The 288,358-nt window shown below is 40.1% G+C and overlaps 1 protein-coding gene across 5 annotated transcripts; it reads right to left on the bottom strand.

Annotated features, from left to right (window-relative positions):
- Positions 1-51,167: 51,167 nt before the first annotated feature.
- KLF12 (KLF transcription factor 12) lies at positions 51,168-286,333 on the bottom strand. 5 transcript variants are annotated; one of them, XM_058835439.1, is made up of 10 exons: positions 286,204-286,333; positions 260,425-260,582; positions 221,686-221,749; positions 207,946-208,002; positions 197,737-197,826; positions 141,755-142,298; positions 126,904-127,039; positions 114,541-114,600; positions 76,048-76,205; positions 51,168-60,466 (listed from the first exon to the last, which is right to left on the bottom strand). In XM_058835439.1, exons 3-10 carry the CDS (start codon positions 221,704-221,706, stop codon positions 60,285-60,287), a joined length of 1,248 nt encoding a protein of 415 aa, XP_058691422.1. In that variant the 5' UTR covers positions 221,707-221,749; positions 260,425-260,582; positions 286,204-286,333; the 3' UTR covers positions 51,168-60,284. The 5 variants fall into 5 exon arrangements, with proteins under 5 accessions (XP_058691422.1, XP_058691430.1, XP_058691456.1 ...); XM_058835447.1 differs by lacking the exon at positions 207,946-208,002; XM_058835473.1 differs by lacking the exons at positions 207,946-208,002; positions 221,686-221,749 and adding an exon at positions 197,484-197,623.
- Between the last annotated feature and the right edge of the window lie 2,025 nt (positions 286,334-288,358).

Genomic DNA, 288,358 nt, shown 5'->3' with positions numbered 1-288,358 from the left:
GAAAATCTAAAAATAAAACTATTTTTGTCAAAGTTCTTGAGGGACATCAGCAATGTTTTGCTTTCAGACTGCATATTTGGACTTAAAATAAAAAGTCATACTTGTCAACAGAGTTTAGAATCAATTTCTATATTTCTAAATAGTTTCACAACAGATGACCCAACAGATTTTTCTGGCATCTGTGACCTAATTAGTGTCATCCATTCAATTAAATAACAATATTGAAAGAAGGGAATAAGGAGGTATAGTGTTATCAAGATTTACTTAACCTAGAGAATGATTTTCTTTATTAGGAGAACCAGAACTCTAATGTTAGACAGCCTAAAAACAAGAGATCTGTCTCCAGAATTGATTAGTCTTCATCTAATCTCCAATGGAAAAAAAACAGAAGTTCTATACTCAAAAGGAAAGCTTAACATTTTAAAACAGCACATATGCCAACTTTAAAATCACATATTTGGGCACAAACAAAAAATATATTTTCTGTATTTTTCTTCGCAAATTTCACCATGAGACACATTCAATATGCTTAACTTGTTAAAGTGCATCAAGTGTGCCATTTAAAAAGTAGCACTCATATGTTACTGTGCTTACTTTCACCATAAAAATAGAACTCCCAGCACTCAGAGAAGATGAAAAAAGCTTCAAAAATAAGTATTTTAACTCATGCCCTAGACACCTCTGAATCTGCTCTACACTTAGAGAAGAGCGATCTGCGCATGGGAAGAAGAGCACTTGCCACTGTGCAGAAGCTGCTGTTAGGGAACTTGACTCCTTTCAGAGCAATTAGAGCTTAATGGACTTTAAAAAGAATTCCTAGTCTCACATATTCATTAACTCTATCCTGTGAGACACAGCTCCTCTCGTCTCCATTTCTTTTCACACTCAAGGTCAGAAAGAGGGCATTTTGGACATCATTCAGTTATCTTTTCTTATTGATCTTTTAAATTATTTTTTTTTAACACAGGAATGACCAGCAGATCTTTTCGGGTGCAGCTAAAAGCAGTAACTGGCTACTTACAGCTCATCCTGCAAGGGCATGATTTACCCAGGCAGGTGCAGGCAGACCTGAGCTCATTTTGCCTTTCCTCAGAGCTAGCTGACTGAGCAGGAGTGTGGATGGGATGAACTCAGGGCTGTCTGTACCCACCTGTGCAGGCAAGCTCCATAAATCATTAGTCACATCTCTGGGATTACCATCCACGTAAAAAAGCTGGCTGCAGAAAGTCTGCCAGGTGCAGAGGCTCTCTCTGTCAGCAGCCAAGAGTTGGGCAGCTCAACTGGAAATTCCTCACACTGGATGATGGGATGATGAGTGTCCCTTTGAAAATGTCCTCCTTTTTTATTATCTAAGGGAACTGCAGGGATTTCCTTAGACTTCTGTCTAACTTGGAGATGCTGGCATTAGGTAAGAGAAATCTGATTCCCCAAGGGTAAAAATGTGAGCACCTTCCACAGTGTGGGCAGAGCTCACAGGTGTCAGCAGCAGGACATTGGCCAATGTGACTGCAGTGGTCTCAGTCTGACATTACAGATAGGATAAACCAAAGCCTTAACGCCAGTTTTTTTCCAGAGTTTTCAAACAAAGCTAGACCATAGAAAATGGGATGTCCTGGTTCAGTTTTAAATTGTTAGCAGGTCTAAACAGATTTATGCAGCAGTCATAGGTATTTGCATTTAGGAACCATAGACTATTTAAATCCTAATAAATATCTTCTGCTGAACTGTGTCAAAACAGAGTGCAAGAAACTTTGAGTGGGTTCCTTAAACAAATAATGTTTTAACTTACTTAAATGATGCCCTCCAGGTATTATACTGAAACACCTGTTTTCTTGAGCAACAGCTACTCCCATGGGAAATAAGTTCAAAGACAATATAGTAGCATACAAAATGTTTTTGCCAGATACAAATGCTGCCTACATTCAGTATTGCAAATGCATTTTTTTTTCATTTGCAGTCAGTCATCTTTCTTGAATAACCCAAGGTCATTTATTCAACATGACTTTTTATTTGTATGAAAGAGATTATCAATGGAAATACTAAATTTCACTCTATTTTTAAAATACCTTGTTGAATTTAAAGGGAAGAAAAAAAGTAAACCTTTTCACAAACTGAATTTTAATGTTAATCCAGAAAGGGGGAAAAAAGTTTTCACACCTCAGCCACAGTTTACCTTTGATCCTCCACAAGAATCTGAAATGAAAAATGTCCAAATGAAGAAAATGATCCCAGTTTCCTTCAATGGACTTTGGATAAGGACCAACTCCTGCACCCAATGATTTCAGCAGTATGCTGTCTTAGCAGGGCAAAATGATCTAATGCTTATCTCTCTGTATATCAAGATTACACAAAATCAATAGTAAATATAAAGTGAGATTATAATTAGGCCTTGATAATGCTGAGTTATTATTCAGAGTTAAAATCTAATTTGCAATGCATATTAGTTTTGGGAAGGATGACAGAAGTAGAGGAGAATAAAGGGGAAGCAAATACAGGCTGCGATGTCTTCTCTGCCTTTTAGCCGACAGGCCAGTTTTGTTCAGATAGGATAGGATTTTATCTGTTGCACTCTTTCTCTGTGGTTCATTTATGAAACATGGTGGCTAAGTCTTCTGAGCAAGCAGACAAGGATACACTTGATTATATTTAGAGATTTTTCCACTACTCATATTTTTCCATTAATTTCAGTAGAAATTTGATTGAGCCCTTTACAAACACTAAAACCCACTGAGGGCTGGGCGTGAACATTTCCAGCATAAGTGGGAAATGAACAGTTTCAAAAATAATGTTCTAGCTAAAACAATTTCCTAGTAAAGTATTCACAAGCAGCAGTCTTCCTGCAGTTCTTGGCTATGCAAAACAATTTAATCATATCTTAAAGCAAACTGGAAAAAAGTTGTCTAAGCCCTATAAACACAACCACTAACATTTCCAATGATCTTTCCTAATTCCTGTTGGAAAGAACTCTTACAGTGCTACCTAGCAGCTCAGTTTGCATTCTCTGGAAATCATCTCTAATGAGGTGATTACCTCAGAGCAATTAGAAGTTTAGAAATAAACACAACTACATAAACAGAAAGATGTGGAACATTTTTCCGGGCTGACTTTGCCAAAGTCAAAGCAAATCAAATTCTTGGAAAAGGACTGACATCTTTCTAGGCATTGATCAACATTCTCATTTTAAACACATCAGAGAAAAAACTATTTCAGATAGAGCTGGACTTTCCCTACATGCCAACTGGTGTCCCAGTAGCACCTTCACTTTTGAAAAACTGGTTGAAGTATATGGGCTCTATTTACCTGCCCACCCTTCTCACCTTTTACATGAGCTTCATTGTCTGTGACTTAAGCTTAGCAAAACTCAGCAATTTCTGCCAGGTTAGAGAAGTGGACTGAAGTACTTGAATTAAGGGGCACCCTGAAATCAGGAAAAGTCAATCGGGTTTGCAGGCAAAACCCCCACCAACCAACCAGCCAACCAACCAACCAACCAACCAACCAACCAGCCAGTCATTACGCAGTCAGCTTCCTTCAGACGATTTCAGAGACTTCATTGTCATATCCAGTCTCCAGCTGTGGCTTGGAGTGAGGCTGGCCTGACTCTTCCACTCTAGAGTTCTCTTCTGGTGTGGCTACTGTGTGGGGAGAAGCACAAGGGCAAAACAAATAAGGTATCTTGCCACAAGTAGTGGGGTAGAGGAAGGTAAGGTGGGAAGCTCAGAACATCTACAGATAAGCCCCTCCTTATGTTCTGGGAACATACATACTGAGACTAAACCTCACTTCTCAAGGCACTGAGATAACTTTTCTTCTCCTGGAGGAGGGAGAAATGAGGAATTCTCAGGTCAGACATTATTACAGGAGCTACGGGTGGGATAGCAGGACAAGCTGCTTTACCTGATTCATAAGATAGTGTACACATGGCTGTTGGATTTATTTTTGCAAGGGAAAGCTTCCAAAATTATTTTTTGTGAGCTCAACCAAATTCAACTGTTCAAGCATAACTATGTTATTGCTCAACTATATCCTTACATCAGTTCATAGATTAATATGATGAGTGTGTTTTCCCTGAGTCCAACGAAAGGTTGAAAGCTTGATATTATCCAGATTCAAAGGAAAAAGGATGGAAAGAGTAAATCTCATTGGTGAAAAGGAGGGCTCAGCCAGCCCTACAGCAGTTTGACCTGAAGATAGCCTCTCACAGCCACCAATGCAGCTGTCTGTGGAGTTTTCAATAGCCAGATGTTGTTACTGGAAAATAAATTCCAGAGTTCATTGGAGCTACTTATAGTCCTAACCTTGTGTGACCAAGGCAGCTGATTCTGTAGCTAAAAAAAGGTCTTGCAGATTAAGCTGAATGTGAAGCATCAGCTATAGAATTATGTGGTATTTTGCTGGCAAAACTGTAATGACTAGAACATGAATGTGCCTCTTCACTGTGCCAGCACAACTACTTCCCTGTTTTTAACCTGTTCTGTATACCTCAGGAGGTGAGCATATCATTCAAACAGTGGGTGGAGCTGATATATTTTCTTTCCTTCTTTGCATTTGGCTGATTTATTCTCTTGTCCATTTAAGATCATTTTGTCCTTCAGTGTGAATACTATATGATAGCTGTAAAATTTTTTTTGTAAAAAATAATACAAAAAATGCCCTCCCATTCTGCAGAAAGGGAAAGACTTTCAAGGTCCTGGAATGTGCACGTTTCTCATCCACCCACAGAATGCATGAAAAAATTAAATGCATTTGACATGTACAATACATCATGTCATATCTGCTGATGTGATCCAACAGAGAACTAAGAATTACTCAATGCTGGGCTTATAGAAACAAGAAAAGGAGACGATGGTTGCTTAAAATTTACTCTAGCTTGCAAAACAGAATGGATTCACACACCTTGATTTCAGGGGAATATTTCTTATTTCCTATGTAGAAAATATATTTCAGTTAGAAAGACTTATTTTTATAAACTTCATATAATGCTTACTGCAACATGTGGTTGGGGGCTTAAAATTAAAATGGGCTTGCAGTATGAGATGTCCCTTTTCAGCAGTGAGACAGTAAAGGAAGTGGAAAACAGTATTCTGAATCAGACCCTGTAAACTAAGACCACTCTTTTACATGGTTCTGGATCTGCATCTGAAACACCAGTACAAGCTACCATTTTCTGTATGTGCTGTAAACTTTAGAAATCTCTATGAATCTCTGGAATATTCTACAATTTATCAGGTTACAGCAAATACTGATGCCTTATTACAGCTTGAAAAATACCTGCACTGTTTGATGGGAAGAAGCACAGTACTTTCAATTCCCACATCCCACCTGCTGGATAGGTGTCCTGTAATATTAAAGTTTCATTACATTCTGTGTTAGGCATACCCTGTGGGTTTGGGTAAAAGCATTGTTAAACTGTAAGTTCCTCCCTCATTTCTCACCATCTCCATTAAGCAGGAACAGATGACAACAATCATTCCCACCACAGTCACATTTTTCCAGGTCTTTTATTTTCTGTAGAAATAGTGTCACCTCAGCTCCTGTTTTTTTAGTACAGGCTATACTTTTGGCTTGCCATTGCTAATGCTGAAGCAATGCCTCTTCAGAAATCATCTGTTTGGTGTGTTTAGGGGTCTATCAGAGGTGGTCAGCTCTTCATAGTATTGCATTTTTGTCTTACTGCAGATTGTGCGTGTTACAGCTTCTCCATTACTTCTGCCTTCATTTTACTGTACGCTAAATGTTTCAGAATTGTTAACAGCCACCTTGTAAACCCTGCAGTTTTCTATAGAATTTACAGTTGTTTTTCTGTACTTTCTGTTTTATGGAAGAATATTTCAGGTACTGTCCCTGAGTACTTGACTTTTCTTCCTAAACACATGGAGGTGTCTGTACTATGCTGTTTCTCTTAATTCAGGTTCTTAAATACAATTTCCACTTTGACAATATTTAGATTGCCTATCAAATTTAAAATCACTCAGTGCCATTTTAGGGTATGCTGATATTTGTACACATCAGAGGGATATTATATTAAAAAGCACTTTTAAAAAGAACAGAAAAACAGGTTTTGCAATTATGAATAGGGTGTGTATGTCTTAGGGCATCTAAGTTAAGGCTACTTCAATTAAAAAAAAGAAAAATTATAAGGAAGGAAAAGGATTTTTTTACATACTGGAAATTTACTTTCTTCCCTTACATAAAGATCTATGGTCCAAGAAACACGCTTTTGGCTGATTATACTGAGCTATTATTAGCAGTAAACATTTCAGCAGTTCACAGATAAAGGGAAAAAGCAAACCAATTCATGAATCATCCAACCCAAGGTAAACTTTGGATCAACTCTGCATTTAACTCCATGATTAAATTCCATTTGAATATCTATGGACTTTTTTACCTCTGTACTTATTAATGATAAATCACCATATTTGAAACACATAAAAGTCTATTTAAATTACTGTGAAAGGAGGACTTTTTGATGGCAATATCCTAGCTACAAATGTAGGGAGCAATTCCTGAAAGAACAGTAGAGGCTCATGGGTTTTTTCATTTTTCTTTTTTTTTTTCTTTTAATAGACCCTGCTTACCTCACAGATTCCTGTGTGAAAATTAAAGGCTGAGTTTATAAAATTACTATCCCTACCCATGTTAGATCTTCTCCACATATTTCTAGATGAAAAATTAGAGAGGAGACATTAAGCTTTATAGAAACTGACAATTATGAAGAAACAAATATGTGCAGAACCATTAGAGGTGCATTTGAAGGGAAATCTGTGAAAAAAAAAAATGTTGATTACCAGACTTAAAATGACTGCAGAATTGCAAAGTGGTGGGGGATTTGATTCTGCAGAGTCCCCATCCCTGGGGAGATGGTTTGGGACTGTGGCATATTGGGCTGTCTGGAATACACTGTCTCTCTGATCGTCTCTGGGCTAAATGGCTCTTACAAAAATAATTATGTGCAGGACTGAGTTTTTATGGCATGTTGACACTGCTAAAAACAAAGAAGCCAGGGATTGAGCTCTAGCATGAGTTTACTGATGTTCCAACTCTTCACAGGGTGTAGCTTATTCCCTGGGTTTGGTCTGGAGCACTCCAGCTAGCTCCTCCCAAGGAAATTTGCTCATGGGATCCAGTGCTAACAGAGGAACCAAGCTTTGGCACAGGGTTTGGTCTGGAGATTTTCATGGCATAGGCACAGCCCCAGCATTATGTATCCCTGTACTCCATTCCCAAACTGAGCCTCACAGAAGGAGTAGGAAAAGGCACTATTTTGCAGGCATATATACCCACGGGTTGGGCACTGTATGCTAGGGAAAAGTGCAGTGGGATTGTAGCAGTACTGGGAAACTACACATGTACAATGGATCTTACTGTCTGCCTGCTTATAATAGCCAGTTCACGTACAGAAATCAGACTTCACCTCACAGCAAAGACATCTTTCTAGTCAGGTTGCTGGGGTTTTTGAAACATGAACTGCTAAGCCTGAAGCAGCCCTCCAAATACCCTTTCCCATTATGGTGACTGGATTTCATGGACAGATACTGGAACCCTTGCTTCTTTCCATCCCACCCTCCTTTAAGGGACCAAGAAAAACCTCTGGACACTGCCTCTTTGTTGTGGGTGCCGTCTAAGGCAGGGCTATGGGCAAAAGAAGATCATCCCTTTCTGGCTTTTGAATGGGTCTTTAAGAGGTAACAACCTCCATCTGCTTTCTTTCTCTGAAAGAAAGGGAAAGGAACAGTGAGTAGAGAACAGAGGAGATCAGCTTGAGGCCTCAGCTCCCCAGGTGTAGCCCTTCTTCCCCCTGTCCTGAGGGAGACTGGGAAGCAAGGCAGGTCGGAATAGCCAGTTCAGTGGATAAGAAGGCGGCCTCTGAAGGACTGCTGGTGTATGGTCAGTCAGGAGGTTCTTCCTAGGGCTGCTTCCCCTTATCTTTGACCAGAGCACAAAACTTGCCCAAGTGGCAGGGGCAAAGTGGAGTCCTACATTAAGATCAAAGACTACCTCCTCTTCTCTCAGCAGAGTAGCCCCATTTTCCATTCTTGGAAAAAAGTAGGAGAAGCGCTGATTCTGGAGAAGAGGAAGATTGGGAAGCTGGAGTTCAGAAAGCACAATACAGAAGTGAAATGGGGTTGTAGGCAGAGGAAGGTGAAAATAAAAAGCTGAGAGAACCTCTGAGGAAAAGGTTAGGAACACACAGACAGGACAACAGAGAAGAAAATGAATAAGTCAAAAATACTGAGGAAACAGAAAAATTAGGTGTAAAAGCCACGCGTCACTCTCTTTGGTAGCAAATTCATGCCATAATCCTTAAATCCCTTTTCTCTTTCTCTCCATTGTGTTGATAGATAGAGAAGTGAGTTCTAAGCATTTTCTAGGCTGTATGAGTGGACAGAAATAACAAAAATAGATTGGCATCTGCAGAGGACAGTTATCCAACTATCTCCAAGACTTATTTTACAACAAAAAAAAACCAAAATAGAAATGGAAATAAAAAGGCTTTACATATACATAGTGAAGAAAAATTAACAAGGGAGCATTATTCTTTCTCTGACTGCTTTTACATTTCCAGAAGAACAGTAGTCTAATGTGATGGTATGTGTCTTAAAAATGGGACCTCATGCCCAGCCATCTGTTAATCGCATCTTGGCTTTCCTTCATTTTCATAGCCTAGTGTTTGCATCCCTCCAGCATATGTTCATTTCTTCATTTTTAATCAAGTATTAAAATACATAGGGAAATGGCAGAGACCCTGAGGAATAAAAAGTTCTTAGTGTGGCCTAAATGAACTTCCAAAAGTGAACAGAAAATTCCTTCTCTTTGTCACACATTGTCATGACTTGACCTGTCTCTTTTCTCCTTTCAAATATGTAATAACAGCAATAGAATTTACACCTTTTAAAAGTTAGAGTGTTTTTAACATTTTAACTCAAAAGTAAAGCTTCATTTTATTCCAGTGTCACCTGAATCTTTTTTCTTTTGACAAGAAAAATCTGAGACATAGTGTGCCATTTTTACTAAGACACTGAATTCTCTCTGAGTAGCGTGGTGCAAAAAGCTTGCTACTGCAAATGCCATGATAAATGAAACCTTTCAATATAAGTGAAAAAAACATGTCCACAGAGAGGTCAATCTAAAAATCCGTGCACGAGTTAGACATAGTGTGAATGCACTGTCCATCTCCTGTAAAGAGATGAAATAAAGAACACATTTTGACTAAAAAGAAGCATCCAAAAATCAATTCTTGATTTAAATTTTCAAATCTATATAGGGATTTTTAACTGTTTCAGGTTGCTTAAGTAGCTAGCATAAAAGATCTTGGTGCTAAAAGAACTTCCTGAAAATCAAGGTCCTTTAAAACTGTCTTTGACTGAATGCTGAGACACCAAGGAGGGCAGAAGTCATGTTTCTCACACTTCTCTGAAGAAACACTTTATTTGGAATTCTGAAGTGTGTCAGCAGCTCCTACTAAACACTTGCACTTCTCGGGTTTTTTTTGAGACAGCTTGTGCAATGTGACATTGAAGTCAGAAAAATGAAAAGGCATTTACATATGTATTTAATACACGTTAAAGGGAGCACAGGGTATGTATTAGACCAAATTAGGAGCTCATTTGAGATGGCTGAGATGTTTTCTCTATGACAAACCCTGATTGCAGCACCACTACTCAAGCTCCAGATAGGTACAAGAGGGACTTGCCTTGTTGATGTGTAAATGTGACAGAAGTGAACAGCCGAAGTTAAAGGTTTTCTCTGCTTTTTTCAGAGAGAGGAAAGCTTAAAAATGGACCAACCATGTCCTTAGAAGAAACCTTATCTAAAGCAAGATCTCATGGCAACTGTCTCATGCTGTACCTGTGTAGCTTGTGGGAAGAGATGAGTATTGAGGAGCTTAAGGAGCAGGAGCTTAAGGTGGTGCAAAAGCTTGCAGCACTTGGCTGGGCTGTAAGATTAAAGCCTCGGCTCTGCTTGGAGCGGAGCAGAGCCTCACAACTTACCTCCATCAGGAGATGCCCTCACTCACCTGCAGGCGCTCTCTCATGGTGTTTTTCATTGTTTCCTCCCACACAAAAAAAGACACCAGAGCTCTCCCCCAGAAGCAAACCACAGACAGTCAGAGCCTCTGTGAACTGCCGGCATTGTCTTCTGGCGACCGTTCAGGTGTGGGGCTGCCCTTGGCACTTGGCTTGCTCTCCGCAGCATATCCGCTATTTCAGTTCCACGCCACCCTCCCTCCCTCGCTCCTTTCTCTTTACTACTAGTTGCATGCTTTCTACATTGAGCCTTCCTGAGAGGATGTCTGAAGCGTGGGTAAACAGAGGAATACATAAAAGTTTTCAGTGAGCTGATGCTGCTTTTCTCTCTGAATTGATCCCACTTCTTAATTGTCTTTTTTTTTTTTTTAACTTATGATTTTTTTAACTTAATTTATGATTTGTTTTTCAGAAACAAAGAGAATGACAGCAAAACCATCCCATTTAAACTGTAAAAAGAAAACCATAAAAAGAAGCAATGTAGGTACAATTGCATTAGGAAGGAAGAAAAGAACTGAGAACAAATGAAAGGCAATGATGAGAGTGCCATATAACAATTGGGAATAAAAGAGTTGACATATGAAAGAGACACAGCAATCCATCCATAATCTAAGAAAGCAATCTGGGAAACCTGGAAATCTGTGGGACTCTTAAAATAAAGCCTTATGTGGCTTTCAAAAATAAATGTATCTTATTTGTTACAGTAAGCATGAAAATTCATAACAATATGATGCTCTAACACTACTCCCTGTATTAAGCAATTGCAAGGCAGCTGAAAGCAGTGTGGGAGAAGGGGAACCTCCTCTGCACATCAGAAAGTGGCAGGATTCAGGTTGTTTAGCCTAGATTTTTTTAACCAGACAGCCCCCAGATCTTTTGCTAAGTCGTTAATGCTTTGTTATGAAAGGCAGCTATCATCTGAAAAACTCCAGGCCTATTGCTCACCTTCCTGTAACCAGATTTGCCATCTGTTAGGATCCAGTATTTAAATAACGATCTTTAACATTTAGAACTGAACTTTCCCCAGCTCCTCAGAGGACCTTTTCCCTTACCATTATGTTGTTCCACTTTAAGTTGCTTTTCCACACAATCACAAAGATATTTCTTCCTTCACACTGCATTGAGTATCTTCATAGTCTTCAAAAACACCTGCCTCTAGTAAAGGCTGTGCAGTCAGCAAGCTTTCATGGAGGGCACGTAAAAGAATCAGCACAGAATAGGTGATTAGCATCCTTCCCTGAGAGCGCCTACAGCCCACCTGTAGAGAGCAGATTCACCCAGCAGACACTGCCTGGAACTCACCACCCAGACCATCCTGGGCTACAGGCAGCTCAGGCTGAGCTGCAGCTCCAAGCATGGCTAGGCTCAGTCCATATCTGACTTCATAAAGTCTCCCTAAGAGATCCCTCAGGTACAAACAAATATGGATAAGTGTGTTTTTCTATTATGTTCATTTCTTTGAAATGTTATCCATGTCAAAACACTCTATAAATGTATGGATAGTTACTAATTTTTGGAGGTAAAAATCTTCTAGGCCAAAAATTCCCTTGGAATTTTATCACAGAAAGTTTAATAAAGCAGAACTACTCGCCAAAACCCACAGTACAATATTCAGATGTTTGTGACACCCGTAACATCACAACCCAGCTCTACAAGACAGCACACAAATTGGCCTGCCAGAAGTCTAATCTCTGATGGCAAAGAGGAGCAGCTCTTTCACCTTTCTCAGGCTGGAAAAACACCTCTCACCTCTCTCCTCTCTCCCTTCTGAGTACTCTTTGTACTTAGGAAAAAATGATGAGCAACCTCATGCACCGAAAATTCCTGCATAATGCCAAAATGTTAAACAAGAGAAACAAGAGAACCCTTTTTTTTTTTTTCCTCTGCAAATATAAACACATTCCACTTGAAGGTACTGTTAAAAAACAGCAAAGATATGATTAAAGAATTCCATGTGGATTCATTACAAGCTTTCATTTCTGGTAAACTAATAAAGCTTTCCAGCTCATTTAAAAAAATAATCTCCCAACATTACACAGGAAGAAAAAATTATTACTCTTTGGGTCTCTGATAGGATATTAGGAGCAAGGCAAAATATTATCTATGCCAGATACACAAGCCAATATCGCAGAAAAACTCATAAAGTATATCAAGTCCAGGCAAAAACATAACAAGCAAAAAGCAGAAAATTACTTGAACTGTAGCAAACTGATGGAAGACCCATAAATATAACTACTGTGCTTGCAGCCAAAGCTAAAACCTCAGAAACACATTTTCAGAGATACACAATTAAGACTGAGGGGAAAAAAATAAAAGAGAGAGAAAATTAACAATAAGCCCAAAAGCTTTTTGCAGACTGTAATGAAGAAGGAAAGAACACAATAATAAACCAGATGAGGTAATAATATACCCAGAAAGAGTTGAGAAGAAGGAAAGTGGACAAAAGTAATTTCTAGTTCAACTTGGCAGCAATTTAAAGAAGCAAGAAACGAATATATGTGTATATATATTTATATATATGTACACACACACACACACACACACACATATATATATATATACACTTTAAAAAAACATTCAAGAGCACTGCCAAGATTCCTTGTGGTGCTATTTCTGTGCACACAAATACTCTTTCACAAATGCATGTGAGTAGCCACATGATGCAGGACATTAAATACAGCAAACAAGTCTTGTTTCCATTCGCAGCCTTTGCGTTTCTCTAATACTGGGTTTTAGAATGTGATGGTCTGAAAAAGAATTTGCCCACTCATGAAGATTTTCCATAGTAACTTAGAGGAAGGAAACCATATCAGTTATATTGCATGAATATTACAGGGACATTTCCCTCCTACATCCTGTATGTGTGGGGTTTGTGTATTGGCATCCCAGTAGATAAATTAATGTTTCATACATTTCTTAGAGACCTTTAAAAACACAAAACAAAAAAATAATATGGAGCTTTTCAATATACATTGAAACTCCCAGGATGTGTTTTGCAAAGAACCAGCAAGCTGAGTTTGAAATACATGTCTGGTAGCCTGTTTTCAAATCAGATTTTTAATTTCATGTAGATCTTATTATTTTTCCACCCATAGTGGTGCCTGTGGTGCAGATCTGTCCTGAAGGAACATCTTTTGACAGTGCTTTGAAGAAAATAAAATCAAAAGGTGGAACTGTAGAGGGAGAAAGAAAGCAAATTGTTCCCACACATTTATTGCCAAATAAGAAAAACATAAAGAGCTCTCTGGAGAGTTGTAGCTACAGTTGCAGCTACGTCTTGACCTGCTGCACTGCTTTTTGTTTTTGTAGTCCTCAGAGGCAAATTGCATAGGGTTCACCCGGGTGAACAGAGAATCATCCAGCTGCAGATTCATCCCACCTTGCTCTAGGTCCCTACACAAAAGCCTGTGTGAGGAGCAGACCTCTCTTACCCTCTTTGCACAGCCAGTGGAGGGGAAGAAATTTCTAGAAGAATCTGACAGTCTGGATCTAAACTGTCCCTACAAGAGCTTCTGTCATCTTGAGGATAAGCTAGTTCTATTTTTCTCTTTGTGTTTCAAGGGCACTCTGGTAGATGTTCAAAACTCATATTGATAAAAAGGCTTTTTTTCTAAGTGTTTCTTTGTACCATTTTCTTTGCTTCCCTGCTTTTTGAGTCTATCGTTTCCCCTAGAAAGTGGAGCATAAAGAAAATAGCTTCACTTATTGAGATACTAAGTAATAAAATGTTAAACAGTAGTCTAAATTAGTGGGGAAGTCATTGGGAATAAGGCACTTAGTGGTAGTTGTTGAAAGGCTCAACCTTATTAAAAAGGAGTTTCCATACTTTGTAAACTTGAATGCCATGTTCTCAGTTCTCTGAAGATTTCCACTGTCCTGAAGCTTTGTGGTGTAATTTTGCTCTATTTCTTTTTTTCCACAGAGAAGGAGAAGCAGCACCTTCTGGTAGGCTCTGCTGCTACTACAACTAATGCTTGTGTTGTTTTAAAATCCCGTTTAATCCACTGCATCCATTCGAGCCACAGTGTATTTCATCCAGTTTCCCAAGTGCCTCCTTCCTGCTCCAGAGCATTTGCTAAAGCAAAGCTCATTCGCTGCATTATACAACCCCAAATTACTCCAGGAATTAGGGCATTTCTGATCCTGCTGCTAATACTGGTGTTATACAACTGAGGCTCCCTCCAGATCTGCTCTGTCCTGAGGGCGGATAATAGAAGTTGCTGAGGGGAACATGCATTTTGCCAGGTCTGGGCTGATGTCTGCCTGCTTCAGCTGGGGCCTGATCCTGAAGTTTGCAGCTGAGATCCACCCTCTGGAGCAATCTGCTGTGTGGGGAGACAAGGAAGGCAGGTTGGGCTCCAGCAATGCTCTGAGGACAACTGAGTGAGCACTGCCCAAGTTTTAGAGATGGAAGAACTAAGTTGAAGCACTCTGCCCTGGTAGAAAGTAAAGCTAGGTGCCCAGTTGACCTCTAGATGAGCTTGTTTCCAAGGAAAGAGGTTTTATGGGATCTCAGGGGGCTTTCTAGTTGACCAAGTCTAGAAACACAGATCAGAGAAATACACCCTGTGGCACAGACAGGATTTACCTTAAGTTGGGTTAGTGGTAGACTGAGGGCAATCAAAGACCCCTGAAGTCCAAGGCCTTTTCCAGACCTCTTATAATTTTTTGGTTTTCTTATGGGGCATCCAAGACCCAAAGGCAAAAGTCTGGAGCAACGCTGATTAACTTTGGACCTGAGAGACTCGTGGCTTTTCTGTGTATGAATAAGTAATGAAGGTGTTGGCAGCACAGTATTCAGTACTTGTCCTTGTGAGAGAAACAGAGAAAAGCAGGCTGTCACAATCTCTCAGCCATATCTTATTTATATATTGGAAAGAAAATAGGCTATAGTGTTTGTGGTATTCTTTAAACTGATTTCAGTGTTATTTCTTAATTTACCTTGGGAGTTAAGAAACAAACACTCCTTAAAACACAGATTATAAAACACATACTTGTGGCCATCTGGAAAAAAACATACTGATTGATTAAAGTTCAATCTATCTGCTTTAAGACCGGCTCACAGTAACTGCGATGATTGCAATTCCAGCTATGAGCATTTTCTTCTTAAAACATTCCTTGCTTTTATCGGACAAATTATTCAGCAGAACTTTCACTTATGTCACATATTTCAGTGCCCAGGACAAATCCAATTGTCTGGAGCACAGATCTGCAAAGAGAAGAACAGGATTTCGTGCCTGGTGACTAAGAATTGCTAAAGAATATAAAGGTCCAGGCTCTGTGAATAAAACACAGCCATTTGCATACCCCCTGTACCTTAGAGCAATTGAAAACATGATCCAAAATATTGACCGCAGTTTAATTACATACCAACATGTTCTGCCTGACTTTATATAATGTTCTCGTATTAATTTAATAATTAAGCAATTAGCCCTGAGGATATTTTGCAAAACAGCCTACCAGCATGCAAAACAAAATGTAAATTTTATAAGTGTTCCACTTGCCTCTGACAAAAGAACAGTAAGTGATTTCAGTGCAGAAAGGTCACTGAAACTGTATACTTTTAGAATGTTAATCAAAAATACATTTTGAAATGCAAAATGAAACGTAAAAATATTTTATGGCTACATTATCAGAAGCTGGAAGCCTGTTCTTCTCATATCAGTAAGGAAAATTAGGCAATAGTCTTTTACACATTTACTATGAGATGAGGTACATACATCTTGTTTGGAAAACTTTCAGGGATCTCACACACTTGGCCTGGAGTTAGCGTGGGTCAGTGTTACCCCACATTTCCCCATTATCTTCTTAACCCTGCATGAAATACTGTTGATTAAATCTTGTATCTTTAATTTTTCTAATAGCTTATGGATAGCTTGAAAACACAATGTGAGCCAAAAGCTCACTGAATATTATTCAGTGTGCATTCCCCAATTATTCTAGCAGTGTAGTCAGTTCCAAACCACTAGTAAATTGGCCAAAATAAAATTTTCTATTGACTTTCCTTTATATACAGGTCGTGCCTCTACCATACCACTTTGAGCTCCTCCCAGATGGATTCTTTTGCTGCTGGCAGGAGCCAAATATTTCTCTTCTGTCTTCCCAGTATTTGATTCATGTAGTGTTTACCCTTTCTAATCAGTCTGTTAACTAGTGGAATACCAAGTCAAAGTAACAGCAGGACTCTATTCACGTAGCGTGGACGTTGACTATAAAGCAACTGATTTATCACATGGAACAGGTGTGCAGAAGAAAACCTGATAACAGATGGTAACTACAACTGCCAGTCATTAAAATCCTGATACTGAATTGAACTGTGTCATGTCCAAAAGGAACTCCAGATCTCAGGCGGTTGAATCAGCCCCCAAAGTCTCTCTTTTTAAAATTATTTTTAAATGTTTTTTAAACTATTTCTTCTGGTCTTTGTTGCTGCAGTTTTAGAAACCCAGAATCTTTCAAAAATCATGAGGTGGAAGGAATAAGGCATAAGGAGAGAGGTTGGAGCCGGTGACCCTCTGATCTATTCCAACATTACCCATTCTGTGATTCTGTGAATTGCTGCATAGAAAAATTACTGTAGTGGCAGCTTATCAACATCTGTGTTTTACAAATTATTGGGGAAAACTCTTTTTAAGTATAAACAAGTATAAAATTAGTACTGAAAAAAATAGATGATTTTGGCCTGTCCATACCTTTTTGGTTAAATTTGGTTAATATACTCTCCTGTGATTTGCTTGTAAGTTCTCATTTAGATCACATTCTTGCCTAAGGGATTAATTTTGGTATAAAACCTTTATCAATATGGTTATAACAGAAAACCCTTATCAATATGTTTATAGGAGTTTGCAGCTGGAATAATGATCTACCCATGGAAACACTTCAGTCCCTGGTGAGTCTCATTGATTTCACTGAGATTTAATGGCCAACAGCACTCTCTGTTAGCAGACATTAATAAAAAACTGAGTTTGTACTCAAGCACCTCAGTTTGTAGTGGTAGCCCAGTGTGTTGGCACCATTGCAAGGCAGTTTTTTGGGGAGACAAACTAGATTCCTTCCAAAGGAAACTAAACCAGAGACTCTGCTCCAGATGCTCCTCGATGTTCTCTGCCCCCAGGGCAGGGTGTAAAGGCTGAACCCAATGACTGGCCCTTCACACAGCTTTGAACCATGAGACTTGCAGGGATGTTCAGTCCAGAGCACTGCCTGAAGTAAGCATAGCTGCAAGGCCTGTGCTGTTAGTGCTGATCTGTCCTGTTGTGGTGAATTATTTGTTAGTACAAACCTTGTCTCAGTTAGACATCTATGTTTTTTGGAGAGGATTAATTAATTTTAGCCATCACAAATTCATGCTCTTAATCCAATCTAGTTGGTCTTTATTCTTGCTTTATTCACCAGGTCAGGGCTTTGAGTTCTTTGGATTTTAAGACTGAATTGGAATATAGGAAATAATATATTTAAGGTATGAGATGAGGATCTTTGGGAGCTGCTTCCCTTCTTCCATGGGCTATCAAATCAGGTAAATTACATATGTTATACTACCTGTCTAAATTTTAAGCAGGTAAAATTAATGATCTGTCACAGTTTGAGATAGAACATGGAGTTTCATCAGCAAACTCTTATGAAAAAAAGATAAGTACTACATCAGTAGTCAGATGCAAATTAATATTGGGGACATCAAAACTCAAACTTATGCTTAAGGAAACATACTTCAAAAGGCAAAACCACCTATTCTGCCACCCATATAGCTCTGCTTGTGTTTAAGACTCAAAGAATGTTGTTCATTTGTTTTGTGCCTTTGATTTGTCTATGGAAATAACCACCTTTATGTATCCTTATCTACTAGCTGATTTCATGTTCTGACAGCAAACATCTTCTGAGCGTATTTGGATAGAAATTTATAGTTACATTGGAAGAAAATACACAGGGACAATAATACTTCCCAAAATATACAATAACACTTTCATGCAAAACACTTCAAAGAAATGTACATGAAAAGAAAAAAAGAAAGAAAATTGCCCTCAAGAAGTCAGCTGAGGGCTTTCCAATTGTAAGACTGTGCAAACTAAGATTTTTTTTTTTCCAGTCTGCTTTTAAATGGCTCTGAGGACCTGGTAATTTTCCTTGCTGTCAGAAATCCAAAGTTGGGGCACTCCAAACAAAGACCCTCCACAACTGGCTCCCTCTGCTGTGAAGCATGAAGTCTCAGCCTGCCCTGGGATCAGTTGCTCTCTAAGTTACAGTTTGTATTTTCAACATGATGTATAAGAGCTGTAGGAACATCAACCTCTAGATTATCTCAAACGTGATTTTGTAAGAAATGTACCAGCACCTCCTCATTATCTGAGCTACTGAGGATGAAAGAAGAACTTGGATAGCACAGTGCCTGAATACATGGTATTAATGTCTAGCCAAACTCAACTGGCTTGTCTTCATCAGAATATAGAAGCACTAGCCAAAGCACTAACACAACCCAAAAAACAGCCAGAGAATCCTCTCTGGTGCCTCTGTATCCATGTTTTCCAGCACTCTGAGGACCACAAAAGATTCTTTAATTTGCTACAGAATGACTATACAAAGGTAACTTGGGTCAGGCAAGGCTAATAAACCCTGCTAGGCATGAGCTGGAGGTGTAGCATGTGTCATATTTTTTACTTGTTTGGATCCCAGGAATATGAAGCAGGGGCAGCTGAGCTGGTGCTGCCCTGAATAAGTACATGTTTGGCAAGTTTTTTTAGTCTGGGTTATAGGAAACACTGAAGAGGTTATGATGCTTCTGCTCATGAGCCATTCCTAAGATGCAACATATTCGTGTCCAGGGACTGCCAATACTGAGCTACTACAGAAGACTTGACCTTGAATCAGCTTATATGACCCTGTGGTCTCGACCCACATAATCCTTAATCTGGATACAACATGTGCAGATGACTGATAGTCACCTGAAATGTATTACTCTTGTGCAAGTATCCTCCAGGGCTTCTCTGCCATCGTTGCTGATTATGACAGTTTCTTGCTGCTCTGATTTTTTTTTTCTATAATTCTGGGGAGAAAGAGCAGCAGCAGCACAATGGCAGCATCAATTGTGGTGAACCGAGATAGTCCTGCTCAGAGTGCTTGTGCAGACAAGACACTCTTAAGAAAAGCTCTCTCTATGTTTACAAGCAATACACATGCTGCAGAGCCAGAGCTCCTCTCCAAGCCCCTCAGATGTATCTGCTTGTCACAAAAGATACTGGGCAAAGAACAGCCTTGCTTGGAAAGGAACAGTAACTCCTAAGAAACTTCAAGAACAAATTTCTAGTGGCTTCAGCTGAGCAATTGAGTCTCTAAACTATAAGTAGGCTGTGACATAACTTCTTTCACATATCCAAAATTCTTGGATGCCTGATTTTGCAGTGACCTGGCTTCAGTGCGAAAGTAGAAAACTAGATACTGGGCTCAGAAAGAATATCTCATTACCTGTGAGCCTCAGGAACTTACTCAAAAAGCCTAAATCATCTTGTATGCTTAAAACTGAAATCTCTCTCTCCTTGTAAAGGAGAGGAAGAAATCTTGCAAAAAGATGGTACTACCTGACATACATACAAACCACCAAGGATGACCCTTCCTAATGACACCAACTGCAATTTTTACCACAAGTGAGCCTGGAGATTTTTTTCAGGGAATACCAACAGCATTAGGATGTCTGTTTACCTACAGGTAGAAGTAATTTTTCAGGAACAGATGATCCCATTATCTAGACTGTATACTGCTTACCAGACCTGGCTATCTTCAGATTACCGACCAGCAGAATCCAATGTTCCGAGTCCAGGGCCCTTGGAATTTCGGAATGTGATAGCAGATGTTTTTCTCCAGGATTTCTTTCAGGAACTGATTGCTGTGATCCTGCAGGTGTTGGTTGAAGCTTCTGTGAGTTTGTCCTCACACGGGGCACCACTTGTTACCTCAGCCCAGTTTCTTCTTGGATCAGATCAGTGTTTGAGCAATAATGAGCTAAGCTAAAGAGTTTAGGATGCTTTTATCCTACCCCTAACTGTAACTAGATTCTTACTAATGGGTGGCAGATTATGGAAAAGAACCAGGTCTCAGTAAATGGTTTAGATTTGTTACAGGTAACAATCATTCCCTCACAGGAAAAGATAGAGCCGTGGTGTGGAGAAGAGCTTCATCATAGACACAAGTGTGAGAAAGCAGTGTCCCACAATTGGCTTTCCAAGGACTTCCTCACACTTAGCACTGCACTATTTGACTTGCTGGCCAAAGAGTGTAGATCTCAGAACTGAGAGCAAACATGAAGTGTAATTAGCCTCAGTGCAAAGCCAAAGAATCCAAAGCACAAAATGAGGTGTGTCTTGCTCAGAACCACCAGGAGGGTAGCAGCAAAACCCACGTCCTGGCATCTAGTCTGCAATATTCCAAACTATGTTTTATGAATGCTTCATTTCACATATTGTTGTTGCATTTGAAAGTTATGGTACAGGAGACACTTTGGGATAAACATGACAAGCTCCCTTTTTGCTACAGGAGGCCTGGAGGGGCATCCCTCCAGGTAGGTGCTGAAGGATCAGCTGTACTAAGCTGGTGAGGAACAGCCTCACAATTCATGCGTTGCAGGAGCTGCATTAGCGCAGCACTAGGCCACAGGGAGCATAGGCTGCATCAGATGTTGCCCAGAGCTGCTGGGAGGGCCACAGAAATTCTGGACTGGTTCATAGTCATATCTGGCCATAAGCTGAGAGATTGTGTTTAACAACCCTTCCAGCAGGAATACTCCAAGATGCCAATTTTCTGCTGTCTGTTCACTGCTCTCTTCAGGATAATGAACATTTCTGGAGAACAGCCAAAAATTTGATTACCAGTGTAAGCAAGAGAGAATAAATATAGGACTTCTGGCTAGCTCAAAAAGCAAAGAAATTCTGTGATTCATCCTAATAATTATAATGTATTTGAAAATATTTTGAAAATAAATATATTCAGCACTTTGGAAATAAATATATTGTATGCAATTTGATTTTTAGCCTGCCATGGAATGTTAATGATGACAAAATATTTGTGTTATATAGCCAGAATGTGGATATAAATATTTTCTTACTGAATTTTCTACAGTTTTATAGTGTTTGAGATGTGAATTTGTAAGTGAAATTAAATATATGTTTAGGTCTGGTCTTCAGAAGCCATAATAAAACCTGTTTTCTGTAACAGAAAAAAAAAATCAGAACAGATTTCTGAGAGGCATTAAAATATTCCTGAAGAAGTATGATTTCTATACTACTTATACTTAAAACCAGAAGTACAAAAAAATGCATTCCAAGTCACTTTAGAAATATAGAAGCTCATACTTCAATCCCAGGCATGTGATTAATTCTGTTTAGTTAACATGAGGAAGCATGTATATAAAATTGATTCCACACATAAGTGCCATCAGAAGCAGGCTCTAAGCAGAAGTTGATTATGCCCAAAAATCCGCAAAGCCAAACATGATTTTGGCCTGGGCCTTTAACCTGCTGAACACATTAGTGTGGCCAGAATCAATCCTCAGGGGAGCTTTTCCACCTCTTCACCTGCAGAACAGCCTGAATATTCTGAAGTCTAGTTGTGATAAAGACCTGGTCTGTATTCTACACAAGAAAACCAAACCAGACCAGACCAGACCAGACCAAACCAAACCAAACCAAACCAAACCAAACTAAACCAAACTAAACCAAACCAAACAACAATGACAAAAACAACAAAAACCCCACAAAACCCAACAAAAAAACCCACCAACAAAAACAACCAAAACCACAAACCAACAACAACAAAAAATCTCTAATTTAAACCTATCAATGAAATACAGAAAGGGATAATGATTCAAAGCAGAGCTATTTACCCAAAAATATACCATTCTGTAGAATGGCAACAACCAAAAAAATTGTACTCCATCCAAGTAAAACTTCAGGTGATAACATATTTCAGTAAAACATAATTAGTGGGATTGGAATTTGGCCAGGAGCCTCAGGAAAACATTCTTCTTAAAAACAGGAATTGGATCTTGTTCTAATGAGTTTTTAAAACCAGTCTCAAATATATGTACCTTCTCTAGATGCCTGGAATACTTCACATAGAGTAAAAGTGAAGCATAGGTACTACGCACATCAAAAACACTTGGTGCAAAGGAGACTTTCTGAAAAGGTGAAATTTCTGTGCCATTAGTCACGCTCATTATTATTGGGACATGCCTAGCAGAAGGGTACAAACCTGACACCTGTGCAAGAACAAGTATAATACTCTAAAGTCGTAGGACTTATTCTATCTTCTCACTGGGTGCAAAAACCAATGCAGAGCCATTAATGACTTTTATTGTAGACCTTATTTTTTGTTTCAGGTTTGTGCCTTACATGACTCTAAAGTTTTCCGGTGGACAGTTAAAGGTAATTTTTTAAAATCAAAGGGTTGAATTTACAGCCCAATATGGATAACAGTAATAGAGATTCATGATACTTTATAAACAAAAAATCAGCACCCCTTTTGCACGTTTTCTCAGAAGATTTGGAAATCTCAAGCAATTTCACATGTCACTAACATCCCTGCTTGATTATATAGCAACCATGGAAAATGTCTGCTTCCTGGTATTTTGGGGGTTTGCAATCCCATCTGTTACATTTCACGGTTCATTGCTAAGAATATGAGTTATATGATAAGTTGTGGAAAACACATAGCAAAGTCCTCTGACAGAAGCAAATGCAGTAAGATGAGGGTCAGGTGGGGGATATGACAGCTTCAGTAAGAGTCTGTCAGAAAGGTCTTCTGGAGAAGGTCTTGTCCATCTGCCAAGCATATGAGATAATTGACATCTTGGATGTTTCCACCAGCTGTCTCAGCAGTTCAGGATCGAACAGGGGCAATTCGCAGTCATCGAGAAGCAGAAATGTATGTTGTAATGCAGGAACTGGGAAACGTGACAGGTGATATTTGCTAATGACTGGTAATGATAGGGAAGAGATGTTAAGCATTGTAGTTATAACCCAGCCATTTTAAAAGACTGAAGGTGAAATATGAATTAATTTTAACACTTTCTAAAATTGCCCTGAGATGATCTATCATCACTCGAGTATTCCTTGTACATCCTCACTCAGCATCTAATGCTGACATGCTATCTTTTGGGCTACTGATAACCCCACAACTTGGACAAACACTAAGAAAACAGAATAAAAATAGAGGGGGAGTAAACTTTTAAGATCTCTGTCTTTCCAGTAGGTTTGAAACAACTGTACCTTACAGAAACATCTGAAAATCTTACATGTAACTTATTCCTAATGCACAAAAATACAGAATAAGTCATTAAGTCTTTCTTCCATTATATCATCATATCATCCTATGAAGAAGAAGTGCTTTCCAGCATACCAGTAATTAAGAAATCTAAAAACTGTCATTCCTTAAAATACAGACATACATTTCTTGAACAATAGAGTAGTAAAATGAAAAGATGAGGAGTAACCAGAAACATCTGTCACAATTTAACAGCACCAGAATTAATAACACTCTCCCCCACCCAACCAAGCATTCTGCCAACACTTCAAAAGGGTAATTGGAGTGACTTGATAATTGTAGATGTGTCATCCTGATTTCAGTACCAGGCAAAATAATCTAGCAGGTGGACATGAATTCAGTAAATAATTAAGGGGGAAACCCATGCAATTGAACTCAGTTGAGATAGTTTGTGGAAAATAAAACTTAACAAGCTACCATTACAGAAAATATTATACACTTGTATGAAATACTCCAGCTTTAACATAAAGCCTGTCCCAGCTTTACTGTCACACTCAGAGCATCTTGCAGCTGAGGAACTTGCTACTCTCAGAAGGATTGTCGCTGTTGTCCTTCTACCAGCTCTTCTGTTGATGCAGCCTACAGGGGCTCAGCTGACTTCAGAAGACCCACGCTCTTTCACAACCCAAGTCCAAATTTAATATAAATAACAATAATAAATAAATAAATAGATAAATGCATTACTTCAGCAGATCAGTTAAGACCTGGGTTTGCTGGTCTTTTTGCTGCTGCCAGTTTCTTGACCAGTATTATTGAAATTGAAGTAAATATTTTGTGATAGCTGGGAGAGACCTGTGTTAAACTTCTTGATCTTCACTTGGTGCCAATGCATTTAAAATCTGTTTCATTTTCTAATAATAGTTATATTATATGAAGTTTGGACAATGCACATGTGTAGGAGGAGAGAATTCAGAGTACTGTACAAGATCAGAGAGCAGATCTTTTGGTGCTTCTAAAATACTTAAGCTCATTCAGTGTCCCAGGTGCATCAGACTGGAGGAGATGATTGAATGTTCAGCCTTAGATTGTGGGCAATGCAAGATGATGTATAAAGTGTTTTCCTTTATCGAGATTGCTCATGTGTAATTATTAAGTACACCATTACCTCACAAAACACAAGAGCCAAAAATCACTCATACTGACAGTATATATTTACTAAAATGACATTCAGAGGACTCCAGCACTAGTACATTGAAGATTTTGCCCTCTAAATCACAAGAGGAAATAATTCTTACTTCTACCACTGCCATCAGGTCTCTGTTCTTTATTCAGCTTTGCATAGCTGAAACAGTATAGCAGAACAGGCCTGTATTAGAGTCAGACCACAGCTGTGCACTGTACTTCATCATAATTTGTAACTTTGAAATATCCTTAATTGGAAGTAGCTGGCAGACAGCATGGCAGATGATTGCAGAATGATGTTATCAATTTGTTGGCAATTTTGTTCAGGCTGTTTTTATTAAAGACCTTAGTCCTCATGTCCTGTCCCAAAAATAAATAAATAAATCCACTTTATTTTAAATGTGCTAGGGTTGACTCAAGCAGGGTTAGAGATTCCACAGGTACAGAGCAGGAAAACCCTGGTGATGCCTGCACTGACTCAAACCTGGTGATTAGTTGTGTCCTGAGCGTGTGAGGACGAGATATCAAGCTGGCATCTGCTCCCCCTGAGAGCATTGATGGGCAGCCCTTCCTGCAGCTGGGATGAAGCTGCACTGGTTCAGAGGAGGAAGAAGTACATGAACATAAAAATGATTCTGGACCAGGAATAAAAAGGAGGAGTGAGAAGTCATCCTCAGCAATCTACTCAGAATGCAATATATGATATACACTCCAAGTCTCTGTCACAAGGTGGAAGTTAGCGAACATGTATCTCCCCATGACATGGGAAGTGGTGTGGACCCTCTGTAGGGACAAGAGGCCTTGCAGAGAGATCTAGATAGATTGGAACACTGGGCTATGATTAATTTAACAAGTTCAAATTCTGAACAATGCACTTAGAGCAGGCTTCTAACTTTTGACTAGCCATGAAGTGGTCAGGCAGTTGAAGTAGATGATTGATGTAGGTCCCTTCCAAATGGAATTTATTCTATTCTATTGATTCAATTATATTTCATTCTGTTTTACTCTATTGTCTTGATTATTCTCCATAGAAAATGTAGCTATGAAAAATATTTAATAATTTTTCAAAACTTAATCTCATAGCATTCCTGTGACAAAACAGTGCCAGTGACCCTGAGCTATAAAAATGAGAATATCCCATATAAAAGGCAAATATCCCATCAAGACTGGAAAATGCCAAGGCTGTCCACAGAGACTTATCAAGGCTGTTACTGTGATATAGATACCAAGCCTGCCTAAAATCCTCATTTCAAGAAGAATGTGGAAATACCAGTGTGGCAATAAAGGAGACCTATGGGTTGGGAGACAAACCTTTCTTAAGAGTTAAGATGTACAGCTTTCTAAATTCACTGAAAAGGGGATGTTTTTTATCCCATATGCCAGTGTGACTCCTGATAATGGCATGCTTTCCAATCTTGTTGCCAAAGGCTTGACAAGAGGTAATGGCTTGAAGTTCAACTTAGGCGAAATGTCCTTGACATTAGGTGTATTTCCCTAGAAGTTAAAGTCTAAAAAAGCTTAACTAGGACGAGAGTGGATTAAGAGTCCCTTGAATAGGATCAGAAATATTGCTAAGGATGTGGTCCAACCCAGAAACTGGATTCAAGTGTGAAGGTTAGTCTGTTGACTTCCTGAGGTTAGAAGTGTCAGGTCTATGGACTATGTTTTTTCTTTCTTTCCTTTTATGAACCATGGGAAACCATGTTTCATGTTGCTAGAAGTATCATACAATTATCTAGTCCAACTTCCTGACCAATTCAGGGCCAACCAAAAGATGAAGCATATTATTAAGGTCATTGCCCAAAGGCATCTTAGCCATTGATAAACTTGGGACATTGACTACCTCACTGAGAAGCCTGTAGCAGGATTTGATCACCCTCTCAGTAATATGATGCTTCCTAATGTCCAGGCTGATCCTCTCCTGGTGCGTCTTTGAACCATTCCCACATGTTCTGTCACTGGTTCTCTGGGAGAAGAGATCACCACCTTCATATCCATTTTCCCTCCTTAGAAAGCTGTAGAATGAGCAACAAGGTCACCTCTTGGCTTCCTTTTCTCCAAACTAGACAAGCCCAAAGTCCTCAGCCACTTCTCACAGGACACTCCTTCCAGCCCTTTCACCACTTCTTTGCACTCCTATGGATACACTTGAGTACCTTCCCATCCTTCTTGTATTGTGGGGCCCAGAAATGCACACCTGTCATCTAAATTTATACCCCAACTATGGCCGCCTGATTGCATCTAAGTTGGTCATAAAAGACTAAAAGACTAAATAATAACAGATTTATAAAATAATTATAATCAAAAAATTAATCAACCCACCATCCTGTGTAAGGAATTGTTTCTAGGGGTCTCGTGTGTGTCCGTACTGAAACAAATTTTATGGAACTGTAACTGTTTAAGCAGTTAGTTATGTTGATTCAGCCCTTATTGTGTTATCTTCCATATTATTTTAACCCAACAAACTTTGTGTTGCCTAAGAACCCCACTTGAAAACACTTTGTATGGTCATCAATGTTGTTAATGAAAACACTGAACACTGCCAGCTTAGAAGTCAGTGCTGGAAGCAGATCTGCTCTTCCATTTTAACAACTACCTGGGATCTCTCCAGGAGTCGCTTATTGACACATTTGTTATTTGTTATGCTGAGTTAATTCTATATAATTAATGTTTCTTAGTCAAAATGTAATTGATAGAAAGTCAAATGCCTTGGAGAAATCTAAGTATGTGACATCAGTATAGTTACCATTGTCTGCCAGCTTAGAATGAAAGAAAACAAATAAACCCTACCTTCCAAGCAAAATACTTACAGCTTCTAACCCTTTGTTCTGAAGTCCAAAATCCATGGCCCTGTGTTTTCTAACCAACACTGTCAGGATAATTATCTGATAGCTACCCGTGTCATTCCGTTCATCGTTTTCAAAAACCAAACCAGTACCAAAAATCCTGGTTTTAAATCCTCAGGAATTCCCTCAGTTTTCCAAACTTTGCTAAAATTTATGGTAGGCCTTCAAAGATCTTGGATTATTTCCTTGACTTCTAGATGCAAGTTCTCCAACAGATGTTTCCATCCCTCTTCTGCAGTTACGGATGATAACTTCTCTGTTCCATCCACCACGTGGAATGTAATGGACACAACCTAAAGCCTCTTTTCAGATAAAGAAGAAAGCCAGCCATTGAACACGTCCATCCTGCTTCCTTCTGAGACACAGCTTCATTATCTGCAAACACCTATCATGTCTGATATATGGATTCTTCTTCTCACAAACATGTATTTTCTTGTCTTGGCACTTCTTGTCTCAGATTGGAGTACTTTAACCTTGGAATCTTCTCTGTGGTTTTTCTGAGTTGTGTTACAAATCTCCCCGTAACAGGCTCGTAAGGCATAAGTTACATTAAATCCTGCATTACAATTCAGCAGTGAAACAGAATAAGAACTACTCTGTTGATCTGGTTTTTTCTTATGATTACTCATAAGGCAAGCGCAGAATCATAGCACAGTTTTTTCTTCCTTCTACTATACTTGATAAAACAGAAGAAGAGAGTTATTAAATTCAAACTGCATGTTTGGCAAATATCAATCCACAATGAAAATCTCTAAATGAAGCTACCAGAGATGCACAAAGCAAGTTGCACTGCCAGTAAATTTTGAATGCTTGCATGAGGCGTCCCCTATTTCCTGCAATATTTATGATAATCCTTTCTGCTCTCTCACCTAATTGTCATTGCAGATACTTTAGGTGATTGGATAGTTTTCAGTCTAGTATTCTTCCATCCTGTAACTCAGTGTAGCAAGACCCAAGTCACTAAAGCTGTATTTGACCTGTTTGAAGAGACTATGACAACATTTCTGCATTTGTCCATACTTGATCCCTTGAGGAAGACAAAGTATAACAAGCAAAACCCCAAACTTATTGCAAGTTTTTTAATTAGTTAATTAGTTATTATACATTTATTTAGTTATTCTTCTGGAATTTCCAGTTTGCAAGAAATTTCAAAAAATTAACTTCCCAAGTAGCAGACACCGTGTGTTATAATGTCTAATTTTGAAACAAAATTTGACTTCCATTTTTTGTCTTCACAAGATGTCGAGTAAATGCATAGTCTTAAGCAGTTTCTCATCAAGTTTAAAATAGGAATTGCTGCAAATTTCACGAAAATATGCCATAGTATAAAACATTTATTGAAGTATGCAATTATTATAATTAATAATGTTGCTATTAACAAAAGGCACTTCTCTGCCAAAGCCTGAGGCCCTCTTCAAGTCATTAAAAGAAATAACAATAAATATCAAAGAAAATACACCGTCTAGTAGAACTTTGAGATGGAAAACAGTTATTACATCACCCAGTTCATTCTCTCCTTGCCAGTGGAGGAATGTAATACTAAGTACAAATTCATTTTCATTATTTGGATGCGGGTTTCCAACTTTTTTTGGGCACAGCAACAACTCTTTCAGCATAAGAGTAATGAAATCTTGGCACTCTGTCCCTCTGTTCTCTCTGAAAGCCAAAGCTTGTCCAGACTTTTCTGTGTATTTGCCCAGATAAATGTAGTTAAATGGAATTGTTTACACTGCTGTTTTTCCTGTTGCACTTGTTCTTCAGCCAGAAGCCATATATAAGAAAGAGCACTTTGCATACACTGTTACAAAATGGGACACCTCCATACAGTTAACATATTTTGATAGAGCAGAAAGTAATTCTGGACATTTTTTCATTTGCTTGCAACTGTCTGAATAAATCGACACTATGTTTCAGCTGTTGAAAATTTACATTTTCTATATGCATATATTGTAAATAAAACAATAATTTTATAAGTGGCACAGTGGAACAGATCTGGTTGAGGTTCTAGATGATGCTTCCAAGTGTAGCTCTTGAACACTCCAGTTGCAGGCACCAGGGTCTAGGAGTCATAAATACTCATCCAGGTGATGAGAAAATGAGTGCCTGCTGTCTGCAATACACAGATTGGTGTGTGGCAGCACCCTTTGAAACCTCTGGTTCAGGACATTCTGCTCTGTCAGACTCTCAATCTCAGCATGTTTTAGACTGGAGCTAAGCCCCGAAACTACTCAGACCAGTGTTTTGGGACATGCTGGGGCAAGTGAACACTAAGGCAACTTTCAGGTCAAACAGCAAATCAGTTCAGCAAGTCTAGTGAGCTCAATCAGATTGGGCTGAGCAAGTGTGAGGCTTCTGTTTGCTTTTGGATCAGATACACCTAAACCCTTTTGCTTCTTAGACTTCTCTACCCTTTTACTTTTAATTTATGAAGTGTATTCAAAGTCGCGTGGATAGGATGCATGGCTCTCTGAGAAGAACCTGATCTTCCACTTAAATGTCCTCAGTCCCTAGGAAAATGAGGCATACAGCAGAAATTTCTGATCTATTGCCTGCTTCCACCAGGCTGGAAAATGGAACTAGCCGATGAGAGGAAGAGGACTCAAAAAAATATCTTCTAGGTGGTTCTATTTTTCCCGTTTTCACCCTCTTGACATTGGCACTGATAACCTATTTGAGGAATGCAGGCCTGGGTTGTCAAGTCCAGATCCCTGGTGATTAGACAGGCAATTCTTATGAGAACCTTATTTTTCCTTAATTGTGACTGTGAGTCACTTCCAGTGTGCTCAGTCTGGGGAGGCCCTCTTTGCAGGTGGAAACAAGTCACAGATTCGTTTGCTCAGGTCTGATTTTTTTGTTGTACTGTCAAAAATACATACACCACAAATCTCCTCTTTATTTCAGAAACACTGTAGGGGAGGCACGTATGTGAACTTACAGCAGCTTTCACCTGCCAAAGCCTTAAGATCTTTTCTCTCTTCCAGTACCTGCACAGTCACGCAATGTCCTCCCTCAAAAGAAAAAAACAAAAAAGCAAAATGGATTCAAATAAAACAAACAGAAAAGTTGTTACCTATCTAAGCTGGCTAGAGAGAAAAAGAATTAAAAGGCTAATTATTGTTCCTCTAATGCAATTTTGAGGATCTGCACAATGTGTTTTCCACCTTGTTTATCTTGCTATGCCCAAACATCTAAAATCCAGTTTTTAAAATTATTTACCTTTTCATTATTTACTGTTTCATTCAGCAGTATCCTCCGGGATTGCCCTGTGTACACGAATAGGACTTTTTTTTAATAGCTTCTGCTATTTAAAAGCTCATTCAGGTAATAGAAAAAAATTCAAAGTCTTCATCACAGTGCTCCACTAATTGCCAGTCATTTTCTCTTCCAGCTGTTTACAGGGGTAAAAAATGATATATTGAAGATTACCCTGATTGCTATATAATACAATACAGTTATTTGGATTTGGTTTAGCTCTAATGAAAGAATTTTGAGCGCTCCTGAGGACTTGAGGAGGTGTCACCTTAATCACTGGTGTCAGTTTTTATAGCCTGAAAGTTTTCCCCTCCTGAACCATTCTCTGCCTCTATGGTAGCTACTAAGAGGCTGGGGACTACAGCAAATTCGTCCATGGCTTCTCAGGGACTGGGATGCTCCAGCACCTTGTGCCAGGAAATCCTTGCTTGCCTCAAAGAGTACTGCTGTTTCATGCTACCAACAGGCTGAAGGCATGTGCTGAAGGTTCTGTGTGCTCCAAGTTAAAGAGGGACTCTGAGAGTCCCCTAAATGAACTTTAGATACTAGTATAGGGAAAACTGGGAGAAGCCTTAGCCCAGGCTTTTAAACTCTAAAGTAAGCATCACTGTCTGCCTGACCTACCCTCCCACGTTTCTGCCAGAGAGGAGATGGCCACGAGGGTTGTGTAGTGTGGCCATTTTTCTGTTTTTCACTGAGTCATTTATAAATGTCTTTTGGCTTCTTTGCAAGGCAGTGTGATTGCTCTTCCGTGTAGTCCTTCCAAAAGTACAATTGCACCATTAACAAACAACATCAAGGAACTTCTAAAGCCAGTGCTAATCATACTGGCTGTTTTCCACAGAACTTTGCCTGCTCCACTGAATCAGAGCCCATTACCACTTTGGTTATGCTTGTGACAAAGCAATTTATTAGACTCCTTCACTGCAATTTGTCTGCCCTAAGCTATGCATCCAAAATACAGGTAGACACGTCTTCCAGTTAAGTGTTGGCACTTAGCTGCAAAACAAGGTGCCTGCAGGAGACAGTTAATTCTTCCCTACACCCACTATCAACCACCGAGACATCAAGGTCTTCATCCTCGGTGGCTTCCTCAGATGGGACAGCAGATATTCCAGCTACTTCAGGCAAAGATTCTTTTAAGATTCAAGCCAGCACTTTGAACATAGGCAGGTAGACAATCCACATGGGATCAGCCTGGCCTCTGGGTGACCCTTGCCTTCATAGAGAGGCAGCAGAGGCCAGGTGTGATACCCTAGGACATCTCTGGTTATACTAGATATGCACAGTTAGATAAACACACGTCTTATCACTTTTCCTGCCCACAACCACTTGCTGATAAGTTGCACAGCCTGTGGATCACTGTGCACAGCTCTCTGCCCATCACAAGTGGGTAATGAATTTAATTCAAAATTTCACAGGGAAAGAAAACAAAACCTCTCACCTTTGTTTTCTCTCTTCACAGCTGTGTAAGTCCTTTCATATATGTCCTTACATATGGTTTATATATAGTTTTTCACTCAGAGGGTGATTGAGCAGTGGACCAGACTCCCCAGGAAAGTGGAAACCAAGCCTATCAGAGTTCAAGAAACATTTGGGTAACAGTCTCAGGCACATGGTGTGATTTTTGGGATGTCCTGTTCAGGGTCAGGAGTTGGATTTTGATGATCCTAGTGCATCCCTTCCAACTCAGCATATGATTCTATGGTATCCTAAATCTCTGACCCCCAGCCCTTAGCAAGCCCCCAGATTTCAATAAAGTGGGATAAAACAGAAACTACATCAACTTCTAAAAACACATGAAGATGAACTTACAGGTGAAATCACAGTCTACCAAGCTGCAAGAACTGAGAAGTTTCCCTACTACCTAATGGCACATTACTACATTAAAAATCTACCCTGAAACCACCTTCTGGCATTGGTGCTAGCTGGCATGGGACACTCGTCCACACTGTTCAACTCTCCTAGTTTCCAAAACAGGACAGCAACATCCAGCTGCCTTTTGGGAAGGGGCTGTGGGCCATTCTAAGTTGTCAAGTATTCCCAGGTGGTGTTTGGAAGAATGCTAGTGCAGGCCAGAGGCCTCCCCAGTGCTACAAAAGCACAGGTGCTTGTCAGTGCTTCCCACCACTGCTTGACTTACAGGTGTGACCGCAGCCAGAACCAGAAGCTCAGTGCTTGTGTTCATCAGGCTGACTCTTTCCTTAGCAGGGGGGATGAATTCAGTAAATAAACCACAAATTCCTCTCAGGCTTGGTTGATTTCCATGGCTTTGCAACCTCCTTTTTTTTTTTTTTTTTTCCTGCAAGCTATACTCACGTCTCATGAACACTGTAGGGCATGTGATTGCCTTGATCCCTGTGAACCTCAGGTCTAAAGCAGTGAGTTCCTGACAGACCAGGCACAGAAGAGGAAGGCCACCCAGCAGCCACATTTGTCTATAAGCAGCATGTGTGCAACCTACCGAGCAGCCTGAGGCACTGCTGAGGGTGTGACAAGTGATGGTCAGCAGCCCAGTGGAATCACTACCCACCCAGGCAAGAGAGACAAACAGCTGCAGTGCCTGGCCATAATCCTGATGGCCAGGTTTCTGACTGGCAGGTGGCTGATTCTTTTGATGAAAAAAGGGTTTTTAATGTATGTTCACTTCATCCTTCTGTCATATTTCCTACTAATTTTAAATCTTAACAAATCCTGTGAGTTTTTCATAAATACAACATTGTGGGGTCATGAGCTGTTGCTTTTAGGATCAGCTGGTTGGTTATGGATGTGGCTATTTGCTACCACACTCAGAGTACTCAGGGTTAGTCTCTTAAGGGACATGAAGCCAGGAGAGCATAGTGCGGGATGAGACGAACCAATGACAAACACTTGGGTGACTGAATCAGCCCAGCTATCTGAGATGGGGAGGCAAACCCCACTCAAATGCAACACCTCCTCAAAAAGATAAATAAGCTGCATTGCAAAGCACTGGGGCAGATATCATGTAGATAGGGCACTGGCAGAATAATTAGTGGCAATATTTCTCTTTGGAAAAAGAAATAGGTTGTCACTGGCACCATCTTATATTGCTTCATGAGTTTTGGATAAGAAACTAGAAATGTTTTTGTTTGTCTTCTCACTTTTTCTAGTGGCATAGAGGCAGTTATTCCTTCTCCTTTACTGTGGTAATCTTTCATCCTTCCTCCTCTCTACTTAGAGTTTACCTCTTCATATCAATAAACCCACAACCTGAATTAATTTTGTGAACAAACTGTATGACAATGAGCAGTAACAATGATGTGTTACCATTTTTTTACCAATATTCCTTATAATGACTTCCTCTTGAGTACATATTTCAATTTCCTATGACACTATTATTTTAGAATATATAAAAATCAAGATGCAAAGTATAATTTTTTAATAACTGTCAGATGCTTTTGACATTTTATCTTGAGTAATCTTTTTAAAAACTGCTTGTGAAGAACTTGCTATCTGGATTTCTTCTCAGAATGTTTCTAATGTCTATTTCACTGCATTCTTAAAAACATCCTTGTTCTCAGACATAGTCACTAAGACAACATCTCTAATTTTGCAATCCCTGTTCAGATGAACTGTACAGCTTTAATACATGCTTCCATTTGGGGGAAAAAAGGGAACCACTTGTAAGCAACTATCTCTTAATGATTTCATACTTCTACTAAAATCTGCATAATCTTCTAATGGTTAATCAGCATACATTTATTTCATGGTTACTAATAGGCAGCTGTTGTTAAGAACAGTGAATGAAGAAATTTTTAGCAGGGTGTCCTTTAAAGCACTTGAGCCTAGATTCCGGCAGTCTAAATTGCATCTACTTCCCTACGCCTGGTCATCCCCGTATCTTCAGGGACACAGGGCACACAAAGCACAGGAGGCTGTAAATTAAGTTTTCAGTGTCTGAACGTGTACTTTGATGACCAGATGTATAAGTACCAACACCTCTCATGTTACTTAACTACTTCTCAGCAAGTGGCTTGGTTGGTTAATTGACTGGTATTTCTTGTTGTTGTTTTGGTTTGTTTGTTTGTTTTCATTGCTGTTTTGCTGCTGCTGTTTATTGCTGTATATCAGAGTTCAGAAGTTATCCAAAGTGCCATGGAACATAGCTTCACATACACTTTTTCTAAATATCTAAATCAAATTGTGGATACTATGTCAGAACTAGGGCTTCACTGATAAGATTTCAAGTCTTGCTCTGCACTTAATTCAGCTCATTCTCCTCCTGCAAGTTGCTTCCACTCTGTGCAACTTAAAAGTGTACGTGGTTATGTGGGCTGAGATCTGACCTACATCTAACGCTAAACACATTGTTCCCTTTTGTGCTTCTAGCTGCTGAAGCATTGTATCTTAACCAGTCTTGCTGCAGCAGCCCACAGCTTTATCTTTGGCTTTGAACAGATTCTCGATCTTGGATAAGGATGTGTTACTGTTGGTCAGATAACACTGGCTTTTGAGGAGCTGTTGCAAGCAGCCACAGTCTTTGCCCTCTGTCTAGCTTTCAGTCAAATGTTGGGTAAGAGATTTACAAAGGAAGAAATTTTCTTTATGCTCTTCTTGACCAGATCTTTCATAAGGCTGTTGTATAGCTTTGAAAATCTTGCTCTAGAAAAGAAAACAGCAGATTGTCTATCACAGATTTCACATAAAAAGGAAGATTGCTTCCATGGTCAATTTAATACTGTTGAGCAGGAGAGAGATAATATCTAACAGGAGAAAGGTCTGGCCCAGTCTAGACTCATAGGTAAGAATGTATCTCAGGTACTTTAGCATAAAAAAAGGCTTTCCTATAATATAGACTAATGCAGAAAGATTTACAGTTAACACTTTGAAACCATGAGTGTTTAGCCCTGAATGTTCTCATAAACGTCCTCAGACTAATTTTATCACAAACACATCTATTCTTTCATAGCTTTACATTAAATCATGTACAAAGGCTCATCAAATAGAAGTAAAGAGTCTTCTGGAAAAAAAATATCCTTAAAATGTTTACCTAGTCATAACTAATAGCTTTTGATTGTTCCTTAGTAAGCTTGGAAGCCATTATAGAAAGCTCAATTAAGAGTCTTGACATTTACTGTGCATTCCAGTTCAAATTTACTAATGGATGCAATTCAATTCCTTTTTGCACCACACAATGCCACAAATTCAGCTTAGAGTAATGCAGACTTCCAAGGGTGAGCTGGGAATAATTACACAGAAGGTCAAAAGCCTCTTGCCCTGCAATAAGTACCATTTCTGACAGGCTTGCTAGTTTGTTTAAATAGAACATTATAATCAAGCAGATATTGGAAAATATCTCAAGGAGAGTACTTTTATACAATACAGAGTCCCCTTCATAAAGAAAGATATACCTAACTTTCAGCTCTATGGAATGTCACCTAGAAAGAAGGGCCCTCTTAATAGCGAGGTGCGTCTGTACTTTTGGTCATTGTGAGTTGCAATTCCTTCTCTAAAGTAGGATTTTGTTGCCAAACTTGGAACTAACAGCGTGTTGAACATCCGGCCCAGTGCAAACAGGCTCCATAAGTACCTCCAAATCAGCCTTCCCGCATGAAAGAAACAATGCTTTTGTGAATGAAACCGGATACTGATGAATTAGAAATGCATGTACTGCTCTGGTCACTTTGCAGAGAAAGGATGGGGGAGGAAGAGTGGAAGAGATGCTGATTACAACATGTTGTCTATATAAACTAAACACGTGTGAAGGTGTGGGAACGTGCATATAAACCTTTTCCAGAGTTTGTTGTTTCATTAAAATGAAGAAAACTCAAAGAGGTGTTCCTTCCTCTCCCCTCCCTCCACATAACAATTTTTGCTGAGCAAAGTGTTAGACCTGGACAGGTGCTCATGTCACCATTTTGACTGATAGTCAAGTTCTTGTAGGAAAATAGCACAACTAATTCATCTGCATTTGGGAACAAAGGCTGCAACACATGGATGCAGTCTCTTCAGGTTCTCTGGGAAGTCCTCTGAGCAGCACAGATTTGCTGTGGGTTCAGGGCACACTGGCTATGCTGACAGGGGTACAGCAACAGATTAAAAAGAAAAATTTCCTGATTTGATAAACAAGCATCTTGTGAACCCCTGAAGCACTTCAGCTTTAAAAGAAAAACAAGTAGAAACTTTTGCCAGTTTGCTCTGGAAACTGCCATTCACTGTTATTTTTATCAGAGAGGGAAGTTGGCTAAAAGCCTGAGCAAAGAGATAGATCTTCATTCCCTTGTTGAACATGCGGAAGCTCAGGTTTAAGGTAGCAATTATCTGTCCTCTGCAACACCACACCCAGCCTTCCTTCTGCGCTTATCAGCGCAGCTTGCTGAAAGAGAACTGCGGGCACAGAAAAGACAGTCCTCATCAGCTGGTCTCTAGCTCACATGGTGATCAACACACGATACTTCATCTAGAGATGAAGTGTGATATTCTCTTATCCTATTTTATTCAGAAGCCTTGCAGGCTCCTTGACTCACTGCCCCATACAGCCTGTGCAGCCTATCTAGTCCGTATGGGACAAGGATGATAGCGCTGGGATCTGGTCCGTGATCATGAGACCACAGCTGTTCTGCTGCAATAATCTCCCACTTGCAGCATGTGTCACAGCTATGGACTGTTTGGCTAGTAAATCAACAGGTTTGATCTTGCCTTCCGATGATTCCTGAATAGGTTGCTCTCAAGAGCACCTCAACCTCCTAAACTGGTGCCACCCTCTTTACTCACAGTGGGTTATGAGGAAGTTGCTGCCTTTTTTGTTGCTTAAGCTGAGCTGTGAAAGACCATAAATGCATTTTATGCCATACGTAAATTATTTGGCTTCTTGCAAGGCTCACAAAGAAGAGTACTTAGGTATGAATGTGTTACCTTGAAGACACAGATGAGGGCATAGCCTGTGTTTGTTTCAGGGTTCAAAATGTGCACACAAATAGGGGGAGCTCAGCTGGATGCAGCAGTGATGATGCATGGACCTATAGAAATTATACTTCAAAATACAGAAATCATTCACTTGTGTTTCTGGTCACATCTGAATCAAATCCAAGAACCAGGATCAAGTTTTGAATCTGATGCCATAATAAGGACAGATGGATTGACACAAGCCACATTTTTGAGGTGAGTTATTCATAAAAGCAAACATTTTGACACAGCGGGTCAAGTGACTAATATTTCATACGTGAGCATTCCAAAGCACTCACCTGCAATGGAAATGATTCCTTGGTACAGTATTTTCTTCAGCTACTTGAGTGAATGTGCTCTGTAGGTTCATGTCTGTGGAACAAGATGTTATTCAGCCCCAATTCCACTGGTCATTTCATTTAATTAAAGGTTCCATAGATCTTACTTCCTCCTTGTGTTAACCACATGTCCATGTTCTCAGTGTTCTTTGTACAATACATGCCACAGCTACATCTGTAGCTGTGAATACACAATCCCACCTCCTCTCTACCTGAGCTCCTCGTAGGCAACCTCCAAAAAGTCTGTCCAGGTCTGCTTGGCCTGACTTCCTCATGTGCACCCTGACCCTGTCATGGCATGATGATAGATAATAAATGTGCTGGCAGTGCCTAAGCACAAAAAGCACTAAAATGTTCCAAAGGAAATACTTCTCCTGCATCAACCTTGTGGACTTCCAGACACTCAAGAGCAGATTTGGGTTTCAGATGGCCTCAGGTAACCCTTGAGATGTAGTGCACCTGCATCAATATACCTACATGTTCTTACCAAGCAGAATTTTCTCTTGGCTTATACAATGGAAATTTGAAGTAGGTGTGCCAACATGTATCAGTAGGGAAAGACACCCTTAATCCACAAATGGTTGCTTTATAAAGACTGAAGTACTGTAAAAGCCATTCCTTTATGCAACACAGCCTACAGATTATAAAACTCCAGAGACAAAGCATGGATTAAGTGCATTACCACACAATGAACATATGTCAGTTTAGTTTTTATCACTGTCAAGGCACTAGGAAAGAGTCATAAAAAAATATTTATAGCAATAAATCCCACCTCACCATGATAACATTCAGACTGAACACTGAAAGAACTAAAGGTATGCAGAATACAAAGTGACTCAGGTATTCCAGGTAACCCATGGCATACTGTAGAACAATCATTTTAATATTTCTGGTTCGCCAATAAAAGTAGCAGGAAAAGCTGTGCTTCGTGAGTTTTGGATGAGAAACTAGAAGTGTCTGGTTTGGCTGCGTGTTGATCTTACTGCAGTTAAGTATAGACAACTTTTCTTAACCACTCTAGTACACATCTCCCAAAATGTATGGAGCACAAATTATAACTTCTTTCATAAGTCATATAACAAGGTGTGCACTGTTCTCCAGAGTCATATAATCACGGAAATATCATCACTGCAGTAGTTTGCCTCCCTCTGGATTTTTCCCCTTCACAGGTTTATGCTGACAGTTTGCTTTGCTTTACTTTACTCACTAATGTGGTTAAAATTTGTAACCCTCTTGATGACTGCCATGGTTACAGAGCACATCTCTTTCAACAGGTTCCTTTTTCCTGGCGGTAATACAACGCCTCTGATTCATAGGCTGCAGGATAGTGGTGGTGAAATCAGTGGAGCTTACCGTCCCTTGGCACTGGGGACCAAACAGAGAGCTGGTGTAAGCTGGGGATTACCGTGGAGCATAGAATAACATCCCTAGCTTTGGCTTTGAAGATTCGGTTTCCTCATCAGTATTTTTCTCTTTTGTTGCCTTTCAGAAATGCAAGTGTTTTCATATCATGCTGTATAATTTAGCAGAAGACTAATATTTTGTCTGGCAGCCTTTGTAGCTTGTATAGATGATTTCTTGCACCGAGTTTCCCCTTCCTTTTTCTCTCTCTCCTCCATCCCTCTGAGTTTAAGTGTGATGTTTTGAAAAGCAAATCTTTTTAACTACAAAGCCCTTTCCAATCTTTAATATGTTAGGTATGGGTTAATAGGGCAAATGTCTTCAGCTCCTCTTCATCTTGCTTTACCAAAGTCTGTTTTGCCAAAAGCTCACTCATTTGTATTGGCTGAAAGTGTTCCATCAAAGCTGAATTTTAATGAAAACATACTTTAAAGAGTTTTCAGGGTGAAGAGTAGAGAAGGAGGGGAAAAGATTGTTTTGCTGTTGTTGTCGCAAAAAAAAAAAAAAAGGTATTTTGATTCAGTAGTGCATACTTCCCAAATAAAAAAAAAACCTGGATGTGTAGATCTCAAGATGACTGCTTTGTGTCCCACAAAAATCTGGGTTTTTTTTTTAATTCTCCACAGGTGAGTCTGACTTGAACAGTGAAAAATCCAGAAATCTATACTGGGGGGCTTTTTTTAAGCAATTTCTCTTGTCAGTGATCTCAGCTTCCTTTCCAAATTAATTAGGCTCCTGGAATATTCCCTTAATATCCTTTCTCAGGCATAGTCAATTAATTTTGTATTAAAAACATGCAATTACTGCAACTTGTTGAATGTACCATTTTTTTCCAGCCATGAATTACTACCATCCTTTGGGCCATAAATTGAAATTTAAATAATGCTGTCATATTCCTCTTGACTGAATGAAGTATAAATATTGATCAAAGCTTCCATCAGCTTAAAATACCAGAAATTGAGAATGACAATTCCAGAAAGATGGGTATTTAATATATGGCTCAGTACTTACATGTTTTTCTCCTTTGTGTTTATCAACGCATTAATTTCTTCTTGTTGCACCAGCATATTTTTATTATTTAGGCAAATTATCATGGCTAAAGTAAGTAGGGCAATTATTCTTTGTTAGCTGGCACACTGCCATTCCTTTCATGTGTTCTAAGAGTCAGCTATGAATTATAAGGATGTAATGTCCCTGATGGATTTAGCGGTGACTTCATAAATTCTCACACTGATGAAGACACTAATATGTGCTGTTGCCAGTAATTTGCTGACACCACTTAGAGTCAAGGGCACAAACAAAGATGTCTTTCTTGGCATAGTATCAAGGAAGCCAAAGTTGCTGTGAAAGAAAACACCAGACAGGTGAATTCAACTCCTCTGGAAATACATCTGTTAAATGGGGAACAATTCACCTGTGTAATGAATGGTGCTCTTCTGTGCGCATGCTGTGCTTTGGAAACCATGGTCAGCTGAACATAAAAAAAGAAAAAAGAAAACAATATATATATATTTGAGGGTTCTGGCAATAATTTGTTAATTATTTCAGCTTAGATAAAGCAGCTCTGGAGTAGCTTGTGGCTCATCACAGAATCAGCATGTAGCTGGATTGGACCCAGCACAAAACCTGAAGTAGTTCCCTGCATGGACTCTCTTCCTATCCTTTCCCTGATGGGGAGTCATGCCTTGCTCCTCTGGCTCCAGATTCTAATTGAGCCCTGGTACCGCATTCCATAGCTACAACCCAGTGAGGTCAACATATCTACACGGGCTTTCAGGGAAAACTTTGGGAGAACTCTCAGGTGAAATGGTGATGTATTTCTCCTAAAAGAACAGAGACAGTCATAGTGGAACTGATGCCTGGCTTGTAGTGAGGTCCATTGGCACAGATGAACTTTTGGATAGCTATTTGTGTCATACACCAGAATAGCAGACTGGCACAATCTGCAGGCCACAGAGGAGCTTTGGCCTTGTCTTCTCAACATGATGTGTAGCATTACCGATCCATCCCTTCACTCTACCCATCCATTCTGCATAAGCTCTCCAAAAATAAATTTACTTCACAGCACACATTCATAAAATACTGTTAGTCCTTTAAACAGATTCCCTTAAACATACCCAAAAAATCAGCACTGCTGTTGCTTAAGAGACTCTCATTCTCTTAGTGTTCTTTGGACCTTGAAATCTCTTAGCATCTTTTTTTAGGAGGATTTAACAGATCTTACATTTCTTCCCACCCATCTCTGCCACTCAGCCCTCCCTTTTCTCTAGTAAGATCCCACCCAGGTGCCTTAAGATGGCACATGCTGACACAACACCATTGGGAAGCTGAAGATTCTGGATTTTGCTCCAGAAACTGTATGTTGCTCTTGGGCAACAATATGAAAATCTTTTCTGTAATAAAGTACACTAGGATATTAATTTTTCCTGTTAGTATAAGGTGTCAAGTAGCATTATTAATATAATTATAAAAATCTTCATGTCAGGGTTCAAACTTTGAACTTTACTTAAAAACAATAACGGTGTAGTTCTTGAGAAATTCCAATTTTTAGATTTTTTTCTGAGACTCCATGAGTCATCTTTTCCTGCCCCAAATTCAAATGGGAGCTGCATCTCATGATGCCACATGACTTCAGAAGCTGTAGCTTTGAACAAAAGCCAAAATATTTTTCTTCTGCATATAAAATGCACTTTATACCATCTTGGCAATGAATATATTTGTGCATTGTATCAAGCACTGCTTGGCTTCCCTATGGCACATGGTGCAGTTTTATTAATAGTATTGATTTTAATCTAATTTCCCTGAAAGTTTTCAAACCTCCTGCTTCTGTAAGGTACCTGAAGCATTAACCTACAGGTCAATCCAGATCATACCTGTTTGAAGCACTCCACATGAATTTCCATCCAAATTCTATTTCTTCCAAGATTGCTGGGTCCTGTCAGCATTTTGTCTTTGTTCTTTTCTGGCAAAGCATTGATATGACATTTGTAAACGTTGCCAGATGAGTTGGTGGCCTGGGTTTGGTACATAATTCAGAATTTCAGTTTTTCAAGCCCTCAGAAGCAGCAGCCACTATTGGAGCCAAAGTTTAATATTGTTAGTGTATTAATTTATGTCAGTGGTTGAGTACATTTTTTTTTACCACATTTCACAGAAAATCTCCTACCACCAGAAATTGATCAAATATGACAAGCTCCCACTTGGCTAATGCCTGTGATATGGGCTACTTAACTCCTGTATTTCTTCCCAGAATGGAAACTGCGGCTTCTGGTGAAATAAAGAAGCTTCTGTTTCTCTGCCACTGTCAGAAATGGAAATTCAGAGCAATATTTTCATCAGCTTGAAATGCCAGATCAGATTAAAATCCTCATGCCAAGGGGAAGGCATTTGCTTTGAGCTGCGGTTCTTAATGCTCCTCAGCCCACACTTTGTAGGAGCATCTCAGCCTTCCTCTTCCTCCTCTCATTGGAGCAGTGCTAAGGCATCATTATTAATGTCATCATTAGGAGAGGCTGAGGTCATCTGGGAATACCTTACTAGGGTGAATTCAAGCCTGATATAGGGCTGCCAGGCTGAGAGGTTTACTTCAAGCAGGAAAGCACACTGGTGGAGATGTAAACTGGAACTCATGGGGCCCATGAATCCTACCTACCAATTTATGATTCCCATGAATTGGATGTTGCGGTCTCTCTGTTGGGGAGAATGAGTGGGATGAGCTGCCCCAGGGAGCAGGGCCTTTGAATCACTATCTGATGCCTACATCTTGGACATCCTAAAGCTTGTGATAACTGAGCTGGGCTCAGGTAACAGAGACCACCATGGCTGGCAGCTTGAGGAAGGCATTTATCCTGCTTGGACGTGTTCTCGCTCCTAAACCTTCCCTGCATTTCACACACACACACGCACACACACACACGCACACACACACACAGAGCGTGGTATGAAGGGAATTGTTGTCATAATGAAATCACAGGGAATCAGATGGAGAAATGTGTGTTTGAGCATTTAAAGCTAGACTTGTGGAGCACAAAACAGACTTCACAAGTAGAGGTCAAGGTGGCACCAATTAAGACAAGATTATATTTAATGGAAAGTCACCTGGATTGAATTAAGTGTATTTTCTTGGACCTAGCAGGCTGGAATCAGGATAAACAAATTTCTGCAGAACTCCTAGGTGACCTTCCAATAATTATGACCAAATCTGAGCTTCAAGTCTTCAGAGCCCCCAAACTATCTTTTATATAAGAACACACATTGCTACTCGGGAGGTCTGTTTGTTGTGATGAATAGAGCATAAAACAAATCCCTCACACACAATACTGCAGGTGGAGGCTGCAAAGCAGTTTCTCTGATCAATAGAGCTAATGGCCCTCCAGTGTAAACCACATTTTTGTAACTCCCTTACTTCAGAACTTTTTTTTTTGTCAGAAACACAGTGCCAAAATAACTTAATGGCTTTGTTTTCCAGTCCATAAACTGCTGATATGTCACTGGTGTTTCAGTTAAGCCTACACAATAAACCCACCAGAGTTCAAGTTCATGCTACAGTCAAGCACTGGGGCCACTACCTTTTTATTATTTTTTATTTTAATTTTAATTTTAATTTTTATTTTTATTTATTTTCATTTATTGTTCTTGCATGTTTAAAATATTGTAATGTACCTCTGCGTGGAGACACAGAACAAAAAAATGATACACGCACTTCTCAATTTTGTAGGTTCAATCTGTGGCACCTTTGCCCCTTATGCAGACAGTATGCCCAGGAGGGGCATGGAAATCAGCCCTTAATTCCTGTTTGTTTGCCAGTCTTGGCCTGCACAGCCTACTTGCTCACATTAAGATGAGCACTGGTCAACAGCTTTTCACCACAAGGGAGTTTCTTTTGAAAATGTGTTGGTTCAGAGCTCCACTGATCCAGCCAAGACATTTAAATGCCTGCTTAATGAGTCCATGCAGGTTTTCAGATATCTAATGGATGTCAATTATCTGGACCCTATGAATCCCTGGCAGCTTCCTAGTGGATGCACACTCTTGTCAACTTTCACTATTTTTTGTTAGCAGTGAAAAAAAAAAAGAAAAAAAAAAGAAAAAAAAGAAAAGCTCAGTAAAAGGCAGATGCAAAGAAGTTTCTTGAAAGTTTCTTAGAAATGTCTAAACTTTTTGGATTTAGCTCACACTGGACTAGAACATAATTTCAAATACAAAAACATTTCTTGTGGACCTAAAGTAATCTTATATATGCTTTTCAAGAATCAGCCCAACTTCCAATCTCTCAGTAAACTTTTAACACCTGTCCTAAAGAAGTAAATGCCAATCTTTCTGATTGAATCTTTCTGAGGCAAATATGCCTCACTTAAAGCTGATTTGAACCTTTAAGCTCGTGGCTCATAGCCTTGCCCACTGTGATTAGAGATATTTGGTTTATATTACAAAAAGAACGGGAAGGCCAAGATTTTCGCAGGAGATACAAAATGCTTATTCTTTCTCTAATAAAAATGGGGGTAAATCTGATGCAATTATATTTTTGAGTGTTTTTGGAGAAGTTTTTGAAGTGTGTGTTTCTGTATTTGTTTAGTTTGAATCCTGGGGGTAAGGAGCATTATTGTAAAAGAGAAGAACACACCCAGCACCAATAATTCTTAAAAAGCTTGCAAAGACACTTCTAAACATCTCTGTGGGATGTACAGATAAAGGTGTAATGGAAGGATAAATGGTTATGTCGGCACTGTCTGATTCAGCGTTTTGTATCTTAGTGCATGACCCCTAGGACCACTGTATAACCATACTTCACCCTCATCTCAGCCCCAGGGTTACTGATACTTTCACTTGTCCTTTCATTCCCTTTCCTAACTTCACATCTCACTTCAGCCTTAGTCTTTGGCTCCTACTCCAGGTGTAGTATGTAGACCACCTCTTCATACTGTAGTTACTTGCCTTCTACCCCATCCCTGCCACCCCCTTCCGGGCAGGAATTAAAGATCACAACCTCAAACAGACCCAGCTGGACCTCTGTACCTGGCCTGCAGAAAGGCCAGAAAATCAGTCTACTTGGGGCAAGAAGTGTGGTGCAAGTCTTGGCCACCCAGGTGGGAACCAGGTGTTACCTGGTGGTGCTTTCTGTGGCTGGCAGTAAAGCCATAATGTTTACAGCAGGATACCACAAAAGCCTGAGTTCTGTGTCCTGTGCTCCTTCCACTTATGAAAGCACCATCTCAGACTCCAGCTACTGTAGAGAAAAAAGTGCTTGGTTTCACAGATGTATGGAGTGCTTTGGGTTGGAAGAGACCTTAAAGATCATCTAATTCCAAGCCCCCTGCTACAGGCAGGGATACCCAGGGATAACAGGTTGCTCAAAGCCCCATCCAACCTGGCCTTGGAACACTTACAAGGATGGGGCACCCACAGCTTCTCTAGGAAACCTTTTCCAGTAACTCAATACCTTCACAATAAAGAACTTCCTCCTAATATCAAAACCAAATCTACTCTCCTTCAGTTGAAAGCCATTACCCTTTGTCATATCACTTTGAAAAAAGTCCCTCCCCAGCTTTCTTGTAAGCCCTAAAAATACTGGAAGACTGCTATAGGATCTCCCTGGAGATCCTCTTCTCCAGCTATCCAGGAGATATATTCCCTCATATATTTATCAGGCCATTCCTGACCCCTATAGCAAGGTGTCACCTTCCACTGTGTTTCTGCTAAGTGGCTATCGATCTGCTGGATATCACCACCACTCCTGCAAGTCACAGCCAGTGAACTAACACATTCTCACTATTTCTCTGAGTTGAATTCAAGCATGAAATTGCTATCAATGCCATCCTTACTTCCTACCAAAACCCTTCCTGCTAGGATAGTCAAGGAAAATATTTTAAGCCCTGAAAGCTCCTTAAAGTTTATGGGTACATGGCCATCTATGTGAATCAAACTAAAGCTGACAATCCCGAAGGGCCACATTAGTTTTCCCACAAAAACACATGAATGTAGCACTTCTGTCCCACACTTGGCAGGTTATTCATTTATTTTAATTTGCAGCAACCGTGACTGAGTTACATTCATCTTCCCAGATGTTGTTCGTGATGAAAGCTGAAGGAACAAGTCTTTTCTGATGTTGATGTACTGTGTGCCAAACCTCATCTTGAGCCCCTGGCTCCTGCTGTACTTTTCTTGTGTCTGTACTGCTGCCTTGTGATAAATGAAACTTGCAGAATCACACGTACTGTGGTACAGGAACAAGCATCTTGTCTGGGGAGTGGTCAGTGCCGGAGGCTAAAAACTTGGGCTGTGTGTACATCTGCGGAGGCTCATGTAATAACTACAGTAAAGTTATTATAACTAAAGCAAAGGTGCTGAGGCTTTGATTACAAATGTCAAACAAAATGGGAAACAAAGCAAGGCTGAGGAAGGAAAAAGGCCCCAGCCTTGTGTTCTCCTCCCCCCACCTCATCACAACAAGCAGCTTTTCTGTCTTTGTTTTATTAGCTCCAAAAGCCTTTGCAGTCTTGCCTTCTTGGCACACTTGCAAAGTTCTGGGAAGCTCAGAGTTTTCTCTCAGTTACACTGAAAAGCCACAGATGGTCTAAATGATCGTTTGTAAATAAATGAATAATCAGAACCAAAAAAGCTCTGCAGAAACCCTCTAGCAGCCTTTTCTAATTTTTTACAAAACGCCTCAGAAACAGATTGGCTACTTCACCAGCAGACTGAAACAGCCATGTTACCAATTTGTGCAGATGGAGATCAGTTTCATCTCAGCTAATTCCAGGTTTTCAATTTCCACAAAGCTCCTTCCCACTGGAAGCAGCAACGTACCGGACCTTTGCTGAGAGATGGGCACCAAAGGAGCAGCTCCCATTTCCTGCTCACATCCCTTACCTGCAGACCCATCCACCAGCCCAGATGTGAAACAAACCCTCCAGCACCACTGAGGCTAAATTTCTGCTTTCATGCCCCTGCTGTCCCCTGGGGCTCTGCACCTGTCCACACCTGGGTGCTGAGGTGATGGTGCTGTGTGCAGGTCCCCAGGCTGGCCAGGTGACCTTGGACCTCTCCATCATGGGGGAGGCCACGCTGTCTCCTATGGGATGCTCTTTGCGGTCCAGGCTTGGGGTGAACACCTGCTGCCAGTGGGGGAAATGAGAACAGGCCAAGTCTGGGGGCACGTGGGGCTTTAGAGCACCCCTTGAAGCACCAGCTCAGATGAGGGGGACAGGTATAGAAGGAGTCTGAGCATTCATCTCCTCCCTTGACCTTTTACAGAAACATAAAATGATTTGAATTGGAAAGCACCTTAAAGATCATCTTGTTCCAATTGCCCTGCATGGGCAGGGGCACCTTCCACTAGGCCAAAGCCCCATCCAGTTTGGCCTATGACACTCTAGGGATGTGGCACCCATTTTGGCTCTAACATCTCAAAGTAAAGGGCTTTAAAACTGCTACTCAGCTGTTGCATACCTATGTGAACACCTGGCTCCAAAATGTGTTCCCAGTAGTGCTCTTGGTGCCCCAATGACCTTTAGAAAGAGCTGGTCAGTACATACCTACATACGTGCATACAGTGCATGCATGTGTGCATGTATAAATACACATATATATGTACTAAGCAGATATATGCATGTACTTGCATGCCTATATGTGCTAGCAGTCAGATGTCAGCACAGACAAAGCAGGTATTTAAGGATAAATGAGGAATTAAAGCAGCTTTATCTACTGGATAAAACGATAGCTGGGGACAGTTGCATCGTGCTTCCCATACCAGCCAGTCCTCTCTTTCAGCAGCACATTTCCATGAGGCTGTGGGCACAGGAGAGGAAGCCATTTCCCAGCACATCCTCTGCTGTCCCAGCTTCGGCCAAAAGCAGAGAGGCTCTCTGTCATCTTGCTGATGATGGAGTTTCACTGTCCCTCTCTCAAGTCTGCCAGCTCCTCAGAAATGATGACACATTGCTGCAGCAGCCAGGGCTGGATTTGCCTCTGCTGAAATGGATGGCATAGTAGGATGGCCATGATCATCCTGGTGGAAAGGACTGAGATTTTTTCCACCTCAAAATCAGACAGTGTCTTAGCTAAGCTGCCACAATGGTTATTTTATTTATGCTACTTGCAGTAGATTGGCTTCTATGTACATAACATATTCAGTGAATGTATTTAACTGTACTTTTCCAGCCAGAGACTGCTAGGTGGAGACAGAAGACTCCTTTCCAGAGCTGCAGGCTTCTGTCTTTCCATCCAGTCCTAGTGAGGGTGTTCAGCCACCGGTGCTGCTGCACCTGCTATGCTGCATGTGCCACATTTACAATCTAGTTGATCATGGGAGAGGGAGATTTAATGACTCCTTAAAAACGGCATACCAGAGTCTCTTCAGGGCATTGCGTTTTAAAGAAACACAGAGGGGAGCCCATAATAAATGTTACAAGGGGAAATACCTGTGACTGATAAGAAGCTGAGCGGATGACAAATCACAAAAGCCTCCAGAGAACCCCTCAGGAGCAGATAACCTTGAGACGTACCTCTATATAAAGATTAAACAGCAACCCGAGCTCAGCAGAGATTTATAGCGCTTTGCAAGCATCTTGGTTTCACTGTTTGCTTTTGCAGTTGTTTCTGGACTTTATTGTTAGTTTCTGTCTGTTAATATTCTGCATAGGCCCAAAAATACAGGTGTAGAGAAGTCACCCCAGAAAAAAACAAAGAATTTATTTGAAATATTTTACAAGGAGGTTTTATAGATCGATATCCCCAGCAAATGAGAAAGATAACCAGGAAAGGGCACAGTGCACCTGTGAGCAAGGTTGTGCAAAGATACAAATGAAAACATAAAGGATAAAATATATTGACATGTTTCAGCTTACTGGCTAAATCTGGTTATTCATTCCTTTGTAAGGCGCAGGTCTAGTTATTATGGGCCATATATTTATGGTAAGACAAGTATGTGAGGCAGTAAATGCCTTTGTGAGTACACTTCAACAGGAAGGGTATGGCTACTGCTGCTATTTGGGGCCTCTCACAGAAAACACCCATGGGTATAAAAACCGTAGCCAGTTACAGAATGGGTCAGAACCTTAACCAGAGAGCCTGTTCTGCCTAATGGCCAAAGTGAGAGGGAGGGACTCCAAATGGTCAGGTGCTATTATGAATATCAGGAAACATTTTCTCACTCTAAGGGTGGCTGACCCCTGCCACAGGTTGCCTAGCAAGGCTGTGGAATCTTCACTCTTGCAGATTCTCAAGCGCCATCTGAACACCTTCCTGGCAACTGGCCCCAAGGTGTCCCTGTTTGAGCAGGGGGCTGGACCACATGACCTCCAGTGGTCACTGCCAACCCCAAACATTCTGCAATTCTGGCATCTTTTGCTTAACTACTGAGTCACTCCAGCTTCAGTCAAATGCCTTTGGCTCTTCATCTGTTTAAAGGATTTAACTTTGCCCGGTTTGCTCGGATGGGAGGGTTGTTTAGGGACAGGTTCCACAGTGTGCACCGCAGGCACTGCTGAAGAGACTAATTACATCTGTGGCAGCCTCGACCACTGCTGGATTCACTTTGGAAAGGACAAACACTTGGTGAGCACCACCAGGTTTTCCCCCTAGCATTGCCCTTTCAACTCCCAACCAAAATCTCATGCTATCAGGCCACAGTGCAGTGAGCAGATCTTTTGGACAGACCTCTCATATGGATGAGCTTCTCTGTTAGAGGCTGGACATGAGGACTTGCACTCTAAATCCATGGGTGAAAGTCTGCACTGCCAGAACTCCATCTGGGAGGCAGGCAATCTCCCTGGGTTCAAGGATGATGCTGATGTGATTTTTTTTCCGCACGTAGAGAGGGAACTGTGCTTATCTGATCTAGTAACTCCATGTGCAAAGTTGAAGGTGGTTACCAGAGGCCACTCCTTGTCATGCACAGGAGAGCCAGACGTGCCCTGTACGATGTACTTAACATAACGTGCCAACTTCTCATTCCAAGTGGACTGTTCAATAACAAAGGGGGGGGAAAGGGGGAGGGATTAGATGACAATTGAGCAGTTGTTTGTGCAAGTGGAAGAAATAACTTTTCAGGAACAGAGCATGGGTCAGGGCAGAGGACGGTGTGGGCGTTCACTGAGGAGGTCAGACTAAACAGGCAGTGATGCATTTTATACTTATGTCACTCTTGGGAGAAAAAAATGAAATTAAACACGCACAGGACACTGAGGAATAACAAACAACTTATTGTGTGGAAAGCAGAAGTGCTTTCAAAGGGCCAATGCAATCTGATTTTTAAATTCATCACTGGTTTGTGGGATGGAAGATCTGTTATAGCACAGATATGGTTGAGAAACATCTCCTCCTTGGGCTCAAAGGTCTCCAAATCACTTTGTTTGCTCATTTCTCTGCCTGTAACCGTGTAACACTATGGCTTTTACTAGACAAATTATCGTATTGGTTAAAAGTAAGCTGATGTGAATTCAGGGGAAGGGGAAAATTAATTTTAAGGAGAAATTTCACCAATAAGGGCGATGTGCTGCTCCAAGCCTCTAACTTTACATCCAGTTGTCTTAGACTGGCTCGAACATAACAAAAGCTTTTTTTATGGAATGGTCAGACACAAAGGGAGAAGCCCACACGCCTCAAAGTGGCCTTCAGAGCAATGGCAAATACCAATTCTCTTCAACCAGGTATGGACTTGCAATTTCCAGTGTCCCGCAGCCCTCCTCCAGCAGCTATTCCTTCACTTCAGGGACGCACAGTGAACAAACTCTCCTGACTGCACTGGTACCTCACAGATGCTGCACATCAACTGCACCAGCCTCCCCACACACAGGTAAAGGACAGGGGCAAAAGCAAAGAGTTCCCCCTTTAAAGTACTTGGGGAACTCAGATTATGTAGTAATGCAAAATATTTTTATATCATCCCAGGACATTTTTGTTTGTACTGTTGAGTGCTGTTTTATTTGTTCCAGCTTTGCCACAGATGCACAAATTCTGTGAACGGAGAAAGAACATCTACTCTCTATAGTGGCTTCTAAAAAAATCTGAAAAGTAAGTAAAATCCATTTCTTAAGCACACATGCCATTAAAAAAAATCACTATATGTTTATAGAAAATGAAGATTTAATTTTAAAAAGTTAATAAGTAGGTATTCCAGAAGGTTTGAGTCATCCACAGTAATAATTAGGGGGTTTGTTCCATACAAAATGCTTTATTTAACCTTCATGCCTCCATTCAGATAATTGTACAAATGCATACATTTAAAGGTTTAAACTCTATTTCAGTTCACAGCTCAATTCATAGGAAAGTTGAATACAGAAAAGCAATGCACCAACAAAATATGTCTGAGACACCATTTAAAACAATAACACTTGTTCATTTAAATCTTTGAGAATAGAGTGGAATAATCATCCTCTGACAGAATTTCATTAGGGGACTCCCTTTACATTATCATAGGGCAAAAATCACCTTTTTACAGTAAGAGGAAAAAAAGCTCTGAGTATATTTACAATACATACACTATACATAAATACAAGAACAACACTTACATAATATTAATAAACTTATAACATAGGCATTGCCTAAACACTACATAGTATATAAATGCAGAGGAAACTATTGGGAAATAAGATCTGCAGAAGTTTACTTTAAGTTTTGAAGAAAAGTAATCTTTGTATTTAAAAGCTTTTGAAAAGAAGGCAAAAGAAAGTCTAAAATGAAACAAATATGTTTGCCTGCTAGCACTGGTATTTTTATTCCTTTTAAATGTAGGAGCTCTATTGACACTACTATCTCTATGGGGTTACCGATAATGGCCCTCCCTTTCACATCTTATCTAGGAAAAGATTGAGGTGCTATACATACTAATTCCATTGCTGTGAAGCTTCAGTCCCAAATGAATTGCTTGGTAAACTACGGGATGTTTTTGTATTTTTACACAGGAGGATCAAATGAACGCTCATTAGTACATACAACAGTAATGACCTGATTAGAAGGAACAAATTGGGGCCAAATACAATCCCATCCTTAGGTTTTCATTCAAATAATGCCATGGGGGAATTTGCTTAGTCCATAAGTAACTTGGCCAAGAATGATATTTTCAGTATTTTTGTTTTTTCCTGAACACAGCTGAAAGAACTTTTTGATTTAATGTATTTTTGACCCCACATGTTGATAGCAGTGTCCAAATCTCTCTTTCCCTTGATGTGTATGAATGCATGTGTCTGCGTATGGGCTGAAGGTCTTAAGGCTGATGGTGCATGAAACTTAAGTAATACGTTACTTCTCTGTGTATATTCTACAAATGTGCAAATGGGAAATACAACTTTGTAAGGACAGACAGAAGGTCAAGAGAGCATATTGTGTAGGTGTTTCGTGAAGAACTTACATTACCAAGGAAGCCATGTATAGGAGAATCAGGAAAGAAATAAACCATGTGGGTTTTTTTAAGATGGATATGTAGCAGTGAAAAAGTCTGAAACCAGAAATGACAACAACAACTCTGAACCATGAAAAATGTTAGTTCAGCCATGAAGATTTGGCTTGAGTTGTCTTTCCAAAGCTCTTTTATATCTAGAAAGGCAGGGAGAGGGAGAAAAATGGTATCTGAACCTATTTGTGTATTTCATGGTTCATGCTTATGACAATCCATCAAAGCCATCACCTGTAGTCCCATATCAGACACTAAATTACTGGTTTTTAAATGCTGAGGTCACAGCGCAGAGCAAGGTTTAGCAAGTCAATGTGTGAACGACCTCTACTTTTATAACTGAGAGTACCTTGGCTCACCCAAACTTCTGACTCTGAATTGGGAAAGATGTTGCAGTTCATTCATATGGACAACAGGATCTCAAGTAATTTTTTTTTTATTCTTATTTTTGTAAGAGCTACAATTCACATGCCCAGTTTTGCTTCTCTGGAGGACTGAAAAACTCTGTATTGAATAATGCGAAAGTTACCACAAGGGTAATCATTTCATAATACAAAGTCAGTGAGCATGAGCTGCTATAGAATAATGCTGGCAAAGCAAAAAAAAAAAACCCAAACTCAAATAAAACCAAAAAAACACACAAAAGTAAAACCAAAACAAGACAGACTAAAAAACCCATCAATAAAAATAAGGACCCTTACTCAGAGTTTGCTTTTCAGAATGAAGGGAAAAAAACCTGTCTCATTTTGGGATGGTGAAGACACGGTGCCCTTTCCTACTGAAGAACTAACACATGCAGGGGCTGGAATCGGCCAAACTTTCCATCATGGCAGCCTTCTAAGTGTGCCCCCTCGTAGTGTTGTTGCTCCAGAACAAAGAACCAAACACTCCTCTCCAAGAAGGGCTCAGGTACTGGGTAAGAAACTAGATTCCTTTGTCCTTCTGACAACAAAATCCCTGGTACTCTCCTGAAATCCCCAGCATGAGTTGCATTCTTTTATGTGCTTAATAACTGGAGATAAGCTCGGGACAACAGAGTAAGTATATATATGCATGTTCTGATGGGATTATTTCTGCCAGTGGTTAACATTTAAATTTGGTACTGAACAAGCAACCTTGTCACGTAATCAACTCGTGCATGAATATCTAATTGTTACACGTGTGTCCGAGTGGATTTTTTTCTTTTGGGTGGGGGAAGGTGTTGTTTTTGCACCTGCACTTTCATCTGTGTATGAGCCTCACTGAGACTCCAGCAGCAACCTGCTGCTGATGGCAGCAGAAGTCTAGACAAAATGCAAGATTTTTCAAATACAAAATTTTGCCTGGATAAATGACAGACACAAATTCAGAGAATGGAAAGCAATCTTCCTTGGCAAAGGCATCAGAACAACCAGTTACATTTTGATTTCCAATAAATTAATTTTTAAAAATAGAAGAAGCATGAGGGCTGGAATTACACTGCTATTTTAAGAATCCATTAGCAGTAGTTAATACTTACAAAAAAACTGAGAAAAAGTAAGAGTGCAAGAGTCACAGCTGGCCATTTTCTGGTAAGATCAATTAGTCTACTGATGCAAATGTTTAGGCCACTCAATATAAAAATCTCCATACTTCATTTTAGGAATATCGACTTCTTGTTTGCTATTCAAATAGTGTCTAGACTGACAGTCCCCAATTTTTCACTCACTTGTCCCCAAAAGAAGAAGTGATATATTTTGTCCACTCATGAAGTCAACCAAGATGGCATTAAATACTATGAGCATTACGTGATGAAGAGAAAGGAGACATAAGGTGAACTCTTGTGTTTCCAGAGTTCAATGCAGAGGATTTTTCAAGAGAATCCCTCTTCTATCATATTCCCTAAAAAAAGCTCCATTGGGCTTATTGCTGGTTTTAGATTACTTCACTAGAGAATAACCCTGGATATACGGGCATATCCAACATAAACTGGGAAGAAATCCCCTAAAACACTGCTTTGACAACGACCTGCAATCACACCTACTGAGAACTGGTACAGCTACAAGTCATTTGTAAACTAAGATTTATTTTCTTCTTACAAATGTATGACAGATGTTATCTGAGAAAATAACTAAAACCTCTAACACAGTATCTCAACATGTGAACATACAAATGGCACTTTGTGTTTGTTTCTGTGCTGCATTATTGTTCTCAAAGTAAAATTTCATTTTCACCTTATTGTTAACAGAATCCCATTAAGTTATTGCTGTGTAAAAGTATAGGAACATCCCATCAGTTCTAATTACAGGCACTTTCAGTTTCACCTTTAAAACAGATTTCAGGCTATCTCACTGAAGTGTACGTGTATTTTAAATGTCAGAACTGTCCTGCTACAACGGATATTCTTGACATGTTACTGCACCTAGAAGACTAAACTTCCCTGGAATCAGCAAAAAGCAGCTGCCTATTTCAGCTCTGCAACCTTTAATCAGGATGCACTGTAGTTGGGGAAGTACAAGAAGAAATAAAATCATATGAGTGTTTGCCATTCCTGTATCTGCAGTTCATTGTAAAATGCCAGAAGGAAAAAAGAAATCACAAACCGCCAAACCTTTCATATGGTTTTCATTTCAAGTGTTTTTTTCCTTTATTCAGTCAAAGACATTGAGCATTGACTTATTTGACACTGAAGGACTCAGTATAACTTTGCTCTATAACACACCATCTGCAAAACAGCAAAGAAGTGGCCACTCCATTTTGCAGAGAAAACACGCTCTGATAAAACAGAACACTTTACTTCTCGTGTTTTGTGTTTAAGCTTTCCAAGGCATTATCCTAATAGTCCTCCCGATGAAAACTGAAGGTAAGGATTGTTTAAAAATGTATTTTATTTAAGCTATTTAACACCTCATGTAAAACCGTGACTTTGAAAATACTTTTCCATTATCACATATATTACAGAATATTTTAATTGTTTACAAGTATAGTAAAATACTTTCACGTTACTTTGATTTCTAAAGATGCAGTATCCTTACAGTTACATTTTTATGCCAAAACCTGATTTATTGTGGAGAATTTAAGCTTTTTCAATGTTCCAGTGGGCATGATTTCATAAGCATACATTACACATTTGCTACACTATAGCAAAACTGTGAAAATGCAACAATTTCTTTGTGCAATTCTCCAGTCACCTATCACAGGCAAAGGCATAACACAATAACATGAGCTGGTTTCTTAAGGTAGTATTTTCTAAAACAGTGCTTACTTAAAATTCTTCCTTTTCTATTTTTTGGGGGATTTCCCCCTTCCAAATTTTGATTTTAAATAAGCTTGTTTATTACCTGCACATGGGTAGAGACACTTGGAAGTGCTGGGGTTCAAAGGCATGAGTGTAAGGATGAGCATGTGGGAGTAGCATGGATTTACTGAACGGTCTTAAGACTTGACTGCTGTGGAAGACACAGTTTCATACAATGACCTTTCCAAACCCAAATTCATACTAAAAAGTAAGTGAGATATTATTAGTCACACTTACTCTGATTTTTAGGTACCCACCTTCAATAAAGGAGAAAGAGATTTTTTTACATTAAACAGCATTTATTATCAGAAGATAAATTTATAAATGGCAACTAGAATACATTTTCAATGTGGCTAATGGAAAACAAGACTTATGATCACTGTTATTATTAAAAGGGGAGAAAGGCTGTCCAGCTATTTGTCCATGCTCTGCACTGCAAGTTTACCCAAACATCAAAATCACTGATGTAATTTTCAACACTGTTAATTTTGTTATACATTACTCCAGCAAATAATCATATATACAAGTCAGTCTAAATCTACTTAATAATTATGTAAGCATGAGAGAGAATAAGGAATACTGCATCTTCATTCCCAAGTAAAAACTGCTGTTGCAATGAGCTAATTTTACAGTGCTGAATATAAGGGGTGCTCAAAAAATAATGACACAATTAAAAATTTTAAAAGTTCTGTATCAAAGCTGTTTGCTCATTACATTTTCCTAAAATGCTGGCTCCTGAGGTTTCCTGACAAACGCATTTAGAACTTTTTCAAAATTTATGAAATCTGACACTTCATGGCATAATTCCCTTGCAAGCTGTAACATGCAATGTCACAGCATGGTGGACTGAAATCTCTGTCTTTCTGAAGGAATGAGACACTGTATATTTGTGTATCCCAACTGCTCAGTTGAGATGGACTTACGGGATCATGTCAGGATGAGATCTGGTATTTCTGCATGCTACACATGATGTAAGCCTTTGCCACAGCCGTGAAACATCACAGACCTGTGGTGGGGTACCAGGATTTTTGAGGAACTACCCTGGAGCAATCCCCATGGTCTTTGCAAGAGCATGGAAACTTGGCAGGTCTGAACCACAGCCAATAAAGGCAAAAGAACACACTGAGGATGTGGGGGACATCAGCTCCACATTCAAGCACCACCATCCCATCGAGTAACTTTTCTTAAAATACTTCTGAAGGGGCCAAAAGCCAGAAAAGAACCTCATGGAATAATTGGGATCAAAGCCTGCAGGTGATGGTATGAATGAGAACCTCATCAAGAACCATACTGTGTACTTGAAACCCAGTGGTGGACTTCTGCTGGTTGTGCAAGTTGGCTACAGCAGAAGCCTTTGCACATGTGCTGGAAAGGTTGAGGAGGTGCCTGTGAAATAACAAAAGGTAGCACATGCTCCTTTACCTTTTGGCTTCATTCTCCTACCACTGCTACACTCTGTGCCTGTGTCCCTTGGTATTAGTACTGCTTTAACCCTCTTCACTTTGGGGTTTTTTGAATAAAACCAGACCCTCTTTCTGTTGCAGTGTTTCCAATGCATAAAGTAACATGTAACCAGCTGAAAAACCAGGGACTCATGCAGACCAACCTCAGCCTTGGGAGATGAGCCTCTCCAGGGTCTGTCATACATATGCTCCTTCACAGGGCATATCAAAGCTGAATGCTGAAATTTAAGGCCTCTCCATTTCTCTTGTAGTTTCTTTGTCTTCATTGACTACAGGGGAAGCCTAAAGAGGAACACTGATCTCTCCCAGTTGCACCCTGCCTTTGACAGTAACATCACATCCTCCTGTATGCTAACAGAATGCCCAGTAAGACTTTCTGCTCAAGCAAACTTAATTTTCTGTGAGAGAAAAAAAAAATAAAATCACAGAGCCCAAAAGGAATTCTGTATGCCATTGGTTCTTAACTGAATTACTGCTATTCCAACAATTAGTTGGTAAAATATTCTTGGGCAGGAAAAAAAAAAATTATCACTGGAATTCTGCCTGACATGACTTCTTTCCCTAAACGCCAACAATGACAGATGCTTTTGAGGTGATGATATTGAAGTACACAAAAACCAGACCTCAGACATAATCCATGAAGCACCTCACGCACAATACTCTGACAACCAGTTTTTTAAATCAACAGTAGCAATGCTGCTGGTAAAGACACAGTTCTGCTGCCCTGCAATGCCTCATGGTCTATCCAGAAGCCCTGCTCTGTCCCTGATTTTGGGGATGGATTCTAGAATGTCATCAAAGTTGGCAGAAGTAGACCACTGACCTGGTCAATGGGAATTGATAGAGGCATTTTTCCCACTACAACTGTGAATAATTTGTGTTGAGTTTCTCTGCTGACAACTCAGCAGTGGGAAGCCTGAGCTTTAACAGCAGTAAATTCTTTCAGAGAGCTGATAAACTATCCATACTGTGGAATATTAAGGATATTTAAAGACAATGAAACCCTGGGGTCTAATATGCTATTATCCCAGTCATATTAATCTTCAATTAACTAATTGCTTTTGTATCTGTATGGGTACTGTGTGTTGGTTTTTTCTTAAAAGATTACCTTGATTTCAGAATCCCCTGAACATTACTACATTTGATCCAGGAATCTGATATTAACTGATACGGTCAAACCTTTAAAATCAAACAAGTGGCATCACAAATTTAATCTGTGCAATTCCTGGAACAAAATATTCATAATTAAATGCATTGCAAAAGACCTTTATGTTTACATCTTTCACCTCTAAACTATGAAAATATCAACACTTAGAAAATACTGCCAAGCCCTTCGTCAAATTTAGCTGAATAAGCAGATCCTTATGAGGAAAGAAAACAGAAAAACACTGTTCTGTTTGCATGAGTAACTGATGACTAAGAGTTTCTCTCTTTCCTACATAATACAATTAATACAAATCGGTTTGCAATTATAGGGCTGTATGGGAATGATCAAGAATTTCCTTTATTTAATCTGAAAAGGCTTGGATTGAAAATCCCAGCAGAGGCAGACATTGGTACCCATATAGAAGGCCATTTATATCATACTGGACAGCTGGCAAAATCTCTTATTCCCTAACTCCCAGGGAGAAATCTAATGTCTTGCAGAGCACCACTGCAGAAATATTTCTCTGTCCTACTTACAGTTCATCCACTACCTCCTCAACAATCAACTCTTTGCTTTATCTTTCCTGCTTTCCAGACACAAGTATTATGTTAAAGGTAATAAAAGTACTTAATTGTGGCACCTAGCAGGTCAGTGAAACCAGCAACAAGATTAACTTAAATGCTTAAATTTTACATGCTGTTTCTGCATAGCCCCCACTTCTGCTAGTGTGGAGTTATTTATTGTCTCGAGAGCCATTTTATTCATTATTGCTTTTTCTCTGCAAGAGATGCAGCCGTTTCTTCTCTGTTTTGTTTTGATAATACATTCAATTCCATTTCATGAATGGCTATACCACTAACCTTGGTACCAGCAAGTACAAGATCTGACTATTTCCTTGGGTTCAAATAATGGTTGTGGGGAAGAGGATACCTGCATGAAAGAAAACGGCACATTGAGAATAGGGTGGTAGATTTTAGGTGGGCTCTTTCTATACAAATCAGAAAATGGATCTAAATAAGTCCATGGTAAAATACAGATACTTAATACGGTATTTCAGCAGAGATGCTGCTGCCCTTTGCTTATTTTACAGACTTCAACAACAACAATGAAAGAAAAGAAGGAAATAAAAAGATAAAAGAAAAAGGTTAAATGGCTGGTGTCCTCTAGGGCATAACAACAAATTATGGTATGGTATTAAAATGCCACCATCATTATTGCAGAAGTCTGATCAAGCAACCCTCCAGCTCCGGCAGCGGGACCTCTCCAGCAGAATCTTGTTGCCTACTCACATGCAGCTTGTCTGTAGCACAGCTCCGGTGCAGTGCTGACACCGGACAGATGGTATTGAAAACTAGGGGAAAGGATGGCATAATACAGATCTAGCGGTTTTACTCTCATCATCATCATCATCGTCATCATCATCATCAGTCCGTGGTATCTATCCTCCAATCAGCAGTGATTTTTCAGGAACAAAACGTCTGGCAGCTGAGAAAACATACAAGCTATAAACATTTTTTGTCAAAGGATGCAGCATGTAAAATAATGCCCATTCCTGTAGCATCTCGGCTGCTATTTCCCAGGTGATTGTGATGACACTTTCAGGGGGTAGCCATGCTGAGGGGCAGACAGGGTTAACTTCAGATGGCGAGGAGAAGAGTGGCACTTCTTTTCCTGCTTTTTTTTTTATTATTTCTGTTGTTATTTTTTGTTACAGACATCAGGGAAAGCCCTGCCTGTTAACACTGTAGAGGGGAGATTCAGCCCTGCTGAATTCACTGTGGGTAGTTAAGAGACCCAGCTCTTAAACTCGGCTGGAACAGGTAGCATTTCTCAAACCAGCATGTGCCTGCGGCGGTGGAGCGCCAAGTGATCCGAGCGGGAGAAGCTGCGGTCACAGTCTGCACACTTGAATGGCTTCACTCCCGTGTGCTTGCGGTAATGCCTCGTCAGTTCATCGGATCGAGCAAACTTCCAGGTGCAGCCTTCCCAGGTACATTTGTAGGGTTTTTCTCCTGGGAGAAACAAAAGAAAGAGGGGAAGGGGGAAGAGCAGGTTGTGACTTTCCCCTTGTTGCTATTAATCCCCACAATCCCCTCTGCACGCTTCCCATGAACACGCACTGCCTAGGGGTTGCTTTAGGCCAAATTACACAATTATGAGGTACTGGATCTGCTGAATATAAGAAAAAGAGCCTTGAGATTTATCATTCCTGTGGCATCCACATGACTAAGAAAATCAACAGGATTAAGGCAACAATATAGATCCTACCTTGCAGGGGTGATGCGAGGATTAACATCAGGACAGAGAGCTGTGTAATTATCCTCATGATTACCATACAAGTTTGCAACCCTCATCTTGTCGGGCTACGCTTTCTCCCCAGATGACCTGATTACCTGACATTTCTGTAATTTACCATGGGCTGACACAGACTTCCCATTATTCTATGGTTTATGAAGGTTTCTGATTATTTGTGTAAACAGCACTCCAAGACATTTCTTAGTAAACTGGTAAAAATCAACTACAACTTCACAATGAAATATAAAAATTCCATCTGTAAAACATCCTCTTTATTCACTGCACTTTCAGTGAATTAATTTTGCATAAGATGTTACTAGGAATGGTGTACAATTTTTAAATGTACTTAGCCATGGGACTTGCACAACACTGTTCATAAATATCCATTTACTTTAGTGAGCTCAGACTTGGGCTAATGTAGATTTTTGGAAAATCCCACCACCTTGCTTTTTATTTAAGGGTAAGAATGATGTTGCATCATGTCAGAGGAGAAGATTAATACAGCCAAACTGGATTTTGGTGCTTGCTTAAAGCAAACTGTTTAAAATCCCATTTTTGCCATGTTTTTAGGCTATACTTCTTTGTGACTTCTATCACTCACCTTCAATGTCTATAGAAAAGCTCTTGGCAGTTACCTTGATCCCACAGTTCAGCGTAAACCAAAACTGAGGAAAGGAAACTGTGTGAGGTCCATATTTATCTTCCTTTTGTGTGTCTAAAATTTTACTTCCCCTTCTGAAACCAGTTAATCACAACCTGGACAACGTAAGAACATCTCTGCAACAACTGTTTCCTTTGTTAGGTAAAATCATTCTTCAGTTATTTATTATCTGTTATGACTCATGAGCAACTTGCAAGGAACTATTTCAATTACATGAACCAGTGATGCAATGCTTGCTTTTTCGTAGGCAGAACCTCCTTCCTTGCGTCTCTTCAAAAGTCAATAAATGCTCTGCAGAGAGCCCTCAGTTTCAAAAGAAAATTCCCAAGTAAGAGTATCATCACAAAGTTCAAACAGCCCTGAAAAATCCAGCTGAAACAGCCTCTGTAAGGAAATTCAGTGCTGTACAGACACCAGCACGACATGTCAGCAAGGTTGTCAGCAACATTTGAGCTCCTTGGGTTGGTACCTTCTGTGCACCATCTGGGCTGTGCTGCAGTTTTGATGTCAGATGGGGGTGGGAAACAGTTGCTGAGAGGAGAACCCAGCAATCAGGGCTCTGACCACAATCTGTAGTTGCACCAGCAGCAACTCAGCCTAGATAATTTTGTACTCCCCAACCAAGCAGAGAGCACCTAACAGTGCTCATTGCCACCAGGTGGCCACAGTGTTGGGCATCTCAAATCCAGCAGCTGCAGTGAGCTGGATAGGCAGGCACAAGCTACACGGCAGATGGTGGGATGCACACTCTTGCCCATGACACAGTGCTACAAAATGTGCTCAAATTCACCACCAAACTGTCTTACATAGATATTCTTGCCACAAACAGTTGGTGCAGAGCACTGTACAAATATAGCAGCACCCCCATCCAGCTTGGCAGGTTGATTCCAACCCTCTCGTCACACCACAGCAACATTTTCCAAGTGCAGTGCTTGTCCTGCCCATCCCTCAACACACTTTTAAACTCTCTTGTTCACCAGATACTACCTTGGTCAGCTTCTTCGGCCACAGACGCTTTCAGACAACAGATATTTCTTAGGCTCTGGATTCTTACTTAAAAGCATCTGAAATTTTCAGCATCTTCATGGATGGGGACTCAACTACTTCACTGGACAACCAGGGTGCAATATTTTTTTTCCTAATATCCAATCTAAACCTACTTTGGTGCAACTTGGTGTAACTGGAGGCCATTTCCCTTCGTCCTGTCGCTTATTATCTGTGAGGAAAGACCCACCTTGCAACGACTTTTCAGGTATTTGTAGAAATCAAAAAGGTTCCCCCTGACCCTCTCTTTCTCCAGGCTGAGGAGCCCCACTTCTCTCAGACATTCCTCGTAAGACTTGTGCTCACACCCTTCACCAGCTCCACTGCCCTTCTCTGGACACACTCCAGCAGCTCAGTGCTCTTCATTTAGTGAGAATGACAAAATTCAACATAGGATTCAAGATGTGGCCTCATATTGTGCCAAATACTGGGGCACAATCACTGCCCTGGCCCTGCTGGCCATACCATTGCTGATACAGGCCAGGATGCCATTTACCTTCTTGGCCACCTGGGCACACACTGGCTCATGTTCAGCAGCTGTTGACCAGCATTCCCAAATCCTTTTCTGCTGAGCAGCTTTCCAGCCTCTCTTACCCCAGCCTGTAGTGCTGCCTGGGGTTGTTGTGACCCAAGTGCAGGATCCAGCACTTTGACTCATTGTCTCATACAACTGGCCTTGGCCCATGAATCCAGCCTGTCCAGACTACAGAGCTTTCCTACCCTCCAGCAGATCAACACTCCCCAGCTTGGTGTCATCTGCAAACTTACTAAGGATGCACTTGATCCCCTTGTCCATGTCACTAATGATGATATTAAAGATATCCATGAAATCCTTCCCCTTGGTACACAGAATTCGAGATCTTCCTTCCCTCAGCAGAGAACCCAATGCAGAAAGGGATGGTTTGCATGAGAAATATCAGAAATGGATTTTTTAGTTCACCCATTAAAGTAGTGTAATTTCAGGTAAGAAATGAAAATCAGCTGATGGAAGGATGTGAATGCAGATCACTCAGCTGGAGTTCCCACATGTTGCTTCCAGTGTCCCTCCTCAGCGAGTCCTGCCTACCCAACCCTCACAGAGCTATGTGAAAGAGACAGGACTGACAACATTCCTTGCAAGGTATTTAGTCCACTGAAGGAGAATCACTCTTAAAAGCTCAACCTAAGAGGACCTCTCATTGTTTTCAATTAAATATACACATTTAGTGTAAGAAAGAAAAAAACAGCCAAAGTAGAGTTTATGTGAAGACATTCACTCATACGCATCTTAAAAAAGCCACTGTAAAGACAACTGTGAAAGATATAATTGTTCATGAAGGTTAGTCAACATTTTGCACAAGTCTAATTTCTAGGGAAAGAATACTACTACTACTACTACTACTACTACTTTTCTCTTAAACAGTTACAGTATCTGTGCATGCTCAAATGCTAGAAAAAAAATTTCCTTCATATACTAACTCTTAACCTTTTGTTTGGTGTCATCCCAGACATGAAGACTAACCACTGAGTTTGTCAAAACCAGAAGATCCAGAAGTTGAAATGATGGAGAAAGGACCAGCAGGAACAGTATTGCTACAATCTGAGAAGCTGGTATCAGCTATTCCACATCAGCTTTGCCTGATGAGACCTTGAGCATTCATGGCTGAAATTATCAGTGCAACCAACAGAGAGGAGCTGCTCCGCAGGGCAACCCAGAGAGCAGTGTGTGAGGATGTGGACAAAACTGGAAGAACTTCACTTCAGTGCATATCTCTCTCTCTCTCTCTCTCTAACTATCTGCATTTCAAGACTGGATTGCAGTGGAGTTGAAGTCAAACACTCTAACATTCTAACTCAGACACTTCTGTCTCTGTGCTAGCACTTGAGTTCAAGTGTTTAAGAAACTCTTGGGCTTAAAAGTATGGGCACATTTTGACTCCTCATGCACCCAGACACTCCAATTCTCATTCAGCTTTAAGGAACAAATGCAGGCTGTGTGAATTATGCCTGGGGTGGTGGAAATACAGGAATGAAGAAGTCAAAACAGTAGACAGTTTTGGGAAATTGGAAGCAAAAAGAACTGCAGAAAGGGACTAAAAACGTGGCAATTAGGAGGAGGAGAAAAGGAAAAGCGGAAGATGATAAAATCCTATTAGTTCAATATTCTGAATCTGTGAAGTTTTAAAGAACCTTTCAATTTGAAAATAGATGCCTGAGGCTGCGAACATTTGCTGACCCTCTACTTTTGCATGTGTCTTTGAGAGCTCTATTGTTTTGTCCTGAAATCTCACAAAAACACTGAGAAATTCTGATGCTATTCTGCAGCTTTGTCCTGCAATATATGGACAGTGAACACCACAACAGCTATTTACATAGAACAAGCAGGACCTTGGAGCATGAAAAAGTATTTCTAGACAGCTCTCTGTCGAAAATGAGTATTTTCTATTATTTGGGGGAGCTAATTGCCAAAGTTTTGAAGGCATTGAAGAGTCAATGCTCCAAATGGGAAGTAATTTTTCAATCTTCTATTAACACAACATCTATTTCTGAGAGCCCTCCAAAACCATGCCTTTTGTAGTCCAGATGCGACAAACCAAATTAGTTTAATTACTTTTACCATATTATTTTTCCTAACCTTCCATGACTCCTCTCACTTAGGCACTTAAGAACATGATTACAACTGCTGCTTGTTAAATCCTCCAAAACTCTTCAAATATTGAATTAATAATGCTGAATAGTGACCACTGTTCAGCCATTTCCAAATTTTCCACCCTTCACACAGCTCAACATCTGTCTTCCCATATCTTTATTCATGTACCCTGACATCTGGAAGACCATTCCCCCAAGGAAATAAATCTCTTGAACTTTTACTTTATAACCCGATGACATCCATGTATTCTTTATTTAAAAAACTCTGTGCAGGTACCAGCCCAAGACATGCCATGTAACAAACGAAGGGACCAGGGTCTTTTCTGTGCCATGCAGAATTTCCCACATGGGATGTTCCTCAGCAGCTATCCTCTGCCCATCAGCTAGCTGGTATCAACAATATTTGATGCTAGACCAGATGTTTCAAAGACAGACACCACAAAACCACCATGTAAACACTTATGGGTTATTCTGCCAGCAGGGAAACTGTTCTGGAACTCCAGAAAACAGAGCTGGGCTTATATTCATTCCTTAGGCGAGGAACGTTATTTACGGCAACTGCAGATGCCCCATGTACTCCCTGCGCACTTGCAGTTCCTTTCATTTGTGTATTATTTAAGTTTCATTTATCTAGCAGTTTAGCAGGCTCTTGGCAACCATGAGGTAACACTGTCTACTACCAGGACAGAAAATATCCCAGTGCTCAAGCTGTAAACAGCCTTCTTCCTCTGGCATCAACTCTCCTCTCTTTCTGGTATTGCAGACAAGTGCCCTGTCCCTTCTCATGTCCTCTTCAGACACCTCTATCTATTCACTTTTTCTGCACATGGAATTGTCACCGTGACTGCTGAGTTATTATGTCACTTCTCTGCAGCTCCCTCCTGCAGTGGCACACAGAATTTTGAAACGTTGTTAACACTTTTGTTTTGAATAAGAGATAACGAGGAAATAAACACAGGGGACTGTTCAGGGATAAAGGTTTAGCAATCTAGTCTGATTTTTTCTATGTTTAAGCTTTCATCACCCTGTGAAAGACAAAGTAAAAAGGCACATGAAAACAAAATCTGATGTATAAGTTTGTGTAGTAATTCTAGATGGGGAGGATGTTGGCATGAAAGAGATGACACTGCTTACTCCTTTCACCAAATACAATGGCTTTAGTGAAACTTGCACAGTTTAATAGATGGAACATGCCCAGTTCTGCCATATATATATCTTTATGCATCAAGTTTCTACTGTCATTATTTTGGAGTATTTCTCACATGAAAACAGAGCGAGGTCCAAAGGATTTAACCTGAAACAAATTGGAAGAAAATAAATAAGCCGGCAAGCATGCCTCTGCCTATGTCTGATATTCTACATTTTCTTGTCAAAGTGAACAGGTCTGCAGTTTTGCAGGGTTGAGGACATCTCCTGGTGATTCCTGGTTTGGTTTCTGCTACAGTTATGCAATATATGTAATGTGTAGTATTTATGTCAGCTGTTTTCAGCTCCCATGTACGCACCAGAATTATTCTGAAGCATATGGGACAGTCTAACTGACAGGACTCTAGGAGAAGAAATCATACATTGAAAACCACAAATGATGGCTAATTAGATTCTGCATTTCTACTAAAAACAAGAAATTTCAGGCAGCAAAGAATCTTTTACAGCAAAAACACTATCTGATAATGAGCATCCCCAGGCACTCCCAGAGGAAGAGAGGAGCTTAGCTTTCAGACATGGGGGAAAGGGAAAAATGACAATTCTTACATTTTATGTGATATTTTTATTAGTATAACTTTTTAATGAAAAAATAGAGCACTTATCAAGCACTTTACAACTTTGAAGTGCCTTATAAAGCTTTTCTGAAATGTAATTCCTCATAAAAGTCTCTCTTCACAGTAGTACCGTGTAACAAATATCAAGTCCATTCTGCAGGTAGGAAAAACAAATCAGAGAGCATCAGCCTTCCCAAAACTGCCAGGAGTGAACAGCAAGGCTATAATTTACTCATTAGGAACACCTTACTTTCTATAATGAAAGTGCTAGATCTCAGCTTAAACCCCTTAAAACTTTGAAATATTTTCAATAAATTTGATGCAAAAATATAATTCAATTATTTACTTAATGCAGTTTTTAATTCACTCTCTCTATGTGGTAAGCATAGGCAATCTGACTTTTATGTTTCAGTATTGTCAAAATATGCAAATAAAATATCTTTCCAGGAAGAGATAAGTTTTGTGTAAGTTGAGCAAGTCTGGCAAAACAATTTCTACAAGCAGAGCAGGAACATACTGTGCTGCCTGGGACACGTCTTGAAATTCAGGTTATTATTTCTTGTTCTCGGTCTGACTTATGCAAAGCACAGGGACATGGTTTCTTCATGTGGAAATAAGGAACAAAACAATTTCTTCCATTCAAATTTACAGTGACAACCTCCTCTCTAGAAGAAGAGACATTCATTACACTTTGGCAGCCCTTGAACTCATTATTTACGAACTCCACTTGTGATAGTTCAGGTGGGAGTCCTTTTCTCACATCAAAACACTCAAACACATTTTCATTTCACTGCACTGATGAGCTTTGGTCCTGTTTGTCTTCCTGGCCCTTCTTCTCACTTCCCTTGCAAGATCAGCACTAATTTGGCAACCCTTCTTCCTTCCTTCTACTACTGTTGTCCCACATGCCACTCTAAGTATAAGACTGCCCCAGTCTGATGCTATTTAAATACAAATCCCAGAAAAAAAAAAAAAAAAAGCCTTTGGGACTAAAATGACAAAATTCAATTTGCTGTAATTCAAGAAGGAAAACCTATTATGTCAGTCTCTAGTCTGTTCTGTAACCACAGGCACAGAAAAGAAAGAAAGACGAGGAATCCAAGCAAATTCCACATCTTCTCTTTTTGGGGCTTCTGCAGAGACTTTACCCCAGAATGGGCCCTACCAAATACTATGTGAAATACGAATGAATTAATGCTTGGGGATAAGGATTAGTTAGGTACATTGCCAAGGGCGCTGCTGATGCAGTATGATAAATTTTAACTCCAGTAAAAATAGAAAAAGTAAAACATTTGGAAATGTTAAATTTAAAATGTTAAATGTTAAATGTTTAATTTAAAATGTAAAAGGCCTCTTCCTGTGCACCTGAATCCAGGAGTCAAACCAAATCCCAACAGTTCATGAAAAATACTGCTTTATTAACCTTCCTGAGATTTGCTTCCTGTATGACATGGTGTGTATATACAAGTTTTTAAGTATATGTTAAGTGTATATACATATACACTTACTGTATTATATATTATATATATTTTAGATATATCTGTAATGGAAGATGACATGAGGTTTTCTTCTTCACAACAGCCATAGCAAATATATACTGAATAATATACTGAATTTCCAGTGCTGAGGGAAAAGACTGGGATTTTTCTTCTTCTAGCAGCCTTTACTCACTAAAGTATTTGGGAAAGGTGATGCAACAGATCCATACTTCTATCAGCAGCCAAGTGTATCGAGGGTGCCAGCAGACCTGCACATTTACTCTCCTTAACTGGGGTGCTGCAGGCTTGGGCTTTAGTCTGACCTTTCCCAAATAAGACATTATTTATTATTATATAATAAAACAACTTTCCTTCACTGTGGTCTACAACTGCAAGGGGGACAGCAAACAAGTCACACTTCCCTACACATCTGCCATCAATGCTGGTAGTGTCACTCCTCCCAGCATTGCTCCATCGTGTTCATCAAGAAGAATACTTATGTTTCTTAGTATGAAACTTAGGCCTTCCTTTTGTTTTTTGAAAAAAACCCCCAAACCCAAACCAGCAACAAAAACCTGCCAAAGAAATAAGAAAAAAAACCCAAACAAACAAAAAACAACTATAAGGCTCCAAGGCATGAGCTTTGTCTCACACAGTTTTGCACAACTGATTATTTGGTGTTTGCACTGTGCTAGAACTCAGGCTCAAGCAGAGGTGTGCTGAGCTGTGTATAGAAATAGAGCATTAAAAAACACACCTCCCATTTAAGTGAGTTGGAAATGGAATTAAACTTTCCAAAAGAAGATAGACCAATTTTTACCACAATAAAAAACAGATGAAATATATACAATTCTAAAGAAAGATATTAACTGACAAAAATATGCATGACAAGGGACAAGGTGAAAGCTCATTAATGTGATCAAAATACCACTATTTCATATCCTACATGGAGAAAACACTGAGAACACTGCAAAAATAACCCTCATCCTACACAGATTTCATTAGATCTTTTTACTTTCCCATGAAACAGGAAGTTTTTGTAGAATTCACCCAGGTTTCTAATTGCTTATTTGCAAAAAAGTGAAGTGTGAAAACACTAATTTTCAGGATCTACCTCTGTTTGCTTTTATGCGCAAAAAAAAAAAAAAAAAAAAAAAAAGAAGGCAGGAAAGAAGAAAACCTGACACTAAAACATTTTTAAAAAGGCTTTTATGACGCTTACTTGCAGTTTTGAGCATGCTGAACTCTCAAAGACTGCTGCTGATCAAAAGTTGCTCTGACAAGGACAGGATGGGCATGAGCAACTTCAGACACATTTCCCAAAGGACATGGGGTATCATCAGCAACAAACACTTGTTCCCTCTGCTGGGGACTGAGTGGGCTGCAAGAGTTGGAAACCCTGTACTGTGCATTTATTCCTCCAGGTCTGGGTGCAACATCTGGGAAAGTGTTTTGGAAGTGGTGGGAGTAAAGACATCTTTCTTGCTTTCATGGCACTTCAGGGCTACACATGGTAGACCACAATCACGCCAGAGACCTTAGATGAACTGCAGTTCTTTGGAGGTAGAGCATTAAGTACTAAACGTTGTCTTAGAGAAAATCTTATTCTGCATAATGAAATTATCATTATTCCCTTGTGCCACACACAGACAAAACACATATGCACCCCATATTTACAAAGTCAAGGGGCACTGTTGAAAATATTTTTCATAACCTTGAGACTGAAAGTAATCACAGACGCAATTAGACTTGATTTCCCATCAAAGTGCCTTGGAATAACCACACGGGCACTCTTCCATATCGGCACAGCATCAGACCTACAATGCAGAGGAATTGCTCTCTGTGTGTAAGGTTAATTCAGAGTTTGCAAAATGTGCCAGAAATGAAATCATTTAACTTTCCAGCGACTACTGGAAGAGAACTGGATGTACAAGCACCTTTTGGTGTGGACACTTGCCTGTAATTATCTGGACTCAGACAACTATCTCACTACATCCAGAGGTTCCCACTTCTACATCACCTGTCTAGGCTATGGTGGCTTTGGTGAGCCTGCCCTTACACCCCTGATACATACTGCACCAGCAGACATCTGCTTTTAAATGTATTTCTGTCCTGAAATGTGAAGACCATCACATCAATGGGAGTAGGCTGAGGTTTCATTTATTAAATAATCTGTTTATCTTCTAAAGGGAAACTGTGTAAGGAAAGAGCAGAAAGGCTAGAAAGGAAATTTTCTGTGAAATATACTCATTTTCACATTGGAAAGCTCTACTGTTTATTGAAACTGGCAGTAAATTTTAAATACTAAAAGAAAGTATTTCTTAAAAAATAAAAGCATCACCCAACACAAATAGGACCTCCTATTAAAACGGGTTACTTTTTAAATTTGCTTTGTTTATTTAAATTCCCAGTTTCTGAAACAACATATAAACCTGCTGTTGGAGGTTTTTTCACCTGACAGATTTTCATGGTGCAGGAAGAGCTCAGGGACAAGGAGAACATAGGACATGAGAAAGAAAAGCTGGGGTTTTGAAGAGTGAGTCTGGTGGGTGGTTGTAACACAAAGAGGTGTTAGAGACCAAAAATCTACACTGTTCAAGTACAATCCAGACAGATTATTTTAAAAATGTTGCTTCCTCCCAATATTTGTCTAAAGAAAGGATTACAAATCTGTAAATATCTCTCTGGAACTTATAGTTAGCAAAAGGCATTAAACAGACCTTAAGAAAACAACAGGTAATGAATGGAGTTTTAAAACCTACAGAACAAAAATAGCTTTTTTGGTGCCTCTGACTTTTTAAGTCCACTCTGAAAGCGCTCAAAGGAAAATGTGAACAAAGACTAATGACAGGGGCCCTTTCATATTAAAATAATATATGGAGCAACAGTGAGTGAGAGGAATGCAATGTTTGGAAAAGCACAGACTAAATAAAACACCCATGTACTTACTAGTCCTCTCTCTTCTAGGGTGGTGTCTCAACCCAGCTACAAAGGAACATCTTGGGGAGGGAATGCTGTCATTTTCTCAGGTACAAATCTGTACTTTTGAGATGTTTACTGTCTCCATGTAAAACTGCTGAAGACCCCTTGACACTGACAAATAGGCTTCATTACGTCTGTGGAAAAGGTATTTGCTCTCATCTCTCAGGAATGATATAGGCGTTGATCAAGGACAAAGCACCAAACACTAAAAAATTCACTTGGCCCAGGGGCTATATTCAGCCTGCCTCTGTAAGAGCCTGACAGAACAGCCCCTCTACTGCAGCAGCAGCACTGAGAAGGGTGATTCAGACCCAGTGCCAACTGGGGCTCATGGAGAAAGAGCAGCAGCTGCAGCACAGTATCTAAGTCCCACAAAAGTGCTCTTTTAGCACAAAAGTGCTTTTTTACGGACCTTGGCCTCCTCCACTCCTCCAAGGCAGGAGCAAAGCCATGCCTGTGGATATATGGTGCCTACACCCATGGATTAAATCCATTCCCACTTCATGCCACCTGGAAAGTCCCAGGCTTTTGCAGCTGTTGAACCCAGAAAGCTGCACTGTCACATTCTTCCATAAAGTTCTAACTAACAACTGAAATAAGGTTGCATAGAAATACAGAATGCTGATTACTACACTATAGTAAATGAAGATCCTGTGGAGGTAAGAGACAGGGAACAAATCTCTTGTGTTTCAGACGCTGTAAAATTATGTCCTGCATAACCTCAAAGCATGCATCTTCTTTCTTTGTTGACTTCTTCAGGATGATTCACACAATGTTTTAAACTCCTTAGGCTTCTCCATTTGATAAGGGAGCAGCCAAGATTTAGAACTGGATTTAACCATGAGCACTTCAGATGTTTAGATGTTCATACAGTGGAAAGAACCAGTATTCCTTTCTAGTCTGTAGGACTCAGCTGTCCTACTGGAAGTGTCAATGGCAACATTAGTATTGCCTAAAATGATTGAAATAGCCGCTACAGATCATAAAATAGCATTCTGACTTGTTTCCCTTTCCATCTTCACTGTAAAAGCAGCAAAGTGAAGGTGAGTCCCACCAGGGCTGCAGAGGTGCAGACCCCTGGGAAACCGCAGTTACACTCTCCCTGTTCCTGGGGCCAGCACCTGTGCCAAGTGCAACACACACAAACACAAACTGGGAATGCAACCCACTGCTGCTGCTTTTCCCATTTTTAAAGATTATTCCTTTGTGGAGTCAGATTAGCAATTTTCTTTAAGTTCACTGAAGCAGAAACTAACTCAATGCAAGTCCAGTGAGCCAATTTCTCATAGTTTCTCCTTGCAAAAAGAGTTGATAAACCTGAGCTGCAAGATTGCCTGCGAGCCCCAAAGGCGCTGCATCACACCTGATACCTCCTGATAGCTTTATTTGATGATCTGACAAAACAACAACAAGAAGCTGATACTAGAAAGAGAAATTTAATACCAGTGCTTGTGATTTATGCAATGTTCTATCTATCAGAGGTTTCACTTGCAGTTTTCCCAGTCAGAGAGACAATACATAATTCAAGTCCGCCCCCCAGTGGACTCCAGCACACTAAGTTTTGAGGACACTGGTGGCAAGTACTGAGGAGCTAGATGACAGCATACTTAAAAAACCAAGGAGTTACTCCAAGAGAATTAAATTCAACTGTTACCATCTATAATACTCTCTTTTCGTTCTTCATTAGGATGAAAAGAAGTATACCTTCCAACCAACAAATCTGTTCATCCTGTCATAATACCACATTGTTTACTCCTCCATGTCTAAACTATTGTGAATGTTTCAGTGTCTATCCACAGAAAATCATGTAGATTGGAAAAGATCTTTAGGATCACTGAGTAAATGAAAAAAAAAAAAAGTTCTCAAACACATACTGCTTGGGTAAACAATTGTCAGCAAGATCAGCCTGCCTGAAAAAAATAAGGTACAGATTATGCAATGCTGAGTTTCTGTGATCTTTTCTCAGAAACTTTCCTACTGAAACTTGCTCACTCTTGCGTGCATAGCTGTCATATTTCATTTATACTTATCCAAAACTGCACTAATTATTGTGGGTCATACGTGAATAATTAACTTCTTTTGCCTAAAGCAAAGGCCAAGATAAAAAATGCAAGATGAGATTAGTACATCGAGTACACTCATGGCCAATACTACATGTAAGTTTGAATATAACAACTTCTCATCAAGACCCCTGAAATGTCCCATAAAACACATTCAATTTTAACAGCATGACACGGGTTTTCTCACTGGCTAATTTAGCACTGGCCATTTTTCTAGACTACACATCTTTCATCATGCCTGCTGCAATGTCAATATAAAGCAGTTATCAGTTGACTAATGAAGGTTTTTGATTTGATGTTATTTTTCTTTTTCCCTGAAGTAATAAAACCAATTTCCAGCATGACTATGAAACAGTTCAGTTAGTTGTATTTTGGCATGGGAATTCATTTCAGCCAACTCACAGCCTGGCACGTATCTGTGCTTCCTCTGTATTCGGCAGCGAAAGAGAAGTACCTTTGCAAGCCAATCCCTGGGTATACCTGAAGAGGGAATAATATGCCCCAGAGGTGCCAATCCCTCTGCTCTGACTACCCAGAGATCCCAGACAGATAGCACAGCCTTGACACCCAGCTGCCAGGGAACCACGGCTGGAGATATGGATCCTACAATTACAGCAGGTAGACAAACTCCTTTTGTGCTGGTGGAGAGATACATATGCTTAAACTGGGATTTACCTAAACTCTCTCAAGCCTTTAGTGCCTACTTCTGAGCACTTAAGTGCGCACAGCCTGAGATTCAGCGGTGTTGACTATCTAACACTGATTTGGGTACATTACCTGCAAGCGCTGGTCTGCCCCATGAGATCACTGAAGAACTACAGACGTCCGACAAATGTAATTCTCAGTGTCTTAAAATGTCAGGGCAGAAAAGAGTCTCTTCTGTTTCTGGGCTCACTTGGGTGTGACATTTCTGAGGATGTCCACATCTAGTTTGGTAACTCACACGATGATTGCTTATACTCCTGGGCTGGTCGCCAGTCTGGCAGGATAGAGGAGAGTGACCTCCCTGTGGTGTCAGCCGATAAATGGTATTTTTGTTTCAAACTAAACACTCTGCGGCTCTTCTCTGCTGGGCTCTCTGTCTTTGAATCTGTTACAGCCATGTAGTGCTCAAAGGGGGTAAAGGCAAGAAAAGAAACAACATGGAAATCCAGGCACGGAGAAGGAAAGGGACAGAGCAGGGTTAGATTGGGATAAAAGAGGTAAAACAAGAATGCCAGAAAAAGGTGACAGGGTAAGGGCATATAAAAGGTATTAGAAGAGTAGGGATGGAAGACTACATTTAAGATGGGAAAGAAATGGGAAGAAGAAAAAAGAATTAAGACAAGACATGACAAAGAATGAGAGAGAAGAAGGCTTGTCTTAATGGGAAGATGTGAAGAAACCAGGAAAATTGGACTGGAAGGAAATGTAATGAAATTTCCAGATCACCAGAATATTTCTGTTATTTAAGGAAGGGACTCGAACCTCATAGAAATTGTTTTAGTAGGGGATATTAGGATAAAGCCTTGTTCAGAACTCCTCACAACAAAAGTCCTACCAGCCAAAAGACATATTGGAAAGAGTGATGGAGATGCAGCCTCAACTGAAATGGAGAAGCCTTCACTTAATTTTCTAAAATAATATCTTATACTCTTAAGAGTACATCAGATCACAGAAAGCACCAGCAGATTCTCAGCAAAGAAGAACATTGTCCTACATGCTGGATAAACACCATCTTTCCTCCAGGGAGTTACAGGAATGCTGAAGTCCATTAAGAGCAGAGAAATCAATAAATTTAATTTAAGCAAATCAGAATCAGATTAAGGAGTAGCACTGAAGCTCAGAGTGTTCTGTCCACTGCCTTTCTAGCTATCCAATCAATCCCCTTTTAGACTTGCTCTCGGTAACTTAAAATTGTTGCTCCTGAGTTTACCCACAATAAAATTACAACTATTACATATCACTGCTTCAGCAACCCTTACATGCCTGTCATACAGCCTAGTAACAGCCCATAAAGTTAACAAGGACATCAGGTACTGACTGAGTGTTAAGTTTGGTCATCCCTGAATGGGACCCAGCTCCTCTAGGCACCTCTCTTGCATCTCTGCTGTAGGGATCTAGTGCGACCGATTCTCATACAGTGATGACTTCACTCTCCAGTATGGGGTAGGTGCCTCTGAAAGCCTCCAGAAAGACATACTGAGGACTTGAGTTCACTCTTGAATTGAACTGAAGGATTTCATGAGCTCCTGGCATCCAAAGGCTACATCTGTAACAGCAAGTAGTTTCAAAAGAAACAGGTTTGTAGAGTGAGAAAGATGCTGATGAAGATTCATGACCACACTGTATTGCTCTTGAGGGTTTTCTCTGGACTAGATCTGGTTGGTCCCAAGTAATGACCACACTTTGTTAAAGCACAGCAAGTAGGTCCCTAGAGGCCACTTTTTCTGTTGAGTTTCATCTGAGAAGAGTCTGGTTGATGCTGACATCAGTCTTGTGCTGCCAGGAGGGGATGACAGGGAAGTTCCATTCAAAAGTAAACTCCTGAGCAGCACCAGAATGCCAATGCACTGACAGACATCTCTGTTATTCAGTTACAGGCCTTTGGCTCTTAGTGTAGGATGACAAGCTCACTATGCCCTAAATTGGACAGAAAGGCACCTGCTTGTCTTAACCACAGTGCACAGTGCCAGGAGATCTTACCTGTGTGCGTTCTCCGGTGAGCCTTCAGGTGGGAGCTTTTTGTGTATACTTTATTGCATCCCTCAAAGTCACATCGATGGATGCGCCGCTTCCTGGAGTCTGGAGACTCAGACCTCCTCTGACGCCTTGTGCTCTCAATACTGAACGGTGAAATTGAACTGAAAAACAGAACAGAAGCAAAAAAATTAAGCTGGAGAATGGTGTATACCCCAGGCCCCAAAAAATCAGCTGTAACAGAAGTGACTGTGCAGGGAAGTGACATAAACAATGAATTAACTACTTCCCTTTATACATTTTGACACAATTAGTGCTTGAACTGGAACATATTCTGCAGTATGAAATAACAGAAGTCTTGATTTAGAACTGTTTACTGCCCAGAAAACCCACCATGATCCTTGAAATACTGCTCCAATAATGAAGCAGCCAGACTTTATCTGAGCTCTATTTCTATTTGACATATGTCCAGGTACAAGCTCACTGAACTGTTTTCTAAACAAGTTTATATATAGCTTCTATAACTTCTCTTTGACAAGTTTAAATAGATAAAAAGCCTGAAACCTTTTATGAAAGAACATTTCCAGTACCCAGATCTGAACTATGGATCCCCGCATTAGGCCAAACACCTGTTGTTTGCTTGAATACAGACTGCTAACAGATGTGGATCACCCTGCAGCAGTGATTTTTTCATTTTCTCATTTGACAGTTTTCAATCTACCACGTGCAAGCCAATGAAATTTATTTTCTTTCAGACCACTGATCAATGTAGTTTATTAGAACAAGGCCAGAGAACAACCCGCACAGAAACACATAAATACTTATCAAAGGTACCCCATTTACAGCAATGTCCTATGGCCTATCAGTTACGCAAATTTTAAGCAATGAAAAATACAGCATTGAAGTAATGTTGCATGAGTTTCTAAGTGTGCTGGATCTAATACTTGAAGAAAGCCTTGCTACAGCAATGCATTTGACTTGATTAAAGAATTATCAAATGGGAAGGCCAAGATTCAAACTCTGATTGACTGCCAGTAATTGTACTACCCATCCATAAATCATTATTAACTGATCATCCTATCAACCTCACTACGATTATACTGCACAGCCATCACAGTCACCCACAGCTACATCAGCCTTTTTAGTTAAGTACTGGAACAACTCCATCCTTCATCAGGTTTCTGGGGCTTCCCAGATTTATTGAGACTCATGCTAAATGGGCTACAGATTCATTAGCCTGCTCTTTTAGACACTTAAGATCAATCTGAACAAAAAGAATGAACCTTTGGGGAAGCCATGGTACTAAGGCAGGCATTTGAAATGAGCACTGATGTTGATGCATCTGCTGGGAATAACCTCCGTTAACACTGACCTCCAAGCCCCTGTTATAGAGGAGATCCTGTACAGCTATAGCTGTTACGGCATACGCTGAACTCCTAGTGCTTTCCAGAGCTTGCTGAGTTCTATTTATATGGGGTTAAAACTTTGCATAAAGCATCTCACACCATTAGCACATGATTTCACTGATGTTCTATTCTCTGCATACAAATCTCTAAGCCTTGAATTAGTGGTAGCCCAAATAACACATTTTTATTTTTGTTTAAATATTTTCAGAGTACAATCCTAATTTGAAGCACTAATGGGGGACAAAAAAGTACTTTCTTTCTGAACAGTACTCTTTTAATACATATTCATGCTTCACCTGCAGGCAAGAGATTCTCCAGATTAACTATTTCTGCCTATAATATGATGCATGCAAACAGATGTGCAAAGAATTAGTGAAATGGAGGAAGAAGTGGACAGAGAGCTGTAGTAACAACATTAGCTGACAAAAAGTTGTCCCCAAGAGAGAAAGAAACACTAGCACTTTAACCATATGACTGGAATACAGATATGTCTAGCTCTCACAAAAATGGCTTAGGAATTGCATTTAAGCATCTGAATCTCAGAACAAATAAAAGTCTTGGGTTATACAATTCACTGAGAATGGTTTCACCAGTCTAGCTGGGTTTTTTTAAACATCCCACCAGATGAAATAAAAGCAAATGTGTAAATCACATGTTAAAACTCAATACTGAACATATATCCAGTGCTCAAAATCAGGAAATCCTGATCTTTAAAAATAAGTATTTTTGCATCTCTTTTGCTGCAAGCAACTTATGAACTGTCTTAAAACCCTATTTTGTAACAGAGTGTTCAGATCCTGGATAGCACAGCCTATTTAAATAAGAGGAGGATCAAGCTTAAAATGCTGCTGCAATTTCCAGCCCCGAGACAAGAGTCAGCACCTCATAAAAAGCTATTTGTCACTTACGAGAAAGTGATCTCACTGCTGGGAACTGCTCTGTGCTTTCCCAGATATTTATACAGAAGAGAACAGCACAGAGCAGTGCCATGAAGGTGGCAAATGATCAATGCTGCTGCTTTTTAACTGGATTGCTCCTTCTTTCTGAAAAGTGTAGGACCCTACTTATCCCACAGGAGGGAAAATAACTGAGCAACCCAAAGAAGGTGACAAATATTGTCACCATCCTCTGAGAGCTTCACAGTCATCACTTGCTCAGCACAGCAAGTAGAAAAGCTACTGTCAGCTTGAACCAGCAAATACCACCTCACACCTTCCCCTTGCAGCCATGCAGCATAAATGACAAACTAACCAGCAGAGGCAAGTGAGAGTGTATGTCCAAGGTGATTTTCCTCTGCCACTTCAATTCCTGTGTCTCAGGGGGACCCCCAGTGCAGACATGTTCACTGGTGGGAAAGGATCCAGAATCTACCTGACACTACCAGCTTTGTTTCAGCCTTGCAAGAGTTGTGGGACTTTAAATAAGGATATGACCAAAGACCCTAAAAAAAGCACAAAGTGTTTTTTGAGCTTCCTCAGATTAGTCCCTCTCACAGTGACTTCCAGATGATTTGCTGATGTTCTTTCCCTTTGCCATAAAAAACAGTAAAGGAACACCTTCTTCTTTCTCAAGCAATTTCTATGAAATACCCTCACTGACCAAACAAACAGAAGGAAAGTCTTCAAAACAACATTTTGTGTCTTTTGAAGGCCATGGTCTGTGCCAGGTGTCTCTGGCCAGCGCAGGGTTCCCAAAACTACTGTTTGATGGCACCATGGTAGACAAAGACTTTGAAATGGATGTGTCAGGGAATTCACAGGCATTTATTTTTTCAACTAACTTACTTTGCCTTTTTCTTTAAAATGCATTTTAAAATTCTACAAAATTCACCACAAAAAAAACCCCAATGCTCCTCCTCTCCCAACCAAAACCCAAACAGACCATATTGTAGCAGCCTCTTTCAATTAAAAAATTTAAGTATCAAAATTCGAAAATTTAAGCATCCCCCAGCAACTGCACAGAGGGAAGACTTGGAAACCTGTCATCAGCCAAGAGCTACCATGGTACCCTGAGGAGGAGCTGCCAAGTCTTCTGTAAATGGCCAGGATCTCAGGCAGCTTTTAAGGCTCAAGGTGGGTTTTTGCAGTAGGACTGATGCCACACTTAACAGCTCAGCAGGATGTATTAAATTACTGTTGAAACATGAAGCTTGAATGATAAATTAAAGAAGAAAACTGGGTTCTGACCTGTCAGCTTGATCTTTATTTATTTTCAGTTTGTTATTTCTAAAAGCAGTGTAATTTCTTTGTTAGTGTAGAAATTGTTACACCTAATGGGAACCCTGGGAGACTGCTGGCTACCTCCATGAGCTGCTGCAACTCCTGTAGTCAGTATGGTTGGTAGGGTGAAATGAATAAAACCAATGTGAGCATTTAGGGTGATTTATAAAAATACAGCTGTGTTACTTCCAGTTAGAAGTGAAAACATGCATCTTTGCAGCTCACACATGGCCAAGTTCTTGTCTGTCAGATACAAAGTCACAAAATGTAACACCGACTGGGACTTCACCACTAGATGGCCATCAAGTTCTGCTGAACCTGATCCGTGCTGCATGAGATACGGCCCTGGTTGCAGAATTATTTTTCCTTTCTATGAATGCTGCCCATGACCTCCTAGGTGTTTTGCCTCTGTTCTGTGTGGACTGTGAACAGCCCTTGGCAGAGGCAGTAACACTGTTAAAAAACTACTTGTAATGGGTGTCTTTATACTGATCCTGTGTTTTCTGAGCAGTATGCAGAGCAGAGCTGCCTGGGAAGCACAGTTTGTTTATTAAAGCCTTGAACAGCGCTCAAGTGCTCTCACCCCGGGGCAAATACACAGAGTTACCTTTGGCTACCCAAGCATGAGCTCCTGGGTGCTGCTGGCATCCCAGCGAGCTGGCCAAGGGCTGGCTGACACGGCCAGCAAGGAGCCAGGGACGTGCAGCGAGCCATGCTTTGCTCTTTGCTCTACAAACCCAAACAGTGTCCCAGTGTTGCATCTTCATCCTTGTGACTGCCATTTCTACTTTTCCTTGGCCCCTCCACTATGAGCTCAGACTCTTTGGCTACACATCCTGCCTGCCTCCAAAGACCTCATGGAAAACACATTGGTCCAGGGCTAACATGTCACACCAGTTTGTGCCCAACATCCCTGTTGCCTTACCTAAGTCTCTCCTCTACAACAATCAGGTCACGTTGCCAGGGCTTTGCGGGCCCTGTATTTGATTGAGAGACTTGTGGCTGCACCCTAATAACAGCCCATGGCTGCTAAAAACAGATGCTCTCTTCCCTTTGGGGTGAGACCCAGGATGTATCAGCCATGTCTCTCCACTATGGCTACTACAGAAAGAAAAACCAGATGGGGCTCAGGCCCGTGCAGTATCCGCTCAGCCTGGATGAAGGGGCTCAGCAGGCCTGACCGTGTAACACAAATTGTGGTCCTCTTGTGCTTCTCAGCCCCTGGGTGCTGGAGTACGGGATTTGGCTGAGATGGCGCATCAGGACAGTCCCACTCCAGCTGCTTTCAGCTGTATTGACACTGGCACCCACCTGATTCTGCAGCAAGCCAGTGCAGGATGCACAATGATGAAAAGAAAATTCTACCATAAAAAATCTGAGAAGCTTTTGGTAGTTTGCCTTCCTAAGTAGGAGAGTCTGCCAAGTACCTGCACTGACATCCACTGGCAGAGGATGGGAACTTGTGGCCATGGGTTAGGGAAGTGTCATCACCCCTTTTAGTGGCAACCAGCTGTGATTACCACAGCTTCTATCTAAATTTAGAATATGTGTGAAGAAATCAAGAACATGGACATAAGCAATCAACACCAGGACCAACTGGAAAATCCAGCTTCTGCTCCACAGAAAAGTTGCTTCTTGTAATGTTTGAGTATAAAAGACACAGAGAAATAACTACTTAAATAGATATGCTGAAAACAAAAATTGGGAGATATGACCATGTCAAATAACTATGAGCTGACGATATGCTTTGGCAACACATGCCAGAACTACTCATATCCCACCCACCCACAGTTCAGTTTTGGACAGATATTTACAGGTTTTATGTTTTTAAAGGGGAAAAGATGTCATTATACAATACTCAAATATTCAAACAGTGTATAAATACAGCAATGTGAATCTTCACTTTATGAGACATGCAAAGCTTCTGGGTCAACCTGTAAGTTATAGTAATTGAAAGTACAGGCAAATTAAATAAAAGCAGAAAGCTAGAGTACAACATGCCTGCATTCAGGTGGTAATGAGAAGTTGAAGAAAATCCTTGGATCTCTAGCATTTGCTCAGTGTTCAAAGGGAACCAAGGGCTTCAGAAAGAAGCATCATGAGTTTTGGCTGCTTAACATTTATAGAAACTAGAGCTGTTAAGTGACTAACTACAGACATATTTTTTTTAAATCCTAGCCTTTGGATTGTGGGATGGCACCCTGTGAGCACATTGAACAGCATGCTCACACACCCCCATTGCAGCTGCCACTCCTCCTTTAGTTCTCAGAGCAGCTCCCCACCAAGGTCCCTCAGAAGCAGGGATGACCATGGTCCCAACACCTTTGCTGGGCTCCTCTGGCACTTTTCTGAATGAACAAATCCACAGCAGCACACCATTCATTCATGGAGATGATGTCACTTAAGACAATGTACCTTCTATTAGTTAAGACCTTAAGTTTCACACCCTAACAGACATGTGAGTACTATGTGTTTTTTTTGAAAATGGCTTTGAATCACATTTCCCAGATTCCAGTTCTCAATTACTTTATTTTGTAGCAGTTTTTCACATAACGTAATTTCATTTTCTGGTAGGTTATGTAATGTTACCATCCCATTCAGGATAGTGATAACACTACACACTACAACGTGAAGAAATATGAAACAGATTATTTCTCATTACAGTTTATAAAACTCCTCCTCACAGTCAGATGCCAAAATCCTACTATATAAGAACACAGTAGGTTTTTTGTTGTAAGATGCTTAAATATCAGTGTTGTCTCCTGATAAAATCTTCTCTCACTCAAATATTTACTTTTAAAAAAAATACAAAGTTGCTACTGCCTCCTGTTCATAAACAGATGCGCATGCGTATATACATATGTATTTTTTTCTCCTCTTAGATTCTAATTAATGTTTCATGAAAGGCAAACAGCTGCCTTAGGAATGTTAGACATTAAAACATATCAAGCAGTACTTAAGGCGATCATAAAAGGAAAATATGTGCTACTCTTTTATTAGCAGTCGTTACTTCGATCACTGTACTTTAAGGTGATGATATGCTGGAAATTATACTTTTTGTCAAGAAGGAAAGAAGGAATTTGGCAGCATACACAAACAGCACACATATTAAATGGGACAATTACATGGATAAACAAGACAGAGATAAAAGATGGTTCGAATACATTTGGTTGAGAAAGTGCCTGAGCTGGAGTGAAATTGCACTAGGAGCAGATGGGCAGATGGGAGTAGGAGCACAGTAAGTTTCTCCTGTTATGCACTGTTCTAGGTGTCCACTGCTGGCTGCTGCCAGAGGCAGTGCCCTGGTAAAGAGGATCCTCTGCTCCAGCTCCATATGGTCATTCCCATCTGTTATATCCCTGACCTGGGCAGTCAGCAAACTGCACATCTTTGATCTTGACTTCATCTGCAGCATTTACTGTTGAAACCAGTTACAGGTACTTGAACTGATGAGCTGCCTTGCAAAACCCAAGTGTGTCACAACATTGTTCTGGCTGGGGTGGGAGTGTATTCAACTATACAAGGAACAAACTTCTGGCAAAAGGAAAGAACCTACTAAGAAAAGCACTAATTTAAACCATGGCACACCTTACCAAAACTATTAATCACTTCTGTTATCAGCTGTGTTAAGCTGGAACATGAGGTATTTGATCCTCCTGATCTATATTCGTGCTGTAGGATCCAGAAGCACTTTCCAGCTCTTTCACTTTGGTGTTCTGAGGTGCATCTCGGCTCCACAGTGGGCTGAGACCCAAATACACACCCTATTATCCTCTTTCACACTGTTCCTCTGTTCTGGGTTTTTAAGGAAAGGAAGCTGGGCCAGTAAGCATCTATGAGGTGCTCCAGCATGCCCCCCAGACCTGCTGACTGGAGGACTGTAAGGCACTTCTGACTGAGAAAACCCATTCAATCAAATCTATGATGAACTCTGAAATGTCACAAGAAAAAAACAAAAACACCACCAAAGCCTTTCCATCTATTTAACCCTTATTAATTGACAAAGTTTTACCCTAGAGAGATACTGTGTACAAAAGCAAAGGAATTACATGCTAACTACTTTGCACCTAGACATTGACTACATCATTAAAATGTTTCTTCCTGGTTTTGAGAAAATCCGTGGCTGTATGACAACTTGCACTACTACATCCAGCAGTAGCCAAACCTGAACAACATCAACTCCCAGACCAGCCCTACTGAATTACTAAGATGCTCCTTAACAAGGATGAATTTCATGTTTCTCCTAACATGCCAGGGCATACAGAGTTTGTTTCTACCTGTAAAGGTTTTAGAAACATTTGACAGGAAGGCTATCATGTTTTACACACAGACTTAACATTTTCAGTAATACTAAATGTAATTCCATTTCACTGCTCTGCCTTTCCCTCGGTTTGGACAGATGGACTCATATTAAGTGAGACACCTGTCCTTAGATTTTGTCAGAGATTCTGAGGTCACACATGACAGCAATTTACATATGTTTATAAATATTTCTTCTAACATGTGCATGTTATAGAGGATGCACAGCTGCAATACGGACCCTTCCAGCTCATCAGGATGGCTGAACACAATGCAATACTCTGGATGTTGAAGCCCATGTTAACACCCTTTTTGTAACATGGGTGTATTATCATGGAATAAAGGCTAACATTAAAACACATTTGTGGAAGAGCTATAAATTTTCTGCTCAGCAAGGTTCTTCAGAGGTAGACCAAGTTGTTCATATCTTGTCCTGTTTAAGGCTGAAAATGTTCAAAGACAGAAAAAAAAAAAAGCAAGCATTTATCTGGGCAATGAGTTCCAGTGCTCAGCCATACTCATATTCTAAATAGTTCCTACAAAGTGCATACGTGATAAATACATGTATTTACACATTATAATGAAAGACTACTAAGTGACCATGAGCTAACATAAACCTTCACTTAGAAAAATCTCCAAAATTAGCTTCCTTTGCTTTAGCCTGATGTTTTTCTGAACTGGAGTGAAAATTCATAAAAAAAGGAAACCTCAAGCAATGGGGAAACATATCTTCACAATGAGCTTGCAAGTGAACTAAAGGGTCTGTTCTTTGGATCTGAAGACAAAGCATTGTTTATCTTCCTGAAAGCAGGAATAATTCCTGAAATCTTGTGTGCCACACGTGTTTAATGCATGCTAGTTCAGGCCTGGGAGCTGAACCTGGACTAGCAGAGAAAAAGCATCTTATTTTGTCCCCTGGTTTCAGAGCTGGCAGAACAGCAGTGATCATTCACAGGATCTCCAGCACCAGCCACACTAACTCTCCCTCCAAACGAAGGCTGCGTCAATGCCCAGTCTGTTCTTTCTTTTTTGCTTCTTTCTAAACAGAGCAGAAAATTGGGTAACTGAGCACCTACAGCTCAGCTCTGAGATCACAGGGCCCTGCTTTTTACCTCTCTTGTTTTTGATTCATACTTTTTCTTCACACTTTTCTGGCAACACATATTGCAAACAAGCCTTGTCAATACTGGTAATCTCAGCAGAAATTTTTTTTAAAAGGAAAATAAAAATGACTGTGTTGCAGACATAGGATGAGCTGAAATTTTCATCATGGAGAAAAGATGAGTGTGTGCATATATACATGGCTTTCACCTTTGTTCCAGTTATTTGTTCAAAGAGCACAGAGCCTCCTTTCTAGTGCAGGACTCCCTGAATTCTATCTTGCTTTTACTTTCTTCTCCTATCTCTAATTCTGATTCTATCTATTCTAATTCTAATTCTATTTCTAATTCTGATTCTTCACACTGTACAACACTGTAGTCAGTCTCAGTGACTGTACATCCACCTCCTCTTGCTGGTCAGAGTAATAAATGTGGAACTGATCACTGCAATGGTGATTAAAAATTCTCTGTTCTGTATCCTTAGCTGATAAAATTGCCACTAACATCTTGCCAAGTCAGTGATATTAAATGAGGACATTGTTTCCACCGGGACTGAAGCTCATGTGAATGACCTTTACTTTCTTCCTGTTCAGAAGGGTTATTATTGATAAGTTAAATATTTGATTACCCTAGATACCTATGTGTAATGCAATTAAGGGTGGTCATCTGTCATACTCTGTGTCATTAAGCACATTTTGTTAACTACTAAATGGTTGACCACACTGAAGTGTACATCCTGGTGTTTATAAATATATATGTATATTTTTGTGTGAAAACAGCCTGCCAGCCCCAACAGAAAGCCATCTCAGAAGACTAGGTTTTATATGCCCCATAGCCCTTTTAAAGCTCCTTTGTGAGAGTATATACTGCCAAGTATTCATCTGTAACTGAGATAACTATCATACCTATTTCATCTGTCTAGGAAAAAAGGGACTAAATAATTTAATTCATTTGGGGGACAAAAAAGTTACTGAGTGCAAGATCATACTTCAGGGATTTGGGTTTCTTTTCCTAACATACTTTCTAATCAATAAATTCTGAGATTTATAGTTTTGCTTGCTTTGTTCTTCCAGAGCACCCTCTCCCATTGAAAGGGATTTTTTATAAAAGAACAAGAGAAAAACATCCTATAAACCTAAACAGTACCCCTCAGGGGCCATGCAGATTATGTTACTAAGCATTTTTGTTAACAAGGAATCCTGATGTATGTATTTCGTACAAGAAGTCAGCTTTTCTCTTTAATATACTACCTTGTACCTGGCTTTACAGCCATGCATATCAATAATGTATGTATTCCTTCATTTGGATTACAAGATCCTTGCCACATCTTTATGGTTGTTTTGTGTTTGCAAAACCAAGTACAGCAAGGTCCCAATACATGAACAGAGTACTGATACACTATTGCAATATGAAGAAAAAACACTACCTCTCCTTGCAGCTGTGGTTTTCCACACCTATTTATAGCAGTAGTTTCACCTGAAGCAATGTTCTGGGCTTCACCAGTCCCAGCTTCTCATAGTCCTTTCCCAAGGACTGCCACTTCTTTTCTCTTCCTTAATTTCTCCCCTCTTCCCCCAGACTTGTTTCCAATTCCCCTGCTGGGCACTGTCTCATACAAGGCTAGGTTTTGTCACCGAGTGTCATAGTTCGCAGAGGTAGAAATTTACACAGTTGTAGTTTCTGTATTTGCAAGTATTTGGAAGATTTCTGGTGGCTTCATCTGCACCCTGGGATAGAAAGTTCCCTTGAAAGGTGCAGAAACCACTCAGACACACAGCTCCTGAGAGAGGAACTCATGACTACATGAGCTGGAAGAGTTACTGCATCTTTTTACTGGCCTTGCACAGATCTCCTGCATCATGTGGGCAACATTCCTTTTCTTCTCTCCATTATTAAAATCATTCTGATTTCCACACAGCAAATAGTCAGTCTGCAGTAAGTAGAGTTTTTCCATTTGTAATTAATTATGCAGCAGAGCACTAATGTATTTTTCACAGATACAAAAAAGCCAAATTTCAACAATTCTTTGTTTATCATTACACCAGCTCAGCAGCCACAAAGATAACCAGCTTGGACACAGGCCTCAAAGTCTGGCAAAGCTCCCATTCTCTTCAGTGGAGTCAAACATAGGATTTCCCAACAGAAGGAGGAAACCAGAGTATTGTTTTCATGAATGGGTCCTCTTAACACTTTCTCACCAAGGCAGAATTGCATTTAGGCTCTCAAGTCTTGTGAGCAAGGCAAGGTTTGATTAAGATCAAAATTTCTTCTGTAAGCAGGCATATGGCCACAGGGTACATTTTGTACTAGGAAATACATCTTTAATACATCTGCTCGTCACAGAAATTGTTCCAGTTGCACTCAAAGTCTATTTTTCCTGATAAATACACCGTAACACTTTTCCAAGAGCACTGATTAGGCTGGTAGCCAAGCAACTCCACTCCTCTGGACTTCACTGGGTCAAGGTGGCTTCATGGGCTTGCTCTCATGGTCATCCTCCTGAAAAACTAGGTGGGCCCTCACTGTGGCTATTCTCTTGTCAAGGAAAACCACAAACATCTTTAAGATGACAATAATCTTCTTTATTAAGGCAAGAACAATATCCTGATGGATTTTTGCCATCAAAATAAAGGTCAAGATTGCAAAACATGCTCCACCCGTGCTAAAACAAAAAAACTGAACTGAGGACTTGGGTGTTTATATTCACTATTACTTTGCATGTGAATTTATGCAGAGATTTAAACTGGGTAAGATTCAAATTAAGTTGCCTCTTCAGGTTTTTTTGAAATGTAACATAATGCATTCTGCTGGCAAGAAATGTTTTCCTACTGGTAAATGGGTGTATATCTCCCCTTGGGATGCTAAGTATTCAACTATTTGACAGAAAGAATTCTGCTGTTTTCAACAGACATTTCATGCTCTGTTCAGGAAATGATAAAAATATACAAAGTTGAACAAGCTTTGCAACCATCAGATTTTTAACCTGGCCCTTCCCTACACACTAGCAACAGGGAAAATTCTATGCTGGTAGGCTTTATGAAATCAATTTTATTTCATTTCATCCCACAAGAATTAGTTAGGTTCATCACTCAGAAACAATGCAACAAAAGAAAGAGAATTCACAGTCATATAGTACAGTAGTTAAACGAACATTTTTTTAACAGAAGGTTAAATTTTTCAGGTTAGCAAACTTTTTCCTTTGATTTGAAATTGTCTCAGGGACGAGGGAAGGAACCAAGTTTCAATCTATGCAGAAAAATCATCTTGTCATCAGAAGAATTTCTTGCAGACACCTTAGTAATGGAGATCAGACATCCTTCCAAGAGTTTCTCAGATGGGCAGAGAAAAACCTTTTGATGCTCCTTGTCCTATTTAGTGCTACATAATATCAATACTTGATATATTTATTATTTACACTACCATCATTATAATTTATTTTCACACCTGGAAGTACACTCAAATTACAAACAAAACCTTGCAAAGAAGCAAAGGAAATCTGCTCTCCCAGAAGCTGTGATATCCCTCCCAACTGCATCTCCTACAATGCTGAGAATCAAGGGATGATAACAATGGGACACTCCATTCACCCTGCTAATTTATGCGTGTTGCTCATTAGCGCAGGTCAACAGATCTGGGTGGCTGGAAGACAGTGCTCTGAATTTCAAGTATCTTAACTGTGCAGTCAGTATCTTAACTGTGCAGTCAGCAGCACCAGTCTAGGACCCACTGGTCCCTTGTTTATCAGAGTTTCCTGCATGTATCAGCCCAAAGCCAGCTGTGCTGATGCAGGATCCAACTCATTCATCTCTGGAATTCCTATTACTTCCCTGAAAACATTTATTCTCCCAAATCTTCACCAACAGGACATTTGGCTTAATAATTTAAATCCACATCAGGACTCATTTAGTTCTACTTTTAAGATTTCCATTTTGGAGAAAAAAACAACTAGAAAATGCCCACATACACTTCCTATTCCTATTCCTATTCCTATTCCTATTCCTATTCCTATTCCTATTCCTATTCCCATCCCTATTCCTATCCCTATTCCTAGATATTTTCCCCTTTCTAATCTGTTAAAATCTCTGCCTGTTTACTATAAAAGATTTTACAAACAGTATCAGTCACCAAATAAAGCATCAGCTAGTGCTGCCAATATAGTAATTAAGAACAACTAGTGTGCTTACACTCAAGCTTTTGGGGGAGAAATCTGAGTCTGTTAAAATGCAGCAAAACTCTACACATATGTTGTTTTGCTTTGTTTTGTTAAATGGGATGGAACATACCAGAACTTTAAAGATCAAAAAACACCCATAATTTCCTAAAACATTTGGAGCTTTGCATGTAGTAAAAAGAGATAATTATCAAAGCAATTTGTTGTCACAATTGTTCATTTGGAAGAGGCACAGGAAAAAAACAACCAAATCCAAATCCAAAACTCCCAGCATAACAGAATGGCATTGCTGTAACTGCAGTAAATAGGAGAAAGTGTTCGACAGATGGAGGGAGGCATCAGAGCGGCATTCAGCACAGGATCAGATGAGACAACAATGGCCATCACAAGAAATTGCCTCAATAAGACAAGCCAGACATCTCACCCTGGCATTGGGATCCCATAATCCCATGGAGCCACCTCCACTCTGGGCAAGTGTCCCTGCTGACACTGCCCTGGACGTGAGGGTGCCTGCTCAAAGCACCTGTGACACCCACTCAGAGGCGAAGAAACACATTTCAAGGGGCAGAAAGAGCAGGGCTCTTCCTTTCCACCCCTCTTCTCATTTCTTTGCCCCATTACATACTTTTATCCTATAGACAAGGGATGGAGTGATGAGGACTGCTGTTGTAGACTGAAGTAGAGCTTGACACAAGACCACAATCTGGACACACAACTTGATGTTCTAAGCATTTTTTTCAGGAATATTGTTTTTGGGAAGCCATTCACTTCAACTACATTCCTAAATCCTTTTTGGAAGCTCCCATTTCCAAGGCCACCTTCTTCCCCTTTGCCTGAGTAGGAAAGTGGAAGCCTGTAATGAGTTTCATATTAGCTGTAACAGCAACCTCAAAATCAGTTTCCCATTTACATCTCACACTTGGCCACTCAAATGCAAACATGTGAGTTACACATACATAAGCAGACTTTAATATGGATAGAACAGATTTTTAATAGTAATGATGTTAATTGTGACCTGGAAGCATCATGTGGCGTAGTGAAGTTTCTCTCCTGACATGCACTTGTCCCACAGCAGGCAGAGAATGAAGCTGCAGCACTTCTGCCAATGTATTTGCTCCATGTAGTGTTAAACAGCTGTGTTCCCTGGACAGTTATTTCTTACTCTTGTTAGGGTCCTTCCTACAAGCTGTCTGAATTTCAGTATGCTTTATATTCAGTAAATTACAGTCATTTTCAAAATATCTTTAACCTTTTCAGTGGCTGATGGCCTGGCAGGTGGACCTCTTGCATTTTTCATACTAGAAGCCTGACAAATGTCTTCAGGAAAAAGCAGGCAGGGAGAGGGTGTGTAAAGCTGCAGAATTTCAGCCAAACAAGTGTTGCATAGCACGCTGCTCTCTGTTTCACACCAGGATGGTAAATTTTAGTGTCTCATTGCTGTGACAAAAAATTGAGCAATAACAAAAAATTTTCCAGTGCTCATCTGGTTTTGTGATAGGCTGCTTTTATTTCAGCCTTTTGAGTTCAAAGAGCAGAGATGTGGTTTACACAGATGTCCCATGGGTGAGCTTGTATTTCTGAAGCCTAACCCTACCCATCTGAAAACACTGCATTTAAAAGCCATTTTGAAAGACAACTCTGTTATGAAGTCTCACATTATTTCAAAGTCTCTCTTGCTCAACAACACCCTTTGAAAGTATAGACAAATTAAATGCACATCTTCTCATTAAAGCAGTGTGTTACATTTTAATGGAGCAAAGACTGGGAAAGGAGGAAAACATGGCTTGGAGCCCCAGAGCACTGCAAATTATTTTTCCTGGATATTCTTAGTCCTGCTCTGTATCATTTTTGTGGGGGCAACTGTGGGCATACCAGCCTTCCCCTCCTCTCCCTCTTCCTCCTGCCACCATAGTATCAAAGTTGTATCATCTTTTTGGGACCTGACTGAATCATGTGGCTGTATGAATGCACATGTTTTCCAGGCAGAAGAGTAAGTGAAGTACATGGTAGGAAAGATCAGAAAATAACCTGACCTCATTTCTGACTGGGCTGTTAAGTCAGAAATGCTACTTACTGTTTGCAGTGATAGAAGTGACTGTTTCATCCTTCAAGTAGATGCACATTTGAGGTGAATACAGTTAGGAGAAACCCCTACTGACTCTAATATGGTGATGATGTCTATGGTGCTTCATGCTTTTCTGCCATATACACATCACTGGACAAAATACAAGACAAATAGTGGCATGGGATTTCTGAAAGATCTCTTAGGAAAATATTATGTTTTCTTTTTCTAAAGTAATGGTTTAAAAAAAAATTGAATAAAACAGTTTTATGACCAGACTGCTTCTGCTCTGCTGGCAAACCTGCCAGAAACTACAGGCTCCCAACTCTGCGACAAAAGAGCCATTATAGACCAAATATTCAAAGGAACTCAAAGCTGCTACTCCATGTTCTGGCAGAAGTCCCCGAAAAAGGTGGTGCTGTGATTTATGTGCCATTCACTGTTGTTTTCAAGACATTCACTGAACTGAAGAAGCACCATTAGAATACGTCAAGCACACATCAAAACCCATCTAAATCAACAGTGGCTGAAAATACATCATGTGCTTGACATACAGTAATTGACACGTCACATTTTATTTGACATTTCAAGGACAGTAGTGCCTATTTAAATGGAAACACAGTAATGTAAATATTTTTTTTATTTGAGCTAACCAAAATCTAACAAGGCATCTTGATGAAGAGCTGTTCATTGAGTATCAGAAGAAAATAAATAATTAAAATAGTAAAATCTCTAATGACTTGAATTCTTAAACGCAGAAGAGTCAACTTACAAGAAAATAACTCTACTAACACATTGTTATCTCGGGGGAAAATTCTGGTCACACTGGTTAACAACCTCCTACTGATTGCCATGGATCCATCATTTCAGCCATCCCTCTCCACTCTCTTTGCAGCTCTGCCTGGGTTTAGGCCTACAACTAAAACTGCCAGGACTATCAGCATAACAACTGATACAGAAACATGGATTAACATGATGGGATTATAAGGAGCCATGCACACAGCATGGGTCATGCCCTTTTTCCCAGCACAGACAAGACATTGAAGGTAGCAAAATTTTGAATCACATATGCTTCACCCAACACCTCATCCTCTCTCCTGAAGGCAGCTGCATAGGGACATCACCTGTAACAAAAAAGGTCCTACAGGACATCTTGACAGAAGAAAGGGGGATGTAATATAAACCATTCAAGAAGCAGCAGCGACACATCCTACTCTTTACAACAGGACTAGGAGATTCCCTTAAATTTCACACCCAACAAACTGAGAGCTCACTTTCTTCTTTCCCACTTAGAAAGATCGCTCACAAAAGATCCTTACATTCTTTTGCATCTCTTAAATAACCTAAAGGGTTTTTTTTCCCTACCATATGTTGTGATGCAAAAGTAAGGTGCTGACAGTTTTTAAATTGATGGCTAAATTGACTAAATTAATCTGCTGTCACTGCTTTCACCTAATACCCTGCTGTACAGTCTTAATTGATTCTTTCTTGTTCCATCTTCTCTCCATTTCCAAGACATGAGGCTGCTTTGCCCTGAACTGCTGCTTAGACAAGCCAAACATACATAACTCTTCTATTCTGCCCTCTCAGCTGTGCCCTCCAGCAATCTAAGCAGTTTGCTGCTCCTTTCAGGTTTTATTCAGATCTGTATGTGTATTGAATGCAGCACCCTTCCCTGAAACAATGCCACGTTCTCAGTGAATGCAGGACAGGAGCATTTGAAGGATGACACCCATGTGCTGTTTCTGTAACCTAATATTACTTTGTGTGGATGCTATGTAGGAAAAGCCATTGTAAATGAGAATGGGTGGCCAGCATAAAGAATAAAGCAAGCATGAAGAAACCTAAAATCCAGGTGTGAAGTACTCTTCCCCTCCATATTTTTTTCCTTGCAAGCTCTTACTTCAAAGAAAACAATGGATTTATAATGAATAAATGTTCAGCCTGTCAGAGAATGCAAACTAATTTACCTTTTTTTTAAAGCCAAGGTCCTGGTTATTAATTCTGAGATGTCTATGTCCAAAAAAGAAAGTAAACAGAAATCTTCTGTTAGTGTAGAAGTTTATTAAGCCAGAAGCAGGAAAAGGAGATTGAGAAGGCGGTAATCATGTTAGGCCAGCAAGCAGAGAATTTTAATCCCCCCAAAACCCTCAAAAAGTTTTTGGTGAATCTTTTTAATTGCCACAACTACAAAGAAAAATAGTATGCGTAATGTGTCATACGTCTAATTCGTTCAGAGCTGTGGAGAATTGAGCAAGGTAGATACAGTGCCAGGGTTTCATTTTAGACTTCAGAATTAAATACAGAGATCAAGTAGTTCAAAGGACATGAAAGAAAAGAGACTTCATGTACTTTGTGAATTTAACTTCTTCTTAATAGTTGTGTCTACGCTGCCATAACAAGACAAGAGCATACTGGGGGAAAATGGAAAAAACCAAAACTACTAACGAATGTGAAGTCATTTTCAAGATTCAGAATAGGATAATTCAAAGAACTAAGAACAAAAAGGAAGAATAAAACTATAAAGCGATTTTTGACAGCCCCCTTTTTAAAAAGTAGCTGAGCAGATTTATCAAAGTATGTGAAATGCTTGATCCTAGGCTGAACTTCCACAAAAACAGAATCATATTCCTTTCTGTTTGTAGGTCAAAGAAGCGCTGCCAGCGCCGAAGGAAAGGACAAAGAGCACTTTCTGATTTTAAATTAGGGAGTGCCGCATGTATAGACACAAGTGCCTCTATGTATCTAGCTAAAATGTGGTCCCTGAGCACAGAGTGTGTTTACACATTTAATTGACTAAAACTGAGAGGTCAAAGTCTGAAGAGCTGAAAATTAAAAGAGTATTCAATGACACAAGTGAAAAGGAGGCTAATTGAAATATACAGAGAATGGAAATATGCAAACTTACTCAAAATGCTTTTTCTAATTAACAGTTATATCAAGGCTCTGGAAGTAGGATGCACCAGAGATGAAAAGACATAATGATCCTTTAATGCCAGTAGGTATCTCTTCTGAAAGCACACACAGAACCAATTGTTAGGGCACAGTATTTCAAGCCTGTACATGCTGTGCTGAGCCCAGTCCTTCTCTGCTCTACCTGATGTTTGCCCTCTTTGCCCTGGCCCCACCTACAGCCCCCATGGAGAACGAGGCTGTTCCACCACCCCGCAAACCATACATTAGGGATGGGCCATTGTCATACATTCAAGTCAGGACAGTCTGCTTGAAATGCCACACTTCTACTCCTACACGTATGCAAAAGGATCCACTGCTTCAGGAACTGGGTGGGATGTGCTGCTTTATGCAATGGCTGTGCTATGAGGCAGCTTGCTTCCCAGTCTTCATTGAAACAGGAGTTTCTGCCTGCCCCACAGCAGGAGAGCACAGGTAGCTGGTCTCATCAGTGTGCTTGTTCCTGCAAGCTCAGACACTGGTAGGGTGCTGCCTTGATGGGAGAGACTGGCCTTGTGCAAGAGAGGTTCTCTCCCCAGAAGGACCCATCACTGGATCTTCCCTTGGGGCTGTGAAACTGGATGATGAGGAGCAGAGGGAGCAGCAAAGGAGACAAAGACAAGTGAAGGCATCAAATGTGACACAGGAGAAAATATGTCTGCCGTTATCCCAGTCCAAGGTACAAGTCTTCAAGTTGTGCCGACTGAGATCATTAATTCTAAGGGTAATCATGAGGAGGGAAAAGTGTAAGACAACTAAACAAGCAGTTCTTCTTTTGACTTTTGAGTCCAAAGTCACAGCCTTACTCCAATCAGCTCCACACTGTATCTCTTCCGTGCACCTGCAGTGTTCCATCTACCCCATTAAGCTACCTCTTGTTGTGTGTGCTAACGTCTCAATATGGTGTTACACAAAGGACTGAGAGGCTGGAGCTGGAGAACAATCTGAGGGGGAGGGCACAAAGGAGATGAAAAAAGCCCTGCAACACCTCAGTGGGAACAGCCCCTCTGTATAGACCCTTTTACACACAAGTTGACTTTCCATCCATACTCCCAGGATACTCTGCAAGCCCTTGCAAAGACTGCTATTGCCTTGGAAAGTACTGAGCAGGCTTTTAAAATCAAGCAAGAGCAAGCAAAAAGATACTTGTTGTGTTAACAAGTCCTAATACAGACCACAATTCTCACAGCATCTTTATGTGTACTCTTCTAAATCTAATTTGCTTTGAGTGCAACTACTTAAAAGAATACAGCCACAGTAGGATTTAAAATTCAGGTCAAATGTTAAGCTGGCCAGAAAGAGGCCATGCCACCTTAGAAGCTTATCTTCTAACCACCTTGGTTACCTGCTACATACATACTTTCAGGTCTATTGTCATATTACACAGTTTGTGCTTCAAATTAAAATTTAAAGAAAACTCAAAACACCCCTACAACTCAATTCAGCCATTAGATGAAGTTTGAAATTCAATACTGTATTATAAAAATAAACATTTTAAAAGATGAAAAAAGTAAAACAGGTATTTTTGCATATCCTAGCAATATCATATATAGGAATGAAAACTACGTCATACTGAATACAATGTTGAAGGGAATGTTTTCAGTCCTAGCTATCTGTACCCAGCTTAGCCAAGATTCTTTGTCGACTCTATTAGTGCATTAATTGCATTTGTATTGTAGGAGTATTGTCCTCCTTTTTAGCACTATGCTAAGTCTCAGTTTTCACAAGATGAGAACATTTTAATTGAAATTAATATATTAGATTACATGTAAACAAAAAAGCACTTACTAAAAATAAAAAAATACGTTTTGAAGTTCCTATTATTACTACTAAAATGAAAAGCAAAAAAAGCAGTTCCATTGCTCTGTGGGGTTTTTCCTCTACTATTGTTTTCACATACACATTACTTGAATGCCACTCCTAAAGAGGCAAACAACATCAGGTCTCGACTCTAGATGGCAGCAGCCTCCTTTAGATTTTGTTTTTCTCCTTCCCTAGTGTCCTGGTCTTTGTTTCTTAACCCTCCAAACAATCCTATACTTCCTTCTCTTTCCCCAAAATAAAGACTTCAGTGCTCCAATCTACACAGTTTGGGGAAGGTGACTGGAAGGCATTTTCAGTTAAAGAAATCAGGCTATTCCTGCAGTTAAACTACAAGGTTCTTCAAAGCATACAGAATAATTGAGGCCTGAAATGGGGAAAAAAGAAAGGGTTTTTTTTCCCCTCCCCCTTTCCCTATGAGTCACCTGGAGAAATATTGGAAAATAGTGCTTTTTTAAAGCTAACAACAGCCCCTCAGAAAAGAAGGGGCAAAGGACAGAGAAAAAAGAAAAGAGACACCGAAGAAATGGAACAAAAAGATGCCATTTCATAATGAATCTGAACTGGGAAAAAAGTCTACTTAAACAATATGGTTTTAAAGCACTGAACAATTTTAAAAATCTCTCTCTGGACACGGTATACTGACACTATGCTGGCGGAGTCTATTAGATGAGCTGAGGCTACTTCATGTATCATAAAACTTAACACATAAAGAAAGCTACTGCTCAAGGAAAAACACCTTGTCTGAAAGCCTCTCCTTTTCTCCTAATATTTACCTTTAGCTTTGGCATTCAGCCACCAGTACTGGCCAGTACGTCCTTTCTCCATTCTGTTGCTAGTGTCTTCCCTCCCCACAATGGGTTTAGGTTGGATACTGTACCTCCTCCAGCTCGTATTTCTCACACACCCTTTGATGTGATCGCAACTCCAACATTCACATGAATGGAACTGAAACACAGAAACACCTTAAACAGAGATTTCCAGAGGTCCATGCATGTGTAATTCCTTAACATCTGTAAACTGTTGCAATTAGAGCTGATTCTGAGAGCCCTTGCGCACACAAGACACTTTATTTGGGCAAACAATCCCAGTTCAGCTGGATCAGTCCCCTCTGCACAGTTTCCCATAAACGTGTTTTAAAAGCCAAGCTACTAGATTAAGTTCACAGATACTATCAGAATTTTGAGGATTCCCACATACATCTGTGGCCATGGTTGCGACACACAGGGACATCAGAAAGCATCCAAAGAACAGCCTTTTGGAATAGTTACAGATGGAAGGCACTTACTGTGGTGCTCTAGAGCATCAACATGTTATGTTTGGGCTATTTTCAAAACTTTAACCCTCTCCACCCCAAGCCACAGATACCTTTAACCCTATGGAGAAGCAGGTTAGGGAGCTCACATGTGCCAGTGTCCTCCCTGGCATGATTCACCAGAACTCAGCTGAACTTGGGTACCCACACAAGACAAGTGGTAAATACACATGACTTGGGACAGGGACTGGACTCTGCTGGTTAGACTTATCCATTCATCTGTGCCATCAAGTTATCCCTGCTATTTTTGGGAAAGAAACTGCATTACAAAGTTATGTCACTACTAAAGAGCTCAAACATTAAATCAACAAATGAAGATTTCCACTCATATCTATTCCAAAACTAGATTTCCTTGTCACATCACAACTGAAGCGTCCCAGACACAAAGCGTCTTCTTACAAGACCAGGCTCACACAATCCCAATGCTTTTTAAGGAGCAAGCCCCAACTACCCAAGACCGACAGAAATAGTTCTGTCTTGTGTGTGGATAAAAAACCCTTGAAACTAGTGGATCTAAACGTTAAATCCTTCCCTTGTATCCAGATGGTCAAACTTGTGTCAGTGTGGGACCCCACAAAAATGAAAGGCATCCTCTGAAGGTGCAAGGCTTGTTTGCATGAGTGTACTTGCACCACTGGGATCAAAATCTTTGCTTTTGGGTCTAACACAATTACAATTCAGAAATGGCAACTGAGCCATGGCCACTTTAAAAACTGCATCTCAAGGGCCCAACACAATTTATGAGAGCAGCAGAAATCACCAGTGGTCTCACCCTTAGGACTACAGTAATAAACAATTCATTTTTGTGCTACCAGAGAGAGCAAAAAGAGAGCAAACAAAGCAGTAAACCTCCATCTTACCTTTACTCTCAATTATTATCAGGTTTATCTATAATTCATTGGTTTTACTATAAGAATCAACGTAAAATCTGAACAGAGTTCAGATTTATGAATTTATTTCCTCAATACCCAAGTGAGGCTGAAGGACAATGTTACTACTATTTTTCAGAGATAGGAATGACACAGAGAATAATTAACTGCCCAATTTTTTCTTCTACATTCTTCTTTCCTTTTTTGTATTCTTTTTTACAATAGAAATGGAATAGAAATACAGAATAAAATTAAAAATATAGATATCCTTAAAAATCAGAAATCTGTGATAACCAGGGTGGCATTTGGAAGATAAGAAATCCTTAGTCACAGACCCATATACCTACTGAATGTAAAGGTGTGTGTGATTCAAACTAACTCATCCTTCAAACTCTGTTTTTCTGGCCTTTACTGGGTGCTCAGTTTAGGATTAGAAGGCCATTTAGGATTAGAACTCAAATAATAATTTTCAAAGAGGGATTTTTTTTCTCCAGAATGGTATCTTTACATGTCCATTTGTTATGTTCTTTTTCAGACTCATTCTTTTTTTTCTCTTCTAACTTAGTTAAATGGTTTGCTAAGTCTCCTTTGATGGCCAAAGGAAAAACAGCCCCAGGGAGAGAAACTGACAATTCTTGGGATAATTCACTTCATTTGTCTTAGACATAAATGTTTTCAAATGGGATTGAGAAGTCCACCTCTCTCCAGTAAATACAGAATGAACTCTACTGATGAAAGGAGTCGTACCAATAAAAGCACCTAATATTTACTTATCCATGGCAGTATCTTTAGCTGCTATGCTGAAGGCAACAGGTGACACTGGGAAATCATGGCAACTATTTTCACACAGCTGATAAAAAAAGGCAGTGATTTGCAAAATATTGTTAAGAACTGAGAAAACGGAACGGGAAAAAAAAAAAGGAGACATTTGGTTTAGAAGTTGTTTGCTCAACAAACTGTTAAGTCATTTGCCTACTTATATTTACATATGTGTGCATTTATGAAAATGCAGTCTGAGTGAGGCACAGTGGAAGGTGTCTGGAGGCAACACAGGGCATGCTGATACACTCTTGACTTTAATGTATCAGACTTGTAATAAGGGACTAATTTGGTTGTAAGCACTAGCTTGGCAGAAACAAAATACTTATAGACTATTAATAGAGAAACTTCTCACAGAAGCTGTGACCTTTATGACTTTGCATGGTTTACAGCCCTACCTCTGTTACAATTAAGCAGAGCCTTACTGCAAAGCAACAGATTTCTGCTTTTTTCTTTTTTTTTCCTCCCCCAATTACAAGGACTACTAAAGTAGAGCTACTGTTTAATACACATCCTGATGCAAATCCCTTCTGCGGTATGGAGGTGTACTGAAACACAGTAAGTCTATGCTGCTCTGAACAATGTTCCCTAATGTCCTGCAAACATCTTTCCTCAACAACCACCCTTAACTGAAGGCCTAGGGAGATTTAAAGACAGTGATACCTATAAAACTAATGAATTGAGAAAATATTATCAGTCACAATGTTATAGTGGAATTGGGGAAAGGGGGAGAAGTTTATTGAAGGGGTTACTTCTCTCACTTCCAAGTCAGACATATGTAAATAGGTTTCTAATGACTTTGAGTATAATTAAACATTTAAAATCAGTATTGCAAATTCCTGATGGAAAACAGTTATGAAACACATCAGAGAGGACAGTCCATTTACTGTTTCCACCTTTATTTGCCAAGCCATGTGTCAACAAAAATACTGATTGTTAAGGTCACTGACACTAGAACAACTAGGGAAAAAATCTATCAGGACCATTTTTAAAACAAGTGGTGGAAGTCTATAACTCAGGGAAATATGTAATGCTAAATACACATTTTCATTTTTAAACATATTAAATAAACGTTTTTAAATTCGTAAAAGATTCATCTGACTCCATCTGCTCCTTGCTGTAGCTCACAGCAGCAAACAGCATCAGTGAAAGGATGTATAAAAACACAGGTGCACAGGATTAAACAACAACAAAAAGGACACAAAATAATGTAAAAAGACAACAAATTAGTTTCAGAAACACAAGCTAAAGAGAAATTTGGAAATAATTATACCAATAGGCAAAGTAATCCTAGTTCTTCCTGGCACTGCAGAAAATGAGGAGTTCTGTAAGGGATATGCCAACAGGTCAAGCAGCTGAACGAACAATGAGCATAATTTTGCCATACCTAAAAATGAGAGTTGAACAAACTACCTTCTCTTTAGAAGCAAATGATGAGAGCAGCTAAATGACTGGTACTTCAGTAGTTTTACACTTTGTAAGTATTTGTGCCAGAAGAAGTGATGTTCTGAATGTAATGAGTGACAGAGCAGCCCTTGGTAAGCACGTTTCTTTAATTTATCCTATTCTTAGTAATAGATTCAAACAATGGCAGATCTAGAATTAATTTGGTCTCAAGAAGAGAGTTCAGCGTGGAAAAGGCTCCCCAGGAAAATTATTTCAGTCACCTCTTTGACAGCTGGCCCACAACCGTGTTACCCTGTGAATGCCAAATTTGTCAGATAACTGAGGGGAGATAGTAGAGCCCTGCACAGCCAAGAATGTAATGATAGGAAGTGATTATTCACTATTTCTTTCAGAGAACTGGGGACTTAAATTGAACACAGGGTAGAACTTCTTTTTTATTTTTTCACATATCACATACTTAGAGCTTACAGCCACTGCATACTGCAGGGGCCAAGGATACAGATGAGCTTAAATGACGATTAGACAAGTTCACAGAGGGCAGGGCCATACATGGATATTAAACATTAAGGTAGAGCAATAGCCTCAGAGGCTGAGTGGCAGAAACTACTCGAGTTCTTTTAATGCTGTAAGGTAAAAGGTGGATAGAGGGAGGGGATGCAGGTATTCCAGAGGAAGAATCACTCTATCACAAGCTTGTTTCTCTGCTCTTTTGGTAAACACTAGCCAGGCTACTGGGTTCACTTGGACTTCAGTGGGAAGGATTTTAGACTTTGGCCAGTTATTTCTACACACACACACTAGTGAAACTTGCCCTTTTGAAACCAGCTTTTAAATGCCAGCTTTAGTGAAGGACTCTCATATCAGAGGAGTAGGTTTGCTAGTTCTTATGCCAACAGGACTAGGAGGACCTCCGTATTACCTGGAGTGCTTACAAACACATGGCACATGTAACAGATGATAGCTTTAAAAACAGCAGACCAAAGGAAACACACTCATCAAAAAGGAGAAGGTTCAACTTGCAATACCAGGCTGTCCTGCAGTCCAGCAAGGCAGGGCTCTTCACTGTACACTGTCCATTGTTTTGTTCAAATCAAACCCAGATGACAAGATGATGAACACAGTACCGCTTCCTATTCAAGCACATTTCATAGGCCAAGAAGGGCATGCCAGGAATCTTCTCAGTTATCATCTAGCCCAGAAAACAGGTGTAGGGAGCATGAAGAAATATCTAAGGGCATAGGAAAGTGGTGAGTGGGCTTCTCAGACTCGCTGAGAGAGGCTAGAGGAAGGGTAAGGAGCCGCTGCCAAGGCAAAAGGGGAAGGGACAGCAGAAAAAAAATAAGTACGTATAGGCTGCTGAGGTTCCTGAAACCATACTGTAAGTGGTAACAGGAAATCTGAAAGGTTGAGAAGTGGCAGAGATTCAGCCATCAATAGCTGGCTCAACACATGAAGTCTTTTTGATATTGCCATTAAGACAGGTACCACCAAAAACACTCCTGTTCTCAGAACAGGGTATCTAAGCTACTTTGGTTCATCAGGTCTGGTGGTAGAAGTAACAATAGCATGGAAACTACTTTAATTTTCTCCACTGAAATCATTGTAACATTTACTGCTCATACCAAGCTCAGACACACCAGTGTTAAATGATATTACCATGACACAGTGATAGAGAGGGTGGATAAAAACAAAATAAAACAAACCCAAAAAACAAAACAAAACCCCCTCAAAAAAATCAAAAAATCCCTTCACAAAATTGCCTGACAAGTAATTTTTATGAAATGAAAATAATTTACACAGCAGTTTTACAGAAAAAGGGAATTATGCCATTAATCAGCACTGCTGGATAATTACACTGTACATGAGGCCTTGCTTTTAGGGAAAAAATATAAGCTAATAAAGACAGTCAGACGATTGGTAATGGCAGGGCTTTTGGGAGATATGAGAGACACAAAGCTTAATAATTTAACACTAAGGAGTATAATGACTGTGAAACTGAATTATTTTAAGTTTACATTAATTTTCCACCCAATTACATATCTAACATTAAATCCAAAAGCTAGAGAATTCCCCTCAGCTGTGAACAACCACAGCGACAATGTGAAAGCCAAGGGGATGTGATCTCGAACATGACTGGACTCTGAATGTATCCTTCCAACTGCTGTGTACATCCTTAATATTCAGAGGTCTGCTCAAGAATTAAAGCCAGTTCACACTTCCCTCCAGTTACTGCCGGTTCAAATAAGGTCTCTCCCTAATACAGTCAACTGCAGTCAATCAATTTTCTTTGTGGCGTCTCTTTGCACCTCTCAAGCACCAGCAGCAGATGGCTCAGCCTGGCTGTCTCACTGCCACATTTGTAAGGGAGAAACCAGTGAAAAGTTGAACAACATTGAATTAACAATGAAAATGAGGACTGGAGTGTAATGAGAATGTTTCATTACCTTTGCGTTGTAAGCAATTTAGCCCTGATTATTATTGACCTCTGGCAATACTGCATCCAAGTAAAATGTGCTGTCCTAAAAAGCATGGGCAGACATTGCTTGTGAGTGTACTCATAAATAAACCAGAGCATTTCCCTTCCTGTGTTAGAGGCTTACCTTACAGCTGAGTTATCAGCATTCAGCAGACCCCCCCTACTTTGTATCTGTCCAATAAACAACACAACTTGATATAGTACACCTGGAAAATTATTATTATTATTACTATTATTATTATTATCACTTATGTGGCACCCAAAAGAGCATTAGGTACTACTTCACAAAGTAGTTTAAAAGACAAACTATGTGCTACGAAGGGCTAATACTCGGTGAAACAGTAGAACTACACAGGGTGGAAAAACAGGAGGAGGTGGTGTAACAGGAGGAAGTATACAGATTACAGGGGTAACATTAAACAGTTACTAATCTGGGGGACACGAGGTTCAGTGCACGCTGCCTCTTCCTATTCCACACTAAGTTCACAGGAATCCCTGTGGCTGGACATTTTGTTAGCATGCTTTCCAAATCCACTGATTTTTTCCAGAAGTCCTGTTTGCTTACATGCTAGTCTTAATCTTTTTGTGTGAAGGTGTTGCAGCCTGAAAGCAGATATATTTAAAAGTTTTGCAGTTCCAAAATAAATATGCCTATTAAGGATTCAGCAGCAGCAGCCACAGATTTTGAAACTTTCACTGATTTTACAGTGATGGCACAATAGAGTCCATGACTTCGGGCCAAGATGCAGTAGGCCAAATGCACAGGAGCAGCTCCTTTCCCTACACACTGCAAAGTGCACCAACAACCCACGCTGAGGGGCTCTGCACACCTAGGGAACCATGCAGACCACGAAGTGTAGCCGAGTGTGTAGTCTGTTCCCACTGAAATGCTATGATGCTGTGTGAGCCTGCCCCTGCATGCACCTTGGTGTCCCAAGAGCTCTTCCCTCTCTTCTGCCAAGGAATTACAGCATCCTTCACATGCTGAGTGCATTGGGGGCAGCCCAGGGATGAGGCAGAGTAGAGGAAGGTGAATTTAAAAAAAAATGACCAGGAAAAACTACAGCACTCATTACCAAATCCATCTACCAATACTAAAACAATGGACACACAGTTCCCTGCACTCTAGGCAACCACATTCCATCCAGAACAAAGCATGCTGCTGGCGCCTCCAGAATATTAATAATAGTAAGGTATGTGCTGCAGCAGGAGGGAGAACCACAAGGGGTAGCGCTCCACGGGGCTGGCATAAGGAATGGATCTGCTTCAGGCTGCCTGCCAAAGGCACTGGAAAACTTGACTTTACAGAGGCTGCTCAAGGATGCTTTTCTCCTGCCTGCAGTACTCTCTGGAGGGCTTTTGCCCAGACCAGTCTACACTGTAGCCAAATGCAGATGGGAAGTATCCCTGCTCACTTCTCCAGCCTCTCCAATTGGTACTGCTGCTTCCTGATGGAACAGTCATTGGGATCCCTCACCACCCTACAGATAAAAGCTTCTGGTTCCATGACACCCTGCCATGCCCATGGGGCTTTTTAGCGGTGACTAGAGGCACGGGTGAGCATCTTAGAAAGAAATCATTCCCCCTAGTCCTGTAACCCAAGGGAAAGCAAAAGTAACAATGGAGGTTACCAGGTTTGCCCAGGACCCAGTGCAAATGCAGGGATTACGACAGTCTCCCAAGACACAGATGAAAAATTCACCAAAGGCTGATAGAAACACCTCGCTCCCTGCTATAACAACTTCTTATATCAGAGGTTTTGGTAGGGACCAAAAGCAGTAAACCAGCATGGAGAAAGGAAAGGACACAACAGGGAAAAAATATTTTGCCAGTGGCCATTGCACCATTGCAATGGTGTACCATTTAGCATTGGGAGACATGTCCAGGCCAAGTGTGTATTCATGAGCAATCCGCTGCTAGTTCAGGTCTTGCAGCACTCTCAGGTTTGCACACACACAACATACCCCTGAGATGCAATGTATCCCCCACTTCATCCCCATCAGATGGCTGACAAACTGCAGAACAATACAAAGAAAAACTATAGCTGGCTTAGTCAAAAGGATTGCAGACAGATAGCTGCTAGAAGCATTACTAAATATGTTGATCTTTCGTAACAGTTTGATCTCACCGCTGTTTGTGGTTTTGGTTTGTGTACAGCAGGAAGAGCCAGTGAAGGTGATGTTTTTGCTGTGCAGATCTGCTGCAGCACTTCAGTTTCACTGGTGGAATTGATCCAGGCTTTCCAGTTCCCTGCTCCCCACAGCTTCCCCTTGCTGTGGGAATGTGCTGTGGTGCACTGAGAGAGCCCAGGTCCCTACAGAAAATTTGTCTACATTAAAACTTCAGCTTTCAAACTACTAGCAGTGAGTCCACAGATGGAAGAAACAATTTGACTTCCATGTACACTGAGCAAGAAAGAATTTGAGATACCATCTATTTTTCAAAGGATTAAAGCTAACATGTGTCTATCTCAAAACATCAGCCTGCCTCACAAATACAAACATACAGTTATGGTCCTCAGAGACACATCATCTCACATTATGGTATAAGCCAAGGGGTTAACCTAAGCCTTGGAGGTACATTTTAAAACTGTTTTTTCTAAGCCACTGTCATCTACTAAATACGACTTTGTTTTCACAGAGAAAAAGAAAAAGTCCTTTAGGAGTTTCCTCTGAAAAAAAACAATTTTTTGAGGCCATCCTGAGGGTTCCTGAAAATTTTTCACATGTTCTAAGAATCATCCTTATGAAGCCCTGCACAGTCATACCTCCCCATCAGCGCTGTCCAGAGAATGCAGAGCTTGTATGGCTCCTACTCCAGGTGCCCCCAGTCCTATAGAATGAGGTGGTCCTGCCCAGCCAGAGTTAACTCTCTTACCAAATAACTTCCATGTGACTTCGCAAGCTATTCCTTGTAGAGAAAAGCTCAACTAAATTGTCACCTCATTCCAAATTAGTTCCTATACAAATAAGAAGTCCTGTGAGCATAACACTGAAATTTATTGAAAGGCTTACTTTCTTGCACGGGTTGATGGAGTGCATATTATTTTACAGAAGCTAATACAACTTTGTCCCCATTCCTTACAAAGGACCAGCCACAGTTTCTCCTCAAGATGGAGTGCGTCTCTGCACTTACATAGCCTATATTCTTCCAGGACTCTTTATTACCATTTTCCCTACAGCTGAGCTGTTCTGCACAGATTTTCTGCTCAGTATGAGGGGTTGGGGAGGGGGGCATTAATTAAACAGCAAGATGGAGCAGGGCCAGGCAGCCCCTCTGGTGCACCGTCTCCTCCATGTGCAGCCTTCTTCCTGCTGCTTTGCAGCTACAAGGATCACCTGTTGGTCTTGGCACCTTCCCAAGCTGGGGCCTAGCGGAAATGACAGAATCAGCTAGAAATGAGAGCCAGCTTCTATTCCAGCAAACCAAATGAGGGAAATACAAAAACAGATAATGGCAACATGATCTAGCTGCTGCACGTGAGAGCCAAGAGGGGGTGGGGTAGAGGAGACAGATAAAAAAGAGGCCAATGTTGGACCCAAACAAAACCCCAAAACAAATGAAAAAAAACCAACAAAACAAAACAGAAAACCTCCAAAACCACTAAAAGGAAGCTTTTTTCCTGCTTTTTATATTCAGCAGAGCAAAAACATTAGGAGAGTTTCTCTCCATCTGAACACCTGTCAATAGGGAAAAGTAGCTACCTTCCTCCTGCTCCTGCTGGAGTTGTTAGATGTTTCCATCATCCCATACGAGAGATGTCAAAGGGATATTCAGGTACACAGCAGAAACAACCTGCCTTTTTCAGGCCAGCTCTCTGTACTGCATGGCTACACACAAGCTGTTCCAAGAGCTGTGTAAAGAATTCCCTTCTTCCACAACAGTGCTCAGCAAAACCTTTAAATTGATGTTTGGGTAAGATGCAATGTTGTGTAACAGTAAGATTAAACACTACCTGCCCCTCATTCTGGTTTTCTGGGCAGAAAAAGCAGATAACTAATCCAACAGAAAAGGTAACCATCACTAACTATTCAAAAGAGAGAAAGACTGACTTTGAAATGATAAAAATACAAGCTAACTGCACACTGCATTTCCATATCTAACTAGTTTCATACAAGCCCTTGAAATCCATATTTACTCAAAGCAGCAACCATCCTAACATCCAAGATCTCTCATCAAATTTCTCTGAACCCTTGAGTTGAGTGACACCATAAATATTTACTCTCTCCAATACCTTAACAGGCTTTAAATGAACTTTTAACATTTCTTTTACCCAATAATTTTTAGAAACAGTAACAATAAAAGCAGGAAAAACCTAATTCTTAAAAGGAAGTTTTTTTCCTCTCCAAGAGCAATGGAATGGGTCCCCAGAGCTTCCTTCTTCCTGAGAAAACACTCTATGAATAATCAATGTAAAGTCCAATTCCTCAACAAGCACCGAGCCTTCAAACACACCCAGCATTCAGCAGCCCCTGTGACTCTGGCCTTTAAACTGTAACACTCTTTGCCTTTCTCTCCCTGGTTTCCCAAGCATTCTTTATTCCGTTCTTTCCAGCAACTAGGTAGGTAAGCAGAAGCAAAATTCGAGCAGTGGGAGCAAGCTGGGGCTAATTTGCACCTTATGAATTATTCAGGCCCTCCTGATTCCTGCACCTGCACTGAGGCAGGAAGCTTGCTAGGAACAGTCATTACTCTTCTCTTGGGTTTGCACAAGCTTGGTTACTGCTCAGACACTTTGTTCTGTAACCAAGGGCTTCAGGTCTTGTATTAAGCAATAGAAATGGGAGAAAAAAAAAAAAAATAACTGCATGTTGTCAACCCCCCCTCTCCTGCCTCAAACCCAGGATAATCATTCAACCCTGTTCTGAGACAAATGAATTGTAGGGTGTATCGGACTGATGCTGAGTTTATCTTACATATGCTAATCCAGATCAGAACACCAGGAGAGAAAGAGCAAATGGGTGCTTGAGTTGGTCTTGTCACACATTTACTCAGCTGCATTAAATTGCACATTTAAACTTCTCCCTAGCTCAGTAGGGAGTATTTCACGTGCATTGAGTATTTCACATGCTAACCTGATCATTAAGGCATCCTTCTCCCCAGATACACCACAAATAAATTCTCTGCCTGGCATTCTGGCTGACATAAGGGGTACTAACAGTTTAATACTATTGGAAAAGCCTATATTGTGCTTGCATTAGGGTGGATTTAACAAGCAAATAGGTCTTTTTCACCCCTATCTACTATTATCTTGGTAAACAGAATGTGACACCTAACTGCAATTCCAGATACAACCCATGAATCTAGACAGCCATTAGGAACACTTGCAGAGAGCAGATACAAACCAATTAGCACTATGAATGTTTTAAGATAATGATGTTTTTGAGCTAATATGCTAAGGCAAACAGATCTAAAAGTATTATGCAAATTCAAAGCAGCAAACACCATCTTTACTGTATCTCATGTCCACAGCCGCACTGAGTATCATTAGGTCTTGTCCTTTATTAACATTGCTGTTACCAACAAGTTCTCCAGTTAAAAGATCGTCTCATTAATCCCAAGCAGCTAAGCATCATGCTTTGATTGATTCAGTAAAACAGATCTGTGGTAACTGATAATGAAACCTCTTTAATCCCCGCTTCCAAAAAAACCAAGTCAAACACAAGTGTTAAGAATTCAGAAAGGTACAGTCAATCCTTATCAAATCTTTGCTTTTCTTCTTTCTATGCCTAAAGAAGTTAATGCATTTTTTCCTATCGATGCAGAATGTCTGATTGGTCCTGTGCTTTTCTTATCACATTCCTATCCAACAATAGGTACTCTGGCGCTTTTTTTAAAAGGTATTTTAATCGAGCATGTAAACACGTTTTATTCTTTGATGCTCTTTCATTCAGCATCATTAATCCCCAGCATGAAATCAATAGACTTAAAACATTTAATCACGTCAAAACGCAACATACAAATCCACAAATGACTTCAGTTCATCACACACACTGAATAGCTTGCAAATTGGAAACTATGCCTTCTTTTTGCCTTGGGAATCAGCAAACCCTAAGCTAGTATTCCATTGAAGTAAACAGATCCTTTCTCCAAGAATCTGCCATTAGGCAAAAAAAAAAAAAAAAAGCTGATAAACAAAACATGGAATTTTCTGTTTGCACTGCCATCTTTTTTTATTCCTTGCAGTCTCATTGGCCTTATGAGAAACACTTGTTTTACTGCAATCTCCTGACAGTATGCATGTTTAAAAAAAGTTTAAAAACAATTACAGTAACTGGGTTACAGAATGTACTGGAGGTGCAAGAGAAGGGAAAAACATCTTTATGGTTGCTTATTTTCCCTTTTTAACAGCACACATTGTTTCTCTGCTTGAATATAATGCATAAGGGATAACAATCATTGGCACTTTAAAAAATAAAAGAAGGAAAAAGAGAATTAACCTTATACATGAATATGATTTCAAAAGCCTGTAGGATACAGAAAGTGACAAGAATCTCTTTGATGGCGCAAAAGCTGTGGCTGAGACAAAAAATTAAGAACAATCAGACCCATCTTTTGATTTGCAAAAGGGCAGAAACAGGTAAGCAGGGAAAAGGAATAGTCTAGGTAATGGAATAACATCTTTAATTCTACTACATTAGAAAGCACTGAAAGCTTGTTAATTTGAAAGAAGAAAATACAGTTCAGAAAGTGGTGAAGTGTGAAAACGGGCATGCTGAAACCCTGATTTGGGAGGTAGATACCCAAAAGCCTGCCAAGGTCCATGACCCCATCCTCACTCGCTGTCCCATGAAGAGTCCTGCACAGCCTCCCCCCAAACCCATGAAGTCCTTCACTGTTAAGATGGAGTTTCTTTAGGTACCAATCACTAGACACATGTCCACACATACTCATTCTGGCAGCTACCCATTTTCCACCTACAGGCAGTGCCCTGTCCTGAACTTTGCCCGTGCCTTGTGAAGAAGACCCAAAAGGCAGGCACAGTTCTAACGGTGGTGGCACTGGCAAGATGCTGTAGCCCTGCAGTCAGGTAATTGATCCAGAGAAGGAGCATGACTCCAGGAATAATGTGGCTGTCTTCTGCTTAAGTGTCCATGGAAGTGAGGCTACTCTGTAATCAGGAATGCAAGAACCACAAGGCTAAAAGATTGGGCAGAAAAGGGGAATCCTGGCTCCATACTATAAATCTGGACACTATGCATTTAGAGGGGAATAGTGGAAGGTTTATTTCAGTATCTACAACTGTTTCTGGTCTGATGCTGCTCCAGGGAATGGAGCCTACAGTCCCAATCCTGTTCATGCTCAGGCAAGGATACAGGTTCTTCTTTCCCACTCTCATTCCCTATCCCGTGACTTCCATGTTCCTGTCCATACAACTGCCCATACTCAGCAAGAAGGGAGATGACACTCCACTGCTCCCCTCATATCTAATCTGATTGGGCCTGCAGCAAGGATCCCAATGACATAATCTTGTGCTCAGGTCTCAGGTCTTACACTGTTGACGAGCTAAGTAATGAAGCTCATCTGCAAAAGTGGCAAAATTGCTGTTGCTGCTGCCAGCTTGTTAGACAAGACTATCTCTCTGCTCCATCATAGTCCAGAAAGGGCTAGAGACTACTCTGAGGGAAAACGATGCTCCTATTTCCTACTGGTTCCCTATACAGTCCATAATGATTGACCTGATGTAACTGACCTGTATTCCCAGAGAAGCACTTACATTCCCTAGGCCATCAGCAAAGTATACATCTAAACTAGACAGGTAAGGGCTTCTTTTTGGTTGTTCTCGGGACATGCAATTTCCTCTAGTGACTATAATGAGGAATTCAACTGCTTTTCCTCAGAGATCAGATCAACCTGCAAAGCTTAACCATAATATAATATACAGGTAGAAGTTTCATTTCACAGTGACGCATAAGTGCTACTCACTCAAGCATGAAGAAAGTTTTCTGAGAGTGTAACAGTGTCTCTAGTGTAGCACAACATAGTCTCACTCTAGATGAGAAAGGGAATGAAAATTTCATAGTGGATCTTTACTATAAGTATGCATAGTGTAAGTGACCTCCTGATTTTGCAGTTTTTCCCATTGAAAGTAATGTTTATGCACTGAGCTGCATAAAGGAAAATACATCGATCAGGGAATTACTTCAAATGCTTTGGCTATCCTAGATGCATTAATTTTTCATTACCTCATTTATGAAAAAAAACCCAAAACCCACAACAAACTAACAAAAAAAGCCTAATAAAAAACCTGAGGTAAAACTAAAATGTGAAATGAGGACATTCCAAATCCGGCAAAGAGAAGATCAAGCATTTTCTGCTGGCAATGCTCTTAATTATTACCAGTAACTTCCTATTTATTATCATCATCATTATTCTTTATCCTGTTCTTTAAAAATTATCCAAATTACCTCTGCAAATGTGTGGGGTTTTTTTTCTGTATAAAAGATGCTAGATTCACTTTTGGCTGAAAGCAAAGTTTAGATGTAAGAAATATATCCTTTAAAGCCTGTTCTCTTCAGTTAACAATTTGGTCCTGGAGATGAATTGCAAATTCAAGACTTGGGCCTTAACATTCTTACTAGCTAATGGGAATGCTAACAAGTAAAGCAGTACTCTGCACTGCAATGCTTATTTTCTTTTTGAACTGATGACAAATGAGAATGACTGCTTCGAATTAGTCTTACAAATGTCAGGAATACAACAGAACACTGCAAGCGTTTATCTTGCAACAATGGAGAGTCAAAGAGAACTAAGGTGAAAACGGTGTCCAGCAGAGTAATTCAGATCAGGAAAGCCATCCAACTCCAAAGCAGCTTGACCTGAACACAGCCCCAGAGGCAGTGCCACAGCTGCCAGCTAGACAGTAGCCAAGAAGTTAGCAGAGGTGCAAGCCAAGAAGCCAGCCATGAACCCATTTGCCAATGCAGTAAAGCTGTGCTCCAGAATTTGGCATCTGGGTCCTCCAGCTGCCAAACATCTCCCATCTGGCTGAGCCTGTGGATGAGGTGTTAAAAAGAAGATCAGGGGAGATTATACAGTAGCAAAAGCAATACCCTTTACAAGACAGCAAAGATGAAGAGGCACATTGTGCCCCAAACACGTGAAACTCACACACATTATCACTTTGCTCCCAGTGGATCAGAGGAGGCAGTATGGACAAAATGCTCCACATTTTAGAGGAAATTAACAGTTAGATGTGCGTGAACTGAGGCAACCGTCCCAGCCTCTGGCCATCCACAGAGCTCAGCAGATGCAGATTCATGTGGAATTGGTTTTGAATAAAACTTACAACTTTTAGTAGATTTGATGAACCCAGTAAGAAAAAATAGGAAAAAAAACCCCAAAACCTACAAAGAATGTTTCTTCAAGACTTTGTGATCCACTCTGTTCCTCTGTCATCACAAAGAAGTCGAAGTATCAAGGAATGTTTCTACACTTTCCTAACTGGAATACCATAATTTTGAGTGTAATTTTATGGAAGGATAACTTTCTTGCAATTTTGTGAAAAAAAGTTTAAAAAATAAAAAAAAAAAGTTGAAAAAAAAGTTGAAAAATACCCAGATCTGGGTAGGCATGAAAATTAATTCAAATTATATATATCCACTCATATGGCTGCATTTAATTGCAGCAGAATTCACTTCTGACAAGCAGTTACTGTTCCCAAACTCCAACAATGCCAAGAAGCAGGTGCATCTGTGAGGAAGACTCCTAGCACTGTCAGCAGTGCACCTTAACAATTCATACTTTCAAATAATGCACTGACTTTAATGTTAATATCACTTATCTCATTTCCACTTCTCATGCAGGTCCACATGGCCCAAATGAGGTTTGACAGATGTGATTTCTTGATCAATTTGTTCCTTTATTTTAAAAAGACATAAAAAACTCTACAGCTCTTTTCCATTAGAACCTATTTGCCTTGCTAAATATTACCTTTCAGTCTCCTCTCACTCCAGTCAGAGCACACTAACTTTAAGCAGTTTAGAGCTGCTGCATGAGATGACTTATGCCATCTTCATCTTCATCTAACCATGCATGTTTTCAGGGAGCCTCATTAGTAGGATTCCATATTCACTACTATGGTACACAAATACAACATAAATTCATAAAGGGATTTTTTAAGCAAAATACTGACCACATTAACAAAGAGCAAAAAATTAGCAACATAAATTTCCTTCTTGAAAATGCCTCCTGCAGAATAGAAGCCAATACGCAAAATATTATAGTTAATTTAATGCAAGCTAAAGAAGCCTGCATTAAAAATTGTATCTGAAATATGCATATATTTTAGAAACAATACATTTTGAGAGACTAGTAGGCTCTTCAGAATAATTTCTGAGGTTGCACTGCTAATAAAATCATATCAAAGAAAATTCTAAGGATTTTTAAAAATAAATGTATTGTTTCAATTTCATAGCCAAGGATACCTTAAAAGATTTGTATTGCTTCTAACACAGAAATTGCTCCTGCTGCTACTTTGAAAATGTTTGAGTAATAAGATTCTGCAAATTTTTAATATAAATATACCAGTTGTAGTGTAATTGACTGCAAATTGGAGATAGGAGTAGTCTTGAGGAATGACTTCTGTATTTGACTACTCATTAGCAATTTAAAAGTATAATTGCTCCTAAACATGCCTTCTTCCTAATTTTATTACTAAGCTTATAAATGTGAAGGATTTGATTTGTTCTGTACAGTGTTTGCTTATATTGAATGTGTAAAGTTTTTTTCTTCTGTACTCCACAGACAGAGGGCACACGGGTCACTAAGGGCAGAAAAAGCAGTGAGTCAATGGGTTGACTTGTCCCATAATAAATAAGACTCCAAAGGAATCTTCTGAGGGGCCCACAAAAGAAACAAAAGAAGGGAGAAGGACAGGCAAGCAAGCAAGCACACTGGGAGTTGACATTTCACTGCATACTATTTTAAAACCCACTAAAGCAACAGCCATGAATCCCACAGAAACAAGAACCCTACCAGCTTTGGTGCATCCTTCTGTCATTTGACATCATTTCTACCTGGGCAAGTGGGGTGAATCCAAGAGCCCTTACAGCATGAAAACACTTGCTGAAGTCTTCCAGTCACCCCCAACACTGGATTGACATGTAAACCCAAAGAGCAGGGAATCTACTAGGCACATTATAAGTATGGTTTTAAAATTTTGCCCTCCTTGAAATTAAAACAAGGAGATATTTGTGAAGAGCCCTTCCTACATTTTGCAGCTTTGCTTCATGGTACCTGGCAATGACTTAATATAACATGAGCTACACTGATGCACATTAACTTCATCACTCAATTTCAGTAGACTACTTTGAACACTTTATATTATTAAACATCAGACAAGGTATTTTCTATTCTCCTATTTTAAACACCGGGATTTGTAAATAAAAAAATAAAAACTGCAGCTTTCCCACCACCCTCTGAGCCCCAAGATAAAAAAAAGCAATTGCAAAACTCAACTTCAGATCTTGTCTAGCCCCACATATCCCCTGGTCATGACATAAAGAGGGAGAGAAACCTGAAAAGCACTGCTACTAGACTTTATCAATAAAACAGAATAATACACAATAAAATGCTTCATACCTGGAGTTGAAAAAACGAAAAGGGTTAACAGCTGACCTGGCACAGCCCCACATGCTCTCTCTGGAAATTGAACACAGACAATTAGGAATTTTAAGTTACCCCAAATAATCGAAGGGGACTAAGACAAGCTTGAGGAACACTTACTGCAAAGTAAGTAAGGCACATAGCCTCAGTGTGGAAGGCCCTTTAGAATTTTCCCATTCACTCAAAAATCTTCTCAAACTGAATTTGCTCTGTAGATCTCCCAGCTAATGATAAGTAAGTCATTAGGAACTCTGTGATTAATTTTCATGGGAGCAAAGTCAAAGCTTAAGGGCCCACATGTCACTCAGTGGTAATTCTGGATCATGATGGATCATATTTTCTTATTAAAAATAATCAGTGACAAAGAGGTAAACTCTAATGAGAATCTACAGCAGGTAGACATCATTGCATGAAGAGGAAACAGCTGCTGCAGAGAACGTCTGCTCCCAGAATTCTGCTGCATCAGTAATATTATTCCCGACATAACACCAAAAAACTTAGGCTTTAACATTTTTACTTAGAACTGGGACTCCAGGGAAAATAGACAATCTTCTAAAATACTATTTTTAATAATGAACAACACAAATGCACAGTGCTATAGCTGCATAAACTCCTATGTTGGTTGAGATTTGGACTATGTGAAATGTTCCTTTTCACTGACAAATTCTGATCTACTGCATGTGCTCAAACAAGAAGCATCATACAGATGGTTTTCGGAAAAACAAAAAAAAAGGTTAAAAAAAGGGTTAAAAAAAGAAAGACCTGTAGAAAGCCAAAAACATGAATAAGACCTTTTAGTCCTCTCTGTGGTTCAGAACTCAAATGTGCTGTGAAAGTAGTCTGAGGCAAATGCCCAAGAAACTAGCAAAAATATTAGAATACCAATATGAATCATAAAATAGCTCCAGCACACTAGCACAGTTGAATGTATGTGCACTGAAAATGTTTTGGATCTTTTATAATGCTCAATTAAAATGTCCAGGTTGGCATAGCAATTGTTGAAAGTGAAAAGGAAATTTTCAGAAACTTTGCTTGATTGCTATAACTCCATTTTCCACTGGCCCTTGGAAACCTACAAATAATCTGTTTTCTCTCAAAATTTTGCACTGCATGCTTTGAATCTGTTGCATCCCCCTGCTTCAAGTGTACAGTAAATATTAGCTTTCTTTACTGTTTTTGTCATTTGTTAGATGCTATATTTCTGATAATGACAGAAATATGCTATGCAGATGACAAAATTATGTAAATAACTTCAGTTGTATAAGTTACTAGCTCTAACACTGCCTAACACAAAAATGTTATGCATTTTTCCACACTCTTTTTCCACTCTCCATGTAGTCTTTTCCTTCACAGAAATATATATCAAGTACTTGTCCCACAGTATCAAGTAGGTCCAGATTTTATTTTACAGCTGTGTCAGTACCTAATCAAAGAGCACTGCGACAAAATCTCCCCTGCCTCATCAGCCCTCAACTGAAAGCAATATGCAATGGAAAAATGGTTACTGGAAACCATTAACACCAGTTGTTCTCTTCCATGTCAATTAATTTGCAATCATCTTTGTGTCTTATTGGAAAATCATTTATTTGCACAAGTGATAATAAGCAACAATACATAACCTAGAAGTTGTAACTGTAAATTTTGGACACTCCTTTTCATAAAGTTCCCTTTTTAACGATTAAGCAACAGGGCAGACCAAAATACAGTTGTTGAGGTTAAGTATTTGCATGCTGAACTTTTAACAGTAGAAAATTTAGCAGACAACTAGAACTCTGTTTAGAACCTACAGTATCCAGGCACTGAAGCAAAAGACACTCAGGCATCATCCAACCAATCTCACCAACACCTAAAACTGTCTATGCTTGTCTCTGTTTGGCCTGAAAGCCAAAGGGCTGTGGCCTCCCACCCATCCTCCTCTACAACCCAGAAACCATGGAGAGAAATACCTAACCCTTGCTTCTGGAACTTGAAACTTATCTGTGCTATGAAAATGGCTTAAACACATCTCAGACCACATAATCAGCAAAAAAAGGATCTGTAACAGTCACTTCCCAATCCAAAACACAGGTGTAGAATAAAGAAGAGGAAAAGAACCACTCCTGGGTATCTTTTACATACAAATGTAGGTATCTGGCTTCCTGAGTTAGTGCTCTAACCACCAGGCTTTTATGCCACAGGTGGGCACCACTGCTGGCTGTCACATTTTTACACAGAGATGGCCGATGGGACGAGGACAGCAAGCACGCTCGGGGCATTACAACAGGCAGAAATAGGCAAGCTCACAACTTGACCTCTTTATTTCCACAACGGAAAGTTGGGAATGTGAGCTGCTCTTTTTGTTTTCCAAACTACTTTAATGAACTACTACAGTTCAGAAGACCAAGCTCCAAAGAGAGCAGAGACAACTCACAGCCAAATACCTAGCCAGGATGTAAGTGGAGACAGCTCTAGGAAGCTGACTGCTCTGCCCATTGAACTTCAAAGCCTTTAACTCTTTGTTGACTATACTGTGGGAGTGTTAATGCCTTGTGCAGGTGCTCTACTGCACTGCTGGAGCCAATCACCTATTTCAGAACCTCACAACAACTCCACCAGACCTCTCCCAAAGGCAGAAAAATCTGCATTTTGTCTTGAGTGCCTGCGCTGTTGTGGCTCATTGTGGTCCTGAGTACCTGCAGTACTTCATGTGCTGCAAGCATTTGGGGATAGTGCAACCTCTGTGTTGTGCACTATATTGACAAGAATGTACCTGTTACAGAATTACATGTACTTGTAGTTCCTCTCAAGCCAAAGGAAAACCACATCTATTATCCTGACTATGCTTTAGGAATGGCAAAGGATCTCAGAAATTATGTGGTGATACAGACAGCAAGCAGTTCTGAAGTGGAAAAATTGAGTGCAAAAGGAATCAACCTGTTCAGCTTGGTAAATAATTTTCACCAAACAATTTATTATACAACATTACCCTGTTATTGTGCTTTTGAAACTTTTATGACTGAGATTTTGGTCATTATTATAGTTCCTCCTGTGGATTTATATATCAATGGTTTGACTCTTTGGCCCTGACAAGCAACTGATTACAGAAACAGCAGTACTCATCAGTTCCTAAGAGAAATATCATGGTGTCTTATATATCTATCTGACAGCATTGTGTGTCCCCAGTTTATCATGCATTATCCCAGCACTATGCTAAATATTGTACTTTTCATGCAAATAATTGGGAGACATATTTTGACAGGACTGGGACTGCTGACTTTTAGTGAGTACATAAACCAAGTATTTCTTTTACTGCCTGATGTCAGCTTCTGGTCATTCCCAGGTTAATTTATTTTTCAGGCTCTGTTTGCAATGCTGGGCTTTTCAGCCAGCAGCAGATCCTGTATCTGCTGTAGGATGAGCACTTTCTAGGGCAGCCTCTGGCCTCAGTGCCTGCCAGCCTGCTCCATGCCCCCCTGAGCTAGCAACACAGGATAGACGAGAGCTCTGGCTGCTGCTGCCTGCTCTGATCCATCCTGGTCTCTTCCTTATTTTCTGCCCGCCTCAGCTTTCATATTTCCTTGCACTACTTTATCCTGTGGCAACTCAGTATATCTCACAAGGATAAATAAAGAAAAACATGACCCAGAACCTCATGCTTGACACATCTTTTGTCACTGCTCTAATGATGGAGGTGCAGAGTTTGACTCTGAAACCTGTGTCTGTCATTACTTTGGGATTAGATGCTGAAATATCAGCTATTGTGCTACTTTACCTCTTGTTTTAGCCTCCAATTCCTTTATTTTGACTCGAGTAATTTCATATGTGTGGTGGCTGTAAGGTCCAAGTATCCTTTCTGAGATATATTAAAAATAGTAATGCTCATATTCTAAGTCACATACACATGGACAGTGACACCTCCTTGGCACACAGGCTCAACACAAAAAAACTCTCTTCATATCCATCATCCAAGAACTTCCATTCATTCCTCTTTTATCTCCAGCCTAAAAAAAATTTGCCATGAGAAATGAGGTTGTGGTGAAATCATTACTAGTCAAAGAGGATTGAACTAACAGACGGGAAAACCTACCACAATCTTTTCCCATTATGCAGGAGAAAGGAAAATGGCAGGAAAAAAAAAATTGTAGGTTAATTTTTTTTTTTTTTATCATCCCTGTATTTACATGCTCATTCAGTTATGCCTTGCCAAACAGTGTTCCCCTCTTAATAGTTCCCTCATTTACATGCAGTTTACATACCCGTGACCTGCACAACTTTTGTGTTTTTGCATGCATTGACCTAAACTCTCAGGACAATATTTCCATAAATCAGTATAAGCACCGCTGTTAAGATTTAATTGTGCTGCATGTATGTCTGTCACAAAATCACAGGAACTGCCTTATGGAAAAGGAAAGAGAAAAACTTATCTAATCTAGATAATGAAGCAAGAAGTAATTTTGGCTCAAGTGACAGCAGAGGACAATGCTCTTTCTTTTTCTTATCAGTAAGTCAAAGTAGCAGTTCACCGAGGTAGTTTTATTGTGGCTTTTCCTGGTAGTGTTCTGCTATCCAATCCACACCTAAAAGTATTTGTTATAGCTCTAAATTTCCTAAGGCACACGGCTCTGCCCCTGCTTTCTGTGCTGATTTAAAAAGAAAAAACATAAAAAGCTGAATAACGAATCACTGGGGAAGGAGATGCCAAACAGGTGTACAAACTGCTAACTGGGTAGCAGTAATTCATAATGTTATTTATAATTCATTCTTTGGTGTCGTGTTCTTCAATTACAGAATGCCTGCCTCACTGTCCTTAAAATGTATTTCACATATCTAACAACTAATGACTTGAGCTTCACTCTGGAGCAACAGAGTGAATGTGGATTAAGCACAGGAGTAAGAGGCAGATGTACCTGATCCCAAGTCATTCTCTGCTTTGCTGCATGGCCTTAAGCAAGTCACTAACCTGTGGATAATTATAATATTTGAACACACAGGGGACCGGTACAATTTAATTAGTTAATGTTTGCAAAGGGCTCCAAAGATAAAAAATGCTTTATGAATGATAATCACATCCTATTGTTTCATGGCATTTTATTCCAAAGCATGTTTGTGTAAACATGTTTAGAAATGTTGAATTCCAGCCATGGCTAAGTTTGACAACTACCTTGAAATGATTGCCACTTCTCAGACTAAAATTTAAAGTAATTAACAAATTTAACTTCTGTTTAAGAAGACATATGTGAATTCAATAGAGAGGCTAAACTGAAGCTGGGAAACAAGATCTTTGAAAGTTTCTGTGTAACAGATAAAGGAAGTGAAAGAGATATACAGAAGGAATGAACCAATACAATTTACAAGAAACTCTTTCAGTGCAAGATAATGGTACCCCAAATAGCCCAAGTGTTGAGTTACTTTTCTTTTTTTTAACATCCAGACTTCTCTTAGTTTCAGGACTAATCATTAGACCAAAGAAAGTTAATGGCAAACAGAAACAGTCCTTTTTGGACTTCAACAGAACCAGGATTCTTTAGTTCTTCAAGCTTATGATGCAATTAATTTAAATATTTCTCTCAAAAGGAAAATATTACTCCTAGCAATGGAGTGGTAAAAGCTCTAGAATAACCTACTAATCAGTCATGGAAATTTAGTCTTACAGAGGAGTCAGGAAGATATGATTTTTGTGTAGACCAAGGTAAAAGCAATCTTATTTTTGAATCAGCTTTCTTCAGGGAACATTTTGACAACACCCCTATCTCCTGGTACACTTCTGTTTAAGCAATACAGCCCTTTCAAAGCAGAAAGTGATGTTATTTTCTCTGTAGAAGCCGGTTTTGATTTACAGTTGCCATTCACCTAGCCCTTGTTTCTAATGATCATTGGCTGATCAGGAATCTTGTTAACTTGGCAAAAGGCCTTGGGACATAGAGCAGAAAATATGCACACCAAAAAATCCTACTGCATGCACAGGATGACATCCTTTGATTTTACTGCTCAACTGTCAAGTTACTGAATTTTTCTTCTATCAAACACCACACATTTAAAATCACATATAAAAAATCACATATTTAAAAAAACCTTTTTAGCATAGTATGGGTTTATTGAACCCCAGCTTCATACTTACTGCCTAAAGAGCAATTCCTAAAGGTATATAGGTCTTTCAAGCTCTTGAAGTCCTTAATAAGGGCTTTAGGCCAATTCATTTTTATATACAAACAGATCTTTCTGATAATTCAGATTTTGCTAGAAACAACTTTATAAAATGCCATATAAATACACCGTAGAAGAAGTCAGTACTTCTTCAACAAGCTGTCTGAACTTCTTGTAGGGAGTGCACGTAGGTAGGAGATATCAAAACTGTAAGTAGCTGCCACAGGTCAAATTTAGATGTATTAGGTCAGCTTCTCAAGTCACAGACTTCCAGCATGGCCTTAGAAAATAACATAGATGGCGTGTCCTCATACAGAACTACAGCAATGTAAAGTTTTATCACTCTCCCTAAACCACTAGTCCAGGCTTCTTTGCAGCTGCTAGGGAAGACAGATACCTTTTGAAAGGTAGATGATCATAACTGGTAAGATGATTGGACCTAGAAATATCTCTCCACTAAAGAAATCCAAAATACATGAGCCTAGCTTTTAGATAGCTTGCACTGTGAGAGATGAACTTTGCTGCAAGGTTATGTCCAAATCAGACACAAGCCAGCACTGCCCAGAGGTTGCCTAAGGTAGCTGAGACACAGCACACTCTGCCAGCTCAGGAGGGCCCTTGGGTCAGTAGCCAGCGTCCAACCCAGCAACACTTTTCACTGCAGAAACCTATTCTTTTCTGCCACAGGACACTTACTTGAGACTGCTGACAAAAAATAAAACAAGACTAGAAGAGAAACATCCCTGAAATAATGACTCAGTGGGGGCACCAACCATAACACAGATGCTTTACAGGGCTCTATGTCACCACTGTCTTCTGCTTACATATCTGCACAAATGCCTCTTAATGTTTTTAACAAGTCAGTTCAGTTTGTAGAACAACTCTGGAGGGAGCAAGGAGAAGCCTCATCATGTTACAGCCTGTGGGGAGGTCAGAGGCCCACAGACAGATCTTCCTCAGTGTGTGGTCCAATCTCCCTCCAATTGCAGCAACTATGCAACCTTCTGCTCTAAAGTCTTGCTGCAATGGAAAAATGCATCCTAGACTTGTGTATTCTTCATGAGACAAGTAAAATTGAAATTGGTATATTCCCACAATTTCACTTCAAACCAATTAGTGTTCTCCAGTGAAAAAAAAAATCCTTTATTGAGGAATTCTGGATGAGCACTAGCCAATTCTCCATCTGTAAAATCACCATTCAATTGCGTGCCAGTTTTAAAATGAGCATTTGTTCACGGTGGGCAGATGTACCAGAGAAGAGGGAAGCAAAGTTCACACAAGCACTGCTGAAACACCCTCACTTATGTTTCTTGGAGACTTGGGACAAAGTATTTTTTCTGCAAGGGCAAGAAAAAAATGAGGTGAAAGTTCCCTGTAATGAATGGCACAACATTAGTAATGATTGCAACCAAAGCAGGAAAACAAACTATACCAGTGCAGAAAATGAATGGCTGATGGAAACAAAGATACAAACTTCAGAAGAAATAAAAATATATCAGAGAAGTTGATTTACACTGAAGAAGAGGAGGGATAAAAAAAAAAAAGACCTAGGGAAAAAAAATCATATTTGAAAAGCATGTACTAATTTAAGAGAGTTCATTGTTATGGTGGCTACGCTGTCTCTCTGTTGTGTTTCTTTTTTCCTAGTGCAGTATCCAAAACTAACTCCTACTGTATTGCAGTAATAGATGCCAGAGAATTTACAAAGAAAGTAAGATGATCACATTAGCAGCAATGTATCAATCACATAAAGTAGCCAAAGAGAACAGGGGTTGGGTCCCTAATCTCATTTTCATACAAGCACTCGGAGGCACCCAGCTCAGCGCAAAGAGGAATTAATGTTAAAGGTCAGAATAGTCACATACAAATGACAAATCCCATCTCTGTGAATTAACTGCAACTATAACTACAAGTAGACAGGATTTCCTCTCTGAAATTTCTCTCTCTCTCTTACTCCAGGAAAACAATACACCATCTGAAGCATTACCAATTTATATGCCCAGTTCCTCTTTTCTTTGACATTTGAAAGAAAAAGTGGTTCCATCAAAGGAGTTTCCTCCACTTACAACACCTAAGGACAAAAAAAGTCTAGAGAGAGGAATTTCTGCATCTTTAGATTTTTACCAATATACTGGTCAAAAGCTCATGCTAAAAGTCACCCTCTGCCTCTACTGCTTGTGCCCTCAGCTTCTGCAAATAGGAGACCTTAAGGTATGCATATTCAGGGATGGAGAGCTGCATGCTGTAAAAGAATGCATTTTACCTCGCAAGTGTGCAGGAAATAAGAAGATGAATGCTCTGTTTAGGGTTTGCATTACTATGTACCATGGAGATGGCTCCTGAGGCCATCCTGCATCAGTTCTGCCTAGGGATGGAAAGGCTGCCAGGCAGAACAACATGTTGCCTCTGTGAGGGACCCTAAAAGATTTACTGGTCTTCTAGGGGTTGACTAATGCCTTCTCCTCCCCTGGCTTCATAAAGATTTCTGGAGTGTATCTGAGATTTGACTCTGAATATACGATGCTATCCGTGCTGTGTAATAAGCATCAGTGGTGTCAGGCATATAGAGGCAAACCTGCTCTGTTAGATGTTACATGTCAAAATGAGTTTGTAAAACACACCACAAAAAGGATAAAATGCTGCTTACAATGCAAAGCCCATTGAAATCTACATAATGCTGCAATATTTATTATCAGCCAGAGCGTATTATCTGAGATTAATAAATTATTCTTAGTCCATATTTTTTAAGGCATAGCAACTTCTATAAAGCAGCACTGTCACAGGAAGAAATTTCACCGAAGTACCCTGCTTGAAACAATGACTTTATGTGTCTATAACTTTACATTATTGATTTGGTTTGCTGAACTGAAGGAGAACTATGAACTCATTCCAAAAGAACTACTGAGAAAGATGTCTGGAAGCTCAGCCAACACAAAGCTTGCAGCAAGAAGGCAATTTCCCTGAGAAAAAATAGTCATACTTGGTCACTTTACAAATATGCAAGCAAATAACATTCTGTTTGTGTAAATAAGAGCTAATGCCAAACACGTGGCTCTTAGTGTTTCATTGTCACAGTTTTTATTCCTAAGTATTTTGTTCCTGTAAGAATTACAGTGGACCTGAAACAAAGCAGCAAAACAGGTGGATACCATCCAGTTTAAGAGGACACGAAAAGCAAAGCTTTCAAACAGGCATTCCAAACTGTTCTGTGACCCATCTAGGTAAGCGTAATTTCCAGAACAACAAGCTTAAAAATGGCTGTATTAAAACAACAGTTTCTCCCCAAAAACTGGAGAAGAGCTGATTTCTCTGTGGATAAAACCTGGCAGACTGAGATGCCAGGGAGGATGCGGGAGCACTCAGAATGATCCTGTCGCTCCCAGCTCCTGGCACAGTGGCTCCGCAGTCAGGCGCTGTGGATTGCCGTGGCCGCACCTCGCACCGCGGATCTGCAGTGCTGACGTGTGTCCCAGGCAGCTGTCTGCACCGCCCGTGGGCGATGGAGAGGAACGGGAGCTCACAGGCTGGAGCCTCTCTCTGTCCCTAAATTAGACAGCTTGGATAGGGCAGAGGGATTGCTGCCTGAAGGTGCCAAGCGCTACCCGGCCTGTATGCAGGAGGTGAGGTAACTGGCTCGGATGCAGGACCCACACAGGCAAAATGAATCCTGAGCCTCACAGACAGCACACAGGGAAAGGCAGGAGGCAAGGCACTGAGGCAGTTCCTCACAGCCCCTGTGTGAGGGGCTGTACAGGATCAACCCAAAGCAAATGCCCACCACCAGATACTGAAATCCCCAGAGTCTGAAGCCCTTTAGCCCCTTACTGCTTTTAGAGAACACATGTCTGAAAAACACGCAGCAAAAGGTCAGCTGTTGTCTCGCACCTGCTACCAAGCACCTACAAACTGGTTTGTGTTTAACAAAGACAAGACTGTACAACACCAATTGGTACTGAAGTAAAGGATGCTCCTGTGGTGCACTTCTCAGCCACTCTTTGCAAGAAGTTATTTTCTGGGCAATTATTCACCAGAAAGCGCTTACAAGCTCACTCAGAAAAGAACACACTCTGTGGGACAGTTGTCCAGACTTGAGGGCCAGCCTGCCTCCCTCAAGCACTAAGCTTTGACTTATGCTTTACTGACTGCTGAAGAAGTCTTTTTATGCATGTCCCTATGCTGCCCGGTTATTCAGCACAACAGTAGGTGCCTTTCCGTGTCCTCAGAGGAAATTCCTGTCTGCTAAGTTTAGATGCTGAAATTGAGCACACAGGAGCTCCCTTTGGAAGGCTTCAGAGGCACTCTCCTCTCTGCAACAAGGCTATGTAGAATGAGAGCTCCTTTTTCAGTGGACTCCTCTGCTAAACATCGAATATTAAGGTATATATTAGATGCCTAAAATCAAAATAGAGCCTGCCTGTAGGGCACAATATTGCAGACCAAGTAAGAAATAGATTGAGTGCAGTCAGCATGAAGTGCCAACATTCCTTTTCAACTCAGAAGCTCTATGTGTGGTGTCTGTGACCGAGAATGAAGCAAAGATGACAAATTGCAGATCACAGTCAAATTAGATTTTCCTAATGGAGCTTTTGAAATAAACTAACAGATTACTGTTTAAATAAAACCTGTAACAAGGACAAGTTGATGTTATATTATTAAATTTCTTAATTTAATTCTTAAGCTCCAGAGCCAGTCAAGTAATACTCAACCTATTTGCCTTTGCAAACTGTAGAATGCATCGTACAAAAGCTAAAAAAGCTTCCTGTGGTTTGACCAATTCTTTAAGCATTCAAGTGATATCCATCAGAGAACAGTATCTGCCTGCCAGTCATATATTAAAATTATTTGCTAGTGCTCCATATTTCCTTTTTTCAGTAATTAGACAGCGCAAAATCATGATGTGTTGTTTTATTTTTCTGGCTCACTATGTGTGCTATAAATTGCGAAAAAATACTTAGCACTCCAGTGCCTGGTGTTGTGACTAGGAAATTGAAAATACATATGGAACCTGTCTATCAAGCAGTAGCCTTCACTGGTGAAGAAACCTTCCCCTCCTTTATCACTGTTAGAAAGGGGAGCCTGCTAATCACAGAACCAACACCTTGTCTTACTTTGTGCACAAACACCTCTCTCTCTGCTTAAGGAGAATATTAGTTTGAGGTTCACAGTTACGGTGCTTGTCTGGAAGATGAGGTACTACATGTCTGGTGAAAATGCAAAAAAAAAAAAAAAAAAAAGCCCAAAAAAACCCAAAGGAGTCCCTCCCCAAACATGGCTTAGGAATGTCAGCTCTTTTAGCTGTTGATGTCCAGGAAAACAAAGCAAAATGCTTTTAGTTATCATATTAAGACATTTAAAATGCATCTATAATAATTATACAATAGCAATGTCTAATGGCCGTTATTACACCCATTTTTATTTACTAATGTCCAGAATGCCCATACTTTGAACTTCTCAGATAAAGTAACATGTTTTGTGGGTCTAGCACAGGCTTCAGTGCCTGGAGGCTCTAGTTCTATTTCCAGCTTTGCTTCAGATCTACAGGGTGACCTTTACGCATAACCTCATTTTCCTCACCTATAAAATTGGGATATTAATACTTATTTACCTCACAGTTGGTTCCCTTCCAGCTGCTACAGTGACTGAACAACCTCATGCATCTACAGAATTGCTAATGTTCATGACAAACTGTTTCTTTCTTTTCAAACAAGCAGTGCAGGAACTAAATTAAGAATTTGTCCACCCAGTTTGCAAAAGTACACAGAAAAATAAAAGCAACGGCAAAACTGTTTGAACCCCCACAGTAATTTCCTTCCAATGACACTGTCCTTCAGGAGAAATGTTGCTACTTCCTATCTGACAGCAAATGGAATCCAGTTCCTGATGCTGCTTTCAGTCAAGGAAAAAATACATGTTTTTTGAGTAGTAATCTAACCTGGTCTCTCTTTGGAGAGGATATAAAACCCCTTCAAGCTTTCCAAGTATATTAAGAAAAAATTCCAATTTGAAACTCAACCTAATAACAAGGGCAGAGAGAAAGAAAGGAAAAGAGCACGAGAGAGACAAGAGATACAGTCATCTCTTCCAAAAGGGAATAAAGCTCCACAGAAAAGGTGCTGGCAGGTATGCTGTGGGGAGGACACCCCTGCAGCACCAGTGCCTCCGTCAGCCTGGGAACATCTCAGCAACACTCATCTTGTCTGGGAATGTGATACTTACTCTTGTACTGCTCTGGCTATGGAGAGCGCTGTAGATCCAGTTTCATTAACGCTATCTAAGGTCACATTTGGCAGGTCGTCATCATCACTGTCACTTTTAATTTGTCTGGGAGATAGGCCTCGGGGGTCCATTTGTGCTGGAAAGAGACATATAATGGATTAATATGAGTGTGCTGAAATTAATCTTGTCCCAGAACAACATCAGGGCACATAACACATCTGCCTGCTCTGGCTGGAGAGCACCGCTTGTGCTGAGCTTCCCAAATCAGCTGATCGGTGGGCAAAGCCACCCAGTGGTGCCACAGCTGGATGTGAGCACTTCCAGGGGCATGCAGGTCTGTGAATTCTGAGAGGCTACACCAATGCACTCAGCAGTACTGAAATATCACTGCACGTACCACATCCAACAAAAACCCAGTTTACCCTCAAGTAACTTCAGCTACCTGACTTCAGAAAGTGAAGGGAAAGGGTTACATCTGCTTTGTACAACACAGAACACTCAGGAATACAACTGACAGCAAAATTTCAGGAGCAATCTCTGATTCTGAGTGTTCATCATGAGATATCAGGATGGAACCTGTGTCACTCCACTAAAATCTGGGCATCTAAAACCCCAGTCATCGTGATTTCTGATACAATTCAACGCCGTTATCAACCTACGAAGGATCTTCACTCCCAACTACGCAACCTCACACAGGCGACCAACATTCAGGTAACTAGAGTGAGCAGGGCTAACAAATTTTTTTAAAAGTCACCCAGTTTCAGGTGTTACAAATATCTGAAGATCAGGAATTGCAGGACTGTTTTACCTGTCCACAGCTTACAGTATCCATACTGCATGGCAAGGGAGTGCCCAGGTGCTGGCAATGACAGCTGCAGGGACTTGCATGAGGAGCAGCCAGAGCTGCCCCGTGCTGGACACAGTTCCCAGACCCACTGCTGGGCACAGCTGAGCCCTGCAGACAGTGGGGGTATCTCAGGGAAAACAGGGTTAAGAAAGGCAAAACTGGCTAAGAGAGGAGCGAGGAAAAAAAGTGTGAGAAATACTTTACATTGAGGGTGGCAGAGCACAGGAACAGGCTGCACAGGGAGATTGTGGAGCCTCCCTCCCTGGAGACATTCAAAGCCCACCTGGATGTGTTCCTGTGTAACCTGCTCTAGGTGACCATGGCTTGTCAGGAGTGTTGGACTGGTTGATCTCCAGAAGTCCCTTCCAATACTAACAGTTCTGGGATCATGTGAAACAGCTCTACAGGTACCAAACATGTAAGGAGATGGAGGGCAAAAGGGTCTTCATAAGGGACAGACCCTGGAGGAGACTGTCCTGATGGGAACTTCTACCTACAGTGGAGCAAGGGAACAGTGTGAGGAGAAAGAGCAGCAGAGAGGAACAATTATGGACTCACCACAGCCCCGAGTCCCCATCCCCCTGGGATGCAGGAGGGAGAAGAGCTGAGAATCAAGGAATAAAGTCCTGGAAAAGGGGGGTGAAGATGGTGGCTCTCACCATCCTAATCTACTTTAAATTAGCAATAAATTACTTTTCCCTGTGCTGAGTCCTATTTGCCTGTAAAGGTAATTGGTAAGTGATCTCCCTGCCTTTATCTTGACCCTTGAGCTCTTGCACCTTATCTTCCCCCCTGTTCTGTGGAGGAGTGACAGCAGCTGGGTGTGCATCTGGCAGATGGCCACCAGAGTTATCTTCTCTGCCAAAAAGAAACAGGAAAGGAGAGGAGAACAGAAAGGCAGGTGACCTGCCTTCCCTCTTATATTGGTTGCTGCCCTCCAAAGGGGAACAAAGCATAACTTGGCAGGATAGGGAGAGGGAACCAAGAGATGGGCATAAAGGGGAAATATGGGGCACAACTGTGACTTGGGATAGTGCTGAGAAGAACTGGGGGATGCTAGTGCCATAGACAAACTTCAGAGGTGATGTGGAGAAAGAGATACTTCTCCTTCGTCATGAAATACCACATAGGATTAGTAAGTGTTGAGAGATGCCGAAAGCAGCTGGAGAAGAGGGCGAAACTGGAGAGATGTCTGACCCTGCAAGGGAGGCATAGGAAGGGGACAGGCAGAGATTTGTATAAAAATGTGTTTGTTTTGTCTGCTCTGGTGAAATAGGGGAATTCATGGTTATTTATATAAAGAGCTAATTGTTTCAGTTTGTTAGTTTGTGCTCTCCTGTATTGCAATGTCAGAGACAGGACACTTTCTTCTGGGTCTTGCAACATGATTTTTGAGAAAGGTACTCATTCCTACTCAACTCTGGCTAACCACAGACCTGGACAATAGGTATCACAGGCTCCCTTTAGAGATCATGAACAGTTCAGTGGACCCACAGCTAGGGAGCAGATCCAAAAGCTGTAGTTAAATCTGCCATTATGCCATCTTTCTTATGCTACAGTGTTTACTGACTCTGCTAAAGGGACTGAGTTACAATGAAAAATGGGAGGGCTGCAGATACTTCAGGACCTGTGCAGCCATAACAGTAGGACTGATAAATAGCTGGGCTCTTGAAAAGAAAGCACTCCACAAATGAGTGATGAATCCAGGGAAAGTTGGTCTTAAATTTTAATTTATGTCTTAGCTGCAAACCACCTGTGAGTTAAAGAACACTGATTATAAACTAAACTTCAGCTGTGGTTTTTATGTCACAGAATTTCATAAGGAAAATACTGTTAAATACGTTCAGTAAGCTGATGGAAGAACCCCTTCTGGAACCACAGTGCATTTACTGTTGCACAGTACTACTTCTAATACCCTTCTACAGGCACAGGTTAGGTGCCTCAGTAATGCTGGCTATGTTCAGACTGCTGATTATTTCTTCATGTATGGTAAACACCTTTTGTTTACCAAAGCAAAGGCTGTTGACAGTGAACCATGACCTACATGAGACAAACACAACAACTTAGAAACTGTTTGAAACAATTATTTTGGGCAGAATGAGAACCATTTTGACCATGCTTCTTAAAATCACAACTTACACATGATGATATTCAATGTGTAACCTCAACCTGAGAACTAGGGATAATTTAGTATTTTATTTAAAAGCAACTGAACCATCTAGTCAGCTGATTTAGCCCCAGAAAACTATTTGGAACAAAGTGCTACTTCTACCTTGCTCCCTAATGCTCCTTCTTAAAATAATGAGGGTATTACTATGTATTTCATTAATTCTCCAGTTTTTTCATAGACTCAGAGAAAGGCTTAGGTTTGTAGGGACCTTAGAGATGATCGAGTTCCAGCCCCCCCTGCATTAGGCAGGGATGCCATCCACTAGATCCCACTGCTCAGAGCCCCATCCAACCTGATTTTGAACACTTCCACAGATGGGGCATCCACAACTTCTCTGGGAAACCTGTTCAGTGCCTTAGTACTCTCTGAGAAAAGCTTTTTTTCCCCTCAAAGTGAATCTCATTACAAAAAGCTATGCTTGTATCTGGCCAATATTTAAATGTGCTACAGATGCATTCAAGAAAGCTAGTTATTTACCCACAGAATTAAAAACTGCAACAAAAAACTATGTATGTTAACTGAGGTTTAGATGACTTGCACTACAACTGAGGTTTTAAGCAGCTAGCTCAGAAGCTAAAGCTAACTTGAAATGACAAAAGTTATTACATAACATAGTCTGTAATACAGTTCTTACATGTGAATTCTGATCACTTAAGCGTGAATACACCTACATAAAAAGAGACGGTATAAATGTATAAGAACAATCTTATGTACTTTTGTTCTTTGTAAGACATGTTGTTTCATTTTTACTGCAGATTGCTGGCTCTTAAGATACTATTGAGACTCTATGACATTTGGTATTGATTTTAGATTACTACAGGAATGTGCCAAGATGAAAGCTCTCAATTGCCTTCTCCTTGTTTCTGCTCAGTAAGTCCTACTCTGTACACTTCTAGCACAGATACGTAGTTGCTAATAGGGTCATACATTTCACCCAGGAAGAATTTACCCACTGGGTACAGTTTGCCCTATCAGACACCAATGTTTGAGCACATCACGAGGTGCTGCCACACATAAGTATGGAGAGAACAAAAGGTGAGGAATGGAAATGTATCAGCGTGTAAATTCAAAGGCAGGTAGTTCAAGCACTGTTATTTATTTGCAGAAAACCTAACTAAAGCTTGTAAGTAAATAAAACAATGTTCTAGGGATTATTCCATTACTTTTGATGTCAGCTCACATATACATAATTTTTTGTATCTCTCTGTCACCTCCTTCCAGCTTGCAGACTTGGGTGGCCAAGGCACTTGGGAACTGGTGTGACTGACCAGGAGGCTGAGCTTTGCTGCTGTCAGCTGGTGTAAACTGCCCTGTTTTCTCATCAGCATGGCTGCAGCTGCTAGGGAAAAACAGCCTTTAAAGCTACTCTCCTCCCTGATACGAGCCATGTGAATAACCAACTGGCCAAACACCTAACAGATATCTCCTCCTCACCACTCTCTGCAGTGTGCAAACTGCAGCACAGGACTGCTACACATTAAGAGTTCCTGACTCCTACTGATGTCAACAGCTTTGACTTTCTCTTGGACGTTTAAGAACAACTGTCAAACTCCTGGCACCCAGGTTTATAAATACCAGCCTCAGTTCATAAGCACTGAATTAGAAGTAATTATTGGCCTAATGAACATCAAACGGGAGAGGATGGAGAGATGCAGGCAAGAGATAATTTAGCAGATGAGATAAAAAAGGTGGAGGACAAGTGAGTAATAGAATGCAACTGGCCAGCAAGGTGCAGGAAAGCCCATTAAGACATGACATTCATTTTCACCTCCCTTCATGCTGTACCTTGCTCTAACAACCAAGCTCTTCCTTGAACTCAGGACCATGGGGCCAGAAGAGACTTGTCTGGGTCACTGAACTGAGTCTTCCAAAACACAGGCAGACACATTAATAAAGCTCAAGCCCTAAACTTCAACTGGTTTTCTTGCCCTTGCTACACCTCTTGAAAGGCAAGATTTGTCCAACAGAGCTATCTGGTGGTTTTGTGAAGTGTGAATGAGATTAAGGCGAGGCAAGCAAAAAGAAACCAGTCAGAGACTGCTGCTTTCATGGGACAAAGGTGCCATTGAGTGAGTGCACAGGAGTTACAGAAGCAAGCTGTTAGCTCTCCACTCTGAATAGACTGGTGAGCCAGGGGAGTTAAGAATGTCTGCAAGTGCTGAAGGCTGCAAGCAGCCACGGTGCTTCCCATCCTTGTTAGCCTCAGGAAACAATGATCCTTTTTTCTGCTACAGAAAGTAGAGAGAATTGCTCATGATGCACACAAATACACACAATATACCCTTTGCCAAACTGTACCAATCTCTCTGGGCACTACAAGCAAATTCACTTCCTGCACTCATTTTAAGGGAAGATGTGCAAATGGATCTCATGCAAGGCAAATACCAGCCAGTAAATACTACACAACTTAAGTCTATCATCATTAATATTGTATCTGCCAGCTGCCAGTAGGAAAAAGCCTGATCAGGATCAGATATAAGCTTGTTTCTATTTCTGTCAAACTGAACAGTTTTGGGCTTTAAAATTAATTCTGGCTGTGGGGTCAGACAATACCCTATCCTGCTTCTGAGGACAAAATTGCCTGTTCTACAATGCTGGAAGAGATTTAAACTTGCATAGGAGTTTTTTAATGAGCACTGCATGAATTTGTGCTTTCTGGCACACGGCTGCATTGGTTTTGACATGGTACAGGATTAGCCATGTCACAGAAACACAATCTCTGGGAAGGATCCAGCTTGTCGGTTGCTAAGGGCAGATGAACCCCCTGGAATGGGATCAAGCCTCCACCTCCCCAGGGGAATAACCTCAGCACATAGCCACACCATGGGGAGACAATTTTTCTTCTTCTTTCTCTGAATCAGTGCTCCTGCCCACATTCTGGAAACTCTTGGGAAGGAAGGGATTGTGGAATTAAATCACTCCAGGCTGACAAGAGCCCAGCACCCCTCCTTCCTACTGCTCACACATGTGCTGCTGATATTAGTATGGTAGGTAAATTTTCTCCCCCTGTCATATTTGGGCTTCAGGTATGTCGTAATATCTTTGCTTCTTTTCAGCGATTAATCAGGGATACACACCTCAAATGCCCTGATCTGGTCAGACAAAGCCAAGCACTGCCAGAAGCCCTGCATCTGGATATGCCTGCAGGTGGCATAAAAAGGGCCATACACCACAACACTGCTGCTACCACTGGCAGTCCTCAGTTACTGCAACCTGATTTACTTTGGCTAGTCATATTTCCTGCGAGTTAAAGGGATGAAAACTCATCCCATCATTAGGCTCATGAACACACACTGGAAATAATTTTATGTCTACATCCTATCTTTGATTTAAAGGCAAATATGAGCCCCTTGGGCTAAAGATGAATGAAATATTTAAGAGCAGGAGAAAACCGAGTAACTATTAGGAGTTTTGCCTCAATTTATAGCTAAGCCACGTAGTAATTAACTGATGTTGAAATGACTCAGAGATGATGCTTGCTGGTGTGAAAACAGAGAGCAAATTTCAGCATTCTGAAATATCTCTGTCTCTCTTCAGCTTAAAAACTCAGTTTTCAGCATTTCCTCATCTTCTCAGCTAATAACTTTGTAAACTTACCCACATGTAGGTCTGCCAACACATCACACCACCATAAGAGCTGAATCACTCTCTTAAAATAATTAAAAATCTGTTCCTGCTCTTTAAAAGGATTTCCAAATGCAGTTTGTTTCCTTTTGTTTCACATTTTAAACTCCCCACTTTGCTTCCTCTGAAGGATGCCTTATCAACCTACTAATCAAAATGATTGTTCATGATGGGATTTCCAGCTGATCCTGCCATTCATCCACTAGGACTGCCTATCAGAAACAGGGTTACATGGCTCTGCGGTGGGCAGTGACACCAAGACCTGTGCTAGCTGAGACATCAGCCTGGATGATGGGGAAGTTCCTCCAGCCTTGCCAGTTCTGATCCACACCTGGGTGATGGGTTTGGTCTTGGAAATACAGCCACAGATTTTCATTGTGATAGAAGTTTAAATGAAGCAGAAACATGGGATGCCTCGAATAAGCCAGAAAGGGTCACCTTTGCTGTTCCCAAATTCCTCTCCAGTTGATTTCAGTCCATGTTGGCATAAAACAGGCTAGAGATTGTCTCCAGCTGCAAGCATTGCTGCTTTGCACTTACTTCCATTAGGAATGGAAAACCAAATACTATCCCACATGTCAAAATTAACATTTACAGCAATCTCATTAGTATGGCTGTTGCACAAGTGTGTCCCTGTGTCTGCAGAGCAGGAAGGACTGAAGTAACAAGCAGACACTTGCTGCCAAACTCCTAGAAGGATGGAAATTGAAAATATAGCTAAGAAAATTGTATGGCACTCACATTTTAGCACAATGGACAATTAATCAGCCAGCATCAGAAACACTGCAGTTATGAATACTGCAGTATCTAAACCATAACTTTGGACTTAATTTTGGCAACACGGCATAGTTCAGTATCTGAAATATTGCAAGAAAGCTGCTGGCCAAGAGCAAGTCTTCTGCTCTTTCTTAAACTGAAACTTTCTTAAATGTCTCTGATAATAAATGCATGTGGGCAGATCAAACACCAAGCAGAGGGCAAAACTCATCTCCATCCTTCTTGGTTACTCTTGGAAAGTAGGATTTAGAATTGTGGAAGTGCAGCCTCACACCACAGTTTGATGTCTGAAACAAATGAACATTCCCGTTCTTGGAAATTGTTTTAGAGAACAGGACACCAGCACGGACTTGCTCAGCAGGAGAGCATCAAAAAAGATTGCAACAGATATCACTATGCATTATTAATGGTGGAAGCAACACTTCCAGATACAGATGTATAGGAGCTACCTAAAATTATGACCTTAGAGACTGTGTTGTACTCAGGTTTATTTAATGCATTCTAGGAAACAAAATTGTCTCTTTACAGACCTACAGAGTGCATGTGAATGATGCTGTTCATGATTTCCTTCTCCTAAACTGGTTCATACAATATAAACCACATATACGGCATTTTTCTTCCTATTTAAAGTTCATTATAAATGCTTTATGCATCGGAAAAATGCTCTGAATGCACCTATCAGATTTTTGATCAAAACAGCTTGGTGCCTGGTAGGGGCAGCAGAATTGGTCGATTTATTTCATAAAACTTTATGTACAAAGCAGCAGTATCCATGAACATAATGGTCAGAATATAGAGTCTACAGGGGTAATTTTTATTACAATTTATAGCAAGATTACCCATACTCCACAGTTTTCAGATTTTATTAAGATTTTATGGGACTATATGGCTTATAGTTACCGTTAACTGCACCTAGCATGGTTATGGTTCACAGAGAATGGGAACTGGCACTGAATGCACAGTGTAACTAATCTAGCAGAGAATATTAATTGTTATGATCCAATCAAAGGCAATATTTAAAATAATTTCAACAGTCAAATAATTTGCCATAAACCTGCAAAAGAATAGCTATATGGAGAAATACAGAGGTAAGAGGGATTGCATGAATGTAATATATGCACATACCTAAGCATATCTGTCATTGGGTTGTATACATAAACATACAAACCCATTTTTTAAACAAAGGACTTTTTTTCTTTCTAAGTTATTTCAATGCCAGGAGACCTCATCTACACAAAAAAAGAAACCACTATAACTACTGATAGAGTATACAAATACTCTAGCATCAAAAGTAAACAAGGAAAATAATAAGGACAGAATATATTTAATGTTAAATACAATACTGCAAAACTACTACACAATGGTAGCAGACTGCAACTTACACACTGCAACAGGCCAGAGATATTTTAGACATAGGGAAGCTTGCAGCAGGTTGGTCCAGGCACAATAAAACCCAAGGCAGAGATAAAATAAATGAGAAGTTTTAGGCATGTGTTTCTGCTGGATCCAAATTCATGGAATAAAAGCAAGCAGATCAAAGCTCAGCCCTGGTGAGAATACAGAACTGAAGGGCCAGAGGCATTCCTGGCGTATTAAACAAGGAAGTAACAGCTTCCAAAAGGTGCAGGGACTCAGGATATGTCAAAATAGATTTACTCACCCCGCTTATGCTGGGCTTCGCAAATCAACTTGGAATATGCCTCTACCTCATTCCCTTCCTCAAATCCCTCCTAGTTGAAAACGAACAATGAACATCAACACAAACAAATCATATTGATGAATCTTAGAAGAGCATTTGCTTCTACAGTGAAAAAAACCTAAGTAAATCACTAGAAGTAGTACTTTTCTGGAAATATAACTAGAAGACTGTTTAGAGAAGTCCCTACAGTTAATCTAATCCATTTTGTTTTTAAATCAACCTCCATGGTTTCAAATACCACAGCATATCTTATAGCTTGTGTTTTAACTCTCCATTCTGGCAAAAACTACTGTTTACTCTAGCTCTTAAATAATGTGCACCATCTTCACGAGCACAGGACCTACCTTGAACCCAAAAGCCCTTCCTCTGCCTGTTTCTCCTCCTGGCCAGACATTGCCAACCTGTTCCTGCTTTCCCAGAATCACTAATGTTTCTTCCAGCTGAACCGACCAAACGGGGGAGAGACATGCAGCATTCTGGGAGGCAGCAGGAGGTGGACAGGCGGAATATGCACAGCCACAAAAGATTTTTGCACATAATAAAAAAATAATTGTAGCTAAAGTAGAAACTCTCAGCCTCAACGCCACTCAAATCCAAAATAACCATTTACTAAAATGCAGAAAGGGAGATCACTCCACATGAAACAAAAAAGGCAATGCTACTGGTTTTAATTAAAAGTCTCATCCATAGCGTAATTTATACAAACAGACCATATAATCTGACCTTTAAACATATGGAACAGTTCTCTTAATTTCTATCTTTGTACTACAAATTGCATTTACTTTTGCAGAATAAACTTTAAAGTAGGCAGAAATAACAGGCTGTGCTTTAAGAAAACAAGGGCATTGGATAATGTAATCTAATGGTACTACCTGTTTGAAGTCACAAAACATCTTCAGCAAAAGATACCAGCATTTACTGCAGGAATTAATATATTCACAGTGAGAAATATGGCATGTGCGAACTGTGAAAAGACAAAAGCTGTGTATTTTTGCCAGGTCTGCATACAGATATAACATAAAAATAGTCCAAAACTGTTACTACAGCTGTTTATGTACAAGGGAAGCAGACAAAGTTCACTCAGCAAATTTGAATTTATCATCTTCTGACTGCTGAATTTTGCAAGTGATTGTGCCTTCTGAAAACATAAAATACATAAGAATGAGAATCCATAAATTTGATTCCAAAACCCTAGAAAATATCAGAGTTGCATAAGCCCTTTGTGCACCATTATCAGGAAGGAGCTTCTAAAAGACTCTTCAATGAATGCAGTAACTCCTCTAAACTACAGAAAACAGTTTTTAAGGATATTGTATTTGGCAAAACCTGCTGCTAGAGGGATGTAGTAGTGCCAGTAGTATTCATGGATATCTGCTGAAAGCAAAGACCAATGGTCCAAACAAACCATGAGGTTTATGTCATTAAAAACACCAAGGTTCTACAGTTTTTCACAAAAGAAAAAAAAGAAAAAAATCCACAAAACCTGGAATAAATTGTTCAACACAGAAAATGCTAGTTTTTTTCTCTATGCTCAGTCTCAGGAAAAGTGGAATAGGTTTTCTTCTTGAAAATTTCCACTTAAAGGAGGAAAAAAGAAGAGAAAACAGAAATAGCTTGAGGCAGACATGAAGGATGGAAAATGTCAGTCTCAATGGTTAGTCTCAGGCAGTCTTATCTACAGGTGCTACTACCTGCTGGGCCTCTAGTTAAACTTTTAGCAATGCTCACCATTGCTGAACAGGGAGGGAAAAAAAGCAAGGAATGAGTTTTTCTGGGACTATAATACTGTTTCATGGAATATTTTAATGTACAATAATGTCTAGTCACCACCACATAATTCTCACAGAACAAAACCCTCCAAATGCACTTTTCAAAGCTGTGACAAGAGCAGTGACCACTGAAGGAAGTGAACTTTGACATGTTGTAGGGGTGGCAGAGATCACAGCCCGGCCCCATGGTGTCCACGAGCCCTTGTGCCTGGTTCCCCTCTGTTCTGTGCCTGACAACCCCAATGCATTACTCTGCTTTGTGTGTATGAAACAACAAGAGGAGAAAGCTGTAGAGGGCAACTTGCACAGGCAGGCTGGTGCTGTGGGGGCTGCACAGAGACCCCGCTGCCCTGGGGATCTCCCTGGAGTGTGTCCTTCCCAATGGGTGCATCAGTGGAGGAAGGTGAATGGTTAGAAGGGGAGTCTGCACCTGTGTGTCTGTTCATAGCTGAGTGTTGTGGTGCCAGCAACTTGTAGGAATTTCCTAAGATTTGTAAATGGTAAGTGCTGTATCACCAACACTGGAAACTGTTTGCTGATTACCTTCTAATTAAGCACAGTTAATAACTTCCTTAAAATGCAGGTTTTGGTTTAGAGTAGATTTTTATCCTACAAAAGCACACCACTCTGACATAAGGGTGCTTTTGCAGTGTGACAGCCCCATCTCCCACCGCCTGCCTTGGGGTGTAGCACGTGGCACAGGACCTGATGGGATGCTGCTGCCATCTTGTATATACAAGGGCTACACATCTTCGAAACAAAAAGAAACCTTGCAAGCAAAATAAAAAAAGAAGGGAGAGAGGAGGCACGATAGACAGAAGAAATAAACAGCAAACAGGGAGGCAGAAAAGGAGATCTGAGACTCTTCTGAAGGATGGTGAGACAAAGAACGCTGTGATGAATGACACCATGGAGAAGGATGCACAGAGGTGGAGGAGGAGATGACAGCATAGGTTAGAAATATTAACAGAAAAGGAGGGGAAGACAAAGCAGAGCTGCTGAAAGTGACACTCAAAAAGCAATCAGCAAGATAAGGACTAGAAGAAATAGAGAAACCGAAAAAGAAGGGAAACAGAAGACAAGGTAGCCATTTCCTGTGCTGGAGGGAAGAGAGAATTCAAACAGAACATGAAGACAGAACTATTTGCTTGAGCTGCATAAAAAAGCAGCCACCAGGAAAATCTGAGAGAGTGAGAGAAAAAGGAGGACTGGGGAGCATCAGGTGAAGCAGAAAGCCACCTGAACAAAACACCTGGAGACAGTATTAGAGGGATGGTCATAGCCTGAGAAAGTTTTGCAAAAAACCTAGAAATTAAATAGTTCTAGTCAAACCTGTAAGGAAGAGGAAAATTCAGCATGAAAAAAAATAAAATTGGGAAAACAAGGAAAAAGTTTTTCTCTATTTACAGTACAAATACTGTTTCTTGTATTTGTTCCCCTCAGCACCTGAAACCTAGAAAAACAGGAGAGGTCTGAACTCAGGTCTGATGTAATTTTCATTAATTTTTGCATTAAAAATATCTCTTTTCAGGAAAGTGCCTTAGCCTCAATTGTGTGAAAAGGGCTTAGATAAAGGTTAATGTAAAACATAACTTTAAATGCTTCTCAACTAGCACTCCTGGATCGTCAATGTGGTCTCTGAATTAGCAACGCAGGAATAACACAGGGATTATGCTGCTGATGCTTTCTGAGGATCAGCTGTTTCAGTGTGCTTATTATTCTGTTTCTGAAAATTATCAGCGTTCATGTTGAAGTTGAAAGCTGTGACTCTAGATGACTCCAAACCTGCATTTGTCCATCAGCTGGTAGAGAATTAGGAACTAATTAAATTTGACAAGAATGTCCTGTTAGGATGCGTGTACATCTATTTTTTGTTATCAGCACAAGACCTGATCATTGAAGGGAATTTAGTCTGCGCACATATGAAAATAATTTAATTGGTTAATTTATGTGATATCACTGCATTTAATTATTTATATTGTTTTGCATTAAATAATGGAAAACACTCTAGCAAAAGCTGATAAAAGATTACTATCTAGAGCAGATTGTTGCCTGATTCATTTTTATTTTACTTATTTAAATTAACCTGAACTTTTCAATCTAAAGAATTAAGGACAACAAAATGAGTACAACTCATGAGAAAAAAATAAATTGAAGAACTGTCAACCCCTTCTTTTTCTTTAACTGTGCATTAATAGATGATGCAGGGGCTAATGGCTAATGACCTCTGCCAATTAGAGCACAAAGGCCATATTGTCAGGGCAGGCCAGAAGGCATGGAGTTCATGGGCTGAAATCCCTACAGTATATTAAATTCTGGAATTTTGTTGGTGAAACTGGGGTAGTGAAGTTCCAGTTTTACAAGATCAGGAGGTGCTTCCTATAGAGGCTACTACCACAGCCAACCAGCACCTTTGAAAAGAAAACAAACAGGAAAATTTCTTGATGAGCTCACAGTTAGGTGCACCCTAAAGCTCCAGATCAAAATATAGACTAAAACTTTCCTTTTTCTGTTTGTATGGGGCTTTTTTCCTTGATTACATAGTACAAAGTTCTGGTTTTATTCGTAATTTCTTGACATAAAGGCACAAAGGGCTAAAATGACATCACTGTATGAAATGTAATAAAACTTAAACCATCATTTTGAGGCTTAAAACTAGTCTCAGATCAACAGTGAGTTTATTTCCTATGTCCAAGCCTATTGAGAGGGCACAGTTCCCATTTGGATAGCGAGGGAACAGCAGGAGAATCATAGACTAATAGACAACAGCATGCCCCTAAACATCTGAATGACCCATCACTGCAGTCCTCTACAGTAACATACAGTTGCCAGTTTATGAAAAACAGACATGAGAGGTGAGAAACAAGCTGTTGGGACCTGTTCACTATGCAATTAGAAACACAAGAGATAAGACTAAATGTCCTGCAGTATCATAAGCCCCAGAGTAAGGTTATCTTATGTCGATATCCTCCCTTTCTGCCTTAAGCAATACATCATTTCAGGGCAAAATTACCGTATTTTATTCACTCATATGCAATGAGCCTTGAAATGAGAATCTCATTCCTTTCCTCATATTCCCATCTCTGTCACGAATTCCCCCTTTACAAAGCTGTGCTTTCAAAATTTCTGGGCACATTGGTTTTTTCTTTCCTTCCTCCACCCATTATGTCACTATCTCTAAAAAGTTTTTGCTCCCTCAGTAACTGCTGGATTCTCTCTCACTCCTTCTTGCTTTCCAGCTCCCCTTCCTGTGATCTTTGGACATCTCAAGAGTGTATCCATCCTTCTGACATGCACCTCTTCCTTCCTTCACACCTCCATGCGCCTCTCACGTCCTGTGTCTGCAAAACTCATTCCCAACATAAACACTCTGGGTGGCTTCCTTCCCTTCTGCTGTTTAATTTGGAAGAAGAAACCTAATTCAAAGTATTACACTGCCACTCCTTAAACTTCATAAACCTACTTCTCTGCATGTCCTAATGCTTTTTTGGTCTGCAAGCCTTCCCTTCACACATTCCTAGAGCCTGATGATTGCTTCTTCCTTTCTGGGGAACAATCCCTCTGACATTCCTCTCCTTGCTAATTCTGAAACAACTGGTGAGTTTTCCATGTTCATCTATGATGTTTTATATATTGTCATAAATGTCATACACTGACATTTTTTTCACTGTCTTACTTCTTCAGCTTCTGGGGAGGATTTATTTGGCTCAGGACGAAACCTGCCACAAGTTGTTCGAGCATCTAACACCACTGCTGAACTCAGTCTTCATTTAAAAACTTATTTACTTTAAAGATCATCTGGCATAAGACTTTTAAAGGTTCCTCCCAGTCCTGTAAGTTGTATGTCTTTTCAGCAACAACACAGTAAGTATGGAAACGTACAACTTTATAATCGTTATTAAGTTTTTCTCATACAAGACCAGTTTCAGAGACGCCACAGCTGCACAAAACTGGCTCCACCTTACCTTTGACATGGCTTCTCCCATCCTCCAACAGTGGTACTACTATAGTGTTGTTCATATTCCCAGGTGATCTCACAGCTGTATAGACTACAGGTACCGACTGTACCACCACGGGGATACGGTGCACGTGACTCATTTTGTTGGACTGCAAGTTCATGGGACTTGAAGGTGGTACTGGGTGGATAATGTGCAAAAACTGCTGGCCTCCAACACCAGATGCAGAGGCCACAAGAGGACCTGGAGTTAATACTGACGGTACAGACGCTGCTGAGGAGACTGATGTTATTACTGTGGGGGATGAAGCTGGCCGACTAGAAGAAGAAGAAGTAGAAGTAGAAGAAGGGGAGGAGGCTGATGCTGTCATGGAGACTGGAGAAGATGAAGCTGCTGTAGGGGATGACCTGGCTTTGTTTATTGACAAGTCCACTGGTTCAGTCTGTGTTTGGAAATGGTCTGTAGATAATGAATCCTCCGTGGGGTCGGCCTTCATGTTGTTTAGTAATAAGGGTACAGCATCCATATCTGGGTAGTTGTGGACGTTTGGAGACTGTTGAGGAAGAACAAAGGGACATAGTTACACATGTGGTTAAAGATGATTTGCACACCCAGGTGCTAATGCACACCACACAGCTTGATTGTGAAAGCCAAAGCACTTATTTCCTCTTCTTCTTGGGTCAGCTCATAATGTTAGTACAAACTGTGCTAGAAAGCACAGATATGTTCTGTTTGAACAGAATTTATCTTAAAAAGAAAGAAAAATTCTACTCCCATTTCTTAGAAAGTGTTACGATTAACAGTACAAAATCATCCTGGTTCTTGCACTATGCAAAGTCACCAAAGACAAAAAATTTAGTATCTTCAGCAGTAACAACTATTTATATTGACAGAACATTTTCCTTCAATGTCTAATTTTAAAGTACAGCATTACTCTCTTGTGTCATCATCACTCAGACATGAAGAAAAAATGGTTTCCACCATTCCTCAAACAACTTTCTGCATGCTCAAAGACTGTAATTTCTCTCCACTCGTCTACTTTCTAGACTAGGCAAACCTGGCTGCTTCTTTCTGTCACGTCTGCTTTAAAAGGACAAGCCTTAGTACTCGTTTGCTCTTTACAGTGATCTTTGAAGTTTTGTCCACAACACTTTTCAGAAGGTGGTGCCTTGTACCACCCTCAGTCCTTAAGTTCTGTGTTTGACTTTTGCACTCTGAATGGTCACTGATAATGAACTTACATGTCAGTACAGAGCCACACATTTGCATGATTGCCGTCAGAGCGCGCAATGATTACAGCTATTCATTATTCTGAACTAGCCCATTAGATAGCCTTCCCCATTGTTATTATTTTCATACTAATTGAGAACCATTTTCCTGACTTCACAAAATAATTTTATGCTTTAAATTAATTCTTTCAAAGCTGGTTGGACTAAATTTATTCTAGAATGGTGCCATCTGCTATTTTTATAGTTTTCCCTTAGTTCCATCATCAAAGAGGTTTACAGAATTTTTGACTAATGCTAGACCAAAGACAGATCACTACAGACGTTAATGTGATATATCTTTCCATTTTGACAGTACATCATTAATAACCAGTCTTTAAAAGTTTTTTCAAGTCATTTCTACCAGGCAGAGCAAGGATGGAAATACCCATCGATAACCTGGTTGTAAGACAAAGCACAGCTCTCAGCTCCTTAGCTAAGGAACTCCATGGCACTGCACTGCAGCAAAGCTTCTCTACAGACAGGCACTCACACAGTGTAGTACCAAACCCCAACCTCAACACAAAACACTGCTCCTTCAAACCTCACTTGACCCAAAACATTACTCCCTATACAGATATAAGCAGCTCTAAAAGCATTAACTTGATCTCTAGATTATAGTATTTACTAAGTATCTAAAAATACTAAGTCAGAAATATTTAAGCTAGAAATATTTAATGCATCTACTGTCAATAAACTAACAATCAATCAAGCTACGAATTCCCTTTGGGGTTTTTATAATCAACTACATTAAATATTTCCAAAGAAAGCCCTCCTTGTTTTGAGTCAGAGTCAAGCTTCAACAGAGAATCAAATTCTACTGAAAAAGAAAAATACAGTTATATTGAAAACTGCAGTAATAAGGGCCTAACTGGATATTATTCCTGGCATGCTGAAAGATGAGATGTTCTAGTAGTTCTCATCTATTCAGCTGATTTCGATTGGTTCTTGGATCTGACATTTCCCCCCAAAGCAGGAACATCTCTGGAATATTCTCTTCCTTTATTCATACACAAATCAATTTAAAATAAAGGGACCACCATCTAAATAATGGATTCACCTGGACCCTGGACCTGCTATTCTGTTGTAATACAAATAAAAAAAGTAAAATATCCCTTTTTATAAAGACAATGGGAAATTCTGCTGAAAAGAACACAAAGTGAAGAACAGGTTACTTTTCAAAGCACATAACCAGCTATGAGTGACAAGACTATGTAAAACTCTTCATTCAAGAAGGCAAACCTGCCCATAATTACCAGGTGATGATTCCTGGTAACATCCTCTGAAACACCTTATTCTGGCTCTTGTGCATAATGAGAACCCCCACCATGCCATCATAAAGACAAAACCATAAACATATGTGGCCCAAGAAGTTAATCTGTCAAATCTTGACAAGTCTCATCTATATGCACATGGGCAGACAGACTGGTTCTGCTGAACTGACAAGACAGAGCACCAGAGTACCAGAGCAAAGGCAAAGTGGAGAGGGACACCCTGCACAGGTTACACCTGAACCCTCATAAGGCCAAAGGCAGCATCCCCTACCTTAAATGTTTGAGAGAAGAGGGATAAATACATCAGCTTGTGCAAGAGAGATGAGGGATCCCCTCATGCATGTGGCCACACAAGTGTCATCTAGAAACAGCATGAATCGCCAGCTCTTTCCACAGTATAGATAAATCCACCACACAAGAAGTCCTACATTGCCTTACTTACAGGTTTTCCCTGGGTGCCAGAGGCAGTTATCAGGTTGACCCACTGCCACAAGGGACTGGACACAAGGGATCCACACAGACCTCAAAAGCAATCTATCGCCAAACTGAGTGCACTGAGTGCATCTACTCCTAAGTCCCACCTGCCTTTGCAGCAAGCAGCACTAGGTCCCTCACAACAAGAGTAAAGAACCCCCAAATCCTCCTGTAGCTGATACCACCCAAAGTATTTGTTCCATGGATAGAGTTAATGGTCTTTGAGACAAAGCACAGGTCACAACTCACAGATTTTTCTAGGTTGTGCTAAGAACAGGCCTTTGTTTCACTACAGTAATTACACGTACTCCTTTGGGAATTCAGAAAAAAAGTAACATGTAACTTCAGACTATCAAAGAAATCACTTTCTCTTTTAACAGCTCTTCTACATTTTCTTTTGTTTGTACATTCCTTACATTCCATATATCCTTCCCTAAGTACTCTCTTCTTGTCCAGATCTGCTGAAGGAGCCACACAGTCTCTGTGTACTACACAGTTGATATTACATTGATAATATAATAATATAATAGTTAATATTATTATTTCAGTCTTCAGTAGTGAAAGTAGTAAAGAAAGTGAAAGTAGTGAAAGTAAGAAAGTAAGCTTGAATCTTTACAATCCCTTCATGAATTTCTCCAAAGAGGATGACAATTGGTATGCCCTTCCATAGCTGCCTTTCCCTGACAAAACTTTGAGACTAAGGATGATATTCCTCTGGTAAATTCAGGATGTGACTAATGTCAGCTGACATTATTAAAGACAGCAGGATCCTTATCAAAACAGGTTTGTATGTCTCATATTTAAGATAAAAATTGTAAGCAAGTGCTATATTTTCTTCTGCTGGTGGTAAACAAAGAGATCTACCCAAACAACTCACACTCCCTAACAGTGAGCTACAAGTGGTATATAGATGTTTCCCCATGACCTCAGATTTTATCTAAGCTGCCAAAATTCTATTTAATCGGTATGTGAATCAAAACTTTGAACATTAAATTTATCATTATTTTCTGAAAATGGATGGTATAAGTAAACTTTTCCCAATGATGACAGCTATTCCAGAATGAGGAACTAAGGGAAGAAGAGCAGCAAGGAAGCCAAAAGGAATGGCTGAATCCTCAGAACACTATTTCTTAGCATCTCCCACTCATGTTATTAACTGAGAAATAACTGTTCATTTCCCTAGACAATAAGTGTTGTTAGTTTTATATAATGGAGATATATATTGTCTAACTGAGATGATAATAAAGCTGTGGCTGCAATATTCAGTGTACCTTCAGCCATTCTGACAACAAATAGTTGTGTGTTAATTTCTTCTGTCTCTCTAGTTCCATTCTCATCTAGTGAACTGGGCTTCTTGCGGTGGTGTGGGCTCAGAGGATTGCTAGTTTGGGCATCTGAAGCAGGCTTTTCCTGTCCGGCTCCAAAAAGTGTCTGTGTTGGTTTTGCAAATTTCATTTTGGTTTTAGGAGTCTAAACGCTGTTGCTAAGAGTTTGGCAGCCTTCAGAACACTTGGTGGCTTTGAAAAGGTTCATCCTAAGGTCCCTGTAATTCAGTGGGCTGCCCTGGACGCCAGCCCAGACCATGGAAATACAACATGAAGAGGGTTTCCTCATCTCACTGCTCAGCCCATTGGTACAATGGAATGGGAGAGATTCAGCCCTGCCACCAGCTGGGACTCGGAAGCAAATCTCAGCAGTGCATGTCTCTGCAACATTGCTGCTGCATCCTTATGCTGTTCACCATCCACCCAAATCCAGGCTGAGCCAGAACTGGAAGGCAGGTAAGGAAGGTTCCCTGTTAGAAAAGGCTTTTTAATAAAGCTGCAGAATCTATTAATCAATGCTCTTGGCTCATGCTTTTTGTGCCTGCCCTTTTAAAGCTGTACACCAGTATTCTCTGCAGTGTTCTGTTTGAGTAGCTTGTCATTAATAAATACCACCAGGAACATAATATATGATTTCCCTAGTCACAAAGCTTTTTTTGGCTGAATAAAAAAGCATTCCTTACTCCTTATTCCCAGACCATTATGGAAAAACAACCAGTCTACCTCGCAACCAGCCACAATATCCAGAGTGAAACATGGTGACAATGTGGCTGATAACATCCTATCTGCTGGGCAGCCATCCTGTCCTGCACAGCTCTTCATCCTCTTTCCAGCCCCCCGAATTCCACCTCTTAACTTACTTGTGAGGAAATTTTGGAGCAGCCTCTTTTGACTCCACGCTTACTCTACTCATGGCAACTCCTCTGTGTATCAGCATTGTCTCCCATCCTAAAGAAGCCATGAAGAGCTCACAGTTTGCACACAGCTGAGGTTAAAACCAGAGTAAAAGCAAAGATAATTTTGTTGTTAGCAACTCATCCTGACACCTTGCAGTTCACCAGCTTCACAGGGTACTAAGCCACAGTGAGTCTTTATGCCTTTGTGGACTACTACTGAGACCACACAACACAGTTTACAAACCTCCAACAATCAGCTGTCAGCTTTTGAAGTGTCTTCCTTTCTGGCAGCAATCTCCCAAGGTCAAACATTTTGTAAGAAAGCATACCAAAAAAGCTGTCCTTGATGACGGAAACAGAACGGACTAAATTTAGCGTTTATAAAATAAGCTAGCTTTGAGGACAGGAACTTAAAAAATAAATTGCCAAGCATTTAACTCTTCAGTCAAATCACACAAAACCCCTTCTTGGTTTTCATCATGCTGTCCCACCCCATTCTGCTCTGGCAGGAGCAATTTTAGACAAGATGATTTTGTTTTGTCAGTGTTAAAGAAGACTGAGATACAAAAAATACACTCCATCTGAAAAGCTACCCACAATTTTAACCACATCATTGCCACTGCAACACTGGAACACCAAGGCTGGGTAGTGCAGGCATGCAGCCTCTCCCAAGCAGGCAGTGCAGGACTTGTGGCTGGCTAGAGCAGCTTTCAGCTCTGGTCATCATGCCTGGGGGGTGAAACCTTAATAACCAGAAATACTGTGAAGGTCACAGATTTTCTAACACTTCACAGTAAATGAAAACCAATACATTTTAAATTACAAAACCCACTTGCTCTAGAAGGAGTAATTTTGCTTTTGCATAGCACACAGATGTGCTTACAACTCTAATGCCATAAGATGAGCAGGTGGATTGGGTTTAGAACATTTAGAACATTTGTGTGCTCATCTTTTGCACACAGTTTGCTTTTAAAATTAAAATGGAATATTTTCCTTCTCTTTCTTGTGCTAGGGTAGAAAGTTCATGCCCCTGAAACTGTAGGTCTGTAGGTGCTGGCCATGAGACCTATCTGCCTATGTCAGGTTTTGTCCTGCCCTACCCCAAGTGGGTATTTGCTGAGCACAAAAGGCTGCAGCTAGCTTGCGTAAGCAGCTGCCTGTAAGTTATAACTGAAGTACCCAGCACTTTATTCAGAGTCTTTTTAGGGCTTATTTTGCTAATCTAGGAGTGAACGCTCTTTAAAGTTACAGGAAGATATGTTTTCTAAAACCCCTTCCCAGCACGAGAAATTACCTTTACAATATTCAGTTCTACCTGAAAATACCCACTTTAAGCAAAGAAAAAAAATACTCTCAGAAAAAGAGGCAATACAGCCTGCAAAAAAACAACCCCTACTTGAAACACTCTGCTACCCCTCTGAAAAGATGACACATCCAAGACTCAACTATGCTCAATTTGAGATGAAGCTATTATTATTAATCTATACATGAAGGGTGCACCAGTACAGTGGCAACAGACAGCTGTATAAAGGCAAAAGGACAAACATGTACAAAGCTGAAAACTGAAACTGAACAAAATACTTAAAATTTTCTTTCCACATGCTAAAGCACCAAGTGAACAGGCATTTCTGCCTTTTTGCTCAAAGCTGCTGCTGTAAGCTTTCCCAAGCTCACAGAACTTCTAAGCTTGGATGCATTGGAAAAACACAGGAGGTCATGCTGAAGAAGAGGGCAATATGCAAGACAACTGTATCTTTCTGCTTCCTTTCTGGAAGCACAAATTAAAAATGTGTCTTACTGTCAGTTTTCAACAAGCAGTTGCTCAGGGTCAAGGTTAAATTTGTGCTCCAGGGAAGAAAAGAGACAGCACCCCCAAGTAAGGTTGATTCAGACTGTCACGACAACTCACATTGAAGCTTTTATAAAAAGCAGCAACTGGTGCTGAGAAAGACAGAGGGTAGAGTCCAGGAATAATTAAAATAAAAAAAGGCTCAATGAAAATGCATTTAACCAAATTGGAATCGATTCAACAAGAGAGACCTAGATACCCACTTTAAAATACTCATGATTCACTTAATGTATCATTATCTCTGCATAACACTTGGAAGTTTGATTTCAAAGTGGATGTTTCCAACCCTCAAGGCCTAAAAATAGTATTTCAATTCTCTTTGTGAGTCTGAAGAGGCAAAATAAACTCCCCTAGCACACCTTATGAGGCTCAGGTGGCTTTGTTAGCAGTGGTGCTAAATGCATAGAATCTACAGAAGATGCCCCAAAATAAAGAAAATTAACTAAGAAATTGGGAGACCAAATGCAAATCAACCATTCATAAATATACAAGCAGAATTCAAGCTCCAAGACTGTCAACACTATCTTCTAACTTTTTCTGATCTGTCACACTATGATGTTATTCCACAACTACATCAACGTTAAAAAAGTACCATGTGCTGCAACCTTTAGTAACAGCTCAAATTAGGACTGGGGAAACATGCCTCAAAATGAAAGGAGATCCCTATGCAAACAGCATTAATTTTTAAACATGTTTAACAGTAAGCACAAATACATCTAATATGAAATTACTTGTTTTTAAATAATACATTTACAAAAACAGAGTAAGCATTAACGTTACTTGGCATCCAGCTCTTCTGTCCCAAAACTGACAGGTTTACCAAAGGATTTCTGTAACACCACAGAAAGAAAAACCAGTGATTACAGATTTCTACACCAAACAAACTAATCAGCCCCTGTACTATCTAGTATGTTAAATGTAAAAAAAGATACGTATCTTGAAAATGAGGACAAATTTTCAGTACCTCCAATTCTACATGGGTCTGCTGTGATATTTTTTATAAGCAACAAAACCTACTCCCTTGTTTCTTAAATCATGAACACATTCAGAACACTAGGTGTTGAGCTTAGATGTTTTATTTATATTTGAGCAGCGTTACTAGAATGTTCTGTCAAAAGAAGAACCCTTTGAAAGAAACGAATTTATGCTCATTGCTATGACACAACTCTTGAAGAGAAACAAGTCTAACAAAGGTGTAGTGCTTGGATTATTACTTAAGCATAAAAAGAATATTGGTAATATATCTGTATTCCTTGTACTGATCCATTTTAGATGTGAAAGTAATTTCTGAATAAATGGCAGATTCACAAATAATTATTAAAGGGAAGGTAAAATACTGGGAAAAAAGATCCAATTATCCCAGTTCAATTTTGGGGGATTTAAAAAAAGTTAAGTTTATAAAATTCTAGACAACAAGAATTCATACAATCACCTAGCAGCTCCCCTTCTAACGCTTCCCCCCATGTTTTTGGGATTATTTCCTAATTTTGATGTCATTTGCTTTTCTCTAGCCTCATCATGTATCAGAATTTTACAATTCTGTTTATCCAAAACCTTGAATTAATAAATTTGAGTCCTTGATGTTTACATTAAAAATAATAAGAAAAATTCTATTAGACATACACTGGGATTTTCAAGTGAATTTTCTTTTGTCACTCTAGATTAGTTACTTTGTCTGGCATGGAACACATGTCAAGAACTTTCCACCAAGCAGAACTGCTGATAGAGAGGTTCACCAAATTATCAGGCTTAGTGAAAATAACTTTTATAAAAAGTACTCAGCATCATTTACATTTCTAGATGAACATATTCAAATTATATTCCGGGTTTTTTTCAAACTAACATAAAAGCATTGTGTCATTGTTATGTGGACAAATGTGTCCACATAAGGCAACTTTCACTGAAAACAATGAAAGCCTGAAGAAAAATTTGCAGCCAACAATTTTTTAAGTTAAAATTTTGATGACAAATTTTGATAGACATTTTCTTACCCTGCATATTTCTCTGAAATATTCATAAATACATTAGCAAAAAGAACTATGACAAGTAATGCATGAAACTATTATTTATACCCTTTAACCACCTACAAGCTGTTACCAAGTTGCAGGCAAAACTCAGCCATGACCAAACCAGTCTTTGAGCACAGCACTCAGAAACAGGTCTTACAGTTCCAAGTCATTCCTCCTTGGGCAAGCAATGCCAGATACTGCAAGAGAACTCTGTGCACCTGGTAAATAGAGCTGATGTGGAAAAGGCACAAAAGACTAGGCAGTACTTCTTTTCAATTACTCCTCATTACTCAGTCTTGCTCTGAGGTATGAAGGTCTCCATTAACTGCTTCAGTACCTGTACACCTACTGGACATGTAGGTGGTGGTGACAGAGGTGCCATGCCTGAAATTCACATCTAGTGTGTTAGCTGTCTTGGGTTGCAATGCAAGATGTAACTAAAAATATGTATTCTATTACCAGCTGTTAAAATCAGGTGTGGCAGTGTTCTTTATCTCTTCCTCGACCCATCCTCCCTCCAGGGGGTTAACTTCTGTTAATTGAGTCTCACTGCATGACTGATAAAATTACATCATCCCATTGTGAGATCCTCCAGCCAGGGAGAAGCCAAGCATTCCTACCTGGATATAATCTGAGACTTGGAACACCACAGGCAGCTTTTCTCTACTGCATTCCCAGAGGAAGGCCAGACCCATCTACACCACTGGACCTTCAAAGGAAAGCAATGATCCCCTTCTATGGGATCATTGCTTCAACAGAGCCACATCTGTCACTCCAGGAGGACTGCAGCCATCACTTAATCAGACTGCTCCAACACCCTGACCAACAGGGTCTCAGGTTGTATTCTGTCAGTGTTTTTCACACTACTGCATTTTATTTTAATTCTCCTATTAAGTTGTTGTTGTTGTTGTTTTTTAATTTATACATACTAGTAAAGAACTGTAATTCCTACTCCCATATCATTGTGTGAGAGCCCCTTAATTTCAAAATTATAATAATTCAAAGGGAGGGGGTTTACATTTTCTATTTCAAGGGAGGCTCCTGCCTTCCTTAGCAGATACCTGTCTTTTAAAACCAAGACATATCCATACTCTGCAACTGAGCTTCTCCATGTCTTTCCTCCCTTGTCTTTGTTCATCTTAATTTCCACCAGAAGAATTAATTTTCCCAAATTAACCTCCTTTTGTCTACTATACTTTAAGCTGAAGTTTAAATTAATTTTATTCTTCTGACCTCCCAGATGCTCAGTTTTGACATTTCTTCAGTAAATTAAATAGATGGCACAGAGACAGGTATAGTTAGGTCTGACTGAAATTAACCCTTTCAGTGGCTTTAAAAAAATGTGTTCATTCCAGAGAGAAAGCATTTAAATCAAGTTTTACTAAAACTAACACTTTCTGTGGTCTGTGCCTCACACTTACTGTTGGTCCTACTAGAACAAACATGGCTGGTACTGTTCACTGGTAGTGAGGGAGTATGGCCTGAGTTTGTATATCCAAAACCTCTCAGCCTCCAGGTGTGGGTAGCCCTGCTCCAAGCTCATTGACCTGGGTAAAAGCAGTCTGCCTCATTAACCCTCTTGAAATCCTTTCCTGCTTCCCATTGCTGCCCTTCCTCTGGGAGCATGCAGCACGGAGGAGGACATGGAGCTGACCTCAAGGAAGGAAAAAGAGCCAAATTTATGAAAAGAATAACATAGGCTAGAATTAAAGAAATCAGGCACCTTAAATCCTAAACAAAGCATTAAGTCACCTGATGTCACCTCAGATACAACAGGGAGGCCTACAAGATGAAGATGAGGGTGAGAAGGAGATGGTGCTCATCCCTCTGGGTGTGGGGCTGGCTGGAAAGGCTGCAGGGGTTGGCTAGATGTCAGGGAGAGCTTCCCAGCCTGGAGAAGAGGAGGTGGGTCAAGCTTGGAGTGACCACGCAAAAGGGCTTGTGCCCAGTTAAGCAAAATGTCCCACCACTGCCTGGGACCTGGAACTTCTGAGGTTCACCCTTCCTCTGCTGTCAGCAGACATCCCAGAAACCGACTGGTGAAACATCCTGTCCCTCTGTGACACTCGTCCACAAAAAATGAAACAAGAAATACATATTGCAGTAATGGCCCACAAAGGCTCTGAGCAAAACTAGCACAGACAGCCTCCTCCCAGTGCTGCCCAAAGGCAGACTGCTTCATCGCTTAGGTTCTCCAATGGTCCTTTAGCATGGCTTCTAGGAAGGTAGAATTGGGATGGCTATTTCTGCCTTTTTACCCTTAAAGCGAATAGTCATATAAACTATGAAAATGTATATTTGGAAAATTAATTCCTAATGCCTGTGGAATGGATTTGGAGACAATTCACTGTCCTGGTGCATCACAGTATGTATTGTTACAGAAGAAAAGACCAAGAATAAAAATCAAGCCCTCTCTGAGCACCTACTGTGAGTCTTTATGTAAAGTTTAGAGTTAAAGACTAACTAGAACAGCATATGGATTATGACATGACAACCCACTGACACCACACATGGACCAGCAGACAAACATTCCAGTACAGACCACTTAATGCAATACTCTGGAACTGACCATGAAGATTTCCTTGTTTATGACAATAACAATCACCTACTGATTACTGAAGGATTATTAGTCTTCAGAAATCTCCTTTAGATGTGGATAACATAGACTACACTTCCACTTTACAGAAGGGGAAATATAGGGAAGAATCTCACGACTTTTTCCCACACTACAATATCAAATTTAGAGTTGTAACAGTAGAGTGAAAACACTGTAATACTCAATATAGAAATTAAATGCATTCTAACTATGAAATCCTCTCTAAATTATTTTATTCTTTCTGACTTTTAAGTGCTGAATAAAAATGGCATAAATCAAAGCATCATTATTCATAGTACTTCTCCTGCTCTAAAGCCTGCAGTGTGTATCTATAACAACTTTCATTATTTGAGAGGCTCACGTCTGAAATCTGAGACAACTGTACACACTCAATATTTCATTATACTTTTAATCTTAAAACAATAAACATGTTAGCAACTGAACTAAAATGAACTCAAACTGATTATTTTTTAATAGCCAACAATATTACAGTGATATTACTGCACATCAGACAAAACTGGGTATTTACCAGTTTTTCTCAGACCAGAGTTAATACAAAACGATGATCACCATGTTTTTAGTTATGGATGACATCACTCCAAGTTTGTTCTGAAGAACTAATTGCTTTTAAATGGAAGAAACATCAACTTTCAAAGAAAGTATTTGTAATAGCTTCCTAATAACTTTTCATTTCCTAAGCTTAGATCAACTTCAGAATATACAACTATAACTAAAATTAAATTCTGTTAGAAACAAAACTATTGGGTTTGGCAAGTAATACATATAAAATGCCACATTAGACACCTAAAACCAAACTGTAGGCAAAACAATGCTCTTGAGACCCCCTCAGAGATATACATTTTAACTTAAAGAAAACTCCTTATATGCTACCCATGGTGACAGGGGCAACCAGACACAAGCTATTTTCTGAGCTTTTTGTTATTTCTTTACTGATTATAACAAGCTAGCACATTTGAAATCAATTCCCAGAAGTTTTTGGTTGACCTAAATACTCTTTCGTTGCCTCTTCCTCACCCCTTTTCTTTGTTAACAAAACAACATTCTGTACAAAGTTTACTCTTTGCTCCTTCACTAAGCAAAATGATTTATGCTGAACGCAGATATCCAGGCACATGGTGCCACCTGAGACCTCCTGGAGTGTGGAGGATGGCACTGAGCTCAGGGACAGGCTCTGTCACCCTCATGGGGAAAAACAACAGTGACTAGGGCAGATCACAGTAATCCTGAGGGCACAAGTTGACAATGCTGGCAGTTGTGCAATTACCTATCTATGCAAACCCAGTAAAAGATGCACACAAGCACCTCTTGCAAGTACACAGAGGGACAGAAGGAAAAATAAACACCTTATTTTGCTTTGTGTTGGTAAAAAACAAAAAAAATCTGTAATTCTTAATTTCATTTTAAAATATAGACATAAATGCCTGCAAGGTGATGTTGTGTAACATCACAACAATGACATCAGGGTAAGCACTGTCACACTTCCCCATGTTGGACTGAACAGGACATGACATCTGGTAGTTGTTACAGAGCTGATGTTTTGCCACATCATTGATATCACAACCCATATTTGAGTAGAAATTATTGTTGCAGTCAAAAAAGGAAGGTGCTTAACTGTGTGTGTCCATCAGCTCTGAGAACTCACTGCTGCATTTTCAGATGCATACACACACGGATTCAACCTTCTCAATAGTCAAAGTTTACGAGGATCCAAAGGTACCAAGCATTTCCAAATACTACTCCTGACTGTTTGAGGAGAACAAAAAAGTGCAAGAATTGATCCCTACATGTGCGCCGTCTTGCTGCTCTGATTCAGTAGGAAGACTTGCAAACCCAGTGTGCTCATTTACTTTGGGAAAGGTGCATGAGGTAACCCAAAAAGAAACTATAAATTCAATCACTCTCTTTTTCCACTCATGCCCAGCCAAATGGATACAACACCAAATACATCTCTGAATAGGCATACTCAAAATTCTGCTTCTTCTTAGACACAGTCACTATTACTCTTGTTGACATGTGAGTCTTATGCTTAAACTATTTTACAGTGCTAATTAGTACTGACAGCTCCTAATATGTTACAAATTAAACAGGGGAATTCACACTTTGGTTTAGGGGCTCTTTTACCACTAAATTTCAAAGAGTATGTGTAGCTTCAGTATATATGTAATTGCATGTTACAGGCATGAAAATATAACAGGAGAAAACTAAAAGCTGTAAAGTGCAGGTGTTTCATAAGTGGCTTGCCATCTCATAACTTTGCTTCAGAAGTTCAAGACTTCTGCTTTCAAGTAAGAGAGAAGACAGATTCTGACACAGAGCAACACCTGCACAGACAGGGCCATGGTTCCTCTGTGGGGCTGCTTGTGGGCCACAGTGTGACTCTGCTGATTAGCTCAGGCTCCTCCTTCAGAATGCCTGGACACTCCTCACTTTGCTCTATTTCACCTCTACTGCCCTGCACACTACTCACAACACAAATGAAGGGAATAGCAGGAAAGCTTGGGTTGGAAAATGGACCTTGAAAAACCATCCAGTCAACCTGCCTGCTGTGGGCAAGTACATCTTGCACTGCACCAGGTTGTTCAAAGCCCCATCCAACCCGGCCTTAAACATTTCCAAGGATGGGAAATACACAGCTTTTCTGAGCAATTGATTCTTGAGTCTCACCAACCTCATCATAAAACTTATATCTCTTCCTTATGTTCAGTCTAACTCTAGGCACTTTCAGCTTAAAATCATTGTCCCTTGTGCTGTTGCCATAGGCCTTTATTCATCTTTCTTGTAAGCCCTGTTTAAATACTGAAAGGCTGCAATATGATCTCCCTGGAGCTTCTCCTGGTATTTTTCTTCTCCAGAGTGAGCAACTCCTCTCTCAGCCTTTCTTCATAAGAGTGTTGTTCCAGTCTACTGCTCAGTTTTGTAGCCCCCCTCTGGATCAAGTCTAAATGTTATTCCACAACACAGAAATAGTTGATACAGAGCCAACCACTCCCCACCCCACCATACTGGTTTTCTAGAGGCACAGTGATTTAAATAAATGAAAATCATGCTCTGATAGTATATGTAATACCATTTTGCAGTACTCTCCTTGCTGCTTCAACACCCTGTCTACTCCATGACTTGCAGTACACTACAGGAGTAAAGTTGGCAGCTATGGCCCATCTGTACAGATATTTTGGCCACAGCAAAAAGCTCATCTTCTGTGTACTTCCCAAATAACTTCAAACTTCACAGTAACAGATGCACCAGCGAAGAACAGCAGGTCTACCAACTGTGAACAGACCAATTTTCCCAAGAAAGACTGAAGCAGGTATGGAAAATTCTGATGTGAAGGAAGTGTTTCATACACCCTCAGTAATCACATGCTAGAGAGAGTTACTTGCTTCAGATTAATTCTGTAAGAAGGAAACAACAACAACAACAAAAAAAATCCCCAATAGAAAAAACCCTATCACACTGAATAAAAACCCTAGCTTATCCAGCAGGAAAGTGGTTTCCCAAGGCAGCAGAACACCTCACTGCCCATCCAGCTGGTGCTGGGCTAAACCACCCAGCACCCTCACCACCTGCCACTGAACTTCAGCAGTGAAGTCCCTCTGGAAAAAGGAAAGTTCACTTGGGAAAACAGAGTCTCACACCAACCTTCACTTTGCATTTTATAGGAAAATGATGACACTGAGGAGAGAGTCTGGAGTTCTGATTCTACATTTATTTAGATAATCACTGGATGAAATCAGTGAAGTGTATTTTGTAAGCAGTGTGTGAGGTGGAGTAAGCGTGTTTTCCTCTAGCACAGCTGTCAGCAGCCTCTGGCTTACATGCTAAATTGTGGCATGTGGATAGACTGTGAGTAGCACACAGCAGGAATTAGATGCTAAAATCATCTGTCTTTCACAGAATCAAGATATCATGAATTACCTCTCTGGTAATAGACAGCCAGTTAAGAGAAAAATCCTGCTGAGAACAATTCTTGAAAATTTGCCTAGCAAGTAAACTCTGATCAAAATATTCTCTTTCTCTCTCTCACTGCTGTCTTGTAAATCTCAGACTCTGTAAAGCAGACCAGTTTGAAGAGGATGTATCAGAAGATCCCATCTCAGAACAACAGCCTCATAACTGCACCTCATAAACTGCAAAAAGCCTCATAAATAGAGCTCTCCTTGCATGGAGTGGGAGACAGACTTGAATCCCTTCAAGCACTGGTGCAAACTTAACCTAGGTCTTTCACATAATTAGTGGTTAAGTGACCCATGCTTCCTAGTAAAAAAGAGAGCAGGAACATTACCTGCTATTTCTGTACTTTAAAATATGGGGTTTCAGGACATCTAAAGCAGAGTCTGAGTCACAGCAGTGGAAATTTTAATATTTCATCCACCAGGTCAGATACCCTCAATGGGAGAGACACACATCACCTCTCTTCCTAGTCCTGATTAGAGGCACGCAGCACTGAGATGCTCTGTCTTTAAGGGATCCACAAACACATAAACACGATTTTAGGCCTTAAGAAATGTAATACATTATTACTAAAAACAAAGACATTCCTCCAAATTTTTGTAGTCAAACAGAAGATTTAAGGATTTCACTTTTGAATTCTGTCACTGAAACCCTTGTTGACGGTCCACTTCAGGAACAGATCAGGCTAAACACCCATTTATTTTGCTGTGTAGGGAATTAGAAGAAAATATTAACGCTTGCCTATGATTAGGTGCCCACATGGCTAGTTGACATGGGCACCATTTAACAACAGTGTTGTGAAAAGATTTTATTTTACGAGAGACTTTAATATGAGACTTTAATAGAAGGGCTCACAGTTCATATAAACTGAGGTGGTCTTCACAGATAGATGAAGTACTTTATGACATTTCATGGTAACAAGAACTTTTTATACGCAAGGGACTACTCCTCAAGTGCACTAAGCATTTCTGAACAATGTTCAACTTCAAACCCAGTGAATTTACAGCTTAGACAGCCCTTTAACTACTAACTAATCCAGTGCCTGCATAGGATATAATCAATAGCTTTATTATCCTGGAATCTAATTACAAGATTGATCACCATTTTTTGCCCCTTTTCTCCCTTTTTTCTCCCTTTTAAAATGTTAGCTTCTCATAGAAAATGAAAATAACAGTTTTATTTTACTATCCGTCATAGATACTACACTTTCTTAAATTCATAGGAAGTTCTTTATCATACTGACAGGTCTTCATTTGGTCTTTACAAAGCCAGCTGTACGAGCCCAAAGACTTTACTACAGTGACTACGCTACATGAAGGAATACAACAAAGCTGATATACTTGTAGATTAAAGGAAGCTAATTTCATTTTATGATGTATAATGCGTTCAGCATAACATTAGATGGTGAATCAGCTCAGTTACCAGTCCTGTGGGACACACACTTTGCTTAGAGTGACCAGCGCTGCTGCTGAAGCAAATAATGACTCCTGTTCTGAGGGAAGTGCTTTCCAAATGTCCAAAAAAGCCAGCTTACCAACCAATCCACTCTATTAAAAATACATCCCAACAGAGATGATAGCTAAAATAGTAGGGCCGGCTGCCTGCCAAAAAACCTCAAAAAATCTAATGTGTAAATTTATTGAGGGAAATCTCAGGTTATTTATTCATACTGAGGATCTCAGAAGAGAAAGGACATTTGTTTAGGCCAGAGTTTGCAGACTGTATCCTGCTTCAGGCACCAGTGCTCTCTCAAAATGCTGGTCATGATGTGCCTAAGAGTGAAAGACTTAGGAATGGCAGTAAGACAAAACAACCAATCTTTTTATAGTATTACATAAGATGTAAACCTAAGAAAAGGAGAAGCTGGGCAAAACTTAATTCATGCTTTGCCTTCATCCTACCCGTCTCCAAAGACTACTTTATACAGAACAGTATTAACACATCTGATCTTAGAAATATTGATTAGACACCACAATTACGATATTTCAAATCCCATCTTCCTTACATCCTAAAGTAACAGATACTACCATGCAGGGATATGTTTATCACTGTATGGCTAAACCAGTTACCTCTGGAAAATCAGTTTACTTTATAAATCTTTCAAGATACCAAAACAAGTCTTAGGATGATAATGCAGCACTCGTAGTAGCAATTGTGTACAACAAAAGCAACAAATACAGTAACTGGCAGTGCTTGGAAAGGTATCATTAAGTTCACGTTGAGTTCAATAGGCCTCTCCTGCATGAAAGGTTGCGAATAATGTGTTTTTCCCGGTATTTCCCTTACAGATTAGCTTTGTCCAGTAAAGGAACTAGTCAGGCTATACTCAAACGAGCAGTCAAATCCTCCTGGGGAACAGATGTTTCTGGCTCTTGCCTTCAATATTTCAGACCTGTCAGAAAAGTCAAATCCATTATACATAAATAGTAAGAAGTATGCCACTAATTTTCCTTGAATATACATTTTCCGTAATGACACAGAGACTGTGAAAACTGAGGGAGAATTAAAAAAAAAATTAAAAAGTACACAAAACAGAGAGAAATTTGTATAGATCAACTCATTTAGTTCATCTAGCTCAAAACTGGAGAATCTAAGAAAGAGAATCAGGAAAATCAAGCCCTCCTTTTAAAATTCCTGGTCTTGCATTTGCCCTATAGAGGAGTGTTCAATGTACAAACAGGGAAAGAGATCTCTGGACAAGGTGATCTCAAAACCACAACAATCACTGAACTCCATTCCTCAAGCAAAAGGATATATGCAAATTAAATTTAAAAAAAACAAACGTAGAATAAAATGGCTTAAACCCAAGAATATATTATCTGTTTAAATTATCATAACATGGTCTTTCTGGTATGTTACTACTATTCAATTAATCCAGACAAACCTCCTTCCTTAACAGGTAAGTAGAGCCTACAAAAATTTGAGAGGCACTTCGTTATCAAATATTGCTCTACTTATGATATTCATGGGTCAACACGCCTCTTGGAATCTTGCTGTGAGTTTTAAGAGCTGGGTTTTAGTTCACTTTAAGTTAACCAAATAAACTCAATAAACACTACAACTTAAGTCAATAAACCAATAACCTGCATTACACAAGATAAATCCAGAAAATTTACTAATGGTGAAAGGAATGTGTCAAATTGATTTTATTATTACAATAACGTGTGTTAGACTTAAGTATGAATACCTGGGGAGAGTGTACTTTGAACATTTTAAGGAATCCACTAGGAACTGCCATCTTAATGGTATACCACAAACAAGCTTGGCAGGCTAATATTCCCTGATCCTGCATTTCAATGTCTGCAATGTAATTGTTCAGAGGTGAGCTATGGGAAAGTAATCTTTGCCTATAATCAGTAAAGCCAGGAGAGGCCAGAAAGCTCCTGGGCCGAGCAGGGGGGCTGCTGTCTCCCCAAAGAATGAGATCTGGGCCTCCACCTAAAAAACCTTCCCCTTATTAAACAGGTCCAGTTTATATCCATGCATTGAAATGGGCTAAAACTAAGGTAAGAAAACACATCCCTTGGTCATTTTTCTAATATTCCAACTGTATGGTGAAAAAAGAGATCTCTCACCCTAAATAGATCATTCCAAAGAATAAGCAAGATTTCATGTTCGCTGCATAATCAGCCCCTTTCTAACTCTTAACTGTAGACCTCAAGCTACAGGTGGGTAGGTAATGAAGAAGGGAAGCAAAGGATCTCTATAAAAGGACAATCTCATTGGGAAAACCTGATTTCCTCCACCTGCCAACATCCCTTTCATTTTGTCCAGATTAACTAGTGGCCAAAGGTACACATGGGTCAGAATGAAGCTGCAGTAAGAATATTAAAAGCACAGTAGGGAGCACAAATAGCTCAATGTTATTCATCCAAACTAAAACAGAATTGACGACAGGATGCTTCAGAAAGACTTATTTTCTTCTTCTTGAAATGAGGCACCATTTATAGGCTTTTTGAAGGCATTGGACTTGAAGGATGTTCAGAATCCCGAGTTTTAACTTCAGCTTGGCTTTCCCAGGAAGGGTATTAACACCTTTAGGGCAATCAAGAGAACTACAGTTATGAAGCATTTTTAATATCAGAAACCAGCGAAGTGTTTCAGTTTATTCTCAACGAAAAACTCTAAAGTGACCACCACAATAAAAATATCTCTACAGTAATGAATTAATTTGACAAAATGGAGTACGGTTCCTTATTTGCATTCATGATGGAGACATCTTTGAAAAGGAAAACTAAAAATACATAGGCGATTAGAGAGAATGAGCAGGGCACATGTGAATTGCTGTCTTTTCTGTTTCACAGTGTATCATAAAACTACTGAAAATTAAAGTATTATTTATATAAAAGAGTTTATATTACTGAAGCCACAATGTAGCCTGATAAAATTTGTGATTTACATACTGTTACTATAGATATGAAACAAATTGAAAGAAAATACACTTGTGTGGTTAATTGCATAGGTGCCTGCAACCAAGTTCATTTTGGCGCTGAAGTCAATGTATTGGTCCACCTTATGGAATTTCCAATGAAGAAGACTGCAAACATGAAAAACAAATTTAATTTCCATTAATAGCAACTAAATGTAACTTCTCCAAAAGCAATAAGCTGTAGCTTTTTGCTTGCTTAAACTACCAAGATTACTACCAAAAATAAGGGGAGGACTGCAGACCTGGCCTCACATGTCCTAAAAGCCTTGGGGCAGCTACAAGACCACCACTCAGTCCAGCAATGACTGACTTCATCAATGGTTAACTCTCACTGCACTCCATCTGATTATCCCACAGTCAGAGAGGTGGCAAATGCTTAACGGGGAAGAAACTGATGACTGAGAATTTGGCAGCTATAATCAGCACAGCACTTATTTTTGGGTGATGAATCACCGCTTTTATCCCAGCCACACAGTGCTGGTACATTCACTGCACAGAAAACCTCTTTCATGCAAGGGGCTGATGGCAGGACAATGAACACCTCTCCTGGTAGAGTCATGTCAAAAGACCGCTCTGGAGAGATCAGAAGATCTTATGGCCAAAGGTGGCTGTGTGCAGTACAGCTCACTATCATTTTCCAGCCACACATCAAGCCCTGGGAATATGGGACTACTTGCCAGGAGATCTCCAGAAGTCTGTTTATAGTCAATAAGGATCACCTTTCCCCTCCTTGAAGGGAAACTGAGGATGCAATGAAGGCATGCAAGGTGTCAACAATGACAACAAGGGAGAAAGCTAGGACCCCTCCCTTGTGAGCTACTTGAAATTGAAGTCAAGTCACATCACAAAATAATACTTCCAAGTTCTATCAAAACCTGGAATAAATGAGCAAAAATTGGAAAAAAAAATGACTGAACAACATTTACATACACTCAGCTGAAGCACCTCTCCAAAATCATGCTCCCCACAAAGCCCTTGACAGCCTCACCACAGGCTGCTTGGGACCAGGGCCAGGAGACCTACCCGATGTCATCATGGGCCAGAAATGGCACTGCAGCTACCTTCCAAACCCACACTGATGGCAGTGAGATGCTGCATCTTTATTTGGAACTACAGTGCATGTGCTCTTCAAGCAGTGCTGTGCATTGTCAAGATTTATTGCCCTCCTCCCCCTTAGCCTCTCAACTCAGAATCTGGCATTAGCTCAAGGACTGACCAGGCTTATGGCACACCCTTCCATGGTCTCTTGAACACAAATTTCCACTGCAGCAGTGCTCTTAGTCACAGGATAATTACATATAGTTCAGCAACTATCTTCTGTGGCATATCAGCTATATCACAAATGACATCTTAATAAAATTATAACAGATCCACTGACATTTGCCTCAGCGTTAAGAGATGTGACAAAGTCAATAAACACATCATATGCGCTTCAGGGTAGTGAACGGGTGAGATCAGTGCTTTTGCTTTAGTGTTTACTATGGTGGAATCCAAAATCCCTAACACAGATTTCCTTTTGCCACCCCAAAACTGGCACCTCATAATTTAAACATCTGCCTTGGCCTCACCTACCAAATTACTCCATCCTTTTCGTTCTGACTTTAAACTGACATCAACAAGTGGCACCACTTTTATATAAGCTCAAGCCTGAGAATGCATCTGTTTATATTAATGTCCAACCCAAAGCTGTTCGTTTTGGGATCCATCAAGAAGAGTGGAACAATAATTATTATTTACATAGAGATACACATACAAAAAGAATAAAATATAAATTAAAATATTTAAATATAATTGTATACAGATAGATATGTGTGTTTATATTCATACTATATAATTTGTTATATAGACATGTATTATAAAGACAATTTTTTGGAGGCCAGGTCTATATTGACTCAGAGTTTCTACTAAGTGACCTATAGAACAACTGAAAAATCTCTGTGAAACATAGCCTTCACTTGAGTAACTATTTTTTCTCTTTTTTTTTCACCTTTGCAAACCCTTTAGAAAAAAGCAACCAAACACTACTGAGCACCAGTTCTGTTTAAGCCAGTTAAGTTTTTATTACTATTCCCCTCAATATTCTAATAAATATTTTAGTTTGAGAATTTCCAACTCATTTCTGTTTATGACACCACCAAAAGCCTAATATTGCCCTAACATTGTCAAAGATCAAAAGAGAAAAGAGTTGAATTCTAATAACACCAGCTCTAATCCCATTAGATTTCAAGCTGTGCTCATGAATCTGCTCCTTAGGGGCCAATCACTAAGATGCCTTTTTCAGCTCTGGCTTCTTATTTTTATATCTTCTTCAGAAATTCAGTAGCCACTGACAACATTCAGCAAGAAATATTTTTGTACTGAATATACAATATATTGTGGTAACTATTTCCCAGAAACAAATCCCTAACATACAATGCACGCTTGCAGCTTCCAGCCTGCAATCATTCCGTGTGCAGAACAGACCTAATACCACAAGGCTATTGCTACTCCTCTTTTCCACTGTCACCACTGGAGCACAACTGTAATTGATCATTTACAAATCATACATAATTTAAAGGATAACACAGAAACGTGTCATACATTGCTCTGTAAAGCAACAATGTCTACCTAAACATCCCTTTATCAGTTACCCTGAATCTGCATGTAAGTTCTATCCTTAAATTATCCTACACAACAGTAGTACATATTTTTTTAAAACCCACAGAATTCTGCAGGATGTTATTGGAGACATCACTACTTTTACAGTGACCAATAGAAAAATTTTATTTCAAAACCACCATACAAACACAGTGAGGTGTTCTGCACTGCAAACTATTCTTTCCAAAGAATTATATCACTTTCCAAAATAAGAACTTAAACAATTGATATTCTTTTATTTTACTTTTAGTTCAAGGCAGTTGCAATTAAAGTTTAAGTACAGTCATGTACTACTAAGAGCCTGTAACAAGACTCAACAGTACTGCAAATAAATTAACCTTTACATGAGGTTTCAGTAACATACATAAAGAACTAAAATATGTAGAAATTGTTTTGTAAGTTTACACATTAGGGTAATCTTTATAAAAGGCCATGTAGACCAAGATGAGTGATTTCAGGAAGGATTATCCTTCTGCTATGGAATATTCTATCTCAAAATTTCCATAGAAACAGTAAAGCCCATTCAAACTGCTATAAGGCTACCACCACTATTACTGTCTGAAACACCTGAGCCCACATCTATAAAACATTCTAATTTTTTGGCACAATATCAGAGTGTGGGTGCCTGACATCTTGCATCCTGAGTTATAAGGCCTCTGGAAAGAGAGCAAGGCCAATACTACAGCTGGAAAAATACAACTATATAACAATCTGTGACTATATACACGTATTTAAGAGACAGAATTAAAGAGGTGATCTGCATATCTAGATAGGTATGTAACTCCCTGTTGTTTAATGGAAATTGGATATGTACATGCTGTGGTGGATCTGGAGCACAGGCTGTTGACTATAGGGCAGAGATTTTCCTTCAAGCCCTGTTCACCTGTATTTCTGCTTCTTCCCTCTCCTCCTCTACCATGTACATGGCTGCCACCAGTGTAAAACCAAAGGTGATCATTTCTCAAGCAATCTGTCACAACCACTGCTGCGCTGCAGCCGGTTAATCAAACGTGTCCCTTTTGAAACCTGCATGATGGCACCGTATCTGCCACTTTGAATTAGTGGCTCCAGATATTCAGATCCATTTGCAAACCACGGTCTATCCCAATCCATTATCACATGACACTTGGTCAGCAAGCAGATTGTAAATTAACATTTCCATCTTCTGCTGTAGCCTTTTAGTCATAGTAATTACAATAAAATCTCTTTAATCAGCAGACTCATAAAATAACCAAGATGGATGTCTTTTATTTGAGGAAGACCTTGTGATACACATTATGTCACCAGCTGCAGGGGGAGAATATCAGGCTTTGCTATGGCAGCAAAGCAGGAAGCTTTCTCACACTCAAGCCAGGAACAGCTATTTGAGTTCCTCAGTGATGCAACGCCTTCTGCTGTGATCAAAGTGAAATAAATAACATATTTCTAGTTTCCTCTTTTACTTTCAGTGTAGTTCCAATGTTCTTAATAAAACACTCCCACAAAATGCCTGCAGATCACCTAAGCAGAGACAGACGTGCTCTGTAGTATCATTTCTTCAATGTTCAAGGCAGCCTTTTCAACAGGGTTTATAATTAAGAATGCTTTTGATGGCGAAATTGGGCCTCTGCTGTTAATCAAAGGACCAAAGACACCCCCTCAGCATGCATAATTCCACACCTCTTTGTTTCAAGGAAATCTTGACAGGAAAATAATGGTTCCTTCAATTTCTTTCTTCTCTGTCAGTTAACCACGGAAGGTTATTCTGCTCCAGCCTCCCAACTGCTGCAGCACAGATTACTGGAAGGAGAAAGAGTCAGAGGCACATATTTCCCAATAAACCCTCTGCATCATTTTTGCACTGGGGATGAATGAGCAGACTTGGGCAAAATGGCATTCACCAGAACCTATGGGTATGTCCCAGGGCTAATTCAGCACTCGTTTAAAATTCAGGAAAATTGCAGTCAACTGAAACAGTCTGTCCTTCCAACCAACCCTATTTCATGGTATCTTCAGATACCCCCAAATATGATCTCAGCTCAGGAACAGCTGAGACACAGAAGTACAGCATTGTCAAAACTCTTCAAAACCTGGAAACAAAACACAACATAGTTTTTGCAAAGTTTCTGTATTGAAGTGTGTTCCATCTTTGAGAAATCTTCTCAAGGTTACCAAATGATTGCATTTCCAAATAAAATTCTTGACACATCTGATTTTTCAAATGGTAAAGCTAGTTGGTACTCAAGGCACAAGAATTTCTGCCAACAGAGAAAGGAATCATTTAAAAGGTGCAGAAAAAGTTACAGGGAAAATGTATGCATGCAGAAGAAATCTAAGAAGTTGTTCTGTCTCGATCTTCAAGACAGGTCAAACAGTTCCTGATCCCGCTTTTCAGTGTTTTGATCCCGTCATTGATTTATCCACCAGAGAAAGTAAAGAAGTTCAATCTTCAGACAGTTACTGAAATCATCGTAACTAAAGAGGTATAAAAAGCACTCAGAAATAAACCATCCTCAATTCCAAAAGCTTTTTAGACTACAAATTGCATTAATCATTGTTTTTACAAGGTGCGAGTTTAAAACAACAAATCTAAACACCTAAAAACTACCAAACTTGCAAAGATACACATTATAGGGCAATCTCAAACATGGGTTAAATACTCCTGTGCTGATTCCTTAATGTTGCTGGCCAATGAGGCTTGTAAGAAATGTGGACATCCCCTCACCTCAGCTCTATTCCATCTGTGCTACATCCATGTGTGTCCCCCAAACACAGCATTCATAATTCACTGAATTTACAGTGTTATTAGGAAAGGAACCATTTAAAGAAAACTCTGACATGAATTTTACATCAGTTTGTTCCTTTGGGTATTCCAGCAGTCTTCAAAGAGAATGTGTCAGTAATTAATGCAAGTTCATAAGTTTATTTCCTAGGAGTCGGCCCACATATGTGGTTTTGTCCAACAGGATACGTCCCCTGGCAAATGCCTGAGTTGCACTGGGAGCATCATCAGCTCTCTAGTGAAGCATCAGCCACTTTAATGTAGTCATCTACAAGTCCTTCTGAGAGAAGCATGGTCTACATTTTTCTTTCTTCATACTTTTCTTCACATATTTCTAATCCTCTTGATATGATCTAAATATCTCCTTTCCTAACAGACCGTCTTTTACTGGCTATTTCTTCTACACTACCTAACTCGGTATTAAAAGCCAAATGAAGAAATTTCAGAAGCAACTGAAATATATAATGTGTTTTGAGGAATGGAACTAAGTTTCTGGAAAGAAAATTACTCCTATCTTCTAGCCAGAACTGGACAGAGGTAGTAGTAACTACAGCCAACTCCTTCTGGTTTACAGTTACAGAGGGACAAGAACTGCATTTACAGGAGATGCCACAGAAAGACATCCGGGGACCCAAAGGCCAAACAATAAAGTAAACCTGAGGGAAATAACAGATATGGCATTGCCAGTTACAACAGCAGCTAAATCCATTTCTATCAAACATCATCATGTGGCTCTTGGAGCAGATGTGAGGGCACAGAATTACAAGGTATTTTAGGAGGGCTGCAGCAAGTCATATTTTTAGTTTTAAATCAGATACCATTACAAAGACTATGTCCCTAAAGGCCATTCCCACACATTAAACTATCTCTTGCCACCCACAGAGATCACACGGCACAGCCTCTCCTTGCTCTACCCTGCACTCCATACTTAAACCATAATAAAAGCGTGGTCTTCTCACTAGCTCCCCACCACTGCCCCTGAAACTACCTTCTTCTCCAGAATTACTGATTCATGCTGTTGTGCAAGATCTTCCAAAATTTACATGGACTTTCTTCCCAGACATACTAGTTCAACCACTGGAACAGCAGGAGAGATTAAATTTGATACCAGAAGTTCTGCATCAAGGAGAAGCCAATTTTTAAATTAGGAGCTGTTTTCAATCACTACCAACACTCTGTGGGCAACAGGGTTTTACTCTGATCTTGAAAAAAGAGCTGTTAGTCTGAAACTGAAAACTTCACAAAAATTAGATGACATTCTTGAAGGATTTTTTTTTTTTCATGCAGAAACAAATGTTCTAACCACAGCCATAGACATGGGACAAAGATTATGAATTTCAGTCAGGAAATACACAATGTAAATACTGAAAATTCAACAGGAGACATCTTCAGATATTTCCAGTGCCCTGGTGAGTGGATTCAACCAAATATACGCACCAAGAATCCAGAAACTTGTCAGTAAAGGCAATCTAAACCCAAGACACTTCCATGGACTACACTTGTTTACTGTCTCTCAACTTTACTATGTCAAAAATGGTGTTAGAAAAGAAGGAGAAAGTGGTCCTCTAACACTCCACTCAATCTAGAAAGTTTCAAAAAAGACAAATAAGCAAGCAAAGAAAGAAACCAAACCCACAGACATCTCTTTTTTTCTATTCAGTACCAAGTAGATAGTTGATTTAAAAGATCTCCTTCTAAAAGAAAGCAGTATCATGACACATACTCCAATTCAGACTCCTTCTTTAGGGCTTTCTTCCTTCTTCCCCTCCCCCCCCCCCCCCCCCCCAGCTGAGCACAGCAAGTTCATATGAAGTCATTGGAAGTTAAATATACTGGTTCAGTATTTTTCCAATACCTTCCATTAGGCAATATTTAGGGTTATTTTTACTACTGTTACACTAAATTTTCATTGTAGTATAGCTAGAATCCTGCAGACAGATATATTTTGAGCATCTGAATGCCATTCACCGTAAAGCTGACATGCTTGCAAAAAGCAGATTGTGCACTCAGACTCACACTGTACAGCAAAGCTCACTGATGTGTTATCTCCCTGCACCTCTAAAACGTGTGTATTTCCAGAGCGCCCTCACTGTTCAGGCACTTTCAACTCTGATCCCTTGCTGGCTAACTATCAATTTCCTTTCAAAGACCTTTTCTCTACTACTTTCCAGCAGTAATAAACACAGTTCTTTCAGGTAACAGCTGCCTTGCAGTTTGACACCATTCAGAAACCTATTACAATGACTACAGGAATGTATCTTGAAATGAAGCTTGTCTCCAACTGATTTTGAAATAACCTAAGCTTTTAAATACAAGTGTATGAAACTCATTTTCTTTGCAACACTTGAAGCTAAGCAGTTACCTTGACTGACCCAGGGAACAGTGAAATGCCAAGCAGCAGCTCTCTGATTTGGACATGCACAGAGTGTGCAAAACAGCAGCATGTAGCACTTGAAAGAAAAACATCTGGATCTCTTTCATTTGTGTTTTGAGTTGCAAGCAGTGACCACATTGCTTTAGGTTCCTAAAACACAACAGCAGATCAGAATTGGGTGAAACACGATGCCTGCCATGGTATTTTTGTTTTCAAACACTAAGAAAATACTTGAAAGTGTCCACAAACCCACAGTGTCCCAGACCCCCCCAGGTCACTCCAGCACTGCTCTGACTGTAGCACTGCTAGATGTTTGTAACCCCTACAGAGCTGAATATGTAAACCTCACACTCACGTTAAAAGGCACCAAATATACCACTGCTCTTTTTTTATTGTGACTGGGACATACAAACAGGGCAGAAAAACCATGTATTTCTCCTACACCTGTGATGTACAAGCAAGCAATTTAACACATAGTGTCACATTCAAATGCCTTGGCTTTGGTCATGTACAATTTTCAGACACCAAAATCCTTCAGAAAAGGATTTTCTGCACCCTTCTGTACCTGATGGGAGCTATAGAGTTTAAATCAATATGGATTTAGCCACTCTTCTGATGAAGAACACTTGGAAAATAAACTGAAATAGCTATGTGCTCAAATACAGATATGTTTTTGCACTGATTAGTCTACAGAATAAAAAACAGGTTTTCTTTCAGGCTTAGGGAGCCAGAAACAGGACAAGCTCCTACAAGAAGGAGCTCCTGTCCTGTGACAGAATTTTCTACACTCCAAGGCAATAGAAGATCTGAACTCCCACTTCAAACACTAGTGAAGGAAGGACTGTAATGATTGCACTATGTTACTCATCTCATCTACAGATGCCAGAGATTATAGCTACACCAGTCACTTTATCTATGCTTGCATAAAGCATAGAGGCTGAGGTAAGTGCCTCCTTCATTCTCCATGTAATTTACAAAGAAAAGCCTTACAAATAAAGTCTTTAGGCTTTTGTTTTCATTTTTATTAAAAACTAGGAGATGATTAAGCCCGTACAACATTAAGAAAGTGTATTCAGCATAAGACATGGTTAAAAAGGAAATACGTCAGCTTATCATTCAACTCAGAGACTGACTAGCCTCAAGCAAGTACATCAGGATCTCTGCTTTCACACTTCTAGAACTGTGCAACCATCACTGTCTAATTCAAATAAAATAGACAACCCCCCAGGAATCTTCCTGCAATTAAGGCAAGCAGCAATTAAGCACAAAATAATTGTAAGGCTCTGAGAAAATAAGTAAAACAAAATGCTCTGGTTCACAAGGCTCAAGGAACAGCCCTGTGATGGCAAGACCATTGCTTTTCTCTTCTCCCCAGAGACACTAATCCAGATATAATTTGCAATTAGCTTCATAATCAATAAAATAAAATCATCTTCAGCAGATGCTAAAATGATGATTAAAAAGAAAAATAAGAGGAAGGTGAAAGTACTTGCTCAACTATGTGTAGCTTTTGTCTTCTATGTCTGAGTTACTTTCTTTTTATTTTAAATGGTGTAGAAGCAGCCAGAATTTCTCTTTAATTTTTGGAAAGTTTCAGACATTGATTATACACTGGCAAAACTTTTCTGAGACAGGCTAGCAATAAATAAAAGGTTGATATGCTTGTCTTGAGATACATGGAGACATCCCTCTGTTTTTAGCAGATCTTCTGTTATTGGGGTGGTGCATTCTTGCTCCCATCTCAGCTGAGATCATGTACCACACAGTAATATGCAAAATGCCTCTCTATCAATATGATAGAAGAGCACTTTTCTATATTATTCATGCAAGATATTGTTATAAAAAAATAATTTCACAAATCTATTTGCCAGATTTCTCTACCCCTCTTACTTACTGTTTACCTAGCTGCCAAAATCACTACATTTCAAATGCAGATGTGAACCTTACCATGAATATCAACTAACATCTTCTGACTGAGCTACAATTTTAAATGTCAGTTCTAGGCAAACAAGTGAGCAAAACTCACGAGGGCATAATTTATTAACACTGTAAAAATGGACTGCTGCTAAATGTTTTCCTCTAGTAATGACAGAGTTGGCCCCTAATCAGACATGCGCACACTGCCGGGAGTTACAGGATCATCCTAATTCTGACAGCTGACTCCGGTTTTCTCATTTGCTTCAATTCCTAACTGAAACCAGGCAAAACATTTAAAAAAATCAAATTCTTACATAACAGTGACAGACCACATCCTAAAGCACATTCAAAGGATACCCCACCCCTCACAACAATGAAAAATCCCTTCATAGAAGGTAACAGCAGCAGAGAAATCTAAGATTGCATATGATAATAAGGTAGAAACTAATGACTTTTGTTGTCCTAGAAGTTAAATTAAATTGGTTTAAAAAAGTTTGTTCAACTTAATGCTAAATCTTTGAGAATTGAAGTTTCACAACCTCAGATGACTTGTTAAAGAGTGCTTAGCCATCATCAGTTACATGGTTTTTCCTTGGATAACTAAACCTTCTCATCATACAGAGAATATGAAATAATTATTTTGCTGTCTATAAACAGTCTTTTAAAAAATTGGGATGCTGCCCTTTTTTCTTCTTTCTAGACTAAATGAATATTTATCCATCAAACTTCTCCTATCCAGTTAGTTTATGCTACGCATTTACTGGCTTGATTTCCCAGTCTAAAATTATTTATTTTTCTGTACTGATCTTCCTCTAAAATGATTCCCGATCTCATCTTCAGGTTACCAATTTTAGTCTCGTCTTCTATAATGCTTGCAGTCCAGCTTGAAGTTCACAGGCTTTGTTGTCTTGGTTCTGGCCAAGACGGGGCTACTTTCTGCAGTAGTGGGAAAGGGGCATGGCAAGGATGAGGAAGTCTATTCTACACTAGCTCGCATCACTGCCAGGGGCAAGGGGAAAAGGGAGTATCTTCTAGGGAGAAGGAGTTCCTTCCGGTCAAATCAGCATAGTGGCAGTTCCCAGCTGGAGGGAACAGTTGAATAATGTCAGTTCCAAGCCAGAGGGAGTAGCTGGATAACTGGTTCTGAGCTGGAGGGAGCAGCTGGGTAACACCAGTTCCATATTGGAGAGAGCAGCTGGGTAATGCTGGTTCCGTACTGGAGAGAGCAATTGGGAAACATCAGTTCCGTACTGGAGGGAGAGGTTGGGGAATGCTGGTTCCATACTGGAGGACCAATTGGGTAACGTCAGCTCTGTATTGGAGGGAGTGGTTTGGTAATGCCACTTCTGAGCTGGAGGGACTGGCTGGTTAACACTGGTTCCAGGCTGGAGAGAGGTAGTTGGATAATTCTGATTACAAGCTGGAGAGGGGTTGGACAATGCTGGCTCTGAACTGGAAGGAGTAGCTGGATAACACCACTTCCAAGCTGGAGGGAGTAGCTGTGGTGGTGTGGCTGGGGTCAGGTTGAGCTTCGCAGTGAGCATTTTTTGCATGTGAATCACTCTTTTGTACACTTTTGTTATTAATATTCTTGCTGTTATTGTTTGTTTCCTTATCTCATTGCTGTTTCCTGCCAATTGCTCTTACCTCAACCCATGATCTTTGCCTTTTGTGCTTCAAATTCTTCTCTCCAGCCCACCTTATGGAGGGAGAGGAGGGGGGAGCAAGCAGAACACAGTTTTAGTGAGGGCACTAAAGCAGAGAATACCATTCCTAAACCATAACACTTACATATCCACAAGGAGAGAGCATTTGGAAGGATCTTAATGTTTATAACAAATACTTATGAGAGGGAGTAGAGAAGATGGAGCCAGACCAGCCAGCACCCAGTGGTGCCCAGTAGAACAAGCATAACCAGAGGCACAGAAAATTCCATTTAAACATATGAAAAGTTTTGTACCATCAGGATGATCAAACACTGGAACAAGTTGCTAGGAAAGGCTGTGAAGCCTCCATCCTTGGAGATGTGCACACATGGACTGGGATACAGCCTTGAGCAACCTTCTGGGTCATCCTGCTCCTGAAGTGACATTCCTGTTCCAACAATGCTATGATCCTGTGGTTATGTTCAACAGCATCCTACCATCTGTAATTTGATAACCCCATGAGATAAACATCCCTCTGTTAGACAGACTACCACCATTGAATGTTTGCAGTCATCCACATCACATGCTTGTGTATGTTTGCAGTCATCCACACAGTAGTCATTTAATATACACCATAAATCTTCCAGATTGTTTCTGAGATGTCACATGACTCCAATCAGAGCATTACTGAAGTCAAGAAGAAACACTTGGACTGTCCTTTCACCCCAGCTGCACTAGAGTGTCACCAAGTCATCCTATCTTGAGTAGAAATTTTGTGAAGTTCATTTCACAAGCTCACTACATTCCATCATTACATTTTTGTCCTCAGTACTGTAATCAACTACAAGTCTTGAAGTCTATGTGCCTTATCACAAAACTGTTATAAAATATCAGCTTGCACTTATTCATGAGCATATGCTTTTGAAGAGTTATGTGTTTGAGCATCTTTCATGGTGCCAAATTTGTTTGAATGGTCTGCAGTCATAAGATCTTCCTTCTTTCTCTCTTTAAAGAATATACTCCTTATGCACCCTCTTTTTGGGCATCACCTGTCCTTTATGGTTTCTACAAGGTAATTGCTTCTTGGACTCAAAACTGCTTCAATTAGTTGTTTGGGTAGGAAAGAATAAGCTCCACCTTAAGCTTCCAAACCTGAACACTTGTAATTTGAAAGCACTCTTTAACCTGTTCTTTCCGTTTTCTGCCCTGTGTTCCTTCCACCTTGCTGTTAAGCTTCAACCATGCTAAGTAGCTGATGCCAATCAACCTTCTTTGTAAAGACAGAAGACAGGTAGATAACGATTTCAGCTTCTGTCTTCACTTATTTTCTCAATTTCTCCTCCAGATAACAACCTTATAGTTTTCTTTGTCTCACTTTACTTACAGCAGCTTTTTGCTATTTACAAAACAATATTTTGTTGTGCACTACATCCCTTACTATCTGCAGTTCTGCATTTTTTAATTTGTCCAGCATGCTTCTCATGCTCTTTTATTTTTAATAACCATAGTGCCAAAAGAGTTTGTCAACATTTCAAACTCTCATCCTTGTACTGCTGTTCAGATTAGCCAACAGTCTCAAATGAAGTCTCAGCTTACCTGCAGAGAGAAACTGCTAAATGATGTCAGGTTTTTAATATTCTTTTGCAACTGTATTTCAAAGCTGTGCTAAACAAATCAGTCAGAGAGCATCAGCCAAGCAGTACACCCACGTTCACAACCTTTCTTTAGCTAATGATAATTACAGATTGTACTACAGACAGCCTTTAATAAACAGCATCAGGTTTAGAAGGAAGACATCTGTAGGGACCTTTCTGTTGCCATGGAAATATCTGCAGGCCAAGCTGTCTTTAGCTCCACACATTACCTCTTTATTAACCTATTATTATGCTTTTCTTTGAGTATTAGTACAAATTAAGGACTAACTCACCCCAATAAGATTATTATAAATGATAATTTTGTCTGACTTTGAGGGATTCCAAAGAAGGAGTCACATATGCTACATAAAAGGATAAAATCCTGGACTTCCCAGAAAACTGAATACTTGCCTGATGTTGCATGGCTTTTATTCCATGGAGTGTTGCATATCTGCAGCTTGTTTCAGTAACAGGGAGAAGTCAAGGCTCCCAGCAATCACTAATGCACTTTCTGGAGGCCAAGGAGCAATTCACAGCTAAATTTTTTCACATCATTATTAAAGTCTGGATGAAACTTAAACCATGCCAGCTTAAAATATTAAACAGATGATTACTTTCTGAAACTATGTGATTAACGCGGTAACCATCATGAATATAGTAAACAATGATGACAAATCATGTGGAACACTACAGCAACAGGCACAATAAATGTGTGCCACAGACAATTCCACATGGAAGACTGCTCTGAAGAATCCCAAAACATTTTGCAACTAGTACAGTTAACACTGCTGAAATGAAGTCATCTCAAAGGGTAGATGGTACTAAGTAACTTGCAAACAGCATAGAGCATAACAGGGGCATCTTTAACACCCACACAGAATAAACAGGATCTCAGTTTTTAAGATCTCATCCAAAACACACCCACACAGCCAAATGCGTAGTATTCTTGCACTCATTTCATATAAATGGAGAAAGAAATTAACCTCTGCTAAGATATGGACCATTGGACTCCAGAAGAGTGAGGGATCCGAGCTCTAAAGTTACATTGTTCACAATTAACAATAGCATTTTGACCGCTTCTCCAAAATTAGAGAGGACTTATTTGAAAACGTTCCTTATTCTGACAATATCCCATACAGCCAGTAAGTTTTGAACAGAAGATCAATCCGTAGTTCCTCCTACTGGCTTCCATTGCAACATTGATTATTGTCACCAAGTATCTCATGATAGACTTTTGAAGAGAACCATTAAGACTGCTGCCCAAAGAAGCACAGGCAACCTCTTTAGCATGAACTAAACTTGAAACTCATAGAAACATAGACTTAAAAAGAATTCCAGGAAATACAAAGCTACTGCTGCTAGTACTTACCTACTAAAAACTGTGTCTGTTAGCAGAAAGGCTCTAAGTGGAGTTTCTCAGATAATGAAAATCATAACAAAAATATTTTCTGTATTTTTTTTCCTGCAACCTCAAAATAAGAAACAAAGTAATTTTATCAGGCTGTCCAGAGTGTGAACAGCAATTTAGGTTCTATTTCTGAAGTGCTGACTCACATAAATCTGTGGAAACCTCTCCACAAACCCTAGAAAAACTGTAATTGTTGCCCAGAAGTAACACTGAGTTCAGTCAACAATTAAAACCATCTATTTTCAGAACAAAAGGCAACCTTTTCTCTTCTTTTTTACTTCTTTCTTTTGTTTCTTGATCTTATTCCCTCCAGTGGGGAAAAAAAACCAACACTCTTAGTAAGCAAAGGGATATGCTTTTAATGCAAACTTTAAAATTATAAATACTGAAGAACAGGCCCTCAGGCTGAAAATCTTCACATAATAACAAGTGGCCTAGCTACCACCAGGTAAGAACTTAACTCATCAACTTGGTCTTTTTAACCAAGAGTAGCATTTGCACCGCATCAGTACAAAATGATATTAAAACCTGATATTACAAGAGGCAGCAACCCCACTGCCCTCCTGCCCCTGACTTGCCTCATCCCTCATGCTGCCACAGGGACTTGTGCACCAGCACTAAGGAACTGGTGGACTGAAAATCACCTCTTCCTCCCAAAAAATTGATCATTTTTATTGTGTATCTATTCCTCAGTCTGACACACTACGAATACTACTGTTGGTGATAAGGAAGGAGCTTGAGGTCAACCATGTGCAGCCAAGCCAACAAGGTAGGAAGATACTGTGTGCTGGTAGCAGTACTGGTATATACCATGAAATGACAATGAAATGAAGTGGAGGTCTGAGTGCAACAAAAAAGGGGCACTGACATCTGCCTGAGCAGCCAGATTCCTTTATAATCAATGCACATTCAGTGGTGCCTTCTGTCAGTTATCCTGCTGGGATCAGTGGGACCATGCACGGACTTCATTGTACCACTGTTCCTAAATGTTTTCCTCATGTTTCGTTTAGATGATTGCACACTATCACTTGTGCAAAGCTCTCTGTTCCTTCAGTGCTCATGACAACCAACCATCAATGAACAAGACAACAGGCTGTACTCGTTACTCCACTGTCACCGGTGGCTGCTCAGCGCTCCATTTCCTCTGGAAGATGCACTCAAACACTTCAAGTAATATTAAATCTTTCCTATTTGTGTCACAAGGAGATAATCAATCCAAGTTCAAGGTTTACTGAATTCCCCACTGCTATACACGCCTACCAGCTGGGCCTCAACACCGCAGGAAGCCAAGACCCTGGAGTGTAGAGGAATCAATGCCTCCAGAACCTCCATTTCTGTTCCCAGCAGGGTGCAGGAAATGTGTTGCTTGTCCTGCCAGCCAATCTTTCTAGAAATCCTTCTTCACATGGAAGTGCTAGAGGGATAAAGCTCCATGGATGTTTAAAACACACCCACCAAACTAAATGGACCCAAAGAAAGGGCAGTAAAGCCAAGGACAAATTTCATGTGGAAGAAAAGGAAGATTACACTTCAGAAGCTGAAGAAGTTAAAGATAAACAGCAGATAAAGAGTGGAAACTCACAAGGTTTAATTTAAGCTGTATTACATCCAAATGATCCCTTATGAAGAGCAGGCACAGGTAAGCAGGTCAAAAAAAGTAGTATAATTTTTTTAATTAAAAGACAAACTAAGATCTCTACAGATCCTAAATTCAATATAGTTCCAATTAAGAACAATGAGATAGCAGCAAACAATCAAGCAGCATTTAGCTGTACAGCAAATGGTCTCTGGTCATGTCACTGACGTTGCAAACAATGTATTTACAAAGAACAGTGCATCTATTTAAACACATAACCAATAAACCCCTTCCTTAGCACTTTCCACGTACAAGACATATAATCTTCTGAGGGATATTTTTTACATTTCAAAGTAAACACAGGCTTTTAAAAAAACATATACTTTCCATCCAATCAAAGCCCAGAATCAATGAAAAAGTGAAGTAACAGCCAAAGCACAACATGCATAGTTACACTGCCTAGGCAAGAGGCCTTCACACTCAGCAGCACCGTGCCAAGAAAGAACTTGCCACTTGACATACAGAAGTTGCTTAAGTGAGAAGACCGATGCTAATTACATCAAGAGATTGGCACTAAAGGTCATGTTACTTAATATGCAGTATTCTTGGCCCTTTAAAGAACACTCAACATATGGCATTTCTGGTTTTTAAGTCACATTACAGAGACTTTCCTTATATTCATTATATCCGATATCCATCTACAAAGACTTGCAGAATGAACTCGCAAAACTGAGTGACAAGGTAATGACACAAAATGCATGTGAGAGAACTAATCCTTACCATGCATATAAAAGAATGACCTGTAAACTGGACGTGGAAATGTCCTGGTTGCAATAGGTTATATTACAGCAGCTCTCTTGGGAAACAAAACATTTTCTTCAAGACGATGCCAGGTTACAATATATGAAATGTAACCCATTCTCTTAAATGCTGCATGGAAGACAGACATGGGCATAATGGTAATAACCTCCTATCTTTCAAGAATGAGCTCCATTTAGGACCTTCCTGATTTTGGCAGGGGCTGGGGCTATTTTGGTAACATTTTTGTTTTAAGCCAATCAAAACCTAAAGTATGAAAACTCACTGGAAATCTCTAGTGGGTTGAGCCTGGGTGGATGCCAAGCACCCACCAAAGTTGCTCTATCACTCCCCTCTACAACTGGACGGGGCAGAGAAAATACAAGGGAGGGCTCATGGGTTGAGATAAGGACAGGGAGAGATCACTCACCAAATACCATTATGGGCAAAAGAGACTCAAACTGTGGATATTAACTGAATTTATTAGTAAAAAGATCAGAGCAGAATAACGAGACGTAAAATAAATCTCAAAACACCTTTCCCCCACCTCTTCCTCAGCTCTACTTCCGCCCCTGCAGCAGCACAGGGAGACTGAGATCAATTCATCACACATTTTTCCTTCTACTGCTCAGGGAGAAGAGTCCTTCCCCTGCTCCAGTGTGTGGTCCCTTCCAAAGGACAGAGTCCTCCACAAACTTCTCCACTGGGTCCATCCCACAGCCAACAGTTCTGCACAAACTGCTCCAATGTGGGTCACTCTTCCACAAGCTGCAGTCCTTCAGGCACAGCCTGCTCCAGCACGGGTCCCCCAGAGGGTCACAAGTCCTACCAGGAAGCCTGCTCCAGCCTGGGCTTATCCATCCATGGGTCCACAGGTCCCTGCTAGGATCCAGCTTCAGCACAGGCCTCCAGCGCTGTCATAGCTGCCTCCTAGGCATCCACCTCCTCTGGTGCTAGTCTCCTCCACGGGCTGCAGGTGGATCTCCACATCCCCATGGACCTCCATAGGCTGCAGGAGGGCAGCTACTTTACCACAGTCTGCAGGGAAATCTCAGCTCTGACAGCTCTTCAGAGGAGCACCTCTTCTGCCCCCCTTCTCCACTGACCTTGGTGTCTGCAGGGTTGTTCCTCACATATTCTCACCCTACTCTTCTCTGGCTGCAAATATATCTGTGCAATTTTTTATTTTTTTTTTCCCTTCTTAAATCTTAACAGAGGTGTTACCACCATTTCTAACTGGTCCCAGCTTGGGCCAGTGGTACAGCCATCCTGGAGCTATTGAAGTGTTTGACACCTTAACCTGCACTGGTTACCGTACCCATTTTACCCAGTGGTGAAAAATCAAGGGGCCAGAGGATTTTTGTCTTGCTGGTCCTAGAGATTAAGGATGATTAGCTCAGACATTGCTATTTAACATTTAAATACTTAATTTACAGAAGAAGAACCCTGAACCTGGTATTTAAAAATGGATGTCAGCATACATTTACAAGGTTGATGTGAGACATGAATGTTCAAGGATACATAAAGCAGATAATATGATTCGGTTTTGGAAAATGATGACTGAAGTCCTATGATAAACATGGAAATTGACATGGAAACTGCTCTTCACAACATTAAACCTAATGCAATTGGCAGACAACAGCTGCAAAATAACTGAAAAGTAGCCTGCATTTGCCACCACATTGCCACAGGTGTCCCAGAAATCAGGATAAACTAGTTAAAAAAGATGGCTTAAACAGCTCTACTGGGAAGAGTTCATTAGTGGCTATTAAACACAACAGCTCAAGTATAGCATAGGCTTAAAAGCACCTAAAAAATGCTGGCTGATCAAAGTTATGTCCAAGTAAGGATCACACAACATGGACCTTTTCCATCTTCCCTGTTTTCCTCACGTGATGGGGATCCTGATGCAGTGTGGCCAAATGCACCTTTGGCTTGACCCACCATGGTGGTTATGAGGATTCTGAATAAATCAGCCTGCTACTGCTAGCACTTCACACAACCAGACTGGAACCATAAACTGCTTTAATGCACAGTATGTTTCACCACATGCCCACATAACAAAGGTTAAGTGTCAGCTAAGCTCCTTTGTAGATATTACCACTTGATGTCATGCCATTTTACTCAGTCAGATGCCATTTGGACACGACTCTAATGAACAGGTTGTCAAGCATTTAAAAAAAGAGCTGCACTTAGATTTAAGAAGAGTAGTGAAACACATTGGTTGATGACCAGATTTTAACCGTGATTTTTAGACTGAGGAAACGTGACACCAGGGTTAGTGAAACATAGTAAAGATGATACCAGGCATATTGGATGAAAAGCTGTTTTTTTCCTATTAGGGACACAAAGTTCATTTGGACTTCATCTAGAGCAGCATTCACCTCACTCCCCGAACAGGCAACAAAACAAGTACCTGGGTTTTGCAAAAGGCACACTTCTTGTTCTTATCAGGGTGCAGTGGATGCAGTTGTTTTTCATCTATTAATTCCTTTCTGACTCAGAGGCTGGTTAGCCCAGATAAACTCTCCTCCATACATTCTTCCCTGACAAATGAACTCAGATAAGGTTCTCCACCTAACATCTGACCAGATTAAGATGTTCTGGGCATTCGTGACAAGAGTGCTTCCTTTGGTCCAGCAGAGCCCAACCTTCTTTTTTCTTCCCCTCCCCAAGCTTTATGAGAATGATGAGAAGTTCTGTGACTTCCTCAAGGTCAGACTTGAAATGGTGGGTAGCTGTAAAGTAGATGATTTACTTGGGAGGAGATGCACTCTGAATTCAAAATTAGACCAAGCCTTTAACCGAAGCTTGACCAAAATGAATACATTTATCTGTATCTCATACGAAGAGGGCTATTTTGAAAGCTTCAATTTAGCCATGTTTTGCCTAGAGCAAACTGATAAGTGAATTTTAAGAAACATCTCTAGAAATACACAAAGTGCTATATATAAACGAAATACTGAGAACAAGAAATGCATAATGAGAACAATCTTTGGCACATACTGGAAACTGGTGTTGCAACTGCTTCAAAACCTTTATGCTGTATGTAACAGTAACAATGTCCAACCAATAACAGTATTATCCATACTGATCACTGAATGCTAAATGCCATTCTGAGCAAGTACCTTCTGCTATCTGCCAGTGACCTTCATTTTTAAGACATTTCACTAGAAATAGGCTCTATCCATGTTAAAACATTTAAATTTCATGTTTGGTGCATCAGTTTCAGGTTACGAAGCTTATCTTACGAAAATGGAGTTTATTAATTTCAAGTTCCTTTCTTGGGATACATATTAAGATTACAGAATCATATAATGGGTGTGGTTGGAAGGACCACAGTGGGTCATCTGGTCCTCCCTGCTCAAGAAATGTCCAGATGGTTCTTGAATAACATTAGCACTTACTATTACTCCTTAATAACAGTCCCCAAAATATAAACCCACGACTGTAGATGGAACAGCATTATGCCACGGGATGTATCTTGAGCTGTGCAGTTTCCAGGTTCTATGGATAGCTGTAATTGCTGATTCATTACACTGAGAAGAGAGGGTACATATTGTATGGAGCTCATCCTTCCTCCAGGTCAATAAGGAAAAGGATCAGTCTTGATGTTTCTTCAGTGTAAGCTTCCAAGTCAACTGCTCAGGGGCTTATCTGTTAGGTTTTAGAGAAGCAAATAGAAGCCAGAAGGAGAAACCATACCCAGACTTATGGAGTCTCACTAATTCAAAGATGAACAAATCCCATCTATGGAACAGACTTTAGAAGAAAACATGATACAGATCCAGCTTCCCTCCTTGAAATGACTCTATTTGAAACTACATGAAACAAAGACCTCACTGCTGAGGATGCATGTGCTTCTGGAAATGTCTAGGGATAATCAGCAGAAATAAATAATGATACTCTCACATTGTTGTTTTTGTTCAGTCGTGCCAGGACAATCTTACTGTTTCATGTGAGATAAAGATGCAATAAATCTTAAGGGATCTCTGCCACTGCATTTTAATTTTTTTATTTTTTATTTTTTTGCATGACATGCTCCCAAGACTTCTAGTATACAGATACATCACCCTCATAAAGGCCTTGATCCTTGTGTGGCTGTGAATGTTGATATATTCCATTACCAGCAGCAGCACAGGTTACACAGAGGTGCTATAAAGGATGAGCCTCAAACACAGCTCCTCATGTTGTCTGAGAAGTGCTGTTCTTTTACACATGCAATCTCATGCTCAGAAAAACAGATTCAAAAACAAAACAAAACAAAAAACCAAAACAAAACAGCAGAAGATTTCATCAGAAAAAACAGAGTTGTAGGGAAATCTCTGTATCACCCTAGTAAGTACAGGCTGTGCTGCCAGGCAGCTCCATTCTTTCATGCTATGTCACTCAGCTGTCTTTTGCTGGAGTCAAAATACCTTCCTTGTTCAGTCACTTAGCACCTGCAAACTGCAAAAGCAAAGCCCAAACTGAGTTTCATCCACACAGCATGACTAAGAGCACAAACTATAAATTAGGGCAGCTATTATTCAAGCATGTGTTGCCACTCTTCCCCTTCTCTGCACACTCCTGCTTTGAGACTACTTAGGCATTTGCCTGACTACTAAGAAAGCCAAAATTTTATTGGGTTTTTCACCCCCTCCCTCCAAGTTACTTTAATGTCAGATTGTCAGGTTGAACTGGCTCACCAATTAATCCTGTGGTTACCAGCATCAGTTCAGAGATGGCAGTGGAAGAGTTGGGGAAGGAAAGAGGTGGGAAGAAAAAGGAATGGGACAAACTCTTCAAATGCCTGATCTAGCCTTCACTACAACTAATAGTAAGGCTACTACTACAAGGAGTATTAAATCTTGTTAAGGCTGGCAAGCACTCCTTGCACCCTGTCCAGAAAAGCAGAGGCCATAATTTAAAACAAAAGCACAGAAAGCGGAGATTTGCGTGTATGCAACAGAAGGAGAAGCGAACTGAGATGGGGCAGCAGAGGAGCACAAGCCATCCACACAAGGAGGACAGCACAGCTATTTGTTCCAAGCCAAGCTGCACATGGCTTTGAGGAACCTGATCTAGTGGAAGGTATCCCTGCCCATGCCAGGGGGCTGGAACTAAATGTTCTTTCAGGACCCTTCCAACCCAAACCATCCTATGATTCCATGACACCTGGCCATGCCAGGGACCAGCAGCAGCCTAGCTGCAGCAACTCAGAACTCGGCAGGGGCAAACTTTTCCAGAGATACTCCCTACTAACAAGTTTGGCTTCTTCTGATTCCATAATTGGCTCATACCACCCTAAGTGCTCCCTCATAGTGGGAGTACTCATCTAAACACATCAAAGAGCAAGCTGAACACTGCTTCAAGAGCACTAGAGGTAAAGCAATGCAAATGCCTCACACTACTAAATCCTCCTGCAATAACTCAAGACAAACAAAAAGAAAAATCAACATTTCAGATAAACTTTCAATGTCTTTTTTTGCCCCTTCTTTTACAAAATCAGAAGGCTATAAAGAGCCACAACAAAACATGAACAACATATGTCCAAGTTCCAGAACATGTGGCTTATCAGGGTTTAGAATTAGGTATATTTTAAATATGTCAGTTCTCCGTGGAGTTTTCACACTGTGTTAGAAGAAATAGGGAAGACAAAAAGTAAATAAGCTAGTCAATGATTTAAGGGAACACCCAAAACAGCTACTAAGGGAGACAGACTGGTGAAACCCACATCTGGCTTTCACAGCTGCTTGAGAAACAATTCACAAAGGACTGGGGTCAGCCTGCAGCACGGGCGCAGGACTGGTACCCATCACCACACCGCAGGCAGACACTTCTCAGATTAGCAGATGGGCACAGCAGGATCTGGTACAGGACAGCAGGAAGCCCTGACAGACAGATTGCCAGTGCAGAATTTCATAGGGGGAATGGTGAAGGTTGATTATCAAAAATGTAACCTTTTGGTTTTGCACAGAGCATGTTTTTCTCTTAAAGTCCCCACTCAGCAGTTATTCATTACCAGTTTCCTCCTGTTAGAGAAATTATATGGTTGGCATAGCAACATATTCCCACCATGAATTTCTATCCCTCTGAATACTTTCAGTTCCCGAGGACTGAGAGCTTCACTGATCCCTCTTCAGCCTTTCAAGCCATTACTGCCTATACCATACTCCTTCACATGGGCTTGTATTTAAATTACATCTGGCACCCATGGGTGTGCACAGTCACTCTGTTCTCTGGCAATGACACTATGCAGAGGAGCTGCAGTTCAGGAACACACTTAATGTAAACAGCAACTCCTAAACAGACCAGAGAAATGATCAGGGCTCAGTTACTGACCTACACCATCTATCCTTTAGATGGCAAAATACATTTTCCCTTATTTTAAAATGAGTAAGGCAAATTCATCTAATGTTATTATGGAATTTTTAAACAGAAAGTTAGCTTAACAGAGGATGCGCTCTAACTACATTTGCTGATGTAATTTGTACTCACCACTAGCTGATGGATAAGGAGAAAACATTTATCTTTTCAGAGATTATATGGATTTAAAAATCATTTCAGTGAAAGCAAGGAACATCTTAAACAAATCAGGGTACATAATCAGCAATAAACCCTTGCATACACACATCCCAGCACTTGATACAAATAAAATTAGTCCATAAAGAATATTTAAAGTTCACTACTTCACAAAAACTTTCCTTGTTGTAGATGTACTGCATATTAGCTTAACAGCAGGGTTTAAACAAAACTAAATACAAGCATGTTAGTGATGTATTACCTAACATGTAATACATTACTCTGCCTTAAAATGCAAGGACATTTAATCTAATTGATTTCTTCCAATTATTTTAAAGACTGTTAAAGACTTCTAGAGATTATGGTAGCAGTTTTTACAGATTTAAGGTTCCTGCATGGTAGACACCGAACCTGAGTCAGTGCCATGAGTAACAGAACTCCTTCATGTCTTAAAAGCCAAGCAGACACTTACATTCTCTGTTGAATGCTTAATATTCCGTACCTCTCAAAAACAAGCCCACAGCATGCTTCCTGCTGTGGACCAGGTATTTCATACTCTGTGTATGTGATTTGGATTTACTTTATCAGGTTGGATATTAGGACTAACTTGTTCACTGAAACTGGTTAAGATAAGCATTGGGACAGGATGCCCAGGGAAGTGGTAGAGTCACCATCCCTGAAACTTCAAAAAACAAGTAAACGTGGCACCTTGAGAACTGGTTTAATGCGCTTGGTGTTATCAGGTCAAAGACTGGACTTGATAACGGTCTTATCCAACCTTAATGATTCTATGAATCTTTGAGTACTGTTTCTTTTTCTTTTCAGCTTAGCATTTGCAGACAAGCTTGTAAATATCAATTCAAAAAGAAACTGAAAGTGTCTCTCCATAATCCATTTAAAGCTACCAAATTTCTAGAGCAGGCAGCTATTGTATTGTTTAGCCTTTAAGAAATACTTGTTGTTCTTTCTGACAACAGTACGGTCACAATCTACACAGTAAAATTGTTATGAAACTCAAGGCGACCTCTTTTTAGACTAGAAGTATTTGTGGAATTTTAATGTAAGAATAAATTGAGTATTCAATACTAACAACTTACATACTTATTTTATGTTAACAGTTGTCTTAAACTGACTCTTGATCCCATCAATACTATGAATGGTTATTCATAAAAAAAAAAAAAAGTGTATTTCCCGTCATTCAGTCTAAATTCATTCATGAAAACTAACATGAACAACAAAGGCACAAAACTCAAACTTCAATAAATCAAACTATGAACTGTTTTCCAAGACCAGACATAAGTAATACTTTTCATTCTAGATTTTTTAGCTTATTCTGTAAAATGAATACTATTCAAAAGCCAACAAGACTGCTTAGGCTTCTATTCTAGTTCTCTATTCTATTTTACAGGTTTTCTATCATGAAAATAAATAATGTTTTCTCTGCCATGTTTGCACAGCATGTTTTAACCTGCAGATCAGGCAGAACTGTGGATGTTGCACATCTAATACTTTAATCACTTTATACCTACACCATACTTGGATCTGTAAAATAACCTGAATTTAGAGAGGAAAAACTGTTAAACGTATTTCAGGTTTTTCTTTTTTTTTTTTTTTTTTTTCCCCCTAGCTTAGAGCACATCCCTGCACTGGCACAACCTCCGATGAGTTAGCAATGGACAGCAGCTTCTAAACTGCTGTTCTACCATATAAATCATGTTTCAGACCACTACTACTTCCACAGGGGACCTTTTTTTGTTGACAGCTGTCAATAATATTACTACTTTTTACTGCTTTTCACTCAACAACAGAACAATGTATTAGTATAAAAGCCTTAAATACTCTATTAAACATAAGGTTTACAGCACCATGAAGTTATCACACAGTTCCACAATACTCAGTAGCTAATGGAAGAAGAAAAACTAAATTCTTTTGTTCTCAGCACCATAGTTTCTGCCTTCCCCAGACACCTCATCATACGGACTTCCCAGAAGTCCACAGCTCTGTCCTACTATAAGTAATGGGAAAATAAATCAAGAGTCTGTCACAGAAAATGCTCTCAATGCCACCACCATTTATACCACTACATCTTAAGCTCGTACTGCAGTCTCAGGATGGCAGTAGGCAGGTGCAAGACAGGGTTTTACAGGTCAAAACCTACACCACAGCCACTGGCTATCAGGAGAATCTTACAATACTAAAAACTTGCAATACTAAACATCACCTTCTGCTCATGTGGTCCCCCGCTGCAAATTGACAGGTACAGGTGAGTGTACCAGGGCACTGTTACTGTATGCTTGCTTTTTGCCTGTGCTTTCTGGAAGTACATGATAACAGCTGCCATTATATGTGTAAAAAGAACCTCTCATCGGGTTCACTGCAATCACTCCTGCATTCTCTTAACACCCCATATGGACAAAACTAAAATGACCACTATTCGTGTCGAAAAATAACAGGTAGAGCAGTGGTTATCAGTGGGTGTGATGACCTCTAAGCAATGGAGTTTTAGAGGAGAGTGAAGAAGGAATGGTATTAACAAACACCCAGTCCAGGTCAATCCAGGCTCTGAACTGAATTGTAGGAGACAGTAGAAGTTGGATCTCATGGGAGATACCTCTAAAAGGGTCAAACAGCACAGGAGTACTGGAAGGTCTTTAAGGAGACCAAAGTACAACATTAGTATATGTAACCACTCAAAAAAGCAATAAGCATTAGGAGATCAGTTTGGGAGATATGAAACACATGAAGGAGCTCCACTACAAAAAGGCAGTATAGCAGGAGAAGCAAGAGAAGCATGAACACACAAATATCACCCAGGAACACATGGGTGGTGTTGGGAAAGCCAAAGCTCAGCTGGAGTTCAGACCTGCAATAAGAACTTCTACTACTATATCAGCAATACAAGGATGAAAAAGGAAAATGTGGGTTTGTGGCTGAAACAGGGGACAGTTCACTGATATCCTTGCAGCACCTTCCTCTACCACATGTGAAAGGTGTTTGAAACTGGAAAAAAGCTAACAAAGAAAGTGGAAAATGTCATGGAAGGGCACCTACAATATTAAAAACATAATCAAGCTGATCTGTAACCAGACAGGAGAGGGTGATGCTGCTGCCTTCCAAGGACAAACTGATGACTGCTACAGAATTTCCAGTAACTCCCTCACTGCAGTGACATAAGCTCCACATGCAGCAACACAGAGGAAGATCAAAGTCAGAGTCTCAGCATCAGTATCAGTCTCTAGTGTATATTACGAAAGTAGGAATCAAGCTACAAACATCAGCAGAGCCAAAGGAGGCAGGATGCACATGGCATCTGTGTGGTTGGTGTTCCCTCCAGGAACCAGAGGAATGGAGGCAATTTGCAGGAGACAGGGCTAAGGGGGTGAATCTGACATGATCCTTTCCATGAACAAGCCTTGCTTGGGAAGATCACTGCATCCTCAGTACCTCTCTTCCTCTTCCTTGCTCCCTGTCCATCCCAATGAGCTGGGTCTTACCATACTTGTCGGCTTGGACTCCATCCTTGGGCAACTAGAAGCACGAGCAGCGACCTGTGCTGGCAGGGGAGGACAAACACCACCTCTGGTTGCTGTTGGCATTTTCTGCCTGCAGTTCCTATGGTTTTCTGGTATGTTTAAGTGATGCAACCAAGCAATAACAACATCTGTAAAAGGATGTCTGAAAGCAGATACTCCCCTAAATAACAGTTTATTAAATACTCATCCTCACAACGTGAAACAGGGTGGGGGTGGGGAGAAAAGAGTGAGGAGATTGCGAGGGGAATTTAAAAACAAAAACAACAACAAACAAAACAAACAAACAAAAAACTCAAGGAAACAGAAACCTTAAAGTAATTTATGTAAGGACTCATCTCCACAGGGAGGAATAAGGAAAAAAGCCAATGATGCTAAAAAATATATACAGCTCTTTCAGTACTTCCCCAGCAGGATACAGAACAAGAGTAAAATATACATTAAAAAGATTATTTATAAGACATCCTCCGAGAGAAAATAAAAGCTGAGAACATCAATGAACAAGAGAAAAGTAGAAGTAATCCTTTCTCATAATGAAGGCATGGATTAAAATAATTTTGGTACTTTCATAACATAATGGCATTTGTTTCATGCTGCTGAAGTGCTCATGATACTGTAAATTATTGTTATATTGGCTTATGCTTATTTTTCTTAGGCTAGCCCCCCTATAATAAAAATATAGTAACAATGCACACTTAAACACTACTTCTCACTTTGAGACTCCTTGAAGAAATAAAGTGTAGCAATTACCAAACTAAGAGTAGGGAAGGTAGAAGATTTCACTTTACCCAAGTCAAAACAAAGGGAAAGTACAAGAGCTCAGTCATTTCCATCTCATTTCTACTTTGAACATATCAACATGCCCTTATAAACAAACTGTAGACTGTCATAATGAACTGACTACTCTAATGAGCATTAAAACAAGCAAAAAAAAATCCATTAAACTCATCTTTGAGTAGAACAAAATGAAACCTAATGACTAACTTCTCTCCTAGCTAAATAAGTTAAAGATTGTGTGGTTAAAAATTATTTCACAGAGACGTTTCAATTGAAAACGTTTTTAATCAAGAGCTTTGGATCACAAAAGTTACCATTCATCAGCAGGTCTGCACTACCTGTGCACATATATAATCATAGATGGAGGTAAACAAGAGATAATTGAAGGTAGCTTTCTTTTAAGAAAAGCAGTATTACCAAACTCACTATACTCAGTTTCTTAATAGGAACAGAGGGGTTATGTACACTTGTAACCTATTGAATTTCACTGCCATTGCAACATGAAATAAACTTCATACACCCAATCAAGTGAGTTACCAGATAAGAAGAGTAACTGCTTTTCATATGCCAATAATAGTTACATACATGGAGTCCAAAATGCTCATTGCTGTATCTTAGAATTCCACTGCACTGTGATATGAAACAACACAGACCTGTGATGAATTTCAAGGCAGAGGTGCAACAGGATTTTAGAATACAGTGCTGTATAGCAGCTGATATATGACATGCTCTGGGCTCCCATGACTACATTGTTAATACCCTTCTGGCACAACGCATAAAAGCAAAAAATCTGTACTTCACTTAAATTAGGACTGCAATCTCAATCAAAATTACAGCTAAATTGTAAATACTGGATTCCTCAAAGAGAAGGAAATTGAGCACACAAGTGTCATGAGAATTTGGGTTATCAAGGGGAGAATATTAATTGCAGATATTTGGATCTTTCTTGCAATTTTTTAAAACCATTTTCAATGACTTATTTAGTGCAGTAACGAAAATGTTGACCTTTCACATCCTGAAAAAAGAATCTATTTTCAACCCAAAATGTAGATTTAGGAATTCACAGTAACTGACAGATATACAGCTTGTATATATCATGCTTGTTTTTCTTTATGCCCAGTTTCTCAGCTGAATAAATCTTCCAGGAGATTGCCATCATAAGCTCTGGTAGCAGAGCAAGCTGAGAGGTCATACGTTAACAAAAAAGCAAACTGGCTTGAAGGTGAGCTCACAAAATAGTTGACTGGGGATAGAAGGCAACCAAACTATAATCCTGCAATGAACTTCAGCACTATGCTCCAATCAAAGGGTCAACTTTTCTTGTCCCAAAGGCAACATTGTTTTTCTAATCCATATAAGCACATAAAACTTATGGATTCGTGTATCTAACATACGATATATTCTGTAATTGTGTTTTTGCTATGGAACTGTAACAATATTAAGCTTCGTTAGTTTCTGAGTAACATTCCACATTCTCTATGAAGCTTTCTCCAGTCTTGGCAGATGAAGTATTATCCTTCTCCTGTAATAAATAGTTCTTCATTAAAGTCTAAATTTCTTGCAATTGAAACCATCATACTGCTACCCTTCTACTACTATAGACATAGAAAATCTCTCTTGGGCACGGCACTGTTGGCTAAACACATGCCTTTTGGAGCAGAGATCTTCCTCTGCTTCACTCGTTTACACTTGCTGCTGAATTTCTAATAAGCACAGTCACTAATACCTGAAGAACACCATTAAAAGTCTAAACTTCTGATTAATTAAACCTAGATACCCTGGGACCACCCTTTATTTGTGCAATGCCTCACACAATTCAGAGTTTTCACCCACAAGTGAAAATCCCCCTGTTCCTACCATACACACAATAAACAATACAAGACAGAATAAGGAGCACATTCCCTGCTGTGCTCTGTAACAGTCAACTTAGCTGCCTAGGAAAGGAAAGCAATGGCAGACAGCGGTCAGTAAATTAAGTCTCAGAGGATCTGGGATACTTCACTTAGTGTGAATTTCAGACAGCATCATACATCTTACAACCCCACCTGCATTTTCAGTCTGCAATCTTGGTTAACTTGGCAAAAAAGACTGCCTGGCAAGTGTGCTGAGCTGGTAAAGCTATCACTTCCTGTTAGTCTTAAATCTATTACCTTTCTATTGCATTTTTGGATGTGATCCCTGGAGAGAAAAAAAAACCCAACCAAACAACAAAAAGACAAGTAAGGAAACCACACCTACATCCATGATAAACTCCTTGGCTCTCTACACACGAACTGACTTCAAAAGGAATAAGGAACATTAAACACTGAAAAGAATCAGTGTTTGATAATGCAGCAGGGCAGAGACATGCCAGAAGTGGGCAGCTGGGGTCCCAGAAGCAGTAAAGATGTCTCAGGATGTAGTTCCAGATATAGGTCACCAGCTCTAATCAAAAGCAGCACCCATAACCTTTTTCCCACTCTCCCCATTTCCATATAATAGAGGATATCCATGATTTCACATGGGAAATATGACTTGCAGGACATATACAACCACTCCCTTTCTCCCTTTGGATAGGTTTTACTTGGACCCGTGATCAGTCGACCCTACGCTCTCCAATGTCATTGAGTTACTGGCAATGGATTGAGCAAGAATGCCAGGATGACAGCAAAGATGTAGGAGTTGGCTACCTTTTTTCTTTATGCAAACTTCGATGCAACATGAAACACCACCCACAGTACTCATCAGCTTGTGATGCTTGATTTGACTTAATTAATCCAACTGACATAACCCTTCTGGGATGTGTCTTGCACCCTTCTGGGCTGCAAGCACAAACCTTCAGAAGTGCTCAGGAAATACAGCATATCTCCGTAGGTACATCTCACATGGCCCTGCATCATGCCCTGTAGGTTAGTTCCTTACTTGATCTGGAGTCAGATCTTGACCTCTTTCTGAAGACTATTCTGCATTTATGATGCTGTAAAGCAAGCAATGAACTGTACCAGCTGTGATTCTAACACCTCATAGCTCCTTGAGTATGCCAACTGCAAGATGAAGAAAACCAACAGAAAGTAAGAAGGGCTTTCTTTGCAGAAGAGATTGGTACATGTGCAGTGTCCATATGCAACTTGTTTCCCCAAATCAGTCATGCTAAACATTAAGTAATTCAGAAAACAAGTAAGTAATTGAATGAAGCAGAAACTCACAAATGAAAATAGCAAATATCAGAAGTGCTTTTTCTTCTACTAATACAAAGCATGTACCCAAGCTGAATGAATCACCGCAGAACAGTTCCCCATATAGTCATGGAGTGAGCTTTCTACTGAGACTATTCTCAACTGAATGTGAATAGGTATTTTTGGAAATCTTTAAAAATAAAGGATTTATGTCAGTATTACCCAGGCTGAGGTAAAACATGTTTATGTATGTAACAACACAAGGCTGGATGGCATTCTTCAGATATGAGACAAGGAGATAATTTGGATGGCTATGAAAGACACAGAACAATATTGGCTTGTTAAAGGGTTTTGTCATTTTAGTAATTTATTATCATAATTCAGTCATGATAAGTGATTCAAATGGAGACAGATCAAGAAGAATTGTGAGGAGAATTCAGAGTAAAATATATAATCCTCCAGTGATGGTTTGAGAGGACAAAATGCAGGCAAAGGAACAGATGAGACTGCAGATCTGGAAACAAAAAGACTGATGAAAATTAGCAGTTCATCATTCTCTGTATTTGAAGATTGACTGTGAGACATTAAGTCCCACATTTATATCTCCTTTCAACAACAGCTTATGGCCCAACACAGCAAATACTTGAGAAAGTGCAACTGAACACTAAATTCTCCAATAACACATTTACCAATTTTTAGAAACTGGGCCACATTCTGCAATGACTAGCAGGACTCCACACCGAAGCCAGTCAATACTACTCATCCTAACTTCTTAATAATAGCCACCAGCAATACATTTTCCACTCAGTCTCTATTACCAATACATTATTCCAGCTTCCATGCATTCTTACAATAAGAAGTATTACTTCCAGAACAGTTTTTGGCACAGAATGAAGATTTTTATTTTTTCCTCTAAAGTACCACATCTTTATCTTCATCTTCATGCAGAGGGACCACCTTCCTCAAATCCTTTTTCGAAGCTGGTAACTGAGAAAGATTTTACTGCAGCCCGAAAGATCTAAAGTTGTAGGTCACTGGAGGATATTAAATGATAAGCAAATTCATATTTCTAAAGTAATTCTCCCAATTTATTAGCAATGCTAGCTCCTGTTCCACAGTAGGGGAGATAATAATGAAGCCTTGTTAAAGGGCGATGCGATATCTTTTATGTAATGTCTTTTTTTCATTTGTGATAAAGTCATTAAAGCAGCACTGTGTCTTCCTGAAGCCTCAAACAATAGACTGCATTAAATCTCCTGTGCAAAATTAAGGACAGTAGCTCACTGGAAAAATAAGCATGTGTTCTTGCTAATGCTGATGGCCTTCTAAAAATCATTAAACTACTCTTAAATTAGCGACAATAAAACAATGCAGAACTGTTTCAACTTTTTCCAAAGCAAAGACAAAATCAATTTCCCTTGTAAATACCTCTTTGTTCCAAATCTGACTAATAGCCTCTATCTCACAAGGTGTGTCTTCCTTACAGACTGCCTAAAGCCTATTCTCCCACAATGATCTAACTTAGGAACTCAGTGTCTTAAATCTGGGTTGGTAAAGGTTTGACTTCACTGCACCAACAAAGGCTGCAGTTCCAGAGTCCTGCTCACCTCTTCTCCAGTCACAGGCTTCAAGGATCTAGTGCATGGCACATAGCTGAAACGTCAGCTCCAATTTCCTTTCAGACTCAGCTAGAGACTGGGCCGCTTTGCAGCTGAGAGTACCTCACACAGTTTCATTCTCCCAGGGCTACCCTGAAATCTCAGCGGGACTACACTTTCTTTGCTTATTTCTTCTGCAGTACTGCATTTTAAATTCACCTTCGGTTGCTCTGGGTAACACCTGTGCAGTGTAAGGGATGAGAAGTTTTCTCTGTTAAAGAAAACTTCTTATAAACTTTTCAGTCGTATCAGACCAGTTTGGACAGAGTACCCAAATACAGCAAAAGACACAGAGGAATCATGAAACAACAGAAAACATGTAACACGGAAGTTTAAAAACCCTGGAGCTCATGCACAAATGGTAAAGAAGAACCTTACATTATATTTAGCCTCTTCTGCAAAAAGACTGAAGTCTCGAAATTAAAACAGGAAACAAGAGAATATAATGAACTGATTGCCTAGCTTGGTATCCAAATACAGCAGGAAATGATAGTACCTGCTCTGTCCTGGTTCTCATCTACATCATGCATGACTTCTACTACCATCATATGTAGTCAAGAGAGAACCTGGTGAAGGCCAAGTTGCCCAGAGCAGTACAGGGAAGATGACTTTCTTATGAACGAAATGTGCATGATCACATTGTGCATTTTTCACAACTGTATGTCACAAAAAGTATGGGAACAAGCAACTCGAGATTAAAAGCTGGTGTTGCTTGTATAAAAACTATTTTTCTTCAATTGTACTTTCACTTTGGTGCTGTAGGTGGGAATGTTCCTTCTTTCTGAGTTTTTTTTTACTTCCATGTTGTCAAGTTATTGGAATGATCATTGTTCACTTTACCAACAATGCCAAGCTGGGTATTTTCTACATCTTTAGTCAATAGGTCAAAGGGAGGACCAGCTGAGTGTGCAACACAGCCCTGCATTCATAAATGGCCAGACAATATCCCAACTCCCCCAGCAAGGTCCTGTCTGTGAACCCCACCTTGGATGCCATGAATCACAAGGAAGAGTTAACAAAGGCACAACTACAGAGAGAACACCTATCTGGATGACATATTCATGTGTCCTGCAGAAAAGCTTTCAATATTCCAACAAGGAACAGGCACATATCCTTAAAAAAATCTTTAAAATCAAGAAGATAATTATTTGAAATATGGGCTCAGACTTAAACAGGAGACAACTCAAAGCGGCCCTGTCACCCTTCTAAAACAACAGCACCCTAAAGCATCATGGGCAAAGCATGACAATTCAGTGCTCTCTGGTCTGACAGAGCAATGCCCACCATCCTGGTCAAGGGCTACTGGTGCTCCAGACCTTGTTGATTCCACTCGTCCACAATTAATAATGCCTTCATGATTCTCCAGTCACACGAAACCTTGTTTTCATAACCCTTAACCTGAGTCTCACTTTTGCCCTTGCAAACCTAGAACAAACCTAGAGCCAACAGCTGATACTAAGCCAGAACAGCAAAAAACCCAAATGTCTTCCTCTGGGTTTTGGAAGAGTTTGTCTAAGTGATGAAGCTTTGGCCATTATGTTCAGAAGACTCAAAATGCCATCTCAGTTCCCCAAGAGTTTCAAGCAGAAGTCACATCTCCCTGTACACACATATGCTGTGATGGAGGTGCAACTCTAGGGACTTTGGGTGCTATGACAACACAGACAGACACCACAATTTCAAACTCCTACTACTTAATAACACTTCAGTTCCCACTCCATGCTTCCCAGTTATGATATTCATCTTCCCAAACAGCTCCACGTGCTGATTTTGGTAATCACATCCTTCAAACACTTGTCCCTGTTATGTATACCAACATCTACATATTCAAAGCAGTCTCTGAAGTACATGCCAAACATCTGTTTCAACCAGCTCTCTTTAGAGTTAAAGCTGTTTGCTGGAAAATTGCCATCCTAATGGCCAGCTCCTCTGTTAGTGAACTGGAGAATTCATTTTGTATTTATTGATTGTTCCCTAATGAAGAATCATAAAGGTGCCAGAGACTCTTGACCAGACACTACTTAATTAGTACCAAAGTGCATAAAACTCCAAATCAAATGAGCTCTTTGTCCAGTGGTTTAGTCACTGGGGAAAAAATGACATCATTTTCTGCTTATACAGAAGTCCATAAAATTTTATTAAAAAACTCTTAGGAAATTAAAATATTATATAGATCATTCATTTCCTTCCAGTTCCTAAGACACCAAGTAGGTCTTCCAGAATCAACTCATGCTTTGCTAAAGGAAGTATTCTTCATAAAGGACCCAGCAATATGCATCACACACAGAATTTATTTTAAACTGAACAAAGGCAAATGTCAATGGAACCTTTGTCTCCTGAACACTATAGAGATGCATTTCTGTTACATACAAAGACATAATGCAAAGCATCCAGAAGGTATTAAAAATGAATGGATCTGTCTTTTTATCATTGTGGCTCATAGAATAGTTCAATTTTTACATTCCCACAAACCACACTGTATTGGAGTAATTTCTGAGGCTACTTGCTCTCAAGAAGGCAGAGGTGAACAAGAGCTTGATTAACTGTCAATCTTTTTCCTCCTCTCAAATTTAAACCCTCAAAACCACCCTGAATAACTGGTATTTCTGTGCAAGTATTTCAAATTAAGTCATCCTATAAGTTAATTTCCTCTCTTCCATGTCATTTAAATTCTCAATTAAATAACTGAGAAAATAGCAGAAAGGGAAAAAGCCAAGTAACAGAATTAGGCAAAAGCCCATCCCTACAAGGCAATAGCAATGCTGCTTCTATTAGGCTGCTTGTTGAAGGTGTCTTTAGTAAAGTGGCTTAGATTCTTTGGAATAACATGATGTACACAAGGAAACAAAGCTTCATGATAATAAAAAATCCATTAAATATAGATACCCTTGCTGTAATCCACAATCATTGATATCACATATGTAAGAAAATACCCTCCCCATCTTCCTAAAAACTCACTCCAACGCCAAGTTCTGCAAAAAAGTCAAAATCCAGTTCAGCATCTGTCCTGTATTCAGCAGTTGATGTGATACCAGCTTTAGTCCTCTTATCTTAATGATGAACAAGTTCATTTCACCAGAGAGAGAGCAGGTTTCCACAACAGAATATGGGTTAGGACGAGCATATGAAGGATGAAACAATTGCAGTAAGGCAAATATCCCCAGGAGGCAGAATAGCAAACATACATACATATAGATACGGAATTCCCAGACATATGAATTTGGCTTCCTTTACTGAAATCCATTCCTTTTTTTTTTCTGTTATTAAACTGCACCTTTTTTAAATCGGTGTAAAATTACACCAACAGCATCTCAGCTATCCCAGATGATTTCATGCAGTCTTCCGCAGAGTTTTGTTCTGTGCTCCCAGCAGATCCGACTAGATGCTCACCAGTACAAGTCCCAAGAAAATATGCTCCAAAACAGCGGAAATAAAGAAAAACATAGAAAAGAAAATGGGAGGGACAGCTAACCACAGAGAAACTGGGGAAGGGTTACCAGAGTGAGGTCACACAAACCTCTGCTTACCCCTTGCTCAGATTCCAGCAGCTCTGTTTTGACTCTGACTGCCGGCATCCCATCAAGCATTAACATTCTGTTCTCAAAGGCGCTGATGTCCTAAGGCAAAAAAGGAAAAGCTTAATCAAAAAATTATGAAAAAAACACTTGTTTCAATTCACTGATTTAAGTTCTATGATACTGTAGAAGTATGTTTCTTTCAGTGGAAATGAAGCTAACAAGGAGGATGTAATAGTAATTTCAAGGAGTAGTTGCCAAGTTATAACTTCTGCTAAAACAGTAAATCATACTTTCAGTTATCCTTAAAGGAGAACTAAGTCCTTGTAAGCAACAAGGGAAAATCATCTCCAATTTCTATTTTGTAATTTGAAATTCATTACGCAGGTATACATATATGAATTCCTTACTTCAGAACTGAAAAGGAAAGCACTGGTGTCAAAGAGTTCGAAGGTTTTGGCAGTATGCTTAGGTATAATTAATTTCAGGCAAAACATTTGTATTTCTGGTAGAGAAAGTATAGGCTTATATGGAGAGAAGTTACAGTGATGGCCTGTATCCATACACATTATAAATTAACACACAATTGCTCAAATTTCTTATCATTGTCTTATAAAGTTATCAGCATTTGTCAACGAAAATCTCCACACACCTCTGACATGAGAGATGAAGTTAAGAACATGCACTATCCATGTAGTTATGGACACTATATGCCAAGAGCTTCAAGCTGAGCAAAGATTTGCAGAACTGTACTTCCCTGAATCAACATTCCTGCTGTCACTGGAGCAGTTTATGAGGACACACAAACAGTTGTACCTTGCACCTTCAATTCAAACAGTACCTCAACCTGAATCAATCTTCTACTCCAGCCAAGGCTCAAGGCTGGTGTTTGAACACAAATGTCTTCAGCTGCCATTTAGCTTGGACAACATAGAGAATATAAAAACCATTTTATCCTTCAGGCTAGAATGTGACTTTACAAATCCAGACACCTTGGTCAGTGCTACAGAAATGCAGAGACATCACACCTATTTTTTAAATAACGTAACTGGAGCACACATCACTTAAAAGTGACTCATTCACAGTCACTTATTAATTTGCAGCCCTGTCTGAAGGCTCTAGACTGGAAACTCACCTCTGCTCTGGTACCTCGTAGTCCTCAGTTGCTGCATGAGCATGGGGAAAAAAAACATTTCCCCTGTGTTTCACAGGCAGCAGATCCATTCAGCACTGTGTGGCGCCATTATTCATAAGGAATACATTCATAGCCCTGTTTCTTATCATGGTTGCTTCAGTGGAATTTTAGGGAAAATTGTCCATCCAAATGGAGCTTCCAAAATATGTTTTAAAAACTGAAACTACTTTAAATATTTTCTTTTTTTCCAACCAATACACCTCATCCCAGGATCTCCACCTTTCAGGATATAAATACTGCAGAAACTGTTTATTTTTGTATACTCCTCCATTGTAATTTAAAGAACATGTTGAAAAGCAAGAAAACTGATATGCCCATCCTCCAACATGGTGCCAAAAGCAGAGCAAATGACCTTAAAATCCCTGTCACTCTCACTTTGAGCCCTGTGTATTTTAGCACCCAGAGCTGTGGTTACTTACTACAGGACAGGAAGAAACTTCACAGTGAAGCAGGTAAGCAAGTGCAGTCTCTATTTATTTCCTTTAAAAGTAGATATACATCATTCATATCTAAAGTCTTGGAGTTAGAAAATTGCAGATCGAACAAGCAATTTTCAGCAGGACACCTCTGTATTCAAACATGGAAGAATGAAAACCAGTTAAGCTATTGAGATGTCTCAGTTTATGCTATGCTACTGATGTACCTCTACTGTACTTTTAAAGCTTGACACAACAAGAAGAGGAAGAAAAACAAGTTCTTCCTATATGTTTGCTGAGCAAATTATTTAGTGCACCTTGATCTTTATTCAGTGTTTGAGACATGAGGTGGAAAAAACGCAGGAAGAGTCTCTGACGCCACAGAGAAGCTGGATAAAATTGTGCCTGGCTTCATGTCTTTCTCCCCAGCAAGGGAGGCGTACTATTTACTTATTAGCAGCAGATCTCAGGTGTCACTGAGCTACATCAGTTTGGATGTGGTTTGAGGTGGAGCAGAAGCCAGTGTGGCATTCCTGGTTCCCCCAGTGCCTATTTTGCAAGTTGAGAGGTCCTTCTGCTTTCTTGATTTATAGGCAGCACAGCTGAATTTTACAGCAAGATCAGGAATACACCATCATCAAACATCCCTAAGGCTGTTTAGCTCATAGACAAAGAAGGATGAGCTGATGCTGCATCGTGTCCCTGAGGAAGTTTTACCCTCCTGAGCAGAGGGACAAGGCTGGCTTACACAGGAGGCACAGGCAGAAGGAGGGGGGAAAGACAAAGCGCCACGGAGGAATGGCAGGTTTAATGAACTGTTAGAATCTGATTAGAGGCTAATGTCCCTTTTAGTGCTTTGTACCAATTTACAGCTGATATACTTGAACCATTTTTCCCCACTGGCTGTGATAAACTCATTAGTTTTAAAAATGCAAGCTAAACAGAGCCTTTGAAGTTTAAAACTGATAAATCATGAAAACCTGACTAGTTCATGTACCATTTAACACATTTACATTTAACTAAATTTTCATAGTATTCACTTCCCCTTTTGTTCTCCAAAAATCTTATTTCTTAAAAGCAGACTTTCGAGTGCTGGTCTGAAGAGCAAATACTCTGGCTGTGAACAGCTCTGACTTTTGGGTAATTTATAATTCACAGGAGCAATAATCACAGGAGTAAATTATTTTCAAACTATTTGATCTCTTCTGCATTTATAACTTGAAGTATGTTGTGTGACACATCCTGAGGGGCCACTGCTGAGTAGATCCAATCTGTGTGTGATCACAGGGATGACACATTCAGCCCAAAGTCACCTGGAGAGCTGGTCATTCCAAACAGTGCTCTCCTGCCATAACCAGTGCTTGCACTACAGTATGTTCAAAGCCATGCAGCCAAACAGGTATAATGGTTGAGGTTTGCATACAGTGGGCTGTCACCTAAGGCAAAAGGGCTTGAGTTACTCCCACTGGGGCTGGAGATGAGAACTGAGTTCTTCCAGGAGCCTCCAAGGGTCAAGGCACAAGCAGATGGAGCAACCACACCAGAGCGAGGCCAGGCTGCTCCAGTGCCCACATTACCTGATTACACTCTTGAGACCCACCGGCAGAGATAGGTGATGTGATGCATTGAGTCAATGCATTTATTCAGGCCACTCAATTTCTTCATTAACTGTGGTAGCTAACTTCCAGTCCTCAAAATTGCTCAGGTGAAGGGTACCTTAATTCGTGTGATAGTTCTTCCTCTTCTAGTTTCCCACCTCAACCCTCCTGGTGGACTCCTTTCCCACCTTGGTAAAACGCACAGCAGATGTAGGTCCTAAACTGGGTGTACAATCAAGCCAAACACTGCATGACCTCACCAAAACATCTGTTCTCTTGGATGAGTAACTCATCCTGAAAGAGATAATGCTCTCTTTCGCAGTGCCATCCGCTGGAACTTGCCACTAATCACTTTTGGACATTTATTCCCTTGAAATATTAATTAAAAACACAAATCATACCCAGGTCCTTATGGGCAACTGCTATTATAGCAGTTGTTACACAAGATAGATAAGCTTTCAAGTTACAAGCTCTTCTAAGAAGCTGTAATAGTCAGTTAATAACCAGACTCACCCCACTCCTGAAAGGCCTACATTTTCAGCACAGCACCTCTACAACCATCACTGCTGTTTTCTTCATGAGGATGGCTTTCCATTGCAACTTTTAATCAAATTACCTTTCACTATTTTAGAGGAAGAAAAAAACCCCGAAATCTCATTGTCTCATCCTGATACAAACTCCCTCTACACCCTGTACTTATTTATTTAATTATGAATTACACTATTATGACATCTGCCATCCACAAGAAGTGCTAAGGTTTTGTAGCCAAATTTTTCATTTGGCCAAGCCATACATTTTGAGAATCACACTGTACACTTTTAACAATCAGAGACAATCTAATGCCACAACTGACATCTTGTTCTGAGACACTACCAAAGACACCCCTAAACCCCCCTTTATAATTTCTTCTAAGAAGATATAAGACAGAAACCAGATATCCCTACCCCACAGCATAGTTGTCCTCTCCCACTCCCCAAGAATTTCGCATCTAGCTGCTCAGTACTAAAGCCCTATCCCACAGATATCCTACCCCAGGCAGCCCCAGAAAGAAAGCAGTGAGCTCAGGCTTCAGAGCACCCAGAATTCAGACCTCACATTTCCTGCATGGACTGACAAACATTTACACTCCTGTGAAAGAAAGTCTCCTCCTCTTGTCTCACTCATGAACACACAAGCAATGCAGAGGCAAGGCAGATGATGCTCGTTACTGCTGCCACTGATGAAAGGCTTAGTCTCACTGAAGAGCTGCACACTGGTAAGACAGAGACACTGATGGTTCTCCTTTTTCCCACGGTGACCTAAAAGGTCCAGCTGTCAATTCAGTCTTCAAAACTCTGGTGGGCTTGACTTTAGCCATCTACCATATGCCCACCCAAGCCACTGCTGCATTACTCCTCTCCCTCAACAGCAGAGGGGTAAAACAGAATATAGAAAAGCTTAGGAGATGAGACAAAGACAGGAACATCACTTACGGGGTACTGACACAGGCAAAATGGACTTGATTTAGGGAAAAGTAATTTACTACCAACAGAGTTGGATGGTGAGAAACAAAGTCTAAAACTAAGCACCTCCATGTCCAGAGCTTCCTTCTGCCCAAGACCCAGTTTCCTTCCAAATCTTCTTTTACTTTCCTGTACAAACTAAACTATAACATGACACACTTTGATTTTGAGAAATGAAGTATCAACTGGGGGAAGAGCAGTCTCAAATTCACCATTCAAGCTACAGTAAAAAGTTTCAAGCTTAAGGGGAGTACATTTGAACAGTTAAGAGCTGTAAACAACCTCCAGACAGTCCTTCTGTCCCAAAGCTACGACACAAAATTTTCCCTGCCTCATCTTCTAGTTCTTTTAAGACAAGTTTTCTGTACCTGTAATAAGTCTTAAGTCATCATTATATTCTTGGGGTAATTTCTGTTATAACAATGTTTTTGACAGTTGATAAACACAAAGTTTTTAAGTCTTGGTTTTTTATACAGATATCTCAGAAACATCACTGAACTAACCATGAAATAACCTATGTGAGTTATATGCCCTATAAATAAGATTACCTTGTTTATTTTTCCAACACGTATACCCAAATTGATATCATTCTCTTTGCTTACATTACTACACTGAAATTACTCATCAGTCAAGATGATGCAAAAGTAAGCATAGCACATCAAGAAAAAAATGTGAAGTGATCCATTCAAGGTAAAGTACACCCTTTTAATGGTATGACTACATAAGCTTTTCATAATGTGAAATTGTTTTTTTCTCTTAGTTTCAAGGGATAATACAACAATGAAGGATTACCATCTCTTATCAAATATAACAGTCTTCATGGGGAGAGGAAGCCAAGGAAAATTGTCAACTAACTCAGTTTTCTGAAGACCTTTATACACCATACGAGGAGATTTATTATTCACTTAAATGCAGTTCTGTTTAGGATGAAACATACCAGTTGTTAAAGGAAGTACATTCATGTGGCTAGAAGAGAATCCCTTAACTGGGAGTTCTGCCTGGGAATTGGGGTTAACAGCCCATGTCTTGCCGTAAGATCTTCATCATATGTAGTTATATCTATAGCTGTGTGAAATGTTCATAATGAAAGCAGAGTCTGGTAGTTGTGCATTTTACTCCAAATGTGAATTTTCAGTCAAATTCACCAGAAAACTACAGTTTGCCTTTACTGATGCTTCAAGAAAAGCCAAAACAATTTGCGTGAAAGAAGTGAAGCCTTAGATTTCTTACTGTTTTCATATGAAACTGAGTGGGGTTGATTCAAGTTCATTTCAATTCAAAATTAACTTTCTTTGGTGAGAAGGGACACAGACATTTAATTGCATGGCATCCAGTAAACAGGGAGGCATCACAGCTCTAAGATTTTTAGGAAGGCTTCTGAGTGTGGTCTCCTATTACAATTGTGCCTGCCAGGTAGAGCCCAGACCTCAACAGCAGGTCTTGTCATCAATGTGACTTGATGTCGTCAGTGCCCGAGGCACATGCAAGGGTTGGCCTTCAGCTCATGCTCCCCAGCTCAGACCCTCCCTAGAAGTGCCAGACCATATCCAGCTGTATGCCACTGCTACCAGTACAAAGATGTGCATATGCAACCCAAGCTTCTCAAATTCCTAGTCCACTGCCTAGATCTCTTAAAGAAATTAGTACTGATTTTGAAAACAGCAGACACCCAAAGTTATGAAGTACTCAAATCCCTAAGGATGTAGCTATGTTGTAATTTGCAACATATTTTTACAGATCTGTCTTCAGGCAAAGACTTCAAGTCAAGACATTATTCAGTGAAGAAAACAGAGATCTCAAATTTTGTTGCTAAAATCTTTCTGATTAGCTTGGGTTTGAGTTGGTTTTAGGGAATATAAATAGAACTGAAGAGATGTGGTCAGCTTCCAGGTGACAGAGGATCACTGAGTGCATTGGCAACTAGAGGTCAATCTGCTATTTCTCAAACGCAGCAGGCAACCCGGTCAGCTTTGAAGTTTTAAAATCTCTTTACATCAGCTCTGCTGTCCTGCCAGTTTTAGCGCTTCTACAAAGAATTTTGGATTCTTCCTATGGTACAGAATTCAGATACAATAGGTTACAACCAACAGTACTTACACCAAAGCCTCACAGTTAACTTTCATCAACGTCAATGGCTTCTTTGTTTTCCTTCTAATACAACATTCAGAGAATACTTGTTTTTTGTGAATAACAATGGATTCATTAAGTATTTGTGGATTTTCTTAACCTTACACTTAAAAATCTTGCGTAACAAAAAAGCCCAACCTCTCCATCAAAAAGAGAGCTGGGAAAGAGCCATCATTTAAGAGTGAGACATATTTAAGAAAGGGTACATGTGCAAAAAGCATGTACTACATTTATCTTTACACTAGAATTATTTTAAAAGATATCTTTTCAGAACACTTCATGATAAGTACAATAAAATAAACTCTTGATAGCTTCTCCTTTCAGTTTTTGAAGTACAGACAAGTAGTAAAGACTACTATCAAGACAAAACTCATTACTTTTTCCCAAAAAAAACCAAAAACCTTAGTAATGGATTTAGATTTCCGCTTATACTCGACCACTATTATAAAGCAAGTGTTTTTAAAAAACTCTTGCTCAATTTCCAAAGCAGTGTTCTACTACCTTATTTCAACTGCCCTTGAGAATGGAGAAGAGCTTAAAGAAGAGTTTGAAGATGAATAAGACTTAAAATTAAAAACCTCACCACCTGGCAAAAAAATTATAACAGAAAACATAGAAAAATTATTCTAGTATTTCGCTGACCAAATTTGCACATATTACTTAAAGGTTACCTTCACTGTTGTCTAAATTTTGATTATTTTGTACTTGCTAAGCAAATAAATATTAAATGGCATTGCCCAGGAGCTTGCCAGCAGATACAGAGTGACTACAAATTTACTCTGAATTCTGACTGTACCTGCTCTGGTCAGAAAATTAGCTGCTGGCAATTTTCTGAAAAAATGCACAGGGAGCTGGCTGGCACAGTTCCTCCACCTGCCACTATGCAAAGTCTTTTTCCGTAAAAGACAGATACAACATGGACTCTGCACGCTGGAGAATAAAAGGAACATTTAGCATGTCATGGTAGCCACAGTTTAGTCCAAAACTTGTGCATGAGATGTTATGTGGCAGGCCAAACATCATTGCTGTTTGCCAAGAAGAGAAGATGCTGTCTACAAGATCTGCTTGGCACTATCATTCCATGCAGTGCAAAGGGATCATCACCTCAAAGCAACAGCACCTTCAGCTCTACGACTGCAAAGCTCCACAGTGAAAGCACTGTGTAAGCACTTTCATAGGCCTGGGCATCATCACTTTCTCCAGAAATTACACTGGCTCTCATCACTTGTGTTTCTAAGAAAACAAACACGCTACCAATAATACTGTGTCCCACTGCTGCGTGGGATCATACCCATTCAGCTCAGCAACTAAACTGATGCTCCTCCAGGTGCCATGTTCACTCCCCCAGAATAAAACACAGCAATAAATTGTCAGTCATGGCCAAAATCTGGTTTCTTATAAACCACAGATATTACAACCTGTATGCTCTGAATGACAGCAATATCAGGTTATTCTGACATTAAATATGCCTAGTACCTTCTAGCAGCTGAGCCTCAGGAATGTTAGGTAACTAACAGCTCCTCTATACAGCAGGGTAATACCCATAAGGGTAATTCCTTGTTTCTCACTGATCTGGGAGCTCCAGCATAGAGGCAGAACTAAAAGGGAAACAAAGTCAACTTTACTAACAACTATAATATAGGAATTTCAGCTAAGACTTATTTTTTATTTCAGATTTACTCTATTTACATGTAATTTTTAAAATGTTTTGGGGTTTTTTACTCTTAGACAGAGCAGTATATGACACCCATAAGAGAACAACTTGTTCCCAGAAGTCAGTGGCTCATTTCCAGCTCAGCCTGTCACGCTGCCCATGACAGGAACTGCAGCCTTGAGGAGGAGGAGGACACCTTGTGTGCAGTTGCAACTTCCAGCACCAGGTATCGGACGACACACACGCAAAGCGCACAGACGGTTCACACAGAACCTCAGAAACCATCTGTCACAGCTCATGTACAAAGTCACAGATACCACAGGCAGTAAATGGTGAAACCAAGTGCTCCTTCAGTGGCCCTGTTCCAGCTGCCAGTTAGAGCTGTGACCACAGGCTCAGCCTCAGAAGCACAGTCAGTAGCAAAAGCTTATATAAAGCTCATTTGACTCACGGACAGGCCAAAATAACATAGGAATAATTAAATAAAACTGACTGATTGCACACTCAGATGAAAAAGTCAAACTACATGCTAGAAACTAAGCATTACTCCATGACCTTTCCCATGCATGTGGAGGAACAGCAATTGCTGTACATGCTTCTCATCATAGAGCAAACGCAATGCTTATTCTGACATGTTTAAAGAAAGGGTGTGTGCTGCAATGAAACTTCCAAACTGCAAATGTTTAACACCCTGTCCCAACCCAATCTCTGTTTTATTTAACAACAGTTTGAGCTTTTCTGCTCCCCGCAGGCTTCAGTGGAAACTCCTGAGAAAATGTTAATATTAAAGCTGGTGAATAGTACAAAGCACAAAAAAAGGGAAAAAACAGTTCAAAAAAAGGGAAAGCTCTTGACTTCTGTTCACTTAGTGAATTAAATACAAAGCACATCAATTCATGAGTAAGAATTTTTAAGTATCCACCAAATATTTTTTTAAAATTGTATAAAATAACATTTTGTTCTCAGACTGGTTGCATCAACTGCTAGATCAAACCAGTACCTAACTACTCTCGAGGTATTTTCTTACTCAAGACAGAATGATCAAAATGCTTATGTACAAAACTGCCAAATCAGATGCCACAAGCAATAAATTATAGTAGAATTAGGGCCCATTTTAAAGGCAAATCTAATTAAGTGTTAAGAATTTCTAATTAACAAGTTTTAAATGTCACCAACATGCATTTCCCACAGATTCTCAAAGAAATTGTGACTCCTCAAACACATTTAAAAAACAAGTGCTCTGCACAAAATTACTGCCCATTATTAAAATAATGGCAAGCTTCAAGATTAAAGAATAGTTTCAGTAACTACAGAGCCATAAAAATCATAGGAAAATATCAGAAAGAGATCTACAAGTAGAACATATAGTAGTACATTAACAGACACTTTGAACTTTCATTAAAACTTATTTAAAAGGCAGAGATACTGAATTTGCTATATAAAGCAAATAAAACCTGGCAGTTGTATTAAATTAGAGGTTATAAACAAAATATATGAGTTTGTGTCTAGGCAAAAGACAAGCTAATACATAACTCATTTAGACCACATCATTTTACAGCATGAAATATCAAAAACTGGGGAACAATGAATGCTACAGCCAAGCTGTTTTTTCTTAGGATCACAGGATAATTTAGGGGGAAAGCATCTCAGGAGGTCTCCAGTCCAACCTCCTACCCAAAACAGGTTCTAACTGGAAACCATGGGATTTGCACTGGAAGCCATAACTTACACTCAGAGAGAAGCTGGTCTTGTGACACGTCTGCTTGTCTGATGAGCTGGATATTGGCTGAAAAACAATTGGACTTTTCGACAGATTTGCTTACCAAGAGATCTCATCAAGCACAAAAATATAGATACAACCTCTGGCTATGCAACTATCTGTGTCCTAGATATTTTGCAAACTTGGAAGAGATGCTGGGTCAATACCATCACTCACACAACAGCCTCGCTACATCTTTTCCCTAAGCATCCATTATTGACTATTGAAAGCAGAAGCAGGTAAGGTAGATGGCCATTTGTTCTAACAGAAAACACATTTCTGTTTTTATGTCTTTTCCTTATGTATAATACATGCCAAAAACATCCAAGTTAAATCAGCTCTAAACCTTGGCATTCCTGTCTCAAGAGCTGCACTCCAGAATGAATTGACATTCTTCTGCCAAGTATCTGGTACAAATCCCTGCCAAAAGTTACCTTAAGCTAGGTAGGCCACCGTCTGTTCTTCTACAGGATTTCACTACCTGACATTTACTGTGGAGGTAAATGAGATGGTCAGCACACAGCATATACAGCTTAGTATGGACTTAAAATAGTAGCTTCAGAACGCTCTCCTTTTGTTCCTCTCAGTGACTACTCGATCGCTGAAAACGCAGTGATACAGCCTGTCCATGGGTACTACTGCTCCCAGTTGGTTTCATGACTGGTAAAAATCACAGCCAAACAACAGCAGATTGGCAAAGCACCAGCACATTGCAACCTATTGCTGTGCTCTCTGAAACATTGAGAAGTATTACACCAAACTATACAATAAAACTATTAATTCCTACCTGCTTTTGAACCGTACCTTGCATCAGAGGTGTCCTTTGTAAAAGCATCTGACAGAATCATGTGTGACTGCTAAATGTGCACCGCTGGGTCTTTAAATCCTCATTAGCGTTCTTGAAGTCAGAGCACCTGATAATACATTGCGAAGCAGGAAGATCTAACAAAGTATTGTTATTTGTATCATCCTTTCATCCTGTATCAACCTAGCACCACGCTCCCTTTAAAAATGTATAGTGACCTTACCCATGTCAAGGCTTTCAAGAAATAATGCACTGAGATAATTGGTTGCTTGGCATCATACATAGCCTTTAGAGCATGTGTCAAGCCCCAAGTCATACTAATATATTTAACATTTCTCATTAGGACATAAAAAGAAATTATGCCTGTATAAATCACATATTTATTCCCAACACGTGGCTTAGTTACACTGTGTAAAATGATGAAAACGATTTCCTGTCCATATTAGATATGTCTCACATAGACTAAAATGCTTTTATTAGATTTACTTTGCAGCACAAGAACTGGATGGGTTAAGCTGCTCATATTTTTAAACAACCATCTCTGTACAGACAAAGTGTTATGTGTACTGCATCCTTCTGAAGATACCCAGACCTCCACCATCAATAACATGACAAACTATCTCCATCATTATTCTGGATGCTGAAATTCAATAAACATTACTAAAATATTCTCAGCATTAAAATCACAGCCACAGTCATTTCAAGAGCAGTGTTTATCAGACACTGAATGATGCTAGACACAAATCTGGTGAGTGATTCCCTCTATCAGTGTAGCTGATTCACAAAAGTGCTTTCTGTGCTGAAAGCTCATGCCAAGTCACCACCCCACGTGTAAAGTAAAAAAAATTTAAGAAACTTTTCATTAAAACATACTTTTCTTAAAAATCACTCCTCATGGGACTTCAGCTAAAAGAATCTCGGTTTCATGATAAAAGCACCAGAGTTACATCACTGTTAGTGCTGTTTCCTAAAAAGTCCATCCCTTGGCTCAGCACCATCAAGACAGAGCTTCCATCCAATGACCGTGAGCATGTGCACACCTTTAGTATGTGGAAGTATGCTCTATACTGTCTGAAGACATTAATTAACTCATAATTTCAAGAATTTTAGAAAAAAGGTTGGTGATTTTATCACCTGTTTGGTGCCAGAGAGAATAAATTATCCACTCTTAAGTGAAAAATGTGAAATTCTACCATTATTTATTTTTAAGCTTAAAATGGTCTCTAAAACATTCAGGGGTTTTCCTGTTTCCTGCTTGTATTTTGTCATTTCTTTGGAAGTTTTGTTCTTGCTGTTGTTTTGGTTTTGGAGTTTGTTTTGGTTAGGTTTTTTTAAATAATGACAACTCCGTTACTCACATGCTTGAAAAACTAGTAAGTGCTTCACATGCTCATCACTCGAAATACCTACGAAGCGGTTAGTAATAACATGCACCCATGCAGGTCAGAACCACGGCTGACTCTCTGGAATGTTCCCCCAGGGTTCAAAGCAGTCTGAGCCAATACAGGATGGAAATACCCACCTTCACTCCTCACTAGCAAGGAATACGGGTTGTGATAAGCGTGATAAGCGTTTCTGAGTTATCTCAGAAAGAGCTGAAGGCAGCAGACACTTAACGGTACAACAACACAACAAGCAGCAAATGCTTACGCTTTAAGCTTTGTACAACTTGCAAACTTTTGCAACTGAAACCTTCATGATATTTTACTAAATGAACTACAGTTTAACAAAACCATCACAGTCATGCTAGAGCACATCAAGACCAGCCCTGCTGAGAAGGGCTTGGGGGTGCTGTGGCTGAGAGGCTGGACATGACCCAGCCATGGGCACTCCCAGCCCAGAGAGCCAAAGGTGTCCTGGGCTGCATCCAGAGCAGCGTGGGCAGCAGGGCCAGGGAGGGGATTCTGCCCCTCTGCTCTGCTCTGCTGAGACCCCACCTGGAACCCTGCATCCAGCTCTGGGGTGCCAGCACAGGAAGGACATGGACCCGTGGGAGTGAGTCCACAGGAGAACCATCAAGATATTCAGAGGGATGGAACAGCTCTCATATGAAGAAAGGGTGGGAGAATTGGGATTGTTCAGCCTGGACAAGAGAAGGATTCAGGGACAACTTACAGCAGCCTTCCAGTACCTGTATGGGCCTACAAGAAAGATGGAGAAAGACATTTTACAAGTGCATGTAGTGACAGAATAAGGGGGAATGGTTTCAAACTGAAAGAGGGTAGGGTTGGTTTAGATACCAGGAAAAAATTCTATACTGTGAGGGTGGTGAGGCAATGGAAAAGGTTTCCCAGAGAAGCTGCGGATGCCCAACCCCTGAAGTGTTCAGTGCCTCTTTGAATAGTGCTCTGAGTAACCTGGTCTAGTGAAAGGTGCAATGCCCACAGCAGGGGGATTGCATGTTTAAGGTACTGTCCAGCCCAAACTATTTAATATTTCTGGCTCTGTGCAGGCAAATACTGGTAGGTCACTTAGGTCTGGTTAGAAATAAGAGACTTCTCTGATACAAATCTACACACATCCCAAAGAAGGGCAAGCTGTGGAGAAGTAGGGCACAAGTAAGCTGTCCTAACCCAAGGAGGGGTGTCCTTCGGACACCAGGACTCCTCAGAATCCTCTCCTGTGTCCACAGGGTCTGGTGCTGCATAGCTACATAGTGCAAATAGAAAGTCTGGAGGCTGAAGTGAACTTTTCCCCTTGTTTGCCTCGCTCACATCATATTTAGGATTTTACTGCTGTTTGGGGAACAGTTACAAACACTTTAAATCACATTTGCCTGGTGTGATCTTTTATTTATTTACTCTAAAGATCCCCATGTGGGAGATTTCAGAGCCAACGGGGTGGAAGAATTTCAGTGTTTTAAAACACTTTCTGATGAAAACAACTCTGTTCTTATAAAAGATTCCTCGGTCTCTGATCCCACCAGGCTGGCACTGTGGAGAGACACCAACAAATACAAGCAGACGGGTTATCACTTTGGTGCCCTTCCTTGCACACCGCAGTAACTGTTACTGATACAGACTTTCGACTTGACAGAAGTAACACATTCACTAGAAACACAGGGGAAAAAAAAACTGACTGGCAAAAAGAAAAATCTAACTTTGTACATCAGCTGATAAACAATCAATGCTATCCAATCCAGCATCCAGAGGAAATCTAGCATAACTAATCCCAGCCTGCATCCAGTAAATACTGGAGCACAGCATACCTAGTAGATTGACTAGGTATTGTACATCACTGCTGAAATCCCTGGAAATATGTTTTCTCATTAACAAAAGCAGTAACTCACATAATACTACATTCAAGAAATTACTTTTTTTTTTTTTTTCCTGATAATCTGGTTTCACATTAGGTAAACAAATGCCTTTTTTCTGTGCAACACTTTATAGTAAGTTACTTGCCCAGGCTCTTCTAGAAGACCTAGCAACTGACGTAAGACTAATACAAAAGAGTTTTTAGGCTGCATACAGCTCTCAAAAACCAGAACCTAAGGACATCATTAACTCCTCTGGAAACTTGCTATGCCCAAAAGTAAATCTTTTCCTTCAAGCAAAAGTGCTAAGTAGCCTTGATCGTTAGGAAGTTTTGCTACAGATCAAAGAGCAATGGCACATTTATATTCAGAATAACATAGGAGTCTGACTCTTGCCTGAAGCCAAGTACACAGCTGAAAAGCATACAACAGGAGATGGGTGTTGTTATTACCACCTACAGTTAACTATATAACTTTTCCAGTGTTTCTTTGTCCATTTTCTATGCTGAAAAGATATCATCAGCTGAAGCAGAAAAACAGAAACTTCCATGCCAACCAAAGTGGGTTAACTGGTTTGATAAAAAATTAAATCCTGCAACCTTTGAATATTATAGCTTCTTTCCAAAATGCACCCACTTTGAAATGATAAAGGTTCTAAAACTTTTGAAATTGTCATTACCACTATAGAATTAAACAGCAGGTACACTTGGTTTATAAATGCTTTCCATATAGTAAATATACAGCAGTTAGAATAAATACTCAGCCTGTTATGAGCATCTTATATCAACTCATTTTACAACATAAAAGACGTATTTTCAGAGATGTATGTTGCTTGTCTTCCCTGAAGAGCTTTGGAGGTCCTCAGCAAGAAAGCATGATGGCTGAATGGATTCAGGTCGCTCTAAATAAAGGTTTGGTTCCTTGTACATGAACAGCCAGGATATTATGAACTTTCTGGCTCTCTTTCTCTATATAAAAATAAATAAAAAAAAAAGAATACCCTTGCTTTCTGCAGAGATTATTAAGGCAATTCACTTGTTTTACATCCTGTGATAAAATAAACTCCACTGTCATGCTGCCTGCAGCTCCTGTATCTCATCCATTATGTAAATCTCCAAAGAGTAGTTGAGCAAACATCATCTCAGTTCCACTGCACTTAAGACAACCTACACATCTAAGTTAATTTTCATCTTCCTAAGACCAACAGACACTCCTTACTTTTTAATTTGCAAGAGAGATTCTCACTGTCATCTTATTTCAGAAACACCTAAGCTCATATGATTCTAAATGAAACTCAGACTGAACTCCAAATGTTTGCCTTTTGAGGGTTGTACCATCCTTATTAAAAACAAAAAAAAAAAAGGAAAAAAGGAAGACAAGGAAAAAAATGTTTTGTATCTCTCTATTTCTAAGGCACTTGTTATCATGTGTTTATGCTTTAGTGGTTGGGGAGTTTTTTGTTCGTGTTTTTTCACTAATATAAATACTGAAATACTTCTATATTACTTAAAAATTAGGGTGGGAACTCAACACATTTACCTATAATGTTTGAAAGCCTAGGTTTTTGTTTTCACTTGAGCTATGCCCACGTCCATCACAGCTGACTGCAATCACAGCTGCAGCTGACTGCTATCAAACTGAACACCAAAAAACTTCAGTAAATAGCAAAGTTCAAAAGAAGATGACAGTCTCAAAGCAGAGAACTTGTCCTTTCCTGACTCATCACTAGACCTCTGCACAATAAAGACTTAATGAATCACCACATAGGAAGCACAAGAGTGAGCTGAGATTTAGATTAATACTGGGAACTTGTTTTTTCTTTTAGACACATCTCCTTGGGTACCGGGAATATCATATCCAGTGGAATCATTATTCAGGTCTGTTAGCAATGGGTATCAGTTTTAAACTAATTGTCTTCTCCTTATGTGCTAGCTACTGAATTCTAACACATCCTTCTACACCACCATATAAGAAGTGACAAATTGCTGTTGTTTGACATCATGCTCTCCACAGGATGTAAAAAATCCAAATCCATTTATTTCTACCAATAAATTCTTACTGTCAGATATGTAGGAAAAGGAAAAAAGATTGCGTGAAAGAACACGCAATCTTTCAGTATCTGGTTCAATGTATCTTAATCAACACCACTATTCAGATGGAGAAGATTCTTCCCCTCCTCATCACAAAGGAAAGATTAACTCCAAAACACAATTAGTTGTGATGCTTCATGATACTGGGAATTAGTAACTCCACACAAGAGACATATCTTTTTTTTCCATGCTTGTAACTAATGACCAGAAAGAGGTCATTATTAAATAAACTGAAGTAGCAAGTCCTGTGTATCTGTTTTAAAATTGTTTTATTTGATGGCTCATGCTCAACAGAAATGAAGATTATTCTGTTTCTTGGAAATTGAAAACCTGAGAGTATGAATTTAAACATTTTTCTCCCCATTAGGTACTTCGGAAACTTGTGTCATACTTCTGCAAATACACACATCAAAATGGTCTTGTCAAACAGCTTTGAAATTAAATGCCTTGTGCTTCCCCCTCTGGAGCAGTATAAATTTAGTCATTACTAGAATTAGTATAATTGTTCAATAAGCGCACTAGGATTAAAAGGTGAAATGAGCGTGGTGACTGCTCTTTCATTCCCAAGAGAACGCGTGGCAGCAGAGATGTCAGGCTGCAAGAGCAGGGATGCTCAGGGGTATTTTGGAAACCCAAGGGCTGGAGAACGAGTCCAGCAGAGTACTCAGTGTCTGTACCATAATATCTTACAGGCAGAAGAGATGTCCTTCCAGGGAGGACAGAGAAATCCCATGGGAAGAGCTGCCCTCTGGAGATGCTTACTAGCTCTCTGCTAACTAGTAGAAGACAGGAGCCTTCAGCAAAATGACTGAAACTGAAAAGAACGAATCCAGGCATTTGTAATCTAGTTCTCTGTGTATTATGTCCCATCAGTTAAAACTAGTCCCCAGAAGAGATGTCAAAATGGAAAAAGGAACTGAAGAAAGTGGTTTGAAACAGACAGTGGTTTGGAAACACCAAACCAGGTTTCCTCCAAGTCACCTACCTTGTGCAGCCCTGGGCCATGCCATGAGGTGAAACATAGCCTGCTGGGCCAGGACATGTACGGAAGATTTTTCCGAACCTAAATTAAACCAGTAACACTCTTGGTTCACTTCCCAACATAGCCAGAACCGAGGAAATGTTCACCTGAAATTTTTTCATCTAGATCTTTAGGCTGTTTCCACCATTTTACTTCATATATAGCCTACAAGACAAATTTTGGAGACAAGAGGCCACAGTATCAGTTTCTGCTCCACCCAAGATGCAGAAACTCTGTTTTTAACGCATCTCTCCCTCCCGGTAGGGGAACACCAACACACACCACACATTTTCAACACCAAAAATGTGAACCAAGGGTGTCTTTGCTCACATTATAAAGCTGTTTGTTATTTTATACTCATAGGCTAATTTTTGCTAACTCTGTTTTCAGCCATTGCTGATCTTTTCAAGATGAAGTTTTCCGATTTTTTTTTTTTCACTCCCAATATGAACTAAAAACCAAACAAAAAAAGCCCTCAACCTGACAAAAAATCCTTGGACTTTAAAAAACAAAGCAACATCTACAGGAGAACTGTGATCACAGGATGCATTTAAAAGCTATGACCTTGAATAATCAGATGAAGTTACCACACCCCAAGCCTTATGATCAACAGCAATAAGTAATACAAATTATAGATGCTGATGCATTTAATAAGTAATATCATAAAGGGTTAATTATGAACTTTCAGAAGTAGCTTAAAAGGCACTCTACAGAACTGAGTTATGTCAGTAGGTGCTGAAGCAAGCTCTTAAACAGCTTTCACCTACATCCACAATTTACTACCCACAGACCATCCTCATCACCTGTCTCTATGGAGAAGTGATCCAGGCAACACCAGCAAGATCTACCTTTGCTTTACAATGACATTCAGTAATTTTAATGACTTGAACTGTGAAAAGAACATTTTAAGCATTCCACATTTTTATCACATTTTGTCAATTCTAGACAAGCTACTCTCCTGTGAACTGCACTACAATGTGGGCTGCGTTACTCCCCCCACGCATCGCCTCACATGAAAATTGCTGCCATCCTCTTTTATGCAATTCTCCATTCTTCCTATTTCAAAAAATTGTTTAATAAAAAGGATTTTAATTCAAAAACCAATGCACCTGAAATATTCCACAGCAGCTCCAAGCCTAGCAGAAGTCTGTGCAGACACTGGACGCAAACCCTGCACACCACTGCTGAGCCAAAGACCTTTTTCCCAATTATGAACAAAGCCTTTTGGGCAACTTTGCTCTATTTCAGAATACAACCTCATTTATAATATTTGAAGATCCCTGTATTGTTTCTAGAGCAAAGCTTGAGATTTTGCCAAAGACCAGACTTTGACAAGGCAAGTCTACTCACTCCATGCCTACTTTCTGTGCCTTTCTGAAAGTGTGAGTGCAAAAGATCACAGCTATCTTCAACTAGTAAAATAACACTTCTGAAATATACTGTATTTTTTATATATAAAACTTAAAAGCAATGGTTAGGATACCTCATGCGTGTTTTACCCCTGATCCACACTGGCAGAAACTAAATACAAAAACAAAACCCTCAAAATCATAACCAAATTTTATTTAAACAAGGTCAGCTCACAAGCCAACCGCTAAATATGATTTGTCCATAATCTACACGTATGCGTGTCACCAAAATAGTTAGGAAATGAATGGAATGTAGCCAAGACCCAGGATCCATAAACAAGAAACCATTTCGATTATGAAAGCATCTGTCTGGCAGAACTGAAGAAATGAGCTGTGTAGAGCAAATTTTGTACTGCTGTTCACAAGGAAAGCCTAGTAAGAACACCAGGGTCTTTCCAGAAATCATTCCATAACTTTGCAAATGCAAGGGGAACAGGAAGGAGCTCATATGCAAACATACAAAGCTAAAGTGGTTTGTTGCAAGCCATCTTAAATGCCTTTTTCTCCTTGGAAAATATCAGTGTTGGAAATGACCCCAGCAGTTTTTAAGCCATGGGCCTCAGCTTGAAATTCACCTCACCCCACTTGCAGCAGGGCTGAGTCTACAACTGAGCAAACCTGAAGCTACAGCGCTCACCATGCACAGCCCTCCAGCACCCAGTGGGAAATACAGGAGCAAGAGACAGCACAGTATATAGCTGCTGATGTAAGAAACAGGAAAAGAAAGAAAATCACTGCTGCTCCTCCCTTTCCACAGTACAAGATTTGGGGAAAAGCTTTCCTCCCACTCCAGAGTTTCATCATAACTTTTGCATTCTTCAGTTACAGCAAGTAAAAGCGGATCTGTCCTATGAATATGACTGAGCTCCAGACAACTGCCTGCTATCTATTTACATTGTGAAATATTTATTAAATATCAACCACCAACTGACTGTTAAGGGACCCATCTTGATAAATGCTAGACAACAGACCAAACCAAAAGAACTTCACAGTCCCTCTGCCTTGCTGAATGGGGCCATCAGTCATTTTCAAGTAGTCATTTGTTACATTGTTTTATCCAACTAATTTATAACCATAATGAATTAAGACAAAACATCAAACTACAGCCTTTTTGCCTGAGAGTAATCTAAACTGAAAAGCACATGACAGAAAGACAGATTGATGGTCAGTGCTAAGTAATTCCCTCTAGATTAATATATTTTACCAAGTTGATGTTTCCAGTCATAATTATATTCCAAGAATCCACTGAATGACGCTAGACAAGAAAGATGCCTTAAGAGCAGCTGCTTTCTTTCTAGAAAAACTGCATTTGTTTGCAATACAGAGGGGACAGATGACAAGGAAAACCAAACATACCACCACATTGTTACCACTATCCTCTCTATGTAAATAAAACCATAAAACTTCCTTGAAACATTCTCAAATACATTTTTTAAAAAAATCACTTTTTATGATGTCCAGACTTTAAAAAGCATGAGAAAGCAAAAAGATGAAGTCCAATGAATCCATGCTCCACACAAAACCAGGGTAGATCCTGAGTCACATGAGATGACCCAGGGGGCTTGCCCAGCCTGCAGTGCAGCGTGGTGTAGAAGTCCAGGCATGTAACCAGCAGCTAGCAAGTTCTGCACCCTCCCATGCCCTGCTCCACGCAGGAGCCAAAGGAGGTGAGGCAAGGGCATCTAAGAGGTTGGGAGACTTCTGACAGTTCAAGAAACACCTCCTTGAGTCCCTTCCTCTAAACAGGTGAGCTAAAGTTTGCTCTTGGTTGGTCTGGTTTTGGGTTTTTTCCAAGACATGACACACAAAAATTTAGGAGTCATCCTTACACCATTAAACTCAGTGTTGTTAATCACTTTTCCAGTATTAAATAACTTAGAACATCATTAAACCTGATCAACTGAACTATCCGGTGTTATTTCTAGAACCTGTTCATGAAACCACATCGCAAGTGATATGATTGCACCCACGGCCACTCATTAAGTACAACTCAGATCTGTGCTTTTACAATCTGAACAACCTCCTTTCCCCTTTAGTTTTGCTCTCGGACCGTCTTTCACTCCTGTTTACCTGGTTTTGAAAGCCTATTTTGCCTAGAACCTTTGAGCTATAGTTTTTCTCTTTCAGTTACCCATTTCCTTGCCAGCTCCTACCCGAGTCTCACCCCTACTCAGCCACTGTACACTGTAAAACATAAACTTTAAATATCTGATTCAACAGACAAATGAAACTCTGGATGCAGCTGTTAGTATTATAGAAAATGCAGAAGGATCATAAGCTGCATGTATTCAATATGTACATTTGATGGCAGGTTCACTTTTGCGTATTTCTTTTTTCTTCTAGATATTCACTTATCCTCATTTTGAGACAGAAAGAATTATGTTCATTCTTCCTTCATCAGTTGCATATATACTTAGATGTCACTTATTTATGCAGCACCATGTTTACATATATTTTGAGGCAAACCAAAGAAGACCTTAAATATACCAATATAACATACAGAAAATGCAACACACATGGTTTACACTCCCAACAGTACACCAACATTTTCATGTTAGCAGTGAAAATCTTTCAAAACTTGATTAGCAGAGGAGCAATAAAACAGCTAAGGCAAGGTGCTGGCTGAAATCCAACCTCTTCCCTATTGGAGCAAGAACTTTATCAACTGATCTTAACAGTGACCACAGAGAAGCCTTCTCCACCTCTATTGCTTAAGCTTTCTGGAATTATTTCTTCCCAGAAAAGGCATTTTTAGCCTTGAACTTGAATTCCTCCATGTAACCACATTTTTTTCTTATTCAGTGATATGATTTAGTCACAGTACTTTCCTAATATAAAAGACTACCAGCAGGATTCAGAGTCCTACATTTGCAAAGGATACCAAACAGAAAACATGTAAAGAAGTAACTCAGTACCCCCTTCCTTATCTGTACAGATTTTGAGCAGCTTCCCCACAATTACTGTGGGATGTCATCAGAAGGGCATGAGAGACTGGAACTATGGCTTGACAAGAAAGAGGTCATCCTGTTCTCCAGTTCTTCCTTCCTCATTCCACTACTCTGTGTTAAACCAGAAAAGCAAAATCAGAGAGAGGAACAGAGATACAGAGCTAATAGGAGATACAGCTCTCATGCAATTACAGAAACCTGCAAAAAGGTCAAATTCTTTCAAGAGTCTTTTGCTTTTGCTTGATCTGGAAGCCATCCAACCTCTGCATAGACTCTGGGCACGATAGCCCCTCCCAAAAAATATTTTCTGTCCCGGTGTCACTTCCCAAAGCAAATACCTAAGATACAGCCTGTCCCACTTACTTCTCAATCCAACAAAGAGCACTACACCACACTAAGGTAGTACTGCTCTGTGCTGTCTCCTGGACAGCAAGAGTAGTCCACTGCAACATAATGATATCCAGAGATGGCTTACAGGTAATTAGTTTGGTATTTTTACCCTCTCATACTTTCTGTCAGTGAAGTGCCTCCCCAAGTTTGTACATACAGAATTTTATCACCGCAGTTCTGAAAGACGCAAGTAAGGTTTGGACAGTATCAGTTTTTCACTCTGCTATTCATAGCCAAGAGATCTGAGCAGGGAAGAGTTTGCTCTGCCATGACGCTGGCCCGTCCCAAGCTATTAGACATTGGTATGGGCAGCAGCCGCTGACTTGTCAGCAATCAAACCAAAGGGAAATTCCTCAAGATTTTGTGCTCTGGTTTTAGCAGGCAACAACTGCTGCCTCATGTGGGCATATGGGCCCCTGACCCCATGGAAAAAATTGTGTACATTACTGCACAGCTACTAATACCACTTTGTCTCTATCAGGGTTTAAATTTGGCTCTGGGAGGCTGGAGGTGTTTTCCGGGACCTGCAGCATACAAAGAAGATGTTCCATGGATGCTTCTGAAGATTACTTTGCTGGCTGTCATTTCAGGAGACAAAATTCAAAGACACAGATAATTCCCTCAAATCTCATGCTGCTTGTGAATTTGGAGATAGCTGGAATCAGCATGACCACTACCTGTTGTGAACATTCAAGAAGTTTACCCAAGAAGGAATTACACTCTTCTGTATCTAGGTCAGTAGTTCATAAACTGTAAAATTTCTGAACCACTAAAAGCTTGATAAAACTGAATTATCACTAAGAAAAATAAGACTCTGTCCTCTTGAACTACTTTGCTAAGTTAACAGAACTGTAGACTTACATTTCTTTTACTGCAGTAATACTGTGCTTTGAAAGAAAAAAACTGGGGTTTTTGTTGGGTTTTTTTGTTATTGTTTCCGCCCCTGACTGGGATTCAGGGGTTGAAAGCAGCTCTCAAGGAAACAAGCTTCCCACAAAAAGATCCCTCCTTGACTACTAGAGTTTTCAGAATGCTTTATTTAGCCAAGCTGTTGTGCAGCATCCCCCTGGACTGTGCCCTGCATCCCACTGTACCACACCCTGCATTTGTCAATACAATTCATTAGCTCTGCTGTTAATCCACAGGCAGCATCAGCTGTGTTTAAATAGCCTTGGTAGAAATTGGTTATCTTAGCATCCGAGGAAAAATTATTCTTCGTAGTCACCAATAACTCAGACTAGCAGTAGTCAAGGCTTAGTAGCAGTCATGGAGGTCCACCAATAGCTTCTTCCTTTTTAACTATAACAGAAAAGGCAGTGTAAAACAACCTTCTCTCTATCACAAGAAAACAAAGCACCAAGATACCTTTCAAAGAGATCATCTCCTGTTTGACTTCTCAAACAGCACCTGTCAATGTGGCATCTGAGTGCCACTCCACAACACACTAAGTGTCATAGTCAGCAGCTTTAATGGAAGACAACACCCCTCGAATTCTCTCTTCATCCTTGCAGGAAGAATGATGACCACCACTATGTGTAAGCCCATTCAAACACCTGGCTTCTAAGGAATTGCCCATTTCCTTAACATACTACTGGGTTTTCTGCTGAGCAGGAAGGTGTTGTCAGCAAACATTGCATTAAACCACAGCTGTTCAGCTACAGTATTTCTCTGGCCTCAAAGACAATACAGCCTACAAAGCTCAGGCCAGCTATTTAAGCTATTCTAACACAATATAAATTTTTGATAACGGCATTAATACATGTAATGCAGATGGCTGTAAAAATGTCAACCAACTTTTATGGCTTTCCTCTTCATATGAATATTCAGTCATCCTTTTGTCCCTAGATCCACTTCAATCCTGAAAAAGAAAATATTAAATCATTTAATTTGTGTATTTTCTGAGTTCAGTAATTTCTCAAATATGTTGTGTACGTAAATACAAAAAAATCTAACCATAGACGTCTATTCCATAGTGAAACAGAGGTTAGAAGAACAGTAAGTTTATAAGCACTTAAAGGAAAAATGGATAAATACAACACAAAAAGTATATTGGAGAAAGCCTTATGTTTCCTCTTAAGCAATTATTTTAGTCAAAGCTCTGTGTTTTTAACTTCTGAGCTGCTATTTCAGCTCACTAAATCCCAACTGCTTTAATTAGTCTTCTAAGCCCATTATGTACCAGTACCCTTCATTTATACAGGTGAACCTTCCAGCAGCTACAGAGTGCAAACATTCTTTACCAATATTTCAAACTGTATTTCCCAGAAATACCATGCACAGTCCCAACAGCAACACATAAAAAAACTGTCCAAGACCACTACAAAATCTGAATATGTACTCTTTCAGTTTCCTATAGATACATGATCAGTTTAGCTATGAGGACCACAAAGAAGAACAGAGGGCTAGAGCACCTCTCCTGTGAGGAAGGGCTGAAAGAGTTGGGGTTGCTCAGCCTGGAGAAGAGAAGGCTCTGGGGAGACCTTACAGCACCTTCCAATACCTAAAGGGGCTACAAGAGAGCTGGAGAAGGACTTTTTACATGGGCACATACCAGAAGATAAGGTTTCAAACTAAATGAGGAGAGATGTAAATTAGATGTTAGAAATAAATTCTTTACTGTGACGGTGGCAAGGCATTGGCACAGGTTGCCCAGGAAAGTCATGAATGCTCCATCTCTAAAAGTGTTCAAGGCCAGACTGGATGAGGTTTTGAGCAACCTAATCTGTGTGGTGCCATCCCTCTCCATGACAGGGAGGCTGGAACTAGATGAACATTAAGTCCCGTCCAACTCAAAATACCCTATGATTCTGTGTTAATCTGTAAAAGCAAAAAGCATATAGGAATTCAACTATTATATTATGTTTTGTGAGGCCCCTTCAGGTTTAAGAAAATAAACAGACCTGGTAGTCCAACTTCTTAGAAAAGCCTTGGGGGAGAAAACATCTTCAGATGCCCGAAATTTAAATAATAGACAGGATGTCTTAGACTCCTTGACAGAAGATGTGCATGTATCTGGGAGCAAATGCTACATACATATGTCTCTCTTAATAATGAAAATGGTGTGAAGTCAAGAATCTAAATCTGCTGTCAGAGTTATTATAAACAATCTGCTGTTATTTTTCTATCATTCAAAATAAGGTCATCCTTCAAATAGCAGTAGAACATCACCTGCCTGATTTTAAACCACATTCCAGTATTTCATTTCTGCTGTACACATGACAACATGACAGGTTTCTAAGTACTACACAAATTTTTACAGTAAAAAGAAGCTCCCTTAAGAAAATAAAAATAGTCCATTCATATAGTGTGCTATTATCATACTGACTAAACATCATGCACTTAGATTTTATTTCTAAGCAAATTTTAAGTTTAATAGAAGAAATTGAGTTTCAAATATTTGTATGAATTATAAAAAGCTGCAAAGTTACCACAGACACTGACCTAACTAAACATAACCGAATACCATAGCCTTTAAGCATGCTAATTGTTGCAGACCATTTGTCTTCTCTCATGCATCTTGTAGACTTTCTTTCCCTTTTGTTATATAATCTCCCTTGGCATTATTTGGATTACTTCAAAATTTCACGTAGCAGATTCCACTTTTTTTTTACTTCTAAAACTGCACACCTGAAGAATCACATTTGAGTTTCTAGCTGCTATAATAAATTAAGTTATAATAAATAAATTAATTTATTATAACTTAAATATTAATATATATTATTCCTCTTTCCTCTGTGCTCTTGTCCAGAAATGGGACAACTGAACCACATTTTCCATATCCTGGACTTACATGATGTGGTCATATAACATGAATGGGAAATGACATAGTAATTTCCTTTTTTTAAATTAAATGCAATGTAACCAAAAGCTTCATGGAGTCTCCATGAGAGGAAGACAGGAGTTTAACCTGTAAATGTTTCCAGTTCTCCAGGTTTTCTCATCATTACTCCTCTCTACATGCACACTGACACACGTTCCTACAACACAACTTAGCTTCAAGTTACACACCAACACTGGAGTCCTATTATGTTACTGTGGCTATGGTGACACAGCAAACACGGGTCTGTGTTTCAGAACTAACAAACCACTATCCAACCAGCCACAGCTGCAGCTGGTTTTGCGTTATTAAATCATGTCCAACGATCCTCCTCGTGGAAAAGCTACTTTTTTAGCAATGACTAGTAACTGGGTTTGCTTATTAGTTCTCTTCAGGTCTGCACAATTAACAAGCACTAAAATGCCCACATCCTCACACCATTGGGGTTCTCCTCTGTGGAAGGGCTTCTATTTTAGGCTGCTTTTGAGGAGACTAATAGCAAACCATTCCTCTGAAAATGACATTTCATTAGTAACTTTGCAAATCTTCGGCCTGATTTTCAAAAGTGCTAAAAAGCTCTGATTTCAGATTAAAGGACTTTGAAATGCATATGAAAAAAGGAACTATCCATTCTGCCAAATGCATCACTGCCATGAAACCCACTTTGGACTTTGGTTTTCAGTCCTTTACACTGAAATGTGTATGAAATATGTGTAAGAAATATGAAATCAGACATTGAAGTGCAAGTAGAAACATTTTCCATTTGCATCCAGCAGGTTTTATAGCAGAAGAAAATCTATCCAATGAGACAACTGCACAAGATTTCTGATTTGAAACCTTTAAGTCAAAAAGGCTCTTGAAGTAATCATAGAACAAAGCACAAACCATCATTTTCAAAGGAAATAATTAAATTTAAGTAGCAAACACAAAATTATGTCCTCTTCTACCCAAAGCCTAACACCTTAAAATAGAGTTTTAGGACCCCAAGAGTTTACAAATGGCACCAAACATTACATTCCTTTTTCTATAGCAAGAAGAAACCAAGTAAATTTGGTTACACCAAACAGTCCATTTTGAAAACCTGTCTTCATCAGATTAGATGTCCTGGTAGTCCCACCGAACCAGCATGGCCACCCCCTGGTGAAGCTGAGCAAGACTCTTGGACCACATTAAGGAGCATGAGAAGAGTTTCAGGCCAATCATGCTGCGCATATTTCAGAAAAATGGAAGTCGCTGTGGGTACAAAGGTATCCACACCTCTAAAAATAGAACACTTTTGAACATATAAACCCACATTTGTTCGTTTAAAAAAAAAAAGTCTGCACTGGTATCACTTTTACTTATCTTTTACGATCAGGTAATCTTAAAGGAAACTCACATTAATACAGTAACAAATTACTACTTGTGCTATTTTTACTCTTTCCTGATTCAGGTATGGGAACATACATTTGGAAAAGACCAATTCATTTGCAAAATTAAGTCATTTGCTGAATCAGGATTTATTAACTTTTCCCTCTACAAAAAAAAATCCTTATTTGGGCATAAGAGGGCTAGTCACCTTCTTAGATCATCTATTTTAAAGTATGCACTTTTCTTCTTTAAACCTCTTAGATCTGTATTTTGACTTCTGCAACCCCTTTCAAGGCCCCTTCACACCAAACTTTCCCCCGAAACAGCATGACTTCTCCCAAACTCATCAAGACCACCCTGGCCATTAGGTAAGGCGGGATCCCTGAAAGCTGTTTCAGCACTATTCAGAGATGAAGGAACCCAAGTTACCCTGAGCCCAGTGTAAAGGATAGCTACCCTTGTAGTAACAGTAGCCACACAGTTTTCCCTTGAGATTCTGACTCTTACAGGGACATTCATAAACTCCATATATTCCATAAAGAAGCTACAAATAAAATATACATTAACCACAAGCTACAGATCCACAACAGTCCTTGACATTTAAAACTGATAAGGGGTAGGAGACGCTGGCATACAGTCCAGCAGTGTACTGAGTATATCCCAAAGTCTTCCTCAACTGTACTTCAAGTATCTCCCTTTCCTGGCTTGGGTCTGGTCCCCAGGAGCTTTGTAAATAGAGTGCTGTACCACTGTGACTGAAACTAGCCAATACACTTCGCCACAAAACTGTCTGCAAAACAAATTTATTTTAAATTCCAACATACGGCACTGTCCCACCAGCAGTCACTACAAGCTGCAAGATGAACCAGGTAGTACAGCCTAAAACTAATTCAGTTTAGGTTAAGTGTAGCTGCAGACCTCACAAGACAAGGATCACTTGCTATGCATCCTAACAACTGTGATCATAAGGGTTACTCTGACTCCAGCTGAAGTTTTTGCTAATTTTTGATTGTGACTGCTGTTCAGACAAGGTACAGTTACTTAAAGATGCCAACCCCCACACCAATATCTTTGTTGCTCTGCTGTAATGTCATAACAAAAATATCTAAAGTTGCTCAAAATATTTCTGAAAATTACCTTAATGCTTCAACTTCTGGTTTTCAGATACTTTAATAAAAGTAAAGATAAGCAGCAGGTAGAGAGTGGGATGCTTGTTGCTAGGTGATACCTAGCTCTCTTGAACTCCTACAGACTGAAATATTTATCCAGACTCCCACAAAGAATGACATCTAGCACAGAGAAGAGACACACACGTACTAAAGTACATCAGGATTCAAAGTAAGAAGCAGCAGCTCTGCCACCTGCTTGGTCCCTAGGGCACCTAAGACGAGGAGACTGCAGTCTGGGATGGCGGTGATGCAACTTCTCCTAAGCATCTGTCCCAGTTTTCTCTGAGCCTTTATGGAGTGATATCTTCAATACATTCATGTCAAAACAGAATGATCTCAATGCCATTGCAATTGGGGCAGTTCAGGTAAATACATCTTTGGCTACCTGACCATATACCAATGTTGTTTTCCTGATGCTTGGGGTACTTTTACCCAAACCACTATATTCTGACAACAGATTTCCATAGAAGAAAGTATGCAGTTGGCCAAATGTGGATGAATAATTAATCAACCAAACACACACAACCTTCATGCCACATTTCTCCTGTTCCTCACTTTAAAAGGTTTATACTAAAGGTTCAAGAAGTTTACACAGTCCTTCAGTAGAGGATTACAGGAATAAACATTATTCTTTACAGGGTCTTTTATTTGACATTAATGAATTATTCTGAACGGAGCAGCTTCAAGGGTAAATCCCAGTCCTTCTGAGTCTTCAAGATGAGTTCCAAGAACAATTTGTTCACCCTAGAACTTAAGTGTCTAGTTTGACAACTATTAGATAAAGTTCCAGAGAAAGACAGTATCTTTCAGTAATACTTAAAAAGCCTTGCTACTGCATCAGTGTACACAAATGAAATTAGAAAGTGTATGTGGACACTGATAATATTGTAAAGATAGAACAGGACTTCATTAATTAAACTCTGGAGAAATAGTACAGCCCTCAAATGACTGGATTTAGGCAAGAATCAGTAGTCAATCTAGAAGAGTACAATAAACTGCAAGGAGCAGAGAAAAAAATAGCCAAATACTACTCCTTGACTTCTAATTCTAAAAGAACTTTGACACTCAGTTGTTTGAATGGATAGCTCTGAAACCTTGATACTCCCTTCACAATTGTAGCTTAAACCAAATGGCATTGTTTTTCATTAGATGCTAATAAAACAAATAGTGATAAACACAGTCACCCATCACTTTGGGCAGCTTCTCTGACATACGGAAATGCTCATGTTACAGTGCAGGACAAGGTCTGTCAGCTCACCACCTTATCCTTGCACACAGCTCAAACTCCATTAGAGTTAAAATTTTATTTGCCAGCCTGTGCACAATGTCAAAGAACTTGATGAGCCTTTTCTTATTACAAAAATTATAGCTTTATACATATATATATATAAAAATATAAAAATGTGCACATATTTAAGTCACAAATTTTTGGTGAGTTAGCTTTTTTTTTCCTAAGTAATTTTCTGAAGGAATGTGCAGAAAGCATACTTTCTAATATATCATTCAAAATAATACATATTTTAAAGGTTGGATGAAAAGTCTAACTCCATTTCTGAATTCACAAAGAACTGCAATTAATAAAAAAAGTCATCTTTTCCCCTTTAGACTTTGTTTTTCCCCTTTCTTCAGCAAACTGTATATATTACTCTCCATATAAGGATTATACAAGATTTGCACTCATAAGGGCTTATGAGCATCTGAAAGAAGTATTTAAAATAATATTTAAAATTTTGGAAGTGGTTATACCTAATTTCAGGTTGGGATTATGTATGTTCTGTTTCTACATTTTGTTTGGACTTCAGATGAAACAAATGTGATTAGGTGTACTAAAAATTAGGTCAAACTTTAAATGAAAAGGAAGGTAAACCATGGGAAAACTGCTTGTGCCTCAAGGAGGATAAAAGGGAAGATACCTGCTAGTGATTTTTCCATATCTCCACAGTGGGGGAAGGGATAAAGACCAACCTCACCAGCAGGAAAGTTTCATCTAGACTGACACGATAGGTGCTGCATGGGAAAGGTCCTAACTTTATAGGTTTCCTACTCTTAGTTTGCCCTGATAATACAGATTAGCATTACCACCTACTATTACCCATTGTCCTACTTCTGGTTTAAAGCTTTTACTCAAACTAGGCTTATGCTCAGTCCAAAATCAAGCCAGCTTTACCTGAGGTACAAGCAGCAGTACTTTTTCTCTCATCTCAAAGTTGCAATATAACCTTTTATATTCTAGTTCATTCCAAAAATAAAACAAGGATTTTCTTTATCTTCTGTTAGGATGCTGCTGAATCCCAGAGACCACCAGAAGAACAAATAATCCTTACACTTGTATGCGCTTATAAATGAAATGACCAGATCTTAAGAACCAGTTTACTTAAGAATACAATTTCTGTGTGGACCATGTCTCTGATGTTTCTCAATGTGATAGGAACCTCCTGATTACCTGATCTGAGGGTGGGTGGATGAACCCCTATGGCCTCATGCTACAAGTCCAATGGAATGAGGACAACTTCACTGCACACCTGAGTCAAAATCTGCTCTTTGGTCAAGCCAGCTGTTGTGAGCAGAACTACCAGTGGCTTAGCCTGGAAGAAAGTCCGAAACACATGAATACCTGAAACAGATCAATACTGCCTCAGATGGCAAATACTACCCTTATGTGACTCAAAATGTATTAAAGTGTATCTTCACAGTTGACTTCAGAGGGAACACAGGACAATGGAAAAATCAGAGCACTAATAAAAAATGTAACAACATGTAGTAGCTTATACAAACCCTGGCATGTTTTCCCATTTTACACTGTGCAAGATGCTGTAAAAGAAGTTAGAAAACAGCAGTAACCACCATCCCACCATGGACAAAATACTGTGCAGTTCTCAACCACAGTGTCAAGCACTCTGAGCCAACTTTCACAGCAAAGCCATTTAAAGAATAAACAAAAACAGAAGTTGTGCCCATTAGAATTCCTTTAAAAGAGGGAACCGTATTGTTCCCACAAACAGCAGAAAAAAATCTAACCAAGCTTCAAGTTTATACATCACCAAAAGGTATTTGGAAAATCAGTGTTGATGCTGCTGAGGCCTTCATAGGCAGCAAGAGCCAACACCTCATCCCACCAAGCCCCAGCCTGGAGATGGTCACCACTTTAGATGTGACCACATATGTAACTTCTACCTCACTGCATCAATAAATGCATGGTAAGTTAGCAAAAAGCCAAACTGCTTGAACAAATCTTTTCTGATACTCCAAAGCAGAGGTGGCAATAGTTATGAAGTGGCCTTGACCTCTCTAGCTACAGCCACAGCACTTAAGAGAGGATAGGCTTCCACAATTTACCCAGAAGTTGAGAAAAAAGAGCAAAGAAAATCAAATAAGCCCTATTCCAAGCTGTGATACACACTGAAGAAATCCGGCTTCCAGGCTAAGAGTTATGCTTCCAAGAAATAAAGTCAAAAGCTGAATGCATCCTGCTCTTCATAGTGGATAATAATGACCAGGTCCTATTCCTTCCTCTGCACAACCCACAACCAATTCCAACACTACATTTTGACAATTTGGGTCCCTTCTTTTGATTTCCATTAGAAATACATCAATAAAATGGTTTTCCAAGAAAACAGCATGGTATCTACAGCATTGTATCTATCTATGTGACTGCAGTTACATAATCAGGCTCTAAACGAGGGACGCTACATGACATCAGTGATGCTATTAATCAATTTAAGGAGCCTATTTGGCTGGCATCCTACAAATGTGGGTGATGAGTGTCTATTTTAATAGGAAAGTACACTCTCTAAAATTGATCTATTGACCACAAGTGTTTCAATTAATAATTTTTAATGTCTTTTCTCCTAGCCTGCCCTTCCTTAAAAGTGCACACTGGAATTATTACTAATAATCACCTCTCAGCGTACTGGAGGTAAAAGGTTCAGAAAAGGAAGAAATCGCACAACTTGTCAATACAACATTCCCATCAGGCACTGACCAGCTTGAAACAGCTTCACTACCAGATTCAGCAGCTACAAATCTTTTAGTAGCAATTTGAAATCCAGAGAAAATCACTGAAGCATACTCATGCTCTTGATGCCTTTGGAAGGAATGAGGAGAATGAAATTTCTCTCTGTACTGCTACTAGAGAATTTCTACTGAAAACTCTTCATCCCAGCTTTTCAAGCTTCTCAATACATAGTAAAGGTCAGCAAAAGCCATCATTAACCTTAGGAAATGCTACATGTGTCTGGAGATCCATCCAATACATACCTGGTCATATTCCATCAGCCTCCCTAGGCCTCATCATTTTTCTCCTTGTTCCAAAAGCCCTCACAGTTTTGACAAGACATGCAGATGCTCTGATTATTTTCCTGTCCTTGCTAACAAAGAAATATATTTGCCTCTTACATGGCTGGGAAATAACTTCATGCAGTATTCCAGGCAGACATTAATCTGCAAATCTGACTACATACTTAAAGTCCAAAATCCATAAGCAGCTTGATTTCCAAAGGTAATTTTTACTTTCCAATCTCCTACTGAGGTGACTGTACCAGCCTGCAGGACTCGCCATCTGCATGCAGCAAGCCAGTGACATTTCACTCTGCAGACCAATGTGGGCAAACAACCCCCTTAATCATGGCTTGCCAACTGTTCACATTCACAGCCCAGAAACCATAACCTAAAGAGCAATTTCTGCAGATAAAGTTCTTTCCAATGGGCAGGTTCATCTCACCTACTGATGGACACCTACACCTGCCTAGGTGCCCTTCATGGCTCTGCAGCTAAAGGACAGAAAGAGGCAGTGTAAGGGCCTGAGTCACTGTCACTGCAGCCAGTCCAGCAAATGATTTTGACCAAGAAGCATTTTAAATGAAACAGTACTTAGGTGTCTGCAAACTGAAGGGTATTGTAAGTTTTCAGAGCTTTGGTTTTTTAAAACAAGTCTTGGGTTCATTTGTTTTCCTGATCAAACTAAATTTTAAGACTTAAGAAGGCACTATTTTAATGGAGCCAGGAGGACTTGGAAAAGCAATCCATTTCTACAAGAGCTTAGAGGGAAAATAGGGAAAACAGAAAATTAACTTGAGTTGGTTAAATACTACTGTCAAGCAGGAACTGGTGACACCAACCATGCTATGTTTCCCATACACCAAAGCTCATCAGTTATACAGACACCACCATAAAAAAATTACTACAAAAATCAGAAACTGAAAATGGTAAGAAAGTCACATTGCCTGATTTACAAAATGAGAGACAAAAACACTGCAATGAAAAAATCCTGTATTTCACAGGGAAACACACAAATGTAAAGACCAAGGTTTTTCACAAACTTGGCCAGGCTGCTGATCCCATATTCTGTGTCACTGCAGTGAAACAAATAAACCCTAAGTTGATGCTCCCAATATTCCCACTACGATAGCAGAAAGTGTATTTAATTATCTTTCAGGGAAGAGAAATCAACAAATTAATTAATAAACACACTTAATCACAAGAGACATGAAAACCAGAGGCAATACCACTGAGGAGAAACATTTTCTTCCCCCTTAGTATTCCAGGTGTAACAAAAACAATGTGACAATATGGATGCTGTTTTGAATTAAGTATGCCTTCTACCCAAGACACCCAAAAAACCCATACTTTCCTAACCACCATGATCCATAACCCCCATGAACTATCCCAACTCAGAATACCATGAATTACATGAACAACTAGACTCACCACTTCCCCGAGGATTAAATTCAACAAACTGCTTGACAATCAAGGCTTTTGTTTTTCTATCAGTTCCCTTTGATTACTTTTTTGACTTGCAGAGTTGTCCCTCTCAATCCTTAAGGATCCTCCCATCTCTCTCAGGTTCATTAACCTTTCCACCACCCTTGAGACACAGGGTCCTGGCCCAGGAGGGAAATGCTCCCCCTCTCAACCACTGGACATCACCTTCCACCTCCTCTGCTTCCAGGATAGGCTTCTGGTAGGTGAGCTGGCAGCTCCTGCAGCTCAAATGCAGTTGCCTCCATGCACACCCTAGCATCAGTGCCATAACTGGCACCTTCACAGCTCCACATCTGAGGGTGTGAGCCTGTTAGCCAGACCACCCTATCCTCACCCCGTGGAGTGAGCAGTCTCATGTTCCACTGCCTGACATACAGTGCCTTCAGAAGAGTTTAAAATTATAATCTGAAACAAGGTGATGTAGAATTTGCGAGCCCAACACTCCTCTGTGACTTGTCCCACCTACCCTCATCACTACTCTTACCATAGCTCTCCCTTCACCCTCTCCCCTGAGCTTCATTCTTGGGCAGACCACTCATCCAGTGGCACTAATCCAACAACAACCCTCTCAGTTTCACTGAAAGTGAGGCTTTATTCCCACTAAAAAGCCAAATCCTGACTCCATCCTGCTGTTTAATCCATTACTAAGAAAGATTTCAAGGTTGGGTTTCTTTCTTAAACACAAAAGCTAATTATTTCTTCTATATCCTATATGTGCTCCTGATCATTCATTGGGTACAAATATTCCCTATTCTCTACATTCTGGGTTTTCAATATCCTGAATTCACTGCTAGCAGCAGAGGTGGCTGGTGCTATCTACTCCAAGACACCATGAAACAGAACCTGTCTCACACAATGCTCTCCTGCTGGAAAGGTTTTGTTACAAAAGACAAAGCAATTATGAGAGCATCACCACAGGAGCAAACTTCAGTTAATAACACCATCACACACAAAGTACTGACAGTGGTCCAGACAGCAAATTTCACTGCACATTGGAATATTAAGACATTCTGAGAACAGTTTTATTAAAAGCAGTGGTAGCTGCAATAGTCTTTGTAATAAATATAAGGAATACTGCAAACAACTTTCATTCCCACAAGTGGCAAATGTCATCATCCTAATGATAACCCCTACCGAGTTACATCCTGTAGAGTTATCACAATTAAGATTCTGCTAAAATACCCATTAGAAATAACTATTTTTAATTAACTGTAATTCAGACTTATAATATGAAGCAGGTTGTAACTTGATGATTTTTGTAAGACAATGAATTAAAAATTAGAAAAACAAAATAAAGGTTAGCCTCTTGGGGGGAAAAAGGAAATCAAACCAATTTCAATATATATGGGAAAAAGTAATATAAAAACATATAAAAATAATAAATTTTGGTTACACAGACCAAGTTTTATAGACGATAAAAAGTAAACCACTGAAAATAAGAGTTCCCTAAGTGTGCATTTACAGTTTAAAAAGAACAGAAAAAAAATCAGTGTTATAGGCCTGAAGTTGATATGGGAGAAAATATGGAGGTGAAAACAATGTCTGCTCTACTAGACCCTTCATAACTTAGTTTAAAAAAAAAAGAAAAGAAAAAAATAAAATAAAATAAATTAAAAAATACATGCAGATATTGCTACAAACCCACACAGGAAATGCATACAAAGGGTTAAAAGCCAAACTGCTCCCAACAGGGCCATATTCAGCACAGGCAGATTTACTATCCCTCCCTGGCCCATCAGGCCCTGGTACCAAACCAAAGGCTTACAGCTGGGGAGGCCTAACAGGGGAAGGCGTCTTATATTTAAGAGCCATTTTCACTAGCTCCATCACTTTTATTCTTAATCCCATTCAAGCATTAGTCAGATTATTTTGCTTTTCCAACCTGATCCATGGAGAAAGCCCACTTTTCTCATCTATCAACTGACCAAGTGACAACAATGTGAGATCAGTCCAGTGATCCATCCTCCTGTCTGCTTCCCTGTCCTGCTGCGCACAGCAGGCACACTAAAATACAAGTGTCAAGCAGTCAACAAATCTCGACAAGCCCCTTATCTTAAAGGCATCAAATATGGTTTAAGTCATCCTCTTATATGGAAAAAAATCTCATGGACTGGGGCCAGCAGTTTAAAGGGCTTTGACAAGCAGGGAAGGATTAGAACAAGCCAGCACCATTTCAAAATGAAAAGCAGAGAGGTCTGGCTTCTGAATAAGCAAATTCACCAAAAAGCCACAAGCTTAACTGGAAACATCTTAACCTGAGTATTTCAGCAAATACAAGTAAGCTCTTTCTAACATGTATTGAAATAAATAATGCCATATTTCCTTTATTGTTGTTTTTCTTATCTGCATTTGAAAAGAGCCCACAAGGAAACACTCTATTGAATGAGTTCAGGAGGAGCATATTATCTAAACAGAGAGGTACATTTGTATTAATACCCAGGGATGACATTCACCAACATCTTCCTACTATCCTGTAAATGCCCTCAAACAAACATCTCTACACTGTATCAGGGATGCAGAAGTTTCACAGAAGCTGCTCTTGAAAAGCTTCCCGAGGACGAGCATGCCAGAAAGGGCAACCACAGTAAACGCTCTCTCTTACGAGATTTTTCATACCCTCTACCCAGTGCACTCAGACTATCGCTATTTCTGGACTCAGCTAAGAGAAGGAGAATAAATTCTCAAGACAGAAGACTTAGTAGATAGTCATAACATACCTTCTCTTGAGGAGAGCTACAAGGACAAGACATTGCTGGGTCGAGTTCTACCACTCCAGGACTCAGCTTCCAGCCAAAGTCATCTCCCCTTACATCTCCCAAGCTAGACCAAGACAAAGCACCCCCCTTCCACAGAAGTGAGGGGCATTTACAGTATATCAGGCAAACATTAAGTTTCAAGCACCAGTCTACATTAGCTTGAGCTGAAGCTGCGACCACTCTGGAGGCAAGACGCCACAAGATCACAAGATCCAAGCTGTTCCCAAACAGAAAGAATTGAGCAGGAAGGGGTTGTATAGCTAGAACAGTATCTGATTATTTCCACCACTCCTGCCAGTAGTAGGTCAGATCAGGATCCTCATCACCTGGCTCTTTCTTGCTTTCTGAATTTCATTTTCTCTGTTGCCACCTAAAGAGTCATCGATGGAAAATTCACATAAATTGTAAAAACTAGGGGTAACGGAAACCTCAAAAGATCATCTAGTCTCTCCCTAGCAATTCAAACCACTGTGATTACCTCAAAAAATCATTCCATCTTTATTATATCTATTATAGACAAGCTTCAGGAAAAGAATCACTGGACCTGCAAAGAAAAACTGCCTGTAGCACCAAGATTTCATCCTGATTCATTCTGAAGACAGAACATCTGCTTTAGCATGAAACTAGGATCATAAATAGAACAATACTCAGGATATGGAGCTGGGAGCTTGCCAAAGCTCTAATATTTACTTCAATTGCTCCTAAATAAGTCTATGAAGTAAACATTTTTCAACACAAAATTAGGATTAAACCCCCCCACAAAGTGTTACTAATTATATGTCTCTTAAGGGTGTTTTCCAGATCAACTATCATAGATGATGTCTGCAAAATTATTTCAAGATGAAAAGCAATATGAACTTCTATGACAAAGTTTTAGCTGTCAAGGACAAAAGTGAATATAAGAAAAATATGTTTTCATTCCTCAGTATGAGATAATAGAGTACTCTTTTAAATTGAAAAAAAAAAATCCATACACAATAGCAATCATCTGTCCAGCTTCTTTAAAACTGACTTCATACACAAGCTTTGTGATCCATGCCCCCCAAAAAATAATAGGAGTGACAAAAGGCAGTTCCTTCATGCAGAAGTCTGTGCTGCCCTGGCTAAATTTATTTTCCTAGAGAGGCAAGGCTATTGCTAACCCTAGTCAGACGAAGTTTGGAAATACTGCTGAACTCTAATACTGGCACATCTAGGTCATTACAAAGTCTGTGGAGCTGATGATCTAATGGGTTGTGATCCCTACTGAAGTATGAGTCAGTACTTGGTCCATGCTTTGTTTTGTTGTTTTTTAATTTCAATACATCTCAACTCAAGATACAAAAAGACAAATGTAAATCTCTGAGTGTAAATCAACACCCAAGTCTGTATGTTAGCAATGAACAGTAGTGAATGCACTCAACACTATTTTCACAACAAGGAAAATCCTTTTTGTACAGTAAAAAGACACAAGAAAATGTAGACACTCTCAAGGTAATCACATGAAGAAGTCAGACACTTCTAAATACCTCTGATTGCTTAGGATTTGGTTATATCTGATTAGTCACACACAGAGAGTCACCAAAAATAATACCAGGATTTTTTTTCTATTGCATAACAAGACCTTACAAGCTAATTTATTTAATATTACTATAATTTGATCATACAATGTTAATGTACTTTTAGCTATAAGGATATTTAGATGGGTAATGGTCAGACTGAATTCTTCAGTGCTGTACTGTGACATAGGGATGCACTGTCTGAAAAGGGTACTAATAAAGCCATTATTGTAAGCTTTCACTGGTATGGAGCAATTATGTAACTTTAAATTATCTTCTCTTACATGTTACAATCACATGAGACAACAATGCTGTTTAAAGCAGCAACAAGCATCAATACACACTTGGGAAAGACAAGGCCAGACTAACAGAAATCGGAAGGTGATAGTAAGAAGGGGGAAAAAAAAAGACTACTCAAACACAGCTGAGAAGTAGAGAAGGAAAACAAATACGTTTGCTGCAACTCACTACTACATTTGTGTTTTCTCAACTCCTCAGAAATGGAAACATCAGTGTATTAATCAAAGGCAAGACCATCAAGCTTACTGCCACCACAGAAAAAGCCTCCAAACCCTACAGCATAAAACTAGGGTTCTACACAAAATTTCTTTAATAAGATTAAACAGATATGTAAAATACAGGTAATGGAAAAATATAATTTACATTTATTTTGCTTTGTTAATTTTTCTGTGTAAGTCTAATATTTTTGAGTTTTTTTCAGGGAAGTAGCAGATGAGGCCAGCAACTGACAGGTCTTTTGTGACTGTGCCCTCCTACTGCCTTTAAAACAGGTGTAACTGTAAATTTTTGCTTTCTTGCTCACACTCCAGTGCCCCAGTTTTGTCATTTTTAGTGATTCCTTCCTGTGTGAACAAGCCTGAGCTTAAGTGTTTTCTTTCACATGCTAACAGGAAACCCTGCCTCCGAAGTTACAAACAGGGTGCAGGGAGAGGTGCAAGGAATAAGCATGGCCAAGACAGAAACTTTCATGTAAAACCTGAAAAATGAGATAATAGATTAGCAGTCTAGAAGAGGAAGGGTTAAAATTGCTATCTAGAGCAAAGCAAAAAAACCCACTATGATTTATCACATACACCAAACAAATTATCTTTCATCTCCAATTACTGGACTACACAGCACAGCTACCATCACTTGGCCTCATGATATATTCACCAGCTACTCAAAGTCCTACTAGCAGCCAACTTCTAGGTGCCAACACTGTACAACAGATTCATTAAAACTGGTATGACAGGACAAAGTTTCAGCAGGTCTACAGGTGACAAAATCTGGGGAGGCAGAGTACACTCAAGGGCAGCACTGCCATTTGAAGTGATCTCAGCAAGTTAGAGAAATGTTTTGTCAGGAACGCTGTGAAATTCAGCAAAGGCAAATTCAGGGGCAGGTCCTGCACCTAGGGAAGAATAACTCCAAGCACCAGTACATGCTGGTGGCTGACAAGCAACTTGGCAGAAAAGGAGCTGGGGTCCCAGCAGGCAAAAAGTTGACCATGAGCAAGAAATAGGCCTTCTTGGTAAAGAAGGCCAACAGCCTTATGGAATACTTTAGGAAGAGCATCATCAGCAAGTTCAGGGAGATGATCCTCCCTCTGTGCTCTGCTGAGACATCTGGAGTACTGGGTCCAGTGCTGAGCTTCCCAGTACAAGACAGACATGAATGCAACAGTGTCCAGGACAGGTCACCAAGCTGAAACACATGATGGTTCTTGAGGCCTGGCAGTAAGAGTTGGAGCTGCTGAGCCTCAGGAAGGAGAAGAATTAGTGGGAAACTCAGTGGTCTCTGCAACTGCTTAACACAGTGCAATGACAACAGAGTCTAGCTCCTCCCTGAAGCAGGCAGGAACATAACCCAAGGTAAAGGCCACAACTGCAGCAAGTAGAATTTCAATTAAGAAAATTAGAAAATGGATTTTTTATTATAAAGTTTTTGATAAACTGCCACAGATTGACTAAAAGGTCACTGAATCTTCATCCTTGGAGATACTCAACACTTTACTTACCCGAGGGTTGGAGCAACCTCAATGAACTTGGCCCCTGCTTTGAGCAAGGACTGAACCAAATGAATGGTCTACAGACACACCTGCAACCAATGTCAGTTTGTCATTTAGAGGCTTTTTTCCTATGTATATCAGGTTTCTCTAAGCATTAAGACTTTGACAATACAGTTCTTGAGAATATAAAAAGATTCCATTCCAGTGACACAAATTTTTAAAACCCAAAGTTCAGGGGTGCTTCACACAAGTTTTAGCATTCTTAAAATTGGAATGAAAAAAATCCCTCCAAATTCTGTTTTCCTTCTAAGCTACTAAAACAGAAATGCACTTCTTCTTCAGCACACTTAATCATAAATATGCAAATAAGTGTATATGCAAAAATATATATTGCCTATTTGTATGTATTTGCTAACATATCTTGAAGCCTCCAAATACTCATGGTTCTGAAGAGGTAAAAGAATGCAGCAGCTTCATATTTAAGTACTATGCCACGGAAATACAAATCACATAGTTAATTCTCACTGTTTATTGTTTATTTATCTTACTGACATTTCATAATACAAACTGTATTTTAAATCAGCTCCTGTGTAATGCATTTCCTGTACTTGTGATGCCGACTAGTGTAACAAGAGCTATAGCCACAGCTCACACAGACACCAGAAAAGTAACAGAATGTTTCCAACTGAAAATAAAGACCTGCATTACTTCAGTGCTACATCAATGTCACCACTAGTACATACTATTAGACTACATCTAGAGGACTTCAGTAGCTCAAATCAACCACTCTGTCAAAGACTTTGTAAATTTTCAAGACATGAAAAGCAAAGTAATAGTAATTCCACCATGATACGCTTATGTACGCAAGCATAATCCATCTGAGATATAAAATTTATGCCAAAATGAAATTTAAAGTTTCAGATTTTTATGTACAAACAAAGAATACAGATCACAGGACAAAACATAAGGAGCAACAGATTTCTGTATTTTCCCGTCATCTGTGAACAGAGCACCAGGACACATACATGATATTAATCACCCAGGACTCCACAGATTGCATCAGCAGAATTACATATGGAATCCACAACTATTATTATACTTTGATGCTAAAGTTAGACTCCACACAGCACTGAGAGGACACATTCAGTTCCCTTTTCGCTTCAAAAGTGGTACAGACTCAGATGGCATTCCTTCTCCCTTCTAGAAAGATAACAGTGTCCAGATTGTATGTCAGTTCCAAAACACTTAACTCCACATTAAAACTGGAGTTTTCAGCAACATCAGTAATTTATTTTTATTTTTTTTTCAGTAGTGTAACTGATTCCATATAGAAACAGCAAGAATGAAAACAAAGCACACTGTGGAAAATTTTGCCTGCATTTGAACCATAAATCATGAAGGTCATGCTTGGTTTCAGGTCATGGGACAGACCTATCCTTGGGAAATATCTCAAACAGAGCAAAGTAGCTCTGCCTTGCTTCAGCTCACTACATGCACAGCACCTCTGGGCATCTCTCCAGAGCAGCCACCGCCCTCAGCAATGAATGCTCACCAGCACAGCTCTCCACAGACTACACCATCAAGTGCCCAAAGGCAAGCAACCATACCTTCCTCCCTGTGTAGCATCACACCAGGGGTAATCAGCATTTAACATTTCTGTATAAGCAAGCAGCAACTGAGAAACTGGCAGCAGTACTCAATGCAAAATAAAAAAAAACCACAAAACAACAAACCCCAGAACTGACACCAAATATCCAGCTCTCTGTCCCATAATCATCGGTATTGCAACAGTAATTTCAAAGAGAAACACCACATTTTTTAAGTGATCAAATCATATGCTTACAAAAATATACAGCTCTGGAGACAAAAGAGGAAAAAAACCCAAACCTATACCACCAAGAGAGAAAAAAACACAGCCCAACCACAAAAGCAAAGAATCCTCTTTCTCAAAATATAGTCACAAGACTTAGCTGTTTTAACTTTTAACCCATATTCTCCAGGGGAGGGATGGAAGGCGGGAGGATAAATACATGTTGCCTAAGACATCTTAACAATCTGTTAATTGACACATTCACTGTCATACTGCTATTCATGAAATACAAAGCCAGTTTCACCGTCCTAGATTTTGAAGAAGAAAACAGGTGATTTAAGTTAATTATTATATTGGTGAGTAATAAAAGTATTAAGGGAAGTGTGGCAAACAGTTTTATTTATTAGCTCTCACTGAAAATCAGAGGATAAAAAGCATTTATGACAATTATTACAACCGCATAAATATAAATCAAGGCAGGGGAAAAAGCCCTGCATTGGTCTAGTTCAAATTTTTAGTATTAGAAATTTGTAACTAATCCTTCAAGATAATGTATTAGTAATGCTACAGGCCTAGTGTTTCCTTTATCCACACATAAAAACACTGCCTCCATTGTGTGAGGTGCCAGACAGAGCAGAAGGCAGTCCCCAACTCCAGCAATATTTTTCATGCTGTACTACTCAGGAAATCCTTTGTCCACCCCAGCCACAGCTTCCTCAGTTGTAAAACAGAGCAGCAACTCTACCAGAAGACAGTCACGTTCCTGGTGGAGGGCACAATTCACCAGAACAGAGGAATATACCTAAAAGCAATGATGCCACCAGCTCCTTCTTTCCCCCCCGCCCCCACTCTCAGCTGACATCACTAACTCTCGGCTCACAAGAAGTTCTGCACCTCTGATGTTGAACTGAATGCTTTGGAGGACTAAGGTCACCAAATGGGCAAATCTACAATTGACTTTTAAAAATAGTTAGTTTTCAGCCAGATTTGTGAACTCTGCTTGCCCAGAGGCCAAACCACTGCTGGAACCAACACACAGAAGGGAGTACGAATGGCAGGAGAAGGGCCAATGGAAACGGCTGCTTCCGGCACAGCAAGGTGCAGGGTTTGCTGAGAGTCTCATCCAAACCATAACTGGTGGACAGATCAGAGAACATGAAAACTGCTGCTACTGCAGAACTGAAAAACTTCCCAAAACTTTTTACAGTCTTCATTAATGGCATGAATTTTTGAAATCATATAAGACAACACTTCAGATTGGTATATCAAGATAGAGATGTCAAGAATACATCAGCAAGAGCTGGCAGAATGATGTTCTCTGGCTCTGTAATCACTTCATTTTTCATGAAATTCTGAAATTGTCTCAGGACTTGTCTACTGTTGACAGAGATATCTATACATTTTCTCATTAAACTTCACTGGGATCAATCCTTAATGTAACTCTACTCCCAAAACAGTAAGTGAAACATAAAAAGAACTCTTCAAACACAAAAGGATATGAAAAGTCCACAGGAGTATTTTTATTTCTTAACACTCTCTCTTTACTTTACAGATATACTTTAGAAACAAATTGAATTAACTCACAAGTCCTATTTATCTGTCAGTTACAATGCCAACAGGCACTTCAACAAGGACCAGACAACTGGAGACCAAGTAGAGTACACTGTGATGGCTTTCAGAACCTGGCTTCCCTACAAGTGAAGGTGCTCAAATCTATACTTGCATGGCCTCTGACAACAGGCAGTACAAAAGTTATATTTAAATTACATTTTTATTTATTGAGGAAAAAATAAAATTACAATGAAACCTCCAAGATTTGCTTGTAAGTCCAGCAAAAGATAAGCAGTATTCTGGACCCAACTGCTAAGCCAGTGGAGAGCACACACTCCTACATACATTTAGAAATAGATTGGCATAGTCTCTACAGACAACATTTTCTTTAAGAAAGCTGATCCCTCCGAGGTAATTCAAAGCTACCAGTATTACTGAGCAACACCTTAACTTCACTCATATCCAGATCATTAGCTTCCTTTCTCTGGACAATACATCATTTCTGTTATACAGAGGACTTCCTTGCAGTACAGTACAGTGGATCTCCTCCAGTCCTGTTAATTTGTTTTCTACAGGCAGCCAGTAATTTATACCTGACGGGACTATTTCTGTTGAGTTATCCTATGCTAAGTTTCTGCCCAGAACACGTTTTTACAGCTGAGACTTATCAGTCCCTGAAGACAGGGATTTCCAGCAGACACATTTAACTTGAGATGGTAAAAGAAATATGGGATTTCAGCTACTTAAGATTATCAAAAACTTTTATGGTAACAATATAAAAAGAAATGGACAGTTCAAGGTAAACCATTATCTACAATTGCTTCCATACATGTCCTATCTTTATGACCGCAAGCTGCAACATTTTTAAGTCCTTTCACAGATAGTGCTTATCTCACCTTCATTTTAAAAGCTTTCTTCTTTCTTTTTTACAACTTTTTGCAATGAAGTATCCTTCAAACTACAGATCAAACTACTTCATTCTGACTTTGTCCCAATGACTTTTCACCACCAGCTAGCTATTTGTAATACCAACTACCTTCTAGTATCATAACCACAAACAAAAGGATCCCATAAACCATGATGCTTAGAAGGCAAGGCTAAAGGAACTTAGTCATTTTGTGTAATTTCTTGGCACCTACAGACAGACTTGAAGATCAGATCCAGTATACAGCAGTGTCCACACATCCCCCACTGCAGCTCCAAGCTCACAGGTACCCAGTCCTGCAGCTCTGGCATTCAAAGCCCGTGATGGGGATTTTGTGCATGGGAAGAGAGAGACACTTCACAGCAGGATCAAAGCCTCCACCCACACTTTTAAGAGCTGACCAGAATTAGCAAACTGCTAAGGCACCAAAAAGAGGCTGATCTTAAACACAAATCCTCTGCACAAGGTACCAGTTCCGTGGTTCCCACATCCAAAGAACAAACATTCACTGAAGAGCTGACAGTGCTTCATTCTTCTAGGCTAAAACAAAGCAGCAACAACAGAGGGTCAGCACCACTCCACACCCATTAGAAGCTGCAGAGAGGACTAAACCTCTCCTCTTGAGTCAAGAGGGTGAAAACCCATGCTCAGCTTCTTCCAGTCAGGAACAAGAGACTCACTCTTCCAGAAGGCACTGAGAAGCACAGGACAGCACAACCAGTCATGTAGCAAAGGCAGACCCACCTTCCCAGTGCTGTTTCAGGCATTTGGATACTCACTGGAGAAAGTTGCTAGATCACTCACTGAGGTCCAGCATCATGCATACCTTGAATGACCATCCCTGGCGGACACCAAGTTGCCTTGCCTTGCTCTGTAATTAGACCAAACTCTTCTTTGAAGCTCCTAGAACAGTCACTGGGGCAGTAATTTCATCAGTACATAAGGTTACACTGATTTTTCAGTAGGATTTAGGCACTTAAACTTTTACCCTGAAGGAAGAAGATGAACAGACCAAGCATGTGAGCCATGCAATAAAGAACGCAGCTGCACAAGAGCAGAGGAGTGCCCCTTTAAGTCTTTCACTGACAGGAAAACAAAGAGGGAGATGGCAAGCAGGAGCAGTTACCTTTAGGGACAGGAAGAACAGCAGCAGTATAACCTCCTCTCTAAAAAGAAAAATGATGGACAAAGGAAGGGAAAAGAGCACTAGATGGATAAGCACGAGGACAAGAGCAGAGTATACAAAGTAAAAAATTATGGGCAAAAGGAAGAAAAACAGGCTAAGCGATGGAAAAACAAAATACAGAAGAAATGGTGTACACTTCAGTTGTTCTTTCAGTACAGAAAATTTTAAAGTACATTAAGAAGCTTCAGAATAATGCTCTGATGGAAAAAAGTCCTTTCAGTTGCTGCTGTTTTATTAAGTGTAGTGGGGTTTTATTTTCCTACTTCTGCTTATATAGAAATTGTTGGATCAGAAAATTGATTGAATTAACCACTATCAGGAAGTAAAATGAAGTCACTGAGACAAGCTTTATCTATTGATTTTACAAGTTTTTAAACAGCAGGAGCATCTTGCATATGCATACTCATAAGAAGAGACTAGAATGAAAAGAGACACAAAAAGGTGAGTGAACCATAAAAAGGAACCATCAGACAAATATAATACACTAGTATGAAGATGAACCAGATACAGAAAAAAGATAAAAAAATGCATTCAAAGAAATGAGAGAACAAAAAAAATCAGAAAAATGTAGAATATCAAGTTACATAGCTGTAATGTTTGTGCTCGTACAATACACATACCTAGCAATGTCCTGTATTTACAAGCATAATAAAATGGTGATAGGAATGGTAGGAATACTTTCATTATACCAGTATTTCTGGCTATTCTGGGTTTTAGCAAACCAGCAGCAAGACAGAAAGAGGAAATAACATCTATTGTACTCATGCCCCAGCTCTGCAGGAGCAGAGGTTGCTGCTTAACTTGAAGAACAATTTCTCAAAAGTACTTTCAGTTGCTGGCTACTACAATAACCTCAGTGGAAGGAATAAAACCCCACAGCAAGAGAGATCTGTACTATACTAGAGAAGTTCCTGCTTTTTCCAACTCCTACCTACAGTAGCCAATTAAAGCCGAGGATTGCTTTTAAAGCCTTGAGCTAGTTTTATTCCCTCTACCATTAACCTCACCTAGAAGTACAGCACCACTCTGGGTCCAGCACACTTCTGTATTTTCTGCTCTCTAGTTAGTAAACATCTTGTTTTCTTCCAGCTTCTTTGTCTGCTTTCCCACCAGGTGCATACATATATAGTAATTATAAGAATTCCCTAAAAATGTTAGTCTGAGTATTCAAGAGGAGTAACAGTTGGACTCAATGATTTAAAGATCTTTTCCAACATAAATTGCTCTCTTTTTTCCCTGTTTGTCTCTCATATCTTCATTCAGTTCCAGCCAAAAAAAAAATATCTAGAATGGTTACATCACCTTTCCTCAAAACACTTGGAAAAGATTCTTCCTTCAACAACTCTCCCTCATTAGATGCACCAGCTTCACTTCACATCAGAAGTTGCAGGGACAAAAAGCAGCACAGCCTCAAGAAACTGCCAAGGAAAGGAGAGAAACACGGGACTGAGCTGTGATTTCCCACCACTCTCCAAACAGTGAGGCAATGTGCCAGAGGGTTCAGGCACATCAGTCCCAGACAGTGGCTACCCTCTCTTCAGACCCAGTATTTCCCATTATGGAACAATAACACACTCAAATACCATAAACACTTGAGTACGTAGCAACTTATGATGGGATAAGGCAGGGGTATCAGGTTTCTGATGGAGCTCCTAGAATATGGGAATGTGGTCTCACATGGTTTGCCATTTGTATGCTTCTTATGGTTTAGTCTGAAAGTCCTTATGTATTAGCATTTATTTAGAGGCATTTTTAAGAGCGTCTCAGCCATTCAGACACACCCCACTGCAAGCCATGGTCACCTTCAATTTGAAAATTCCTACCTTTTGCATGATTTTTTGCCATCATAGTCTTTGTCTCTTTCCCCCTAATGTCAGGCACCTAATCAAAGCAATCAGATGGGGACCCAAGATGTTCTAGGCTCTCACTACAGACAATTTACACTGAAACAGGCATCTCTGGAGGTTGTCACAGCCCACACAAAATCTAGAAGGGTTTTTTAGCTCTTCAGCTCTCCCTTCACAACAGCATTGTGCTGGCTACACATTTAGCTGAGCACAGTGCCTCCACCGGGTGTTAAAATGAAATAAGCCTAGGTCATCTTCCGTTATTGATATTTCATATCCAATCTACACATGCAACACGTCTTCATTAACGAGTACATAGAAATACATACATATACATGCAATTACAAATTCCTCAGCAAAACTGCTCTTGATATTCTTGCATTCAAGCAGTAAACTGTTTTAGCAAGTTAATTAACTGATACAAGCCGGAACAGACTTATTTCTTCTACCCACCTTTACAGAACCTTTAAGCCTTTAGTGGGTGAGGGTGTTGCTCCCAAAAGACTTTTACACTGGCATAGCTGGAGTCATACACAACAGAGAAATAATCCAAATTAAGTTAAAAAATATATTCTAGAAAAAGCAGTTACCATAGATTAAAGAGAGTAACAGATGTGTACTTTTGCAGATCACTCATGAATTTGGCAGTACCTTCCTAATGATCACTTCTACTTGCTTTCCTGCGTTGCCACTGGAGCCAAGACCTGGCAAGCAGCTGATTCCAAGCAGGCAGAGCTTTAGTAAAGAAAGAGTCAGAAGAATCAGTACACACTTTTGCCTACTACCTTCCAGACAACGGGATTTCCAAGGTGGCATGGCTCTCCCGCAGTTACTGATCATACACATGCGTTTGGCAATGTGGAACCTAGCAATTAGGAATCAGCCAAAAATACTGGTTTGCTTCTGTTTTTAACATCAAAAACTGGCATTCTGCCCTCCCATTACAGCAGGCTGCACCAAGATGAGACAAGAGGGTCCTCTGCATTCCACCTGGTTCTGTCCACTCACGCTGCATTTACCAGACCTCATGTAGATTGTACTGCAAAGTCAGATTCTGTATTTCTACTTAAAATATTGGTCATGTTTTTCTAGGGCACTCACACACCATCAGGTAGACAGATGGAATCACAGTCTGTTGAAAAGAAACAAACACAGATCAATAACTACAGTCTGATTTGTGTGCTTTAAATATTGTCAAAACATGCAGGAAGAAAAGGCTGGTGGACTTCACAGCACAGAAATCTCAATGCACTCCAATACTCCATACAAGGAGTTAGAATCCACAAGAATTAAGTACAGTGGGAGAAGTGTTTGCAGGCAGACAAGTAAATAAATAAATAAGGATGGAGAGCATTTCACATTCTGTCAACCATTTATATTTTATGATCGCTATACAACACAGTCTACAGTTCTCCCAATAAAAGAGCCATGCAACATGTGAATGAGAACAGGAATGCATAAACTCCAACATCAAACCCTAACTTCTCTGTCTTTAAATTGAAAATAACAGTCCTTTCCCTATTGATTTTTTCCCTCCTCTTTAATTTGTGAAAAATTGATTTTTCTCGGCTGTTTTTGCTGAAGCGTCCACACCTGCAGCTCACTGCTTGTTTTAATCTTTGTATTTGTTCATCCATACTTCCAAGTAAGCCATGTCAAATAAGCACCTGAGAGCCCCAGTCCCACACTCACCAGTGGTCTTAACAAGTCTCAGAAATCTTATCCCTCACACATTATGACTGAAAGATGAGAATGCTACTCCTGCCTTCCAGGATGCTCAGAGGTCATTCCTGTAGCTGGAGACTCTCAAGACAAAGCCTGTGTCACTTATTTTTGTAGGATACCTCAGGGCAGCACAGACTCCAGAGAAAAATAGAACCTCATGCTGCTCCCCCAAAAGCTCCTGAGAAGACAGCAGAGTAGTAACTCCAGGCTTACCATGTCTGAACATCATCAGGAAACCTGGCATAAAAAAAAGAAAAGCCTCGGAAGAATAGAGAATTTTAGGAGATCAAGATGAAAAGACAGAAAGTACTCATACAATAAAGCCCTCACCACTGCTACTGCCTGTTTCTCTCACTCTCTGATGCATTTAACAAAGGAGCTCGCACCACACTTTGCCAGCCTACTCAGTTTCTCTGAAGACAGCTGGACTAGCTGGAAAAATGCCAGACAATGCAAGTCCTTCAAATCCTGTGGCTATATGACTTCAAAATTGTAGCATACATTTAATTTTTCTTAAAAATGAAAAAAAGTTTGACTGAAATTTTCCAATAAGAACAATTTGGGGATTAATCCAAATAATAATTAAAAAACAGTAATAATTGAGGCTAAATATGTACTGCTTATGAAACACTAGGCTTTTAGCATGAATCCTTCCTACAGAAAAAAAAGGAGCTTTTAACTCTCAAACCAGGCCAGTCTGCAGCATTTGTGATGTATGCACGTGTCCACTCTGAACACGTATGGCTTATTTCACTTTTGACCTGATCTAGGACTTGCAGATGTGAGAGGCATTAATCCGCTTGGACAATTAATCTTTTTTTCTATAAAAACCTGCATGTAGCATAAAAAACCCCAGTAATTTGCATGTAACAGATAACTGAATTTTAAGGTATTTTTAAAGAAACTTAAGGTAATTAGCCATGCTGCAAGTTCATCTATTTGAAATTCTCAAACACATTCCTATTCCAATATTCTCTGAGAATTAACTTCTTGGGGGTTTGACTTAAGTCAAATTATTTTAAACCCTTCATGACTGTTATTGCCTTTCCCTTGCCCTTTGGTCCAAAGCACAAAAAAACCACAAATTATGGTGTAAGCCAATAATTATATAATTCTACAGCTCATTTATCAGATGGGCAAGAAAGTCCAAATGATTATGACACATTAAGCAAGATACACAAATTATAAAACACATCTAGAGCTCCAATTATCTATTTACTATAAGGCAACACATCCTGCTTGTAGGAGATATGGGAATACTAAAGAACGAAATTAACTGACTCTCCAAGTGCCAAAAGGGACAGAGACCCCAAGTGAGGGGACATGGGAGAATGGTCCTCTATAAGGTTAAATCCTAAATGGACAGCAAGCACATGGCATGTTGCACTGTGACCCCCAGGGACATCCTCCAGTACACAGAAAGGCAAGGGGCAAATTGCTTCTGTATAGCTACTTCTTATTTGGTTGATCTTCTATGCAGCAGCAATTCCCAAGGAAAAAAAACCAAAGCACAAATTCTGCCACAATACTGTTCATTAAAAAACTGAAGTGTCTCACCCTGTGCAGAGACAAATGATTCATCCGTGTGCCCTGAGGAATATCCAGGCCAAATAAGGATGCCAGATAAAGAGAACCTTCCACAAACCAAGTTCAGATTAAATGAAGTGAGATCTCATACCTTTCTGAGAAGGGGAAGAAGCATTTTTAAGTAAATTTGGTTCTGCTCTAAACTTCAGAAAATTTAGTGTGCAAGAAATCTTTCGTCAAAACAAGTGAGAACAAGAGTTATATGACAAGACAATAAACTCTGCAGCAAAATGAGCCATTTTTCACCAATCTTCAAGCAGTAGAAGCTTCACTACATGTAAGCTCTAAATACCAAGCCCTCCTAATTAGTTTAGTGACCCTAAGTTTCAAACACACTCAAGAGAGACAGAAGAGCTGAACTTCCCCTGCAGATGTGTCCCTTTCTGGAGATAGCTTCCAACAGAGATCACCTCTGTTCCAGCACATTGGCCTGGACTATCAGCGTACCCTGGTTCCCAGGAGAACCACAGTGCATGTAAACCATGTTGCTTCTGGGGAAAGCTAAACCAGAAACCCCTCTCCAGAGGCACAAAAATGTACTCCAAACCCCAAAAAGGTAGTAAGGCCCTGCAATAACAACTGCTCCCCTCTCTTCCATCTGCTGCTGCACATCACCTGCTCATGCAGACATGGCTTCCAGCATACAGGTAGGAAAAACAAGTCTAAATCTGGTAATTTCAAGGTCCTGCAACCACCTTAATTCTCTTTTAAAAAGAAGTCATGTTGCATGACTTAAGATACATGTTTCTTTAATATTACTAGATCAGTATTTGTTGGATATTTTATGATTCCCTTTACTCTGCTTGGCTCCCACTGCTTCTTTGAACTACCCTCCCTTATTTTCCACTTCTTACTCATCACCTCCCAGTCCTGAAGTGTTTATCATGTCACCCAATAACGGCTGAGAAAAAGAATCACAACTAATCTATGTAGAATTCTGAAAGCCAAAACAAAAAATGTATCAAGAGCAAATGGTAAGCTGCTCTCAAAAGAATAATTTTGAATTTTAAAGATTAAAACCCCTTCTCTTCTGGATAACGTCATTTATTGCTAAGATATTTATCTTTAAATATAAGACATTAAATATATATATCATTTATATAAATTTTATATTTATATAACGAAGATATGAACTCTGCATGAGATCACCTTCATGCAATGATCTCCAAGTTTAGTTAAATTACCAAAGTAATGATTTCCAGAACATTAACATTTCAAATTACTGAAGCACACAGTGAAGTGCAGAAGAGTTGAGCAGTTCAGCAGCTTTCTATAGGAAGCCTGCCACAGAAGGAAGAATGAATTGCTAGCCTTCCAGCTTCTTGACTGGAATCAAAAATACAGCTTCAGACTTCTTCCAGCTGAAAACTGAGCTGCTTTGAAATCAAAACAAATGCCACTGTCTTGACAAATACTAGGTAAAAACCAAATCCAGGAAATGCTTTGGCATTAAGAAGCCAAATCTTTGTCACAGAAATTTTAGATGATTATCATGTAAGGGGTTTCACAACTGCAGAGATCAATGTACTAAGAGTAAAGCTGTTCTTACAACATTCTAGTATTTTTTTTTTTTTTTGGTGTATGAGTAATTCTAAATAAGTAAAAAAATGTTAGTTTCAAAAAGGGTTTCATGCATTGTTAGTACATTTAAGATGTTTGCCTCAGGCAGGAAAAAAGATCAAACAGTTATAGAACAATCTCAAGTCCACTGACTTGAGATAAAGAAAGCAAAATGTAAAAGGTATGAGTATATTTAAGTATAATATATTAAGTACTTATATACTTATATATTAAGTATATATATACTTATATATTAAGTAATATATTTAAGTATATTAAGTGTATTTAAACAAATAGAATGAATTCAGGTCCTTTGCTCTACAGTGTCTGAGCATCTTCTAAAATTATGCAAAGAAACATAATTAATACATGTCATCTTAGGCTCAGTCTATCAAACCTCTCCTGGGAAAAGCCACATGTGCACTCCAGTGTTTCGGGGATCTGGAGTTTTTTCATCCTTCTTTTTGTCCCTCACATGCATCTGCACATTTGTTTATCCTTAGTCATGAGAACATGGATGATTTGGTAACGGCCTCAGGGAAGATGAATAGAGCAGCAAGATCTAGATGAGTCTAAGCATCATTAAGGAAATAGATAGTCTGTAGCAAGGAACTGAGAAAAGTCAAAAAGGGGAAAACATAAGCTACAACTCACTTTATCCAAGATGTCTTGCTGTATAAAAATCAACACACACTATGTGCATCTTCAATTTTCTAAATTACTAGAAAAAAGGATTATATTGGGGAAGATTAAGGTTTTCAGAGTTTTCTAAGTGTCATAAGATAGAGACCCCAAACATACTCTTCATTTCAATTGCCTCTCACCATAAAAGCAGTTTCCTTTTTTCTTTCCTTAATAATTTAAGACAATTACAGGTTGAGTATCCCACTCTTTGAGATCATAAATGGACAAAAAATGTACCTAAGTCTCTTGATGTAACCCCACCACATTCAAACAAGAAACAGCCCCAAAGAGGAAGACAAAACTGCAATGTATTTGACAAGTACCAGGCAACATCTGAGAATGTCACTTAGGCTTTATTTCATCTTTCAGGCACTGTAGGTAATTTTAAAGTAACACAACTGTTAACTGGTTACCACATCACAGACCCAAACACAAGGAGGTATTTACAGACAGCAACCAATATGAAGTTTAAAAATGTCCCTCTCTTCAGAACAGAAAATACTCAAAAAGAAAAGTGGGTAATGCAATTAATTACAAGGTGTTAAATTGGGCACTCTAACCCTGGAGTCACACAAGCATTGCAACCCTAACTCTCTTGCAGTCACTTCAGCAGGAAGCTCCTATCATTCAGCATTCAAGTTCCCACACGTATGCTGTGCCTGGAAAGCAGAATTTGGTTAGGAAAAGACAAAGATTATAGCTTTTTGCCCAATTCTGAAGGACAGAAGAGGCAAAAATGTAACCATGTCCACAACTGAATTAATTCTTCTCAATCATGACTTGCACCATCACCACCAAAACATCTTCAAAGATCTTTCCTTCTACCTCTCCTACCCCATAAAAAAGAAACTCACATTTTACTTAAACATCTGTGCTGGGAAAGTCTCTTGAATCACTATGCTTACTTCCCAGGGCTTCCCTTACTGGCTTCTCTGTCATCAGACCACCTGCTCTTTGATTTGGCAAAGACTTGGATTGTATCCAAAGATTTGGACTGTATCTTTGTCATTCACGTACAGGCTGTTAAGATATAGCACATTTCTACCCTTAGACTTCAGGGAAAGTAAGAGAAGTTGTCGGGGTTCAAGCAAGGCTGGTACCCTGGCTGGAACCAGCACTGGCGGCTATCCTCAGCCGCGCGGTCCATATCCCACTGCATCAATGTGATGGATGGCAAAATATGGTGATTTATTGCAGGGAAACTTAAAATTTTATAGCCTGGGTTCACTGTGTTACTCCCATCTGCTTACGTCACACCTGGGCGCTATTGGCTAATTACAAAAGGCCTAGCTGTCCTAACAGAGGGGGGTCTAATAGCTTCCCGTTACATCCCGGTGTCTTCCGCTCCGCTATGCCCTAAACTACAACAAGAAGTCACTATGAACTTCCAAAAATCAAATCTTGGTCTACCAACCCATTTTTAAATTCTAGATCTCTGAGGCCCAACCCAAATAGTTCTTCAATGTCTTTTGAAGCTAAATACCTAAATGGAAAGCTCTGGACAGGTAGGTGGGAGCAGACGAAATCTGAAGTTTATCATAGAACCTGACAAATTTCACTTAGGAGGGAAAAATCCCCTCTTGTGGATGTCTGCTACTGAAGACCACTGGCTCATGCTCTCACAGCAGCCATCACTTGCTCCAGTCAGGCCAGCAGCACACAGGGACTGTGAATCCCTTCTTTCCCACTGGAGGACAACGTCTAGAGATGTGACAGGGTGCAAGACCCCCACACCATGTGTTGTGCCTCCCCACCACCTTTTCCCACACCCATGTGCACTCTCCCATCTCTCAGACAGATCAGTCCTCTGGGCCTGCTGCTTTCTCTTTTTCCCAGATCCGAACACCCTCAGGTCTTTGCATTCAGTTACACAACCCTTCACTTGCACCACAGCAACATGAAAGCAAACCCAGGCTTCTTTCACCATCTGAAGTGCTCCACCAAAACCCTGGTGCTGGGGACAGACATGGGCATGGAAGAGAAATGGTATCCAACCTCCAATGCATCCCTGACTCCCTCACAGGGCTCTTTCAGGCTGCTGCAAACCCTATGGTCTCAACTTTGCCAGCTCTGGAGTCTACAGACAAAAATCCAAACTCCAAGAACATTAAAAAATGAAATAAAACTGCATTGTCAGACAGCATTTTCAGAGAAGACAGAGAGACTGGTCTTCTCAGAGCTTATGTATCCAACTGGACAGGTCCTAAAGTGGTTAGATTTTATGCTTGCTATTCCTTTCAAAGCTAGTCTTTAAGGCTGGAAGCAAATCTTCAAAAAATCTAAGACTCTTGAGGCTTTCAGAAAGTTTGGGAGTCAATGCAAAACAGCACTCTGAACTTCAGTTCTTCCATGAAGACATTAGAAGACTAATTTGTTGTAACAGACTTAAGGCCATTACAGCCTCCTTATGTATTTACATTGCTCTACAATATTGAAGTTTTCCAACCCAGCAGTATCACAGGGGAGCAGAAGGGAAAAAAATCAAACAAAAAACCCGAACAAACAAAAATAAAACAAACAAACAAAAAACCAAACAACAAAAAAAAAACAACCACCCAACAACCAAAAACCCCTCTACAAAGTTTTAGGCACTTCCTGAATTTGGTAAATTTACAAACACAAGAAAGCAGCCAGGAACTGCTGAAATCCAAAGGCAAAACTCAAGCCAGCTGCAAAATTTATTTCTTAGCACACAAATCACAATGATCCCTGCTCTTCAGAAGACATCCAGGCATGAGTGATTTGCACTGTGCTCTACAGCAAACAGCAATCTGGGAAAATTCATAAAGTCCAAAGTCCAAAGCTCCCATGGAAAACCTCTTGTTAATAACAGTCTCAATGTGGCAAATACTCTGGTTCAAGTAATTTTTCTCATCAGAGGATGAGAAAGAGCAGAGGTATCAGACAGGAAGAGGTTCTTACAACATGCTGCTCCCCAGAGATTTACTCATGGTAAGTCAAACAAAAAGCCACGCAAACAACCTATAAAAGGAAATTTCACATTCTCTACAAAGACATCAAAAGACAGAGGACTGTCGTCATCACCTCTGCAACCCATCAAGACGTTTTATGACAATACCACTACATTTAACCAAGCTATCAGGAATCCAGACCACCCATAACTACATGTTAATTGTGAATGCTGGGCAAGAGCAAGGTACCAGGTAAAAAGACTCTAATCTAGTTACTCAGTTACAAAATGACGCCTAGACCAGCCAGATTCCATCTCTTTGTTCCTCCCTTCCCAGCTGGAGGGTTCCTCATAGTCCCAAACCATATGCCATACTAGTAATTCAAGCCCAGCAGTGACCAAACCAAGCTCAAATTTTCTTTTTCCTGACTCCTGAAGAAGCAGGTAACACCAGTGAAGTTCAAAACTAACTACATTTTGTCACATTTCCCTCTGATGCAAAATGCCAAGACGCAACAGGAACCAAACTGTAAATGTGCAGCAACTTCCCCTGCATTCCCCCCACCCCCAACCCACCCCCTCCTTTCTTCACTGATTTCACGCACTGTGCTTATGCAATTCATCACAAATAACCTTGTGGCAGGTTAGCAAAGGGTGGCAGGGGCAGGCTGCCCTTGTCCTGACTCCCTGGGAGCGGCAAGCAAAGCCAGGAGAGATGTCCCAGGCGCAGCAGAAGCAGCAGAAGGCACTGGTTTTGCCAACCAGTTACCCAGCTGCATAAGGATCAAGACAAGCCCAGCTCAGAGCTACAAAATACGAGCAATCTCATACAAGTCGATACTTACAAAGAAGAAACAGAAGTCAGGACTGAACCTGGTACCACAAGGGCTCAGCATCCTTTTAAGCATTCACAGTAACACACTAGAGAAAGACACCCAAGACTTGAAAGAGTAAAGAGATGAATAGGCTGCAGAATGAAAAGCCAACAAAGAAAACAAAACTTCTTTTGAAAGTTGATTTATACCACCTCTTACGTGGAATAATATAGCAGGTTAAAAGCAAAATCCATGCCTCCTTCATGGTAGAGAAACAGATTTGCAGTGGAAAATCTTGGGCAAAAATTCTCAATTCATCTTTGGCAATTTAAACGATTTTCACATAAATGACATTGAGAAAGCAAAACTGACTGACACTTTGTTTCACAACACATCAGCCAAAAATCCTGGCTCTTATGCTTTGTTTGTTATCACAGCCACAGACTAGGAAGTTCACATCTGACATTTTATGCATAAATATAATCTACCTACACTGCAAAACACATTGGGATAGAGTCAGTCTTAACTGAGGTGTGTAACTTCCAGGGATTTCCCTTCCCTTAAGACAGAAAAGCACAACCCTTTTACAAAATAAAAACTACTGCAGAACTTGGAGTTTATTTAACAGTTTTGATCTAAATTCCAAGCTAGGCTGCAAGTGAGATGTATCTGTGTGGCAGCCAAATTATTAAGACATTATTTCTACAGTTGGGCTAATGCAGCCTATAATTTTCACAATGCATTTTAAAATAAAAACAAACCCATATGATTACTGCAATAGAATAAAATCACTGATAGGAGAGGTCTTTTAATCCAATAAAGTAAGCAGCAGAATGTAAGAAGCCCATCTTTTCCACATCTACTGAAACAAACTAGAACTACGGTGGCTGTCCTCTCTCCCCGCTCCTCCCACACATCAGCATAATCGGTGTTTTGGAGTTAGTTGATCTTCAATCCTTTTCTGTCTTACAACAACCATGACAGGTGCAGAACCGCAAATTTTTATTGTTATTGGGAGACAAAACTCATGTCTCCTTCACACGGTGTCTCCTGCTGGTATCTACTTTTTTTTTTTAACCCGAGCTTTCAGCAGCCGTGCCTGCTATTCATAGCGAAAGCCACAGCGGAATCTTTCAAGGCCGCTGGCAGTTGTGGTTACTCCGCTTCTTATAAACACAGCGGCTTCCTGCCAAGGCTCCCTTGCTACATCAGGTTGAATCATGGCATCCCTCACCGCTGTGACCCCTGAACGCAGTCATGCCACAACTCTGTCTGGTTCCATTAACTACACCGCAGTGAGGTAGCACTTCTGTGCCTACCCCTAAAACAGCCTGCCTCCTCCCTAAGCCAGCCAAGAGGCTGCCAGCACACTCCTTCAGGCTGCCTTCGGTTAATCACATTTTCACGTTTCAGAAATAACAGTTTTCACTAATTGCCTGCAATATGAACTTCATGGTACACCTTTAAATACGCTGTGGTGGCAAATATGTAATCCTCAAGGCAGGCTCCTATTTGTCATTCACTCTTCTAACCCTGGACACACAAGCACAGGAAATAAAGCTCTTAGATTAACTGGACAATAAAGAACAAAAGCAACTTCTCTTTAACTAGGTGAAAAAAAGGTGAATTAAAAGAACAAGCAGAGCATCTTATCGCTCTGATAGTGATCCTGTAGTGGATACATTTATTGCACAGCAGGACATTAAATGTGTTTTCTTATACACTGATAAATTATAAATTATGTGTGTCCTACTTCTGGTAGTACCACTTTTCTTATCATCTCTTCCAGGATTGAGTCAGCTAATAGCAGCCTTAGCATTTCTGACCTTTACTTCATAAAAATAATTACCATTCTGCTGTTTAAATTAAGGATTCTGCCTGCAGCCCCTAATGGTTACTGCTTCACCTACCCCCATCAACCCAGTCAGTAACAGCACCTTGACCTTAAAACAAATGCATGAGAGGCCAAGACCAGCTTCTTTAAATGACAAATGTTGAGGTGTCCCTTCAACACTTCTAGCTGAGAAGTTTCCATCCCCTTTAGATCACTCCATCCACCAAAATGTTGACAGCAGGTGATGCTGTCAGTGAGCAAGGAAAAAATTCTGCTGCCCAAAGAGCAAAACAAGGAAAAATAAACCCCACCTTCCCTCCCTAGCTTGCTGTGTATTTGCACTTCCAGCTGCCTTAGTGCACTGTGTCAGTGGATGAAAACAGATGGGCTTGACAACTTCACTGGCTCCTTCAGAGAGGCCAGTTGGCAGAAGCAGCAGTCCTGTTCCGGGTAGAAAAGGATAGTTTACTATTTCCTGCTCCCCAAGTCTGAATTTTCACTTTCATTTTGACTACATGGGAAAAAAAAGAAAGTATTTCTCTTTTGAACACATAATCTGAAAAATTCACACATCTACCTACTCCTGGCAAGTAAGAAAACTTCACCAGTGTAACCTGGTTCTCCAAAAACTAATCTTTTGTTCAAAAATTAAGACAACCTGAAAGTTCTGACTACAGAGATAACCTCTCAAACACAAGCAAGTTTATAGCAAAGCAATGCAGAAATGCTCCGTGTTGTTGATCTAGTTCTTTGCACCACTTCAGAACAAAAGCATTCTTGTCCAGAAAACCTGGGGAGAGCCCCAAAACTGACAAGCAAGTTCAAATTTCACACTTCTGCTATTCTGCCATAACTTCAAGGTACTCTGGAGGGGTTGACTAGAAAGAGATGTAAAGAGGGGCACACCAGAATTGGAGTTATGAAAAGTGTGCACTAGTGATAGGACCCAGAACACCTCAGATGTAACCAGGAGTGGGAGGAGATGAATGTTCAGCCTGCTAAACAGCACAAGATAATCCAGAAGATGATCTAAATTCAGTACACTTTCTTAAATGCCTATCAGCAAGTTCACCATAAGGACATTTGTGGTAAGCTTTGCTCCACTAAGATTGTAAATGAGTGGGCTATATTTTAAAATCAATGTTTTACATTTCAGTGCACAAATTGATGCAGAGTGCAAGTGCCTGTGATGCATCACAACTTCACAGTCCTGCCTCCAGACAGAGCCTGAAGAGCAATGCTGCCACAGCTGCATCTGCCCCAACCACCCAAGCTTGCAGAGATGTGTTTCAGGAGACTTCAGCATCTCCCTTGTGCACCTCAAGATGCAGAGGAGCAACCTCAAATTGTGTTTAGAGGTGAGGCAGCATGGTCAATATGCTTTTTTTTTGGCCACAACTTTTCAGGATCAGATTACCAAAGATGTGAATCGCCCATGTAAGATATTAACCCGAGCCCAGGTGTGGCCACAGTGCTCTGGCAGTGGTCATGGGTGCCAATACTACAGGAGGTTTTGTAAGGCAAAAATGTTTGAACTGAGTATATGTGAGAAATCTATGCTATTTCACTATCACCCAGGTCATTTTCCAAATTATGTTTCCACTTCAAATGCTTCAGAAACATTGCTAAAGCTGCTAGGTCTTGGAGCCTATTCTCATTCAAAGTCAAAATCACCAAGAAGCTTCTTGAAATTTTAACTCTTGATTTATGTCCAGAAATAAACTAAAATATGAGTGGTTTGAAGAGAGAAATTGGCTATGAAAAAACATGAAATAGGAAGGAACTGGACAAGGAACTGGTTATAACAGCAGCTGTGACACCCATGCCAGAAAGTCATCATGATGGCAGCAAGACAGGGTGTCCTGGTCACCTATCTCATGGCTGCACAGGCCTTCACTTCCTCCCTACTAGAAAGGGCCCTTTCCAAGTAGGTGCTCCTACGGAGATATTTCTACTTTTAACAAAACAACCATTATTTACCCTAATGCTTTAGGGCTAGCTTGCACAACTGCTAGATGGCTTCTGTGAACACTCTCACAAACTGCAGCTTTTCTGTAAATACTTCTGAGAGTTTTGTACTTCAAAAGCAATTAATCCCAGCTGACAGCCCAACAGCATCGGTAGAACTTTCAACAGCAATTACCTGGCAGGTTATTGCAGGTAAGAGCTCCTCAGTCAGGATGACAAGAGCTCAACAGAACTGCTCAGTTGTCTCCTGCCACACAGCACAGGACCACTGCAAGCCCAAGGTGAAGCAAAACTTTTACAACACCTAGAAAACATTACTAAAAGAACACTGGAAAGTTGCTGGGAACTGTCCACTAAGGAGTCATTTCACAGCTGTCAGGCCCATAGGCCCCTGAAAGGGCTCACTGGCACAAAATAGTCAATCCCAGCATGGCACTTCAACTGGGCCAGTGACTACTTGAGCTATTGGCCAGGGAAAGCAAGCAACACTTCTTCCCAGGACAAAGAGACTGTGCTGGAGATGCATCAACCTTCTAGCAAAGGAGAGAGGTCAACAGCAAGGTTCACAAGCCTTCCACAGCAGGGAAGAGATGCCAAAGCTGCAGCCAGGGCACAACCCAGCTGCACTGGGTGGGAGCACAGGAAAGGAGAGAAGTTCCTCAGAGAGGCAGCAATTCAGGCCAGAACGACCAAGCCCACACACTAAACTTGCCTTGTGTTCTGAGGAACACAAAACATGTCCATCATCCTTGAAGGAGAAGCGGGGAGGTGTCAATGGATCCAGTGGGTCTCGTTCTCAAGAGCAGGACACAGTGTTCTGTGTGAAGAAGTCCAGAAACATCAGCCTTGAGAGAGGCTGTTGGCTCCTTCTACAGCTGTGCACTCCAGTCATCCAAAAGCTCTGTGCCAGGGCAGCCCTGCTGCTGAACACTTCTGCTTACACAGCAACTGTGAGTACCGATCCAGCCACTTCACCATGGTGACCTGTCTTCTCCTTGCCACCTCAAATAGCCCAGCTGAATACTGGCAACACTGCACAGTGGAATGGATGGGCTAAGGGATCCCTGAACCCTCCTGGGAAAACTTGGGTTACATTTTTCATCTGAGCTTCAGGGAACCAGTTTGCTGATGCTCCGCCCAGAATACCAAACCCAGTGGCAATCGGCATTATCTTACCGAGTACTTCATGGAATCCTAAACACAAATTATCACGTAATCAGTACTCTAAAAATATTTGGGGGGAGGGTGCTGCCACAGACAAAAATAAGCTATTTAGAAAAACAATGCTCTGGCAATCACCTCACATTCACTGCCACTGGGAGAAGAAACCCTCCCTTTATGAGCTGCTCCTGGGAATAAAGGAAATTCATTAACTTGCCAAATAAACTTTTCAGAAGGAAGAGAGGAAGACAGTTTCATGCCTCTTCCTCAGCTGAAACAGAATATACTTACTGGTGAGTGAAGGGAGTGAGGGAATAAACCTGATTTGCAAAGAGGCAGATCAGAAGTAGGGAAGAAATTAGGAGGAAAAACAGAAGAAAAAAGTAAGTAATTTGTTTTGATTTTTTTTAATAGCTTCACTAAATCATGGAACAGAAAGATAGGAATTCAGAGTAAAAGGAAAGAAAAGAGCAACTAATGAGAAAATTTACACATGTATGTTCACCTGAGTGCCAGACTGATCTGATAATCCCTTGCATGTTATGTAAATCAAGTTTTCAATAAATGTTACCTTTTTACTCAGGCCTTGTTGTGGGGATACATCAAACACCAAAACTATTGCACCCTCTTCGAGTTTTGTTACTCAACATTTTCTGTATCAGCCTCCTCAACTTTCACCCTCTCAGTCCACAAGGTGACAGAACTACTGGGCACTTGGAAGAAAACAACCTAGAGAAAACACACAAAATACATAGAATTTTAATTTCTTGGGGGACAAAGAGAGGGATGAAGACACAGGTTAAGAACCACTAGTGGAAGGATCTTTAGTACTTACATCTAATGCTCATTCTTCAAGTCAAAATTAAGGAAACACTTAACATCTCTTAGAATGTTTACTAACAGACAGCATGGTGAGGGACTCCCACCACCACCAGCACACCCTCCTGCAGTCTACAGAGAAGTAACGGGGGGATTCAGCTCCAAAACAGAATGCTGCCAAAAACTCAAGGACAATGAAGGCTGATGATGGTAGAAGCTATGAAGAGGAAGGTGAAGGAGAAACATGTACCCACTGGACTGAAGTATTTCCACTGCTCTACAGCACAGCAGAGGTATTTTTGAGTAGAAGAGTGAGGAACTCGGCTGATGGGCAACACTCAAGCTACCATGAATTGTTGCAGTACTATTAACAAACTCCACTCAATTCATCTCTGGCTTACTTCCATCATGTTTTATCAACTTGTTCAAACAAGCATTAAAATCTCCTTAATACCTTGCTACATTTGTTACTGCTGAGCAGACATAATTGCCAAGTAAGAATCTATCTGGCACAGCCTGCTCATGCCCCAGACAGTGGAAGCCAGGATCTGGAAAAGTCTGACCTTGAGTTTATCCGAGTTTCTAACTTCAACTGAAGTTACACACACGTGTAAGACAACTGAATGGCAAAGAAAAACAGAGGTGAAAATCAGAGATACAGCAGAGCCCCACCTACTCCAGAATTTTTTTTACTTCTAAAACTATACAAGATATATTAGGAATTTATTTACGCCATTTTTAAAGCATGTATTTGAAAAACTAAGTTACCATCAGTGAAAATGTAAGTGATCCCTGAAATACATGCTGGCCCTAGTATGCCCAATGATGCCTCCTCTCTCCAACCACTCCCTCCCACAAAGATACATGGAAGTACCAAATCCTGCTCTGGGCTCCTTGAGGAAATTCTCTGTAAAGCTTTCTCTAAAAACAGTCCACAACGGACTCTCTTTTCCACTTCCAGCATAGCAGGATTCAATGTCAGTGCCCCAGCCGCTCATGAATCAGAGGTGAAGGAGTGAGCTTTGAAACCTGGCCGTGCAAAGACCATTCCACAGGCTGTCAGAAGCTCTGGCACACAAAGCACTAACACTACAGAGCCATAGGGACCAAGCCATTACAGCACATCACAGAAAATGCCTTGGCTGAGGAACCAGTCCTGGGCAAGTCACTCTTGCCTGAAGATCTTGCTATACACACAATAATGAACCAAAAAAACCAAACCAAAACTAAACTAAACAGAACAAACACCGCCCAAGTAAGCGCTCAACCTCTGACGGCATTTTCAGCCAGTAATGACATGAAGCAACCTCATTTTTTCATTTCTTGTTCAGCTATACATGTTATGGCGTAAGAGTTAAGCACCATGTCAGTAGCTAGTATCACTTGATAGCTGACTAAAGCTTTGTTAAGCATAAGGATTTGCATGCTATTATCAACAACTGTCATAAACCTCGCAGACTTCTGTAAAAACCTCCCAGTTGCCATTAAACTGTTAGCACCATCTTTTGCCCCACCTTTCTTTTTCTCATCGAAGTTGCTGACCACACAGCATCATGTTTCACCGTTCTCACTGTCAGCTCACACAGCAGTGCTGTGCTGGTAACCCTCTTTTCCACCCAAAACCCTCTTTCCCTGTGCACAGGGCTGCAAACCCAGCAGGACCAGTCCTGCCTGCAAGCACCCTCCCCACGCACAGGCTAGAGCACCAAAATGAAAGGCGTGCCAAGAGCACAGCAGCTGCCACAGGCAGTGGTGCTCTGCACTTTCAGAGGCAACAAAGCCCTTAACTCTATGCCTCCTGTCTCCCCTCACCGGGCTCTGGCAGTCCTAAGTCCTTCTTTCAACTTTTACTGATGGGTGAGGGCTAACAGGCTGCTGGAATGGGGGAGCAGTTTTGAGCACCATCATGAAGCCCAACTTCAGATTAAGTGTGTATCCAGGAGAATCAAAGTCTTCAAAAGAAGGCACAGTAAAGACACAGACCAGAAGATACTCAACACGCAGTAAGGGACAAAGTTGTCTCCTTGACAAATAGGAATTTTGAGCAAATATGACAGACGTGAATGCATGTATCCTTCAGTCTGAACTGGCCTGAATGTCAACCAGTTAGGTAAAATAGGAGGAAAATGAATGGCAACAACAAAGACAAGACATGGTGGGACTGGGGGAGGTGGGGGTGGCGGTGGGGGTAACTAAACCAACACCAACCTCAACCATAAAGGGTTGCAAATGGTTTTAAAAGCTAAAGGAAAAGTAATTTGAATGCATCTCGGGTAGATTTGATGCAAGGAGTTGCTTTGTAAGTAGAGAGGAAAAACAGGAGGTCAATAAGAGCAAACAGCCACTGAGAGCAGTGAACCATCACTGCTATAAACGAGCTCCTTTGCTGCACAAGCACCAGTTGTATTGCAACAATAAACACACAGGAAAGAGCAAGTCCGTGTACAACACAGCAACAATCAAATGAAGAATGGTTGAAACACATAGAAAAGACCATCTTTATCTACATACATAAGTATACTATCTATAGAAAATATTTTTATATATATACAAACACTACAGGGTGCATTTTGTAGTCACCAGAAGGATGTGTCCACATTCAAGCTTTCTGCATGATGCTGATGTGCTAAGACCTGGGTTCTTTTTCCACCTGTTTTGACTTGTTTGTGGCTTTTTCTTTTGTGATATGTATCACCTCATTGCTTTCCTGTGTGTTTACTTGTGTCCATCTATTCCTCAGTGTCTTACTCTAAAGACTCTTAAAAATTCCTTTTTTGAATTCTTATCATAAGAGTATCCTGACCTATAACCTGTCTTGTACAAACAAAGCAAATTAATTATTTAAAAATGAAACATTTACGACATATTTATAGATAAAATTCTCTGACAGAACAAGAAAAGCACAGCTCAACTCTGTGATGATGAAGAACCACTGATTAACTGAATAGCTTTTGTGCTCTCAAAGCAAATTACACAATTTACAGTCGCCGAGTCTTTGGATAGACCCAAATGAGGAGATCAGCTTCTCTTCAAAGGGACCACCCATGTACTCGGTGTTATTCCTCATGGCCTTCTGATCAGGCACTACTGTTAGCAAAACTGAAGTGCGCTTTGAGTACCGATTTAATTACAAAAAATCCTGTATGAAAGATCTTGGCAAACAGGTTGATTATAGTATTCATACACTTTCTGAAAGACTTACTGAAGAGGAATAATCCATTTGGATGCACTGTAACTCTGATATAATTCATGAAGACAGAAAAAATAATTTTTAAACCTTACTTTTCTAATTTCAGTTTAACCGAGTTCTGATGCACTGAACACAAACAGGGTTACGTATTCATAGAACTGGTATCTGGAGAGATCAAAATTGTTCTTCCTCCCTCCATTCTAGTTGAAACACTGACAGATATCCCATACTAACCAAAGCCAGCTTCTCCAAGATTTCAGCTCCTTGTCACTGCTATGCTACAATTTGCAAGAGTTAAAACCTGAATCCCACTTTTATCTGTCTGAAACCATTATCCTGGTAAACTTTGTAAACCTTTCAAGTGACACAATGTGAAGAACATCTCATACCACTCAATCTGTACTGGTGAAAATGACAGCAACACTTCTCGAGAAGAGGGTTACTATCTCCTTTGTGTTGATATTAAACCAAGTTTTGTGCCTGTGAACACAAAGGCAAATGATGCAAAGGTAATAATTTCTTTGGTTGCCTCTCAGTACCTCCCAAATGTGGAAGGGTAATAACTGTCTTTAGTTACTTGTGCAAGAACTTTTAAGAAGAGTCATCTATAAAGAACGCTTCTCATTAACATCCTATGCTTATTTATGAATACATACAAACTCCACATTTTTCCAAGTCTCAGTACGAAGACTAATACCAGAATCTGTTCTGTTTCAATAGCAGATGCATTTTTTCAGTACCAACTACCCTATGGGTAAATTTTTAGGCTAATTTTACTACTTCAGTAAATGTGCTGAAGCTCTGCACCTCTAGTCTGCACCCAGGCTGTCTCAATCCACTCTAACATAACCCCAAGTTTTAGTAGCTTTACAGCAACAGTCACCTGCCTCAAGTATTATCATCAATACTTAAGTAAGAGAAAAATGAACACTGATACTATTTCCAAATTCACACAGACAACCTTTACCAGGAATTGAAAGGGAAAGCCCTTTCCTGCATTCCCGCATTCCCCAGTCTGTATCTTCCTCTGTACACTACTGCATCAGCTAGAGAAGTCAGCCACTGGAAAGTGAATTTGGAGAAGGCTGTTGCCCAATTACCAGGCTAGATTTCAAAGCCCAAACAATAAAGGACAGCATAACAACACCACAAAAAAGGGGAAAAGGAAATTATACACTGAGATTAATTAAGAGGGAACAGCTGGCAATAAGACTGGAGGAACTTTTAAGTGCTATGAAGAATGTAAGTGTAAGCTTGAATTAAGTTTCTTCTATGTATTATGCTTGGACAAGATGAACAGTGCAGAGCTCCTGTATTTTCCCAATGAAGTTAGCTATTTTCTTAGAGAGGGAAATGAAAGTAGACAATGCAGCAGTCTGTATTTAATTACTTTGGTATCACCTGCATGTGAACGGAGGCCTCTATCTGCCATGTTTTTATTATGAAAAGGAAGCAAACAGCAGCTCAAATTGTCAAGTATTAAAAAGAGAAAAAAAAACAACACTTTTTTTTAAACCTGAAGCCAAAACAAAATGAAAAAATGAAAATCTGCATGAAGGAAGGTTACCTTAAGCATCTATGAAAAGTCAGCAAGGAAAGCCCCGGAGTATCTATAAACTACAGGATTTTTCACTATTGGAAATCCAAACACTGTAATGAAACTATCAAGGAATACTTTAGTTTAGCTATAGAGGCATTCAGGACACACTGAAGTAATACGCCCAGCAAAAAGCAGCTAGTGACAGAACTGAATGTGAAACTCCACTGTGCAACGTGCCTTCTGCTTGCAAATTAAAAAAAACCCTGACTTTTCAAAAGCACAGTTGTTTCAAAAAAAAAACCCCCCAGTAGCCATTTTCGATTTTGACATGAATTGGTTTATTTCCCTTAATAGATACTCTTCTATCTACTGTGTAAACAGTGAAAACTTCACTCTTTAAACTTTCAGTAAATGCAAGGTTAACATAGTTGGGTTTTTTTCCCCCCTATGCCACAGTCTTTGAGTATTTGTAGAGAATCTCAGTCCAGCTGAGATGAACCTCTGCTTCAGAGAGGTGTGCTCTCCAGTCCACTGCAAGGATGAAGCTTCTGCTAATGAGTGGAAAATGAGCCAGAATCAGAAAAGAGCCAGATGCTGTGCAGGTGCACAACTCTGGGAAAAGAGCTGCTCTTACAACCAAACAAGCTGGATGTACCCCTGCAGAGGCACAGGCTCTTCAGCTGGGAATTACAAAGCCCACCAACGCATTTCAATATTCCTTGTTCACCAATGCAGGTGAACTCTAGCACTTTCAGCACAGCACTTTCGATAGCTTACCATTTCTGAGCAGCACAATCTTATTCCCTCATTCTGTGCTATTTGGTGAGTGAATCTCTGTCTTGCTGCCCTTGCTCTGTTATCATCTGCTATTCTCCCAAACAGCCTACTGACAGGTGGAAACCCAGCCAGTCCTAAGATTCTCTATGGAGACACAAGATGCTGTGTTCCACTCTACCTCCACTGCTCCCTTCCCAAAAACCACTTTGGTTCTCCAGCAGCTCCCCTCTCAATTGCTCACCTTGAACCCCAACTCTGCCTTGCTTTAATTCAATTACTGTATAATTTCAGAAAAGCAAAACACCTCTTGTTCTGTTTACAAAACCCAGTAAGAAGCAGATGCTCCTCCTCCCTCTTCTCCGTTCCCACCTCTATCTCACCCCATCACACATAGAAAAATATTCACCATGCTTCAATTAAGAGTAGATTCTTAAGTCCTGTCCACAAAATCTCAACATTCATTAGTTTGGGACTACTACCATGACTAAGTGAGACACACCACAGTGTATGAACTGCCCCATGTGTTGCAATGTGATTTTCTGGACAACATGCTCATTTGTATATTCTACAGTATTTCACAACACCTATAATGTTTCCATTAAAAAAAGCTAGACAAGTAAACACATTTCCCATTTTGCACAGACATGCTTCTGCAGTTTGCTAACTAAAGAGGGTGTGTGGCAGTATGTCAGATTTGGAGTTGTTTTTTTAAGAGTACATTAAAAATGGGCTACTTTAACTTGCCATTTGATAATTGAATCATTCTCTCTTAAACCTAATAATTTTTATTCTCCCAGTAACTTTACTATTTACCTATGCCCAGTTCAGTGTATTGCTGTTTCGTTAATGTATTTTCAAGTCATACAGGTCCCAGTCCAGATCAAGTAAATCTGGAACACAAGTCTGGAATAATTAGTTCCTTTCAGTCAGTGAGAATGACTTTAGGCTTTGCCAATTCTATCATAACTTTTCTTCCTCGTCCTTTCCTCTTCTCTTCTCAGAGGAAGCTATCTGCCACTGACTCAAACCTCACACTCAGCAACGACAGCTTGGTGACAGACACAGAACAGAAGACATGAAATGGCCCTTTCTGATTCAAAGGACTTGCCATCTCCAACTCACCTCCACACTAGCTCCTCTCATGTAGAATCACAGAATGGTTCGAATTGGAAGGGTATTTGAAGATTAACTAGCTCGAAACCCCCCTGCCATGGGCAGGGACACTTTTCACTAAACCAGGTTGCTCAAAGCCCCATCCAACCTGGCCTTTAACACTTCAAATGTGATTTCAGCTTCAACATGCGAAAACATCTTATTATGGAGCTGAAAACAGAAGTCTCCATCTTCCTCTAGAAGAAACAGCTCTCTTTCTTTCTTTCATAATCAGGTTACGGATAACACAAGTGCTCTGTCCAGAAAGCTTTAACACCTTGTAGCTCTCATGCCTGGTAAGACAACTGGCTGATAGTCAGAGATTCACACATATTACAGGCTGAAGGTAAACAAGAAGGAGATACTTTCTACTTGAATTGATATTCCTCTTTATCTGTGCCTAATGTGATCTCTCAATTCTTTCATCACCTTATCCACAAAATTCAATACAACCTAGACTAAGAGCTGATGTCTCTGAAGACTGACACTGATACTGGTTGGAGCTGCTTTAGAGCCGCCACAAAGATGAGAGGTGCTCTGATATACAAACAACAGCTAAATAAATATCACATAACTGTTTCTAAATCTACCTATACATGCTAAAACCAGCAAGGATTCTAAAACTAAAAATATTATCAACATTTTACCAGAAAAACAGTGAATATATCAAGTTCCCGTGATTTTTCTACAGGAGTGAATTTTTGCAACTACTGATTTTGTGGTAATGCCCTAGAAAATCAGTAAAAAGCAACAGGTCTAAGGAGTTTTTTTCCCCAGTTTCTCCCTTAGAGGTTGCATAACTTACACAGCTATTGTTCTAATCTCTTAAAGTGAGTGATACTTGGAAGACACTCATCATATTATAAAATGAAAAACCCAGAATAATAAAAGCAGTATCACACTGCCATCTCATACATTTTTATCTTCTACTTTTGTATACTAAAAATTCTCTGTACGTCTTCACTGCAGTAATTCCTTTGTCCTTCTAAGTTTAAGTTAGTTTCTTCTCTCCAGATTTCTCTGGAGGCATTTATCTTATAATCAATCCTGCAATATGAAATTCAGTTTGTATTGGCACGATGGCTTCACATGAAAGCAACCCTAATTTTAGCAGAACTCTTACGCTGTAAATCCTTGTTCCCATCTTGACTGACTTTGCAGCAATCCATGTAGTTTATTTGGTTGCACAAAGACCTAGATATCACTTGATATCATTATCTTCCTACGTTCTCCATCCTAAGCCTTCATACTCAATTTTTGAGGCATGGTTACAATCCTCAATGAACAATTCTGTATATCTGTTCTGACTTCAGCCATACACACAACCCTACCTTCTTTGCTTTGATTATCCACGGGCTTTAAGAAAAACCAAACAAAAAACCATCCACCCTAGGACTCAAGTGCTACCCTTTCTCAGTCTTCCTTCTGCAAACACCAAGAAGACTTTTTTGCAGTTTACTGACCTCCCTTTCAGCTTAAAGCTTCAGCACACAAATTACCAACAAGAGTGTCCATTGTTTTCTGGGATTTTGCAACATTGCCATTTTCCACTTTTCTGTATTTTTTTTGCATATGAACTTTCTTTCCACAGGTCCCTAATTCCCTCCTCCTGTTCACTAATCCTTCTGCCTCCTCACAGCCTCTTCCACTGTAATTCATAGCTATTGCATGGGGTAAGTCAAGAGCAAGCAGCCCTCACCACCTAGAACCAGCCACTGAATAACAACACAGATGAATCCTTCCCTAGCATCCAGAGAGATAAACACTTTTGCAGCCTTCAGGATGTTAGATACTATTTACAGAACCATTGGGCAAAGCATTTCTGCTTACTTCAACTGGCTTGATGAGAAAAGTAGCACCGCTTGGCCCATGCAGGGAGGTTTCTGTGGTGTCCTATCTGCTCTCAGTCCTTTGACTCACAAGACTTACAGCTCACAGACATAGCCATCTTATATGACACAATGACCCACAGGTTCCAGCAGTCCTTGCTTGCCTACACCACCAATGCCTGTGCATATTGAGAACCTGATCCTTACAAGACAAGTGCCTGCATCCCACCTCCTACTTCCAGGGTAAAATCCTTCTACAAACCCAGATGAAGGCAGACCTAGGCTTATCCTACCTTAATTAACATAGCTACAGAAGGCCTCCTTAGGCCCCCCACCATAAACACATTTATAATCTCCACGCAAAGCACAGTTCATAAGGAGTAATGATATTTTGTATAAAATGTGAAAGACATTGTGGGGGGAAAGAATCCAATGGCTTGAGACACAAAGTCTTACCCTGGTCTAAAACAGAAGCACAGACCTGTATGTTCATATTTTTTCAATGTACATTACATTTTCATCTTAATGCATCACACCTTCTTAAAAACTGTGCCCTGCCACCTCCTCATGGCCATGAAACTACTATCACCACAACCAGCAGACAAACACATGGCTTTTCTGCAAGAAAACCCAAGATCTCACTTCATCTCTGCTCAGGAGGTATTCTCCTCTAGATTAAGAGCGCTGGGAACACAAGGCTTTCCTACTCTTACCTTTGGGAATATCTAGAGGTGCTTTCATGCCTCCAACCACCTGGTTATACTTGCAGAGCCCATAGCTATTTGGGAGATGAACCGGGAAAACAATGCAAGTTAAGAAAACTCAGTGAAACTGAAGAAGTTTGGGCAATCTTTTGATCCTGGCCAGTCTGCTGACAGCAGAAGCTGAGTGACAGAGGGACATGCACCCTAGGAGATGGGTGGTAACTGGAACCACATAAGCCAGTAGTGACACTAGAACAAACTAAACCACAGTCAGCAGCACCTCAGTTAGACTGACTGAACCAAGATTTGCTCCTCACTAATGAGTGCACAGATGCAATCATTATCCAGCCATCAGCACTCACAACATGTATGTAATACTCTGCTGTATGCTTCTTCTCTCATATTGGTGCCCCTTTCCATCCTCCCAGCATGAATTTAACACCAATTTCAAAACAACCAAACACTTTGCTCCAGGGATAAAGCAGCTTTCATTTAAAAAAAATTAACAAGGCCAGCAAGACCAAATTATGACCAGCAGTCTTTAAAACTAGGTGTATATGAAAATTAATATACAATAAAAGTAAGTTATCCAGTAAATGGCATTTTTACTTAAGCTTACAATGAATCTCTTGCACAAATGTAACAAGGAGCATTCAAATAATCCTCCACTGAGTTTTAAAACATTTACAAGACACGAATGATAATTTACAGTGTTTAAACTTCATCATGAAGAAAGCATTCCAAGGTGAACTCCATCAGTGGTAAGGCACTAACTATCTGACTTCTGAGAGCATCAATTTTTTCATTTTGTCCAGACTTCAGCTGTTTCGCACAGGTGAAACTGGAGCCAGGGCTCTGAGTTCAATATCCCTTTTCCAGTAGAACTCAGATTCTTTCCAGTCCTCCATCATTCAGAATTGGCTATTACACCAAGAAACACAGAATTATTAGAAAAGTCATTTCGTGGACATGCAGTGACTTTCAACATGGCCAGAACTCTTTAGAGATATTAATTTAAAAGCTTGAACCAACAGTTTAGGATTACCTCTAAGCTGCAGCTTTCTGAAGTCAATATTTGTAAATCATGTTTCATGTTTCCAGGGAAACCAAGTGGGTAATACCTCTTGCAAACAGCCTTCTTCAATACACTTTTCATGGCTACAAGGCTCACAGAAGTTATTTTCAGTCTGACAAAGAAGTTACACTTTTCCTTATATCTTCCAAAAAAGATCATCATGCAGAGGCAACTGAAGTAATGTACACAGCAAGCATCTACAGGAATCTCTGTGGACCCTGACATCTGAAGCACACATAACCATTGTATTACTCAGCTTTTGTATGTATTTTTCCTAATGGTAGACCTAGAAGTGTCCTGAGTAAATAGCATTACATTTATTTTGCACGTGTGAAAATGAGGCACTTATTAAATGACTTCCAAATTATCAGTCAGTACATCACTTACAGAACATATCTCACCACCCTCTCTAAAAACATTATTATGCATCACATAGTAATGTTCAGATGTTAATGAAGATCGAAATCAAATCTAGGAACAGCGTAGCATGTTGTAATAAATGCTGCTTACTTGATTTTTTTTTACTATTTTTCTTATTTGACAGATATTTACAACTATTTAAGGCATGACTGCTCACTGCATCCTGCAGACATAAAATAAATGGTGAGGAGCACAAAATATACTCAAAGTAATTTTGTTGATGGGATCTTTGGAAGAAGCAAGATTATAAGCTAAATAGCAATATCATCTCTACCTGAAGAAGAAAGGAGGAAAAAGTGAAATCTTAAACAGAAATAACAAATTTATGAATTCCACTTTGATAAATGTGAAGACTTAGAACTTTAAAACAAAATGCCTGCAACAGTACTTTTGTGTTCTTGCACACTGAAGATCAAAGCAACACAGAAATTAATTTTCCTGTCTGTTAGAAGTTCTGTAAGACTTCTGTTTCCAAATAGCCAGTTAAAGTGTTTTAAAATTATATATTTAGAGAGCATTTGTGTCCAAACATTTTTGCTGAAAAACAAAGATTCTGAAGCATCACCAAAAGAATACAGACTAGAAAGATACATATCACATCCTCTCATCAGCTCACATCTACCTACAAGACAGTTTCAGTAACTGTTTTAATACACAAAACATACCCAGAACTTAGGATGCTACATTTTGCTTACTCAGAGAAACTCAACACTACTTAAGACACGGATGCTTTTTGGTGGCTCAGGGTAAACAAAGAAACACCAGCCCTTCGAGAACCTCCTCCAGATGTAATACGCATCGAGTCAAACTCATGGACTTTGGCTGCAGCAAATCACTGCATCCAGCACAAATCTGCAACCTACAAAGACACATATTTGGGAACAGCACACAAAATAAAACCCAAAACCTTGAAGGAGTAAAAGTCAGTAGACTTCTGACATTACAACAGAGGACTGTTCTAACAACAAAAATGGACCCATTGCAACAGAATCCCTTAATGCAACATACCAGGCATCACACTAGGTAATTAAACTTCTTTGGCAAGTAGCAAAAACCAGTTTCTGTCTTGCAGCAAGTCTTAAAGTTGTCAGCAGAATAAAAAATGCCATTTCACAGCTCATGACTGAGATGATAGTAACAGACAAGATGTTCAGGGGACAATAACCAGTGCTGCGGTAAGAGAAATCCATGTTGCACAGTAAGTATATTCAGCAGCAAGTAGTTTTCAAAAGACCTTAAGTCAACACTGAGCAACAAAGGGCTTTCTTTTCCCACCATTTACTCATGAAACACACACCTTCATTTTTCTTGGACCATTTAAGCCCTCTCCACATGCCTTAATTTAGTAGCTTCTCTCCCCTTGCATCCTGCCTTCATCCCAGAGAAGAGAGAAGTACATGAAGTCCAAGAGTACAACTGGGGAACAGATGGGAAATAACAGAAATATTTCCCAAGATCCTGGAGGCAGAACAAACACAAGGACACATGGAAAAGGCAGACCACACCCAGACTGCAAGGAGAGGAAAGGACCCCCGGGGTTCCTCCCGCTAGATTGCAAGTGAAGTCATGGTCACCTCACAGCTCAGCTGTCCCAGTTAGGGAAGAGCAGGACACAAAAAGCATCTGGAAGCCTGACCTAAATGAAAGAAATGGAATCGCTTTCCATGTAGCAACTTAAGAAGTACTACAAGTTTTTCCAATAACACAAGACACTAGCACTGAACCACCACGTGGAGCTCCAGCTGCCTGTGGCACCAACCCAGAAACCAAGGGGTTACTGCTTCACCACACTATTTTCAGGAACTGCTGCAATAAATCCCCAGCAGAAACTCAGGGCTCCAGGGACCTATAACATGCTATGTCATCTATAACATGAAAATGTAAATTAAGGTATGACTGGCTTTTACATTGAGAATTGTGAAATAGAAACTGATTTTGTATTTAAATAACCCCTAAAAACTTAAAAGTAAAAACAGATAAAAGGACTAACAGTCATTCCATGGAGAAAGCAAGAGCAACATTACTGGTGAAGAAGAAACGACACCTAAACATTCCCCTTGAATAAAAAAATGAAATCAGTATTAGCCTTTGCAGGGAAAAGATTTTAAACTAATGACCACAAATACTTTAGGCTCACATTTCTTCTTTGCCAAGCAAAGCACTGTACTCAGAGGACAAAGTTAGGAAGTTCCACGTCGAGACCTTCATGAGCTTCATTCAGGAGCCTTGCACATCACTGCTGGATAGTATGGGATTATTTCTTAATGAACTGGTGGTTCCTAAAGAACATAAAGATCAGAAACAGTAGAGTAGCAAGCTCAACGGAGGAAAGTGAAAGCATCCCACTGGAAGCCTCAACCTCTTCACTACACTGAAGAACAGTCTGTCAAGTAGGAAGAACTGCATCAAATGCTGGGACTAACAAATCACCAAAAGTTAATCTTATCTTAATCTGGATCATATAAAGGTTATATTTTTCCTCACATGCCAATTTGTTTTGCAGCAGCAGTGCATGAGGTGATTCTAAAATTAGCTTTGTAATGTATTTAATTTTCCTTTTTTAAAACAAAGATAAGTAAACACCCATTTGGACTTCTCTCAAGAGCATAAAGAGATACTCTTTCACCAGAGAGTCTCCATCGTGCTGAGATGTATTTCTAGTGCTCTTTACCTGGTTAATTTTGCTCTCAGGCAGCTTGAAACATTAATAAAACCTTTCCTCTGACCACCACTTTCCAGTTTTCTAACTTGCTGCACAAGGTTAGACTGCACAATGGTCCTTGTTTCTAGCCCTGATCCTTCTCACAGGATCTGCACTAGTTACGTCAATTTGCAAAAAGAAAGCACAACAGCCAACAAGCTTCCCTCTCCCTCTTCAAGGAAGAAGCAAATTACCTTTCCAGCCATACTGCTTTTTGATAGCTATGTGTCCTACATCATTTTGCCTGGTTCCATGACAAATACAAGTAGAAAGGCAGTTATCACACTGAATGAAACTACACAATGAAAAACCTGGCAAATAAGAAAAATCTTGCTTTGGTCTTTAGCTGCTATTTCAAGAAGTTAGGGAGAAGGCAGGAAAAAAAAGGAGAAAGGCACATCTTTAGTTGCCCTGTAAAATAAGGTTACTTATGATCACAGTTTTGAAGCCAGAATATGCAGAAGTTAAGTTTTATTTAGATAATTGTATCTCTTTGAAAAGACTGAGGAAATAGAGCAGCGTACACCTAAACATTGAAAAATGTCTCCAAAAAACATGAAATAATTGAAGTGAAAAGGTCTGGTTTGTTTGAGTACTAGCAGGACTTCAAAGATAAGATTACCACTGAAGAGCAAAACTTCCCCAAATTGAGCAGAGCTCAGCAAAATCACCAGGTGTTCTTAGTACTGCTTTTAAAATTAGTATGATTAATGAAAAGCAGTTGCAGGGGGAGAGTGAGCAGACTATCCCAATAACAGCATTATTAAATTTGAAATGATTCTGGAAAAGCATAGGAAGAAAAACCCCAAACAGAGTAAGACACTTGAAGGTCTGAGAAGTGCAGCACAAGGTAAGCACACCAAATACTGGAGGTGTGGGTGCTCCTGCTCAGCTGGTACCTTTGGCCAATGAGCATCCTATTTCATAGTTTAGATAATATATTGAATAGAAATGCCCAAAAAGGCACGTGAGAACTGGGGCTCATCAGAACAGTGTCATCAGCTGAGAATAAATTATTTGAAAAAAAATATTTCCATATGCAGTTTCACAAAACAAGAGTAGTTGGCCAATCCTACCTTTTGACAATGCTCAGAAGGAACAGGCTAACCAAGGGTGCTCCAAAACCTGTCTGGTAAAGAAATGGGTTTTCCCGGTATCATTATTATATGCTCCAATGAAAAATTCTGACTCTTACTTAAATTTCTCACCACAATTACACTTGAATTTATGAAACCAATTTACATTTCTTCTTTCACCAATGCCCAAGCAGTACTCATTTACTGTTAAAGTTTCAAAGAAACTACTTACCCTGTAAAAAATACAGACCAAACAAAACTGAAACACAAACTAATCAATAAGCAGGTGCAGAACAGAATATCTTATTTCTCACAGCTTATTCAACCACCACAAATTACTGGATCATTCAGAAGTTGAAAAATTTTCCATGAGCAAAATAAACTAGGTAAATATGTTTTTATTACAGTCTTTTAATGTAAACAATATGCTGAAGAGTGATAGCTACTAGTTCTAAAAGTCCCCAGGGTATTTTTAACAGAAATTGAGAGTTTCTCTTAATAACGAAGTACTACTTTTCCTTTATTCATTATGAAAGTTAATTATAACATTAATACATTTTATTAAGATATTTAAAGTAACCTGGCATATCAAAAAGAAATCAAGATATTATTAAAAATTATTTTAATGATGTTTTCCACAGTTTACAAGTTACAATTTCTAAGTATAGCTGACAAAGTCAATATAAAGTCAATGGTAAAACTGAAATATGTAGTAAATCATAAACACATCAGCCATACTGTAATATTAAACATCTGAGAATTCAAACACAGCAAATGAACATTAACTCCATGAGCTTTGAAAATATATGGGTATGCATACAATCCATTCTCTCAAATAAAAATTTGAGTATACTCTGCGTAAAGACTATATCGTCTGCTGTGTATCAGCAGAGCACACTAAGCATCACTTACCCAAAAGACAGTACTGGGAATGGAAAATGAGTAAGAACTGCAGAAACCAAACAAGATTTAAACTGTTTAAACCATTTAAACTTGATTGTTTAAATCAAGTTTTCCTGCCCACTACTTTGAAGTCAAAATTATTTCAATCAACTCACCATCTTTTAAAGCCACGAAGTAAAACACTGTTCAATTATGCATATTCTGAGAATGAAGACGGAGAAGGAATTGACAGGAGACTGGCTGACCACTCATTTAAGAGACAGAAGTATAACAAGGTTAAGTGGCTGGAAGCCAAATATATGGATAAATTCAGGGAGGAAATAATGCACAGAGATTAGAGTAATTAGAACCACTGGAACCTCTCACCAAAGACAACAGCTGATTTCCCACAGCATAAAGTTTTTTACATTACAAACATCTACTCACCGAATGTTCCAGCTCCAAGAGACCATGCACAGTTTGTGCAGGACAAGGTGATACTCTACTGCTGGAAATACTTAAATTGAATTAGATGATCACAGTGATCTCCTCTGATATACAAACCAATGAAACCACAATTTGATACCATGAGAGATACTACAATATATATAATATTTCTTCTTACTTCATTAAGTCCTTCCAGTGCATACACTATATTCAATTTGTACACTTCCTGTGCTATCTGCTTAAATGCCAACCTGTCCACCACCAGCTAAGACTCTGAACTCTGAACACCTGTGGCTAAATTCAAACTTGCTCATCCAGACAGAAATCCTTAAAAGTCTTTGCAACTTATATGTTGGTTAAATGTGGCTTTGTGGCTTCATTTCTTCTATGGCATTTCAGCACTATCAAGACACTTTTAGGACACAATTTCTGTACCTGACGCAGCTGCCAAACCTCAAGCTTCAAAAGAACTGCAGTCTAGTCATTCAACTTTTAAACTGAAAACTCTATACTGTCTGTCAAATACTGACTGGAATTGCTGTTTTAGATCACACCAAGTGATTGCCATAGTATGTGTCTCCTTTCTGTTTTCTCATTTAAAAATTACTGTTACAGATTGAGAGTTTATAATTTTTGCATTTTCTGAACTAGATCTTACACTGTCTATCACAAGGAGAATATTTCCTCTGATTATTTTTGTCTAATACATTAGCAATATGAAAAAACTTTTCACACTAACCTCATGTTTCTATTTTTGATATCGCAGTAATATCCAAGGAGTCAGCTTGGGTATGGAAGTAACCCTGCTGAAAGATACTATGGCACCCACAGCCAAATGCAGGGGAACACCTTCACCCCACCTTTCCCTCTGCCACAGAAAGCCTTGCTTTCAGGAGGGCAGGCCTGCTCCAGAGGCTTGCCAGTGAGGCACCGAACTACTGAGAAAATAAACCTGATGCAAAGCACGTACCAATTTTAGCAAATACACACACACACACATATAAATGTAATCTATAAAGGCTTCTTTAGTCAGATGTCTTGAAAATTGTACAAGTGGAAATGCTAGGAAAAAACAGGGGTGGGGAGTAGTTAAAGTGGCAATGGTTTTTGTTGACGGGAAGCCACTTTCAAATAATCCAGGATCCAGAAAATATGGTTGCTTTTAAGAATTCAGAAGCTTTTTAAGGACAAGGTTATCAACAGAAGGGTTACAGCAAGAGGAAGAGAGCAGCATTCCTCGCCCAAAGAGAGGCCAGGCAGTGCTGCTGGCAAGAGGCAGAAAGCAGTGCAATAACTAAACACATGGGGATGAGAACTGATGGATGGGAACATGCAGCATCAACTGCACTCAGAATCCGTCACAAGAAGAAACTTCCTTCTTTTACTTTGATTCCTCTTTTTTATTTCCTTTTTGTTTAAGGCAAGAAAAAAAAGATGTGTCCATGAAAGCCACACAAGTGGAACTTCAAAAGTATTTGGGGGGGTGGGAAGAAATGGGATCTGAAGGTACAAATGTCTTTCATTTCTGTTGATAGGCTTCAGGCTATGCCCTAAAGAGGACTTGGGTACCAAACCACTAAGCCCCTGATGCTGTCCCTACTATAGAAAATCACAGACTGGCTGGGTCTACCTGCTCTTACAATATATGGGCTAAGTTAAACACCAAACAACTAGAGCCATAAGAAGAACCCACAGAAACTGCTATTCCTTCTTCACCACCACCAAACCTTTCAGGGCCTCCAGTGCTTCTCACAGGATTTGAGCACTGCAAGCGCTCTCTCACTTATTTTTTAGCAAGTACAATGTACTCATTTACGTGTGAACTAAACATCTGAGACTTCCTGTACTGTCAGCCAACAGAGAGGTTTTCTGAAGGTCTTTTGACCATAAGAATTATTCTGGTGTCGTGATTTTAGTACACGCTTCCGAGGCAACGATGAGCTAAGCTCTTCTTTTTTGGAAAAGGAAAGTATATTATACAAACTCTCCACCAGAACTGACTTAGGCAGGTGTCTGTGATTGCTATGCTTAGAGTTCAGCCTTCCATCCCTGCCTATCCCACATACTTCTTTAGCATCGCAATGCAAAGGAAACGCTGTGCTCCTAAATCCAGCAACACATGAAGCCCAAAGGACAGCACATCTACAGAAAGCACAAAATAAATCTATCTTGAACACTGACCGGGATGCAAAGCAGAGAAAGTGCACTAAATCTCATTATTTTTTACAGTTTATTAAGTTTGTTTGATGTGACTACTGTAAACTTTATCCCACTAAAGTAGTAATCAAAAATTACAAATCTACCACCTTCTCAAAACAGGAGGTCTCCAAGTATCAAGATATACTCTTTCAACAAAAACATTTTAGTCAAATGTTGATTTAGTAGAATGTAGATCTCAAAAAAAAAAGTGAAAATGGCAATGCTATCAGAAATAGCAGCCCCCGAATCTGTCTCCTAACTAGACCTACTCTGCATGTTCTCACTTTCAAAAGCTCATTTTTCCTTTCAAAATTGTGTAGGGCACTGTCTATACTAAAGATTTCCTTGGCTAGATGGAACAAGTAAAAAATTAAGTCACCCTGTAACTGCTACCAATTTATAAAAGTGGAAAGGAATGTTTTTCTCTACTTTTATTTTTTTCTTATGAAAAATCTTTTCATTTCCCACTTGCAATTTTCTTGCAACTGAAAGATTCTCTGAAAAAGGAACTGGAAGAGCTCCAACTACTGTCCAACACTTTAAAAGAGTTTAAAGTGTCATCAATCACAGCTCTTTACATGCTCTTCTAGAGCACTGCCAACCCATATTTGAAGTCTAACTCAAAACTGTTTCATGCCAGCATTAAACACTCAAAGACAGATACCAAAAAAAAAAACAACAAACCATCCCATTTCTATATTATTCTGATTTTAAATTAAGTCCTGCTCAGATTCCTGTCAAATGTTACTACATAGTACTCATAGTCCTTATTTTCCTTTTTTTCTAGGAGGAATTGGCAATTGATATCATTAATCCTAAATATCTCAGTGGCTACCTCAGCTGACAACATATTATTATGTCTGCTATAAAAGCCCCCTCAATTGTTTGCAGACCATCTGAAAATGCTGGTACCACGGGGGAAAAAACAAAAGCATAATATCCATGCTAAGCAATGAGCCACAGGTATTCCTTGAAACTAATGTAACAAATTTCTAATACCGCATATTCCAATTAACACTGCAATCAATTCAACAGAAATGCTCAGTAGAAGAATACTGGTTTTAAAAAGTCTCATTTGGAAGTATCTGAGAACACACCAGCCACTTCTGACAGTTTAGGTAGTGAAATAAAAAGCAAAAACAAATTCAGTACTGTTTCTGTAAAGAGTACATTTTTTGAAAGCTTTTCCTTCTGGTATCCACAGAGAGAAAATGCTGGGTTACAGATAGTTGCCTTTACCCCTGTCAATGGCAGCCTGTCAAGACTTGAACAAAGTATATGAGAACTACAGTTCACTCATGCTCAGGAAGGCTTCCAGAGCTCACTGATAGCATCTCCAACTCTGCGAATGGAGCTGACCTTATTTCCAGCTGGCCTGAGCTCTGAGCACACACCCCCTGCACCCACGCAGCCTGCCAGCATCACTGTGCTGCCCATGCTGCTGTCAGGGACCTGTAAGGCTCCAGAACAGACGCAACACCACCGCCAGAAAAGCTCTTCTTGGACAAGGCAGAGAAAAAGAAATTATTTAGGCAGTCATCAGGAGGATCAGCATTAGCACGCAAAACCTTGTGCCCTTTGCTGCTCTGACCACAGGACAACAGCCCGCATTAATAGGGAATTAGGGTCACTTCTTACCACCTTACAGAGAGGGTAACAAAGTGCCTGTCCCAGGTGACACATGACAAAAACGAGACTAGAACTCGGGTCTCCCGCCATGATACATCATCTGATTAATTATCCCCTTAGCAGCGCTGATGTCCAAGGTCATGCATTTGATTGTTCTATGTTTAAACAACGGGAACGCGCTCGCCCCACAGCCAGGCCAGGAACAAAGCTCGGGATTTTTGAGTCCCATCATTACTCTGCTATGTAGCAAATACCGTGCCAGCCATTAGCAAAGAGCACGCCTCATTCCCATCCTGAAGGCTGGTTCACAGAGAGGACAAAAGCTTCTACTGCTAACCAGACATTCCTTAACTCAAGTGGTGCTGGTCTGCACTGCAATTCCAAAGGCTGCCAGCACTGCCAGCCACCCACAAAAGGATAAACAACACTGTACATGAGGGCGTTTGTTACAAGAAACAAACAAAAAAAAACCAACCAAACAAATCTGTGTACAAATAAACAAAACAGATTTTTAAAAAATGCACAGACATTACAAGGATCGCATTCAGAGGGCTAGAAATGTCACTGTGTGGCAGACTTTATTTAGTATCACTGAGCATATACTTTTAATAGTCTTTAATCATATCATCTCCCTTGCTCCTGACACAGTTTTAGTTCCAATAAATCTTAGCTTTTGCATCATTGTGATCTTACTGAACTGGAAAAAAACAAAACAAAAAAATCAGCAAGCCAACACCAAGTAAGTTCTGTCCTTATAGTTGCGGCTGAAGGGACTCTTCTGGCACAGGAGTTGATGTATACAGATGTTATGTGCATGAAGAAACAGACAGTATAGAGCATACAGTCCCTGAATATGTATCACATGACTCTACATATTCACTCCCAAGTTTTACCATAAATCTGAGAAACACTGGGATGGTTCATGCCACCATGCCATCCCAAAAATCCAGGAAATTACAGAAATACCTATGGAACCAAGACATGCCATAATTTAAATTTGTCTTCTCTTGATCAAAACACATCACTCGGCAGCAGATATAGATTAAAAAAAAAAAAAAAAAAAAATTATATAGTAATTCAATTTTGGTTTAGTCCCAAGTTTAGATAAGGCTTTCTAATTAATATGAAGAGCTATTACGCTAAACTCAAGAAAGTCCACGTAAGCTAAGTGTTACATACAGCATAGATACACCTTGTGGCAAAACCACATTCATTTTCCCTCTTCTTTCTATCTCTCAGTATTATTTTAAGAGTTCTCTACAGTTAAAAGGTAAATAGAACTAATTGAAGAACAGTCCACCTTTTTCAAATTGTAGAATCACAGAATATTCTGACTTGGAAGGGACCTGCGAGATCACTGAGTCAAACTCTTAAATGAATGGACCACACAGGGACCAAACCCACTGCCTTGGCATTATTAGCACCATGCTCTGACCAACTGAGCTAATCTCCTATAGTCATTGCTTGGGAGCAAACAAGAGCATAGACTTCATACAAACTTCAAACCTATCAGTCACACCAAACTCTGCAGAAGTATGAAAAAGTTCACTTAGGGCACAAAATCTAAGCAAACTTTCTGCACAGAAGAGAGGTTCAAAATGCAAACACAGCCTGATTAGGGTTGGGGTATATATATATATGTATATATATATATGTGTGTGTGTGCGTGTATACATGTATACATATATATTTACATATATATATATACACACACATATATATAAAAACCAAAATTGACACCACAGCTTTCCTCAGATTGGTCCAGCTTCACACACTTTTGCAACAGTGCTGCAAAGTCTGATCAACACTTCAAGTTTGTCAACATATGTCTGTCTAGCTATAAATTAATGCAATCATTTTGACACTGAATCATCAAATATAACTTTTGCTGTTGTTTGGGGGGAGTTGCGTTTAGTAACAGCTTCAAAAAAAATTATTCAGTTGAAGCAAGAGGACTGTCTAAAGTTCAGTTGTTGAACACAGGGTAAGGTTACATGAAACTTTTTCCGATGACAAACAATGTTGACAGTGTCCTCAGTACTACAGTGCAAAAGCATTTCTCCTTTCTAGCGTAAGCATGAATTTAATTTTTTAAAAAAACTAAATTATTTTTTACTGCCTAAGAAACGTACTCATTTCATGCTTTCATGTTTTGCACTTGCAAGACTCAAAACTTGTCTTACAGATACAGCACAGCGCAATTTGCACAAAGGACAGGAAAAGCCACAACCTGGCTGCTCAACACTTCACTTAACATCTCATTTTGAAACAGTGTGTTTATTACATGTTTTCTTCTTAGCAGGAAAAGTGAGCATGCTTGTGTGTGCAGCTCCTCCTCTTTCAAAGACGCACAGCTGCAGCTGTAGTAAACAACCACTAGTCAGGAGCTGAGAAGGTCAAAGTCTGGGTGCTGCATCCATTTCAGCTTTTCTAAAAACAAAATTTTTATTTCAGGAAATTTATTTTTTTACTTATTTTGTAGTTATGTCAAGGAAAGGCAAACCACAATCATTCTCCAACAAAAGAAATCAAGATAAAATATTTCAAAAGCCACAAGCAAGACCCTTCAGTAAAAATAAGTGTTTTCATATTTCCATCTTTATCAATGAACAAACACATCATTCAGACTCTCCTATTTTATTTGATTCAAACTAAGACTTGGTCAAAACCAACTTTGTACTGATGAGACCTGTTCCACAAAGCAAACACTTACTGAAGGAAAGAGCAAGGAGATTGGCCATACAGAGAAGTGGTGCCCACAGCTGTGCAAGGTTCACGTAAGTCATCCAGCAGCCTGAAGCAAGGAGGCTCCAGTACTCTATCTCTGGATGTGCTTGCATAACTGGACATCATGCGCCCAGCCATGAGAAAAGGCACACAAGTTTACATTATCTTACAGACCTTCCAAAATCTAAATAATGGGATACCCTAGAACCACTGGAAACTCTACCAACAGATGTTTTGCAACCTGCCCTGTGCAGCAGAGAGCTCCCCAGGCAGCCAAATACATGGTCTGTATTTCTATTTGTCTGTGGTGGTTACCATCACACACCACCTTGGTCTAGGCAAAGAGGAAAACAGTCACTATCAGAGAGTTCTGCAGCCCAAGCCCTCTGCTGAGCCCATTCAAACATCTCCCAGGGGAAGAGCTATTTCAGCCCCACATTTCTGCCTCCTCGCATCTGGAGTGAAACTCTGCACATGCATGTTCAGGTCTGGCTGATCCTGACAGAAACAGCTGGCAGAGGACTCCACGATTAGCCTGTTCTGGAATCTTAAAGTTTATTTTTAAAAGTTGTTACACAGTCTTCTTGGGCTATCAGGAGCCTTTCCAGAAAATCCTTTTTTACAAGAAAGTGAAGAAAGGCCTGGAAATATTATCATGAACTACTGCTGAGGGAAAAAGACAGAACTTAAAATACATCATCTCCCATCCCCCCTATTTATATATCTAATACTGCCTCACTAGCAGAAGCAGAAAACAAACAGAATCTCCCATATCCTAAACTCCTTCCCAGCCCATCCAGCATAGGTGCACTCACTTATCTAATGGCCTATAGCATTACATATTTGTCAAAAAGCTTTTTTCCACACAAAAAAGGGGCTCCTCAGACTGCCCCCCTCCTCCCAGTTCCAGGTACCGCGCACAGTGGGGGGGGGGGGGGGGGGGGGGATTGGGGAAGGTGAAAGAAAATACTAAAAGGGGAAAGAAAAAGAAATTAAAAGAGGAGAATGCCACCACTGTTGTTCCGGAGGCAGTGGGGGGGGAGCGGGCGGGGGTGCTGGCCCGGGGAGGGGCGCGCATGGGTGTCACCAAGGGGGTGATGTCATCCACCAGCCTCCAGCCCGGGCACCTGCCAGCAGCAGCGTAGCAGCGGCTGCCAAAGCCTCCGGCAGCACGGGGAGGGGAAAAAAATAAAAAGACATTTAAAAAAAAAAAAAAAAAATCCGCAATGTTTCCCTTCGCTATGCGCGGTTGGTTTGTGACGATAGGTGACATGCCAGCTTTCAGAGAGCGGTTTCAAATTGATTACGTCCCATTAGAAAGATATTCAAGACACTCCCCCTCTCCCAGCACGAAAATTATATATATATACATATATAAGAAAAAAAAAAAAAAAGAAAACCAGGAGGCCCGGTTTATGCAGCCTTACGTCACTAATAAAATGTTCCTATCGCCCCATCTGTGACCTATTCAGCACAGTTACTAATCCCACGCTGCGACCACTTTGCTGTTCCTGTGCATTTCAGAGTTGTAGACCAACCAGAGAGCAGAAAATGGAGCCCATATGCCAGCGCTATATAAAGCAGCCTCGCAAAGTTGCCGCGAATAATCTACCTGCCGAGACCAAAAGTGGAAAGCAAAAAAAAAAAAAAAATAAAAAAAAAGGGTGGTGGAGGGAGGGAGAAGAGTACCATTTACTTCACGATGGATAATTTAAAAATTAAACTAGTTTACTGGCTTACTCAGGGGAAGGGGGCTGCCAAGAGCTAGCAGTATTTTACAAGCTCTATACAGACCCCGATCAAGTGAACTTCTCTTCAGTGCTTCCTACCGAAAGGGCTCGTACCTCCTCCTTAAGCGCATAAAATATATTATTTCCCACGCAAGCCCGTTTGCGGGACTGAACGCCACGCCAAGATCCGGAAAAAAAAAAGCCCAAAAAACCGCTGTCTGGACCGGAGCATCGCATCCCTGCAAACCACGGGGAGGGGAATATAAAATAACCCGTCTGGTAGCTCCTATCCGCCTCCCCCAACATCCAGCCACCAGCGGTGGTGCAGGATTTTGGGGGAGGCGGATAGAGCCCACATCTCATCCCAGAGGAAATTTCATCCCAGCAGCGGAAAGCTTTCGGAGGGCTTCACAGGGTGACGCTGATGCCATGGGGTAACCAATCTCCCGCAGCGGCTCTGGGCTCACGCGTTAAATGTAAATACCAGCGGTTTGCTCCCCAAGCTCCCGACTTCTGCAAGAACGAGCATTTGTTCCACAGAAGATAATTATTTCTGTAGAAGGTAATACAGCACGACACTCGCTTTTTTTTTTTCTCCCCACTGCGTGTTATAGTCCGATTTTTTCCCCCATACAGCGTTACACTCCGATTTTCCCCTCCACAGAGCACTACACTTTATACTTTTTTGATATTTGTTTTTATATATTAATTGCCCAGCCCAGAATGCGCACGGGGGCCATCCGCCCCCACCCACACCCCCCCCGGGGACGGCAGCACAAAGGGCTGGGCGCTCCCAGCTCGCTGCTCATCGTTCCCCGCTTATCGCTTCTTATTCCCCCCCCCGCTTTTTTCACAGCCACCCCCACCCCTTTTTTTCCCCTCCTAAAGCCTCAGCGGGAAAGTTGAGGGAAAAGTTCGGGCCGGCCCCTAGCACCCTACCCCGGTGTCGCTGCCGCCGGGGCACCGACAGGGATGGAGGCAGGAGGGAGGAGGGGATGGATGGAGCGGGGGAGGGAGCGGGGGAGGGAGGGCACCGCCGTTAACCCCCGGCTCGCCCCGGCGGCGCCGGGGGAAGCGGGGGGGGGCGCCCTGCCCCCCTCCTGTTCTTTAAAATTATTTAACTTCAGTATTGGAGCGATTTTTTGTTTGTTTGTTTGTTTAAATAGAGGGTCGGCTGGGACAGCAGCAGCAAAACCCACACACGTTAGCCGTTTATCCTGGTAAGAAAGGGAATCGGCACAGACCTGAGCAGAAGCGGCAGAGCAGGAGAAGAAACTGTTTCCTTCCCTGACACAGGGTCCCCGCTCTGTGTCTGTCTGTCCGCCCGCCCCGCGCTCCCCGGGCAGTGCCCCGCGCACCCGCACCCCGCACCGGCGGAGCCAGCCGGCGGCCGTCCCCGGGAAATGAATGGGGGCACCCGGGGAGCCGCGGCGCTCGCTCGCCGCCGACTTACCCGCGTCACATGATGAGCCCGGGCAGGGTGGGCCGGGGGTGGAGGCTCCCGGCACCGCCTGGCCGCGCCTCGCGTGGGGCCGCCGCGACACCCCGCCGGCCGCTCAGACAAAGGGTCCGGACCGGTGTCCCCCTCCCCAGCTCCCGGCCCCTGCTCCGGCCACGGCGGGCGCCGGTGGCGTCGCTGGCATGCGGCGCGTCCCCGCCCCCACCGGCAGCCGGGCGGAGGGAGGGGAGGGAGGGAGGGGCCGCGCCCCCGCCCCGCGGCCGCCCCGGTGCGCCGCCCGCCCCGCCCCGGGGGGTGGGGACGGGAACGCCCGGCCGCGCCTCCCGGCCCCGGCCCCGGCCCCGGCCCGGCCGCGGGGAGGGGCAGGGCAGCGGGGCGCCGCGGGGAGGGGCCGGGCGGGGCCGGCAGCGGGGGGGCCGGCAGCGGGGGCGCCGAGGGGAGGCCCGGGGCGGGGGGCGCCGAGGGCGGGGCGGGGTAAGGAGGTGCCGGGGGAGGCTCAGGGGGGTGCGGGGCCATGGGGGAGCCCGGGGGGAACTCAGGGCTGTGGGAGCGCCGAGGGGACAGTGAGGGGGGCGAGGCGGTGGGGACGCCTCGGGGGAGCGGGGCACGGGGCGGCAGCAGCGCTGAGGGGGCCCCGGGGGGGGACACGCGGTCGCGACACTGAGGGGTGTCCCGGGGGGAAAGGACACACTGGGCAATGTGCGCGCACCAGGGCCGCGCCGCCGGAGGGTCTGAGCGGGCCAGGCCCCCGCTGTTACCTGGGGCTGAGCGCTGCAAGCCTTTCCCTTCTCTTTTATTTTGTTTCCTTCGCACAGCCAGGCTGCAGCTCGTGAGAAGTATGCGAGGCGTGGGGCTGCGGGCTGGTTTTTTGGTGGTGTTTTTTTTTTTTTGGTCAGCGCTTGTAAGCCCGAGTCGCGCCCTTGCAAACTGAGAACTTCCTTTATGGGGAAGAATTTTCTCACGTAAGGGCTGCAGATACTGGATTGTAAAGGTTTTAATAACAACATACAGGGGAACAGATTCCATAATCTTAAAGTTTGTTTGAAACATAAAGTCTTTGTTACGTTAATATTTTAAAAGAACTTTCAGAACCTTAGGAAATACAAATATAAACCCTAAGAGTCAGTTAAACCTTAAGAAGCAAACCTCTATTTCTTTTCAAAAGCACTCTTACACATGTTTACACAGTGAAATATTTGGTGGAAAGATCCTGGTCCGTGCCTGGGCAGTATTGAAGTTATTAAGCTGGCCTGACAGGGTACCTGGGGATTCTCTTGCCTTGGAGAGCCTTTTGTTAATGTAAAGCTGATGTGGCTGTTTTCTGCCTCCTCTCCTGTGGTTCGTGTTGCATGAAGGAAACGCGGTGTGGCCAGAGCGCAGGTGAGCTTTGACCAGGGCTGCCTGCTCAGATGGCTTCTGGGCAATGGTCGAGGGCCATTCAATTTAAGGAACCTTAATGGCCTTTTAAATAATCAGGGTGCTGTACCGGCCCCTGGCAGAAGCCGTGGTCAGAGCAGGTCGAAAACGAGAAGTTCTTGGTGAGTCCCACCCCCTTATTCTCTCAAATTCACAGTCAGCTCAACAGTTCTGAGAGTCCCAGTCGTAGCAATTATCGGGTAAATAAAAAGCAAAAAGAGGGATGGATCCTGTGTCTAGGAGGTTGGCCTGTCATGTGAGGGTGTTTGTAAATGCCCACACAGCATGTGTATTTACACAGAAAGCCAGGCGGAGCACAGGTAAATAATTACTATTAAAATGCTATTACTTTCAATAAATACAAACTAATATTTGCTGCTCATCACAGTATTTACCGAGGAAGCCAGAAGAACCAGAACCAATGTTTGTTCCCAAAGAGGATTTCATGCCAGCTGCCAGAAATACATCTACTCGTGTCTTTCCCTGTAATGGTCCTCTGCCTCCTCTTGGCATAAATGGTTTGGATAATACAGTCCTTCACTATTTGTCTCCGCATCTTACCTCTTTTTCCACAAGGAAAAAAAGGAAAAGGCAGAATAATAAATAAGAAATGTTAAAATGGCTATAAACAGAAATATATGTCTCCACAAGCTGTAAAGGGGATTAGGCATGATTTGCTATTGTAATGTTGCCTCTGGTCTAATAATTTCCTTTGGAGAAAAGTGAGCGTAGA

This window comes from Poecile atricapillus, chromosome 1 (genome assembly GCF_030490865.1).
Source record: "Poecile atricapillus isolate bPoeAtr1 chromosome 1, bPoeAtr1.hap1, whole genome shotgun sequence".
In the NCBI taxonomy this organism is placed as follows: Eukaryota; Metazoa; Chordata; class Aves; order Passeriformes; family Paridae; genus Poecile; species Poecile atricapillus.
The sequence above is the reverse complement of the archived record's forward strand: the minus strand, read 5'-3'. Positions and strand labels throughout refer to the sequence as shown.

Excerpts from the sequence above, each read along its gene's own strand:
- KLF12 (XM_058835439.1), bottom strand. The coding sequence starts at position 221,706 with ATGAAGAGGAAAGCCATAAAA. Across the intron at positions 76,206-114,540 it reads TTTCGTTTTTTCAACTCCAG|TTCAATTTCACCGTTCAGTA; the intron begins GTATGAAGCATT and ends TCTGTTTTTCAG. Across the intron at positions 60,467-76,047 it reads TCACCGGAGAACGCACACAG|GAGAAAAACCCTACAAATGT; the intron begins GTAAGATCTCCT and ends TGTTTCTCCCAG.